The 273800-nt window shown below is 45.5% G+C and overlaps 8 protein-coding genes and 5 non-coding genes across 23 annotated transcripts; 3 read left to right on the top strand and 10 right to left on the bottom strand.

Annotated features, from left to right (window-relative positions):
• Window positions 1-82197: 82197 nt before the first annotated feature.
• Window positions 82198-104247, bottom strand: YTHDF2 (YTH N6-methyladenosine RNA binding protein F2). 3 transcript variants are annotated; one of them, XM_028738644.2, is made up of 7 exons: window positions 103997-104247; window positions 103577-103601; window positions 101891-101970; window positions 100432-100560; window positions 93846-95432; window positions 85891-85923; window positions 82198-83080 (listed from the first exon to the last, which is right to left on the bottom strand). In XM_028738644.2, the coding sequence occupies exons 1-7, from the start codon at window positions 104021-104023 to the stop codon at window positions 83057-83059; spliced, it is 1905 nt and encodes a 634-aa protein (XP_028594477.1). In that variant the 5' UTR covers window positions 104024-104247; the 3' UTR covers window positions 82198-83056. The 3 variants fall into 3 exon arrangements, with proteins under 3 accessions (XP_028594477.1, XP_028594479.1, XP_028594478.1); XM_028738646.2 differs by lacking the exon at window positions 100432-100560; XM_028738645.2 differs by lacking the exon at window positions 85891-85923 and having other exon boundaries at window positions 103997-104244.
• A 6344-nt stretch (window positions 104248-110591) lies between these two features.
• On the bottom strand, window positions 110592-131135 carry GMEB1 (glucocorticoid modulatory element binding protein 1). 6 transcript variants are annotated; one of them, XM_028738639.2, is made up of 10 exons: window positions 131052-131135; window positions 126456-126622; window positions 125858-125940; window positions 125053-125177; window positions 122458-122561; window positions 120889-121043; window positions 118055-118183; window positions 115596-115733; window positions 113606-113728; window positions 110592-111432 (listed from the first exon to the last, which is right to left on the bottom strand). In XM_028738639.2, exons 2-10 carry the CDS (start codon window positions 126581-126583, stop codon window positions 110726-110728), a joined length of 1692 nt encoding a protein of 563 aa, XP_028594472.1. In that variant the 5' UTR covers window positions 126584-126622; window positions 131052-131135; the 3' UTR covers window positions 110592-110725. The 6 variants fall into 6 exon arrangements, with proteins under 6 accessions (XP_028594472.1, XP_077788138.1, XP_028594474.2 ...); XM_077932012.1 differs by having other exon boundaries at window positions 113606-113764; XM_028738641.2 differs by having other exon boundaries at window positions 125858-125943.
• Window positions 131136-137396: 6261 nt separating this feature from the next.
• On the top strand, window positions 137397-181081 carry LOC114601474 (discoidin, CUB and LCCL domain-containing protein 1-like). 2 transcript variants are annotated; one of them, XM_028738635.2, is made up of 15 exons: window positions 137397-137575; window positions 145766-145987; window positions 164973-165110; window positions 167735-167786; window positions 168493-168565; window positions 169966-170099; window positions 170259-170296; window positions 170584-170778; window positions 172277-172398; window positions 172508-172688; window positions 174597-174689; window positions 175272-175362; window positions 176709-176749; window positions 177860-177982; window positions 179865-181081. In XM_028738635.2, the coding sequence occupies exons 1-15, from the start codon at window positions 137503-137505 to the stop codon at window positions 180410-180412; spliced, it is 2124 nt and encodes a 707-aa protein (XP_028594468.2). In that variant the 5' UTR covers window positions 137397-137502; the 3' UTR covers window positions 180413-181081. The 2 variants fall into 2 exon arrangements, with proteins under 2 accessions (XP_028594468.2, XP_028594469.2); XM_028738636.2 differs by having other exon boundaries at window positions 176712-176749.
• Window positions 181082-183393: 2312 nt separating this feature from the next.
• On the bottom strand, window positions 183394-183535 carry LOC114603672 (U11 spliceosomal RNA). The gene has a single exon (XR_003708144.1). It is a non-coding gene; the product is annotated as a U11 spliceosomal RNA (small nuclear RNA).
• A 2124-nt stretch (window positions 183536-185659) lies between these two features.
• On the top strand, window positions 185660-197231 carry TAF12 (TATA-box binding protein associated factor 12). Of its 2 annotated transcripts, XM_028738633.2 has the most exons (7): window positions 185660-185858; window positions 188086-188170; window positions 191954-192205; window positions 192825-192902; window positions 193173-193287; window positions 193726-193814; window positions 194546-197231. In XM_028738633.2, the coding sequence occupies exons 2-7, from the start codon at window positions 188102-188104 to the stop codon at window positions 194579-194581; spliced, it is 639 nt and encodes a 212-aa protein (XP_028594466.2). In that variant the 5' UTR covers window positions 185660-185858; window positions 188086-188101; the 3' UTR covers window positions 194582-197231. The 2 variants fall into 2 exon arrangements, with proteins under 2 accessions (XP_028594466.2, XP_028594467.2); XM_028738634.2 differs by lacking the exon at window positions 188086-188170 and having other exon boundaries at window positions 185676-185858.
• Window positions 197232-198223: 992 nt separating this feature from the next.
• LOC114601472 (ras-related protein Rab-39B-like) lies at window positions 198224-202682 on the bottom strand. The gene is made up of 3 exons (XM_077932008.1): window positions 202178-202682; window positions 198630-200042; window positions 198224-198259 (listed from the first exon to the last, which is right to left on the bottom strand). The coding sequence occupies exons 1-2, from the start codon at window positions 202396-202398 to the stop codon at window positions 199619-199621; spliced, it is 645 nt and encodes a 214-aa protein (XP_077788134.1). The 5' UTR covers window positions 202399-202682; the 3' UTR covers window positions 198224-198259; window positions 198630-199618.
• Window positions 202683-207310: 4628 nt separating this feature from the next.
• Window positions 207311-213122, bottom strand: RAB42 (RAB42, member RAS oncogene family). The gene is made up of 2 exons (XM_028741726.2): window positions 211946-213122; window positions 207311-208704 (listed from the first exon to the last, which is right to left on the bottom strand). The coding sequence occupies exons 1-2, from the start codon at window positions 212209-212211 to the stop codon at window positions 208284-208286; spliced, it is 687 nt and encodes a 228-aa protein (XP_028597559.2). The 5' UTR covers window positions 212212-213122; the 3' UTR covers window positions 207311-208283.
• Window positions 213123-215669: 2547 nt separating this feature from the next.
• LOC114603675 (small nucleolar RNA SNORD99) lies at window positions 215670-215743 on the bottom strand. Its single transcript, XR_003708147.1, has one exon. It is a non-coding gene; the product is annotated as a small nucleolar RNA SNORD99 (small nucleolar RNA).
• A 1016-nt stretch (window positions 215744-216759) lies between these two features.
• On the bottom strand, window positions 216760-216894 carry LOC114603669 (small nucleolar RNA SNORA61). The gene has a single exon (XR_003708141.1). It is a non-coding gene; the product is annotated as a small nucleolar RNA SNORA61 (small nucleolar RNA).
• Window positions 216895-217181: 287 nt separating this feature from the next.
• LOC114603667 (small nucleolar RNA SNORA44) lies at window positions 217182-217314 on the bottom strand. The gene has a single exon (XR_003708139.2). It is a non-coding gene; the product is annotated as a small nucleolar RNA SNORA44 (small nucleolar RNA).
• A 1168-nt stretch (window positions 217315-218482) lies between these two features.
• Window positions 218483-218623, bottom strand: LOC114603663 (small nucleolar RNA SNORA16B/SNORA16A family). The gene has a single exon (XR_003708135.1). It is a non-coding gene; the product is annotated as a small nucleolar RNA SNORA16B/SNORA16A family (small nucleolar RNA).
• Window positions 218624-224827: 6204 nt separating this feature from the next.
• Window positions 224828-234960, bottom strand: TRNAU1AP (tRNA selenocysteine 1 associated protein 1). 2 transcript variants are annotated; one of them, XM_028742841.2, is made up of 9 exons: window positions 234739-234960; window positions 231033-231130; window positions 230126-230225; window positions 229504-229556; window positions 228763-228894; window positions 227670-227789; window positions 227002-227164; window positions 226438-226471; window positions 224828-225372 (listed from the first exon to the last, which is right to left on the bottom strand). In XM_028742841.2, the coding sequence occupies exons 1-9, from the start codon at window positions 234763-234765 to the stop codon at window positions 225221-225223; spliced, it is 879 nt and encodes a 292-aa protein (XP_028598674.2). In that variant the 5' UTR covers window positions 234766-234960; the 3' UTR covers window positions 224828-225220. The 2 variants fall into 2 exon arrangements, with proteins under 2 accessions (XP_028598674.2, XP_028598675.1); XM_028742842.2 differs by having other exon boundaries at window positions 224828-225354; window positions 234739-234953.
• Window positions 234961-250898: 15938 nt separating this feature from the next.
• Window positions 250899-262524, top strand: LOC114603633 (CCN family member 2-like). Its single transcript, XM_028742840.2, has 5 exons — window positions 250899-251796; window positions 256407-256620; window positions 257635-257889; window positions 259520-259731; window positions 261091-262524. The coding sequence occupies exons 1-5, from the start codon at window positions 251665-251667 to the stop codon at window positions 261400-261402; spliced, it is 1125 nt and encodes a 374-aa protein (XP_028598673.2). The 5' UTR covers window positions 250899-251664; the 3' UTR covers window positions 261403-262524.
• The last annotated feature ends 11276 nt before the right edge of the window (window positions 262525-273800 follow it).

Genomic DNA, 273800 nt, shown 5'->3' on the forward strand with positions numbered 1-273800 from the left:
TTCCTTTTGCTTCAGGCAGCAAAAGGTCTTGGGGCCTCCCTTACCTGCTGGGAGACCTCAGGAACATGGAGGCAGAGGGGAGGGCAGACCAAGGATGCCTGTGAGCATCAGAAAAGTTGTTCTAGACCAAAGTCCAGCATTTATTTATAGTATTTTTAGGGCACCTTTTAGGGCCCAGCCCATTCAGGACAGTTCACACAGCATTAAAAAAAAAAAGAATTAGGACTCCTCCAGATGACCAATTTATTCAACCCACACTGGGACCTTAGAGTGAAGGGTGGGTAAATTATAATAATACTGGAAACCTCACATAGGTCAGTCCCTTCTGGTTTCCCAGCCTTCTTCCCTCTTTTATTTACATGTTTTCAAGCCAGAACTATGAGGAATGTTCATCCCACCCCCTAAGGCCTAGAATGTGTGTTCCACAGGGAAGGAACGTGATCCAGGGTGGCAGGAAAGAGCCTTGGGTTTCCTGTCGGCTGCTGCCCTAGGAAGGCGGCCAGACACTGCTGCATTGGAGACTAACTAAGGGCTTCGTCACATCCCTCCTGGAGAACATGGGCAGAGTTATGACATCACCAGCAGCCAATCGAGAAGCTGGCTTCCAGTTCAGTGACCCAAAGCTCCCCGGAGAATCTTTCGCTTCAGCCGTTCCAAGGGTTTCTGGTCCTAGAGTAAAATCTGCAAGAGGCAGTGAAACAGAACCCTTGGTGGCATCAGAATAATAGAATTGTAGAGTTGGACAGGAATATGCTACATTTATGAGTGGACTCTTACACGCAGGCATTCTCTGCTAGTGTTGCTACTTAGGCCATACCTTTAAAGCACTATGATGTTGCTTTGAACAGCTGTTGCTTCCCCCCAAAGAATTCTGGGGGTTGTAGTTTGTTAAGGGTGCTGAGAGTTGTTAGAATGCCCCTAGTCCCCTCTCTGGAGTGCAAGCCTGGGCAGGATGTATGGAGGTCCTGAGCTGTCCAGACGACAAGACCCAGCTCTCGGCCTCACTGATGTGATGGCAAGCAAGACATGGGGCACCAGCTTGGTGCCAGAAGAGACAACTCCCAGGATCAACCCCTCCTCACAAGGAAGTCTTCACAGTCATGTAAGGGAACTGTACTTACCCCTCGCAATGCTCCAACTCCCAGTGCCCATAACAAACTAGAGTTTCCATGATACTTTGAGGGGAAGCCATTTGAACGTGCTTTAGATATATGGGACGGATGTGAGAGAATGGCTCTGTGAACCCACAGGAGTTAAGCAGCCTGAATCTATGCAGGATCGCGGCCATACAGTGGAAGCTGGTCCATTCAGGCAAAAGGGGAGCTGCCCCACCAACCTCACACCTGCCCTCAGCCAGCCTCCACCTGCCTGCCTACCTGCCTTCTCACATCCAGCCCAGGGAGTTGCACTGGCTGCCAGCTTCCTCCTCCTCAGTCTCGGTGCTGTAGAACTTAGCAGGGAGGAAGACAGGGTCAAAAGTAGGTGTAGTTGGCTCTCGCTCCACCTGAGCTAGAGCCACTGTGGGCCCCTCGGCCATCTGCCCTACCAGCCCCAATGAACACCAGCTGCCACCAAAGCCATTGATGCCACAGTGCAGGGCCAAGAGTTTCCTAGCATCGGTGGTGGTCAGGAGATGACACTGGAACTCACGAGCCCATTGACTTCTGCAAGGAATGCCTTTGCAGCTTGGCCAACTCCTTGCTAGATGGGGCAGGTTTCAGGATGCATTCAGGCACATGGGGGCGCATGCCAGATGTGGAGCAATGTGGGTTGATGGGGGATGGTGATGCCAGGAAGCCCGTGAAATAATCCCTGTGCCTTACTGCATTTTTTAATTGAAGAGGTTTTAGAACAGGATTTGCTCCTGGCATCAGATGCACGAGTCTGACCTAAATCTGGAGCAGCAGGAAGCGGGTTAAAGAGACAGCGGCTCTTTTTTCCCCCCTCCTCCCCTTTCCTTTCTGTGCCTTTTTTGCATTAAAAATGAATGGGCATATTATTCATTTCGTTGCCTTACGTAGAAAGTCTTCCTCCCATTATCATTGTCAGTAGCAGTGATTAGAGCCTTGGATTCATCACCCATCATTCTTAGATGTTTGTAGGCAAATAAGTCAAGGGGGGGCAGCAAGAGGTTAAAATGAATGAGTGAGAGAGAGGGAAAACTCTCCTTCTCCTCCATCTTTGTAATGTGGCCTGATAGGAACACACTGGAATTGCAGAGGACAATGCTAAAAATAACCTAACTGATGGCCTGCTCTCTCTTACAGAACGATTGACGAAACACTTTCAAAAGCGATGCTTAAAAATAATGGTTGCTTCTGGCCTCTTTGGGCTTTTGCTTTTTAATATGTATTTAGCACGGAGGTATTTTCATGTCCCAAAGGGAACTTCCAGGTTGTTTCTGTTTTTCAAAAAGGGATTCAATCACATACTGGCAAATTCTGGTTGTGCCGTTATAGCACGTTGGGGAGTCTTGTGCAGGAAACCTGATTCCCCAAAAGATCTGACATTTTGCGATGGGGAAATGCACCGGAAAGTGTGAGATCGCACTTGCCTTGGTACAACATCATCTAACCTCCCTGCAAACGAAACAGGGTGAATGCTCACTAAATAGCCTTCAAAGTGTACAATATCGAGCCATTGCGATTCCTGCATTGGAAAGGGGCGCTCGCCCTCTGAAAGCATAAACGCTAGCAGTTATTCGGATCTCTTTTTACCACTAGTGGAAAGACATGGTGCAAGGGATCCAGGCATTCTGAAGGATGATGAACCTTTAGTGCTAGAAAAAGATCCAAATAGCTGTTGACACCAAAGAAATTACATCTACTGCCTGTACCTCCAATGGTGCAATCCTTAGCATGTTTAATCATAAGTAAGTGGCCCTGAGTTCAGCAGGACTTACTGCCTACAGTGCAAAGGACTGGAGCCTAACTTTTTTTTGCACCCAGTATGGAAGCCTGATTGAATCTGCGTACCATCCCCTCTTCTTTTCCTCCCCCACCCCATTCTTCCTTTTACAAACTGCAGAGCGGGTCCTTTTCGACATGCTCAGAAACGTGTGCAAGTGTGGGCTGCTCTGATCTAACCGAATGGGGGCAGGGAGTGTGGATTAACAGCTAAATAATGCTCAAAAGTTGGCAGAGCCCGGGTTCAAACGTTTACAGTGAATTCTGTTGCCTTGGCATAATGAATCCGCTTTTTAAATAAAACAAAAACTAAAACTGACTTCTTACGGCTAGGAAAGTGATAGGGAAATGCAGTCAAAAGTGTGGGTGTGAATGGGAAGATGCATAAACAACGTGTAAGCAAATCAGGATGAATGCTCACTGTTGTATAACATCCCTGCAAACAAATTGGAATGAATGCTTAATACAGACCAGACATGGCCTAACCGCTCTGAAGCTTTGTACGAATATTCAGTAAGATCCTCTGGAGGAGTGCCTACTGACTGGAGGGGACGTTCCTTCCATGGGCAAAGCCCCATCATTAGGTGGTAGACCATTACAACTTCAGGGATTGCATGAGCCATGTGAGTAGCGAAAGATGTGCTGTCTCTGGCCCTCCAACTCTGAAAGTGCTCTGAAGCACTCAGGGTCTGGCTAAGTGGGCTTCAGTCAAGGGGGAGGGTTCTAATGCACTCCAATTCCTTGCCGCTTCACATCATGCTTTGTGTTTCAGTTTTGCTGCTAAGTGGTTCTTCCGACCAAAGAGAACTTGGCTAAGTTATGGAGAGACTTCTATTCCCTACACATGAAAACAAAATCTGTTTCATTCTCCCGAGAAAGCCGGCTCTAAAATGGCATTGCTTTCTCCCCCCCCCCCCAAAAAGGTGCTTTCTTTCCTCCCTCCCTGCCCCCTTTTAACTGAACAACTACAGAAGAATATATTGAAACCTTGGAGTAAAACATTCATTCCCACTCCTCTGCTTTTGTGGGGACGGCGGCGTGTAATGAATGAAAGAACCAAAGAACGGCAGTCACTGAAATTCCCATCAAGCCTTTCCAATAATAGTCTGATGGAATAAATCATAGCCCTACCTGGGAGGTGAGGGACTTCAGGCTCAAAGGCCACATGTGGCTCTCTCCAGGCCACACCCTGTTTCTCCAAGCCACACCCCTCACTGGAGTTGCTTCACATCTTCTGCACGTGCATAACAGAAGCATGTAAAATTTTGTGTGGAGGCTTCCGGTCCCGCCTGCCTTAATGGAGGCAGCCCCTACAACAGTGGGGGATCGTCGACAAGCAAAAAACAAGGATGACAAGGATGACAGAGGGTAAACCATCCTTACAAATCCCCCCTCCCCAGGGATGGGAGAAATGATCTTTACTCTCAGTTCGTCTCAGCACCTGACTCTCACTCCGGTATGGTTGTGGGAGGCAGGGAGGCGCTGAGTGCAAAAGCACTTCGCCTGGCGAAAACTCTCCTATGCCACCATTAAGAAGCAGAGGTTCTCTGTTTAATCGGATCTTTAATTGGCTTTAAAGTACCAGCACGTGATGGGAAAGGGTTGCGACAACATACTGCCGAATATACCAGCTACTTGGATCAAAGGTTTGAATTGAGATAAGATTTTATTTGGCATGAGAGTCAGTTGGGAAGAGGGAATCCCACAGTTTGTTTATTCTAAGCTTCTTTTATATTTTTATGATTCAGCAACCCTCTCCATAATATAAGATAAAAAGATATTTACAAGTGAGGAAGGGACATTGGAGTAATATTGATAATAACAAGCAAAAATGGAAACTGTGTGTGATCTGAAATGAAGAAAGGAGGGGAAAGGGAAGCTCAAGTACAACTATTTTGGAAAGAGAGTAATTCCCCTCACCTCCATTTAAAAACAACAGACAAGGAAAAAGAGCCTGAGATTTGTGTGTGCTACTGAGGGAATGTAATCTAAGATAAAGTTTAATTGGGCCATAAATCTTTTGCTGGAAGGAAAATACTTTTGGGGCTGTGATAAGAATACTGCAGAGATTCTGGGAGTTGAAAAGGAGTATTAAATCTTCAGCATGTTCCAAAACTGCCCACCTTTTCCTAGTCTGAGGGGGAAATGGCGAAGATCTGCGACATGTTTTACTAGTGAGACAGAATGGTTTCTAGCAGACTGTAGCCTGTTCCAAGACATTGAAGCAAGGGACGGAGAGATAAGACCTCTGAGAAACTTCGAGATTCAGTTCCGCCCCAAGCCACGATGGGGGAAAACAACAGCTGGGAAGTGAAAGAGACAACACCATATATGGACAGAAGGAATCTCCATGGACATAACAGTTTTCACACGCAGGGAAGAATGAAGATAATAGTTTGAGTTCCTCACTTGAAGCTTTATAAATTTATATATTGTAACATCCCGAATGGAAATCATTAATTATGTAGCTGTTGACTAAGGGATTATTATTATGACTGAAATGTAACTGACATTAATTAAGATAAAGGAACGCAGTGATATAAGATCAGAAATGCACCCAAACCATCATGTGGGAAGCCACTTTAACTAAACTGTATTACCATATTTTTCACTCTATAAGACGCACCTTCCCCCTCCTAAAAAGCAAGGGGAAATGTGTGTGCATCTTATGGAGCGAACGCAGGGTGCGCAGCTATCGCTGAAGCCAGAAGAGCAAGCGGGATCAGTGCGCAGCGATCCCTCTTCCTCTTCTGGCTTCAGGGATAGCCATGCAAAACCTCTTGAGCGCAGCCAGAGTGCTCCTGCCGCTTCGCTCAAGAGGCTTTGCATTGCTTTCTTGTTTTCCTCCTCTAAAAACTAGGTGCGTCTTATGGTCAGATGCGTCATAGAGCGAAAAATACAGTAATTGGAAACTGATTGGCATTTTGATAATTGTATAATTTGGAGATTAATTGTTATTGTTATAATTTGGCTATTATTGGGGGTATATTGGAAAACTAATAAAAAAAATTTTTTTTACAAAAAATAATATAAAATTATGCATGGAGTAAGGGAACAGAGCAAAGGTTTTTCTTCCTCTCTCAGGACACTATAGCTCAGGGACATCCAGGGAAGCTAAATGCTGGAGGATTCCAGACAGGCAAAAGAAAATACTTCTTTATTTAATTTATTTATTAAATTTGTATACCGCCCTATACCCGTAGATCTCAAGGCGGTTCACAACATAGAATTACAATATTAAAAAACCCCCACAAAATACATAATAAAAATAAGAACAAAAACAAACCAATAACACACACACACACACACACACACACCCTGCACCTAATTAAACAGGGGAACTCATTGCCACAAGCAGCAGTGGTGGCCACCAAGTGGAACGGCTTCAGAAGAGGACTGGACAAATTCGTAGAGGGTAAAGCTATCAGTGGCCACGAACCAAGATAGCTAGGTTCCACCTCCACTGTCAGAGCCAGTATGTGTCTAAATACCGGTTGCAGAATGGGGGGAACTACTGTTGTGCTCAGGCCCTGTTTCTGGGTTTCTCATAGGCCTCTGGTTGACCACTGTTGAGAACAGGATGTTGGACTAGATAGACCTTTGGCTCACGTCCGCCCCATGTATTTCAGGCACTCTTACCCCACTTTAATAGTCGTGGCTTCTCCCGAAGAATCCTCAGGATTGTAGTTTGTTAAGGGAGCATAGGAACAGAGGCAGTTGCCTTGTATTGAGCCAGGCCACTGGCTCATCAAGCCCCATATTGTCTGCTCTGACTGGCAGCAGCAGGCAGGGGACGTTCCCAGCCCCACCTGAAGATGCCAGGAAATGGGGCCTTCTGTATGTAAAGCAGATGCTCTCCCACTGAGCTATGGCCCTCCCTACATGCTAAGAGGGTCTGAGAAGCTACACTTCCCAGCACCCATAACTAACTACACTTCCCAGGATTCTTTGGCTGGAGCTGATGGGAGTTGTAGTCCAAATCGTTTAGAGGGCATCAGGTTGGCGGAAGCTTTTTGTGTGTGATCAGCACCAAGGCAGTTTCCAAAGGACAGCTCCGTTGCAATCACATCTAGTTAAGGGACAGATGGATTTGGAGAAGGCACAGATAGGGGGGGGAAGGATGGGTATAGAAAGCTTATGAAAGCCAAGCCCGTGAGGCTGGGTTGATGGGAAGTGGCACAGATTGCTTTAAGTAAGAAATACAGAGGGCTGATCATATTAGAGGCTGTTTTCAAGTACTTATGTGCCTGCTATTCAGTTGATAGAGATCAGTTATTAACGTTTTCCCGAGGGTGCAAAAATCTGCATGGCCAGAATTGTGCTGCAAATTGTGGAATCCATCTTTTTAGCACGGACTCAGCAGAATCTGATCATCTCACTTTTCATGATTTATTTAAAAACGCACACACACACACCCAAACACACACACACACCCTGACACAATTAGGGATCATAGTAAAAAGGTAAAAGGTGTACTGGATAGTTTTGGCCAACAGTTCAGAAACCAGTTAGTAGGACTTTGGAGAGAGGGAATTAATATAGGAGCTAAGGATCTAATCTGCCCCTAAGATTGGATCTAGGTAATTTCTACTCAAAGTAGACCCAACTGAAAGGAATGAGCCTAAGTTGTTGTTGTTGTTGTTTAGTCGTGTCCGACTCTTCGTGACCCCATGGACCACAGCACGCCAGGCACTCCTGTCTTCCACTGCCTCCCACAGTTTGGTCAAACTCATGCTGGTAGCTTCCAGAACACTATCCAACCATCTCGTCCTCTGTCGTCCCCTTCTCCTTGTGCCCTCCATCTTTCCCAACATCAGGGTCTTTTCCAGGGAGTCTTCTCTTCTCATGAGGTGGCCAAAGTATTGGAGCCTCAGCTTCAGGATCTGTCCTTCCTGTGAGCACTCAGGGCTGATTTCCTTCAGAATGGATAGGTGTGATCTTCTTGAAGTCCATGGGACTCTCAAGAGTCTCCTCCAGCACCATAATTCAAAAGCATCAATTCTTCGGCAATCAGCCTTCTTGATGGTCCAGCTCTCGCTTCCATACATCGCTACTGGGAAAACCATAGCTTTCACTATACGGACTTTTGTTGGCAAGGTGATGTCTCTGCTTTTTAAGATGCTGTCTAGGTTTGCAATTGCTTTTCTTCCAAGAAGCAGGTGTCTTTTAGTCAGGTCCATTCATTTCAGTTGGCCTATGCTGAGTAGGCCCAGAATTGGCTATATTCCCTAGATTCCCTAAAACAGCAATAAGGAACCCATGGCCCAGATGTTGGACTACAATTCCTATAACCCCTGACCTTCGATAATGCTGGCCAGGGCTGATGGGAGCTGCAGTCCTACCGCTGATTCTTGTAGTGCAATTCATTGTGCAACCATCTTTGGCAATGTGCTTGTGTTTTTCCCTTGCACAACCACGTTCCACTAGTTCAGCAATGAATATCACTAAGTCACTTCAACAAAAGTGGAGACGTTATATGTACCGTACTTTTCTGTGTATTCCATGTATAAGACGCCTCCTATTTTGGGGGACTCAAATTTAAGAAAATGGGGGGAGATGGCTCAGAGTTGTTGAGATTTTTTGGCGGGGGATTACCCAGGGCTGTTGAGCTGTTTAACGCAGTGTCAGCAAATCAATACCAGCCATTGACGCAGCAACCAATAAGAAGCCAAATAGCCACTGACAGCCACAGCAACATCCAATCAAACGTCCACCCTATGCACTATCCATGTATAAGACAAGCCCAACTTTTAAGCATGATTTTTAAAGAAAAAAACAGAGTCTTATACACGGAAAAGTACGGTACTTCTTCTTGTATATTTGTGTATTTTGTAACACAAGAAAAAGGTCCAATGAAAACTTAGCACTGCGTTGGGCACCTCCCTAAGTGTTAAATAGCATTCACCTATCCACAAACATGGATAAATGTTTGCACAAACTTTGCACTGAATGTGCCCCCACTCACACCATACTCCGAGAATGAGGGTGATGCCCTACACTGGTGTGCCCAAAGCAGTTCACAACACGAGAACAGCACTACCAGAACGGAAATTCATTTCAAAGCATCGTTACAATAAACAGTCGAGGACCAATTCATTTCAAAATATAATAGAGTAATCCCAAACAAAAGCCAATTACACTAACATTATGACATTTTAAATTCATTACAAAACAGACAGCATCGAGCATTAGAACACTTATCAATTGAAATTATTTTTCCGCTGTTAAAATAATTAAGCCCAAGTCAGATACAATTAAGATGTTTTGGTGCAATAAAACATTAATATAAACGGCAGTCAGTTCCTCAGAAGTGCACAACTGCTCCAACTATTCCTACTGGTGAGGGAGAGTCCTACTAGCTCTTCCATGTCCCAAGTAAGTCACAGTCTCATATTTTGCCCTCCATTTTTTGCCTTGAGGAAGTGTCTTGCTAACATATTATGGGACCAGGTCACTTAAGGGACCATCTCACTCCATATAGCCCTGGCCAACAACTGTGCCCTTCAGTGCTGTGGATGCCCCAGAGGTATGCTTAGTTTGTACTAGAAACCAGGCTTTTAGTGTTGCAGCTCGAGCCCTCTGGAATCAAACACACCAGGCTCCCCTGTGCTAAGAGTCAAACTACACATGACACATAATACGTCATTAGAAACTATATCTATCATCCCTGTTGCTTTCCTTTAGCTGATTACATGTGCAGAATCACCTGAATTTCCTCAGGAATACAGCATGTGGGTAATGGTAAAGGGACCCCTGACCATTAGGTCCAGTCGTGACCGACTCTGGGGTTGAGCGCTCATCTTGCTCTATAGGCCGAGGGAGCCGGCGTTTGTCTGCAGACAACTTCCGGGTCATGTGGCCAGCATGACTAAGCCACTTCTGGCGAACCAAAGCAGCACACGGAAACGCTGTTTACCTTCCCACCGGAGCGGTACCTATTTATCTACTTGCAGTTTGATGTGCTTTCGAACTGCTAGGTTGGCAGGAGCAGGGACCGAGCAACGGGAGCTCCCCCCACCACAGGGATTTGAACCGCCGACCTTCTGATCGGCAAGTCCTAGGCTGTGTGGTTTAACCCACAGCGCCACCTGTGTGGGTAGGGGAGGTTTAACCCTTTCCAGTTGTGATCCTGAGGGAAATTGCCTGTCGGGCGCAGCTAGGAAACACGGGTGGGAGCTTCAGAGATTACGAAAAGCAGGGCTGCATTTACACTGTATCTTTAAAGCATGTTCTAAGAACATTCTTTCCCCCACAAAGAATTCTAGGCACTGTAGTTTGTTAAGGGTGGCTGGGAATTGTGACTTGGTAAAATACAGTGCCGAGAATTATTTCATGGGGTGTGTGTGCGTGCATTGTGCATGCAGCCTAAAAAATCGGTCCTTTGCCTTCGGGCTCACCCTAGCTAGACACACAGCCTACTATTGCTTGGAGCTGCAGGGTGCTGTTCCTTTTTAGGGTCATGTGTTTTTCCAGCATCCTTCTCTGTGCAATGGGCTGTGCTGCAATGCAGATGGCTTTTGTTCCCCTTATTAGGCATTCAAGTGACTTCCTCTGGAGCCCAGCTAAGGGTTCGCTTCCCTTTCATGCTGGGCCTTGCACACTTCCTGAGAAGAAGACCTCTGGCTGCTGATTACATTCCTCGCTCACTGTTTCCTCTAAGCTGGCCTGCAAAAGGGGCTGCAAATTTTCAAGGTAGCAAGTCACAGACTCTGAGAGAGCTCCCATGTCATCTCGCTGTTTCATACAAGGCCAGAATTTTCCCTCAATGCATCTCGTGACTGAACCAGATGCCTGTGCGGAGCTTGCAAACAGGACCTGAGCACAAGGGCACTTGTGCCCACCTGTGATTCCCAACAACTGGTATTCAGATGCATATACTGCCTCCTACAACGGCACCATGGGTAGTATCCTCGATGGGATTTGTGTAATCCTGTTGTGAATCTTCCAACTTGATGGCCATCACTGCATCTTCTGGGAATGAATTCCATTGTTTGATTATGCTCTGGGTAGAGTAGTGCTTTCTTTTGTGTGTCCTGAATCTTCTAACATTCATTTTTATTGAATGGCCCCAGGTTCTGCTATTATGAGAGAGAGAGAGAGAGAGATGTTCATAGGTGTTTCCCATTTGTAACTGCAGGGAGGGAGAGCAGTATTGTCATCTAGATGCAACCCGATCCAGTACACAAGGAGGGGGAACTGGGCATCTGCTCAAAGAAAGCCACTGAGTGCATATGAACAAAGCAGCAACTCATTGCAATTTTACATTCCAAAATCTCCCTCTTATGTGCTAGCAGTTACTCTGCAGTAGTTTGAAGGGCAGAAGGAAAGCCAGTAGCAGCTCTTATGATGAAGAACCCTTGGATGAGTTCCTAGATAGGTTTCTTTTTTAACCAACTAAAAAATAAAAAGAGCACATTCAATTGAAATCAAAGAAACTGAATTGTAAACTTAGCGTACTTAAGATTAGATTGTAAGGCCCTCAAATCCATGTATGCAATTCAGGAGTACGGACCCTGAGCTTACACTCATAAGACTTTCTCCCTTGAATTTTGTTGCAGAAACAATCATACTTACCATTTATAACGAGACCTTTCAAACTTTCAAAATGCTCTCTGTATTTATTATCTCAGTGAGATGCCTTACCAATGCCCTTAATGGCAGGTCAGTATTATTGCCTCCATTTTGTGCATGGACACATAGCACTGCTTTATGATGCTCATGTTTAATCCATTACTGTCTATGGCAGGAGAGGGCAAAAGTTCAGCTGGGTGGTTTTTGGTAGAGAAGGAGAAAGGAGAAACAGGACATGAACCAATATGTAGTCATCCTTCCAAATTTTGCAGTGTCATCCTCCAGCCAAGTATGTGTACAACAATGCTCATGGGAATTGTGCATATATTTGTGGAAATGACATACAGAAATGCATTTGCAAAAATGCGCCTATTATGCAAATTTACATACAAAAATACAGATGTAAGGATAAATTTGCACTAAAATGCTGGTGAATTTTGATGAGGACTCTACTCTTTCGAAGAAGAAGAAGAAGAAGAAGAAGAAGAAGAAGAAGAAGAAGAAGAAGAAGAAGAAGAAGAAGAGCAGCAAACTCTTGTGTAAATCTATCCATTTTGGCTTCTCTCCATTTCTCATTTTTCCAGCTGAAATCTCAAAATTCCACACCAGTCTGAGTTTTTTCTTTTTTAAAGTCCTCATGAAAATTCATCAACATTCAGTGTGGATTTTCTCCTAATACATTACATACATATGGAATTTTGCCTAATGTATGCATTTTTTCAAAGCCATTTCCCCTAATATAATGCATCTTCATATGTTACTTTTATGCAGAGATGCATTTTTCTGCACATCGTAGCCCATCATATTCCTTTTTGTACCCATAACTTGGTTGGAGAATTGCATTGCAAAATTCAAAGAAGTGCAGATTTCAAAGGATGACTGTATTTTGGTCCTTGTTTTGTTTTAGAGAGAGCAAATTAGATCATAGACCATAGAACTGTAGAGTTGGAAAAGACCCTTAGCGTCATCTGATTCAACCCCCTGCAATGCAGGAATATCCAGCTGTCCCATACAGGGATTGAACCTGCAATCTTGGCATTATCAGCACCACGCTCTAACCAACTGATTTGAACCCTGCCATCCCAGGGCCTAACCCCCTAACCACTATGCCACACTAGCTGTTAACAATACTTAGTAGTAGTAGTTAAAACAACAAGAAGCATCCAGCATTATTAGCATAGATAGACAGATTTGTATAAAGTCAGGAACAGAGAACTGGGAGGATGTCCTCTCTTATATATAACCTGGTTGCTTTGAGACTTTAAAGCAGCAGGAGCCTTTATAAGCGAGCAAAAGAAATATGAATGAGCTGGAGAAGTGTTGAAGATCATTAAAGCAATTTCCAAAGCATGTGTAAAAATATCATTATGCACCCCCTTTCCTTTTATCACCTCCAGAATATCTACCCCCCTTGTGCAGGGAGTTCTCAATAAAGCATTTTATGGAAACCTGGCAAATGTATGCAATGTTATTGCTTTGCCTGGTTTTGTTTCTCTGCTTTCCCAGAGCACAGACTTTATGCTTACCCGGGGAAGGGGGCTGTAAAAAAAACACCAACAGAACTGGATTTGTGTTTTTGTGCATGATATGAACTGACCTATATAATATAAATTTGCTTGAGATCTTTCCTCCCACTCGTTCCCTCTTGTCTCTTTGCTCTAGTAGAGAAATACAACTGCGGTGTTTAGACTCTCAGGCTGTGTACAGTGGTACCTCGGGTTACATACGCTTCAGGTTACATACGCTTCAGGTTACAGACTCCGCTAACCCAGAAATAGTACCTCGGGTTAAGAGCACAATTTCTGTTCTCATCCTGAAGCAGAGGTACTATTCCTGGGTTAGCAGAGTCTGTAACCTGAAGCATATGTAACCTGAAGCATATGTAACCTGAGGTACCACTGTATATAGAAATGAGCAAACCAGTGATATTATAGGGAGCAGGCTAGCAGGCGGGGCCCATTATTTACATCATAGGAGCCTACACAACACAAAACACTGTTGCTGCATGTAGGTTGTATTTTATTTTTTCCCCCTCTTATATTTTGGAAATGTACATCCAGTTTTTTCCCCTTTAAAATTTTTTGGGTGGCCCCAAGAGAGTGGGGCCCTAAGCTATAGCTTATTTAGCTTATACGTAAATCTGGCACTGGGTGTGTATGAATAAGAACTAACATAAGAACTGTTGTCTGAAATGCAAAGTGTGAAGGATCAGACTCTGTGTGTGTGTGTTTCTCTTTCCAAATCTGTATTTCCGTCAGAACCTGGAGACCCTGGTGCAAATAAGGCTCATCCAAATAGGGATGTATTCAACGAGATTCCTGTATTGCAGCGGGTTGGACTAAATGACCCTCAGGGTCCCTTCCAACTCCACAAGTCTATAATTCTATGAAAAATCCAAAGCAGCCTTCCCCAACCTGGTGCCCTCCAGATGTTCCAGCAGTTGCACTTGGAAAGTCACTGCCAGCCAGTGTAGACAATACTGAGCTAGACAGGCCAGCAATCTGACTCAGTTTACAGCAGCTTCCTATGTTCCCAGGGCTGATGGAAGGTTTAGTCTAAAACAATTAGAGGGCACCAGGTTGGAAAAGGTTAAAAGATGTTTGCTTTGGTACAACCATCAACAGGGAAGCTTTTTGCAGAATGTTTATATTCAGTTCCTAAGTGCTGCAGTCAAAGTGCTGTTAAGGCAGTGGTGCAGTTTGGTAATTTTAGGCTCTCTGTATTTAATGGTCTAACCAGAGGGGGTGGGATGAGTCTGGACTTAATGCTCTTACAAGGGGCCTGCTCTTTAGACAGTAATGCATATCATTTCGCTTCAAAGCATGGCAAGCCAGCATTTTGAATCTGTAAGTCCTCTTGCTCAATTCCACTGAATGAGGCTCTGGACTTCTGCTCCAGTGTATTAGAGGAGGGCAGCTATTAGGGCTGAATAAAAAAACAGGTCATGCTAAACTCAGGCCCCGAACCTTGGCCCTAATTAGTGATGGGGGCGGGATTTGATTCAGTTCTCATTTAAAGGAGAACTTAACCAAATTTACACTTTCAAAAGCAAGATGGGAACCAGAACAAAGCCATCCTTCAAAAGCCGCACTTTTCTGAATTTTGCAAGCCAAAGCAATATATGTAAAAATGCATCTATTTGAGTAAAGTGCATATAAATGTGTGTATTAGTAGAAGAAGTGCAAAAAATAATAATTGCAAAAGATGTGGGGAACGAAATTGAATATGAAAAAAACTGAGGAATAGAGGACGGAAATTGAAGATTCATCCACCCTAATATTGATTGAAATGGAAGGTTGGTTGCATTTCAGGGCAGTAAAACGCATAAGCTTGATCTTGCCAGCCTGCCCAGGGACCACCCCTTCACCATGCACAGAGCTTTCAAGTGGGCACACAATCTTTGCCCAGGTCTGACCCAGCCTTTGCAAGTCTGATCTTTTCCCTATTGCAGCAGTGAGATGTTAGCTGTATTAATAATGATGACAATGGTCCTTTAAGACCCATAATCTCTGGTTTCCCAAACAAGCAACAAACCTGACCTGAGCAGCAGGCGCGGTTCACAAACACAAAGCCATGTGGAGCAAGCAGCACATGATGGGGAAGGCTGTGGGATAATGCACTTTCATTTCCATTCATTAGGCATGAGTAAGCATGGTGCATCTCACAGCTGTGCCTCGCCTGACCCCTGTGAGTTATGGATGACCCCATAGGTTGTGAAATCAAGAAGCGTATTTATTACCTAACCTTGCACTGTGGATCCCCGGGTCATCCTCTTGTGTATAATGAAGGGGGGAGACTTGAGTGAAGCAAAAAAGGCCCAGCGCTGCCTTTTAGAACCAGCTTTTACTTCTAAATAGTGGAGTATTCAAAGAGCAGATTCTGCCCAGTGGTGCCATTGGGGCAGAGCTTTTGGGCAGGTGTCCAGAGCCCCCGTCGGCAGAATGAGCAGGAGGGACACACCCACCCCACACAGCAAGGCTGCCTCACCACATTGCAAACAAAGTGAAGCCATACACATTGCCCTCTGTAAGACCATTAACTCCGAAATCTGCAATTAACGGTAGTTTAGTCAACCACAGATTTTGCCTTCCATCTCCCGTTCCTTCTTGCTTTGCTCCTTTCATTCTGGATTCTGGCTCAACTAGAAAGATTTCAAAAGAATTAATTACGAACTTGGATCATGTGCAATTTGCCAGTTTTTGTTTCGATTTCACAGGTAAAACAGTTTTAGGCAGTGCTTGGCCCCCTAAAAAATTGTTTAGAGATACTCTCGTTTTCCTACTCATATTGAAATACTTCCCCTCAATGATTCACAAAATTGGGGGGGGGGTGTACCCCTGTGTACCCCCAGAAAAAAAGGACTGGTTTTAGGGACATGAGCTCAATGAAGCCATTTCCCCTTAAAATGGGTGCATGGATTCCCCTGTATTTCTGAAACCTTGAAATGTTCCATCATGACACGCATGTAAACATCAACTTTCATTGATTCCTTTCTGCCTCTTCTAAGACACACATATTTGGGGCTAAGCTTTGCTGAAGGTAGAAAGCAGGGATCCTAGAAGTGTCTTTTGAACTGCGGAGGGAGCCTCAAGGTGGCCACAATATACAGCATATTCCCAACACACACATTAGTTCATTAATGGGTGAATAACCAAGTTGCAAGGGATCATGTTCAATAATGTTGCAATGTGTTTAGCATCAGCATGCATGCACATGAGCAAAAAAGAGGAGTCAGGATTCATAAACTAGTAACTGATCGAAGTAAAAATGAAGACCATTCAACATGGAGACTTCACGCATGTGAGATCTGCCACTAACTGAAGCCTGGTTGGAAAAGACATATATTTTCAAAATTGAAGAATCCTGAACCCAGGGATTTGTTTTGCGTACCAGAGCCAAACAGAGCTCACAGCCCTTCTACATTAAAAAAAATAAACAATAATCTTGATTTCCTCAGGCTTTCTTCATTCTTGCAATTAGGAGGGGAGTCTGTTGTTACAATGTCTGCATCTGAACGCATGTACATTGCAACACTACAATTGCACCTTGTACATTGTAACGTTTTCCTATGTACTGCAAAAATCACCTAGAGATCTGCTGGTCAATCCAGGTCTACCTACTTTGGCTCATTCTTGATAGAGAACTTTGACTATGTAGTTGACATGGTGCGCCCTGTGGATGCTGTTGCACTACAACTCCCATTCGCCCCTGCCAGCATAGCCAATGGTTAGGGATGATAGGAGTTGTAGTCCAACCACATTTGGAGAGGAACCCCCTGGGTACCCCAAACTACAGGAAGCAGTCTTTTTTTTTTTTTTTTTTTTTTGTCTGATCATGGAGTGGGGCACGTTTGAGCCCTCCTATCCAATCTTAAAGTGGGAGCTCTAAACTCTGAACATCCTAGCAATAATTACCTCCAAATGAACATGTGTAGAACTGGGCTGCGTGTCTGCAAAGGAAATGACCATTTTACAAACAGAAAACACCAAACTCGAATTAATCTGGTGTCTTTCTGTGCTTCCAAACATCCAACTAGATAGCTTGTGTTTGCCTTAACCCTCGTTGCCCTCCTCAGAGTAGACCCATTGAAATTAATGGCCCAATGTCCATTAATTCCAAAGGGTCTACTCTGCACAGTGTCAGCACCGGAGACAACCCATCACATGCTTTTCAGCAGGGTAGCTCTGTCAAGCTTCCTGCAGCGTAAACAACAAAAGAATCTTGTGACACCTGGAGGAATCAGGCATTTATTATGGGCCACACTTTTGGTGCATCTGATGAAGTGGACTGCGGTCCAAAAAAAGCTTCCGGCATAACAAATCTGCTCAGCTTTAAGGTGCCACAAGGCTCTTTGTTGTAAAAACAGCTTTATTATTTGCCCTGGTGTCACCCTAAGAACTGAAGTGAGAGGCTACCCACTTTATAATTCCCCTTTTAAAAGGGGGGAGGGAGACACTCTCAGCTCATCTGCACCCCCTTGCCACATAGACGCCATGCTTATCTTAACCCCCACCTCAGAATAAATGGCATGCTGGATTTGTGTAATTAAAAATGCAAGTGTTCGTAGAAGGTAATTCTGAATTTGATGCCAATATATGCAAATCCCCTGTTCCACCCATCAGATTATGTCACTTTTCTAAATCCAACCCTTGGTGGGGGCGGGGGCGGGCATGCAGAATAACTGATGAGCAATGCAGAACAATATATGTTTCTTAACTCCTCCACACACACAAAAAAACCCCCTTCTGATTACAGAAGGAAACTGGCCCTGGGCAAAAAGCAGTAACAGAAGCAGAAAACCCTTCCCTGTTCCTTGATTGTTAGAAAGAGCTTCCTGCTGGACAAACCAAGTGTCCAGGCAGGTCCTGCCATAACATGTCCAGTAGCCTTGTTGGTGAGGCAGGCACCTAAGTTAACCAGATCTGAAGAACTATAGTGCTCCAGTAGTTTTAATAGTTTTGTAAAAGGGGGGGGGGTGTTGCAGAAGGTGCAGCTTGGTTTAACTGTTCAACATCCATTGAATTCATTGGGACTTAAGCTCCTAAGTACGTGTCCTGGGACTGCAATCTTTCGAATATTGAGTATTTGCCTTTTATTTCATCCGGTTTCGTGCTCAGAATGTCCAGCTGCTTATTTTTCTTCTTTTCCTCGCCCAGTGAGAGAAAGCATGCAGTAAACGGCACAATGTCATGACGCTGCCCAGCCAATTCCATTTGGTTGTGTGTTGCCATCGCTAAGGGCAAGTGAGGGTGCTGGCAGATGAGGGAAAGTGAAAGGAATCAAAACAGATACAGTGGTACCTCTGGTTAAGTACTTAATTCGTTCCAGAGGTCCGTTCTTAACCTAAAACCATTCTTAACCTGAGGTACCACTTTAGCAAATGGGGCCTCCCGCTGCCGCCATGCTGCCACCACACGATTTCTGTTCTCATCCTGAGGTAAAGTTCTTAACCTGAGGTATCACTTCTGGGTTAGCGGAGTCTGTAACCTGAAGTGTCTGTAACCCAAATGTTTGTAACCCAAGGTACCACTGTATCTCCCCCAGAAGCGCTGAAACGTTGTCCCAAGAAAGTGAGGGGAGAAGGAGGCTTCCTGGTCCTCCGTTTGCCCAAAAGGAGAGGGAGAAAAAAAGTCATAAACCCATCTCAGCCTTAGGAAAGTACAATGCAGTGTAGCATTACGGAAAGTCCTTTTCCACCAGCCTGAGCAACCTCGTGGGTTTCTCGCTGTTCTTTGGGCCCTGGCGGAGGGGAGGGTCCTGTGTCCGTGGCAGCATGATTGATGGTTTTGCACTCCAAAGAAATGAATTACAAATATTGATTAGATTCTCATCTGTCTGGGCCTGGCCTGGGTGCGGAGAGGCCAGTCGTGGGGGTGGGGGGGTGAGGCAGAGAGAAAGGAGGCCACAGCCACGAGGAGGAGGGAGGCAGTTAATTCAAAAAATTAATTGCTGTCAAGTGGATTTGGATCCCAATCAATCAAGGTCAGGCCGGTTGTGATTCCCTGCCGATAGATGCTCTGGGTGCTGCAGTGCAGCCCAGCGCCAATGCTAATTGGCTGGAGGCAGAGAGGCCCTGCCTCTGCCTTGCCCGCAAATTCAAAAGAAGCAGGGGGGAAATGGGGAGAGCGGCTGGTGCGGTGCTGGCTCCTCCGGCCTCCTACAAGCAGCCTTCCCACCCAGCTAAAACACACACGCTCCTGGGCCAACTGTGTCCCATGCAAACATCGGCGTTCCGCTTCTTCTCCACACCTCCTCATTCGTCTTCCCACACATATGTTTGAGATTGGGGTGGAGAGGGAAGGAGCAGGAAGAAGTAATAGCCAGGAAGGAAACCAAACCAGGGCATTGATCTGCAGTTTGCTTTTGGGTCTCCCATACTATCTTGACAGATCCTCCAAGTGTCCCTATTTTCCAGGGATAGTCCTGGATTTACAGAAGCCGTCCCGGTTTCTGATTTGATCCTAGAATATCCTATTTTTCCTTAGGGCATCCCTATTTTCATCAGAAAACTGTTGGATGGGGTATGGAGTTATGCAACTCCCTGAGCCAAGAAGATAAATAATGATACAATGTTTAGAAGACATCTGAAGACAGCCCTGTATAGGGAAGGGTTTTTTTAATGTTTAATGTTATATTATGTTTTTATATATGTTGGAAGTCACCCAGAGTGGCTGGGGCAACACAATCAGATGGCAGGGTATTATTATTTAGTATGCACATCCCTATTTTCATCAGAGAAATGGATAAAAAATTGGGGGGGGGGGGGGAGTATGATGTCATGGCCCAGAAGGAAGCCAAGCAAGCAAGGAGGAAGACAAAGGGCTGAAGTCAGAGCTACAATTTCCAGAGTGGTTTAACAGGCATTCCCACTTCCCATGGGAAATCTGGGAATTGTGCGGCTCTGTGATGGGGGAAGAGGGGTCTCCTAACACGTCTCTGCACCTTCAACAAACCACACTTCCTGGGATTCTTTGGGGGAAGAAGCCATGACTGTTTAAAGTGGTGTAATACTGCTTTAAATGTATAGTGCAGATGGGGGCCTAAGAAGACGGAAGCTGCTGATAGGAAGGAAGGAAGGAAGGAAGGAAGGAAGGAAGGAAGGAAGGAAGGAAGGAAGGAAGGAAGGAAGGAGCAGGCTGACGCTGGTAGGACAAAATTGTTGTTGTTGTTGAATATGACATCCCTATTTTCATTGGAGAAATCTTGGAGCGTGTCCATTGGTCCCTGTTTCTTACATAAGTGATTTTGTGAGACTTGTCCCTGCAAAGCAGGTGGGGGGATCACTTTACATCTTCTGTTCTTCCTTTGCCTTCAAGGGGGTTTGCTGCTTCCCAGATTTGTGGCAGCATGTGCCACAGATGAAATAGGCCTGTCCTTCTTCTCATTCCAGATCCCTTCCTCAGGCTCTCTAGAAATCAAAGTTCAAGTTGGTTCTTGAATTGGGGGCACGCGGATCAAATGCTCCCCTGCACATCAAGGGGTCTCTTAGTTTACTGCAGCTTTTACCAGATGTTTTGGACTACAACTCCCATCAGCCCCAGCCAGCTGGTGTCATCTAAAACATCTGGAGAGCACCACCAGCTTGACAAAGGCTGGTTTGCTACATGCAAGTTTTTTTTTTTTTACACAGGGGAGTAGCACTACAAAAAAAGGGTCATCCCCCCAGTTGCGTTCTGAAGTGGTATAGTCCACTATTCTTCTGTAGTCTAACACACATTCTGTGTAAGGTTTGGATTGGCTTTGAGACATCACATGCTGCGCAGCCCTACCATATCACACACCACAGCTGGGGAGGTTCATTTTGAACTGTTCAGTTTGATGTGAGGGCAAAGTTATGCTTTTCTCACCTGCCCTTTCACTGAAAGAGCAGGCATCCTTTTGGTTCTGAATCTGCACATGGTGGGCTGTTGTCTATGGCAGGTGTGAGGAACCGATGTCCCTCCAGATGTTGCCTGACTACAACTCCCATCATCCCTGACTATTAGCCGTGGTGGCTGAGACGGATGGGAGATATCACTCAGCAACATCTGGCATGCCAAAGGTTCCACATCCCTGGGCAAGGTGTTTTTAAACCGAGGCTAGATGGCACCTATCAGTGGCTGTTCTGCATCAACCTTGGGGTTGGTCTAGATTATTTCTGAGATCCGTCCCAGCTCTGTGACTCCATAATTTCCAACCCTCTCTATTCCCCTACCCCAAACAGCGGCTGACCTCGCAGGCAGGGTTCTTAAGAATGAACAAAATGCCTGGAGCATTAAATTGTGCAGTGTAATGAACAAGGACAACAACAGCATTTCACGGGGTGGGGGCCGGGTTTGCTATTTAATCCTCTGCTTAATCTATTGGGGACGGAATAATCTATCAGTTCCATTTCCCTCAGCTTCTCACATTTCCAATCTTAAATTCAGGTCTCCATATTTTGCAGCTGTTTACAATTTTATCTTTTTTATATAAAATATTTTTTATTAATTGCCCCCCAAAAATGCAGTGTTCTCAAACAGGATCTGATTACGAGAGAGAGAGAGAGAGAGAGAGAGAGAGAGAGAGAGAGAGAGAGAGAGAGAGAGATGGTCCATTTACAATTATAGATCACTGAACAACAGGAATAAAATAAAACCAAAATAAGGAAACAGATTTGTGAATGCCTGGAAGGTAGCGACTAGAGAACTATTTATAGCATAGCCGTAATGATTAAACAAGACTGGGTTACAAAACATGGACCCTCTTGTACTAAGGGAAAGTAATTAAAGTATGTGAATGCCCTGAGTCACTGTATCAGCCTTATTCGTTCGTAGGCCAAGGGGGCTCCTCGGCCCTGTTCCTCCTTGCTTACAAATGAAATAAAGTCAGGCTAAGCAGGTATGAAACCATCCGTCAGCATTTCAGTTATTCTTTATCTTAATAAACACATTTGTATATGCAGTTTTGACTAACACACACATTTTTTGCAAGCCGCTTTCCTTAGTTAATAGTGCACTTCTGCACGTTGTTTTCACAAATGCCTTCCTTTTTCTGCGCACTCTCCCCCCCCCCCCCAATATATGCACGAACATTGTTTGGATGGCAAACTGCATTGCAAAATCCCATTAGGGGTCCATTTTGAAGGATGGCTGTGTTTCAGTTTGCATGTTGTTTCAGAAAACGTGGGTTTGATAGCTCTGCTTTTAAATGCCTTCTGAGCTGAATTTCTCCTCCATCCCTAATGCACACACGCAATGTCAAATCATAGAAAACGACCCTTAGTTTATGTTTGTTTTTTTTATTTAAAAAAATACTTTTAGAGTTGTGATTATCCCATCTTCCTTTGCCTTGACATGGCTAAAAAAAAATAAAATAAAATCCATAAGCTAAAACAATCCAGCCATAAGGACAATGCAAAACAACAATCAGAGAAACACCATTGTCGCTGGAACACCAGTGTCCAATGCCGGTTCTCAAAGCGCGCATCATAAAATTAAGTCATAAGCATTGCAGCTGTGACTCTCCCTTGGCCCCCATTTCCCCCTCTTCATTTTGTTTTAGTGGACGATGAGGCCCCCATTTAGGGGAGGGGAGGAGGAACCAGCAGCTACAAAGAGAGGGTCCCAGGTTTGATTGAGCAGCAGCTGGGAAGGGGATGGGCTTGGGAAATGGGGATCACCCAAGACATTCCTCCTGATTGTGTGCATTGCGTGGAGGAGTTCAATTCAGTTTGCATTTAAAGACAAATCTGCCAGATTTGCACTTTCTGGAACAATATGCCAAGCAAACCGCAGCCGTCCTGCAAAATTCACACTTACCTGAATTTTGCAGCGCAGTTCTCCAACCAAACTGTGCTTACCAAAAATATGCCTATGAGGAGAGAGTGCACATAAAAATGAACACATTAGTGGAAAAGAGCGTTCAAACATGCAAGGCAGTAGGAAAATTGCTGGCAAGAATGTATACGTTAATCAAAACGGCGTACACAAAAAAGTGCTTTATTGGGAGAAATCCACAGTAGAATGCCGAAGGAACTTCATGAGCCTTTTTTTAAATGCAAACTGCTGCAGAAAGTCAGGCAACAATTTAAGATTTAAAAAATAAGGAACAGAGAGAACTGTAATTGACAGATCCTTCAGCCCCAATTGCATGTCTACGTCTTTTTTTAAAAAAATAAATGTTTATTATAAGAAACAAGCAATATGATTTGTTTATTATTATTATTTATTACATTTATTCCCCCACCTTTCCTTCAAGGAGCTCAAGGTGGTGAACATAGGTCTCCTGCTCCTCTTTTTCTCCCCACAACAACCCTGTGAGGTAAGTGAGCAGTGATTAGCTCAAGTTCACCCCACGAGTTTCCTGGCCAAGTGGGGATTTGAACCGTGGTCTCCCAAGTCCTAGTCTGACACTCTAACCACTATGCCACATTGGCCCTTCCAAAATAAGGTGTATAGTATAAACACATCAAAACGGTATAGCAATATAGAGCAATGGATGATGACATCAAATCCCAGATGCAGGTGAGGAGAAAGATTTCTCTGTCAGTTTTTGGGTGTCTTTCTCCAGCATTTAGTTCATCTTGGGGACTATCCTTAAAATCAGCATCTCACAACTCTGGACTGTAGTTACAATTTATTTTTTTTAATTTAAATTTTATTAACAGATGAAACACATACATATACATTTACACAATACACGTACACAACACACTACCTTATTTTCATAACATAAAATATACCTACATTACTCTATATAATACCTACCTATACTGTACATGTCAACATACCTACACACCTACCCCAAATGGACACCCACCAAGTGACTTGACTTCCAGCCATTCTTGCTATGCTACTTTGCTTTTCCTACTAGCTTAAACACATTTCACTATTTCTTTAATCTCTTCTTCTGTCTTGACTTTACTCTCCTTTCACGCTAATCATTTTCTGAATTCACTCAATATCTGTCAGAAATTCTACGTTTTCCACATAAATTTTGATGTATTCCTTAAAGATAGCCCACTCCTTATTCACTTTCTGTACCATATCTCCTCTTATCCTCCCTGTTAGTTTGGCAATATGGAAGTATTCCACCATTTTAGATAACCAGTCTGTTTTAGTTGGAATGCTGCTGCGGACTGCAGTTACAAATTTTAACAAACCTTTTATGGGTCTCCAATCTGTGGACATCTGGCTGAGACTTGTCCCGTGCCATCTTTGAAAGTAAGATGCCCAAATGTGAACTCCAAGTTGTTGGAAATGAGTTTGTTGCCTTTGGGTTTCTAAGTGGCGTAAGGTAGCATGTTACTTTCTCCACTATTCCCAGCTCCCAAAACTGGGTGTCCCAATCCTGGGTATTCAGTCCTGAGGCATTTTCCCAGGGCAGTGCGATAATCAAATAGACTGCAACAAACGTAAACTTAACCAAGCCTGCTTCTGTGTGTTTTCGCTACAAAATATGGATAGCAAACACAGATTGGGTCTACTGTGGAGGAAGGGCTGTAGCGCAGTGGTAGAGCATCAGCTTAGCATGCCTAAAGGTCCTGAGTTCAAGTCCCAGGGCTGCAGGTACAGCTGGAAAAGACCCCTGTCAGAAACAGTGGCCAGCTGCCTCGTCCATTTTGACTCTCTTGAGTGGCATGAATCAGTGCGCTGAGTCGGTATTAGGAAGTTTCTTAAGTTCCTAGTCAGAAGTGCATGGAGAGTGTGGTGATCACACAGGGTCCCCAGTCGTTTGACGGTCTATTGATCCCTGTGCCACCACTATGATCACTTCCCCGCTGCCACCAACCCGTTTCTCTCAGGAACACACAGAGTCCAGACAGTTGTTAACATCAAAACAAATAATCAAGTTTATTTTATAAGCATGAACAAGTTTATGGTTTCAGATAATTTTTCTGGTCAGTTTCTTATCCTTAGTTCCTATACCGCCCTATACTTTCCAAATAACTTTTAACTGATTATCCCAACTGTCTATCGGACTCCTCCTAACAGTTTCTCTCACTCTCACACATCAAAACTAGACCAACCCACAGACTTATCCTCCCTCTTCCTTCTCCAACTCCCAACTGACTTCCCAACAACTCCAACTCTAACTCTAACTCCTCCCCTTGGGTTCCCACTGGCCAATCACTTCACACTCATTTAACCCTTTCCTTATGACCCACCTAGGGACACGGGTAGCGCTGTGGGTAAAACCTCAGTGCCTAGGGCTTGCCGATCGCATGGTCGGCGGTTCGAATCCCCGCAGCGGGGTAAGCTCCCATCTTTCGGTCCCAGCTCCTGCCCACCTAGCAGTTCGAAAGCACCCCTAAGTGCAAGTAGATAAATAGGTACCGCTTTATAGCGGGAAGGTAAAGGGTGTTTCTGTGTGCTGCTCTGGTGCTGGCTCGCCAGAGCAGCTTCGTCACGCTGGCCAAGTGACCCGGAAGTGTCTCCTGACAGCGCTGGTCCCCGGCCTATTAAGTGAGATGAGCGCACAACCCTAGAGTCGGACACGACTGGCCCGTACGGGCAGGGGTACCTTTACCTTTACTATGACCCACCTAGGAGGGCAAACACCACAGAAAGGGACTGCATGTCTCATGATAATTGCAGTGACCTGAACAAACATCTCCCTGCAATTCTTAAGCTTTTGACACACACACACACACACACACACACACACACACACACACCAGGCATGCACAAAATCATCACCTATGCGACCACATTTCCAACAGCAGTCCTCGAGGTTTGCATAAAATCTTGTTAGTCATTGGGCTGTTAAATGCCAACGATGCAGTAACATATAGTCATTCTCGTAATGCTTAGACAGGCCAAGGGAATTAGCAGGGATGGGACAGCTTTCCGACTTTTTCCCTTCCATGTTTTAAGCATGGGTTGTATGAACCTGTTTAGTGTTGTGGGAATTTTCCTTGGTTTGTTTTGGAGGAATGGATGCTGTTGTGAGTGATGGGCCAGTAATGGTTAATTGTACATTTATTCAAAATCCAATTAAAACTATTCAGTTAATTAATTCAACAAAACTAACAAGCTTGATCCAGTGATACCAGCTTTTCAAAGGCTGGTAGTCATTCACACCTCCAGTCCGTCCATTCCCCCCCCCCCAACCTTGGCCTCTTAGCACCTCCCACCACCCCTCCGCAGGTGGTACTGCCCACTTTAGGAACCACTGATCTAGACTGTTCCTGCTAGTTGCCTGGTTGCAGTTTAATTAATTAGCTATTAATATTAATTGCCTACATTTTGCTCTACATATGATTACGATGCCTTGCTCACTTTGATTGCTGTTTTAATTTGCAGTGTGGGTTTCCTAGGGTTTGTGAACCACTTTAGAAATCAAAAGGCTGGGGTAAAGTGGTTTAATAAGCCAATAAGCAAACTGCCAACAAAAGCATAAATATAATATAGTGTGGAATAGGTCCAGAGCATAATTTTCAACAATATTTTTTAAAATAGAGTTGACTATCCCAGCTTAGTCTATCTATATGGATGTGAAGACGTATATTTGCACCACATCTGCCTTTGGTAAACAGGTTTTGCAGGCTTCCATCTTATTCCCAAATCCCACAAACCTTGTTTTTGCAGAGACCAACAGGGAGAGACGATGGTGATTGTAAGTTGAACTACACCCAGCAAATCCAAAGACCCTCCTTCCAAAATAGGGCAATGTATTCAAGATAGAACACAATAGCACATATGTTATTACACTTCAGTTGTGTTATCAAATCACAGCCTCTAATAGTGAACTCAGATGCTTACTAAACAATAGGACTAAAGCCAAATCAGTGGCTATTGTGAAATAAAGGAAGTATCAACTATTGAGAATGACAAGAAATCCTTAAATAATAATAATAATAATAATAAATTCAACATTATGCTGCTTTCAACCAGCTGTATTTCTTTACGCTCTTTGTTTTTGGTTTATTTTGTTTATTACGAAAGAAAAAACTGGGTATGACTTCCCACACACACAAAAAAAAAAACCCCCGTGAGGTCTAAGCATGCTCAGAAGCTATGAACTGTCAGCTGAAAAATAAAACTGGAAAACCAGAGGGTGGAGTGGGATCTTGGGGAAGTGTATGGTTGGCAAGAACCCTGAATAATAGGACTCCAGGTCAGGATAATATGGTTGCAGGTCCCACTTGTCCTTAATATTCCAAAGCCTTGGTTTTTTCTTGCCTATCCCTTAAATTTCACTAAAGAGAATTTCTGCTTCGGCAGGTTCCTTCTTTCCCACACACCCCACCCAGGCAAATGCACCCCATGGTTAGCCATTCAAAACCTCTAAACAAAACCCGAAATCCAGCTGCAATCTTGCAACATCCATCTCGGATGAAAGCAGGGGCTGATCTGAAGCCCTAGAGGGATCTCTGGGCCGCATTAATGTGCCCTAGTTATCTGCCCATCAGATGCAGGAAGCAAGATGAGCAAAGAAGCTGAAGGAACTGATTAGACAAGTCGATGCCGAGTAACTGAACATTGGGGCTTTCTGTGCTGCGGTTCTGTATGCTGCTTCAGTTCTGGGGTGGGGGTGGAGAATCCTTTTCAGATCCCTGCTCCTGCTCCATTGCGGGCAATCGTAGGTTTCAGCAGGGACTGCCTCTGCCTTTCTGCGTCCTGTGACTTTTTGCTGTCCATGAAGATGGGAGAGAGGCAACACTGGGGAGATATATCCTTGGTCCTGCCCTGTGAAAATCAACTAAGAAATCAGGGGTTCTCTTTGAGAAGGAGCGTACATTATGAATCTGCAGCAAGGACTCTTTATAAGGCCACTTCTTCCCACTTCTGGGTATACCGTATTTTTCACTCTATAGGACGCACCTTTCCCCCTCCAAAAATGAAGGGGAAATGTGTGTGCGCCCTATGGAGCGAATGCAGGCTTTTGCTGAAGCCTGAAGAGCGAGAGGGGTCGGTGCGCCCCCACCGGGCTCCCAAGGCTTGCGGATAGCAGCCTGTTCTGGGGGCTGGGGTCGGGGGAAGCTCGGGCTTCCCCCGCCCCAGCCCCACGGCTAAAAACAAAGCCGTGTGCAGCCTCTCCCAGCTGGAGAGGTTGTGCGTGGCTAAAGAGGAAGCCAAGATAGCCAGCGGGATGGGTCCCGCTGGCTGTCTTGGCTTCTTTGCTCTTTGGGGGTGGGGGGGATATATTTTTTTCTTTATTCCCCCCCCCCTAAAAACTAGATGCACCCTATGGTCCAGTGCGCCCTATGGAGCGAAAAATACGGTAAATTAAAGCTGAGGCATGTTGGAAACGAAACTGTCCTTTATTTCACAAACAATGAACAAGAGATAATGTTGAACAGTTTCACATGTAAAGGCACAATACATGATCCGTCATAAATACTATGGCAGGTTTTCATGAAAACTTTGCTTAGGAGTCCCTTTAACTACTTCTGTGATATCTATTTCTCCCTGGAATGTGTATCTGCCTTGCCCTGCCTATAAAACAACCCTAGACACTTTCTAGCCACTCTACCCGGGGAATTTACCAAGTGATAAACCCTTAAGTCCCATGAGCTGCTTCCCTAGCCAGTGGTTGAATTGTCAAAATCAACCTTTTCCAGCCTCTTTCCCTCCTGGTTGGGCATTTCCTATCCCAGCCGTGATTGGCTAAGAGTCTCCCGGAGGTTGATCCAGTGTTCTGCCTATCACAGCTCGATCTACATGAAAATGCAGCAGAAGAGTTACAGGGAGGGTATTATTATTATTATTATTATTATTATTATTATTATTATTATTATTATTATTAATGTTTCTATACTGCTCTTCATCCGAGGATCAAAGCTTGCCTATATTGGATGGACATGCGTATAGGGCCCTGAGCATCATCTGTTAACCCCCAAGTGCCAGCAGCAGACCCTCAGATCATTTTATCGCTAAGGGCAAAAGAGAAGCAGGATAGTTTCCTTCTGCTTTGTTATGATGACGGCTGGGAGGGGAACTGATTCTGGACCATGGGATATTCTTGGCAGAGCTAATTCTAGTGATGACCTCATGTATATTTTTTAAAATATTTTTTTTGAATGAGGCAGGAGAGTGAGTGGGGGGTTAATTTTTGTTCTATTCTAATTAATTAATTACCTTTCCACCCCACCTTTCCAAAGACCAAATGGTGGGGTATGTGGTTCTCTTCCCCAACCCGTTTCATCCTCACAACCACCTTGTAAAGTAGGCTAGAGATGAGAGATGTCCACTGGCTCAAAGTCACCAAGGGAGCCTTGTGGCTGAGTGGGGATTGGTTTGTAAAATCCCAATTGGACCACTTAAGAGTTTGCATACACATATATGTAATTATCAGAGCTGCATCCCAATGAAAGATGTTCTATCTACATTTTATCGATATATCATTAATGAATTTTTAGTTGGTTAAATTTGCATGCATTTGCACATTGCTAAAACTATATTTCTGGCAGCTGGTCTGTTGCTATATTTACTGCTGCATTTGTACCTTTTAGATATTGACGTTATTTTAAAAGTGTCTTTCAGCTGATCATAAGCTGCCTTGGGGAATCTTTAGGTTTTAAATGGCAATGTAGAAATCCTTAAAATATATTCGTGTTTAGACAGAACGTGTGTGTCACCCTTTGAATTTTTTTAGAAGAGGTGTTCTATATTATTTGTGGGGGGGCGGGGTTCCATCTTCAGTTTTTAGAAGTACTATTAAAAGTATGCATCTCTCACGCACTTAATCTGCTTCTGGGTGGATTTGAGGCACATAGATGAATTTTTTTATTGATTCATCTAATCACTTATTCAAATACATGTTGCAACCCTAGTATCTCTGTATTTATACTGCGGAATCAGTGTTAATAGTTTCATAGGCTCTCGGTGCATCATAAACCAGGTCTTTCTTCTGGAGTTGTCCCATTGACTATGGGGTGGGGGGGGGGGTTGTGGGGGGGATGGAGAGAGTTGCCTACAGCTTAACTCTCAGAAGGGAGGACACAAATACCTTACCCCTTACATCCCTCCCCCACCCACGCGCCGCCGCCGCAGCATTGCTAGATTCCAGCGTTGACTTGGAAAAAGCACTTTTCACATACAATTTATTCTAACCAAATCACAAGCGGGAAACTAAACTAAAAAGAAAAAGGCATCGATCCTAATCACGCTTATTTGAAAGTTAACTCCATCAAAACTAATTAATCCTCCCCTATAGACCCTCCTGGGTGCTAAGATCACCAGGGCGTGGTCTTCTTGGTAGTTCTGCCACCCACGGAAATTAGAGGGAGGGGTGGCAGTCCCAAAGCTATGGGATTCCCTACCCACATAGGTGCGTCTGGTACCTTCATATTTTATTTTGGTCATATGTGCTGAAGTCGCATCTCTTCACCCCTGGCCTTTTAACCACTGGGAGATACATAATTTTAGGACCCTCCCTACTCGTTGGATTGCAGATTGCTTTAACTGGTTTTAATATAGTATTTGGGGGAAGTTGTTGTTGTTTTTTCTATGTTTGGGGGGTGCATTGTTGTAACCTGCCCTGGCACCTTAGAGCGAAAGGCGGTTAAGAAAGCTTAAAAAACAGGACTGACCACAGAGAAAACGCGTGTCGGGGTGGGATGGCGGCATTCGTGTGAAAGACACCACGGTTCCACGTTCAGAAATCAAACGCCTGGGACAAAACTCCAGAAAGGCACTTTGTTCCATCTGAGCTCACCCCCCCCAAAATAATTTCTGGTCATCCCACCTCTGTCCCCAGGACTGCATTTTCCAACTACAGAACCCTGGCTTGATTCAGAGGAGTCGCGTGCGCGCGCTCGGGTGGGGCGGGCGAGGGTCCTCTGTGCCAAGCAAAGCTTCTCTGGGGCGAGTTTGCAACGCAGAGCCAGAGAACAGGAACCAACTTTTGAGGATTGTATATATTAAACGAGGGTTTTCAGAGTCTGGCAGATTTCTTCTAAATAAAAGTGGGGCTTTACATCGGGTTTTCCCCCTTTAAGCTTGCGCCCAGCACGGCGGGACTTCAGTGGGTCCATTTATTTATCCAAAAAATAACAAGGGCTATTAAATAACAAGGTGTAAGGGAGAGATGGAGAATTTTTAAAACCATATCGAAAAGGGGACGATTCCCCCCCCCCCCCCCGTCTTCTTCTTTTATCTTTCTGGGGACATTTCCGCCTCTGGGGAGTGGGGACTCACTGAGAGAATCAATTCGATTTTTAGTTTATTTTTATTTCTGGAAAGGGCAGGGAGTGGTGATGTCGATGGTTATTGGAAGGAAGAAGAAACCCCAGCCTTTGAGGAGAGAAACAGTTGCTTTCGATGATCCTGCATCTCCGAGTGGACCCGGCCTTGCACCGAAGCGAAAACGATTTAAACGGATTCCGAACATTCCCTCTCCCCAAGGCACAAGCAACCTGATCGCTGATTCCCAAATGACAGGGCCTGTGATGACGCGACAGGGAAGATCATTCCCGCCCTCTCTGCTGAGGCCGTTGCCTCCGCAGGAATAACCTTTGCTCAAAGCCATTCTGCTTGCTTGTTTGGGGGCTCATGGTTCCCTCCCACCACCATCTCAAAGACGAATTTTTAAAACGAGACCCCACCCCAGTAGTGGGGGAAAGCCACTTGGTCTGCAAGCTCCTACCCACTTACCTAGAAGTAAGCCATTTAACTCAGTGGGCCTTACTTCCGAGTAGGCATTGAAGGGGTGGTGCTGTTAGGATCGTCGTACTCTGAATAGACCCATTGGCATCCATGTCTAGGCTACTGATTTTGTTAGATGTGCTCGAAATACGACCCTTAGCTTATACGTGACCGCAAAACAAAAACCCAACTATTGACAATTTGGCGATTAAAAGAGAAAAGTAAGTGGATAAACAAATAGAGAGAAAGAGGCGCTGAATTTCCTAATTTTCATATTTCCTATAGGGTGAATTTTTGCACTCCTGTGTTTGTGTGGATCGAAGAATCTCATACATACAAACACACGTTATTTGAAATTTTAGAATCTACTTTACTGGGGTGGACACAGAAAAAAGAAATTTCCACAAAAAGGGAAGACAGAAACCACTAGAAAATCTGGTGAAAATATTTATTTGTTTATGTTTATTATAAAATATTTGTGTTTACTATAAAATAAAAATGGAAATGATGAAGGGCGGATGGAAACAGACACTGGGATCCCTCCTCTTCATCGTTCAGCAAATGGGTTTATTGTTTGTCTGAATGCAGACCGCTAAAGACAGAGGCAGATATACCTACGGAATCTATTTCGACCCAAAGACCGTGATGATGGCATTTTATTTCACCAAGGCAGCGATGAAAACAGTCGAGCGAAAGCTCGCAGCCAAAGCCCGCCTGCCTCCTCCTTGTAGCGCTTGGCTTTAAGCCGGTTTGATGCGCGGCAACGCTTTACCTTGCGTCGAACGACTGGGGGCCTTAACTGGGTTGTGGGTGAGACCACCAATCGCCCACGGGATTTCCTCCGCCTCCCTTGGCTCAGAATCCCTCCCTCCAACCACCGCCACACGCGACCCCCAACCCCAGTCCTGACCACAATATGCTCCCAAATCTTCCCAAATTCTTCTACCAAAGGGCCGAGGAGGGAGGTGGTAAAAAAAAAGCCATTTAAAATATCTACCAAGATCCCACCGCAGATTCTCTCTCCCTCTCTCTCTTTCTAAGGCCTGGGGAAGGCTCTCCCGGCCGCCCCCTTGCCACTATTAATATATTAGGGGGTCTCACCGCTGCCTGAGTGAGCGCCTTCATTTGGCAAACTTTACGCCTAGGAAAGTGTCTCTTTCCCTCCCCTAAACTTAAGAGAAGGGTGAGGAACACCTGGGCTCGGCGCATCCTTCTCTAAGTCGCAGCGGGCGGCTTGCCCGAAAGGGTTAACGTCTTTCTATAGGGTGAACCGGCGTCTCTATTAATATTTATGCGAGGCTACTGAAGCCACAGCACACACGGGGTCGGGGGTGGGGGAGGTGGGGGCTCAATATTTGATATAGGCAGGCACATATGTGCATCTATGGGTATTCGTGTGCGTGTGTGCTGATGATAGATAGAGATAGATAGATAGATGATAGATAGATGATAGATAGATAGATAGATAGATAGATAGATAGATAGATAGACAGACAGACAGACAGACAGACAGACAGACAACTGGGAGGATCGGAGGAGGGGAGTCCTATGTATCCCCTAGCAAAGCCTTTTTATTTTTCAGTAAGGGGAGGGGGAAAAAATTCTTTTCGAAACCACAATTCGAAATACTCCCGTTAGCTAACATCTGCTATATAGCTACGCTCTCGGTCAATAGAACCGACGGATCTATCACACAATTTTGTACCATTTTTGTGCATTCAGTAAAAAAAAAAAAGAGTTGCTCCTGGTTGTTTACTCTCTTCCACCACCCCCCCGCGGCGGGCGGGGGGGGGCAGTTTATACACATACACCACATATATATATATAATTTTCGATCATGTCAATTTCACTTCCATTTCTGGGCTTTCCATAGATCGATCGATCGATCGATAAAGATATAGCTCTGTGTGTGTGTCTGTGTGTGTGTGTGTGTGTGTGTGTGTAGCACATCAACATAGGGGCAGGTTGTGCTTGTTACACTGCTATTTTTAAAATGTACACAATGTCGCTGCAGGCATGCCTTACCTACATATTTGGATTTATTTTTAGAACAGAACGCTGCAAAGGGTGAATTTATTTTCAGGTTGGTTTCCTCTGATGTTTTCGGTGGGTCAGCCTCCATCCCCACCCCACCCCACTTCCCATCCCGCATTGCCTTATCCTGCTTTCCCCTCTCAAAGCGCACGCACCTCAAGGCCAAACTTCTTCTCCTACCCAACAGTGCGGCGGGGGGGGGGGGGCGGGGAGGAGAACCCTTAACATATTTTTTCTCTTTAATTGCTTTTCTTTTAGCAAAATAATTTAAGTAAATATAGCTGACGTGTTGTCCATGCTTGAACGTACAGAGAGAAAATTGTGGAAGCAAAATTCATTGTTTTCAATGGGAATGTACTGGACAGACAGACAGACACGCACATCAGAAGGCAACTGTGAAAAGGAAACGCCGTTACAATTCACAGTATTTTGCCTCTGCTTTCTATGGTGGGATAGAGTCCTCCCGTGTACATAATAGATACATACATTTTCACATGCATATATCAGCTCCAAATGGCCCACGGTAGTTTATACCACATTAGCAGGGAGGAGATTCCTAAACGGATTTTTCCTCCGAAGTAAGTCTCCCTGTGCTCAGTGGGCCTTACTCCTTAGTAAACGCCTCTAGTCCTTTGCAGGTTGCGTAATCGGTTATGCTGCAGTCCTGTCTACGCTCGTTTTACCAGGACCTAAATCCCGGTGAACCTCAGCGGGGATTTGCAACCGAGCAAAACGCTGCCTCAAGAGAACTGCGCTGGTTAAAGTCTTTGAAAGGCTGCAAACTTACCCGGAAGTCAGTCCCATGGAGCGCAATGGGACTTACTTCTGAGTAGACAAGCACGGGGCTGCGCTGTGAAGGTGCCACTTCAAGATGCAACACCATCGGAAGTGAAAAATACTAGGCGCGTCTACTCAGGAGTAAGAGCCACTGAGTTAATGGAACTGACTCCCAAGTTCAGAGGAGCCCAGGCTTGTTTTTTGTTTCATCGCTACACCTTAAGGTTTGTTTCCTCCTCCACGCGCACTTCTCCCCGATTATGAAATAAACGGGGGGGGGGGGCGATTGCCCTTAATCCCGAAGAGCTCACCAAGGTCAAGAGTCCCAGTCCAAGACAACGACCCCTTAGCCTTCCAACACACACACACACATACACCTCTCCTCCAGACCATTTGCTGGCTTGCTCGCTTTACTCTGATTTCCCCCTTCATCCCCCCCCGCCAACACACACATCCTTAGATGCGCTTGTTTCCTCCCCAGCAACCTAGCCAGCCTTTGCCAAATCAGGGGTTGCGGGGCAGTGGAACTGGGGGGTGAGGTTGATATCGATCGGTCCTTCTCTGATTTTTTTTCCTGCAATAATTACACACCTCCAAGAGGTTAATGTTGGGGGTGGGGAGGACGCGTCCAGGATGCCTCCAGCCCTGTGTCAATAAACCTATCTCCAAAACTGCAAAGCGCTCCTGGTTCTCATCCTGGCTTCCAGTACAGGCCTAATCCGAGAGAGAGAGAGAGAGAGAGAGAGAGAGAGAGAGAGAGAGAGAGAGAGAGAGAGATCCAATAATCACCGGTCAAGGGAAGGAAGGTGATATTATTGGATCCGTTGATAATGCAGACTAATCATTCCTTCGTCCAATTCCCTTGGAATTAAACGGAATTGTAAATACTGTGGCGCTGGGAATTTTTACGTTATTTTATAAGATTCTCTCTCTCCCTCCCCTCTCTTTTTCCTCCCTCCTTCTTTCCTCCACTTGGCCCTCCCTCCATAATCCTGACCCATTTAAACAAGCTTCAAGCTTCTCGGTTTTAACTGGACGTGGATTTTTGGCATCAACCCTGTATGGTCAACGAGCTTTCAAAAAAGAAAGATTTTTCGGATGGCCATATAGTTTTGCCGCTGCGGTCGTCTCACACACTGATAAGGACACACACACAGAGCGGGGGGGGGGGGTGTTTGTTCGTGTTCTGGTTGGTTGATATGTAGGTGCCTATAGACTCTGCAGAAACCTGACAGAGAGATTAAATTGAACCGGCGTCTCTTCTTGGCGTACTTCTGGGGCGTTTATGCTGCCATATTTTGTTTTGTTTTAAAAATAAGAACCGCGCCATGACAGTATGTAGGTCGCTTCAATAATAATGATGATGATGATTAAAAAAACAACCCATGGACTCTCTCCTCCAAGCCTGCTGCTAACAGGCGACCTGCCTTTACTTACCTCGAGATCTTCCTGAGTATTAAATAAAAAGAAATAAAACGCGCCCTTGACTCCCGCTCTCCCCCCGCCCCCACTCCCCGGAATAAAATATAGTGCAAGTTCCCTAGATAACCACTTCCTCCACCTCGGAAACATCATAAGCCCTCAGACAACCCCCGCCCCACCCCAATGCCTCTCCTTAAATCTCTCCCCCCCCCACCCTTGAAATATGGCATCCTCTCCCCCGCACCCCCTCCAAAAAGAAGGTCCCGTCCTCCTGCTCGTTTTGTGCTCGGCCCGCGAATCCCTGGGGCTTCAGTAATCTGAGGCAGCTGAGGCTCTTCTACTAATCCTGCTTTCAGCATCATTTGGGTTGGGGGGGGCGGGAGGAGAGTGAGAAGAAGGGAGGGAAGAGGAGGGCGGGAGGAAGGGAGGGAGAGTGTAAATTGTACATCACAAGGCATTTTCCGCACAGTCCGCGGATGCTGGTCGCTGGATGCACAGAGAGGGAGAGAGAAGGACCAGGAGGATCCCAGGACGTTTGTTGTTTTGTTGATGTCAAGAGATCTCCCTCTGGCCGCCTCCCTCTCACGCCCCGCCGCCGCCCAGCAGAGGAGATGAGGGTTTTTGACTCCGTCGCTCGCTCGGCTTCAGATCCGCAGGGAGGGATGTTGCGCCGTGGTCCAGGGCTCACTGCTGAAGAGCTGCATCCGACTCAGGAAGACCACCGAAAGCCTTTCTTTGGCCCGCGACGGGGCTCCTGGGGTAGCGGGGAAAGATGCTGGTCGCTTTTGCGCAAAGAGAGACGGGAGAGGAGACGAGGAGGAGGGACGGACACACACACACACACACACACACACACACACACACACACACACACACGTATATATATATTCCTTCCACGGAAGCCTGCAAGGCACTCATCCTGCCTTCCACTCCTCCCCACCCCCGCGGGGAGGAAAACCCTCTTTTTAGAAGATCTGCCCTATTTTCCTTGTTGACTGAGCTATAAAATTGCGTCTTCTCTTTTTTTAAAAAAACACACAAAACCCTCTCTCTCTCTTGCCTACCGCCATTTGTTTGTTTGTTTGTTTGTTTGTTTGTTTGTTTGTTTTGTCCCTCCTCCCCCTCCTCTCTGTTCTGTCCCTCTCTCTCTCTCTCTCTCTCTCTCTCTCTCTCTTCCTCCGTTGACCTCTGCTATCAAGACGCAATTCGGTTCCCGAGGAAAGCAGGAGGGATTTTGGCTGGTTGATGCAAAGCTGAGAGGCGGTGGAAGAAGAGGCTCTCTCTCTCTCTCTCTCTCTCTCTCTCTCTCTCTCTCTCTCTCTCTCCCTCTCTCCCACCCTCGCTCTCTCCCAGGCATCCATATGCACACGCGCACACGCACACACATATCCACGCCGCCCTCCCACACACTTGATTTCAAGCTGTAGATTTGAGGGGGGGGGGGAGAGAGAAGAAGAAGAGCAGGGAGCAGCCTCGCCGCCAAGAATTAAGCAAGCAAGTCACAACAACTTCGAAAAGAGCTGGAGAAGAAAATGGGTGGGGGAGAGGAGGGGGGAGAGAGAGGGTGGGGAGGGGGGGAACCCTCTGGAAGCGGGTGCCGCAAAGACCTGGAGAAGAAGCGATGGCAGCAGCAGAGAGAGAGAGGACAATTAAAAAGCAGCGACGGCAGCAGCAAGAACGCAGCAGCTCTGGAGACAAGAGGAGGCATCATCCGCATGCAGCAAAACGGCCCCCTCCCCGCAACAGACACACACACACACACACACACACACACACACACACAACTTGGATCGCAGCGTGATGTTCCCTGTCTATTTCTGCTCCAGAAAAAAGAATAAGAATAAGAAACGGTGCAGTTCAGCCAAGAGGAGAGAAGAAATGAAGGGAAAACGGGGATCCGGGCTAATCCGCCCACCAGCAGCGCATCACCCAGACACAGACGCAGAGAGACGCAGATGCCAGTTTATAATAAGAAGAGCCTGGGCTTGAGCGAGCCTTCTGCAAGATTGGGGGGGGGGGGCGTCCTTCGTGCTCCCTTGCGAACGTGCGGTGGTGCCGTTTCCCTCCGCGCTTGGCTTAAGCCCTTCGTGTTCACAGCGGACCTTGATTTAATTTCAATACAATTAAGGCACGCGGTGAATGCCAAGAGAGAAGCCATTGCCTGCCTGCCTGCCCGCCTGCCTGCCTTCACTTGCTGCCTTCACTGCTGGCCGCGATGCGCTCCGCTCTTGCTGGATGGGACCGGCCGAGAGGCTTTCGCTACCTATTTTCCCGGGGATCGAACTCCAATATATATATATGTATACAATTAAAGAGATCAGATCCTCACTGGCTGGTAAGAAAATGAGAAAATAAAGCACTTTTTCCTTTTTATTTTGCTGCGTGTGTGTGTGTGTGTGTGTGTGTGTGTGTGCGTGCCGCAGAGAGCAGCAATAAATATTGTCTCTGTGAACGATTTCGGAGAGTGCGGGTTTTGCTTCTTGCGCGAAGACTCCGGGCGGGAGGGACCTTCGAGTCTGTAAGGCGTTGCGGTGCTGGCAGCGACCGCTTGCATTGAGGTGGTCGCGCTAAGAGGCTCTCGTGACTCCCCCGTCCTTGCCTCCCCCTCTCAGGCACAGATGACTAAATGTAGGTAAAAGAAAGGAGAGATTATCTGGAGGGGGGTAGAGAACCGGCTGTGCCTGGAGGTGGCTGGTCCCCACTCCTCTTCCTATGGGCGGCAGGTGCGGAGGAGAGGCGAACGCCTAAATACAGTTGAAAGAGGATGTCAATTCCAGGCAGGTTTTTTTTGTATATAGATAGATACGCGGAGCAGCAGCGCCTGCCCGCAGGCTGCGTATTGTCCTGCGCATACAAAAAAAAAAAGTCGAGGGGGTGTTGAGAGGGGGAGAGAGAGAGAGAGCTGGCTTTGTGGATCTCTTGAAAGAGCAAGGAGCAGCTTGAAACGGGGCGTCGGTGGCGCGTGTGTTGAGGGTGGAATAGCAAATGCTGCAGTGAGAAGGCATCTGTCTGTTTCTTCTACCTGATCGGGTTTCTGTAGCCCTCACAGAGTGAGGACCGGGCCAGGTTGGAGGGATGAGGGGATGGATGGATAGATGGATGGAAGGAAGGAAGGAAGGAAGGAAGGAAGGAAGGAAGGAAGGAAGGAAGGAAGGAAGGGTTTTCTCTCCCACACCTCTCTCGTTTGTTTAAATGGACTTAACAAACAAACAATCAAAACCTTGGGGGGGGGGCGGAATCCACGGCTGGAAACACAAAGATTGGCTAAACAGGAAAAGAGAGGGTGAGACATTTCTCTCCCCCCCCCCCTCCATTTTGTCACACGATCTGGAGATGGGTGAAAGGGGCAGTGGAAGACCCGTGTACATGATAGCTTGGATTTAGAAGAAAAGTGGGTCTCTTGTGTGTTTTTAAAGTCTCACCTGCCCCCAAACTTCACACACAACCACGATTTATTTCATGAGAGGCAGCGACCCTAACCCCAGGCTCAAATATGGTCCGATCTCGGTTTTTAGCAAGAGACCAAAAGTGGAGATTCTAGTTTCAGCACCACGGAGAGCTCCTCGCGCGGTCCTTAGCAGGGCTGAGATAACAGGTCTTTGTTGGTTTCTCTCTCTCCTCCCCCCGCCCCCCCCCCCCACACAAGCAAAAGAAAGAATAAGAAAACCGGGCATCATAATCCCGGGTGGTTAAGGTTGCAACCCGACCTCCCATTTACCTGGGACTGAGCCCCTTTTAACTCAATGGGACTTGTGTCTGAGTAAACACGTGACATAGGACCGGGCTTTAAATGATTCCGAAGAGCCTCTCTGCGTAAAATCATTTAAGCGGTTGCTTGGCGTCTGTAGGGCAGATATATACAGATATAGACAGATATAGACACTACAGTTGATTGAGGTCCCTTTCTCTCTGTCTGTCTCTTGCAGCATCAAAGATTGCAGTAAGGAAAAGATAGCGTTTTCTTTCTCAATTCCGTTATTTTATTTTATTTTTTGAGCATTATGATGTTAATGTTTACCAGCGTTGCTTTACCTCTCGGTGCCGGGCGCTTTTGCCCATTACCGTAATGCCCCCGCTGCGCGCATCTCTTGTGCTCATTTCTGCAGGAAGGGGAGGAGCAGCCGTTCCCCCCGCGGTCCGCACCATCTGCCTGTGTGACCTTTAGCTTTCTTAAGGACAGAATCGCGGGGGAAGGCGCGCGGGGAGGGCGGGGTGCAGAGATGAGCGAGCAGCGCCTGATGGACTGGCTTTAAAAAAAAAAAAAAAACAGGAGCAGATTTTGGACAGCAGTTGTAGGATTTCAGCCATGGAGCCTGGGCTTCAGTTCTAACGCGGAACATTTTGCTCTGTTCCTTCTTTCGCTCGCTCTTCCTCGCTCCCTCCTCCCCCGCTTCCCTCCTACCCCCGGCCAGCTGTTCAGGGGATTCCGCCCAGATTATGCAAAAAAGGGTTTTAGCTCCTTGCCTTTCCTTTTGTTGATTTGAGCTGCAGCCCCACACCCTCGTCCAGAAGGACAGGGCCCCGATCCGCAGGGCTGAGATACAAAAGCCATGTGTTGCTGTCATTTACCTGGGAAGCTCAGGGAAACTGACTTCTGCTTAGATCTGCATAGGATTGCGCTGTTGCTTGCTTGGGAGTAAGCGCCGTTGAACTCAATGGGACTGACATCTGAATCGACATGCACAGGATTACAACGTTAATCCAGCGGAAGCTTAAGGAGCAGTCCCAGCTCGTGCTTGATGCAGAGCAAGGGGATTAGTCTGCCCAGAGGATGAAAAAAACCAACAACCTGTGTTTCCCTTCAAGGGGGAAATTATTTAATTTTTTTTAAAAAATCATCATCATAATCAAACCATCTGAACTAACTGGGTCGGCCGTTCGGGTTAAACTACACAATCAGATAAGAAATCAGCCTAGAGTACATTCATCATAGGAGGCATATGCAGCGCCCCCCCCCCCTTTCCACCTCCCCAGCACATGCTAATAGCTGAAGACTCGGCATATCGCCATCTTTACTTCTTCTTTAATGGCTCTTTATTTAATCACTCATTGCTCGGTGCTAGTCCCATACTGGGCAGAGTGGGAAAGGCATTTTCCCACTGAGTGCTTAAAAACAGGGCATCTATGTGGATGGGAAGAAATGAAAATATGTGGTGGGGAGTGAAAACTATTGTTGTTCCTATTTATTGCATTAACATTTCCATCCCGTCTTTCTGTCAAAATAACCAAGGTGACAAATAATATAGTCATAAGCACTCATACTGCAAAGTTATTAAACTTAATAACAATGACAATCGTCATTACCATTACTGCTGCTAGTAGTAGATTTGATAGAAGGGGATGCATCTAGCAAATCTGCATTTGAACTTTGTTGCCGTGTTAATTCGTGAGATGAGGTCTCTTTTTCTCTCAATAAACCAGGGCAATGTGCTGACCCCTTCAATGATCCGTCATAGATGATAGATAGATAGATTAGATTAGATTAGATGATAGATAGATAGATAGATAGATAGATAGATAGATTAGATGATAGATAGATAGATAGATAGATAGATAGATAGATAGATAGATAGATGATAGATAGATAGATGATAGATAGATAGATAGATAGATAGATAGATAGATAGATGATAGATAGATATAGATAGATTAGATAGATAGATAGATAGATAGATGATGATAGATAGATAGATAGATAGATAGATAGATAAATATAGAGATAGATAGATAGATAGATAGATAGATAGATAGATAGATATAGATAGATAGATAGATAGATAGATAGATAGATAGATAGATAGATATAGATAGATAGATATAGAGATAGATAGATGATAGATAGATAGATAGATAGATAGATAGATGATAGATGATAGATAGATAGATAGATAGATAGATAGATAGATAGATGATAGATAGATAGATAGATGATAGATAGATAGATGATAGATAGATAGATAGATAGATGATAGATATAGATAGATATAGATAGATGATAGATATTTTAAAATTAAACTATGGAAGAAGAAAAAGACATCCAGCTCAATCCTATGCATGTTGTCTCAGAAGTAAATCCTATTGTGTTCAGTGGGATTTACTCCCAAATATTGTCCACAGGACTGTTTGAAACCTATGCACCCTTATGTGGGAGGAAACCCCATTTAACACCAGAAGAGTTATTTTTGCATAAACATGCTGTTAGAAGTCCTTCTGTTGAGGAGCCTAATTTGTGTGTTGGTTATCATAAAGCATTAATCTAAACCTGGCACAGATAAAAAGGCTGTGGGTGGGAAGTCTTTCTTCTCGATGAAAACCAGAGTGTTTTCTAACTGCTTATTTCCAAGAATCACCTATTTTTTACTATTTCCCTTGCAGATCTGGATTTCTAGGGATCCCTTTATAAGCATAATCTTTTATCATGTATACGGGTCTCCAACTTGGTGCCTATGGGCACCATGGTGCCCATGAAGGCTTTCACTGGTGCCCCTGTGCGGATGCCACAGAATCTGAGCCTTTTTAAAATTCAAAGTAAGTCTCTAACCCTCCTAGAAAGAAAGTTATGGGACAAAATGTGCAGGTACCTTTTAAGTGTATTTTGTGAAATAAGGGTGAGTGTGGTGTGGTGACCTTGTATCTTTTCCCTGGTACTGAGGAATGCTTCCTTGTGCTATTAGACAGCAATAGCATCTCTGCGTATCTGTATGAAATCCATATTGTGTGATGTCCACAATCAGGACCTGCAGCACATAGCTGACTTTCCATGGTAAGCATTAGGTTGTTGGGGGAGGGAGATGTCTTCCTAATTTTTTAATACCACACCCCTCCACAGCAGCTGTTTTGCAACTGGCACCCCCGGCACCCACTAGAACATCGTCACAGCCGCTTGCAACACAACTGACGCTCCTTCCTTGTTTTGTTGGCTTTTTAAAATATTTAAAAATTGTTTCTGTTTTAGAACTTCCAGGTTAAACAGCTCATTAATAGGACAGTCCATCTTTCTTGGAGTCTGTGTGGATATTTTCTATTTTTTCACAGGATTTCCCCCTCCAAACAACTTTACTCAGAATGAAAAAGGCAGTGGTGAGAAAAGAATCAGGGGACCAGTTATTGCACACGTGTGTGTGTGTGTGTGTGTGTGTGTGTGTGTGTGTGTACGTGTACACACACACACACACTCACACACACATATTCTGCTGTCTTTATAAATTGCTAAAGAACTCCACAGGAATAAATTTCATCCCACTATTGAGGAAATCTGTCTAACAAACCATTCAAGCATGTGTCAAGCCATCTGCATCCTTGGAGATGGAGTGACAACTAATTATAACCCTCCTAAATGGCATCCCCCCCCTTCACTTCACTTCACCCCAATATAGGGCTACGTAACTGGCAATCTTTTGAGAGACATTCTTGTGTTAAGGCCTTTTCCCCTCAGCCATGAAAGAAAAACCTTGGTGTTCGGTGTGGTGCACCAAACCACTGATATTTTCACCGCAAAGTGAAGTCACTAAGATGCAGCCTTGGTTTCCAAGGGCAGCTGAGTGTTTGCTTGGTTTTTATATTCAAAAAATGAGCTTGGGAAAGATGGTGACGTATAATTTTGCTCCCTTGAGTGTCTTTCACAAAGGACAGGGGCTCTAGCTCAGTGACAAAGCACGTGATATTCATCAACACAAGGACACAATTTTTTTGTGTCTAATGAAGAGATATTTGAGGCCAGGATTGAAGAAACCCTTTTGCCAGAGCTCTGGAGAGCTGTAGCCCAAGCTCTGTTGTAGCTGTTGTATAGTCCGTTGAGAAATATTGCATCATGTATGTTTTAATTCTCTGTCATTCATTAACTCCCTGCCCTTTGAAAGCTAGCGTGGCAAGGAGAAGAATTGTAGCCTAGTCTTCTCCCTGATCCATTTGGGCTTTTTTTTCATGAACAGGGAGGTTTGCCTGTTTTTACCTATTCAGCAGTGCGGCACAAACATGCTGCCTGCAGCTCACCTATCGTATGATATTGCCTGAACATGCCATTCGCCTCTCAGTTGCTGAATCAGATCAGATGACTATTTATCCACCTGCTTGCTGTAAGCCAGGACCTTCCACAGACTACCACTACTCCAGCAAGCTGATCCATATAAACTAGACCTCAGTGTCCCTCTGGCAGAGAGCCAGGAAAGTACACATACAAAGAGCAAATAGGCCAAAGCATTCAAATGGCAGGGTGGACCTGTGTCCCCCCCATGGTGTTGTTGGACAACAGCTGCTATCATCCCAGACTATTAGACATTCCAGATGGGAGGTGGAATCCACCAACATCTGGAAGGCAACAGGTTCCCCATCCCTGAATGGGGAACCCGTGGACTTCCAGATGTTGGAAGCCCAAGCCTTCCAGATGTTGGAAGCCCAAACTCCACACAGCAAGGCATCTCCTCTATCTCCTATCATCAGCCAAAGTGACCCATTGCAGGAGTACGGGAACCTGCAGCTGCCCAGATGGTGTTGAGCACCAGCTCCCATGAGCTCCAGCTGGCCAATAGTCAGGAATGATGGCAGCTGAAGTCCAACAAGAGCTGGAGGCCTACAGCTTCCCTCACCCCTGACCTCCGGGAAATTTATTCCCTTCCCTATACCTTGGCTGTGGGCAAAAGCAACACACTTGAATCTTTTCAAGAGGAAAGTTATTGGGGCAAAACTCCATACCACCCAAACTCACGTCTCCAGTGGCATTTCAGCACTGCGCCGTTGATGTAAAGCAAATCAGCCTTCTTCAACCTGGTGCTCTCCCAATTCTTTTGGGTGACGACTCCCATCAGATACAGAGATCATGGCTGGGCTGATGGTAGGCATAGTCTAAAACATCTGGAGGGCACCAGGTTGGAGGCGACTAGAGTAACTTGGCCATCACAACTGTAGGGTGGCCTCCTATGACTGGAGTTATACTTTACACTATATAATTAGAATCATGTTTAATATCATCTTGCTGCTCCACTTCCATCTCCTGGGACATTGGCTTGGCTTTCCTTCCTCAACCATTCAAAGGCATGGTGTTTTGGGACTGTGAAACAGCCGCATTGGACCATCAGGAGAGAGGTACTACCAGCCAGGATGGGTAAATATCCCATTTTCTCCACTTTGCATACCTGGGGTCTCAACCAAAACCCTTCATCTTTTATTGGTATTGACTCATAGAATGACACATGCCTGCAGTCTGAGCTTCTGACAACCACTTGCAGTTTAAGGGCAAACTTTGTGTGCTATAGGAGATCTGTGACCAGGTTCACCGTATTTTTTGAAATAAGTTTAAAGCAATTTCAGGATTCTGATTTTGATCAGAGCAACTATATTGAGAGAGTGGAAAACTGGAGGGAGGGAAGCTTAAGCACCCCAATCTCCCGTGCCCCAAGATGCTTTGTGAAATTGGGATTAAGTCTCAGCATATATACTTTTTCCTACTCCAGTGTTTATAGTAGCTTCAAGGGATGACTTAGATTGAAAGCAATAACATGGGCTACTTCTCTGATCAACCCTGAGACCCAGCATGGCTGCTTTGAAATATAAACAGACAGACAGACATACATTGGGAAATCTGATTACAGATCACCTACGTCATGTATGACCTGTACATTCCAGAGATGATCTTATTATTGTTATATATTTTTCTGATTATATTCTTCTTGAAACTGTACTCGCACGACAGATGAAGGAAATAAAAACACAGTTCGGCCTCAATTTCTTTTTCCACTGGTGTTATTTAATCTGCTTGAAATGCAGCAAGGGTGTGTCTAGAAATAAAATGTTATTGTCTTTCCCTGGCTAAAGCTGATTTTGACCATGTGTCCAAACTGTTCCAGTTCGAGTGACAGTAGGACCACTGACATCAAAGAGTTCTATCTCCTGGTCTCCTCAGCACAACTTCAGAGCAACAAGTTCAGCTGGCGTTAAGAGTCGGCCTGAGGAGGCATCTGCTGAGCATCCACGGATTCAGGTTGTCCTCCCACTCCTTGCTCTGGCCTGGACCACAGCTGATGGTGAGAAGGAGGAGTCACAGATGCCATTGCCTGCTTGCTCATTGGTTCTCTGCCTGGCAGGCAAGCAAGCAGATGGGAGCAATGATGGGGAAGAGGAGCAGGAGCATCAGCTGGGGATCGTGGCAGTGAGGAAGTAGACTCACTGATGGAGGGGGTGGTGGGTCCATAGAGGGTGTCTTCCCCAAGGGACATCCTAAATTTGGAGCCACCACTGGCAATAAGAGGAAAATGTCATTATCATTCTTTACACTCTAAGGATCAGTGGCGTTCACTGTCTTCACTGCATTCATCTTCACAATAGCCGTATGGTGTGAGAGATGGATTCTTCTTATTCCCATTTTACTGAAGTCGAACTGATAGTGAAAGAAAAGGTTCCAACAAGTCATCAATGAAGCCAGGCTTCCTGAGTATATAAAAGTCAACAGTCTCATGCCTGTGCTCTGAAAGAGCTAGAAACTCATTTGAGAGATTTTCATCCTGTTTGGTTCCAGCCTGCCACACAAAGTTTTGCCTCTGAGCCCCGTAATAATGAGACAAAATGCTATCACTGGGGTAAAGAAGGACCACAACTTTATTAACCTATAGACATTGTCTGCAACAGATTTCCTCTAATTAATACTATAACCCTCCAGTATGTGTTCAGCCCATGACAGTGTGTGTCATTTTCTCACCAGTTGCACCTCAACAGGACAAGTCAACCTGGTTCAGTTCCACTGATCAGTATGAATGTAAGAAGTGTCTTTCTGGTTTGGATCAGCCAATCAGCCAATCTAGCTCAGCATCCCATTTCCCACAGTGGCCCATCAGATGCCTCTAGGAAGCCTACAGCCAGGGCATGACAGCAATGGCGCTCTCTCGCTGTTGTTCTCCAGCAACTAGTATCCTGATGCATATACTACATCTGAAGTTAGAGGTTAGAACATTCCCACTATGAATTTGTCTAACCCCCCACTAAAGCCATCCACGCTGGTGGCCACCATCACATTATGTACATGCCCAGCACCTCCTAGCTTCCTCTGTCAAGAGGTCTTGAGGGTGCTCTGTCCCCAGCATCACTTCCCTGAACTCTTAATACCTGAGTTGGTGAGTTGGGCAGCTCCTAAAGGGTTCTAGCCCTTGTCCCCCAAGCCCAATGGTCCTGAGATGTTGGTTTAGAGTGGGTATGGGGAATCTTTGGCTCTCTATATGTCATTGCACTACAGAGCCTAACATTCCTGGGCCTGATGGAAGTTGTACTGCAGCAATATCTGGATGTTAGGATATTTCCGTTCCACCTTAAGAGAGAGCAGGCTTTGAGAGTCACAGAGTCTGCGCATGTCCTAGTCACAGGATGTTTATGCTTGCTGTTTCCTTTCGATTTCAGTCGGTCGGAGTCACTGACTCAGAACGGTCATGTTTTCCCTTTGTTCTGTTCAACGCTAAATAAACTGTAAATATACTCTCCTGCTGTGCATCTTTTGCTGTGTGGAGTCTGCTGAAAGAGTGTGCACCAGCCTAGGAATGTGGATCCAAAGGCTTCGTGTCGCTAAATGATACTGCGTGACTGCGTGACTACGGGAGGCAGATGGATGTCCGGCAGCCGGCTTGGGGCCAGATGGACGTTATCTCCCTGGCAGTATCCCAACAACAAGGTTTCGGGCCCAGATTCACAGCACCTACAGGAGAGTAAAGCTGCAACAGACTGCGTTTGAGAGGTATGTGAAAAGCGAAAGCAGCGAGAGCGGAGGCTTTTCTGTTTTACCTCGGACGGAGCCTTTGAACTCCGGCAAGGCTTAATTGGCCTGGGAGCCAAGCCAGGGAGTTCGTGATTAATGGGCTGCCGAGATAATAAGTCTTTGAAGGCATAAAGACTTGGGCTCACGTAAAGACCTGAGATGGATCTTTTACAATCCTCAGAAGTAGCTCCGTGTCCACCGAAGCTAAATGGCCACAACTATGAAACCTGGGCAAAATGGTGTGAGAGTTTGCTGCGTCAGTTTAGGGTGTGGCATACCGTGAGTGAGGCCCCCCCAGTTCCTCTGACAGAGAGATGGAAAGCCGATGATTCGAAGGCGATTGACGTAATAGTCTTATCCGTATCTCTTGAGGAAATTAAGACGCTGGCTGGCAACACCACTGCACGTGGAATGTGGTATGCTTTGATGAAAGCTCACAACTCAGTTGTCCCAGCCCAGAGTTTGACTGCATCGGAGGTCCAAGCTGTTTCCCAGAATGCGAGTGTATGCAGGGATGCTGAGGGCACCGGTTGCAAGCTGCAGGGGGAGCAGACTGTGATGTCATCCCAGGCAGCATTCCAGCCTCCAGGGGGAGCCAAGGAGTCAGCAGCTGAGAGCTCTGGTTCTCGTGAGAACCAAGGTCAACGCCTTTGCAGAGGCCGGAAAGGCAAAGGTAAACAGGCGTCTGCAGATGGCCCGAAGCAGAAGGGGGGTGAAGAGCCCACGCCAGTGGAAAACAAGGCTTTGTTAGCTGGCACTGCTTCACCAAAGGCTAAAGGCACGTCTGCTGACCAGAAGCAGGGGGGCAAGCTGCAAAAGCCCACGCCAGTGGAAGACAAGGTTATGTCTGCTGGCACAGCTTCACCAAAGGCTAAAGGCACGTCTGCTGGCCAGGAGCAGCAGGGGGGCAAGCTGCAAAAGCCCAAGCAAGTGGAAAACAAGGGTTTGCTTGCTGTAAAGACTGCTCCAACAGCCAAAGGCAGGTTTATTATCGATTCAGGTGCCAGCCGCCATATTTCTAAGGATCGCCACCTGTTTATCTCCTTCAAGCCTCAGGAAGGTGAGATCCACCTGGCTGATGGAAGGACGTTGCAAATTGCAGGAGAAGGGACTGTGAAACTTGCAAGTTTGCACACAACCATCAGCGGGGTACTATATGTTCCTGGAGCTGCAAGCAATTTATTGAGCGTCCCGCAGCTTACTGGACGTGGTTTTCAGATTTCCTTCAAGAGGAGCGTCTGTGTCATCAGTAAAGGCAAAGAGGACTATTTGCATGCAAAGTTTATGGATGGTTTGTTCCATATAACTTATGATGACACTGCTGTTGTATCTAATGCTGATTCTTGTTGTGTTGCACAAACTAACAAAGTTCTTCATGCAGGTTGCATTCATGAAGCGCATCGAAGGTTTGGTCACCTCTCTTGGAAGGCACTGGCCAAGATGCCAGAGGTGGTTGAGGGTTTGAACATCAAACCCTGTAAATATCACATGAAATGTGTATCTTGTGCTGAGAACAAGGTGAAGGTTGCTCCAAAAGGCAAAGAGTCTAGCAGGCAGGCTTCCAAGCCCTACCAGCTAGTGCACGCAGACCTGGTTGGGCCACTTACGCCCTCTTTAGGAGGAGCAAGGTTCTTCATGGTTCTAATTGATTCTTTTTCTAGGTACATTCATGTGTTTTTGCTCGAACAGAAATCGCAAGCGTTTCCGAAGTTTAAGGCATTCTGTGCTTGGTTGGAGAATGCTCACGGTAAACGTATTTCCTGTCTTTTTACCGATCGGGGCGGGGAATTCACTTCTCAGCAGTTTGAAGCTTTCCTGACTGAGAAGGGAATCCAGCATGACATGTCAACCCCCAGATCGCCATGGATGAATGGGCTTGCGGAGAGAGCAAATCAAACATTGCTGCAAGGAATGAAAACCTTGTTGCATGATGCCAATCTCCCTGATAAGTTTTGGGGGGAGGCTTTAGGGAATCTGGTTTACTCCGTTAATCGCAGATTGTCATCACCCATTGGTTGTGCCCCCTATGGGAAGATGTTTGGCAAGAAACCCAACACCAAACACATGAGAATTTTTGGTTCTGACATGTGGGTACGCACCCCACAAACCAACAAGCTTGGGAAGCGTGGGGCACATGGTTTGTTCATGGGGTACGAAAAAGGTGCATACAGGGTATGGATGACTGACTCTAAATCCATAAAGTTCACAAGGAGTGTTGAGTACAATCCTAAGTGGGGGGAAAATGTGGGAATTTTCCAGAGTTACCCAGAGGAGGATGAAGGTAATGTCAAGCAAGCAGCTAAAGCTGAGGAAGCTGCTGAGGATGATGATGATGAGGATGATGATGATGATGATGATCAGAGTTCGGATTCCAGTTCAGTGGGCGGCGCTGCTGCTGATGTCAGTGAGAGTGATGACACAGCAGACTACAAGAGTGCAAAGGCCTCAGTCAGACCATCTGATGCGTCTGACAATGAACTGGAAGAACCACTGTTCACCATTGGTCACTTTTCTCCTAAGAAAGAGGAGATGAGTCCAGAAGACTTGCGTCTGGTTCGCAGGTCTGAAAGGGCGACCAAAGGCAGACCTCCTAAGAGATTTGCTGATGAGTTTGCTAAGACTGCAACTGCTGTTCTTAGTAGCTCAGAGAAGGTATGGGAACCTTCAAGCTTCAAAGAGGTTCAGGAGTTAACCTCTAAAGATGCTGAGCCTTGGCTTAATGCCATGAAGGCTGAAGTTGATTCCTTGAACAGGAACCAAACTTGGGAACTGGTACCGGTAGTCCCAGGTATGAGACTGGTTGGCAGCAAATGGGTCTTCAAGGCCAAGACAGACCAGAATGGCAAGGTTGTCAGACACAAAGCCAGATTGGTTGCCAGAGGTTTTTCACAGGTACCAGGACAGGATTACCACGAGACCTACTCGCCCACCGTCAAATATGAGAGCATTCGGCTGATGCTCAAGATCGCTGCGGAGGAGAAACTGCATGTTTCTCATCATGACATTAATACAGCTTTTTTGTACGGGATTTTGAACGAGGAGCTGTTTATGCTTCCACCTGATGGGATGCAGATACAGAAGGGAATGGTCTGTAAACTGCGGAAATCCTTATATGGTCTCAAGCAGAGTGCTAGGTGTTGGAACACAAAACTCACTGAAACGTTGCTTTCTTTAGGTTTTCACCAGGGCAAAGCTGATCCATGTGTGTTTGTCAAGGAGGAGGGGCAAAACAAACTGTATTGTTTATGTTTTGTTGATGATCTTCTGATGTTTTGGAAGAATCAGGCTTTTTACCAAAGCACCCTAGCTCAGCTGAAGGAGCACTTTGACATGAAGGATCTTGGTGAGGTATCCAACTATCTTTCTCTGCAGGTGGAGAAGGACCAAGCAGGTAATTTTCTGGTACACCAAACACAGAAAATTGCTGATGTATTAACCAGGTTGAATTTGGTTGATGCAAACCCAGCAGACACACCGATGGTGACAGGTTACCAGGTAGATAGTACTGCTGAAGCGTTTTCTGACACAACGCTATACAGATGCATTCTAGGCAAGCTGAATTTCATTGCCAGATGTTCAAGACCTGACATAGCTGTAAGCTGTAATCTGCTTAGCAGACATGCCAACAATCCTACGGTTCAGGATTGGAAAGCTCTGATGCGCATAGCCCGCTATTTGAAAGGGACTATGCACTACAGGCTGAGGTTCACCAGTCAGAAGACTGGAGGTCTTGAAATCTTTGCAGATGCAAGTTTTGGAAGTGACACCACAGATGGTACAAGCACTTCTGGAGTATGCTACATGTACAACCACTGCCTGTTTGACTGGTTGTGCAAGAAGCAAACAACAGTGAGCCTAAGTTCCTGTGAAGCAGAACTCAATGCTCTGTCATTTTCACTCATGGATTGTGAATGGTTGATGCAACTGTTTAAGGACATCGGGGTTTCTGTGAAATGTCCTATACAAGTGTATCAAGACAATAGATCGTGTTTGGCTTTGCTGAACTCTGAGAGTTGCAAGCAAAGAACCAAGTACTTGCAGATTAAGCTACATCGTGCAAGAGAGTGTATTCAGAAAGGACTGATTCGGGTGTCCTACATGGCAGGAAATGAAATTCCTGCTGATCTGTTGTCTAAGGTTGTTAACAAAGAACAACTTAAGGTTTACACACAGAGGTTGCAATTGGGTGAACCACAGGTACTACAGGTTACACGGAAAGGGGGAGGATGTTAGGATATTTCCGTTCCACCTTAAGAGAGAGCAGGCTTTGAGAGTCACAGAGTCTGCGCATGTCCTAGTCACAGGATGTTTATGCTTGCTGTTTCCTTTCGATTTCAGTCGGTCGGAGTCACTGACTCAGAACGGTCATGTTTTCCCTTTGTTCTGTTCAACGCTAAATAAACTGTAAATATACTCTCCTGCTGTGCATCTTTTGCTGTGTGGAGTCTGCTGAAAGAGTGTGCACCAGCCTAGGAATGTGGATCCAAAGGCTTCGTGTCGCTAAATGATACTGCGTGACTGCGTGACTACGGGAGGCAGATGGATGTCCGGCAGCCGGCTTGGGGCCAGATGGACGTTATCTCCCTGGCAGTATCCCAACAAAAGGTTCCCCACACCTGGTTTAAAGAATCTCCTTCAACAGCCAAGGTACTTTAATCTATACCCTCTTTTTACCTTCATTGGCCTTGCCAAAGAAAGAAACCTGGGAGGGGACTCAACTGTCCTGGATAACTACCAATAGGTTGTGTTGCAGATCCTTAAGAAATATATTATAACTCATATCTAAGAAGTGGACCCCCATCTGTCCAATACAATTGTGACATGGAATACTTCAAACCCAGGCAAGGGATGTCTGCACACACCATGTTGCTCTCTGCTGCCTTGCGAACTTTTCTACAGCCTCAAAAAATGCACCTAGGAACACAAGGCCTCCTCAATGCTCTCCTTTGAATCAACTCATCACACAATCCAAACTGTGTGCTAGCATTCCATTATGGGCCAGATGTCCATCCTATGCTAGGAGGCTCAAAACCTTCCATGAAGGTACGAACCTGGTTCATTTTCCTCCAAATGAATCAACAACAGGTGAGGTGGAGGACACCTATGCACATCTGCATACACACATACCTGAAAGTTGGACAGGACCATTCTATGGGACACTTGCTGAAGGGAAGGACTGGAGCTCCATGGTAGAGAATCCACATTGCACCCAGAATGTCCCGGGTACAATCCATGGCATTTTATGGCTGGGAAAGACTCCTTGCCTGAAATCATAGAAAGCCATTGCTGTTCAGTGTAGATAATAATGAGCTAGATAGACCAATAGGAGAAGTTCCTGGGTCGTTGGCCCTTATAGTTTAATACTGCTATAACCAATCCACATTCAGATGCCTAGGTTTTGTGGCTGAAAGATTTTGAGGGTTAAATAATTGTACTAAGCCCTTTACACAGGGCCCCTCTGGGCTGTTTTGGGGGGGGCCAGGGGGCGGAGGCAGGCATATCCAGCAATGTAGCACAGACCCAATAATCATGCATAAGTGGTAGACTGACTACACATCATTCTGCCTTATTAGTTTTTTCTGTGATTCTTCCCCAACATCAGCTTCCTGTTTACCATCTGCAGGGGCACCCTTGCTCTGCAGAGTAACAAAAGTGGGACAATAAAATAAATAAAATAAAATGAATAAATTGGAACATTTGTGGCATGAAACCTCATGAGACTTCAGCAGGAAGTTAACAGGAAAGACACTGATTAGAAACAAATCAATGTGCCCTTCCCAAGACATTGGCAGATGCCAACAGGGTTGAAAGTGGAATTGCATAAAACATACCACCCTCCCCCAGATACTATCATGAGCATAAATAATCAGAATGTACAATAGATAGGATCCCAGGAGGAGCCCTTGGAAGATTTGTAACCCACTTTTCAGTTTGCAAGTGTGAAAATGAGGTACAAGTTTAAACAAATACATTTTTTTAAAAATCAATCAAACAGGCAGAAGAACAGGTCAGAGCTGTGGAAGCAGTTTCATCATCATCATCATCATCATCATCATCATCATCATCATCATCATCAATTTATACCCTGCCCATCTGGCTGGGTTTCCCCAGCCACTCTGGGTGGCTCCCAACCGAATATTAAAAACACAATACAGCATTAAACACTAAAAACTTCCCTACACTGCCTTCAGGTGTCTTTTAAAAGTAAGATAGTTGCTTATTGCCTTGACACCTGATGGGAGAGCATTCCACAGGGCAGGCGCCACTACTGAGAAGGCCCTCTGCCTGGTTTCCTGTAACTTCACTTCTCGCAGTGAGGGAACTGCCAGAAGGCCTTCGGCGCTGGATCTCAGTGTTTGGGCTGAACGATGGGGGTGGAGACGCTCCTTCAGGTATACAGGACTGAGGCCGTTTAGGGCTTTAAAGGTCAGCACCAACACTTTGACTTGTGCTCGGAAACCATAAACAGAACAATTGACCTGTTCAGATAAAGCAATGGCCTGCTTAAGAGGGGCAAGCAGCTGGAATCATTTGCACTCCTGGTTCCATTATGTAGGGGCCACCAATGCGAAGGTGTGCTCAGTGATCATTGGCCTTGGAGACAGCAGGACCATCAGAATATCCTATTAAAGAGCAGGAAGACACATCTGGAAGAAGGCATCTGCTCAAGTATCCCAGGGCTTTAAAGGTAAGATTTCCTGTAATGTAAACAGTAATTGGCCTAAGCAGCTAAACCTTTTTCCTGCTTTGTGGAGAACATCTGCTAAGGCAGACTAAAAACAAAGACAGACCTTCTTGCTTTACCTCTATGACCCTGGAAGACCACAAGTGCAACAGCATTTCCTATTCCCCATTGAAATCAGAAAAATGGGACCCAAAGATAAATTCACACCTTCCTAATGGTAGAGACTAAACGTAGGCAACCTCTTCACCACAAACCTTCCTACATATTTTACATGTTCACACCTGACGTGTGGTGATGGAAGCCATCCCTACTGCCTGTCAGGATGATCAAAAAGAGGAAGTGACTTCATAGTAATTTGGACATTTGAATGGGCTCCCTCTTTCTAATAACACAGGCAAACCACATTCCTTGATTTGTCACGTTCATATCCCACCTTTCCTCCAAGGAGCTGAAGAGGATAGGTATATATGGTTCTCCCCCTCAGCACACTGCAAACAATTTCCCAGATTCTTCAGCCGCCCTAAATAAGCAGTAGAACAGGGGTGGGGAACCTGTGCCTCTCCAGACGTTGTTGAACTTCAACTCCCAGAAGCCCCAGCCAGCATGGCCAATAATCAGGGATGATGGGCGCTGCAGTCCCACAACATCTTGAGGACTATGGGTTCCCAGACCTGAATCAGGAGCTCTTGGCACGTATGAGGCTACAATCCACCCTCTACATGAAGGGTTGGAGGGCCATTTTTTTTTCCAGTCAAGGGACACATTCCAGGGGGTTGTAATATGCAGGGGGAATGGCATGTGGCAGCGGGTGGAAGAGCCTGAGGCCATGTTGGATAGAGTCAGCAACAAAAGTGTTCTGGATTAACTAGTCTGGATTAAAGACTGCCGTGCTGAGGGGCGCCATCTGCTAGGGGTTAAGCCCTTCTGAGTCTCCTGGGAGAGGGCTGTCCCCCGTGTCCAAAAGTGGTGGAGGGGGCTGAGCACGGAGTCGATCCTCCACATGCGGCTGTGGCGGTGTGATGGCTTCTCACACCACTGCGCCCGGGCTGAGGCGGCAGGGCAAGCACCCCGCAGGGTGCCTTCTTGTCACCCTCCTAGACTTGGAACCCAGGGCGCACCACCGCCCGCACCTTGCGACGCCACTGCCTCCAGGCCACCAGCATGAGACTCCAGGCCACCAGCATGACATCAACCATTCCCAATCTCCTACCTGAGTCGGCGCACCTGGAGGTCACGATATCCAGCACTTTCCCATCTGCCATTCCCAGGACCTAAGGATTCTTCCCTAAGCATATAAAACAAACCTTTGGAACAAAGGAGGCCTCCTATCCATTTCAATGGGGCTGGCACAGAAGGACTTCCTGGTGGATCTTGTGCCCACTTTATTAGTGCCACTTGAGATGATGGGGCCAATCCCATTATTCTATACAATTTCCTTCCCCAACATTATGGCTATTGGGTGAAAGCTTTCTCCTAAGCTTCTATAACTGCAAGGACTGAAATAGCTAGTTGGCTCCTTTCAGGATTTCTCCGATCTAATGTTCTTGTTGGTTGGTGCTGTTTACTTATTCGGTGGTGGAAAATATTAAGAAGTCTGTAAACTGTTTGCTTAAATTATTTCTTAATATGTTCCCCCCACCCTGCTCTCTCTCCCTCTCTCGGTGTGTGTCTCAGCACGGAGAGAGCGTGTGTAGGCCCCTATATGTTGTTGCAAAAACTTAATGGAGTGGAAACAATGAATATAAATGGAGGGCATTTGGGGGAAGGGGGAGAGGATGCTGCATTAGCTGAAGCACTGAACAATGAAAATAATTTATTCTTTTTTTTAAAAAAAAAAGGGGGGGAGAAGAGTGTTGTGTTCTTTGTATCTTTCTCTGAAATCCTGCCCTCATGAAAATGCATTTCCAGGACAGAAATTAAAGATCAACTACAACATTTATCATCTTAGCATGAACTGAAAAGCTGGATGGTGGTCATTTTGTCAGTCTCAGCTTCTACATAAAGTCCAATGGAAATTATTATTTCCATTACTATTATTATTGAGCCTGCAAGGCAATTCACAACCCACACAGAACACAATAAAGCTGGGATGAATTTCAAAGCGGAGCTTGATCTACATACACAGCTGAATACAGTGGTACCTCGGGTTACAGACGCTTCAGGTTACAGACGCTTCAGGTTACAGACTCCACCAACCCAGAAATAGTACCTCAGGTTAAGAACTTTGCTTTCAGGATGAGAACAGAAATCATGTGGCAGCGGCGCGGCGGCAGCGGGAGGCTTCATTAGCTAAAGTGGTACCTCAGGTTAAGAACAGTTTCAGGTTAAGAACAGACCTCCAGAACAAATTAAGTTCTTAATCCGAGGTACCACTGTAAGGTCATATACATTCTGTCCTGGACCCCTGGAGTAGCACCTGGTGGAGCAAGCCAGGACCACGGAGAGCTCCTAGTGAGATAGCTTGGAGCCAGACTGAAGCCTTTTATGCCTTGGCATTTGCTTGTCTATTTGTTTGCATTTATATCCCACCTTTTTCTCAAGGTGGCACACATGGTTCCCCCCATTTTATCCTCGCAACAACACCGTGAAGCAGGTTAGGCTGAAAGTGAGTCAGAGCAGTGTTAGAAATTAGCCAGGCGCCAGGTGCTTTTTGCGACTTGCATGGGTCCCGTTGCAACCACATGGAGATCTTTGGGTGCCAGGTTGTTGGCTGACATCTCCATCTGCCTGTCCCCTCCAGCTTCCTCAAGCAGGTAAGCAGAAGAGCTTATTTATTAAGTTTATATCCCACTATTTTCTCCAGAGAATATATGGTTCACCCACCCCTAAGTTAATCCCTACAATGACCCTATGAAGTGGGTGAAGAGGCTACCATGGTTACCCTGGGAACTTTAGGACTGAGTGGGGATTTGAACCCTGATCTCCCAGGTCCTAGTCTGACACTATAACGACTACACCACCCTGGCTTCCTAGCATACTTCTGCTGTAGGGCAGCTATATAAATAAGGTAGGGTAAATATAGGGGAAGCAAAATGTCACTGAATCTGACACTGTAGTCACATTAAATAAATTAAAAATTAAAAATTGTCCAGTAGCTCCTTAGATACCAACTAAGTTTGTTCTGGGTATAAGCTTTTGTGTGCATGCACACTTCTTCAGATATCATGCACATGAAAGCTTATACCCAAAACAAACTTAGTTGGTCTCTAAGGTGCTACTGGACAAATTTTTAATTTTTTAAATTTATTTCGACTGTGTCAGACCAACACAGCTACCTACCTGAATCTGTAGTCACATTGTAGGCAAGTTGAATCTACAGAGGTGGCAAATGTGTAGCCCTCAGCTGTCATCCGCACGGCCAGTGGTCAAGGGTGATGGGAACTGTACCCCAGGAAGGTCTGGAGGCCCAAATCTTCCCCACCCCTGTATTATAGCATTGTTTCATTTTGAATTCCAAATAGTTCTTCAATCTGAAGGCCTTGTATGCCATCCAAGCCTGTCACAATGTTCATTTTGGCCTTTGCGTAATGATTTTCAGTAGCAATCATGTGGTGCCCCATCTGTTAGTGGGGTGGTGGGTGTGATACGGATAGAAGAACACTTTGACGCTGGAGTTGCGCAGCGAGGTTAGTTCAGAATGAGGGTGCAGGCAACAAGCCATGCTGCTCATCCCACCGCTAACAATGTCAGGAGGAGGTGTTGTGACAACCATGCAGCCATCACAGGGCCATCACTGTGTGGGAGAAGCATGGTGTGCATCTCCTTTCACCAGGAGCAAAATGTCATGTCCCTGCAACAAGAGGAGCAATTCATTGCCAAGCCAGGTTCAGGCTTCTTGCATTAATTCACAAAGCTCTAAAGTTTGGGCCAAAAAACTTGCAGGATCACCTGATTTCTTATGCTCCACTTTAGTCACTGACATCTTCTGATGGGACACTTTGAGAAGAGCCACACCTTGCTTGCTTTCATGTGTCTTTTTATTGCTCTGTGCAGTTCAGACAGGCCTTTGGAATGAAAAATATTTTACTAACTAGTTTTTTTTGGTATGTTATTGATTTTTTTTATTGTTATCTTTTATACTGTCTTGTTATATTATCTATGAGCATGTGGTCTGGAAGCATTTAAATAAACAAATAAGGAACACGTGTACAGAAACACGGATTGCCCAGAAAGACACTAAGAGGAGTAGTATTTTTTAATTAACTTTTTTTATTTCATAAAATAAATTTGCTAGATGACATACCATTATTATTGGCTAGGAGAACAGCTTTAAGAAGCAATCTCAAATGAAAACGCACAGTTCAGCACTCCTGTCTCTCCTCCCCCAACACACTTTAGATGAACTTGCCTCCACCCATTTTATTGCAAATCGGCGGCAAGACTGATTCTGACCCACAGGTCCGTCACTGTCATATCTGCCATAAAGTGGTGGTGAAGGAGGAGGAGGAGGTGGCAAAAACATGCTTTGCTGCTGCCACTGCATCCTCAAGTAGCTGTCCAGCAGAGCTTTTCCAAGTGATGAAAGGGCTAGTAACATCTGGCCGGAAGACGGAGATGATTGTACTTTCAGAGGCCTACAGTGACAAATTTGCGAGACACTCCAAGGTTAAAGTCGCTCATAAACACACAAAAAGTGATACCAGCATTCACATGAGGAAGTGTCCAGAGCACCATCTGGCTGCGGGCCATCTTGGATTAGTTTTGACGGTTGCAATCTGAGGATGTGGGCAAGCTGCTTGAAGGATTTCGGCCAGCACCATGTCCTCTCCACCCAAGCCCATCATGGCTGATAAGAGCTAGACAAACAGATGTGGCAGGGTGGGTCCAAGGAGTGGTGACTGCCTTGTTTGGGCGGGCAGGAAAAAGATGTCATTGACCTTCAAGGACCTCCCTGGAACCAGGCACATTGGAAGATGACCAGCCAACATCCCTTTTTGTGGTAAGGCTCTCAGCCTGTTTGAGCTGGTGAGAAACTGCCTTTCGTTTGCATCTCTGAACTAGTCATAGCACATTGGAAGGTGCTAAGGCTAGCAGATTTGATTTTGTCAAAACTTTGGTTTGTTCTCTAAGTGCCTCCTTCCCCCCAACAATCCCACCCCCCTGGCTCCCAGCCACATCCCCTGGCAGGTCTTGAACAGTGTAGAACAGGAGTAGGGGACCTTCTCACAACCTTGAGGGCCGCATGCTGGGGTCACATGACAGTGGTGGGTGGAGCCAGAGGCAAAACTAGGTGGAGCAAGAAATGCATGCTTTCCCTGTGTACATTGAGCTAGTTTTTACAAACACACACACACACACACACACACACACACACACACACACACTCCTCTCAAATCTCCATGCTGGCAAGCAAAGACATTCTCCGGGTTGAAGGATATGTTCCAGCCAGGGGAAAACATTTGGGGAGGGGGAGAAGATGGAGAGGTGTATGTGATATGGGGTGAGTAATGAGGATCAGATAGAGAAGCTTGGGGGAACCTTTGACTTGTGGCTCCCTAGCCCAGCCTAGACCATGCTTTGGATGATAAGGAAACAAACTTCTTTTTTCTCGCAGATTGATGCGCTGACTTGCATCCAGGGGAAGCCCTGGCTGAGCTACTGAAAGTGATGGAGGGATGGGTTTGGGGTTTTTTATTTTTATTTTTTAAAAAAACTGCCTCCTGCTCTTGCCTACGCAGCAGCTGCACCGCCATATTTCCATGTGGCAGGAGCTAGCACAATGCCGATCTCTTGGGCTCGGCACTTGCGGGAAGGCTCCCCAATCCCCGACTCCCTCTGCTTGCAGCCTGGAAATGGACAGACTGTTGAAAAGTCGGCAACAGGAAGGAGAGGGAAGAGAGAAGGTACAGAAGGAGCTGGTGCAATGCAGAGTCAGTGGACTGGTTCTCGTCCTCACGCTTATCACAAAGGGTTCGTCAGAGCCTTACATTGGTTTTAAACAGTTCTTTTTCATATTGCTTTTTAATGTTGACCTTAGGCTCAAGGGCAGGTAAATTGTTGTTGTGATTTATTATTACGTCAGTCAGAAAATATACCGTATTTTTCTGTGTATAAGACGCCCCCATGTATAAGATGACCCCTATCTTTTTGAACCCTAAATTAAGAAATTGGGCCAGAGCCCAAACCCAAACCCAAGCCCAGGCTTCACCATCTGTGTATAACACAACCCCCACTTTTTGACTTAAAAGAATTAGCAAAAAACATAGTCTTATACACGGAAAAATACGATACAGTGGTACCTCGGGTTACAGACGCTTCAGGTTACAGACACTTCAGGTTACAGACTCCACTAACCCAGAAATAGTACCTCGGGTTAAGAACTTTGCTTCAGGATGAGAACAGAAATTGCGCAGCAGCAGCACGGCAGCAGTGGGAGGCCCCATTAGCTAAAGTGGTACCTCAGGTTAAGAACAGTTTCAGGTTAAGAACGGACCTCTGGAACGAATTAAGTTCTTAAACCGAGGTACCACTGTATATCAAAGAAATTTACAGCAATATAAACAAAAACATACAACAAAAACCATTTAAAAGAGTCGAAAACAGACACCAATAAACCTTTGTGGAAGGATGCATTCTTAATGGCCTGCTTATGCCTGGCAAAATAGAAGGCTTCCTGGGGACTTAGGGTGAAGAGCAGATAATTAATACTGACGATAACAATAACAACTGTTATTATTATAGCAGGGGTGAGGAACAACAGGCCAGGGGTACGGTATGCGGCTTCTCTTCCTGGCCCATGGCACTCTCTCAAAGCTCGCTCACTCCACTGGTCACACCCCTTTCTGGGCATTGCTTCACATCCAGAGCGGACTGCAATGGATCCTGGCACTCTGAGAATGCCTCTTGCTTGCCTGAAGCAGGGATAGAGAGAAAGGTGAGTGGCTGTGTGCAGAAACTAACCTCCTGCACAAAGGTAAAAATTATATGCATTGCTTCACCCACTTTCACATCTGGCTCTGGGCATGTGGCCCTCAGAAAGCTTCCCAGAAGGGAATGCGGCCCTTGGACCATAAAAAAAATCCCCACCCTTGAGTTTTAGGTGTCCTTAAAGCTGGTTGTACAAAAAAGTAGGAAAAGGGCTTACGTTGCATTTCTTCCTGTGGTCAGCAGACACTTCTGCACTAAGCGACTGGACTCCTCCACCCACCTCGCCTCTCATTGGTCATTCCATCTCCATAGCAACCACAGCCATGGAACAGGGTGAGGGGAACAACCTCAGGGACATAACTGAAGTCAATTTATCTGCTTTTTCTAAAAAAGTGTAAAGCTAGAACCAGAGTCCAGCTTTGTGATGGTCATTGCAATGAGCCACAAGGGCTATCCAGGGAAAGTTTATTCTCCTTGTAAGATGCAGCAGATTTGAGATTCGGATCCACCGTTATGCTGAGCAGAGTCTCTCCCAAACGGAGCAATATGTGGGGCAAATCCCACATGGCCTCCAACTCCCCCACCTGCCAGGGGCAGACTCTGTTTTCTGGGGGAAATCCATGTCTGTATTTTGCCTTTTGGGGGTGCCTGTGGGAGGAAAAAGAAGAAGGAGGATCCACTGCTCTTCTACTCCTTTGTGATTGCAAGATACATGCATTGAGCAATAGGGTGGGTATCTTTTGCAGCAGAAGGAAAGAATCTTTTGCTCCAGCCCTTCCGTGACACCGATCTCAGTAGGCAGCACTACACCCATTATATTAATAATAATAATAATTACCTGCCCATCTCTACTTCTATTCAGCATGCAATTAGGCCAGCCAGCCAGGGGCCTGGATATGGCCCTCAGACAGAAGGTTCCTTAACCCTGGTTTAAGCAGAGATGCCAAGGATTGAACCAGGAACCTTCTGTAGAATGCCCTAATGGACTCCTCCACCCACCTCACCTCTCATTGGTCATTCCGTCTCCATAGCAACCACAGCCATGGAACAGGGTGAGGGTAACAACCTCAGGGATACGGCCTAGGACCCTCGTACCTACGGGACCGCCTCTCCTGGTATGTCCCACAGAGGAACTTACGGTCTTCAAACAAAAAACATATTGAAGGTCCCAGGCCACAGAGAGGTTAGGCTGGCCTCAACTAGAGCCAGGGCTTTTACGGCTGTGGCTCCGATCTGGTGGAACACTCTGTCACAAGAGACCAGGGCCCTGCGGGACTTGACATCTTTCCGCAGGGCCTGCAAGACAGAGCTGTTCCACCAGGCCTTTGGCCAGGGCACAGCCTGACTCCCTCCCTCGGCAATCTTCGCGGAGCTCTGGCCCAATGGTTGCCAGTGGCTTGAATTAATTAATTTTATAATGAAATGATTTTAGAATGTTTTATCATTTTACTGTTGTTAGCCACTCTGAGCCCGACTTCAGCTGGGGAGGGTGGGATATAAATAACATTATTTATTATTATTATTATTATTATTATTATTACCCCAACCTGGGATAGAAAAAAGGGGCCTAGGAAAAGAGTCGTCGGATGAGGAAGCAAGGAAAGCAAATGGGAATGGGGAGTGGTCCAGAATAATGAGTAGGAGAGGACCAGGACCAGGAGACGAGCCCAAGGATGGAAAGAAAGCTGCAAGGTTTAGCAATCAGAAAGGAGATCCTGCCCATGGACAGGATCTGCAGGGCACTGAAGGAGGTTACACAGAAATTCAGAAGAAGCGTCGCTCCCTTTGCTTACTTTTGCAACAAGCAATGCACCATTTGGCTTCCTCTGCACTTTCCACGCAGCCACACACACACACACCCCACACGCTATTTTTAAAGATCCTCCAAACTATTACGCATCATCAGGGCCTCTCTGCCCAAATGCTGCGCTGCCACTTACGTAATTGAGCCCATTCGCTTCCCTCCCTCCCCTGCCCCCACCCTGGTCCCGGCTTTGCAAACATGGCCAGATTGCATACAAGAGGCATCTGCTCCAGCACAAAGAACATTCTGTGCAACTGACGTACTGCAGAGGGGAAAGTCGCACTCATCGAGACCGTGTTGGCAGCGGCCGCGGAGCAGTTTTGCAGGCTGACGAAGCATGGCTGTGCGCGCTCTCTCTGCCTCTCTCTGGACCACCACGCACATACCCAGGTCCTGCTATATATAAAGGACTTGGTTCAAGGCACTCCTTCTCCCTGTCCACTACACATGCAGATACACAAAGTGGGTCACTGTGTCGATTCAGTGGATCATTGTAATGCATTAACTCTTGTCACCTGTGAGCGCAACCCAAGCTATCTGTGCTGCACTCATTATAGCCGTACAATATTTATGCTATACGGTGACATTTTGCATACAGTTCTACTACAAGCAGAACAGCCAGTGCTCTGTGTCCGAATGTTTTAACTCTCAAAAGCCCATACTCCGAAAAAATGGGCATGCAAATGTGTTTTATGTGTATGTTTGCCATAAGATAGCCTGCTTGTCATAGCCACGGAGAGGGGCATGCATGCAAAAAGCTATTGAGGAATGTCACTTGCCATACAATATACACACAAGCACACACTAAGTAACATTTTGGAGGTTTCACCTTATACACTTCCAAGAATTTCTCAGCCTCAGTAATCTTGTTCTTGTGCTTATTTCAAAAACCAAACAAACACTGACCACCTGCAGGCCCTACAATATAAGCCATATCACAGAGTGCAAATTTTTTTGAATGCCACATCTAGTACGTAGGTAAAACTACAGCCAGCCTATGCACATGTTTTAGAAACCACAAATCTACAATCTTTTCCAAAAAAAGGAAAGGGGAAGCAGCCAGTTGCCAAACATTTCAGTTCTGAGAACTGCAGCTTGTCAGACTTACCAATAATGACTATAGAGATACCAACAGATCTAACAATGTTAGCAAAGAGGAATAACTTATGGGTGTACACAGTGGACACATTAACAGCACATGGGGGAAAGCTCAGTCGGTAGAACATGAAACCCTTAATCTCAGGGTTGTAGGTTTGAGCCCCATATTGGGCAAAGGATTCCTGCATTGCAGAGGGTTGGACTAGATGACCCTCACAGTCCCTTCCAACTCTTTGATTCTATGGTCTCAGCCATCACTTAGCTTCAGTGAATGAAGCCCCTCTGAGCACTGCATCCTCAAAGCTCTATAACTGCCACCTTGGAAATAACGTCATTTCATTTTTATCAGAGTTGTTGTTGTTGTTGTTGTTGTTGTTGTTGTTGTTGTTGTTGTTGTCGTCGTCGTCGTCGTCGTCGTCATCTATACCCCACCCATCTGGCTGGGTTTCCCCAGGCACTCCGGGCAGCTTCCAGCAAAATATTTAAAATACAATAAAACATCAAACATTAAAAACCTCCCTAAACAGGGCTGCCTTCAGATGTCTTCTAAAAGTCAGATAATTGTTTATTTCCTTGGCATCTGATGGGAGGCCATTCCACAGGGTGGGTGCCACTACCGAGAAGGCCCTCTGCCTGGTTCCCTGTAACTTCGCTTGTTTCAGTGAGGGAACTGCCAGAAGGCCCTCAGAGATGGCCCTCAGGGTGAACGGTGGTGGAGATGCTCCTTCAGGTATACAGAGCAGCTGATGAATGCAAAAGCCAGAATGTGTTGCCATGTAAATTTGAAAAAACCTCTGTTTGTTAATCACAGTAACAGGTATACTATGTTACTGATTAACTGGATCCTAAAAGGGATCTAGGCCAAGCTTGCTCGAAGTGCTGTTTGATCCTTTTACGACTACCGCTCTATCTATAAGACAAAATGTAAACATGCTGGTTTTGTTGATAAATTTTCTTACCCACAGGGCAGCATCTTCTTCTCTTCTCGTACACGGAGTACAAACCAGCCCTATAGAAAGACGAATGGGATTCTGCCAAGAGTGTTAGGCTGAAATGGGCTCTGGCTAGAAACAGCCTACTTTCCTGGATGCACAAGGCTGACCAAGAAGGGGGTATATGCATGCACACACAAACAAGGAAGGGGCTTATGCAAGTCCTCAGAAGACATGGACTTCGGGTGTGTAGATTGACAGATGGACCAGCAGCCTGATCCAGACAGCAGCTGCTGCATCAACAAGAAGGATCAAAGGAATGCTTCTGACATGGTCTCCAGTCTGGTCTTCTGGACAATTCCCTCCAAACAGAGAGAAGGGATGAGTTTGCAGTGGAGGAGGAAAGGGATGAGCATGGCCTCTGGGGCAACAGCTTTGGGGAGGGGGGACATTTTGGCCCAGTCTAACCCATTTGGGTTTGACAGTAAGTTTGATATTATTCATTCAAGGCTCAATAGAAACTAAGGGTTTCTCTTTGTGGTAAATTTACCACCCTGGGGATTTGTTGAAGGGCAGGATAGAAATCCCTGAACCAAATAATGAAGCAACCCAACTATGATTTAAGTGCCAAAATAGCTCTGTGAGGAGCAGGAGGTGTATGGAGGAAATCCATCTCCATCAAGGACAGGGCTCAGCAACCGTTTTCAGCCGTGGGCCAGTCCACCGTCCCTCAGACCATGTGGTGGGCCGGACTATATGGGGGGGGGAATGAATGAATTTCTATGCCCCACAAATAACCCAGAGATGCATTTTAAATAAAAGGACACATTCTACTCATGTAAAAGCACGCTGATTGGGCCGCATCCGGCCCACAGGCCTTAGGTTGCCTAACCCTGATCCAGGAAATGGGGCTTTGCTTAGAAACTCCAAACAAAATGCAGGAAATTGTTGCACCTTACAGGTGCACAATATTACCTAATCCCCTTTGTGATTAGGTGACTATCTACCTGAACTGAACTACTGACATTTGCAATAACTTTATTGCCTCCCTATAGCTTAAAATATGTCAGCTACCCTCCCCAGTGATTCTGGCTGATATGTCACTGCAACTGCAAGAGAGGTTTTTCCAAATATAAATCACTGTTTGGAGTCTCTTTGAGAAAGACAGGAAACATGTTTTATACTGAGACAAGCAATTGGTCCATCTAACTCAGTATTGACTGATTGGCAGAGGCTTGTTGCTGAAAATAATCTGGTAACTACCATAATGTTCTGCAAATGAAGGGGAAACAATAGACATTGGTTTGACTTCTTCTGAGTTCTTTATTTTTCCCAGCCATAGTTTACTGGGGACAGTGCTCCATTTAAAGCATGTTTAAAGCATGACTTCCACCAAAAAATACTGGGGGCTTTAGTTTATTAAGGGTGCTGGGAATTATAGTTCTGTGGGGGTAAACCACAGTCCCCAGGATTCTTTAAGGAAACCCTTGTGCTTTAAATGGATGGTGTGTATGCAACACTAAACTATGGTTGGGGAGTGTCCCCACTAAACTATGGTGCAGCCACTGCAGCATATAGGAGAGGAGAGACTTGGGGACTCGGGCACAATAGTAAAGAAACAGCAATTTGAATGTGCTATAAACATGCAACACCTGATGGCACCAGAGAGCAGGAAATTTTAAAATGTGATTTTCCATAGGGATTTTTTCCTCTCTTGCTTAAACAATCTAATTTCTGACTTATTTATAGTGTCCTGCCCCACCCTTATTTAGATCCACCCTGGAACTACTGGTGATGAGGCACTGCATGGTTGTTTTCAAAATACAACCAAGAGTCTTGTGGCATCTTAAAAGACTAGCCGATTATACATTTTGTCGACGAGAGGCCACTTCATGTGATGCGTTGTATTTAGTCTGTGTATAACAAATGCAAGGATGTGCATGCACACACGCGCACACACACACACACGTGCAGAAAAAGTTCTACGTTGTGGGGCAAGAAGGCCATGAAATGCAGGAGTCGCTCAGTCTGAAACATTTCATGCAAAGCTCAAATGTGTGCCACACAGAGACCGTTCACAAAGTCAGCAATGGGCAACACAGCAGCCTCCCTACCTTGGCCAAGGCTGATTTAACCCTGGTTGTGGGAGAGAGAGCTTTGGTCTCAATTGAGTCCTGAATGAATAGGATCAAACCTGCTGATATATTTCAGCGCAGTTCCAGGCCTTGGTTATATTAATCTGACAGAGCGTGGATGATAACAGGGAAGGGAAGGGCTGCTCCCCACTGTAGAGAGGCCAGCAGTTCATAAATAAATGCATCTCATACATAAATGCATCACTCGGAGCAGCCACAGGCTCAGAGAGAGGAACACACAGACCAACCTCCCAAGGGAACAGACTGCAAGAGCGCACCAACTGCACCACTTCCCGCCCCCAACTGGGTTCATGCATAGCATTAGCTGTTTTCATTAACCCTTTCTGTTCTTTCCCCATCCCCCCTTTTAAAAAAAAAGATTTACAAGGCTCACATCTCTCTCTAGAGAATACTTCTTTTGTATCTGCCACCTGGAACTCCCATCTCTACCTGACAGGCAAGCAAGAAGAATGAGCTATTTAAGCAGCAGAGGCAATCAAGGGGTCTTGGGCGCATCAGGAAAAAGTCCTGGGCTTGCTATTGTTATTTTTATACACGTATCAAGGATCAGAAATCTGTGGCCTTCCAGATGTTGTTGCTCAGCTCCCCATCCGCCCCAGCTAACATGCCCAATAGGCAAGGTTTTGGAGGGGAGATGGAGTCAGAGAGAACTTGGAAGACCACAGATTCTTCACCCTTGATGCATGTCTATTCCCTGCCATTTAACCTGTGTAGACAGCCTCCCAAGCTGACTTGCTTACAAGTTTCACGTTGCAGAAAAAAAATAATACAAAGGAGTATTGTTCCACCTTAAAGATGAACAGCTTCATTTATTGTGGCATCAGATAGTCACCTTCAAATATCTGAAGAGCTGTCCCATGGAAGATGGAGTGAGCTTGTTTTCTGCTGCTCCAGAGGGTAGGACCCAAAACAATGGATTCACGTTACAAGAAAGGAGATTCCAGTGAAACATTAGGAACTTTCTTATGGTAAGTGTGTTGAGCAGTGGAACAGACTCCCATGAGAGGTGGTGAACTCTTCATTCATTGGAGAGTTTTACACTGAGGTTGGATGGCTGTCAGGGATTGCTGTGATTCCTGCATTGCAGGGGGTTGGATTAGATGATCCTTGGGATCCCTTCCAACACTGCACTTCTATGTGTGGGATGTGATACATAAGTAGCAGTCAAGTACAACATTCCTTGTTTTCCTAGAGTGGACATGCAGGGGAATGTTTGGTCCAGCCAGTCAAAAACTTCCTGTTTCCTCCAGGCTAGGACATACTTCCTTTGCATGTAACTAGAGGTGGGCATGACCTTTCCTACCCAGGTATAATAATAATAATTTATAATTTATACCCCGCCCATCTGGCTGGGTTTCCCCAGCCACACTGGGCGGCTTCCAACAGAATATTAAAATACAATAACCTACTAAACATTAAAAGCTTCCCTTAATAGGGCAAGGCATGCAGCACACCCCCTCTCTTTGACTTCCTCTTTTTCCATCTTCCTTTCGTCGTGTGAACTGCAGTGTCTGCCAGTCTGCAGTCACTGGGATTAACCCCCATATGGGGTAGATCCACATGTACATACAGTGGTACCTCAGGTTAAGAACTTAATTCATTCTGGAGGTCCATTCTTAACCTGAAACTGTTCTTAACCTGAAGCACCATTTTAGCTAATGGGGCTTCCCGCTGCCGCCACTGCCGCCACAATTTCTGTTCTCATCCTGAAGCAAAGTTCTTAACCCGAGGTACTATTTCTGGGTTAGTGGAGTCTGTAACCTGAAGCATCTGTAACCTGAAGCGTCTGTAACCAGATGTACCACTGTATTTGCAAGTAAGTCTGCCTTCAGGGATCCAACTGTGAACTGACGATGTGAGTAAACTTCTTTTATATACTTTACACAAGATTGTGGCGTGTTTATTCTTTGAAGAGGGATAAAAGGAAACTTTCCAGGAACCAAACAAGCCTGCAACCAGCTACCCGCTGTGCGTTTAAAAGGGGAATGTAAAACTCTGCTAAGTTATAGAACTTGCTAGCGCAGTTAGGAAGGATATTAATAAACAATATATCCTCTCCTGCCTCCCTGAACATTCCCACATGATGCTATGTTAAACTTTCATAGACTCAAGCCCACTTCATCAGATGTATCTTATGCCACACAAAAACAAAAATCAATTTGTTAGGCTTTAAGGTGCCACAAGACTCTTTGGTTTGCTTTTGTTTACAAGTATTCCTTTTGAGGCAGTCATTTGATTTATCAAACGTTCGTCGCTTTCCCCTCACTTGAATGCCTGCCACTTCCTCTCATATTGCATCTTAAGATGGTGACCAGATGCAGACTCCATGGCTTCCGTATCAGCCTACTTGCTCCCTTCTCTTCTCCCCCCTTTGTTTGCCATCTAGGCCTGATGAAGAGTTCTGAAAAACTCAGAGGCTCACATTTTGTGATGTTTGGACTGGCCTGATGAAAGCATACCCCTCCACTGTCCCGATTAAATCAGGACATCCAGGTTTGGACAGCATGTGAAAGTACTGTTCTGGTGCAGATTTTGGAAGTCTTCAAACCCATTTGCACTTCATTAGGAATCTTTAGTCACCAGGCAAAAATGTTCCTCTTTAAGTTGCCATTAGTAATACGCGCAGCTTGCGGACCTAACACCCAGAATAAGAGAACGAGAAGAACATACGTTTAAAGAAGACTGGAAAATGTTTATCGAATATATGGGGGGAAATTGTGTGCACTTGAAAATGTTGGCAGCATTCAGATAAATTCAACAGTGCAAATAATTTTTGATGGATGTAATAATGGAATACTGAATGGTTTACTTTATATAAAATATGCAGGGATCTATGATATGCAAAGTGAACCATGGAAAGAAAAAAAGGGAAGGTTTTGATATTTTGAGGTTGTTTAAATGAATATTCTAAATTGTAAAACAGAAAATTTAATTTAAAAGTATATATCTAGAAAGCAAAATGATCTTTTTTTAACCAGGCCTTTGGCTGATTGACATCCAATGCCCTTTTAAAATATTGGGGGGTGGGTGGGTATTGGGGTTTTTTGTTTTTATTTTGATTATGTATTCTGCCTTTTTATATTGTGATTTTATCTTGTGAACCGCCCTGAGACCTGAGAGTATAGGGCGGTATACAAGTTTAATCTATTATCATTATCATTATTACTATACCTTTAAAGCAGTATTGACCCACTTTAAACAATCATGGCTTCCTGAAAAGCATACTGTAATGGGAACTGCAGGTTCTTAAGGGTGTGGACAGTTGTCAGGAAATGCCTATTTCTCTCACAGAGCTACAATTCTCAAGAGTGGTTCAACAATCCTCTTCCCAGGGGGACTCTGGGAATTGTAGCTCTGTGAGGTAGGGATGCCATATTTCCAAATGTGAAAACCCGGACACAAAAGCTGTTGGTCGATTTGCAAAAATTCTGCCCGAATGCCATTTTCCCAGGCTCTTGCCTGGGAATTTCTGGACGTATGGCAGCCCTACGTAAGGGAAATCGGGATCTCTTGACAACGCTCACCGCTCTTCACAAACTACAGTTCCCAGGAAGCTTTGAGGGAAGCCGTGACTGTTTAAAGCGGGGAGATACTGCTTTCTTCCGGGCCAACAGGGATACATTTTTATATTTCTTTAAAGGTTCTCTGTAAAATAAAATTTTAAAAAATTGTAGTAAGGTAAGGGGTCCCTCTGCTGGTTGGCTTTGGAAGCACAAGTTGTGGTTACAATCAAGATGAGAACTCTGCATAATACATGGCTGAGTACACCCCCCCCCTAGAGTTGAAGCGTGTGGCTTCCCCCAAAGAATTATGGGGACTGTAGTTTGTTAAAGGAACTCGGAATTATACTTCTGTAATGGGTAAAGTACAGTTCCAATGAAGCCATATCCTTTCAATGCAACTATTTGCATAAGGAGCCTTCCTTTGGGCTGTACCCCAAGTTAGAGTAAATATACTGATAAACAGATTGGTAGCTTATCAGCAGACCTTATCTGCTGATAAGCAGATCTGTAGCTACGGGTGCTTCCTCCTCCCACACAGGATTTTTCTGGGGAAATTGTCTTTTTCATTTGTGACATGATAAGACAGCCTCCAGGGACATGGGTGGCACTGTGGATTAAACCACAGAGCCTAGGACTTGCCGATCAGAAGGTCGGCGGTTCGAATCCCTGCAACGGGGTGAGCTCCCATTGCTCGGTCCCTGCTCCTGCCAACCTAGCAGTTCGAAAGCACGTCAAAGTGCAAGTTGATAAATAGGTACCGCTCCAGCGGGAAGGTAAACGGCGTTTCCGTGCACTGCTCTGGTTAGCCAGAAGCGGCTTAGTCATGCTGGCCACATGACCCAGAAGCTGTACGCCGGCTCCCTCGGCCAGTAAAGCGAAATGAGTGCCACAACTCCAGAGTTGGCCACGACTGGACCTAATGGTCAGGGGTCCCTTTACCTTTAAGACAGCCTCCATTTAAGGAACGGCCATTTGCTTTAAGAGCAGGAGCAAATTAAGAGCAGGATCCTCTGAAAAATTTGGCAAATAAGGCAGCGTGAGTGCACAGCAAAAGTCTCATCTAGAAGAAACCCCAAGTGTTTGCTCACTGAAGACTTTCGCTGGCAGAGGAGGGATTTTGCATTATTGCAAGCAGCTCGTATAATTCCTTCGGTGACCGTGGGAAAAGTCAATCTGTGTAGCAACATAACACTTGACGAATTAAATATTAGAACTTTGCATTGTGGACTAGAGTTAGATTCTACCCTCTGGGCTTTGCTTTGCTTTTCAGCTTCAGAATAAAGAAGCATGTTTGCTTGCTTGCAGCAAGAAGTTTAAGTGCAAAATAAAGAGAAAACTTCAAGCATTCTGTAAAAATATCTATCCTAAGTTGGCCTTACTCTTTTAAAGCACTCCCTAAACTTACAAAATGGCTGTGTTTCCTTCTTTTTCTTGAAAATTGTGAGTGCACAGAGAACGTGGAATGCACAGAGAGAGGGGGGGCTTACATTTTCAAAATGGATTGATGCTGGCTTGGGGAGAGCAGATCCATCAAAATGCAGTATTTATGTGGAATATAAATACATCATATATGCATGGTTTCACAAGCCGGCAGCTGGAGTGCGTTGGGAGCATGTGCAGAGCCTGAGATCTGTCTATGCCTGGATAGGAGGCCTCAAGTGAACACCATGGATACTATCTTGAAGAAGTGAGTTGTAAATGTGTGTCACCCTTGTAGTGATTTAGAGACATTTCCTTGCAGGAAACATTGGAATGAGAGTTTAGAGATTATCCCTGGAGAATGGTGCAAGCAGGCTAGAGAGCCTGACTGGCTGAGAGGGCTCCAGCGAAAACCACTTGTTTTAACTTCTGCTTAATAAACCCTTGTAACCTCTTGACTCAAGATACTGAACCCACACTTATAAGCAAAGGCCACAAGCTTTCCAAAGCTGTACAGCTTTCTTCTGCCTTGTAGCAGCTAGTAGTACCCCAGATTAAGAACTGAATTCATTCTGGAGGTCCGTTCTTAACCTGAAACTGTTCTTAACCTGAGGTACCACTTTAGCTAATGGAGCCTCCCACTGCCGCCGTGCCACCACCGCTCGATTTCTGTTCTCATCCTGAAGCAAAGTTCTTAACCTGAGGTACTATTTCTGGGTTAGCAGAGTCTGTAACCTGAAGCGTCTGTAACCCGAGGTACTACTGTACTGTGGACAAGAAATAACTGTGGCCTGGTCCCAATTTAGCAACGGAACCGCCAGCGTCAGAACTCTTGCAGCTGTCATCCAACCTGCAAATGTTTGGGAATGTTGCAGGAAAGAGACCGGGGAACCTCAGGGCCCAGGGCCAAATGTGGCCCTCCAGGCCTCTCTATATGGCCCTTGGGACTTGCTCTAGGCAACACCTCCTCCTCATTTCCCATTCCTGGTTGGAATGTGTCCTTGCAACTGCAATAATGCCTCTTGTTTCTTTGGAGGAAAGACGTGTGCATATAAACCAGAGCTTTCCAGACTTTTCTTGTTGGTGACACACTTTTTACACACGCATCATTTCACGATGCAGTAATTCAGTTTTCCTAGCAAACCAGAGGTTAAACTAACCCCTTTCCAGCGCGGGGAGCATTCATGTGACACACACTTTGGAAAGTTCCAATATAAACCTCTTGTTGTGTATGGGGTCTTAGGGGTTAAACTACCTCTGGGGTAGTTTGTCTGCCTTTGCTCCCCACCCTGCTCCCCACCCTCTCACCTGTGGCTCCGAGAAGCTGTCAGCATGTGACAATGGCCACATCCCGAGAAACAGCTTCGACTGGCTGGCTAAACCAGGTGAGGGGAGCCGGTGGGTCTTAAACCCTCGGTGAGTTTGGGACTTCCCCTGCATGCAGAGACAGACACTGGCGGATTGAGCAGACAAGACCAACAGTGGGTCCAACAGTCGAGAAAGTGGTTATGGCACATGCTGTAGAGGGAAGTGATGATGATGATGATGATGATTTATACCCCGTCCATCTGGCTGGGTCTCCCCAACCACCCTGGGCAGCTTCCAACAAAGTATTAAAATACAGTGGTCTGTTAAACGTTAAAAGCTTCCCTAAACAGGGCTGCCTTCAGATGTCTTCTAAAAGTCTGGTAGTTCTTCTTCTCTTTGACATCTGGTAGGAGGGTGTTCCACAGGGCGGGTGCCACTACTGAGAAGGCCCTCTGCCTGGTTCCCTGTAACTTGGCTTCTCGCACTGAGGGAACCACCAGAAGGCCCTCTGTGCTGGACCTCAGTGTCCAGGCAGAAAGATGGAGGTAGAGAGGGGCAGATGGGGCTCATCAACCTGGAAAGGTAGCCTACCTAGGAGAACTGATCCTAAACCTCTGCTGCCTTGCAGAATATCTTGGGAGGGGGGGGGAGAGAGAAAAGGCTAGGGAATTTACCCTACACAAATCCAGAGTGAACACCCTAAAACAGCTGGATGGCACCTTAGGAGTTCCTTCCAGCAACTCCTGAAGCCAAGCTGGTGCCAAACTTATTGCTCTGCTTTCCTTTGGGTCACATCAGCGAGGCCGAGAAGGAGGTATTGTCCTCTGGGCAGCCCAGGATCTCCACACACACTGCTCAGGCTTGCGCTCCAGGAAGCTCACTTTGGTCATGCTAATGCAGCGCTTTGACTTCACCCCCGGAGGCACACTCCATTGTCTCTCGAGACAGGCAGTTGCCGACAACCACCACCACAATTGTTTTATTCCGTGGCTGGAATACTGGACAAAGGTCCATTGCCCAAGGGTCAGATCCATTGCTCTGCCCACGTTTGCCTCTGACTCTGCCCTCCACTGTAATGCAGCTACCAGATGGTTTGCAGCTCTTGGGCTGAAAAATGTTTCCCATTCCTGATAGAAGTCCATCCAACCATGCATTATTATTTAGGTTCATCAGGGCTTTAAACCAAAGGGAACCAGCCAACAACTTTGCAAAAGTATGGCGGGTGGGAGAAGCTTGAAGGTTAGCCTGTTTGTCAGGAAATTCAGTGCAATGGGCAGGTTGCAGAGCAGGTGGCTGAGCTGGGAGGCAGCAGAACCACCTGACAACACGGTGGCCTTGCCAAGCCACACGGCGCTTCTAGCAAAATGCCTGCAAAGTGCTTCTGCTCCACTAGCGTATACAAGCTGGGGCAAACGAGAGCAGTGGCATGAAGCAGCAATACTGTTGCACCTGCAGAATTTTAAGACAGCCATACCTTTTCCTTTCCAATCAGTGCAGGTCCACAGCTTTCTATTGAAATCCCGTAACTTTTCATGCCACAAATGTTCCACTGGAGCGTCTATTGCCCTACCTTCATTGTTTTTCTTACACAAGAGCACCCCCTGCAGATATCAGTGGAACAATATCGGGGAAGCATTCATAGGCATAGCCAGGATTAATTTTAGCAGGGCAGGCTTTATGTTGGGGGCGGGGCAGAACCAAGATCTGTGATACAATTGGTCAGTTACCTAAGTATTTTTATTTATTTCTTTGATTGGGAGGGGGAGCTGCCCATGGAAGCATCATAGAAGAACTAAAAAAGTATGGATGGATTGTCCAGTCCAAATCCGCTAAAAAGATAAAGGACCCCTGACAGTTAAGTCCAGTCACAGATGACTCTGGGGTTGCGACGCTCATCTCGCTTTACTGGCCGAGGGAGCCAGCGTTTGTCCGCAGACAGTTTTTCCGGGTCATGTGGCCAGCATGATTAAGCCGCTTCTGGTGCAATGGAACATCGAAACCAGAGCAGTGTACAGAAATGCCATTTACCTTCCTGCTGGAGCGCAACCTATTTATCTCCTGGCACTTTTGGGGGCGTGCTTTCGAACTGCTAGGTTGGCAGGAGCAGGGACCGAGCAACAGGAGCTCACCCTGTCGTGGGGATTCGAACAGCTGACCTTCTTATCGGCAAGCCCAAAAGGCTCAGTGGTTAAGACCATAGCGCCACCCACATCCCATCCAAATCAGCTACTAACACACTATTCTTGTATCAGTGAGTTGTTGCAGAATATGCCTTCAAAAAAGCAAGGACCAGTCTGGAGGGGCCCCAAGACAGACTAAAGCAAGTTAGTTCATTGTAGCTGCTGCAAGCACAACTAGTGGAGGAGAACTGAAAAGGCAACCACTCACTTCACCTCTTTGAGCAAGGATGAGGAAACTGCAGCTGTTCGGCTGCTGTTGGGCTACAGCTACATCCTTGACCTTTGAACAAGCTGGCTGGGGCTGATGGGAGTCAGAGAGTCCTGAAAGACCAAAGGTTTCCCATCCTAGAACATGTGAACTTAGTTACTTCCCACCCTAGAGAGACAAGATGTGAGCATCAATCTCACCCTGATTTAAAGCTGTAGAAGCATCCAGAGTTAGCTCTGCACAGGGGAAGATTTTATCAGCATCTGCACCATTCCCAGCCATGATTTTCATAACCAAGCAGCGACTCGAGATGACATTCTCAGTTAATCTGTGGCGGTGGTCAGAGGAATCCCCAGCAGAATGGAGTTTACCGAGATTGTCAGAACACACTCAGAGAATCCTAGTTACAGGTAGGTAGCAGTGTTGGTCTGCCATAGTCAAAACAAAATAAAACAATTAAAATTAAATTTAAAAATTCCTTCCAGTAGCACCTTAGACACTAAATAAGTTAGTTATTGGTTTGAGCTTTCGTGTGCATGCACACTTCTTCAGATACCTGCTTTCTTTACCTGAGGAGAAGGGCAAGATTGTCTTCTCCCTGACTAAAAGCTGTAGAAGGGGGGGGAGTAAGAGCTTGCGCTTCCATGCTGTTGGAGCCCATCACCCAACTAGTATGGCCTGTGCCAGGAATGAGAGGGGCTGTAGTCCACCTAGAAAGTCACAGGCTCTCCATCTCGACCACAGAAAGGTCTGCAGAGATACAGAAAACAGTTGTGGGACTCAACCAAAAAGAGAGAGCATAAAACTTGTTTCAATCAATATGTTGTTTGTTGTTTAGTCGTTTAGTCGTGTCCGACTCTTCGTGACCCCATGGACCAGAGCACGCCAGGCACCTCTGTCCTCCACTACCTTCCGCAGTTTGGTCAAACTCATGCTGGTAACCTCGAAAACACTATCCAACCATCTCGTCCTCTGTCGCCCCCTTCTCCTTGTGCCCTCCATCTTTCCCAGAATCAATATATGCAAGTCCAAACCATGACTTTGCTAAGCAAGGATCTAGATCTGATGATAGGCAAAAGCTGAAAAATGAATCTGGCTCTTTAAAGAAGTTAGTTCACGATGAATACACTGAAGTTGCAAGAACTACCAAATCATTTTGCTTTGCCGTGTTTGCAATATAAAAAAATGGCCATTCAAAAGGTTTTTATATGAATCTTCACTGATGTAGCTCAGTTGGCAGAGCACATGCTCTGCATGCAAACAGTCCAAGGTTCAACCCCCAGTTTCTCCAGGTGGGACTGGGAATGCATCCTGCTGGAAACCCTAAAGTGCCACTGGAATCCTAACCCCGCATAGTGAGTCAGTGTGAACCACACTGGGCTACGTGGACCAATCGTCTGACTTGGCATAAGGCAAGTGTCTATTGCCTGTCACAGAACACGGTAGAATGTTGGGCACTAGCTTTGAGAGCCAGTGTGGCATAGTGGTTAGGATGTTGGACTAGGACCTGGGAGACCAGGGTTCGAATCCTCAGCCATGTGGCTCACTGGGTCACCTTGAGCCAGTCATTCACTCTCAGCCTAACCTGAGGGTTGTTGTTAGGGTACAATTGAAATATGTACGTCACCTTGGAAATATAAATGCAGTAAATATGTAAATATGATCATTTTGGTTGCCCTTTTCTGAATCTTTTCCAGCTCCACATAGAGGAGGGAGAAAGGTTGTTTTCTGCTGCTCCAGAGAAGCGGACACGGAGCAATGGATTCAAACTACAAGAAAGAAGATTCCACCTAAACATTAGGAAGAACTTCCTGACAGTAAGAGCTGTTCGACAGTGGAATTTGCTGCCAAGGAGTGTGGTGGAGTCTCCTTCTTTGGAGGTCTTTAAGCAGAGGCTTGACAACCATATGTCAGGAGTGCTCTGATGGTGTTTCCTGCTTGGCAGGGGGTTGGACTCGATGGCCCTTGTGGTCTCTTCCAACTCTATGATTCTATGATTCCACAATACCTTTTTCAGGTGAGGCAAAAAGAACGGTATGCAGTATTCAAAGTGTGGCCACAACATAGGTTTTTTTTACAATAGTATTAGGTTATTGGTAGTGTTATTTTCAATTCCTTTCCTAATTAAACTTAACATGGAATTTAAGGTTTCCACAGCTACTCTGTCAACATCGTTTTTGAATCATCTACTATAACCCCAAGGTCTTGTTCCTGGTCAATCACCACCAGAGCCTATGTGGTTCAAGTAAAACTAAGATTTTTTTTGAACCTTGATGTTTATCACTTTATGCTTGTTTACAATAAATTGCATTTGCCATTTTACTGCCCGTTCACCCAGCTCCAAAGATATCCTTTTGGAACTTTTCACAATTCCATTTTTGTTTTACCCACCTTGAACAATTGGTACTGGCAGCTAACCTGTCTTACCTCACTGCCCACCCCTAATTCGAGATCATTTAGGAACAAGTGTCCCAATATAAATCCTTGGATAAGGCTCTCCATTTCTACATACCTCCATTGGGAAAACTGTCCATTTATTCCTACCCTCTGCTTCCTGTTTCTTAAACAGTTATTGATCATAAGAGGACTTCTTCCTCTTACACCTTGGCTGCTAAACTTAGTAGTCTTTGAGGTACTTTATCAAATGCTTTTTGAAACTCTAAGTATTGACTGGATCCCTTCTATTTATATGCTTTTGGACACTCTCAAAGAACAAAAAGGTTAGTGAGGCAGCACTGCAGAAGCCATGCTTCAGCAAGACTTCTTCTTTTGTATGCTTGGCAATTCCATCTTTAGCCATGCTTTCCACCACTTCCCCCAGAAAAACATCAAGCTAACTGGCTTGAAATTTCCCATATTTCCCTCTAATACCTTTTTTAAAATTGGTGTTACTCTGGCCTAACCAGTCCTCAGGCACAGACACTGATCCTAAGGACGACTGCTTTAAAAAGTTAACAAAATGACTCCACTCCACAAATATAAGCACACATACACAACTTACATAAAAAGCTGGGGTGGGGGTCATCAGGAATGGGGCTATCTGTGGAAGCCTCAGCATTATTTAGTTCTATGTGAATGCCATTAGAACTGGTTGGTACCCTAGCTGGTGGATGTTAGGGCTCTAGTAAAAAATAAAGCGGATGCACAGCAAATCTGAGGTCTCCCCAGAAAGTGGTTCTTCATGGTTTCAGAGAGAAGCCCTATCTGGAGATGCCAAGTGTTGAACCTGGCGCCCTTTTGCATGCAAAACCTTTGCTCCACTACCAAGTTACAGCTCTTTGCTCTCACACACTAAAAGTATGAACAAGTATGAGCAAGCTACGATTCCAAAGGATGACTGAGCTAGATGGAAATACTTGTCTTTATAATGTACAGTCAGATAATGCTTTTGAACAAACGGCCTAACGGAAAATGCATTTCTCTGTTAAAGGGAACACACTACTTAAGAAAAAGCAACTTTATCTTATGAGGTCACCCTGATCCCCATCCCTGGCTGAGGCCAGCATAGGTGGATGGGGAGGGAAAGTCAGCCTGTTTTGCTTTAAACACACAACCCACTCTACGGCTAAGTGCTCCATTTGATGTTCAAATTGAATTCTGAAAAACCACAAATAGCATCTGCTACCAGCAGCAATACAAAGCAAGTCTAGAAGAGGCTACAAGGAGCAGAAGATTAAAGTCTCTTTTGCCTTAGATCCAAAAAAACTTCCATGTACTTGTGAGCCATGGCCACTGATATATCCCCCAGTCTCACTTCACGGGACCTATTTCACATGTCCTACCTGCCATTTCCGTTCCAGCAACCTTGGCAACTACCCTGCAGTGGAGGTTTCACCCGCAAGTCTGGCTACGAATAATTAAAAAAGATCTCTGCAGCAATTTCATTGCAAAAGAGCCAGCATGCGGCATATGCAGGGCTATCTCTGTGTTAACACGTACGAATTTTATTTGTGGGGGCTTATTCTATAATTTATAAGGTTGCACTCTTTGCTCAGTTATGATTCATAGATTTAAAAACCTTCCGAGTGACCAAAAAGTGTATTTGATAAATGGGTTTGTTTTTTTTTAAAAAAGAGCAGCATTTCTAAAAACTGCAAATAGCAAGGATCGTCTTAAGAAAAAAGGATCCTCCTTCCGCTCCAGCACAGAAGGTAATGAATGGTTCTTCAATGCACTCTCTAAAAACGAAGCGTGATTTTTTTCTATCGCTTTTTTCTTCCTTTATATGCAAACTGAATCTACTAGAACTCCGGTAAAAAAAAAATTTAATCATGCAACAGCTCTAAGTATATTTTGCTGTTGCAGCAACACCAACAAACAACTAGAATTTTTTCTCTGCCTTCCACCCCATCTCTCAATTTACGCACATGCCCATTAAACCTTTGCAATCCAGGAAACTCAAATTGCCCAATGTTAATTTCTGCACTTGTGTACTGCAACAGCAGAATATGCATACCACCCTGTTCATATGCAGGGATCTATCCTGAGTTTTGGAAGCCTTTTTAAAAATAAAAATCAGAGTCCAGTTCTCCATCATAATGGACAAAACAATATTCAAAATCTGCAGTATTGTCATGCACAACTTTTGTTTGTACAGTATATACTGTGCCTGCCTAAAGAGCAGCACGCCACACACATTCAAATCAAGGTCCATGTTTGCAAAGATGTGGGTATTTAGTGCCATACACAACTAAGTGATGTCATGTTCAGAATTTTGCAGACGTTGGGAGGACCACAAAGTATATGCAATAAAATGGAACACATACCGAAAAGGTATCCTTTCTAGAACATTAAGCAACTATACCTGGGGTATTCCAAAGCATCTGGAGGGTAACTGCCATTAGCCCCAGCTATCATGGCCATGTTGGTTGGGCTGATGGGAGTTGTCGTCCAAAATATCTGGAAAGCATCAGTTGGCAAAGGCTTGCCTAAAGCGAATGCCCTTTGCAAAACCACTAACGCAACAAGAAATTCAATGTCTTTTAGCCACAAGTGGCAGAGACATTTTGAGTGTTGTGAATTGCTTTAGCTGTTAAGAGTTTGAGATTCAAAGCTAATATGAATCTCCTCTTTGCATCTTTTATTAGGCCTTAAAAGGACAAACAATAAGAAGTGTTATATAGCTCTATGGTCTGGCAAGGCCATGATATCTACCTGCAGCAAAGTTGCTGCATTTATTCATTTATTAAATTTATATGCTGCCCTTCCTCGCAAAGGAGCCCAGGGTGGCAAGAAGGTCTGAGTTAGCGCTTGGTGGTGAAATAACTTTGTTCCTCCTCTGCTCCTGCAAACACTGCCGGGAAACAAATCAAGATTTGGTTTGTCCAAACCGAGGCTCATGGTATGTTTCACTTCAAAGAAACAATGAGCTTAATTTTGAGACTGACAAATACACAGAGGCAAAGCAAGGGGCAGCGTGTTAAAAATGAATGAGGTAAGTCAGAAGTATAGACCTTTGTTTGCCTCTGTATCCTTGTGAAGCACACCCAAAAACATGCAGTGCAAGATCAAAGGAAAATGGACAGGGCATTTTTTCCGTTCCTTTAATTTTGAAAACTGAACATCTAGGTGGCCACATTCTCTCCCACCACTCGCAGCCCTTCAATTGCAAGGTCTTATGTGGCAAGTGTCCCCTTTTATTCTAGTTCAATTACCCATTGTTAAGACCTGTTTATATAGCACTTTGAGCAGAATAGTCTACAACCTGTGGGTTCATTTCTGTTCAATTGCTATTGACTTGGTCAAATTTCTGCAAATTTTTACATGAACAGTCATGCATATATTGTTGGAAGGGTCTTTTAAACATGTCACCTGAGCCAATCGACTGCATAGAACAGAAGTCTGGGCTAATGAGAAGAGAGGAAATGTTGTTTGTCTAGACAAAAAGCTTACAGAGGTCACATTAGTACTAAGCACAAGCTCTCACATAATTTTACAGCCTCGGTCGTATTTGGCCTGAACTTTCATCATTATTTCTGTCGTATCATCTCAATCCTAATGAAGTCCCTTTGTCCTTCATCCCCTACTGAAACTTACTTAAACAGGTATTACTTAATCCTAGCATTGTTCTACTTGTCAATTTGGTCCAGCTGCAATATGCTGACAATGAACCTCAGCATTTCAGATAACACCTCAAACTTGGGATAGCTCCCCCCCCCACCCCCGGAAAACAAGAGTTTGCTTACGTAGGCAGGAATGCCCCATACCACCAAACAAATCATCCCCCAATATTAAAGAGACCACCACTGTGATGTAAAGCAGGTCTGCAATTACAAACACCTGGCCTGTAAAAGGAGACCTCATAAATGCTACTTGCTTTAGAGTAGGGATCACCTTTGGTGTTAAGATAATAGTCAGGCAGCAACTCCCTGAGAAGTGAATTCTTAAAATGAGAAAGACCAGAACTAGCCAATGAACTAGAGGCTGGAAAGCCTCACTGAAGTTCATCACACCCGCTTTTATTCCTCATATTGAAGCTTCTCATTGCTGTGCACAAGCGCTAAAGCAGTGGCCTATGGACTAAATACTAAGGGGCCAAAAAGTGATGCTCAACAGGATCTCACGTTTATTATTGAGAAGTGATTAATGGTGAAAGAAAGGCAGCGCCCATTCCTCATTGGCTTAACAAGAAAACTGAAGAAACATTCACTACACAGTTTACAATATTTTTCTTCCAAAATTAATGTTCCTGTAAACAAACAAGTTTTTACCACTGTTCTCAGCCTTCAAATCAAATCAAGCCAGACTTAATCTGTAATCCATATAATGCACAAGAACAGAACATTTCTTAGGACTCTTCGTATTTGACTTTGAGAGAAAATGAACCACCCCTCAGACACGACCTTGCCGACAGATTCCATTCAAATCTTCTAGGCATAAAAAATCAAATTCTTCATAAAATTCCTCTTCCAGTCCATGGAAAAAATGTTATTTATTCCACTTTCCATGGTAGATGTCCAAAAGAAAGTCACAACTCGGTGTTCCAAGTGCAAATGTCAAAAAAACCAGAGGGAAGAGAGGTTTAGAAGGCCAGGAAACCAGGGAAGCGGCAGGTTTAAAAATTAGAGAAAAAGGCATATGCCACTTGCGGACTTTAAAATCCGATCAACATAGTAAAAAGACAAAAAAACAAAGCGTATGCTCTGAAATCACAACCAAAGCCAAAAGAAAGGGGACAGTTTTCACCTCTACTCTACCTAGAAGGGTTTTTTTTGTTTTTGTTTTTAAGTCCTATGTCTCTTGTGAAATTCCAATACTTTTTTTAAAACTGTAAGTTTATAAGAGTTTGTATGAAGTCAATGAAACAAGTTCTAATTTTCTCTGGTGTAGTTTTTCGTCCTTTCTGAAAGATATCCATGTTGCAGCATGTCTGCTGCAGTCTCTGTGGAAGGGCTCAGCATTTTACTTGACACGGCCTTGACGTTCCTACAGGAGAGAGAGAGACAGAAAGGCGGCGGTTAGTGGCACAGCAGTTTTGTAAAACTTTTAATAGTATTATTTTCACTGCTGAATAGGTTAATGAGAGTCATTCTGTGGATATTCAGCTGAGCTGAGCTACCTCCTCATATTCCAAATATACCAGACAGCACCTGCTTTGTGTACATTTTAATCCCTAAAACATCTTTTGAAGCAAGCCAGTCTGTATCATGAAAAACATTCACTTGGGTCTGCATCCTCCTAGAGATCCCAGTATTTCTAACAATCAGCAAATTTTTGGACCTTAACTAGATCAGGGTAGGCACGTGGCTCCCTCTAGATGTTGTGGACCACAACTCCAGTCATCCCTGACCATTGATCATGCTGGCTGGTACTGATGGGAGTTCGTCATTCACAACACCTGGAGAGCACAATCTTGGCTACCCCAGAACCAGATAGTGGTAATTTCTGTTTCTTCTTCCTCTTTTACATTGTGAAAAAATTAGTAAACAAGTGGCAATGCAATAGTTGGTATAAAGTGTGCTATCGACACACCAGCTGAAAACTAAGCTACGGAGGCATAAAGCTCTCCAGAGGTGATGGCAACTGAAAACACAACACTCCCACTCAAAAGGTGTCAGGATAGAATTTAACTGCATTCCATTCCATTTATGTGAACAAACTATATGTAATCATACTGCACCTTCCATTTACCTGATCATTTTATAATTTAACCGCTAAAAGCAGAAAGTTAATGTGGTCTGAACCTATATATTGCAGGACACTCAGCATGCATCCCATCTAAAAGATGAAGGCTAGGCTGCTAACTAGCAGCACTTCAGGAAGAGTGAAAAGAAATCCCTTTACTATTCAGGCATGACTGATCCCTTCAGGCTACTGAGAACATCATGTCAGCTGGTTATCACATGTTTGATACCAAGGCAGGGGTGCCAACAGAGCAGACTCTGCTCCCATGTAAATCTAAAGGAATGCAGAGACAAGCTTTAAGTTACATACTAATGCAAAGCTCCTGAATGGAAATTGTACTGATGCTTTAAGTTTGTACTCCATCATAGAAGTTTGCCTGGGCACTTTGCTGAACTATGCTAGACTTTTGATAGGCCAGCCTATTCAATAGGCCATTACCTATCAACAGTTCAAATCCCCATTTTTTTCATTAACTTTCAAGATGGTCTTGGCAAAGTTGTAAGAAAAGAAAAGCTCTGCTGGGTCAAACTATAAGCCTATCTTATCCACCATGTCATTCCCTTTGTGGCCAACCAGATTACCATAGGGAAACCCCAATTGTCTCTTTTACTTCTCTGTCAAACAGGAATGTGAAAGACAGGACTATAATCTATGGGGAAAGGCAATTAATTCCACTTTCCCTTAAGGCTATTGATGAAACACAGGAACAACCCAATGCAGGAAAAAACAATCTAGGACTCCGCCCTCAACACTGTCAGAAGAGGATGACCAAAGAGGTAATGCTACAAGATGTTATCTATCACAGAGTAAGTAGAAGAGCAGACACAGGTTACATGGGAAGACCACCTGACTTGGGATAAAGTTGGAATTTTACTTATTGGCAAGAAAATTATTTCTCCAGAGCAAAAAGCAAATGTAAGGTAAAGCACATCCTTTCTGACCTCAATGGATCACAGCTGCAACTGAGTAAGATATCCTTCCATAATTTATCCAGTGTTGTCTTTTGTTTTGGCAATCATATCAGGTAGACTATTCCAGAATGTTTCCTTTAGAACATCCTGCATGTAGACATTCCTGATCTAATTCCATCCCACAACACCCTGCTGCATCCTTGCTCAACCTGGTGCCTTCCAGAAGTTTTGAACTCCAACTTTTATCAGCTCCAGCCAGCAGGTCAGGGATTATGGGAGTTGTGGTCCAAAATATCTGAAGAACACCAGGACACCAGAAAAAGACTGCTTTAGAGGGTATACAGTGTGGCGAAGATGCAACGCCTGGTTTTCAGACTAAAATAGTGTAATACTCTAGCTAGTTGCAAGTTAACATAATTTAGTTTGAGAGATTTGTGCCATAGTTTAGGAAATGTATGAAGGAGAATCATCAGGAAGCTTGGTTTAAATGATGTTAGCTTTTTTCACATTTAATATACTGGAAAATTTGTGGAAGGAGGTTAAAAACAATAATAACAGTAAGAGCCCAACAACATTCTTCCTTAATCTTGTTTCAGAGACAAGTGAAAATGTTTTATTTTACCAGGTGTTAGGGATTTTACTGAAAGTGTGTTTTTGTTTTAACCGCTTTATTAAAATTGTTCTGCAATTTTTTGCATTACATTTTTAAATTGTTTAATTCGTGGTAACCTAGTTTGGGACTGTGTTAAAACATGGTACAGAAAAGTGGTCCTATATAAATAGGTATCCAGAGTCTTCAAGGGAAACAACACTTTAGGTTGTATCCAAGTAAGTCCCACTCAGAGGAGACCCATTTAAATTAATGAAACTAAGCAAGTAATGTCCATTAACTTCAGTGGGTATACTTTGAGTAGGACAAGCACTGAACACAAGCCACTGGATTATTGCAACCTAGATGTAATCCAGAATTCAAGATCTGTGGCCAAGCTCTGCTTAGCTAGTTTAAGTCCTGGAGGTGATGCCCTCTACCGCTTGATTCCCACAACCATGTGTTTTCTACAAATTGCCCGTAGTTACTATAAACACCACAGCCAATCTGAAACTTCTATAATGCATTACCTATCTAACACAGCATTTCAATTACTATATAAGAATTTAGCTTCTGATATATTTATCACCATACAAATTATATAGATTTACCATAATTTGAATGAAGTCATCGTTGTACAGCACCTAGAAAGCAATTAATGCTATTAGCTTTCATTGCACTGATAATAGCCTTGAAAACAAATGCTTGGGGCAAATCATCTGTCATATTCCCAAACCTGATGCCTTATGCATATGAAAGTTCTCTCTTCTGGAAGAAGAACGTATGTACACTATCAATGCAAACAAAGCAATGGACTAGGGGCCCAACTAAGATGTTGTATGTAAATGTATGTAAAATTCTCGTCAGCCATCTTGTCCCAATAGTTACACTCTTCAGCTTGTTCTATGTAAAAATTCAACTATGCTTAGGTCACTGGAATCATGCTTTCACGTTGCATGTTTCTCCTCTCCTATGTTCCAATTCACTCCCCACTTCTGGCAAACCACGGTGTGTCAGCATATCCCAAACTGAACAAACTGATTTGTGCAACCTCTGTTTTGCCTCCAAACAAGAACTAGAACTATACTATGGTTACACAAAGCAGAGGTGCCCTCCTTCACTTTGAATCAGGAAATCTGAGTGTGCAAGAGGAATAGGGAACACGGGAACATGAGACACAGTCCCATCAGCCAAACCATGGTTTGCACATTGCTTAATAGCCAATGGCTTGTGTCCAAAACACATTTGCTCAAGCATCTAAGCAGAAGTGCTTTTCAAGACAGCCCTCAAGATTTCGTCAACTTCACCAACCCATGACATATGCTAAAGTGTTTGATGGGACAAACCCTCACAAGCAGCTTTGATTTGCCTTCAAAAGAAGTGCTTTCCACTTTTGCAAATACAGCTTTGTAAACAAGGGAATGCATTGTGAGCCAATGATATGGCAGTTATCATAATGTAGAATGGGGATGGGAAAAATCTGATAGCCGCATTCTTTCATAGATCTTTTCAGGGGCTGCATGCATGGCACAAGGAAGGAACTAGAGGCAAAAGGAGGCAGCACAGTGGATGTGACTTTTCTGCTTGTGTAGTAGGCTACATTATTGCCAAGGAAAAGTCAGAGGTTTTTATATGGCCACGTGTTTATCCCACATGCTCACCTCTACATCCACTGTCCAGGCAAGAAAGAGACATTATCAAAGTTCAACAACACATGCCAGCCAAAGACACTCTAGGAAGGCATGAAGCAGCACAAGTTGGGGAGGCGGGGCAGTGCAGGCTGCAGAGGGTAGTAGCCAAAGAGAAAGCATCAAGGGCCAACCAGAGAAGCCTGGAGGGCCACATTCAGTCCCTGGGCATGAGGCTTCCAACCCTGACTGAGTACATTACACCAAACTCCTAACTAAAATGGGAGTGGTGCTTCTTAACAAATCCTAGTAATATACCTTCAAAACGACCTTTCAGAAACAACAGAGTAAGGAAACTTTTTGCAACTTTATTTCAGGAAGCAAAAATGTGACAGATATGAGGTGCTATTTAGAGATACTTTTAAGAATTGGTAGCATTAATACACTTTGAAGTCCTATCAGAAGTTAGAATGAATAGTGTCTCACAAACTATTTCACAAACTGAGTTAAGGGGGGGGGGGGGGTAAGGAGAAAGACCTTTAAGGAACTGAAGGTTGCATCAATGTTGTGCCAATGGAGTTCCACTGGTGCAATAGCATTTTCCTTTTCTCTCCTTCACACATGCACCCCAAAAGCCTGCTCTGGAAGGTCCCCCAAATCTCCAGCACTGATTTTGAAGGTGAACAGGGGACTGGAAGGAACAGGAGAGGAAGAAGAGGTTCCATTGTGCCAACAGAGCACAAAATAGGTAAATGACATTTTCTGCATTTGTATTCTACTCAATGAACATGGATATAGGTTACTCTATTTTATCCTCACAAATAGCCTTCTGTGTTGGATTAGGGTAAGCCAAAATTACCCAGCTCCTATCAGCCCCAGCCAGCATGGGCAAATGTTCAGAGGCACTGGGAAATGGAGTGCAACATCTGGAGCACACCAGACAGTGGAAGGAAAAGCTGGGCTAAGAGAAAGCAACTGCCCCAAGGCCATCCAGTGAGTTTCAAGGCGGGTCTCCCCAGCAGCCTACTCTAACCACTGCCTCATGCTGGCTCTTCTAAGTTATTTTCATCTGTGAAATTCTGCACTGTGGCCATCCTGCTCGTATTTCACTTACTGTGTTTTTCTGTGTATTAGACAAGGTTTTTTGACTCAAAAATCATGTCAAAAAACTGGGGTCATCCAATACACAGATAGTGGCATGGGGGGGGGGGAGAATCGGCGCACCTGCTAGCCAGCCAGTTGGCGGGAGCGCAACTTCCGATGCCACAGTGAGCAGGAAACGATCCAGGTAGTGTTTCCTTAGCTGCGTGTGGGGGGGGGGACAGCACACCTGCCCACTGGCTGGCAGGAACGCAACTTCCCCTGATGCTGCTGTGCATGGGAAACATGGGGGGGAGAAGCTTGCAGCTGCATGGGGGGGGGGAGAAGCTCAACAACTTTGGGCCATCTCCCCTCATTTTCTTTAAATTGAGTTGCTAAAAATAGGGGAGGTCTGATACATGGGGACGTCTCATAGACTGAAAAATACAGTATCTTCACTCATTTTTAAAGAAATGTCTTAAAAACGATTTTCACAGGAACATAGGAAATTGCCTGATACTGAGTCAAACCACTGGTCCATCTATTTCAGCATTGTCTACCCTGACATGCAGTAGCTCTCCAGGATTTCAGACAGAAGACATTTCCAGACCTAACTGAAAATGCTGAACCTGTTGATGCTCTATCACTGAGCCTTTCCCCCATATGAAGGCATTCCTTCTCACTGCCCTTGCTCTCCCAATTACATGATCCAAAGCTGCTTTTTACTTTTAAAAAAAGTTCAAAAATGGTCCATTCATATCTTGCATCATGTCTCAGTTTGGAACTAGTCCTCTGTTAGCAACTTGCCAAAATTTACTTTCAATCCCAAGCCTGTAGAATTAGGTACACACAAAAAACAGAGAATATTCTAAGGGGATCCAGTAAGGAGATTGAGGCACTTGCTAGTGATATTACCCCAAGTGAAATTTAAGTAGTGGCAAAATCAGGAAAAGTAGTGAAGAACTTTCTGAACCCTAATGCTGTAAACCAGCCTTCATCACAGGATTACTGTCCAAACCATCCTGCTGCAAGAAGGAACAGCAAGTCTAGCTTGGCTATGGCTCTGACTCAAGGGCAAAGTTCAAGCCCCTTAAATCTAGTCCCAAATAGAGGCCAGAGCAACTGGCTTGAGGACTAAGAACAGCATTCAAATGACAGAGGTATAGGAGTGTCTTTAAACCACAAGCTCCCCTCTGACTCCACTTTTGTTACAATCAATCATCTCTTCTAAACACACTAGCTTTGGGAGCAGCACAAAAGGAAAAGGGAGCAAATCTGAACACTCTGAATCAGAGCAAAGCAAATTGTAAGTCACTGAACGCTCAACAACCAAGTTCCAAGTGCTCAGGTATAATATTTATAGAATGTGACTATTCAGTGATTTACATATCTGATATTTTTGGAGGAATGGAGCTCCCTTATGTGAAACATGGTCTCCACAGTCCATAGTTCCTCACTTAGCGGTCACCAGACCAGGGAATTTACAGTTTTTCTATACTTGCTTGAATAATAATTTCAGAATTCTTCATGGTTTGACATCCAGCATCAAGTTCTGAGCACTCATTTTTGTGGGGTTGGGGCTTTTTTTTTTTTTACTTATCCTGCTATTTTATTGATTATAACTATCAATAAGCATAGAACAGTGAAGGCTTTCTTCCTTAAGTATGAATGGGAGATAGGCCTCTTGAAAGGAGTATTCTTCAAATAACTCTTTAAGGAAGAAATGCTCACCTAAATAGCTGCTGAGGCTATCAGAGGTGTGCGATTCTCCAAGTGATTATCCCCACTCCTCTGGGCTTCTCACCCTCACAGTGTTTCTCTAACTTGGGTCTCCAGGTGTTGCTGGACTACAACGCCCATCATCCCTGACCACAACTTCTTGATGGGAGTTGTAGTCCAAAAACAGCTGAAGACCTAAGTTTGAGAAACATTGCTCTAAGATATGCAGAGAGAACTCAATACTTGCTGCGAGGCTTAGACTAATCCCTCAAATTAGCAAATCCATGCTTAATGAATCTCAGGCTTTTTGAGAGCTCAGAATCATTTTGGGGTTCTGTGAAGTACTAAAGGGTACTAGATGAGAGGCCAACATAGCACATACCAATTAGTGTACTGACACCACCATCTTTGGACAAATTATGATTATATGCAATGCTGAAATGGGCTATCAAATTGTTCTGAATCAAAAAGAGTTGCTGCAAATTGTCCAAAATTGGACCCAAGAATTGCCACCTAGAATGACTCATTCAATTTAAAGAAACATTCATTTGAATAGATTTCACCAAAGATCACATACTCACATTTTGAAACCCTAGTATTATAACACCTAACTCAATTTGGCTCTTTACTGTTGACTCTGGCTGGTCTGATTTACATTACTCAGGTGCCCCTCTGGACAGCCAAAAACAAAAAATCCCATTGCAGAATGCAAATCTTTAGGCAAATTCTTAAAGCTCTAAACAATATGTACAGTGTGTACTTTGCTTACATAGTCCAGAGCTCTAAACAAGATGAACAAATATTTTCTATCAACAATGGAGTACTGTGGCACATTAAAAACCAATTTCACTGAGATTTACTTCCAAGTAGGTCACTTAAGGCAGAGATGGCCAACTGGCAGCCGATGATCCTGATATTGCATGTGACCACAGTTCAGTAGTACAGAACATCCTTTGCATGCAGCAGGTCCTAGGCTCAATGTCTGGCATCTCCAGTTAAAGGATCATGTTGCAGGTTAGGTTATGGGGAAGACCATCTGCCTGAGACCCTGGAGAGCTGCAGGCGGAGTAGACAAATGTCCTAACTTGCAGCTTCCCAGGTTCCTATGATCCAATTTTATCCATCCTGAGAACATTTTCATAAGGATGTGGTAAAACATTAAGAGCTTCTCTCACCATGACTATTTTTTAATAGATGTTCCACTCATTACAGCTTTCTATTGGTTTTACATATGATGTATCAGATATGCAAGACTGCAAGGAACTCATAAAAATGTTTAGCACTTGCTGCCAGGTGGTGCTTTATTATAGAACCTGATCACTCATAAAGAAGTTGGTTGTGTAGCAAAATATACCTCTGCCACCCCAAACACTGCTTGGAACATCAAGTGGTTCATGAGAATACAAAAAACAGCTGCTCTTGCCTGGGTTTAAGACTGTACAGTCAAAACTTGGTTGTCGAACACAATCTGTTCCGTAAGCCTATTCAGCTTCTGAAACATTCGACAACTGAGGCACGGCTTCTGATTGGCTGCAAGAGCTTCTTGCACTCAAGCAGAAGCAGTGTTGGACGTTCAGCTTCCGAAAAACTTTGAAAACTGGAAGACTTACTTATGGGTTTTCAGCGTTTGGGAGCCAAAACATTCAACAACGGAGGAGTTTGGGAACAGAGGTTTGACTGTATCCCTACATTCTGACTGCTGCTAGGGTGCTACAGTTTCACAGAATACTGTTATAAATCTAAAGCCCCTTGAAAATACAAGTTTTCCCAATACTACCATGTCAAAGTAGCACTGGAGGAGTTACAGTATTAGGTGGATCCCCAACCAATGAAATTAACTGTAGCTTTAAAAAGTTACACATCAGGCAAATTGAAGTGTTGATCTTTCAAAGAGCAGGGATGGAGAATCTCTTACCATCTTCCTGCCAACTGTCAAGACAACAAGCTCTTTGAAAAACGACCTCTGTTACAAATGACAGTGGACCAATAAGCCTTATGCCACTTTACAGGTGCCTGGACAACTTAGATGGGGAAGTTGTTCTCCAGAAGCCAACAGAACAGGCTACAGAGGATGACATGCACCACTTCTGCTTAAAACCATTACTACATTCCATTAAAAGTAAAAGTCAGCTCCCACTTAAAGAATTTCTGCCTATTCATGGCTAGGGTCAGATTCTCATAACATGGAGGTCACATCCAAAACTGATATGCTAAACACTGAACTATTACAAACCAAACCACTTTTAATGTACTTCTCAGACGGTGGCAGTCTTATATAAAACAAATGTACAGACTTTTTTAAAAAAAATCACTTTACTTAGACAATACTAGGGACACAATAATACTGTTTTTACTTGTCCATTTGAGGGCCCACTGATCTAACTCCAAGGAGGAACAAAAGGCAACTCTTGGAGCTTTTAACTTAAAAGCATGCTTTTCCAGCAGCGTATCAGCTTTTAACATTGTCTGCATTGCTGTTAATACATAAGCTGAATTTTGACAAAAGTACTACAATTTTAAAAAGAAGTGCCTGAAACCATCAAGTACCCACTGGACTTGAAAGAATTAATATACTTGTACTACTCTGCCATTCTTCCTTCCTGCACCTTCTTTGAAGTTCTACAAACCATAAACATAAGCACCTCCAAGGTCTATTTTGCCCACTTAGTTTTGCTTCTTTGCTCATTGCGTTTTTACAACATAGGTGCCTCATAAGCCACTGTTGTAAAAATGATGGAGGTCGTATTTCAGTCTTTAAAAAAACAACACCCTTCAAGGTTCGCAAAGTAACCTGAGACCCATAGGTGGTTGTGCACATTAACCTTTCCCATGCAACATTTTTTAAAGAGAGTGTGCCCTATTATTACTCTTTCAATTTATTACCTGCCTTTCAGCATGAGGTCCTAGGGTAGGTTACAACCATTTCTTCATCATCAAGGCCAGAAAACCTGCACTTATGTATACCAAAAGGGGAAGCAAACACTTATGCTGGTTTACAGTGGCATACATTTGGAATTATGCTAGTCCATACATGCATCTGTTGAAGGGGAGTCTATCTTGTGAAGAGTTTAGGCCATAATAAATGTGTTAGTCTTTGAGATGTCACAGGATTTGTTTTAGTGTCAATGCTGTCATCCCATGTGTTTCTGATCCAGCAAAGGAGATAGGGAGGAAAATCTTTTATTTCCCCTTCAGTCCTCCAACCCAGGGTTGCAAGCAGAACAGCAGCACTGGATTTCATCCTTACTCTGTACCAGGAATTGGGCACCTGCAGCCCTCCAAATGTTGTTGGACTACCCATCAGCCCCAGCTGGCTCAGCCAATAGACAAAGATTATGAGAGCTGGAGTCCAACAACATCTGGAGGGCCAGAGATTCCCCATTCCTGATGTATATAAAGTATCTTTCAAAGACCTACATAAGAAAACTAATGCAACTGGCTTCCAATGCCCAACGGAGGTATGGACTTGTGTTCCTCAAAAGACAATCCTCATGTCATATGACATGGCTTTTTTGAAACAGTGAAGTTTCATAAGCAGTTTGATATGAAATAAGGGCCTCCTATTCAGAAGTCAAGTATTCCACCAGATGTCATCAATGCCTTGGACATGCCCAAAGTAGGTGTTTGGATCCTGCCCTATGTTTCTACTTCCCATTTATTAGCATCTTCTCACCAAGAAGCAACACATTCCTCAGCATATCTTTTAGAGATGTTGAGTTAATTTTATTGCTCGAGTCAAAAGACCATAGCTATAGGAATACAAACAAATTGCAAGTACAAAATGGGGAAATCATATTAAACGTTTTGGCCAAAAACAAAAATGCAGTCACAGTTTTCACTGAAGATCAACAATTTGATCTTCGTTAAAGTCACACGTGAATAAGACTGCAAGCACCCTCATATAGCCCTTTCACTGTGTGTCAGTGGAAAGAGGCCTATTTGAAGTTTGCTAACAGTATTTCAATATAATGTATTTGTATGCTACACAAGCTTCTCAATATATGTTTACACAGTAATGACACCCCCTTCAAACTCACTTATAAGGAGGAGGCCATGGTCAACTTTATCTCATATAATCACACCTAATTCCTCCCCTTTGTTTCTACTCTCTACCAAATCCTGGCAGTTTGGCAAGTTACCTTTTTCACATTTTCCTCCTCCTCCTGGCGTTTCTCATAGTGTGAGAAGTCATCAAAGATGGAAGTGGTGTGCTTGTAAGTAGCAATGATTTTCAGCACCTGCTTAGCCTTTTCCAGAGGAACCTCCTGAGTGTCCCTGGAGTTGGTCACTGGTTTATTCTCATTGTTCTCTAGGCGAATGTGCCGCAGTTGGCTGTTGGGAACGTCCTTCACAAAAATCCACCGGACATCAAAGCGTCCCTTCCATTTGTCCTGGGACCACACGCCTGCGCATGTGTTGTAGTCCACAGCAGATTTCATTTCTGCAACTCCGCAGAAATGACCACTGCCATTGACACTGAAAAGTAAGTAAACAGGACCTTTTCCATTCATGGAGCGGTAAGCAGCATCCAGTCTCTTATTACCATGCTCTGTACTGCACCAGATGTTATATTTAATGGAACGGTGGATATCATCCTCAGAGTAACTCTTGATAATGAAAACCCGACCATGTTTCGGGTTCCAGTCAAAATCCTTAGGGTTATAGTTGTTGATGGACCTCAACTTCTCCAAGACTGGGTGTGGCTCCGAAGGGGCAGAACCAGAAGTGGTCTGAGACTGTCCAACTGCACTACCATCCACTCCATTCTGGCCAAAACCATTGCCACGGTTACGAGGTGCAACCCAGCGGGCAGGCTGAGCTGCCTGTTGCTGCACTGGCAGCTGAGTTGGTTGGGGTGGTGGAGGTGGCAGGGGTTGTGGCTGTTGTCCAGCGGAAGGCTGCACAGCTGGAGGGCTGTTACTCATTTGCTGACCCATTGGTTGGGGAGATATTTGGGTTGGTGGTTGACCAATATTCTGAACTAAAGCCTGGGAAGCATTTTTTGTCACTGGCCCTTTGTTATCCCAAGTTCCAATATCCATGTTATGTTTTATGGGAGGTGGTGGAAGACTTGTCCCTGCAATGCCATTCTTGGTCTTCAACTTGGGTTGCTGTTTTGCAGGTTTGCTGGCAATATCAGCCCAGGATGCTGGCTTTGGGGGAGCAATGGTAGCTGGAGGCAAGCTATTAGAAGCTACAATATTGCTGGCAATAGACCCACTGCCAACAGCAGAGCCAACAACTTTTGGGACGTTGCTTGCTACATCAGTGCTGCCTAGCTTCAAAGCTGCCATCCCTTGGTCAATGGTATTCATGCCAGGTGCCTTATTCAGGGTCTCACTAGCAAAAGCAGACTGTCCATCAATCATGGCTCCACCCAATGAGCTTGGTGCATAAGCATAGTTGCTACTATATCCAGAACTTTGAGTTGATTGCCCCTGAGAACTGTTATTGCCCCAAGCTGAGAAGTCAATTCCACTTGGAAAAAAGTTAAAGCCATGCTGTCCAAGAAATGGTGTGCTGCCAAGGGCCCCTGGCTGTCCAAACATGGCATCTGGGAGAAAGTGAGGTTCTCCATTGCTTATCTGTCCATAAGATGTTAAGTAGGGCATTGGTGGATCACCCCCTGTAGACCAAGCAGCTTCACCCAAAGAGTAGGAGAATCCAATGGATGGACTGTAGTAATTCGGCATATAGGAATCAGACATTGCAGTGTACGCGTTGTTCTGGAAGAGAAAAGCAAGAACTGAACAGTTAAATGAATAGCACATTGCAGCATGAAACAGTATATGCTTTCCACAGACCTTTCCCCCACATTGTACTTTCGAGGCAAGCCTATTTACTGAAACCTGTGGCTAACACTGAACACTTTCGTCAAGTTGCTTTGAGACTTTTTATTGTACAGAGCAACTGACAAATGAAATAATAAAATTAAAAATAAGCTACTGTACTGGTTTTAAAGTATCAGTGAAAATTGGATCATTCTGCATTTTACCCTAAACCACAAAGATATTCCAAAATGTGCCCACTTGTCTAGCACATGTGGTGTTTGCACTTCTTACCTATATTGTGGGTTAGCAGGATATACACTAAGATCAACTGGTCATACTACCCATTTAAAGCATTCAATTGCTACTCTTCTCAGACCACTGTACTAAAAGTAATCACAATTAAGGCTAAGTAAATTGATGAGTGCAGCAGGCACCATTGATACAATCAAAGATTGTTGGCATATTGATACCAGTGAAGAACAGAAAGCAATTAACAGGTTTCAAATGATGACTATTACGTGGTTACCAGGCTGATAAAACTTAATACTTCCTTACAAAGGCACTTGGAGGTTTTATTACAATCAAAATTTATATATTTAACAAAATTTATACAAGTAAATACTTCAAACAAAAATGAAAAAGTGAAACTCTTTTTTTCTTTCTAAATAATTTGGTGCAGTTTAAACTTAATTGCATTTGGGCTCAGAAAACATTAGGATCCAAAGTGGCTCAAACATTTGAAAGTATCTGGTTGGTGCTTCACAAAGCACTAGCACATTAATGACTTTATCCCAAGACATTATCAAGATCAGTATATTTTACCACTGATAAAGAGTTCTGACCAGGTTGTATTTTAACTGTGTTCTTTCCACTTGATTGTGGGTTGAAAATTCACTACAATTTCAAATTTAAAAATCCAAATAAAGTTCAGAATAGTTTTTAATTATGTGTATATTATTTGAAGTTGTTAAGTTGTTTCTGGGGTTTATACCCAGAGTCTCTGCCAATAACTAAGAATTAACCTTACATTGCACCCCTTATAAGAAGGGATAATGCATTTTCTATGATCTACAAGTAAGTATAAGATTTAAAGAAATGTAGACAAAACCCACGCTCCAGTTAGTGGGCACATTTAGAGTTCCCCCTGTACAAGCCATAATAAGATGTGCACAGCTGTTGGACAGCACCCATGAATTTTTGTATGTCTCTTGATCTTCCATCAAGAAGCCCAAAGTAGTGAGGCAGACTAGGTTGAGATACTAATTAATTTGCCTAAAGCTTTATCTTGTTCTAGAATGCAAGATCATAGGTGAAAGTTATCTGATCATTCAGCTACAATATAAGTTGTCGACCCCACAGCAGCAGAAACATTCCTGCTTGATAAAGTGTTCTCATTTAAACATCTCTCAGCCCATGTTACTTGTTCAGCAGACCCACATAAGGTGAGAACAGCAACAAGCTATGAAAGGATAAAATCTTTGTCTCTGGACCTACAAGAATGAATAGCTTTGTATTTGACAAGTCTCAGATTTCAAAGCCATTTAAGCCAAGACCCTCTTCATGTATTTTGCTGTGTAGTCTGAGTAGATTATAAGACTGGGTACAGGATACCCAGCTCAAGGGAACCCCTTACAGTGTCACTCTACACCTGGGAGCCAGCCCAACACTCTGCAGGAACTGGTGAGTTGCCCAAAGGGCTTTTGGAGACCAGGGAGAAGCTCTCTGCAGGAAGCATAGGACAGATTCAACTAATGTAAGTAAAAACATTCAGATACCATGGGAAAAGGCCTATGGCTATGCTTCATAAGCCAACAGAGTTTCCAGAGGCTGCAGCAAGGATGCATCCCTTGTCAACAGTAAAGTAGTACCTGTAATTCATCCCCCTATCCACGAAAAACACAGACACCTTACAGAGGATGTGCCATGAATGCTGCAACTTATATTTATCGGCTTCAAATAGAATACAAGCTGTGATGGAGGGCGAGGGGATCATACACTTCTGAATGTGTGAGCAGAAACTTTGCAGGTGGTGGAAAGAACTGCCTGATTTATGCCAAGCAAGAAGACCACACCTGCTACAATTATTAATACCCGACTGCCTCTTTAGCACCATGTGCACAGCGGAAGAACATATGCAGTTCTGAACATACATCTTTGCACATTCAACCTTAAGGTTTCTAGAAATAGTCTTAAGTTATGAGCAGTTCAAAAAGTAAGTGGCACCTCCGCCTTGTGCAGCTGCATTGTATATCACTAAAGTGCAATCTTGCGCTCACAGCACTAACCTTTAGACTGGCATAGATTAGGTTGCAAAGGTACTATAGCACAGGTAGGAAACCTATGACCCTCCAGATTTTGTTCAGCTACAACAGCTTCCCAATCATGCTGGCTGGGGCTGACAGGAGTCCAATAGAATCTGGAGAGCCACAGGTCGCCCATACCTGTACTGTAAGCAAGAAAGTTCTCATTCATTCTCAATAATTCTGTGATGTATGCTCATCAATGGCCAATGCCATAATATCTGTACCATAACTGCTGCTACTAAAAGAATGAAAAGTTGGCAAATTCAACCTCTCTCTCTGCTTCAGCAACCTACACTGCATTTAAGTGTTGACTTAGACCCAAACATAACATTAAAGGCAAATCATGGCTGCCACGAACCCACAACTCCTTAATGCTTAAGGATAATGGCTTGTATCCAATGCTAGTACTACTCAGACTGGACCCATTGAAAATAATAACCATGATGAAGTTCAGTTTGTTAAATTTGGTGGGCCTGCTCTTAGTAAAGTTCAGCTGGACACAACTCAATACATATGGCATGATAATGTTCAGTTTACCCACTACAAAACTTTGTATCACAGGTGTGATGTGTGGCAGGAGTAGCAACTGATTATGTCATATCACTCCACATTGTTAAAGGTTTTTTTAAAATATCATCAAGAAGTGAGGCGGGGAGGGGCGGCAGACAACAAGCATGCCTGCTTCTTTTGAGAGCACTCATGGTGATTCCCATGTCCAGTTTGGGCTTCCCTACCCGCCAGTTTCAAATAGGAAATAACACAGTCACCGTAGAAGCAGGAAAACCAACTGTGGTTTCTTTCAGATAACTGAACTGATCAGAGTGAGAAAAGGAAGAATCTGACATGCTAAGAGAGTGAAAATTTGAAACTAAGGGTTGTATCCAACTAAGTTCAACTCAGAGAAGACCCATTGAAATTTGTGGACATAAGTTAGTTATGCACATTAACTTCAATGGGTCAATTTTGATTAGCACTAACTTTGGGTGCAGCCCTAAGCCCTTCAAAGGATGAACTTGTGACCTGCAAGTCTCTGTCATTAAATTGAAATATCAATTGCCAGCATGGCATCACATTAAATAATCATTGCAAAATGTTACTTCTGTAAGCTCTTTTGAGGCTATGCATTTGAGATGTACTCCAGGAACCAAACAGCTCCCCTAAGGACCAACTGCTTTAACAGTGTAAACATATCTCTCAAGCCTGCCAGAACTCTTCCTTTTAATGCCAGCAAATAAACAGGCATTAATGGCATAACTGAGCATACTGCTGCACACAAAAACCATGAATTTTTAAATCTTAATTGAAGTTAATCAAGAATATGTTCCACCACCACCTAAAGATTAAGGATGTAAACTGATAGCACTGGGCTCACTGTATGCTGGATGTGCTCCACTTCACAAAACACTGACAATGGTCCAGTTCACCCACACCCAAATTTATTGCAGAACCGGGGGCAGGGGGGTAGGCACATAAAACCCCCTCATAGATCTTGATCAGGGGTCAGCAACCTTTTTCAGCCGAATTCCTATGCCCCAGATGCATTTTAAATAAAAGCACACATTCTACTCATGTAGAAACACCAGGCAGGCCCACCAAATAACCCAGAGATGCATTTTAAATAAAAGGACACATACTACTCATGTAAAAACATGCTGACTCCTGCACCGTCCCTGGGCGAGATTGAGAAGGCGATTGAGCCGCATCCGGCCCACGGACCTTAGGTTGCCTACCCCTGATCTTGATAGTGAACTGTCATTGAACTGCCCCAAATGCAAAACTGACCACAATAATCACCCACTACTTAACAAAGTCTCTCTTGTTTACAGAAGACCTACTACTTAAGAAATTGAAGAGCTGAAGAGTACAAAGATGACATTCCATATCTACCAATGCAAACTTTCCAAGGCGAAGACTAAGGATTATAATGTAACAACCAAGGCCCAGTTAATGAAGTGATAAAACCAAGGTTCCCTACATCCAAAGACATAGTTATCTCAAGCCTACCAATATTAGGTTGACATCTACTTCACAAATAAAGCAATGCTTTAATTCGGAGTTTAAAAGTTAGCATCTAGGGGCTTCCTCTCATCTTGATTGACTTTTTGTTGGCATTGTCTACCAGTGGTGAGGGGTGCGATGATGGGAACCCAGGCAATTATCAAGGTAGAGGGGATCAGCATTAAGCAAAATCAAATGAGATTTAAGACTGTCCAGAACTCTGCTCTCCTTGAGAGCACCCTGGATAACTCCAGCCAGTTGTCACAGGCTGCCAAATAGATCCATTTTCCTATCTCTTTAGATGCATCCAGATGACTGTTTTCTGGGACTGCCACTCTAATGTTCAATCATGTACAGTAGGAAAACTGTTTTTGAGCCCCCAAATCTAATTATTTTTCACCATGGCACAAATAAGTAATTGCAACATACTGTGCTCTGGAAGAACAGATCACATGGTTTTGCTATCACTACTACAAGGCCTGTAAGATATTTACACAATTACTCAAAAATTTCCATTCATTCCTGGCAGGGAATTCCGGAAGCACTATGAACCACCCAGCTCCCTGTAAACTTCCAGGCATCACAGGATTCCACCCTCTACTATTTAACATGTATATATAACATAAGGCCACTAAGCAAGATCAAGTGAAGACCTGGCATGAGGTGTCATAAGTACGCTGGTAACACCCAGCTCTTTTCTTTTCATCCGACCAAGGTCCTGTAGTCAGTTTACTTGATATCCAGGGTAAGTGGGGAACGGGATGCAGACAAGCCAACTGGAGCTGAAGCCAATAAAAGTGAGGTAATGATGAGTAGCAGACCTTTGATTGCAGGAAAATAGGAACATCCAGCATGTATGGGGGGTGGTCTGCCCTGGGTTCCTCAGGTTTACATGCATGGAATGTTCTTATATCTATTCATACAGCTGTAGCTTCAGTGGCATGAACACTTTTCACAAAGTTATCAGCAGAAAAGGCAACTGCCCCTTCGTATCAATTCAGAATTGAAAGCCACCTGTTGTGCCTTTGCAACTTTGAATGCTTTTGCAATTTTTCTGAATGCTACTGCAATGTTTTTACCTGCCTACAGCTAGCCTTGACACATCAGTGATTGGGAACACATTAAAACATGATTCAAGAGGCAGTGGTCTTCTGGGAACAATTCAAGATACTCATGTATCCAGGATGCACTGAACAGCTTGAGGCTACTTTAATCCTGTCACAAACTCAAAGACTGACTAGATGTGCCTACGTGATCATGCTAAATGTCCACTAGAATACACTATGGCATGCGGCAATGTATTATTGGACAACGATGGAATTCTCTCCCAGCAGATCCCAGCCACAGTGTGAACCCAAACACCTTCCAGAAGTAGGGAGAATAACGGCTGTCTTTAAGTAGTCAAAATGAAACTGATATTAAGGTTTAGATCTCAACTAAATCAGAAGACTGAATCTAACTAAAGAACAAGCACCCCTCCTTTCACACACAAATAAACTGCTGGTGAAGATTAAAAAGGTAAGTGTTCTAAATGAAATCTCCTAGAACTAAGTCATCCTGTACTCTGATTTATTCTACAATTCTAAGCGCATTTACTTCAAAGCAAGTCCCAGTGAAATCAGTGGCACTTTTATAGTTTAGCTAATTGCAGAATTTCAAGCATAGAATTTAGGAAGTAAGTGTGCTGAGGATCGTGGCCTTGGTCCACGGAAGAGGCTTAAATGATTTATACAGATAAAAACAGAGACAGAAGTTTATATGTAGTCTACACTTCCTTTAGGAAGCTGAAATAAGTTTGGACCGGGACCCATGTTAAGGAGAACTGGGTGAGGGGTTGGGGGGATTATTTATTTAATGCTAGGTTTGCAACATTTATAAGCATTGTTCAGTTAACACTCAGTTGTTACCACGTGCTTCCAGCACAGTGCACTGCATATTTCCATATAAGTTACAAATGAGTATCTATATAGCATTGCCAGTTCAGTGAGCCGTTACTTAACTGTACAATGTCAAGCCCAAAAGGCATCCTGTAAGCTAGATAGCAGAAAAGGAAACAATTACTAATAATGCACCCCACCCATTAAACAAATAGGTACGTTTTCTATCACTCACCGGTCTGGCCTGAGGACTCAAATAAGGTTCAATATCATCATCATTTAATCCATCTTTCTGATGCACCGATCCATTTTGCACTAAAAACAAAAATGTATAACAAGCATTATTCAATACCAATATAGTTTATTCTATCTTGTCTAAAAGCAACACCCTGTGACCTAGAAAGTCTTGCCACCTGATCCCTATTCCTGCACATAGAAAATGAAATATGTCAATTTTCCTTCTGTTTCAATTTTGCCCCCTTCCACTGTAAAGGTTGGGGAACTAAAGGGCAAATTACTCCCTGTATATGCTGCCATTATCAAACACACAACTGAACTCTCTTTACACTGTTTACAGCTACATGAGCCACAAAAAGCATCTTTTAGCTTTACATTTAAACTTAGTGAAGGAGCAACTTCATTAACAGGAACTTTCCCCTTTGGGCAGCCCATCTCATATGGACAAGCATTTCAAAGTGAGGCAGGGAGAAACACAGGTACAGGCTTTGGCAGAATTCTGTTCTGCAACTGGAACCCATGAAATGACCCCCTTAACTTTTTTAACATTACAAACTATTCTCATTTATACGGCCTTTTAAAGCTTCTCCCCTTTACGTTCACCTTAAAAGAGCTGTAGAAACTTAATGAGTCCATTCCTTCTCCTTTAGCCTGAATATTCAGGCAAACCACCAATCTCGTTATTCACTGCCACCAGTTTTGCTTACAGGACCTCCTCCTGAAAAAGCTGTCAAAGGGCGCTTTTCTGTGCTGTTATCTTCATATTGCAATCCAAGGATAGCCAATGGGGCAGTTTCCAGATGTTGCTAGACTACAACTCCCATCATACCTGACCACTGCCCATGCATGCTGGGGATTGATGAGAATTAGGGTCCAACAACATCTGGACGGCACAATTACTACCCCAGCAGTAAGCCATACATTATCTTTTTATTTCAACTTTCTGTGTTTGTGTGTTGTTGTTTTTTGGTTTTGCTTTGAGGGTGGGTGAAGCCTAGAGAAAATGGGAATATGCAATACCCCCTCAGTCCACTAACATAAACTGGCTACTGCCACCTTTTAATGTGCACTGCACCCTCTTAACTATGACTCACTTCTGCAATTAGCTCAAAACGTTAATTTCCAAGCACCCAGCTCCTTGCTCTGCCGAATTAAAGAGCCCATTAAATACGTCACACTTTCCCTCTTAACCAGGGATAACTCATCACTCTCATCTCAATCAACTAATTTGGGATTCCCTTACACCACACACACACATATATAACTAGAACGAAGTTTTAAACCATAAGGCAATGATGACTTCCTCCAGTTTTTTCCCCCCAAGGGGGCATCATTGCTTACGGGAAAACACGCTGCATTCCTCCCTGCCACGTTCTGTTTCATTTTATTTCTCTAAAGTCACACGGATACGTATGTGTGTTGCCCATGCGGCAACCCACGCTACGGTTTCCTGGAGAGACGGCGGCACGGCAGGAACTCACCTGCACGCCTTTCAGGAAACAAGAGGTCCGATCGAAAAATGGGACGGGAGGCGTCCCTCCCTTATCCTCCATGAACGGAAAACGCGCCTCCTTTCCACCACCCACACTCCCCCCCACCCAAAAAAAAAGGAAGCCACCACCTCCCCGGCCACCCCTCATGGATCTCTCCCGGTCCCGCCTCGGCGGCTGGTCCCTCAACTCACCTTTGGTGCCTTGGCCCTTAGGTCTCTGCGGCGGCGGCGGCGGCGGCGCAGCGGCGAGGAGAAAAAGAGAGAGAAAGGGAAACATAAGGCGATGAGGCAAAAAGAGGAGGAACCCGAACCCCGAGTCCGACGGAGACGCGAAGGAAGGGAAGAGCCGGAGAGCAAAACCTAGGCCTCTCCGCCTGCCTCGGGGAGGCTTCGGCGGGAGGAAGGCCGGGCCCTGCTTGACGGCGGGGGTTCGTTTGAAACGGGAGCGACGCGAGGAGAGGAGGGAGGGCGCGCGGGGCCTCCTCGCTGCCCGTTTATGCTCCCCCCACCACAGCCGCCCGGTAGGCCCGAAGCCGGGGCCTTTCCCAGCGCTGCACCTCCAGCTCCCCGCCGCCGCCGCCGCCAGCCAGTTTCACCCCCCACCCCGGTTACCTGCTCCAAGAGGCTGCTGGCCGACATGGCTCCGTGCGGCGGCGTCTGGCGTCGGCCTCGTTGCGAGGTGAGCTGCGCCGGTGAGGCGAGGGGGGGCCCGGGGGGAAGCGAAGGGGCGGGGGCGGTAGTGGTGGCGGAGACCGCGGCGGCTTTGTCCGGGGAGCGAGGAGGAGGAGGAGGAGACACACCGCGCGGCTCGCTCTCGGCTTCCTGGCGGACTCTGACTGGCTCGCCCCGCCCGCGGCTCCGCCCGCTTCTCGCCTCGACGCTCTAGCCCCCGTCCCTCTACCACAACAACCCCCACTCTCTATGGTCCGCCCCCGCGCGCTCACGCATGCGCGCACTCGGCGAGAGTTAGGTGTCACGCGGTAAAGGGAGCGCGCGGTGAGAGACCGCGCTGGGGGGTGGGAGAGGGGAAGATGCGGGGGCAGAGAAAAGCATGATGGGTAAATGTGTTGAACCGCTCTGGGAAAGGGGTGGGGCGATGGAGGAGGAGGAGGGAGAGTTGTCACTAGCGCCCCCTTCCGGAAAGGCGCTGTAAGTTTTATAATATGTATAAAAATGCAGCCAAGGAAGACGGGGGAGGCTGTTAATTTATTGAAAGGGGGCCTATGCCTTTAACAACCTTGGCTGCTTTTTTATTATATTTTTAATGAAACACACACACGCACAGCCATGGGCATAGCCGGGGGGGGGGCAGTAAAAAAAATAGAAATACTTAACCAGTGGCGTAGCGTGGGGGGTGCAGGGGGGGCCGGCCGCACCGGGCGCAACATCTGGGGTTAGGGCAAATCCACGGGTTAGGGGGCGCAAATCCACGGGTTAGGGGGCGCAAATTACTTGCCTTACTGACAACCCACGCTACGCCACTGTACTTAACTAACTGACCAATCGGGTCAGTTCTGCCCCCCCCCCCCCGAACAAAAATCCTGGCTTTGCCCATGTATATCGCTTAAGGCCCTAGCACAGGGGTCTGCAACCTTTAAGACAAAAAGAGCCACTTGGACCCGTTTCCAAAGAAAACAACAACTGGGAGCCGCAAAACCATTGCGACATTTAAAACAAATATATCTCCGGAGCCGCGATCTGACAGCGGGCGGGAAGGTGACGTCGGGACGGTGCGTGACTAACGCACGCACCGCCCCCATGCGACGTCACAGCCAGTACAGCGCCCGCCACAGTGTGGAGTGTCGGGGCGCACAATGCGCCTCCTCCCCTCGCTAGTATCCGCCCCGGAGCCGCGGCAAAGGTGTAAAAGAGCCACATGCGGCTCCGGAGCCGCGGGTTGCAGACCCATGCCCTAGCAGATGCAAGTGGCATCGTGCACAGCAGTTTGCAACTGGAGCCTAGGCTTTTCTCCGGAATCATGGAATTGTAAAGTTGGAAAGGATGCCCCAAGGCTCATCTAGTCCATTCCCTACTCAGGAGAATAGTGAAGACTGCAGCAGAAATAATAAATGAAAAAAAGCCTGGCAAATAAAAACACACGCACACAACTTTAAGTCATGGGGGTGTTAGCAGGTTGATCTTCCTGGTGATAAGGCTCCTGCTTCCATCTAGGATTCCAATGTTTCCTTTTACACTGCGTTACCTGCTGCCTTATGGAATGGCCTTCTGATGGATATACTGGCCGTGTCACGCTAAATCTTAAATGGCAGGAAATAGCTGTATGCAGGGAATTGGGATGCCGCTCCAAATTCCCTCACGGGAAATTACAATGCAAACTCCTGTGATTTTACAGGTGTTAATGGGTGTTGCAAACAGATTTTTCTTTTCCTGAAGCAAGCAACATGGATATGAACACTAAGCTTCTGTTAGTTTTCCAGAAGTTACTTTTTACAATTTGTGAAATACCACATCAACCTTGGAAATTATCAGGTAAGGAAACTTTGGGGAAACAGAATAAAGTGCAGTCTGAATGCAGCCCTAAACGGATGTCATAAGAATTTTAAGGTCTTATATATACAAAATAGATGTTCATAAATGTACCAAGTAAACACATACAAATATGTAAACCACATGTCTGATTTAGGAACTGAGTAGTTATCATAACTGCAGGAGGCAGTGGAAGACAGAAGTGCCTGGCGTGCTCTGGTCCATGGGGTCACGAAGAGTCGGACACGACTAAACAACAACAAGTTAATCATAACAAGAGTGGCCAGGATGCCCAGGTAATCTAATCAGGTAACCTGGCAGACAGGAAGAAACAACACACCCAGATTTCCGCCCCTTCTCTGATGTATTAAGGGGGTGGTCTTGGGCTACACCCCTTCTGTGATGTATGTATGATGTTTCTGGGGGGTGCTCTTGTACTCAAGGGCGGGCAATTTAAAATGTCTATATAAGGGTTTGCGTGCATGGCTTGGGGTCCCTCCCCCCTCCTGCGGGGGGGGGAGCACCCTGTTGCAACAGCTTTAATAAAGATCAGGCTTACTAGCTGCTTTGTTTCTCAATATTCTCTGGTTGGTATATGTAAGAGAACCTACAAAAGGACTATATGGGCTCTTGAGTACCCCATAAGGGAAAAGGAGCAGTTTTTTTCTCATAACACAGACAAACCACTCCATACAAACAAAAGAAGTCCAGTGAGGAATAATTCATGTTTTATAGGCCCTGTTTTAAAACAGCTGCATTGGTTGCCAGTTCATTTCCGGCCCAATTCAAGGTGCTCCCATTAGTGTTTAAGGCCCAGAACCAGTGGCTCCCAAACACCCCCCGCCATGGATCACTTGGAAATTGCTAAGGGTCTTGGCAGACCACTTAATGATTTTTCTGCATGTTGTAGCAGTTGTAATGAGCCAGGCTAGATGATGTGTGGTTTTTAATTGTACTTTTATTGCGTTTTTATTTCTTATATTGTATGTATCTTACTGAGTTTACAGTTTGAATTCCACCGAATTCATATTGCAGCCACAATAAAATACAATACAGTATGAGAAATAAAAGAAGCAATAATCATGCAATTAAAAATCAATATGAATATTTAATGGAGACGTGCCACAGACCACCTGAATGAGCCCCGAGGACCACTACTGCTCCATGGACCACAGACTGGGAGCCCCTGTACTCAAGGACTTAGGCCCCAAATATCTGAAAGACTGTCCCCATCCCTGCAGACCTTCTCAGGTGTTAAAACTGGCACAAGTTCCACCATCCTCAGAGGTTCAGGAAGATGCTGGGAAGTGGACATTTTCTGTAGCAACTCCTAGGTTGTGAAATTCCCTCCCCACAGAGGTGTGCCTGGTACCTTCATTATATAGTTCCCCATTGTATGCTGAAGACACACCTCTTTTTACCCTGGTCTTCATACCCAAGATATTGTTTTCATGGCCCACCCTATTCCTGTGACTGTAATTTGTCCTAAACTGCTTTTCCTACTCAGTTTTAAACTGTGGCATCCCTCCCTGAGACCTTGTGGTGAAGGTCAGGATAAGAAATCAAATTATTAATTATAGTCACCCTCACCATCATGCTCTGCAGCCACAGAATATTGACTGTTAGTGTACATTACCCCAGGAAGGAAATAAATAAACGATGGTAATAAATGCATTTAAAGATTTGGAGGTTCTCAAACCAGAATAGCTAGAGATAATAATCTGACTGTGGTTGTCTACAATCTAATGGTGGCAACTTTGGGGGCCCCAGCATTGCCCTTCACAGCAGTCTCCTCCCAACCTCCCAATCCTTGCTCAGCAATAAACACAAGCTTGCCTTGTACAAAATGCCATCACTCAACACAGCCTCCCACACCAGATCGTTGTGAGGATGAATGAGATAAAAACTGTGTTTTCTCTTTCTCAGAAGAGTTCTGAGAAATTGCAAGGAAACGGATGTAACAGTTGATCAAGACCCTATCGCTCTTCATTTGGCAGGCATGAAACCCATAGGTACATTTCTAAGGAAACGTCACACATGATGCAGAGGCAATCCTGAGCGTGCTTGCAAGTGCATGCTCCACAGGGAGGTGCAAGTATGCACAGTGCCCTGGCAAGCAAGCACACTCATACAATAATACGTTTGCATTTCAACATTTTTTAAGGTGCATACTTTAAACCTCTTGTTTGAAGTGACCCCTATGACAGGGTTGGCAAGACCTGAGACATGCAGAATCTACTTTGTTATCAGAACTCTAAAATTAACAACTGGAGCCAGGACACACACACACAAAGACACACACCATGAATTAAAGAATTCAGAACCCAGAACTCTCTTCTGAATCCCCGAACTGAAGTGAGATCACAGTACTCTTGACACACACAAAATCCACTCTGAATTCATTTCAGCAGTACATTTTAGGGGAGTAATGCTCTTGTTGTCATTGTTAATTGGGGTTCAGAAATCCAGTAGATCCAACTGTGCCCTCGTACACCCTTGGAGACGCCCACATGCCCAGTGGAACTGTGAATCAGCAATTCCATGCACCAATGGAAAAAAAGTCAGGCACCTCCAGAAAAGGGGTTATAAGTCGCATGTGTCTATTTAGCACAGGATAGCCATTCACACTTGAGTGCAAAAGCAAATATCCATAGATTACTGAGATTAGCAGTGGATAGCTGACCCAAGTTGCGCTTGTGCAGCAGGAACCACAGAAAGTTGCCATGGTGCATGTCTAAGAGGTGGAGCTGCAAATCAGCATGAATATCGTCCCTGCCTGCCGTGAGCTTATGCAGTGGCCTTAGGCAAGCCAATCTTTAACATAGAGAGGTAATAGTTGCCCTCACTGCAGAGGTGAAGGGAAGGACATGGCATTGCCAGTCCAATTTCATAAACAGTGTGGTGTCTCCAGTGGCGTAGCGTGGGGGGTGCAGGGGGGGCCGGCCGCACCGGGTGCAACATCTGGGGTTAGGGCAAATCCACAGGTTAGGGGGCGCAAATCCACGGGTTAGGGGGCGCAAATCCACGGGTTAGGGGGCGCAAATTACTTGCCTTGCCCCGGGTGCTGACAACCCACGCTACGCCACTGGGTGTCTCCAATGTTAAGTCCCGCTCAGAATAGAGCTACTGAAATCAACAGGCACAACGGGTCTACTCTGATCCGAGCTTAGTTGGATACAACCAAGGCTTTTTTTCCATCCAGCACCTCTCAGGTAGGAGCCACTGACATTCCAGGAGAATGAGGGAGGTGTTCATGGTGTGTTCCGGCACCTCTTTTTCTAGAAAAACAGCACTGGATACAACCCAGTCTACACATCCATTAACTGAGTATCAGTATGGTGTCATGGTTAGAATAGGATAGCCCCACACTCCGTGGAAGGCACTGAGTGATCTTGGGCAAGTTACACCCTTAGCCTAATCTACTCCATGGGGTTGCTCTATGATAAATGGGTGAGAGAGGAAGAACCTGATATAACAATAATAATTCAGTTAGCCTTTGGTTTCTGTTTTAATTTTTAATGCAAAAAATGAACAAACAAAAAAACAAATGGCACTCCACCCATGCCCCAAAGTATTGTATTCTTACTGCTGGCTTTAGAAAGTTCTGTCAAACAGATTCCCCCAAAGTCTTCTCATTTTTCCAATTTTTAAGAAATGAACCAAGTGGGAAGGGGAAAAAATCCCTTTTCACTCCTTCCCCTTTCCTTAAGGAAACAAGAGAGAGGGGGGGAGGGAGGGAGAGGGAGAGGGAGAGGGAGAGAGAGAGAGAGAGAGAGAGAGAGAGAGAGAGAGAGACCAGGCAGTCACATTGCTGAAGTGATGTGCCAGGCTAGAATTCTGTTGACCTATTTCTCAAAGTGTTAGGAACACCAAACATGCGCACACACACACACACACACACACACAAACAAACACACACACTATATATATATATTTATCTAGTAAGCTTGGTATGGTTCCCAGCATGCAGAGTAAGCAGCAGGTATACTTGGCCTGCTGAGCCCACAGCAACAGCACAACCCACATTTGATACATCCAGGACGACAATCCAATACTCAAAAGGGCAGGTGGTGCTTGGGTGCTATGTCTGATTTGTGTGTATGTGTGCGTGTGCGTGCAAGGTTTAAGCAATTCTTGAAAGTCTCGTAACTGCACCTATTGAAAATAAAAACCACCGGGGAAGGTTTGAAAAGGGAGAGCTGAGAATCCAGTTCCAGGAGCCACAAAAGGGCAAAAACAGTTCAAGGGTGTGAGCTGCTGCAGAAAGATGAAGACAATTAAACAAAAAACAAAAAACATCAGCATCTGAGTGAAGGGGACTGTGGTCTCTCAAATCGGGATGAGGTGGGGGGGGTTGCAATTTCTTTTTCTCCCCCTCTCTGCAAAAATCAAAAGTCTAGCACAGTTGATAAGGTAACACAGAATGTAATTTCTTACAGTGGTTGAGAGCTGAGGAATAAGTAAGGATCCCATTTCCCCACAACCACTCTCATCCATTAGTCAGATACATTTCGGGTACCCGGCTTCATTAATTTCTAAGACAAAACGATTGAAGTGTAAACAAGGTGTAGACAAAGTGTCTTTTTCAAAACTGGGTCTGTGCGATCTCGGTAACAGCAGGGGCTTGTTTCCCTTCTGTGGGAGTGCTTAGGATTAGGCAGGATAATAAGTTTCCTTTCCCTTCCCCCTTCAGTAAAAATGGACGCTGCTCTCTCCCATGTGAAAATCTTTGTTTTCCTTTAATATCCTATGGGAACTTACCTGAAAGGCTGTAAAAAAGAAAAAGAAAAAAGGGAGGCAAAACCAATAAACAATCGATGAACCCCAAAGCAACATTACAATCTGGCTTCTTGGCTAGTCCTCCAAGACCACAATCTCTACGTTGTGAACCTGATGCTGGTGCTCATCGACCTCAGCCACCACCTTCTCCTCAGTCCTCAGTTCTGTTCCCAGAATCACAGCTTTAGCCCCGGATTCCTCCGACTCAGCTTCCGGATCAGGGGCTGGGTCTATTTCTATGATGGTCTGTCCCTCGTCTGAAGTGCCCTCGACAGCCTGGAGGGTAGAAGTCAGGCCAGACTCCATGGCCACCAGTTCCACAGGATTCACCACGGTGGCCACATTGGCAAGGGTGCTGCTGTCCTGCATGGCCGCTGAACTCAGCAGGGCCAAGCTGGAAGACGGGTGAAGGGTCACCGTGTCGGAGGAGCTGGTCTTGGAGGAAGAGACCATGGTGGCGTAGCGGAACAACTGTGAGCCTGACGGCAAAGTATGGACAGTCACCGGGCTGGAGCCCTGGCTGATGGTTGCCATTGGAATGTTGCTCACAGAGAACTGTTGCCCCATGGGTGCAATGGTGATGGGCGAAATCACTGTGAACTGAGGCTGCTGGATGGGGGCGGAAGGGCTCAGGACTGTGGCCGAGGCTGGACGCTGCAGCCGGGGTCTCTTAGGTGGCTTGGGAGTGCTGACAGGCATGAGGACCACGTTCTGAACAGTCTGGGACTTGAGCTTCTGATCCCTGGCAAACTTCTTCTGCTCCTCCAGCTGGCGGTCCAGGTCTGCAAGGAAAAATTAAGTTACACAGTCAAGCGGGAGAAACCTTTGAGAAGCTGCCAAGAATACAGGGGCTCCTCAAAGCGCCAAAAAGAGGGGGGGAGTGAGAAAAACAGATTATTTTCGCAAGAGTAGCAAAGCAGCTTCTTGGCAGGGAAAGAGTTTTCAGCCACTTCTGCTGCTCCCCATCAAAAGGATGGAAAGGTGGGCGGAACAGATTGTCTCTGCAGACAAATCCAATTCTTTCAGGGAACAAAAATGGGAAGGGGGTGGGAGGGGGGAAATGACAGCCAAGAATCTCCCTCCCTAAATCCTAACCTCCCAAGAACAACGCTATGGAGGGCAGGCAACAAGCTATTAGAATGAAAGATGCATCATGTGTTAAATATTCAAGCCTACAGCATGTATTTAAATCATCAAAAGTGTCCTCAAACATTAGAAAACTGTGGGAAGAGGCTATCATACTTGTGTACAGAAATCCAGAGCATTGGTATGCAATTCATACCTTCTGGCAAGAAATGGAAATCCATACACAGCTAATACTAACCCTACCAATAATCTTAAATTTAAAAAGTCACTGTACACAACAGTTATCAAAGGAAGTGGAACACACATATGCACACATGCCAAAACATAATCATTGGTATTAGGTAAAGAAGCGGTGCTTTAACTTATAGAAAAACTAGGTATGAATGCAATTAAAATGCACATTTTAAGAATGCCGGTACTCTTTTGTTTGTAATTTTACTGTATTTGTGTGTCGCTTTTCTACAAAAAAGAAGAAGGAAAGAAACCATGCCCAAATTAGCTCATGACAAAAAAACCCAAAAAAAACAGAAATGCATTTCAAAATCAAACCATACAGGAACAATTTTTTAATAACATGATACAGAAACAAAACAATCAAAGATAACAACATACAACCCCCACTAACATTTTAGCATTGTAAATATAACAAAAGTATATTAACAACATCCAAAAGCCAAAATAATAAGTGAGCTTGGTCTGAGAAAAGCCCCTCCCATGATGTTGCTCACAATCTCTCTCCTAGAGCAGCTTGTAAACTTCTGAAGGCAAGGGGTAGGATAGCCGGAAACACCCTACCCATATTAGCCTCTCTGTGTGTGGGTGTTACTGTGTCAGGACTTTAGGAACCAAGGAAAGGGAGTCACAGTAACAACAAAAGTCCTCTAACTTCTATTTAAATAGCAAGGGAAGTCACCATTTCAAAGGGAGCTTTCTTCCAAATGCAAAGAGCAGGTAAGATAGATAGATGATAGATAGATGATAGATAGATAGATAGATAGATAGATAGATAGATAGATAGATAGATAGATAGTAACCATAAAAGGGAAAATGTTTAAAAACTCCCCACAATCCAGACCCTGCCCAGCATCTCCCGTGACTGCTATTTGTATTTTTTAAAAAATGATTGTTGGAAATATAGTAAGAAAGGCAGAGACTCAGAAAGGCAATAGATGTTGACTATTTTGAGCCAATTCATTGCCAGGACCTCCTACTGTAGGAAGCCTAAATCCTGGGTCCTTCTGGACCTACGGAACTGCCCTATACAAAGTCGGATCATTGGTTCATCTGACTCAGTATTGTCCATTGTGACTTTCCCAACACCTGCTACCTGAGCATTTACCGAAGCTGCCAAAGATTGAACTTGGGATTTATTTATTTTTGCATGCAGAGCATGTGTTCTACCGTGAAGATATGGATCTTCCTGAAAAAGGCTACAGCCTTGCTCCATAACTTACTGTAGCGGGGGCTACTTCTACCACTACAACGACTACTGGGGCATTGCTTCAAGAAGAAAGGAGAGGGCTATCTTGCAAATGCAAGTTGCTGTTATTTTTTAAAAATGACAAGGCTAAAAATAGCACTCCTGGGCCAAAATTGTATAGCAGGGAAGCACACTGTCCTCACAGAATATTTGAAAAGGGAAAAAAACCAAGTTTACAAAATGATACAGGCACTGGAGAACATTGGCGGCAGCAACGGAATACGGGAATCCGAATACTAAGAAATTGCAGTATCTCTTTAGCAGAAGGGCAGTCTTGAGAAAAGTTGACTAGGCTGTGAGGCAAAATGAACAACAAAAACACATTTATTGCACAGTGAGATGATAGATTTAGAAGATCCCAAGAAATGTGCTCCCAGTCATTAACATACCTGCCAGAGTATAAAGAACCTGTTCTTCTCCCTGCTCCGTTTGACTCTTCCTGTTGTCCAGCACTCTCTTGACAGTGTCCATCAGGCCAAAAGTGTGAGCAACGTTATTTAGGACAGCAGCATCTACAGAAAAACTTCCATGGGTTATTGTCTGGTTTTCTAAACGGAATCCAACATCCAGAAAGAAAGAGAGAGAGCACCTCATCACAAACAGCTTGAACCTCTTCGCCAGTACTGCATTACCTAATGCTTCTGTAGCTAACACAAGTGATCTTGAATGAAGTACAGAGGTAGTTTACATCATCTTCATTTCGAATATTAATAAATTAATACAGTACAATGGGTCAAGATTTACATCAGAAGGAAATCAAAATCAAAAGCCATGAAAAGTTCCTCTTGACAGTTCCTCTCTCGAGAACCACACATGGAAAACTGTTGTTTTGGGATGTCACAGCATCTCTGCTGGCATTTAACATTGGCAGTGAGATCCTTGGATGTTTGATTAAAAGCAGAAACTAGGCCTTTGAGGATTAGGCCAGAAGTCTCCTTAAGAGCGTCAGAAGAGTCCTGCTGAATCAACTAAAGGCCTATCTACTCTAGCAATTTGTTTTCCACAGTGGCCAGCCAGATGACTATGGGAAGCCCACAAAAGGGATATGAGGGCAATAGTATATTTTTTCTTCCCTCCTTATCTCTTTTTCCTTTTGTGTTATGTATACCCATGGGCAGGGACTGGTTGAATTGACTTTATTGGTATTATGTAAACTCCTGTGGAAGTTTCACTGGGGAAAGAAATTGTTTTAATTAAAATAATAATAAACAAAGCAAAACCCAGGCATCTCAAAGCAAATCCCCATGTTACATTTTTATGCATGCTGGTTCGCATGCTGTGTGTTAGCGACAAAGAAATCAGTTACATTTAGTATGCGCGCTCTCTTTCTGTGTGTGTCTAACCTAGCTCTTTGCAAGGATAAAACAGAAGCAGGAGAAACATGTATGCCACCCTGAGCTCCCTTATGGAGGAGTAGGATGAAACACAATAATCCATCAAGCTAACTGATTACTGTATTGTACTGGAGACTTTCCCCTTATGGCTAATGTAGCCCTGAAAAGGCAACCACAGCAACTAGAAGGACAGAGGACTTTTACATCACTGACCCCCAAACCTCCAATGGCCTTCACCAGGAGGTCTGAAAGCCAAGAGCTGCTTATGCCCACCTTCCCGATTCAGACTACAAGACTCTTATGAACTGCATTGAGTATTCTGGTAGCTTTAGAGGGGAAATGATTTAGGAAACAGAATGTTTCGCTTGTTGCCCTGTTTTACTATGGAAACCACTTGAGAGAACTTTTTTTGTTGAAAAGAAGAATATAAATATTCTAAAGTAATTATTTTCTCCACCCCAAGTAGTCAATACCTGGTCATGGCACGTCCCAGATAAGCTCGCTTGGCATTGATGTTGATGTGTTTTTGGCATAAGGTGAAGACTATATTTACTTTTATTTGCTTGGCCATTCCAACATGTTTTATGGCTGGTAACAACACAGTACTAGGCATGTCTGCCAAGAACTAAGATCCATTCAGTTCCCCACTAGGGGGGGTTTATGGGACCGCAACATTAGTATTGTTTTACAGCCATTCTGGATTTTAGTGAGTTTTGCTGTGGCTTCTGCAATTTTCAAGGGTTGTATGGAATGATAATCATTCAGAATAGACCCACTGAAATGAATGGGTGTGACTAACTTAAATGAATGTACTGTGAGTGGAACTCAGCTGAATAAAACTCATTTGGGGGGTACTTTTATTTATGTTAAAAAATTCTTAAGTTTCAAACCATACCCTGGGAGTCCTGTTACTGAAGGAAGGATTATAAACTGACTTATTAAATACAGTGCACAGCTACACGTCACAAAGATAAAAAAAGCATGAAAGTCTATCCCACTGGTAGTCATTTCATATTGACATGGAGACTGCTGACCTCCTACCCACCGGTAACCTGGAAGGGTGACTGGCCAAGCCTCTGCTGAACACCTCTCAGCACCTCTTCTATCTCCTTCTGAATGTTGCAGACAACTTCTTCCATCAACCCCACATCAGCGATTCCTTTCCAGAACATCAGTGTGTCCTCTGGCACAAGGGAAGAGAAAGATTTGGAAGGAAGGGTCAATTGGCAATTGCACTGCAAAGCTATACAGTGGTACCTCAGGTTACATACGCTTCAGGTTACAGACTCCGCTAACCCAGAAATAGTGCTTCAGGTTAAGAACTTTGCTTCAGGATGAGAACAGAAATTGTGTTCCAGCAGCGCAGTGGCAGCAGGAGGCCCCATTAGCTAAAGTGGTGCTTCAGGTTAAGAACAGTTTCAGGTTAAGAACGGACCTCCGGAACGAATTAAGTACTTAACCTGAGGTACCACTGTACTGGCAATCATGCCAAGACCAGCAAAACATTGTATAGCAGGAGGCATCTCTGGAAACTGGCTTCTAAGGCTGCAAAGCTGCACACATTTCCATGGAAGCACGTGCTGCTAAATTTAATGGGGCTTAGTCATGAATAGGCTTGCATAGAACTGTGCTGTAAAACTAGCCATCAGGGCACTCACCTTGCAAAAAAGAATAATCAAATTCAACTCTGAATATAGAGAGCAGTACTAGGGAATTCCGTATTGCTATAAAAGCTACATTTCATGACTTCTATAAGTTTGTTTTACATCCCATCACACCCTGCCCCCAAATCATTGCAAAGCCTTTAAAGAACAGCAATTGTAGCAGCTAAAGGAGCACCATTAATATCTGAGCACTTGGAAGTGGGCATTTTATATCTGCATTCCTCCCACGTGTCTTCACCAGCCTCCCAAAATCTGTTCATCTTGCTGTGTGTCCGTTTTCTTTCATTCTCACACATCTTGGACACACTGCCAGGTTGAAAAGCAGCATATATTTCAAGTAAAGCAATATATGCAAATCTGGGTTCTTTTTGTTGCTTGAACAGTATGTTCTAAATAAGACAACTGAAGCCATCCTTGTGGTGGAGGCGTTGGATATTTTTAAAAATACCAAATCACAGGGCATTACACATGGACTGTGCTGGACTTGGAAGGATTACACCAGCCTGTTGTTTTGGACCTCCAGCTTGGATTAAAGAAATTCATGGAGGATAAGACTGTCAATGGCGCCTCTAGTTGCAGAGCCAGTATGCCACTGAATACTAGCTGTTAGGAGGAGCAGCCAGTGAGGACTGAAAAAACAATTGATGATTTGCACAATTAAACAGTCACCGAGATTGAAAGCAGAGCTTTCCAAATTTTAGCACCAATTAGCATATGGTGCCTCAGTTTCCAAAAGGGGAGCGGGGGGGGGCAGATTTTTCAAACTCAGTACTTCAGGGAGTTCACACATTTAGGTACAAGCCATCAAGCAAGGAGGCACTGCTGAGCAATGTGCATGCCTGTATGAACCAGCCAATAATTGAAATACAGTGGTACCTCGGGTTAAGTACTTAATTCGTTCCGGAGGTCCGTTCTTAACCTGAAACTGTTCTTAACCTGAAGCACCACTTTAGCTAATGGGGCCTCCTTCTGCTGCCGCGCCGCCGGAGCATGATTTCTGTTCTCATCCTGAAGCAAAGTTCTTAACCTGAAGTAATATTTCTGAGTTAGATGAGTCTGTAACCTGAAGCGTATGTAACCTGAAGCGTATGTAACCCGAGGTACCACTGTAGTGTCCAAATAGCCGCCTCTACCTGACAGCTGATGCGTTGCCATCTACAACAGGGTTGGGGAATCTTTGGCCTTCCAGATGTTCCTGGACTACAATTCCCATCATGCTTGGCCACTGGCTACAATGGCTGGGGCTGGAATCCAGGACCATCTGGAGGGCCGTGGGTTCTCCATCCCTGATCTACGGCCATGAAAAGGATCTTCAGGTCAGCTCTCTGCTAACCCCACTTCTTCACTTCCAAAAAAAACCCCTCTCCATGTTTACTATAAAACGATCTCACACGGCTCACCATCCTATCCATCAGACCCCACCTGTGAAAAACTCACTTAACAACTCAATATTCAAATCAGAATTTTGGAAATTCAAATGTTGAATATTTGGGGGGGGGCCCAATGGGTTTTGAAGTGAAGTGTGGAGTTTTACACGCAAATTCAATTTTTAAAACATGGGTGAAATGTCCTGCCCCCTTGCAAAGAAATATAAAAAATCTCTAATATCAACTTCGTGTTTTAGTGTTCGGTTGTAATAAAGAGGTTTTGAATTTGTCAATTTACATTTTTATAAAATTTGTTGTTAGTCACCTTGATTTCTCTGGAGAAAAGGTGAGATATGTTTTAAATAAATAAAATTACAAACATAGCTCTTTGCAGCATTTTGCTGCCTGAAGATGGGGAGGGGGAGCCAGGTAGGTGGGCTGCTAAGCCATTCAGGCAAACAGCAGAGACATACCTGAAATCTCCTCTGGGTCCTTCTTGATTCCCTCCTCAGTTGCCATGGTGACTGCTGCTGTCAGAGCACGGTTCCATTCAATCCCTTCCTCCACACTCTCCTCAGACACTGTAATTTGAGTGATGCTTCCTGCAGAAGGGAGGATACAATTGAAGATGCTTCACTGCCCAGGCTGTCAATGTAGCTTCCCCCTACACACTCACACACACACACACACACACACACACACGACCACCCTGATTCGTAATACATGGATTGAACTAAGCAAAGTAAAAAACCAAAGGCCAGTTTAAAGATCAATAACGACAGCAGTTGACAAAAGCACAATACCCATGTTGTATATTCCAAGCATCAGCCATGCAGATACTGAGCGGATGTAATTGTCTTTTAAACTATGTCCACTCTGGGTAAACAATTGGGAGGGAATCTCCATGTGGAAGCCATAATGGGCGGGTTAAGGAGGAAAAAACAAACTTATCCAGAAGCAACAGTGTAATGAGGGAAGCCAGATCATATTCCCATGCTCAGTGAGCACACCTCCCCGCCTGCGGGCTCTTCAGATGTTCTTACGCATGGGCATAATTTTTTCACGTGACCTACATGCGTAGAGTCTGTCATGTACAGGCCTGAGTTGCACGAGCCAATATTTCACATACAGTCCGGGAGGTGACCTATGCATTTGTGATTTTACATGTGTTTCCCCTATCCAACTGGAAGAAGGCACCATCTTTCTCTGGCCTTGAGATGAGACGAAGATGACAGAAGGCAAGGCTCACTTATTGGCCCAGGCCATGGTCAACCAGATTCGTGGAAGAAAGGGACCGTGATGTACTCTAATGTCTCAAAATGCAATAGGATCAAGATCTCAGTTGCACCGCCATCAACGAGCAAGGCACTGAATTAACAAAAACTGTAAAGGAAAAAGTAAATCTATGGGAACAGAAGGAATTTCAACAAATAGTAGATTCTCAGGTACAGCTGGAGTGGGATGCTATGGGTTTGTTTTGGTTTTGTTCTTGCTTTTATTACGTATTTTGTTTTTATCTTGTATTTTTACGTTGTGAACTGTCCACAGATGAAGGATGGTACACAAATTCAGTAAATACATAAATAACTTTTATGTGCTCATCAAGCAATGGAGGATAACGCTAAGAAAAATTGTCAAATATTTGTGTGTTTTGTGTGTGTGTGATGCCTACAGGCTTATATTAAGTGGCTTGGGCACAGTTTTATGGTAATGTTTGAATTTGAGAGACATGGGTTTAAAGGTTGGCAGTTGGGGCTTTATGATTAACATACTGTTTCTTATCCATTCCAAGCCTTTGAGAGGAGATGAGCTACAAGTCAAAATGAAATAAATACATTTCAAAAGGAACCAAGGTATTTGACTCCACATAGGCAAAACAAGCTAAATGTTTGAAATGTAATCACAGGACAGCTGATTATTCTTATTCTTATTTTATTTTACACATTTGGTGGAAGTGAAAGACAATTCACATTTTTGGTACACACTCTGGGGCATGAGTAATGTGCCATTTTGCAACTGCACAACACAATGGCATGATTTAGTATCGGGCAAATGGTTCTGCATGCTGAGAATCTAATCTTTCTTTCTTTCTTTCTTGCAAGATTCTAGTCCATATCGATGCACTTGTAAGTGTGTGGGCAACATTCGGTGACATTTCAGAAGCCAGCAGGTAATCCAAACAGGATGTCCAGTGGTCAGGGGTAGGGCTTCACTGCTCTGCTTGGCATTTTGCTCCTTTTTACAACTAGGAGAAGCAAAGTAAATTAAGCAAATATATGGAATTACAAGCAAATTTGCATGATTTATTTTTAAAAATTAGCTTGTACTGGCACAGCATTTGGGCTATGTTGGTGAAAACATTTTTTAAAAATTTTGATGCAAAATGAATAAACCCAGGTAGTGTGCATAAAATGTACCAGCTGCGGACTGAATCAGGATCAGATAGATTTAATGCATTTTTTAAAAGCTTCAGTTCCACCCACAGATAAAGACTTTGAAGCTAATCTTCTAACTGCAGCAAAAAGAAAAAAGAAAAAAAAGAGGAAATGGAAAAGTTTCTCTCACTAACATGACTAAAAGTTGACTAAAAGGTTGGCGAAATATCATAATCTTGATCGTATGAAATAAGGAATGCAAATTAAATGGGGAAAAAACCCTTTCTTAGAATCTGTATTACAAAGGAACTCATGCCATGTACTGTATGTGGCACTCTAAAAAACAACAACCCTTTTTCCTTCCTTTCTTTTTGAAGCTACAATTGTTGCCACCTGTAGCATGAACAGTGGTAAGGCTCCAGAGAGTATTAATTTGCCAGAAGAAAGCCTGAATGGCTTAGCTGTAAAATACACCATTCTGCACATTTTTAAGAACCAAAAATAAGGGGGAGGATTCAGCACACTGAGAAGAAGGGTCTCAGTTGTCTATACACTTAAAAATTCTTTCCTGGAACCATAGAAATTCCCATTCATTTGCCAAGTGTTTCTCAAAGAAAGAGAAAAACAGTTCAGAATTCATTAAATTCATCCAGCAGTGGGTAGAGGAGGTGGGGGTAGGTCCTCAACAGATAAATAATTATAATTTCTCCAAGGATAGGAAATTCAGAAGGTTTACTACTTTTGCCTTATTCCCACTTTACTGTTCTGTCACTGGGTTCCCTTCCAGGCAAAGTAAATCTCATGGGGAAAGGGAATAGGAAGAAAACTGTTTTAACGTTAGCTCATTAAGAGAAGACAGGATGAAAGGGAAATGGTAGACAGCAGTGCCACGTGGCACGAATGAATTCTACTCCTGTTCACCTGTTCCCTACCGTCAGCGGAGGTGGGAGTCTGTACCAGGCTTTGCTGCCCTGGCACCGGTGCCCTGGCACTGCTGATCAGGAGGTCAAACTTGGTGCTGCGACAGGTGTTTGTGCAAACCTTGTCATGCTGGTAGAAGTCAATTTGCCCAGAATCCATCATCTTTCTGCAAAGAAAATGGAAAAAAGAAGAGATCGTGGGAAATGAACCTTCTGTTTGGATTCTTGCCTGAAGTCCTCAAGCCAAAAAGATGAAGAATTTTGGCATGATGCATTTTTTGAGGCACTCAGGGCCGTGTGGCAGTGGGCACTTTTGCAATCACACAGAACAATGCCAGAACCTGGTATTGCTCAGCATGCTTCTTTCTTGTCAATTTTACCCGGTGTAATTTTCGCCAATGTGGTGCATTGGTTAGAGTGTCGGACTAGGACCTGGGAGACCAGGGTTCAAATCCTCACACTGTCATGGGTGACCCTGGGCTAGTCACTGTCTCAGCATAATCTATTTCACAGGGTTGTTGTACAGATAAAAGGAGGCGGAGAAGCAAGTACAGTATCTTGCGGTCCTTGAAGGAAAGGTGGTATATACATGCAATTAATTAATTAGCAAAGAAAGGTTAGAAAAGTTTATGGGCAACATCGGGCAAAATCTCAGAAGCCAATCGGGAAGCTGAGCAGGCCTTTCTGTGCCCATCATAGCTCTTTGCCCTCTTTTGTAACTGCAAGAAAGAGACTAAACAAATCACAAATTTGCAAGATTTGTGTATTTATTTCTCAATTAGATATTTATCCCACCTTCCAAGGTATATAACTGTGAATTATAAAAGTTGAAGAATTCAGATTTTGTGGGGACAGCCCCATAGCAAAAACTCTAATAAACAGGTAAAGGTAAAGCTCTGATATGGTTATCTGCTCCACATGCACATTTAGTCCAGGAAGGACTGTTTCTGGGACTCAGCTGCTTTCTGACTCATCACCAAAGCAAGCCAACCCAGAATTACCACTGGCATTGGTGAGCAAGAATGGCAACTCCATGAACACCCCCCTTTTGTGGCAGGGGACACTGCCGTCAAGTCAGCTGTCGGTAGGAAGGACTTGGCAGCAACAGTACCCTTGATATCCTGATCCAGACATTGTTATCAACCCCAGATTTAGTCTAGTGTGCGGGAGCTGCCATGGAGCGATTGCTCTTTGCTCCATTACTGAGGCCAAGGTATTTGGAATCTCAGTAGACATCAAGTCCAGGGTATCATGGTCAGAGGAAATGCTCATTTGACATTGATAGGGACTGCATGTCCAGGTTGTGAAAAGAAGTGCTATTTATTGGCCACTCCCTCCGTTTTTATTGTTCATATTTCTGCCCTAGGACACTCTTCTGACGTTCTTTGGAGGAACATGCAATTGCCAAAAGGATTCAATCCTATCTTAAACATTTGTTATCTCAAAGTGCACCATGCCAAACCCACAGCGCCACTTTTAACCAACAAATGAAAGATGGGAACTTAAATGGGGGCAGGAGGAATACTGCACAGAAAATTATGCTTTTGGTGGAAGGCTGCTACAGTGGCAGAAGGCCATTACCTCAGCATGATTCCTCCCAGGCGAATGGCTCTCTTCCAGTCCTTCAGGGTAGATTTGCCAGCCAGATGAACAAAATGCTTTGGGCTGATAAGCTGATCATTGAACTAACAAAGGGAAAGAAGAGGGTAAATGGGAGGCACTCTGTCTCATAAGCCATCTCCAAGTAAGCACATCAGCCGCCATCAATCACAGGTGGACATTTATCAAATCACACCAGGAACTAGTGAACTTAGTTTTCGCATCTAGAGAGAGAAAGGGCCAACAGGGCTTCCTTTATCCCAGTATCCTATCTCAGGCCAGTGGCCCATCTAGTCCAGCATCCTACTCTCACGGTGGCCAATCTGATGCCTGTGGGAAACCCACAAGCAGGACCTGAGCACACTAGCACTCTCCCCAACAACTGGTATTCGGAAGCATACTGCCTCTGATTGTGGAGGCAGAGCATAGCCATCATGGCGAGTAGCCATTCATAGCCTGGTCCTCCATGAATTTGTACAATCATTTTTCAAAGCCATCCAAGCTGGTGGCCATCACTACCTCCTGCGAGTTCCACAGTTTAACTTGCATTGCATGAAAAAAAGTACTTTATTCTTCTCTCTCGGTACCCTCTCTTACACTAATGTAATATTAAATGATGCAAGGCCATCTTTCTGCTCTTCTCTCTGCAATGATCAGATACAAGGGAGAACAGGAGGGATACTGTATCTTTAATACCGCTTTCTTCATCCTACATGACAAACAGCATCTGCCAAAATCTCAACTCCAACACTGCTATTACAGGTTCACCAGGCTTAATCAGGATCAGAGGAAAATGCTTTGAATGCCAATTGCCGGGAAACAAGAGTAGGAGAGTGGGGAGGGATCGTGCCCTCGCATTTCGCTTGTGGCCCTCCCAGAAGCATCTGGCTGTCCATTGCAGAAAACAGGATGCTGAGCTAGACAGGGCTTAGGTCTGGTCCCGTGGGGCTCTTGTGCTCTGTCATTCTTTGCACCTGATCACCTCTGTTTTTATTTGCCTTCAAAAACAAAGCAAAACATCCCAGGCAACAAGAAATGAAGACAGTGGCAATGACACTACTATGAATTAGGCCAGGGCACAACTCACTTGTGAGCCCCAACACTTGCCTCAAAATACGGCATCTCCTCCTTCAAGACTGAGGTCAAGATACCCTGCATTCCTATTCTGCCTCAATTGTGTTGTTATAGAGAAGTTGTGAGGCCTCCCCTGCCAAGTCATTTCCATAGGCACCTCCTGCCATTGCTTCAGGATCCAATTTTGCTTCAGGATCCAATTATGCTCCTGCCCTGATAAGCTGCAGGGCTGGCTTACAGGAAACGGGGAAAAAGAATCAGAAAATTGAAGCAATTTCAAGTCTCACTGGAATCACAACTGGGTCCATCGCTGGATTAATTGGACGGAGTGTTCTGGTTCCCACTGGTCAGCCCTGTGGCGTACGAGAGAATCAGCAGACATGGCAGGCATGCTAAGTGGGCCAGCTCAGCTATTCACACACCTTAATCTACTTCCCACCATTGGCTAGTTGGTGTGATGTGCTTTCTCTAATGTTGGTTTAGAAACTGGGAGCCTTTTACCATCACCTCCATCCAGACTTACATGCCAGACTTTTCACATTTGTCTTTCAAGACTTTATCACAAAATGTATGGATAGTGGTGACCAATTGACCACCTTCCATATTCGCTTTCCCCATCACTGCTACAAGATGGCCCCTGCCAGTTCCCTATAAGCTGGGGCATAATATTACTGGCTGAAGCCAACTGCCAAGTATAAACGGGTTGGAGGCAAAAGAAAGGCTAATTAATAAGATGGTTCAAACTTCCCAAACCCTTTACATGTGCCCCAAGTGGGAGTTCCATAAGAAGAATCCTGCTGAGTCAGATTAGAAGTCCACCTAGTCCAGCATCCTTTTTCTATAGTGGCCTCCAGAAAGCCTACAAGCAAGATTCTGCCTCCTGAACTGATAGTGCTAACACTAGGAAATGTGCACACACACACACAGGTCCCACTATCCAAACACAGTACGTTAGGTGGGTGTCCACATAACCAGTTGGCGATTTTCATTTATTCCAATGGGGAAATTTCTAATGTGTTCCCGACCACAGAATTTTGACCCCTAATCTATTGGGGGGGGGGGACTGTAAAAACCTGCCAAAACATTACAAAAGGCAAACAAGGAAGGAAACAAAATGCTTTCTTATTTATCCAATCTCTCCCCCTCCCCTCCCTCATGGTTTCTGTTGAAACAGCTGTCGCAGACCAGCAAAACACACACAAAATTAAAGCTTGCTTAAGGCTGCTTATTTGCTTACAGTACTACTCATAGGTCCTGCTATTGGGATATCTGAATCTGCAGTGTGTATAGTGTGGTTTGGGTACTAATTCCTTATATTCAGATAATTCTGTATAATGAGCATTTGGAAAGTGGGACCTGCATGTACTTCAAATAATCCTCCTATGGAAATTCCAGTGAAACTAGAAAATAATAAATAAATGAGAACAGTTATGTCAAAAAACAAGCAACAGAGAACGGGGTGGGGGTGGGGAGCTGGCAAGGACAGCTTTAGTGTGCTGTTACCTTGACACATTTGACATTGATTCCTGGGCAAACAAATTTCTTCCAGAGCAGAATGGCTTTGCTCTCTCCACAGGTGATGGGGTAGGCAATCTCAATTTCTTCATTTGTTTCGATGGTGCTGGGGTCTGTTGGTAGAAGCAAGGGGAAATAAGAGACCATTCCTCTGGAAAGCACATGCCATTTATATAAATATATGCTGCTGCCTTGTATCAAGTCAGACTACTGCTTCATCAGTGAGCAGCAACGACACTCCAAGATCTCAAGCAGACATTTCCCCCCGGCTTGCTTGCCAGATATCCTTTTACCTGGAGATGTACAGATTGAACCCGAGACCTTCTGCACACAAAGTACGTGCTCTACCACTGAGCTACAGCCCCTTCCTTAAAGGGAGAGGCAAGTGTTTGGCTCACCTAACCAAATGCACCAAGCTATGGTCACACAAACCGGAGTGTGCTGCACTCAAAGAAAACATTGAGCTATGGTTTGATGCTAACTAGAAGTAAAGGCTACTCTTCTCACCTTACATGCAAAGGGGAAAGGGATGGCATGATCATGGATAACCATGACTTATCATTACATCTGAATGGAGTCTCTGCCTACATTAACCATCATGGCTTCTATAAGACCTTGCTTGAACTGGTTTTGGACAACATAGCACTCTTATTACTACTCTTGGGGCCCTACCTTCATATCCACCCAACCATGGGAGTAGGAGAACCTTGGTACACAAAAGCCGCAAATTATGCTCCATGACAACTCTGTTGAAATGGTGTCAATGCATCATATCACCACAGAGGAAACTTACCAATGCCTTCTTCAAGCTTGTGTATGGTGTGCGTTTCCACGGCCACTACAGCCGTACTGGTCTCAGAGCTCTCTTGATAAACCCTGCTGTGAAAGTACCCACTGGTAAGCGCATTATGTAAAGCACAGAAATGATTTTAGAGCTTTGCATAGCTTGAAACCAGAGAATCTGAAGGAAAACTTGCCTCCATAATCAGCCTGCTCAAATGCTGAGATCACCACCCGAGGCCTTTCTCGGAGAGTCAAGTAAAATGGAATTAGTTTATGAACTAACTTGCTCTTCCCAACCTCAGCCCCTAAATCATAGACTGGGGGGGGGGGGGGAGACGGGGACCTGCAAATACATGTCCTCTATCCAGCTGTGAAATGAAAGCTCAAAATTGCATCCTTACAACATACTGGTATTGCCCTCGCATTTTCAGAACTATTTTGGAGGCATGAGATCTAGAAAATTTAGTTGAAATTCTCTCTTGCACACAACTGCCTTCCTTTCTGTCTACCCTGTGGACTTACATCTCAACATTTCTAAATGCTTCGCCCAAGACTGAATTTTACACAGAATCACAGAAACACGCCTAGCTGATGACTTGCCAACTTACCCTTGTGGCACTGGCTGCAGTTGTAATATCACCTGAGTTTTGGTATCTTCTGGATTTCCCCCTTCATTTCCTTCAGTTGGCACAACGACAACATCCCCTACAGGGATGCTTACTTCAGCATTTGCCATTTGCCCACATGAAGTCCAAGAGAATGGAAGACAAGTGTGCTGTAGCAAGAAATAAGAAGGTGACTTTGGGTTTTTTTGCAAGGACAAACAAGTTATCATCTCTGGCCAAATAATGAAAGAGATTTTTTTCTAGCACAACCATAACATGTCACAAGTGACCACATGCACTACCACTTCTAGCAACAGCTCATAAAAATCACATTTGAGTTGCTCAGTTAATCTTTAGGTCACTGAAGTTCTGGGAAGAGAAAAGTGCCAAGGCCTTACTGGCTGCACTGGCTTGCACAAAGTGTTTTTCTTTTATATATATTTTCTAATACAAGTACATCTAAAAACTGCACAGAGCATTCATCACCTTATTCAGAGACATGCCCCTTTCTCTCAAACTGGTGCAATATGGTCAGATGCAAAAGACAGGGCGCCTGCACTTTTGCCAGCTGTGTAGAATGAATTTCAGCAGGTATATCTTGCAAGACAACTATAAAAGATGCAGGAGTCCTATCCTCTTCTGGAAGGACCAAATTTTTATCTTGCTGCAGAACTTGCAAATTTATTCAACCAGTTCATTGGTTAAGGACTGCAATCCTACATACAATTTTTTGGAGTAAAGTCCTTTAAACTCAACATGACTCACTTCTGAGTACACACGCATAGGATTTCTCTATCAGATTTATTTAATTAAGCAACAGTCCTAGCAAGCTGTGAGCCATACCACGTGCCGTAAAGGCAGAAAGTAACACTCCTACGATTCCTCCCACAGAGGTCTTCAAAATTATATTATGGGGCAACTAGAGCATAGGGAACACAGACACTCCATTGAGCGGTTCAAGATTCAAGAGATTATATGCCTGTGCTTTCTCTCTGTCCCCTCTGAATCACATGAAAGGGTTCAGCTGAAGCGAACATCAGTGTCCAAAACTGAAGCCCCAAAATGTTTGATTTTTGTGCACATATGTGATTTTTATTTGGTTTTAAGTTGCATTACTTGTGTTGTGCTGTAACCTGCCCTGGAACCTTAAATTGAAAAATGAGCAATAAATATTAAAACAATAATGTTAATAATGCTGCAGCATTGGTCTTCAACTAGTGGGTCAGGACCACTACCAGGTCACAGGCTGCACAGCAACTCTGCTATGGTACAGCTAAATAGTCAAAATAAAGAAATGCTTGCTCCCTAAAATGCATGTTTGGCTGAAAGGTAGGTAGGTACCAGGTTTGAAATGTTAGAAGGCTACTGCTATAGTGATCATGAGTCAGGCTAGGGAAGACAGGAGATGCAGGCTGTCTGGGCAGGAGCCCACCACCACCATGCCATGTTTCTAAAAACTATGCTCCATTAACTTCATTTTCAATAAATAGCATACCCTCCATCCATTTAAAAGCCAACATGGCTCCCCCCCCCCCAATGGTTCATATTACAAAAATGCAGTTGTCTGACAATATTAACATTACAATGCAAAATGTACTTCAGCGCCTATCATGTGTGAAATGGCAGGCTTTGTTCAACATGTTGCCTTAGTTTTCATGCACTTTAGAGGAAGAAATCAGTGGGACTTATTTCTGAGTGGACACTTATACGATTGCCCCACACAGTTCTAAAGACCCTGAAGAAGACAACACTAGGAGCATTATTTTAAGAAGGCATCAACAAAACGCAAACACAGCATTTTTTACAGAGACCGGTAACAAAAAATAGGGACTGTCCCTGATAACTATAAAGAGTTGTGTAGCTTGGTTTATTATCACAGGCAGAGTACATACCATATACACTGATAGCACATTCAAAGCACATTTCCCCCATCAAATAATTATGGCCACTGTAGTTTACTCCTCAAAGGAACAAATTCCCTGCAACCCTTAACAAACTACAGTGCCCAAAATTCTTTGAGGCAGAAAATGGGTTTTGAATGTGCTTTAAAAGTACAGTGCATATATATTCTTAAAAAGCTGTCCATCTAGCTCAACAGTGTTTGCTCTGACTGGCAGTGATTATTCAGGGTCCCAGCTAGAGGGTCCTTCCCCACCCCACCTCACCAGCTACCAGCTATTTTCAACCAAGTGACAGGGCCCCAAACCCGGGACCTTCTACTTTCAAAGTTCTAGCACTGAGCTATGGTTCCTCCCTATTAAGAAATTTTACTATGTGGCTCTTATTGAAAAAAGAGTATCTGTTCCATTATTCATTTGGCTTGGTAAGACACAGAAAGCAAAATTTCTTTTTTTGCTTTTTTGTGTTATGATCATAGGAATAGCCATCAGGGGTCTGACAAACTGTCCATTTGTTTGGTTATCTTATTTCTACGGCAGATACCTCTGGGAAGTCCACAAACAGGATATGAGCCAGCAGGCATCTACTGTTGGGCTTCCCTATTTTAACTTGGAGACATAGTACCATTGAGCCGAAAGTTGCATATAGCCATCATGCCTCATAGCTGTTGATAAACCCATCCTCAATGAATTTTAAAGTGATCTGAGCTAGTGATGGTCATCCCATCTTGTAGTAATGAAGTCCACAAATTAGGCCCTTTTGTCTGTTAGATACAGGGATGAAGGAGTAGATCTGGAAGTTAATTGTTGACAACCAAGTTCAGTAAACAAATTATTAAAGGTACTATGCATATTTACTGAAAAGAAAAGCCCACTGATTTGAAGTGATCACAATACTTGCAGCCTTCCTAGACTCAGAAGTCCTACTGAATAGTGTTTACATCCAGGTAAGTATACAACAGACCACAGCTACAGTTTCGGGTTGATTAGAATTAATAATGATAAGTAGGGTCATAGGCATTGACTATATTATGTTTGACAATTCAGAATGCCTAGCTGCTTATTATTATGGGTAAAGGGTGTGCTTTCAATGTTGAGATAGTCCATGACATCATATTTCTGCCTTTATCCTTCCCATCTCCTTCAAGCAGTTAACAGGTAATGTTTGCTCTTTCACAATCCTCTCTTCTTCAGGTGAAAAAAACCCTGCTTTCTTCCACCACCAATTTTCCATAATCATATAGCCCAGAAATTGAAGCCATAATGAAATGATGAGACAAACACTCTGGGTACCGGGAAACAGGCTTTTAAAGGATTGGGATTTCAGCTGGCATATATTTTTGAGATAAACTGCACATTCACCAGAACTGCAGTCTACATCGGGGTCATCGGAGGCATAATTTTGTACCCATTGGCATCACTACGTCATTGACATAAAAAATAATAATTGCACATTTTATGGTTTTAATTGATATCTAATCCAGGAATCACAACTACCCTTTAATCATTATTTATCTTTTACAAATGAAAGCCATTTCTTGCCTACACACCCACCCCACAGATCTCATTACATCAAAACTATTTAAGGAATAGGACCTAAAGCAAGGGGATACTTGTCCAACGATGCTGTTTGAACCCATAATTTCCTCTTGAACACAAACTACCCAAGCACCATGTTTTGAAGTTAAGTTAGGGGCCGCCACCACATTCTGTGGGAGCAAGTTTCATATATTGTTTATGCATTTGCAGAGGTATTTCCATTATGTACTTGGAAGGACAGTTGTTTTATGCTGCTCCTTGCTATAACTGAAATAAATAAATAAATAATAAACCCAGTGCTAGAAGGCTTTTCCAGAACTTTATTCTATTAACTTTGAGGGGCTTTATAATGTTTTTACTTAAATGCTTAATTCCATCCATGTCTGGCATTCCTCACCTTTTTAGAGGGTTTCAGTTTCTTGAGGGACACATTATTTCTTTATTAAGAGCCTCAGGACATGAAGCTTCTCTCTCAAAATAAACAAACAAACAAACGTGCAGCTATATCAATAATATCTTGACTCTGCTAAAAGGCACTGCTGTCCAGTTCAGGAAAGCAATTTTTAAAATTTTATTTTTTAAGAAAAATGTGGCAATTTCAGCAGCTGAAGTAATCCTTTTCCCACCATTGGTCACTTCGCCTCTGACCAGAGCATCTCAGCTCAGTATTATCGTCGTCGTCGTCATTATTATTATTACTATTTTAAAAACCCCTGCCCCAAAAGTGCCTGAGGGAAACCCTAGAGCGCGGCTTCCGCTCCGCGCCCATTTTCCCTGCCCTCGAAGCCCCCTCACAGGCCCTCAAGATGGGGAAAGAAAGTGGGCGGGGATCCCCGGAGGAGAGGTGTGGCTTCTCCGCGGCCACGCCCACTACCACCACCTCCCTCTCGCTCCAGGCCAGCGGACGACGCGCCAGCAGCCTCCTCCTCCTTCCCCCCTCCCTCCCTCTCTCCCTCCTTCCCCCCTCCCCTCCTCCCGCAGTGGCGCGGCGACGTCCGCTCTCCCGGCGGCGGCACGTACGGCGGCGGTGGCCGTGCGCAACTCTAGGCGCAGCCCCCCTCCCTCGTCCCTACGCACTCTGCGTCCCGTCCTGGTCCCTCCCGGCTCCCGTAGCGCGGCGGTGGCGGCAGCAACGTCGCCCTCTGCTCCCTCCCCCCCTTACCGTCTCCGAGCGGCCGAGTCCGGGGCTGTTAGGCAGGGGGGGGGGAGGGTGAGTAGAAGGAAGGAGCGAGCATGCGCAGGAGTCTCCACGACTCGGCCGCCAGCACTTCCGGCTGCCTCCTGCCTTAAAGGGGCCGCGAGCAATTAGTGCTTTTGCTCCCCACGGCCGTAATGTGGGGGAGCTCGGATTTAACTTTGTTGGGGAGGTGGGCGGAGGCGGGTGGGGCTCGGCTTGCAACCCTTGGGGAAATCGGTCGGTGCGAGGCAGCGGGTGGTCGGGAGCAGGTAGTCGCTGCAACAGCCACAACGGGGCCGCCAGAATAGTATCGTTGCTTTTGCAATTATTCATTATTCTTCGTCCAAAGCAGCGGGTAAAAAGTAACACGCAAAACTCCTTACACTTCACTGCATGCATGTATTTCTTACCTCGCTAAGGCCGCAGTCAGATGCAGGGAGTATCTTGGGAGTAAGGGCCCCTTGAACCCAACGGGCTCTTACTCCCTGATAAACATGCATAGGGCGTAGCTGCCCCCCCCCTCCCATCCACAAAAATTATTGAAAGTACAGTACTAAATTAACTGAGGTTCTGCCCCTCCCCAGCAGAAGCCTGCCCCCCTGTGATGTTCCCTTTTTTTGCAACTCACTTCTACTCAAGAGTAGAAATTAATGAACTGAAATTAATGAATAATAATAATAATAATAAATTTTATTTATATCCCGCCCTCCCCAGCCGAAGCCGGGCTCAGGGCGGCTAACAACAGTCAAATAGTCAAACAGTCAAATTCTAAAAACATTCTAAAAACATTTCATTATAAAATTAATTAAAATCAAATTGTTGGCAACCGATTAGGCAAAATTCTGTGCAGGTTGCCAGAGGAGGGAGTCAGGCTGCGCCCTGACCAAAGGCCTGGTGGAACAACTCTGTCTTGCAGGCCCTGCGGAAAGATGTCAGGTCCCGCAGGGCCCTAGTCTCTTGTGACAGAGCATTCCACCAGATTGGAGCCGCAGCCGAGAAGGCCCTGGCTCTAGTTGAGGCCAGCCTAACCTCTCTGAGGCCTGGGACCTTGAGGATGTTGTTATTTGCAGACCGTAGGTTTCTCTGTGGGGCATACCAGGAGAGGCAGTCCCGTAGGTACGAGGGTCCTAGGCCGTATAGGGCTTTAAAGGTTAAAACCAGCACCTTAAACCTGATCCTGTACTCCACCGGGAACCAGTGCAGCTGGTATAGTACCGGATGAATGTGATCTCGCAGCGAAGACCCCATAAGGAGTCTCGCCGCGGCATTCTGCACCCGCTGGAGTTTCTGGGTCAGTTTCAAGGGCAGCCCCACGTAGAGCGAGTTACAATAATCCAGTCTGGAGGTGACCGTCGCATGGATCACAGTGGCTAGATCAGGGCGAGAGAGATAAGGGGCCAACTGCTTAGCTTGGCGGAGATGAAAAAATGCCGCCTTTGTTATAGCTGTAATCTGCGCCTCCATAGAGAGGGAGGTATCGAAGATTACACCCAAACTCTTAACGGACGGTGCTGGCACTAATTGCACCCCCGCAAGAGATGGGAGTTGCCCCCTCGATCCCATATCGTCCCGCCCCAGCCAGAGGACCTCTGTCTTCGAAGGATTTAACTTCAACCGGCTCCCACGTAACCATCCAGCCACAGCTTCCAGACATCTGGTCAGTGTGTCTGGGGCCGAGTCAGGATGGCCATCCATCAACAGATAGAGTTGGGTGTCATCAGCATACTGATGGCAACCCAGCCCAAAACTCCGGACAAGCTGGGCTTGTCATGCCCATCCTTTCAAATGGGCTGTGATCTCCCCAAAAAAGCTCAACAACTTCAGGAATCTGAAGAAGTGTGCATGCACACGAAAGCTCATACTAATAACAAACTTAGGGTAAAGGGACCCCTGACCATTAGGTCCAGTCGTGGCCAACTCTGGGGTTGCAGCGCTCATCTCGCTTTATTGGCCGAGGGAGCCGGTGTACAGCTTCCGGGTCATGACTAAGCCGCTTCTGGCAAACCAGAGCAGCGCACAGAAACGCTGTTTACCTTTCCACTGGAGCGGTACCTATTTATCTACAGTGGTGCCCCGCAAGACGAATGCCTCGCAAGATGAAAGGGTTTTCCGTTTTTGAGTTGCTTCGCAAGACGATTTTCCCTATGGGCTTGCTTCGCAAGACGAAAACGTCTTGCGAGTCTTGCGATTTTTTTTCACTTCGCCCCCCCTTTTTCTAAGCCGCTAATAGCCTTTTAGCCGCTAAGCCTTTAATAGCCGCTAAACCGCTAATAGCGCTAAGCCGCTAATAGGGTTGCTTCGCAAGATGAAAAAACCGCTAGACGAAGAGACTCGCGTAACGGATTAATTTCGTCTTGCGAGGCACCACTGTACTTGCACTTTGACGTGCTTTCGAACTGCTAGGTTGGCCGGAAATAACAAACTTAGTTGGTCTCTAAGGTGCTACTGGAAGGATTTTTTAATTTTGTTTTGACTACGGCAGACCAAGACCTACCTGTAACTAGAACTTTAGGAAGTAGACCTTGCAGAGCGTTTAGGGTTGCAGCCGCTTTTCAACAATGGGAAGGATGATTATTTTCATTTTCATTTTTTTATTATACTTGTATACTGCCCTTCATCTGAAGATCACAGGGTGATTCACAGCATAAAAATGCAAAATGAGAACACAAAATACATAAATAAGAACAAGAACAAACCAATAAACCCCTCTTCCAGGAAGACATTTAAAAAGGCATAGAATGCTACCCAACATTAGTCAAGAGTTGGCCCATTGAAATGGATGGGCATGACTAATTTGGGTTCATTAATTTCAGTGGGGTCTGCTCTTGAGTAGAAGTGAGTTGCAAAAAAGCAACTGGATAATAGAACTCCAAGCAAATCAATAGATGCAAAAGAGCGAGTGAAGTCAAGGTAACTAAATAAATACTTGTATTTCTGTAACATAGGTTACAGAAGTATAAGTCTAGGAATATATGAGGGGCTTTTGGGGGGGTCTAGATGATACCTATGGGTCCCTTTGAAACCTGTGATCCTGTATATGTTGGGTAGGATTTATAAGAGGAAACCAGCCAAACCAGTTCTTTTGCTCAGGACAGCAATACCTCAAGGACCACCTTTTCCCAAACAAACCCTGTGATAATCATCTGAGGCCCTTCATGTCCTTCCTCCATGAGACATCCAGAAGGTGGCAACATGAGAATGGACCTTTTCTGCAGTGGTTCCCCATTTGTGGAGTGCTCTCCGCAGCGCCTTCATTACATATCTTTAGGTGCCAGGCGAAAACGTTTCTCGATAATCAGGTCTTTGGCTAATTAACATTCTATGGCCTTTTAAAAATATTTCTAGGATGGGGTTGTTTTTGTTTTATGTATTTTATGTTCTTGTTTTGCATTTTTCTGTTGTGAGCTGACCTATGATCTTCAGGCTGTATACAAATATAGTAAATAAACAAATAAGCACATGAACCACTGGAGTCTCTGGCTCAGAGACTGGGATTGTGCACAACAATCCAATAATAACGGAACAATTGTATGAGACTTCTTGACTCTGAGGTGCAGACATGGATGTGATACTATATACAGCGTCGGCATTTCGGTGTTGTGAAGGCACAGAAGATTGATAATTATTGTATCTTCCATAGGCCATAGATGTATTCTTTATAAAGTCTGTAAATCTTTTCATTTAATTACATACAACCCAGTATATCTCAAAGCACCATTCAGTTAAATACTATAGTTTCAGCCAATGCAGTGTTCCAAAGCAACTTCTTCCGCTTTGAGATCTTTAGGGCCAGTTCTAATATTTAGACCAGGGGTGGGGAAACTGGCCCTCCTGATGTTGGACTCCTCGTTCCCATCAGCCCCAGCCAGTATGGCTAATGGGAAGGGATGGTGGGAGTCATAGTCCAACAACATCTGGAGAGACCACAGATTTATCATGTCTGCCTTAGACACAAACTCAAAACTTCTGTTTCACCAAGCCTTAGGTTTCTTTTAGCATCTACTGTTTGCTATGCTGGGCTGTTTAAGCAGGTTTTTTTATTTTTGTTTTATCCTGCCTTTGATAATTTGTTTTATGATTACTGCTATTATTCATGTTTTTTAAAAGTGCGGCAAGAATAAGAATAATAAATCACATAGCCTCTTTTCTTTCGAATCAAAGGGAATGGCGCCTTTAAGATGTTGGTCAGGATGGCAAAGACACCAGAACGATCCTGTATCAATCTTGCTTTTTACCCATAACCAAATGTAATGGAGAGATTAATGGATTAATCAACATGCAATTTGACAGCTTTTGTTTTGCTTTGTGAGACCCACCTCTTTTGCTGAATCTATACTGTTCTGTTCTGGCTGGAAGGGCTTAACCTGTTTTGTAGAGTTGTTAGTGGTGGCACCGCCTATTGTTGGTCTCCACACCTTCCACCCTACCATTCCCATGAGTACTAGCCACTACTGGCTAATGGTGAGAGGTCAATTTGGCCCTCCCTCTCAGACACTGAAAGTGCATGTGAGGGATCACACTGTGTAGCCCCAACACATCAGCTATACCTCCCCTGGTTGTATGTTTGGGGATCATATGAAGGGGAATCTACACGGGGGGGGGGGGGCGGCGGGATCCTGGGCCACTCACGATCCCACCTCACATAAAGGACGTCTACTCCTCAATATGCAATTAAATGCTGCTCAAGTAAATGTTCAATATGCAAGCTAGCCTTTGCCCTGCAACCCATTATTTCTTTGCAAGGTGGCCCACAAATCGTTGCTACTCAGCACAGGCAAAGCAAGTTATTTCGTTCTAAGGGACTTTTAGCAGGACAAATGTCATGACCACTTGATGGCGCCAAATGCCACCTGGCGTGTTGGGTGTCGGGACGGACATCTGTTTACTGAAAAAGAGTGAATGCCAAGTTTTGAAAGTAGGGACTGCCAAGTATTAGACATTAAATAAAAGCAATTTCAGGAAGCAGCTCCCAGTTTTACAGTGAGAGACGGAGAAGTCCAGATATTTTATTTTCCATTCTGTTTGCAACCCTTTCTGTTGCTTTGGTTCAAGGAGAGGCAGAAGGATGCTAAAATCAGACAATGGCTGTACATACGCTAACCCAGTTATAGCATTGAAATGCAGTTTTTCTTAATCCAAAATAGTTTGTGCTTGTCCTCAGCATGCTAGCTCCAAGATAGCTCAATTGGTGGAGCACGTGATTCTTAGTCTCAGGGTCATGAGTTCAAGCCTCACATTGCGCAAAAAGATTCCTGCATTGCAGGGGATTGGACTGGATCAATCTGCAAGGAGCTTTTATTTTCAGAGTGAAACCAGTTTCTCAAGAAGCCCTATTCAGGGGCGGAAAAATATTCACCAGCTGATATGCACCTGTCCTGCCCCCCCTTCATTATTTTTTTCTATCCCAGCACGACATCTGCAGGTTTCTGCCCTGGCTACCCCTGTTTTAAGGAACCGGCCATCCCCATATACTCAAAAGCGGGACTCAAAAGTTACCTAAGTATACTAGTGGCACCAGTGGTAGCACCACAGGCAATAGTACTGGTAGGTAAAGGGACCCTTGACCATTAGGTCCAGTAGTGGCCGACTCTGGGGTTGCGGCGCTCATCTCGCTTTACTGGCCAAGGGAGCCGGCGTGCAGCTTCCGGGTCATGTGGCCAGCATGACTAAGCCGCTTCTGGCGAACCAGAGCAACGCACGGAAACGCCGTTTACCTTCCCACCGGAGCGGTACCTATTTATCTACTTGCACTTTGACGTGCTTTTGAACTGCTAGGTTTGCAGGAGCAGGGACTGAGCAACGGGAGCTCACTGGTTGACAACTCCTAGGCTCTGGTTTAACCCACAGCACCACCCGCGTCCCTATAGTACTGGTACCTGGCAGGTAAACAAAGTATAGGTAAAAAATAGCACCGGTACCTGGCAGTACTGGTAACACTGGCAGTAATACTGGTGCTACCACTCGCAGTGTGGAAGCAAATTTGAATCCTTCTGCCACTGAGTTCATGGTGAGAAGATAGATTCTGAATACCTATAGAAGTGGAGGTGCTGAGACTTTTGGACGCAGACGCAACAGATGTGCAAACCGCCCAGCCTCCCTCTCTTTGCACTCCCCCCCCCCCCCCCCACGGTGCTATGTGTGTCAGTGAGAGGAGGGGCGGTAATCCCCCTCCCCAGCCACCCACACGCGATTTCCTTGCCTGCTGGTGGACACAGCCCGCCAGAGAGAGCTTGCCGGGGGGTGGGCTGGGGGAGTCCCTGCCCGGTGATTGGCTCTTCCTCGGGGCCAGTAGCCCTGGCCGGGCTCGGCGCCGGCAGCCAATCGAAAGGCGGGGACTGTGGGGCTCGGGAATGCCGCGGCGCTGGTGGAGGCGCCGGGTGTGGAACGGGCGGCGGGCTGAGCTCGCGCGCATCGTGGGCGCCGCTCCGTTTCGACGATGCGCCCGGCGCTGCGCGCGCTCGGGCTCCTCCAGCTGCTCCAGCACCTGGATCTCGCCAGCGGCCAGACGGGTAAGTGGCCGAGGCGGCAGGGGGACTGGGAGCCGGGCTGGGGAACTCCTGCCGGTGGGACGCCGTCCGAGCAGGACTTGGCAGAAGGGGCAAGGAGTTGGGAGAGGCGGCGGTGGGAAGCCAAGCCAACATTGTAAATGCTAAGTGAAGCGACGCCTGTTGCCGACACAAGAAAGGGCGATCCATAAGACCGATAAGCGCACAGTTTTGAAATCGGGGGGCACTTCCAGGCTGCTTGGCTGCTTTCGGGCGGGCTGCAATCTTACATGGCAAATTCCGGTTGCACAATTGCATCCTGATGGGAAAACCTTGCGCAACAATCCCGCTTCTCGAAAACATCCGATTTTGTTTTATTTTTATGCCTGAGCGGGGATAAGGAAAGCGGCTGCTGGGAAGCCTGGGACGCACTTGCGGTGATGCAACGTCGTCTAACCTCCCTGTAGTTGATGGGTGCTCATTTCGCAGAATCATAGAACTGTGTAGAGTTGGAAGGGATCCCGAGGGTCCTCTAGTCCAACCCCCTGCAATGCAGAAATGTCGACTGAAGCATCCATGAAAACCTCCAAGGAAGGAGGGATTTCAATGCACAACCAACGTCCTCCAATCTCCCTGCAATGGCATCAGGGCGAATGCTCACTAAACAGGCTGTCTGGAAGCAACCTGAGATGGAGATCCCTTGGCCAGGATGACAGCTCTCATCATCCCTGATCACTGGCTACTCTGTCTGGGGCTGAACATCAAGGGCCACAGTTTGTCCCTATCCTCCTCCTCCCCACTGCCGAGTTCTCCAAGGGCAATGCTGAAACTAAGGTGGAAGAAGTTGAGAGCCAGTGCCTCCGCCCCGCTAGGACTGGGTGCAAGGGAAGAGGTAGGGGCAGAGTGAGGCTGGTGGAGCACTGCCCCCCCCCTTTGTCCAAATGAGTCTCCGTGGGCTAATTGTTAGAATAAACTTCCTCATGGTAGGGCTTAGCGCTTTGCAAAGTGGTGGACACTCCTTCACTGGAGGGGCTTTTTAAGCAGAATCTGGATGGCTGTTTTTCAAGGGTGCACTTGTTGTATCCTGCGTTGCAGTTCTTGCCCAGAGCAAGGAACTGAACCAGACGAACTCAGAAACCTCTCCCAACTCTAGCGGTACTTGTCAGCTGAGTTTCACCCAGAGCAGACCCACTGAAATGAACGAACAGGACTAAGTTAGGTCCATTCGTTTCAACAGATCCCCTCTGAGTAACACTGAGTTGTGTACTGCCCTATGTTTGTTTGGCAGACATGGTTTGGTGTCAGTACGTTTCACCCATGGGTGGGTGAGCCAGAAATGGTAGACCAATCATTTTTGCAGGTGGGAGTCCTAATGACAATGTCACAAGTGTGTAAGCCACTCTCTAGGTTCCGTTGGTCAAAGTGTGCATTTAAAGAGACTCTTTTCTATTCTTCCATAGATAAAGGAATAAGAATGGGATGGGATTTAGCATGGCATCTTCACCCCTCGTGTCCCTTTTTAATGATTGCCAGAGCGCCTTCCTGGAAGTTGCATTGGCAAGCTTTGCCAGGGAAACACGGGGCAAAGCAACTTCGCCCCACATGTCCCTTTCACAAAGATAGGTTGGCTGGCGATGGGTGGGTGTGGGATGGCGGACAGAGTTGGATTGGGGGGGCATCATGCACATGTAGCATCCCCCCCCCCCCCAATGCTGGGTGCAACTCGGCGCTGCTGGAGCCTGCCCATCCTATTAGGGAAATGTGCAACACAGGTCTGGAGCCATGACTGTGGGGCGATAATTTCCCAGGCCGGCCTTTGCCAACCTGGGGACCTCCAGATGCTTTGGACTACAACTCCCATCAGCCCTAGCCAGCACTCACTCCCATCAGCTGATGGCGGTTGTAGTCCAAAACATCTGCGGGGACTCGCCTTGGCGAACTTGCTGGCCTAGGTTCTCATTCCAGATGGCAGCACTAAGAGGATCTGTGGCGCTTAGGGTTAAACAGCTGGGCAAATCTTAGAGGCTTCTGCCTGCAGTCCCTGTTTTCTTATTCCTGTTCCCTTCAGAGCTTGTAAGCTCATTTGCAGAGCTGCACAGCTCAGTGAATGATACTCAGCTGCAATCCCACACAACGAACTAGGGGTGAGGAACCTATGGCCCTCAAATCCTGCTGGACTATGGCTGCATGCACACTATTCATTTACAGCACATTCCCTCTCCCAAGAAGCCTGGGAGCTGTAGTTTAGCCTTCAGGTAAAGCTAAAGGGACCCCTGACCATTGGGTCCAGTCGTGGCCAACTCTGGGGTTGCAGTGCTCATCTCGCTTTATTGGCCGAGGGAGCCGGCGTACTGCTTCCAGGTCATGTGGCTAGCATGACTAAGCCACTTCTGGCGAACCAGAGCTGCACACGGAAACACCATTTACCTTCCCGCCAGAGCCGTACCTATTTACCTACTTGCACTTTGACATACTTTCAAACTGCTAGGTTGGCAGGAGCAGGGACCAAGCAATGAGAGCTCACCCCGTCGTGGAGATTCGAACCGCCGACCTTCTCATTTGCAAGTCCTAGGCTCTGTGGTTTAACCTACAGCGCCACCCGCGTCACTATAGTTTAGCCTTCAGAGAGCTACAATTCCCAACAGCCTTAATAAAGCTGCATTTCCCAGGATCCTTTTTTTCAGGGTGGTGGGGTGAAGTGTGCTTCATGTGTATCATGTTGTATAGACAACCTATGTCTTCCATCATCCCTGATAACTGTTTGTAGATGATGGAAATTGCAACAAGTTACGCGGAGCCATAGATTCTCCTGCCCCTGCTATGCACACTTACCTGGCAAGCAGCGCAGATACCTATACCTGGAAAATGTTGACCCCTGAGTCTTGGGCAACAGAATGGGATAGATGGGGAAGCCCGGCCCCTTTTCTAGCTGGTCTTTTGGACCCATTCCAGGCCACCCACCCTGTTCACACTCGTCGTGAGTGTTTTCATCTGGCAGGAGCATGTCTTAGAACTCTGATAATGTCTCTTGGTTGCCTGGATGGAGGAGAGGGAGAGAGAAGGAGGTGAGCATGTGTCGTAGAAACCAGCTTACCATACAAAGATAAAATTCACATCCATTGCTGTCATAGATTGGTTGGATGCAGAGGAACAATGTTTATTTATTTATTTATTTATTTAGGTGTATACACCACTATTTGACCGTAGAAGAAACCTCAAAGTGGTTTACAAAGAGGTGTGTGCTGGTGGGCGAATAAAATCATAGGTGGAAGAAAAAACAGTTCAAAACAACGAGTTGAGTAATTCTGAAAGACTTTAAAGCAGCAATAAACTTTGAACGAAGCAATCTCCGCAAGAATGGTTTGCAGTTCCTGTTGAAAGTTTTCAGGCTGAATTTCAGCTGTCTGGAAATCTTCTGTTCAATAAAGTCTGACATATTTGTGCTTCACAAGTTGAAGCTTTGCAGTCTACAGTCAGAAGTAAGCACCACTGAGTTTAAGGGAAGCAGAGGAAACGGCATAGGACTACAGCCAGTCATGTTGATCCTAATAAATTAGGTATTGTGCTATGTGCTGCTGCTGCACCTCTCTCTCTCTCTCTCTCTCTCTCTCTCTCTCTCTCTTTCTCTCTCTCTCTCTCTCTCTCTCTCTCTCTCTCTCTCTCTCTCCCTTAAATTTTTGTACCTTTCCACAAAGAAGTCAGTCCCTCAGTATTCTAGAGTTGATGCCCATGCAAATAGGACTGCTTTAAATTGATGCTTGTGCTCATCCAATGGCTTTACAAAGAACTTACAACTTTAATAGATGAGGAGGAGGATTTCAGCATCACCAGCAACCATAAGAAGACAATAGATACTCCTGATAGGTATAGATGTCTAGTCCCCCCCCCCCACACACACACCATTAAGCCAGTAGAGAGATGATCTTCAAGTGGTGCTTCACATCACTTCTGGGAACCACAGCAAACAAATTGCAAAATAACCCTTCTATATACTCATCTCAAAAAAACCAAACAAGCACAGCGGCCTTGATGAAATTTTATTCCTCTGTGTCTCTCTCTCTGTGTAAAATATTAGTTCTGAGGTTTTAGGTCTTAATCCAAAAGTAAGGACCCCCCCCCCCCCCGGTAGCATCTGTTGTATTTTGTCTTCTCCACATCCTGTTGAAAAATATACTGCCTGGAATTTGCTGACCAACATGGTAATGTCTTCCTGCTGAATGAGCTCCAGAAAAATGCAATGACTTGTGCACTGGGAACCTTCAGTATCTGAGTTGTGTCTAATTTCTTTATAAGTGGTTTTTGTTTGGTTTTTTGCTTACGTTTTTTGCCAGTGAAATTTCCTGGGAATTGTGACTCCCTCTTCTAACTTGGAATTTCCCAGGGCTTCCCTCCAACATAGTTATGAAAAGTGGTTTGGGGTTTTTTTGGGGGGAAGGGGAGATGTTGTTAATGCCAGGTCAGGGATGTAGCAGCCATCCATCCATAACAGCAGATCCAGAAAACGAAAGGATGGGCTGTATTGCTACTGCTGTTATCATCTAGCAAGCTTGTACCCAGCATTGCTCGGAAATTCTACGACACTAAAAAAAACCACTCCAGTTTTGAAATCAGTGGTTAAAATCAGAGCAGTTTTGAAAGGTTCAGTCCTTCATCTTGATTCACAGTGGTGTGCAAATGTATCCAAACATAGAGAGAAACCTGCTCCTTGATATCAGAAAACATCATTTGTCTTAAGAAGTGTCCAAATGCATAGTTTCTGAAAAATTGGCTTGTTTTGCCTTTGGAGCAACGATTTTAAGCAGTAAAGTTTGGGGGATGATAAGTTAAATTATTCATGGGCGCAAACTCTTTATCTGACAGAATGTCTGGTTTTAATAATTGTTTTAATTTTGGAATGTATTTTATTCTGTTTTATTTAGTTTATCTTTTGTAATGGCTTTGTTGCACAGCAGCAAACAACTTTCCAAAATACGGTATATTTCATTTATGAATGGCTTCCCATGAGGCACTCCAAAGCGATTTGCACTACAGTAAAAACGTATATAGAAAAACCTGCATGTGTGAAAACAGTTTAAACATTTGCTTATATATAAAAACCAATTAAAACCAATTGTAAACAGTTTAACCACAACAACATATATATAACATAAATTCAGATCCACACAGATACCAACTTTCTCTGACTTTGGGCCACTGCAAAAAAAAAACATCAGGGGCAAAGGCCGAGTAAAAGGTGCCAAGGCAGGAAAGGAGAGGCTCAGAGCCACAAGCAGGCACCTATGTTTTTAGACATGCATACTCCACTGCCACCACAAATCTCTGCCCCCATAACCTGATGATTGTTCAAGCATGGGAGAAACTCTTCATCCCACTGCAGGGCTTCCTTTCTGCAGAATTGCTTACAGCTTTCTATAAGATTTTGAACAAAAGAGAAAGGTGGGAGGAATCCACTGTTCACACCTGGCTGATGCTCATTGGTACTGGTAAGGAGGAAACAGTATGTGGAGCCAGAGCCTCAAGCATCCATGGCAGATGTCCATCCCACCTCTGCTTAAAAGCCTCCAAGGAAACATAGTCCGCAACCTCCCAGGTTGTCTGGAAGCTGCTCTCAGCAGCCTCAGACAGCATAGCCAGTGGTCAGGGATGATTATAGTCCAACACCTGGGGACTGCTGAAGAACATTGGGAGATGGTAGCAGGACTGTGGGTTGGGCTGGCATGGACCTACTGGGTGAAAACCTGCTGGCTCCCTCCCCAAGCTCAGACCCCTCATCTCTCCATGCCCCCCCAAACAGTTCTCCGTGCATAACCAAATCAGCCACCTCTTGTTTCTACAGTGGTACCTCGGGTTACATACGCTTCAGGTTACATACGCTTCAGGTTACAGACTCCGCTAACCCAGAAATAGTGCTTCAGGTTAAGAACTTTGCTTCAGGATGATAACAGAAATCGTGCTCCAGCTGCGCGGCGGCAACAGGAGGCCCCATTAGCTAAAGTGGTGCTTCAGGTTAAGAACAGTTTCAGGTTAAGAACGGACCTCCGGAACGAATTAAGTACTTAACCTGAGGTACCACTGTATATTGCTTTGTATTTTAAAAACAATTTCTTGCGTTGTGCTCATTGTCAAGCACTTGTTATCCAGTCTAGTTTTCCTGCTGGTGTTCTTTCACTGTTTTTCTCCCGCATCCCTGCTGAACGCAGGCAGAGTAAATACTTTATTGGACCTTTCATCTTCATGCATTTGCCAGAGAGAGCGCGTCCACCCGCTATGTTGTACAGCTAAGAAGGAAGCCGATAACCAGCAAAGCCAGAAACTTGTGGAATTGTAGGAAATCTTTGTCCAAGCAGATTACCCTCTCCCTCTCCCAGGCCCTTGATTAAACTCTAACCCAACTCATAATCTCATTCATCTGCATCTTCAATCAGGATAGTGGGCCATAGTCTAAAACCAATTCCCATAAATACCTTACTCCCCGACCAAAGACAATTATGTTGATACACACACACACACACACACACACACACACACACACACACACTGCCTTTTGCTAAAAAAAAAAGTAGATGGACCGATGATCAGATAGTAGACAGAACTGAGAGCACACTGAATGCTCTTACCTGTGTAATCCAAGATTTTATATCTCTAAACTTGATAAAGCACCACAGCTCTGCATTAAAACAGTGTCAGTATTGCATGCTAAAAGATTGTCTGTAAGAAAGTTGCAACTGATGGAATGACAAAGGTGTACTTTAACAGGTCATGCCCTGTGTTTTAATCATTGAATCATCTGATGCAGCCTTCCCCAGCCTGGTGCACTCCAGATATTATTCAACTCCACCTCCCATCAGCCCCAGCCAGGGTGGCCAATTGTCAGGGATGATGGGAGTTGTAGTCCATGGACATAGGAAGGCTACCTTCTACTGAGTCAGAGCACTAATCTATCTAGCTCAGCTTTGTCTGTATTAACTGACAGTTGCTCTCCAGGTTTTCAGGCCATGGGGAATTTTCCACCTCTATCTGGAGATTCTGGGGGGTTGAACATGCAGAACAGACACCCTGTCACTGAGCTCCAACCCTTCCCCTTTTGAATGGCCACAGGTCAGTGGCAGAACATCTGGAGGGCCTTAGCTTCCCCACCCCCCAAATTAGAGAACCCCTCTCAAAAAGGTAGGAGAGAAACACAATATGCCATTTCCCCTTAACCATCCTGTTTGGGAGAAGGATTATGTGGCTTTCAAAGCTGCAACCAGGTACACACTTCATTTGGGAATAAGCCCTGATGTACGAATACACAGGATCTTATCTAGATCTCTGATCAAGTTGATCAAGACCTGGACCAACCATGTGATGGTGGGGGAGTAGAGTGGGCTTTGATATATTCCTAGCCAGTCGCAGTGGTGTAGCGTGGGGGGTGCAGGGGGGCCGGCCGCACCGGGCGCAACATCTGGGGGTTAGGGTTAGGGGGCGCAAATCCATGGGTTAGGGGGTGCAAATCCACGGGTTAGGGGGCGCAAATTACTTGCCTTGCCCCAGGTGCTGACAACCCACGCTACGCCACTGACCAGTCGCATTTTTAAATAAAATGATGGGGTTTATGTTCTAAGAGGCGAAAAGGAATTGGAGGAGAAAATTAAGCAAACTGAGGGCTTATCCAGTTTGTGTTGCTGCTTTACCTTGGGAAAAATTGCAGTTTAGCGCTGAATGGTCACTGCAGTAGATAGTTATGGGAGAGCAGAAAGATGAAGGTAGTTGATCCCAGCTAAGCCAATAGAGGGGGCCTTACTGAGTGGTAGAACATCCCCTTTGCTTGTAGAAGGTCCCAGGTTCAAGACTGGAAAAATGAGATTGGAGGTGGTAGGAGCATCGTGTGCTATTGGTCCATTTAGCTCAGTACTGTCTACACTGACTGGCAGCAGCTCTCCAAAATTTTAGGCAGCATTCTCTCCCAGGCCTAATGAGAGATTCTGGGGTTCAAACCTAGGGATTTCTACATGCAGAACAGATGCTATCCGCCACCAAGCTATGGCCCTTTCTCTTAATTTCCCCCATCATGACTAGTAGTCTACTAGTCATGCAGCCTGCAAAGGATCAGGTAACAAGTGATGGAGAAGCTGCTGGTTAGAGTGGGCAATTCTTGAGTAGCCGGCCAGATCATTTGACGTGATGCAAAGCAGCTTCCTGATGTAAGATCAGTCTTATCTCCTCGCCTTCCAGGGGATGGTTGCGGTCACTCGACGCTGACGCCTTACAGCGGGACTCTGACTTCCAAGAACTACCCTGGCACTTATCCCAACTTCACGTCTTGCGAGTGGAAGATCCACGGAGCTGCAGGGAGCTCCCTAAGCCTGATCTTTGGAGACATGGACATTGAAGCCTCAGAGCAATGCAAATCCGGCTTCCTATTGCTTTCTTCCCCATCGGATGGAGCTCGCTTCGGTAAGGACAACCGTTTGACTTCTCGGTCGTAAGGATCTCAGGAGTCATGGACAGCTTGGGGTCATGGGAGTGGAGCACACTCTGCAGTGGGGTCAGGAAGGAGAAATGCACATGTCCTTTTCAAATGGAGGTAAGAGGGAAAGACAGTGGCTCCGTGGGAGAGCATCCACTCTGCCTGCAAAGGAGCTCCAGGTTCAGTGCCTGGCAACTCCAGGTAGGACTAGGAATGTCCCTTCCGTGAAACCCTAGAACAGGGGTCAGCAAACTTTTCCAGCAGGGGCAGGTCCACTGTCCCTCAGACCTTGTGGGGGGCCGGGCTATTTTTTTTGGGGGGGGGAGGGAATGAATGAATTCCTATGCCCCACAAATAACCCAGAGATGCATTTTAAATAAAAGGGCACATTCTACTCATGTAAAAACACGCTGATTCCCGGACCGTCCATGAGCCAGATTTAGAAGGCGATTGGGCTGGATCCAGCTCCCGGGCCTTAGTTTGCCTACCCATGCCCTAGAAAGCCACTACCAATCAGTGCAGACCAATGGTCTTCAACCAGTCCAGACCTGAGACTCCAACATTCACGTATCCCCTTTCAATTTATGCTTAATAGCACTAGCAAGGCACATTATTAGTCTCAAAATAGCAATTCACAGGGCTATGTACAGTGTGCTGCCTTAGCATTGCCACTGAATGAAAAGCAGCAAGGAACTTCCCCTCTGACCTAACCCTGTGTCCAGTGCCGGATTTACATATAAGCTAAACAAGCTATAGCTTAGGGCCCCACTCTCTTGGGGGCCCCCCAAAAAATTAAAGGGGAAAAAACTGGATGTACATTTCCAAAATAGAAGATAAAAAACAAATAAAATAAAACCTACATTCAGCAACAGTGTTTTGTGTTGTGTAGGCTCCTATGATGTAAGTAATGGGCCCCGCCTGCTAGCCTGCTCCCTAAAATATCACTGGTTTGCTCATTTCTATATATAGGGTGCCTACATTCTGCATGTGCAAATGGCTTTAGATACCTATGAGGTCCATAAATTACCATATAGCATATATTCAACACAAAAAACAGCAACTATTTGTTGTTAACAAAGGACAGCTGGATATATAAAGGGCTCCATTACCTTCAGTAACTTAGGGCCTCATCAAACCTAAATCTGGCCCTGCCTGTGTCTGGTTGCAGGGAGAGGGGTGAGTGTGATGTGGCATGCCTGGTCCATCTAAGTCTCACCTGCTACAGCCAAGCTCCTGCCATCACTTTCTGGGCCCCTGGCTATTGCTATGATGGCAACTGCTGGGCATCCAATCTACCCACCACAGTGGACCCTTATTCAGTCTTGTCCCCAGCATACTTCTATTCTGGGAGAAATCTAAAAGCCACAGAAACGGACTAAAACATGAGCAGAGAGTGTCCCTGCTCCATAGATGCATATAGACTGGCATGGCTATAGGGGAGAATACGGCTAGCCAGAAATAAGGCTCTTGCCTTTCTCCTGCCATTTTGTTACGACAATTTAAAATTCAATCTTAAATACAGGTAAAGTGCATTATTGTCCCCGGAATAGAGTGGCTCTCCCCCACTCCCTTATCTGCTTGGAAAAGCGAGAGGAGCTCAGTGAAACGAACCGGTCTTTTCCATCTCTGATTTCTATGGCCATTCAGACAGAAGAAGGGGAAACGTTGAATGATCTCCTGGCTGACCCTCTCATGTGTCGCTCTGGCAGAGCACAAAGGGGCCTTCTCTTTGCAATATACACTTGGAGCTCCTGGGCCCTTGTCCCTTTTTGCTTCCTTGGCTGACAGTTCTTTTCCTGCTGCATCCTATAATTAACTTTGCTTCCTCTTGGCATGGGGACTCGCCCACCCTTTCCTTCACTCCTTGCCTCTCCGACTCCCATCACCTCCGATTCCTGGCAGAGGCTGATTTCACTTGATTCTTTGGGAGAGACGGTTCCTGGAAGACATTTCCAAAGGTCATCCTTCCTGGCTAGCTTTGTTTGCCTCCTCCTTTCTTTCAGTTTCCCTCTCTACAGGCTGCTTCAAGGCCCATCCAATCTCCCTTTAAATCCTAGGAAATCCTGAAAACATTACAAGCACTGCTCCGGGGGGGGGGGGGGGGGCAAGGCAAACTTAATGAACTGGCGCGCACACACACACACACACACACACACACACACACACACACACCCCTGCTCCTTGCATAGGTTCCCTCCATGTGGCCCATTTCCCATGCAGATACAGTGGTACCTTCGGTTACAGACGCTTCAGGTTACAGACTCCGCTAACCCAGAAATAGTGCTTCAGGTTAAGAACTTTGCTTCAGGATAAGAACAGAAATCGTGCTCTGGCGGCGCAGCGGCATTGGGAGGCCCCATTAGCTAAAGTGGTGCTTCAGGTTAAGAACGGTTTCAGGTTAAGAACGGACGTCCGGAACAAATTAAGTACTTAACCCGAGGTACCACTGTATATAAAAAGGCAGATTTGTATTTGCCACCACCCCCCATACTTTTTCCCCCTTCATTTTATTTATTTGTTAACATTCTTATATTACATCAGTAAACATTGTCATATTACTTTACAGGACTTACTATAATATAATTCCCAACATGTATACAAAAATTATATACAAATTTTATATACCTAGAAAGAAAATGAAACAAAAAAAAGAAAGAACAAAGAGAAAAAACAAAAACAAGTCCCCCCCAATCATATACATACCAACACACTAGACTTCCTGTCTTTCCCGTTGTATATTCCTTTTTTTTACAAATGAATGTATTCTTATTATTGTATATTTCTTTACATATTATCTAATACATTCCTATATCAATATGTGTCTTATTTCTCAGCTCATTCTCACTACAATGTCAATCAAATGCTAGCATAGATAGCGAACCTTTACTGTATTTTTGAACATACGTGTCAGGGGCTCAGGAGCAGAGGCACAGGAGAGGGAGGAAATAGAGACCGAGGGGGAGGAATCTGAAGGAAATGTTAGCGATGACAGCCGTCCGAGGTCTCTGAGTCTCTCCAGCGACTCGGAGGATTCACAGAAAGGGGCTCCCATGGTCAGAGCAAGGGGGGTGCCTAGGGGGACACCCCAGGAAGAAGGGGCAAGAGGGGACTCAGAGAGCAGCAGTTGGAAATCAGGACCAGCTTCTCCACCAGAGCGCAGTAGGGGGGAGGAGTCCCAGGCATCGGGATCAGGCGGCGCACCGCCAGCGGGAGGACATGAGTCAGGATTGGCCACACCTCCATCGGAGAGCGAGGAAACGGTCAAAAGGAAGGTCGGAGACTGGGCGCGCGCGCCAAGTTCAAATGTACAAGAGGGAGGCGCAGTGGGCAGCCCGGATAGGGAGCCAGGTCCTAAAGCCCGCCGAAAGGAGGGAGGAGACTCAGGGGGGTCAGCGTCAGCGTCAGAAGAGTCCAGGACGGAAGGGACCCCGGGGGGTAGAAGGACCCAGAGGAGAAAGGAGAGACGGAAGAGGTGGAGTAAGGTTAGAGTCTTAAACTGGTGTACAGGGGGCGGAGACTCAGATGGAGCTTCGCCGGTCTAGCCTCTAAGACGTAGAGCTGGGGCGCTCCGGTTTGGAAATGGAAACTGTACTTCAATAAAGACTTTTGTACATTACTGCCGGCTAGCGTTGGTCCTCTGTGAGCTGGGACCTGGAGCCAGCTCTGACAATACGTTTTATATCTATCCCATTTTTCCATAAATTTTTGTTTTGAATTGTCTCTCAGGGTATTTGTTAACTGCGCCATTTCAACAAATTCTTGTAGCTTGTAATGCCAGTCCGTTATTGTCGGGGCTTCTTGTTCCTTCTACCCCTTTGCCAACCAAGTCCGAGCTGTGGCCGTTGCATATAAGAATACCTCCCTAAAAAGCATTGTTGGCAGGGACATCCCGAAGGCCTTTAGGGCCCCCCATCCTATCACTTGATCCTGTTCTGGTCTAGGACATTACACTGAATGAACACACAGACATGCCTTTTCAGGCTATAGCTGTGCACATGTGTGAAGAAGCTTTAAAGTGGGCATGGAGGTGCCTCCATACAGACGTTTAATGTGGACTTAGTGCTGCTCGTCCCTGCACTTTTTTATAGTTTAAAAACTGTGGGATGTGATACATAAGTAGCAGTCAAGTACAACATTCCTTGTTTTCCTAGAGTGGACATGCAGGGGAATGTTTGGTCCAGCCAGTCAAAAACTTCCTGTTTCCTCCTGGCTGGGACATAGTTGCTTTGCATGTGACTAGAGGTGGGCATGACCTTACCTGCCCAGGTAACAAAAGGACAAGGCACGCAGCACAGACCCTCTCTTTGACTTCCTCCGTCGTTGGAGCAGCAGCTTTTAGCTAGAATTGCTCTGTTGGCTCTCAGCCAACAGAGGACACTGGGACTATCTCCATATGGGATAGATCCACATGTATATAATTTGTAACTAAGTCTGCCTTCAGGGATCCAACTGTGAAATGATGATGTGAGTAAACTTCTTTTATATACTTTACACAAGATTGTGGCGTGTTTATTCATTTAAGAGGGATATAAGGAAACTTACCAGGAATCTAATATTGAGAGGCTTAAACAAGCCTGCAGCCAGCTATCTGCTGTGCTTTTAAAAGGGGAATATAAAACTCTGCTAAGTTATAGAACTTGCTAGCGCAAGTTTGGAAGGATATTAATAAACAATATATCCTCTCCTGCCTCCCTGAACATTCCCACAAAAAACCCGAAATGGAGGAGAGACCATCACCTTCCACTGTCAAACAGCTCTTAATGTCAGAAAGTTATTCCTAATATTTAGTCAGACTCTTCTTTCTTGTAACTTGAATCCATTGGTTTGGGTTCTGTCCTCCAGAGCAGGAGAAACCAAGCTTGCTCTGTCTTCCATGTGACAGCCCTTTCAGTTATTGAAGATAGCTACCCTATCATCTCTCAAGTATTCTCTTCTCCAACTCCCTAAACTGTTCTTCATAAGGCTTGATCTCCAAACCTTTTATCATCTTGGCTGCCCTCCTCTGCACACCTTCCAGCTTGTCAACATCCTTCCTAAAATGTGATGCCCAGAACTGGGCACACAACTCCAAGGGGAGCCCGACCAAGGAAGAATAAAATGGTGTCTGCATGAAGATACCATCTCATACTTCCCCACCCTACCCCATTTAATCCGGATTTACTGTTTCTGTGCTGTTTCTTTACTTATTGGATTTTCCACAGGAACATTAAATCCAGATTAAACAGAAAATAATATGGGGCGTCATTTTGATGAGGTTGATGTTGTGTGGATGCTGTGAAAAGCTTGCTTGGATTAATAAATAAATGTTCACTGTATTCCTTTCAATGGCTGCAGAAAACATTTTTGTTTAGGCAAAGCCTATCCAGACAAGTGGAAGTTCCATGTGTTTCATTCCTTGTTAGTTAGCGCTGATTTCAGTTATCTTTTTAAATATTTTTAAAACCTGCTTCTAACAAACCTGTTTTTAATCAAGAATGTCAACGTCTTATTTTATATTGTTATAAGGTGTTTTTTCATTATTTAATCAATTAAGTTTTTTTCATTATTTAATCAATAAAACTAATTGGCAGAAGGTTTTTCTTCTTTATACAATCAAGTGGTATATAAAAAGTAAAGGTAAAGGTACCCCTGCCAGACTCTAGGGTTGTGCGCTCATCTCACTCTATAGGCCGGGAGCCAGCGCTGTCCGCAGACACTTCCGGGTCACGTGGCCAGCGTGACAAGCTGCATCTGGCGAGCCAGCGCAGCACACGGAACGCTGTTTACCTTCCCGCTGGTAAGCGGTCCCTATTTATCTACTTGCACCCGGGGGTGCTTTCGAACTGCTAGGTTGGCAGGTGCTGGGACCGAGCAATGGGAGCACACCCCGCCGCGGGGATTCAAACCGCCGACCATGCGATCGGCAAGTCCTAGGCGCTGAGGTTTTACCCACAGCGCCACCCGCGTCCCTCAAGTGGTATATACATTTTGTTAAATAAACAAAAAATGAGCAGCACTGACCCTACAATAAATTGTTGCGTGCCCATGGAATTTGGATTCCTGCAAGGAATTTATTTTCTTTTTAAAATTTTCATTTATATAAATTACAACAATTATTCAACCATAGTCTTAACATGTTCGATTTTGACTCCCTTCCCCCTCTTTCTGTGGTTCCTTACATTTATTTTCGTCCTTTTCTGTACTCCAAATTGCTTTAGCTTATTCTTTTAATCATCTATTCTCATATCTCATATATATTTTTAAATCTGCAGGTTTTTTTCCAGAATCTTGCCAATGTCTTGATCTGTTTACAGTTTGTTTGTAAATACTCAATAAACCACTTCCATTCCTTTCTAAAAAGTTTGTTGTTTTGATTTCTTATTTTTCCGATAAGTTTCGCCATTTCTGCATACTCCATTAGTTTCTGTATCCATTTTTCTTTTGTCGGGACCTCTTTATCCTTCCACTTTTGGTTGAATAAGATTCTTGCAGCTGTAGTTGCATATATATATAAATTTCTATGCTGTTTAGATAGGTCTAATCTTATTAGGGGGTTTTTACGGGTGTTATCTTAAACATCTTTTTCAATTCATTTTATATCATTTCCCAGTAAACTTTAACCTTATTATACAAGACCACCACATGTGAAAAGGTGCCTTCTTTCTCTTTACATTTCCAACACTTATTTGACTTTGATTTATGCATTTTTGTCAATCTACTAGGTGTTAGGTACCATCTATATAGCATTTCCATATAATTTTCTCTTAAACCATAGCATGCTGTAAATTTTACATCCGTATTCTGTAATCGTTCCCATGCTTCCATTTATAATATTATGACCAATATCTATTGCCCAGTGTAGCATTGAAGATTCCACTTGTTCATTCTTTTTCTCCCATTCCAATAACACCTTATACATTTTAGATATCACTTTAACATTACAATTTAACAGGTCTCTTTCTAATTGTGATAGTTGTTCCCCCAAACCCCCACGTCATATCCTTTTAAAACATTTCATTCAAATGATAATAATATAACCATGATGTTAACATTCCTGGTAAATCCTTAAACTCTTTTAGTTTAAAGTCTCCACCCTCCTCTCTTAGCAAATTTCTATAAGTTGCCCAGCTTTCTGTCATATTTTTCTTTTTCACTGCTATGGCTTCCAAAGGTAAAAGCCAAAGTGGTGTTTTAATTTCCAATTAATTTTTATATTTGTCCCATATTCTATACAAATTTTTCCTAATTATATGGTTTGCAAAACTTTTATGTACTTTCACCTTTTCATACCACATATAAGCGTGCCAACCAAAAATATTATCATGACCTTCCAAATCTAAAATATGCTGATTCTTCAATAGCAACCATTCCTTTAACCAGCACAGACAAGATGCTTCATAATATAATCTCATATCCAGCAGGGAGAAACCTCTTCTCTCTTTTGTGTGTATCAGTATTTTATATTTCATTCTCGGTTTTGCCATTTGTTGAAGCAGTCTGTCTAGCCGATCACTGGTATTGATTGAAACAAAAATAACATTCTTGGTAATACAGTGGTACCTCGCAAGACGAATGCCTCACAAGACAAAAAACGTGCAAGACGAAAGGGTTTTTTGTTTTTTGAGCTGCTTCGCAAGACGATTTTCCCTATGGGCTTGCTTCGCAAGACGGAAACGTCTTGCAAGTTTGTTTCCTTTTTCTTAACACCGTTAATACAGTTGCGACTTGACTTCGAGGAGCAACTCATAGCATGCGGTGTGGTAGCCTTTTTTGAGGTTTTTGAAGACTTTGGTGATTTTTGAAGCTTTTCCAAAACTTTTCCGACACCGTGCTTCACAAGCAGAAAAAAATCGCAAGACGACAAAACTCGCGGAACGAATTAATTTCGTCTTGCGAGGCACCACTGTACATTCATCTTTATGGTCAACACTCTGCCCAGCAACGAAAGTTTAATTCTACCCCATATTTGCAAATTTCTTTTAATATCCTTCCAGGTTCTCAGATAGTTATCTTTATACAGATTTATATTCTTTGCTGTTAATCATACACCTTCTTTTCAATCTTTAGACCTGATATGTTTTGTAATTCATTTTTACTCTCATCATTCATGTTTTTTACCAAGAGCTTGGTTTTATTTTTAATAATTTTAAGACCTGGTATTTCTCAAAGAAAATTTATCTCTTCTAATGCTTTCAGAATTGACTCTATTGGTTCTTCTACAGATATCACCACGTCATCTGCAAAAGCTTTTAATTTGTATTGTCTCTGACCCACTCTTATTCCTTTAATTTCTTGATTACATCTTAATCTTTGCACCAAAACTTCTAAAACTCATGTGAACAATAAAAGTGACAGTGGACAACCTTGTCTAGTTTAGTTAACTTACAATTCTCAGTTAATACGTTATTTACTATTAATTTTGCTGATTGTTTTGTAATACTGCGCAATATATTGCCTTAACTTCTTGTATAAAAGTGTCTCCACGGTTCATATATTCCAAAATTTTAAACATAAAGTCCCAGGAGACATTATCAAATGCTTTCTCTGCTTCTAAAAACATCAAGGCTGCTTGTTTTTCATTTCTCACTTCTAAATATTCTATTACATCAATTATATTTCTGATATTATCTTTCATTTGTCTTCCTGGCAAGAATCCGGCCTGATCTTGATGTATTACCTCTTTTAATACAGCTTTCAACCTGTTGGCTAATATATCTGCAAAAAGTTTATAATCATTATTCAACAAAGATATAGGTCAATAGTTTTTAACCAGCTCTGGATCTCTATCTTGATTAGGGATCAAAGTTATATAAGCACACTTCCAGGATTCTGGCAGCTTCCCTGTATTTGAGGTCATATTCATAATGTCCTTTAAATGTTTTACTGTATTAGGTAATCTTGTAACTTGTTATAATATGCCTTTCCTAATTTTGCCTGTAAAAGTACTTGCTGCAATTCCATCATTGTCACTGGTCCATTCAAAGATGTCATTTTATCTTTTGATATCCTATTCCACTATCTTATACATATTTACTAATTTTTTTCTCAGTTACCCTATTTGGCTCGATATAGTTCTTTATAAAAACTCACAAACTGGTCTCTTATTTCTTTAGGTTTTTCCACTACTCTTCTTTCTATACATATTTTATTAATACAGTTTTTTTCTTGTTTTTTCTTTATTTGCCAAGCTAGTAGTTTCCCTGACTTGTTAGCCTGTTCAAATTGTTTCTGTTTTAAATACTTAATTTTCCATTCTATTTCCTGATTTATTATCATTGCATATTGCGTTTGCTATATCTTAATGTCCTGTTCCACTATCTCTTTTCGTGGGGAATTTATCAATTCTTTTTCTTTCTTTTTTATTCCTTGTAAAATTCCTTGTTTGTCTGCTCTTTTATCTTTCTTTGGTACACACTTTGCTATATAAAAAAGCCCCACATTACCCGCATCCCAAACCACCTTTAAATCTGTCATTTGGTTTAAATTAATTTCAAAATTATCCTTTGATATATATTTTTGCCCCTTTTTCTAATATTTCTTGATCATTTAATTTCTGCAAGGAGTTTCTTACAGATCCTGCTCACACTCCATATTCTCGAACAGCTCCACCTCTAGGGATGGGTGAATCTTTCCATTTCAGTTTTTCTCTATTTCTCATTTCTTCAATCCTAAATTAGGTTTTCAAAACTTCAGTTTATGATTTTTTTTTCTTTAAAAGGTTCTCATGAAAATTCACCAGTGTCTTCGTGCATATTTCTCCTTGCATGTTCATGTTTCCTTGCAATTTTGCCTAAAATGCCATTTTTTTGCATGCTATTTCCATGAACAGATGAATTTTTACACACATGCATTGGCTGGAGAATTGCAATGCAAGATTCACAGAACTGCGCAAATTTCAAAGGATGGCTGTGTTATGATTCACACCTCATTTGGGGAAATGGGAATTGGGTTGGCTTTTCTTTAAATGCAAAGAATTCTCCGTCCCTACCAACCTTGCAATGATTATTCACTCATCAGCTACAGTGTTCTCATTTTCTAGCAGGGGAAAAAAACCAAAATGATTTTGACCTGATCTTGCTCCTACATTTCCTGGAATGAAAAGGGGTTGGAATTCCTCTTTGCCTGCTTCCAAACACAACAATGGTTGAGTTTCCTCTTCTCTGAACAGAATTTCATGTTCCAAAAGAAGGTGCTTTCTGCCTGACTGCATGAATACCACTGAAGGAGTCCTGTTGACTGAAAGACCCCAATGAACAGATGCACAGAAAAACTGCTGAAACGCCAGCTTCTGTCTGATAGTGTGAAGTATGTCAACTGAAGGGGAGGAACCACCAGGTATGCAGGAAGTGGTAGGAGATAAGAGGCCTCAGCATTCAAGACATTCATGAGCAGAGTTGTGCAAAACTGCAACAGGAAAACAAGGAGGATGCAGAAATGTAGCTCTACATCCCTGATACAGACTGGTGGTCTGGATTGTTAGAAAACAGCTCCCTACATGGTTTTGCTTCCCTGCAACGTGAGTTGGGGTGAAGGTAATAGAGACGATCAACACGACTGTACGGAATAATCTCAAATTTGCAGAGGAAAAGATCTTTTTGAATGATATACCCAATACATGGAATCTAACAAAGGGACAATAGGAATGGATTCCTCACCCTTACTACGGCAAAAACACAGGTATTGATGAACTGGAAAAATAAAAATGCAGCTGGATTGAACTGGATTGAAGATATCTACAAACTCGCTACACATGAACAAGTTGGGTTCAAACGTAGACTTGCTGCCGACAAATTAAATGATATTTGGAATTCGTTTTTATAAATATTGTATTAGGTTAAGGTCTGGTTAACTACAATAGCTTTTTGGTGTCTTATCTTGCTCCGTGCACTTGGAATTATGTACTTTTTATCTTTCAATAAAGAACACACACACACACACACACACACACACACACACACACACACACACACACAGAGTTTGGGTTTATAGTGAAAGCGCCTTTTTTGAGTTAACTGGAGCATGGTGCCTTTGCTGGGATTCTCCCCCCCCCCCCCCGTCAGTCGGCCAGTTCCTGCTCCTGGCAGCAGCACCCAGAGCAGATCCTCACTTCAAAGCAGAGGCTTCTCTGATCCAATTCAGCCTTCAGCAGAACTGGCTCCTGGCTGACTTTCGGGAAGTTCTCTGGAATGGAAGTTCTGGGGCAGCATGACCTTGGAACAATGCGGTGTGCGTGCAGCGAGGAAGGGAGAGGGGTCTCTGGCTGTGTCTCTTGGTCGTCACTTTGTTCCAGTGTGCTGTGGGAAATGATGCAACTGGCAGGCTCCTCGGTGGTTGAGGCAAGTGGCGTGGAATGAAGGATTTCATGCCGCAGCCCTGTGGCAAAGAGGACTACAAAGGCCTGGAAGCAGATTCCTTTGGCCATATTTGCAGCCCACGCTTCTCATCTGAATGCTTTCAAAGCTGGCCAGCCACTAGTGTTTGGGGGTTTTTGCCAGAATCATTCTTTCTTAAAATAAAAAATAGTCCCATTATTATTTTATATACAACAGGGCAGCATAACTGAAGTTATCTGATGATCCTTTTTCTGTGGAGGCCAGAGTGATCACCAGCAGGTGGACAGTGGTGACTGGTGGCAGTTGGGGCAGTAGCTGGAGCCAGAGCCAAAGATAGGCGGAACCAACCAATTCTAGGTTTGCTCCCTGCTGAGTTCTAGAAGGGCAACGCTGAATGAAACGAAGCCGGCAATCACTGCCTCTGAAATGGTTATGTGTCTGGAGGTGGTTGGAGGATGGATGGCGACTAACAGATTGAGGTTGAATCCTGACAAGACAGAAGTACTGTTTTTGGGGGACAGGAGGCGGGCAGGTGTGGAGGATTCCCTGGTCCTGAATGGGGTAACTGTGCCCCTGAAGGACCAGGTGCGCAGCCTGGGAGTCATTTTGGACTCACAGCTGTCCATGGAGGCACAGGTCAATTCTGTGTCCAGGGCAGCTGTTTACCAGCTCCATCTGGTACGCAGGCTGAGACCCTATCTGCCTGCGGACTGTCTCGCCAGAGTGGTGCATGCTCTGGTTATCTCCCGCTTGGACTACTGCAATGCGCTCTATGTGGGGCTACCTTTGAAGGTGACCCGGAAACTACAACTAATCCAGAACGCGGCAGCTAGACTGGTGACTGGGAGCGGCCGCCGAGACCACATAACACTGGTCTTGAAAGACCTACATTGGCTCCCAGTACGTTTCCGAGCACAATTCAAAGTGTTGGTGCTGACCTTTAAAGTCCTAAATGGCCTCGGTCCTGTATATCTGAAGGAGCGTCTCCACCCCCATCTTTCTACCCAGACAGTGAGGACCAGTGCCGAGGGCCTTCTGGCGGTTCCCTCACTGCGAGAAGCCAAGTTACAGGGAACCAGGCAGAGGGCCTTCTCGGTAGTGGTGCCCTCCCTGTGTGGCGCCCTCCCACCAGATGTCAAAGAGAACAACAACTACCAGACTTGTAGAATACATCTGAAGGCAGCCCTGTTTAGGGAAGCTTTTAATGTTTGATGTATTACTTTATTTTAATCTTTTTTTGGAAGCCGCCCAGAGTGACGGGGGAAGCCCAGCCAGATAGGCGGGGTATAAATAATATATTATTATTATTATTATGTTGGAAGGTAGGCAGGTGAGTCAGTGCACTAATGGACTAACCTCCATTGTCGGCAGGTAAGGCATGGCCCAGTGATGGGTGGACTAAACAGAGGGTTGAGAACCCCTCCCTCCCTCTTCCAATTACCCCTTCCCCACTTGGTAGTTTCCTTCCTTCCCACACAGATCAACTGAGGCCAAGGCCTCATGGAGGCTGCAAATTGTCCACCCCCAGTTTTTATTGCACCATCTGTGTCCCACAGATGGGACGCGGGTGGCGCTGTGGGTAAAAGCCTCAGCACCTAGGGCTTGCCGATCGAAAGGTCGGCGGTTCAAATCCTCGCGGCGGGGTGCGCTCCTGTTGCTCGGTCCCAGTGCCTGCCAACCTAGCAGTTCGAAAGCACCCCCGGGTGCAAGTAGATAAATAGGGACCGCTTTCTAGCGGGAAGGTAAACGGCATTTCCGTGTGCTGCGCTGGCTCGCCAGATGCAGCTTTGTCACGCTGGCCACGTGACCCGGAAGTGTCTCCGGACAGCGCTGGCCCCTGGCCTCTTAAGTGAGATGGGCGCACAACCCCAGAGTCTGTCAAGACTGGCCCGTACGGGCAGGGGTACCTTTACCTTTACTGTGTCCCACAGTGCTTGTGAGTTGTTGGCATCCCTCTATCTTGGGAGACAATGGAAGACTGTGCCTTGGCGTAAAGTCAAACTGTTGGAGAGTTACAGTGCCTGGTGTGACTGCAGACATATGAGGGAGACATGTTTTGTTGCATCTGGGGAAGATGAAGGCTGTTGCAGGTGTATCACTGTGTTTCTTCTTCCTGGGCTTCTCCCAGTGGTCATTCCTCCTCTGGTCACTGTTCTCGTCTGCAAGGGATTCCCACAGGGCAGGGGTGATGTACACATATTTCTCCATGCCCTAAGAATCCGCAATTTGAAAGAGCAGCAGTGAAGCAAACAAAGGGAAGGAGAGCCAGACTAAGGGGGGAAAGGAAGAGTGTTGATAAATGGCCTGTTGTGGTTGTCCCACACATCTCATCTGTTTTGGCTCTGAATCTGTTCCCTTTCCCCACCATTTCGTCTTCCTAGATGGATCAGTTTGGAGTTAGGAGCTGGGGCGAGGCGTGTTTAATGGCTGATGAGGATGGAGACACACATGACTATTTGTTTTAAAAGGGTGTGTGGGTGTCTAGCTGCAGGCAGGATGCAAAACACTTTTTTTCTTCTTCTGGCACACAGTGACTCCAGTGATGGCTCTATAATTCATGATTGCCCTTTTGTCCCAGTCAGAGCTCTTTGCAGAATGGTGTTTGGGTAAGATGAGGATGTGGGAATCACTCACTCTGACTCAGCCATAGTTTTACGGCTGCTTAATCAGAGTGAAGCATCTACAGGAGACTTTGCCGCACAGAGGTTCAGGGTCTCGCCTCAAGGAACTCCCCTCCCCGCCTGCCCTGCATGCCCTTACTAGCAAGAATTAGGTTGGTTTTCAGCTGATCTGTTTATTATAACTCTCCTTGCTTTGTTTGCAGAAAATGTGCAGGCAGATTAGACAGTATAAGCGAATCATTGAGCATTAAGAATGGACAGATCTGTCTCTTTTGGTGCTCTAGGCTTCTCATTTTTCCAATCTGAAATTCACTTCTCTGTATTTCTGCAGCACTTTGAAATTTTTTAAAGAAAGAAAAAATCCTCATGAAAATTTGTCAGCATTTTCATGCAAAGTCTCCTAATAAATGATTTTTAGATTTAGATATAACTGACCTTTATTTGCAAGCAATTTCTTATAATAAAGTGCTGATTTTTAATGCTATTTCCACTGTCTCCCCCAAACAGACACATTTTTATACATATTGTTTGATTGAAGAATTGCATTGCAAAATTCAGAGATGTGCAGATTTCAAAATATAGCTGTGCTTTGGTGCAGGGATTGGTTCAAGAAATGTGAGTTAGATATTTTCTCATTAAAATGGAAACAAAATGAATTTTCTCTTCCATCCCCATTGAGCATTCATTCTGAATTGTTTGCTGGAAAGTTAGATGATTTTGCATCAAGCAATTTATATCCCATACTTCCCAATGATTTTGAGACGTGACAGTGTTGTGTGATTTGGAGTGGGTGCTTTTTCTTATCTGGTCACCTTTACTGAGTTCCTGGCATAGCGCTTTGAGACCACAGATTCCCATCCGCCCTCCCACTCGCTGGCCTGCAATGGCACATACCAGAGCTGTCAGTAATGCTTGTGTAACATCTGGTGGGCCAGCAAAATGTGTCATATGCTCGCAAGCCAGCTATAAAGCAGGACTGAACAAAGAGTAGGAGAGAGACACAGCAAGAAATGCATCCCACCCCCATCCCCCGTTCTATTCATCTACACCTCCTTTCCATATTCAAGTCTGTACTGGAAGGAAGCTCATCCATGCAGACATTAATGGTCCATCTAAGATGATTCACAGATGACATGCAAGGCCATTCCAGCATGTGAATGCGAAGGCTTTCCCTAGAAGGCTCCTCTTTGCCTCATCTGCTCTCTTTCATTCTAGACTCTCAGGGATGGACTGGGCTTTGGAAGGTCATTTCCTCAGATTCAGGGGAAGGCATCCTGTTAGGGTCCTGGATCTGGTCCCATAGGCCCTGGTGGTCCAGGAGCTTCTTCTGGAGGGTCCTCTCATACATCCCAGTGGTCTCCTGATCTCTAGCAGTCATCTCGGAGCCCTGAATGTGGTCCAGTTCCTTAACTGGTGCCTCTGCAGCCTCCAGTTCTTGTGTCTATGTTGCTGCTGGATTGAGGGCATATGAAAAGATATACAGGTAACTCCCATTTTAGGCATGGCCTACATTGGTGCAATCGTGTACACGTGTACAGCGCCGAACCTGAAAAGGACCTGGAAACGTCATCACTGAAACGTCACTAAAAGGGCGGACTGGAGGGCAGGGCGGGTGTTGGCAGGTTTCTTCAATGGGTTTCCGATTTCACACAAGCACGCAAGGACCTGGAACGCAACCCACTCGCAAATGGGGTGTTTCCTGTACAGTGGTACCTCGGGTTAAGAACTTAATTCATTCTGGAGGTCCGTTCTTAACCTGAAACTGTTCTTAATCTGAGGTACCACTTTAGCTAATGGGGCCTCCCGCTGCTGCCGCGCCGCCGCCACGTGATTTCTGTTCTCATCCTGAAGCAAAGTTCTTAACCCGAGGTACTATTTCTGGGTTAGTGGAGTCTGTAACCTGAGGTACCACTGTATATATTTTCAGATGCCATGAATCCAGCAGCAATCTATATCACACACACACACACACACACACACACATATATACAAACAGACACACAACTCAAATTCCCAATATAGGAAGAAGTAGAGCTTTAACTCTTTGCCCCCAGCTATGAACCCAATATAGATCTCTGCCCCCACCCAGCCAGTCGATTGACCTAAGGGGAATAAGTTCACATTGCGGTGAATGGAATCCGCGCCCCCCCCCCAATTCAAATAACCAGGATGGAAGAATCTGAATCGAGGCACAAAGAGTTAAAGTTTTCAACAACACACACCAAGCTACAGTCCTAATCTGGATCAGGCCCTCCGCACTGGCAGATTGAGTCACCCTCTCCCCCGCCCCTCATTTAAGTTGCAGAGCTGGCTTGTCGTCTAGGTTGCCCATTCAATTCCATGGAAGATTAGAATGTGTGAACATGGGCCTGAGGCTTTCCTTGTTAAAGTGGAGCCATAAAACGAATAAGAGCAGAATGCATTGCAACAGGTCTTGGTGTTCCTGGCCTGCCTGCTGAAATGACAGCTGGGGCTTGCGGGAGGGGGAAGCTGTGTCGTGCAAATCTGCCCGTTATAAAACAGGGACTTATTGATCAGACCCTTCCTACAAAGTGCTGGGCAAAGGCTGGTAGTTTGTTAATCCGGGGTCTTAATGGGGAGAGGGAGATTGCAAATTAATTTGGATTACATGGCTGAGAGCACGAGGGGATTTGTTTTCTAAGTTGTTTGGAGCCGAAAGAGAAAAGGGGGGAATTTGGTGGCCATAGCTGGTAGCTAAATCTCTCTTCATTTGTTGGGCATCAGACATTTGGGTCGCATGTATGGCTGGGGGGGAAATGGGGATTCGTTTGCATTTAAAGGTGAGCTTCCCAGATTCACACTTCCTGAAGCAACACATGAACCGAAACACAGGCATCCTTCTAAATTCGAAGGATGTTGCAAGGCCAAGTAAGGCGCACAGTAATGCATGCACTGGAGTAAAGTGTGCATTAAAATGCATACGTCAGTGAAAATAACATGCAAAGGTGTGTTGTGTTAGAGGAATGTGCTTACAAAATGCACATATTAGGCAAAACGGCCTACGAAAATATCTGGAGAAATTGGCTGGTGAATTTTCATGACAACCTAAAAATAATAATAAAATTGCAAACTGATGTGGAAATGTGGAAAACTGAGAAACAGAGAAGAACTGAAATTGCCAGATTTACCTGTCCCCAGCCGCAGGAGACCGAAAGAGAGGGTTTTGTCCTCTGTGGATGCAGAAATTGTGGCCCTCCAGATGTTGCTGGACTCCAACTGCCGTCAGCCTGGGTCCCTTCCAGATTGGTAGAGGGTTGGTTTTGCTTTTGCATATTCTGTAACATGTCGACAATTCCGTTATAGTGCATTTAGTGGTGGATTTATACTGGACCATCCATCATTCCGCTTTATTAGTTGATCTGTGAGGCTTACCCAAGTGAAGCTTGGATTATTGCCATCTGGAGCAGCACTTTTGCACTTGGCATAACAAAGAAGAGAAGAAGAAACTGGAACATTGGCAATACTGTAGAAAAAGTTGCTATGCTTGCTGAGGCTGATAGGAATTGCTGTTCAGAAACATCTGGAGGGCCAAAGGTTGCCTTCACCTGGTTTAATCAATAAAGCAATACCTCTTTTTGCAAAGTGGTATTTCCCCCCCAAAAAAGTTGTCTTTCTTGTTGTTTCTTATGATGTGCAATTGCTTGATATGGTTTCCTCCCCCTTCATTATAGCCAATGTCCATTCTTGATATTACAGTGGTACCTTGGTTCTCATACTTACCGGTAATCCGTTCTGGAAGTCCGTTCCAAAACAAAAGCGTTCTAAAACCAAGGCACGCTTTCCCATAGAAAGTAATGCAAAACAGATTAATCCACTCCAGACTTTTAAAAACAACCCCTAAAACAACAATTTAACATGACTTTTACTATATAACGAGACCATTGATCCATAAAATGAAAGCAATAATCAATGTACTGTACTATAAAATAAATAAGACAGTATTGTAGATGATAAAAATAAAAAGTAATATTTTTTTCTTACATGCACTTATGATAGTCATTGTTTGGATGGGGGGCTTTTATCCATTTCTGCAGTCACACAATCAGTCAGTAGCTGAACTGGGTTCCACACAGTCACAAAAACAAATTAACCGAAAAAGCCTCAAAAACAAAAACGCAAAATAAATAGCAAAAACAAAAGCGCCAAACTTAATCCATTCTGGAAGTCTGTTTGACTTCCGAAATGTTCGAAAACCAAGGCGCAGCTTCTGATTGGTGCAGGCGCCCCGGGAACAATAACCAACAGCCACATCAGTCATTTGGCTCCTGAAAAACGTTTAATAACCGGAACACTTAACTTACGGGTTTTTGTTGTTTGGGAACCAAGGTACCACTGTACTGTTCTTCAAAATAGTCCAGTGTTTCACTCTGGTGATAATAAGTGTTGCTGCCTTTGTAAGAAGTCTAGGCTTTGCAGGTCCACCACAAGGAACTTTTGACCATTCATTTAGTTGCAGTGTGCATGGAGATAGCCTGGTCTGAACATTGAATTGACACAGCTGATGGTCTGAACATTGAATTGTGGTACATGAGGATCTGGTCAATAGTATTGACTGAAAAACTGGCATGCCAGATATGAACAGCCAATGAGAATTCAAACCCCTTTAATATCTTCAACACTTGGTAATCATTCCTTGACTTCATACAACATGAGGACAGTGTTCAGAATCTGCCTTTGACTCATGGCAATCTGTGGAGAGACCTGCTAAGCGAACTTCAGGAATAAGACAATGACACTGTGGGTTTGTTTGTTTTTTAATGTTGTTTCATAGTATTTATCATAAATATGGAAAATCAATAAAAATATTTTTATAAAAAGTATGGGAATCATCTTTTTGATTGTTTCTCTGCATTCAAAAACTGAAGGTAGAAAATTTAGACACCAAGGAGCAATCTGAGCTCTCTGCTGATCCATTGCTGAAGATGATTGCTTAAGGCTGGGCTGAATAACCAGTGTGTTTCTTGATGTAATGATTCATGAGTGTCACTTGTTTTTGTTCTCTCTCTTTCTCTCTCCAGGCCCATATTGTAGCAATTCAAATCCTCCACACACAGTCCTGGTGATGGACTCTACCCCAGTGACCATCTTGTTCAACACAACAGCACATCGCTCGGGACGTGGCTTCCTCCTTTCTTATGCCAGTGGCAACCAATCAGGTAAGAGAGATACGCACCTTGCATTTGGTGCAACATTTGAGGTAACTGGGGAAAGTTTTGCCTCTTCAGCCTTCTGCCCGTTCCACTTCCATCACTGCATCTCAGTGAGCTCACCCATATGTCACTCTTGCCCTTTGATGAATGCCTTTCTAATTAAAAATAAAATAAAAATAATTATGATATTTTTATTTTTTTAAGTATTTGTGGCTGTTCATACAGTGAAACTATTCCTTGTAGGGAAAGTGCTCCAGACCCCTGATTACTTTAATTACCTTTTTTTCCTTCTTTGCAAGTTGAAAGACCTGCTGATGGGACGTAGGAAGCTATGAAGTTGCCTTACACCAAGTCAGAACATGGGTGCATCTTGCTCAGTCAGTACTGTCTACGCTAACTAGCAATGGCTCTCTAGGGTTTCAAGCAAGGGAAACCCTGGAGTCCTTCCTGGAGATACCTGGGATTCAACCTGGGGTCTTCTGCATGCAAAGCGGATGCTCTACCACTGAGCTGCGGCCCTTTCCCAAAGGATGAGAAACACAGGATATCATCTGAGAGCAAGTCACACCATGTAGCTCAGTATTATCTACACACTAACTGGCAATAGCTCTCCAGAGCTCCAAGCTTGGACATTCCCAGTCCTATGTGAAGATGCCAGGCAGGGGTTGAACCTGCAAAGCCACGGCCTTTCCCCAAAGGGTAAATGAGCCATTGCATGCATGAGAATCATGCCTTGTGTTTTGACACTGGCAGGCAGAATGCCAATGGGAAACATCTGCAGCTGGCCTTTGCCTTTGAAGGCCCCACACAAGCAGCCAGTCATTGGGGCTTACACACCACAAACATTTGTGAGTCACCATCCACCACCACCCCATCATCCCTTTGAGATTTTTTGAGAGGGATCGTAAGAGGATATGAGTTTCTCAGGGTTGATGAGAAACTTTGGACATTAGACTGCTTGGTATTCTTTCTCTTACGAGAATTAGGGAAAACAACTCCTGTTGTGTCCATCTTGGAACAGACTGCATTTTTGACATTTGTTTCTGACCTGCTATGAGCATAGCACTGTCAATCAGATACTCTTGCCCAAGCCGTTCTCTTCTCTCAGGAACAGCTTCCTAGAACATGGTTCATAGGTGTGCAGCTCCCCATCTACTTCCATAGAGCTTGTGCTGCTGAATCTCCTAAGGCAGGGCTAGCCAATCCATGGCACTCTCCAGAAGACAGAGTCATAGAGTCATAGAACTGTCGAGTTGGAAGGGACCCCAAGGGTCACCCAGTCCAACCCCTGCAATGCAGGAATCTCAGCCAAAGCATCCATGACAGATGGCCATCCAGCCTATGCTTAAAAACCTCCAAGGAAGAAGAGTCCACAACCTCCCAAGGGAGACCTTACCACTATTGAACAGCTCTTACTGTCCGAAAGTCCTTCCTGGTGTTTAGTTGGAATCTCCTTTCTTGTAACACGAAGCCATTGGTTTGAGTCCTACCCTCTAGAGTAGGGGAAAACAAGTTTGCTCCATCTTCTATGTGACAGCCCTTTAGATATTTGAAGATGGCTATTGTATCTCCTCTCAGTCTCCTCTTCTCCAGGCTAAACATATCCAATTCATGTTAAGCTAGTGGTCCGCTAAGAGCCCCTAGAGCTACTACTACGCCCTGAGCCCGGCTTCGGCTGGGGAGGGCGGGATATAAATAAAATTTATTATTATTATTATTATTACTTGCATGTACTACTTGCAAGCCAGGTTCCCCTATCTTATATTTGTTCATCTGGTTCTTCCTGCCTAAGTGCAGAACCTTACATTTGTCCCTACTGGAATTCATTTTGTTAGTTTTGAACTAGTAGAACTGATTCTGTCTCTATTGCCTGAAACTTTGTGCTGCACGGCAGATTTGCCTCTGTTTTCCTCACATACAGAGGAAAAAGTGAGTTATGCAGAGCTGAATTGATTTCTGTAAGCCCAGACTACATTTGGATCCCAGACACTGGTGCAGTTAGGTAATTTTAGGTTAGTCTTACCCAGCCCAGTGAGATGGGCGCACAACCCTAGAGTCTGTCAAGACTGGCCCGTACGGGCAGGGGTACCGTTACCTTTTACTTACCCAGCCTAGTGCAATCCAGATGTTGGTGGACTACAGTTCTCATCATCCCTGACCATAGGCCATGCTGAGTAAAGCTGATGGGAACTGGAGTCCAAAACATTTGGTGGGCACCAGGTTGAGGAAGCCTGTTTTAGATCCTTTAGACTTAATGGTCTTACTCTCCCACCCCACCCCATTCTGGACCACACACACTTTAGCTGGAAGTGTGAATTTCATCATTTATTTTAAAATGTGGTCAGCCTACCCTTCTGCCTATTCTGCTGGTCCTAGACTTCTGCCCAAATGTCCTACTCTGATGGTGCCATTGGATTGTATCCCTACTCAGAATAGGCCCATTGGAGTTAATGGACATGACTGACTTGGGTTCATTAATTTCAATGGGTCTACTCTGAGTAGGACTTATTTGAAGACATCCCACTGTATCCAGATCAAGGGGTCAGAGCGTCAGAGTCACTGTGACTTGTAATCAACCAGGCCCTAAGTTCTGAACTCTTACCCAATGGAGCTCTCCCCTTCTCTTTTAGATTTGATCTCCTGTTTGCAGAAGGGAATCCATTATGAGAAGGAACAAATCAGGTGAGTGTTCCCTTACATGAGACTCCAAGCATAGATGGGATTCTTCTTACAGCCCTTAAGGGGCCCCCAATACCTGAAAGACCGCCTCCTTCCCCACAGATTCTCTTGGGTGCTAAGATCACCCAGGGGTGTTCCTCTACCCTCAGAAGCTCCAGGGCTGGTGGCTCAGGAGAGAGCCTTCTCTGTAGCAGCTCCCAAGTTGTGGAGCTCCCTTCCCACAGAGGTCCCTCTGGCACCTTCATTATTCAGCTTTCAGAAAATGCTGAAGGTACAGCTCTTTACCCTGACCTCTGACGCTTGAGATTTAGGACCCACCAATTCTTGTGATTTTAAGATTTTAATTTTTTTCATACAGTGTAACATTGTGTTTTAATATGAATGCTGTGTTTTAATTGTTGTAACCCGACTTGGGACCGTAGGGTAAAAAATTACAACTCAAGGCCAGCATAAACCTGCCCTCTAAGCAGGTTTGTGGGGCTGCTGCTCTCTGTGCTGCTACCCTAATGTAGGGATTTGAATCTGTGTTCAACTAGAACTGAGTCTTTCTTAGTGCCCTTGAGCCCTTGAGTAGTTATAGCATGGTAGAAATGGAACCCTAACGCTTGCATATGCCACCTGAGGATATATGAAAACTGGCTCGCTTTACAGAGCTGCTCCCACATAGAGAGAAGGACCCAACACTATGTTGTCTTTTATTTTCTTGCAGAGTTTACTGCCCTGCAGGCTGCAAAGGAGTAACGGGAGACATCTGGGGCAACACGAACCAAGGCTACCGGGATGTGAGTCCTGCAGCATCAGTCGTGCTTTCAGAAAGGCATAGGTGTTTTGGACCACAACACCCATCATCCCTGACCCTTGGCCAGGATAACTGAGGTTGATGGGAGCTGTAGTCCATATCATCTGTAGGGGCATGAAATAATCCACAAAAGCTTATGCCATAACAAATTTGTTGTTGTTGTCTTTTAATTAGCCAGAAGACTCATCAGAGGTTATTTTCGGTTGCAACAGGCAAACATAGCTACCCTGCTTTGAAATTGTTACAGTGGAAAGTCCCTGACTGAATATGTTTTCCTGCGGGGCTGCAGACAACACTGCGCTGTTTTTGAAAGGCTCAAGTAGCCCTCAGAAAGAGTGAGGCTTGCAATGTCCACCTTTAAGCTCACAGTTGGCCACTGATGGTGGCCAGAGCAATACCCCCAAGGTCTCTGCTGACCAGCCCCACAGTGAGCTGACCGTGGTCCTGACCTTCTGCAGCCGAACCTCAACTCTTGCTGAGCCCCCTAACCTAGGGGTCAGCAAACGTTTTCAGCCGTGGGCCGGTCCACTGTCCCTCAGACCTTGTAGGGGGGCTGGACTATATTTGGGGGGGGTGAACGAATTCATATGCCCCACAAATAACCCAGAGATGTATTTTGAATAAAAGCACACATTCTACTCATGTAAAAACACGCTGATTCCTGGACCATCTGCGGGCTGGATTTAGAAGGTGATTGGGCCGGATTCGGCCCCCGGGCCTTAGTTTGCCTACCCATGCCCTAACCAATAAACCCCGCTAGTCCCCAGCCTCAAACAGGATATTGTGTGATAAAGACAGGAGTCGCATTGTTTGAAATGTTCCAAATTGTGATATCAGTGAAGGATTTAAATAGTGATTTAAAAAGAAATGTGACATTCTTTACAGATGGTTCTTCCCATGGACAAAACACACATCTATTTCCCAATTTCCTTTTTTTTGGCCTCTATTTGTTTCTCTTTATTAAGATATTTAGAAACTGCTTTTCTTCAAAGATACCAAGGCAGTGAACAATAAATATAACTTCAATGCTGATACAACCATTGTTTCTGTAAAGTTATCCCTGCAACACATCTGGTGTATGGGAATATCAGCAGATAAGCTCAGAATGTAATTTTAGTATTATGTAGAGTGGTTTTAAGATTGCTTATTTACATTTTTTAAAATTGTTTGTTTTTTGTATTTGTAAGGAATATTTTCAATTCTACTTTGTAAACCACTTAGAGGTGTGTGTGTGTGTGTGTGTGTGTGTGTGTGTGTTTTAAAAAAATGCATAAAATAATGTTCTCCATTCCCGTGGTGTCTTCCCGCTGGATTTCTGCTGCCTGAGGTTTTGTCACCACCATCTCCTTCCTTTCACTGTCTCATAATGTATATTCCCTGCAGACATCTGTTCTTTGCAAAGCTGCTGTCCATGCCGGCGTAATCTTAGATGAGCAAGGGGGACATGTCACTGTGTCTCGAGAGAAGGGTATCACTCTCTACGAGTCAACCTTTGCCAATGGACTTTACTCAAAAAGGTGAGGGGACAAATCAGAGCGGATGTTCATTAAATATCCAACATTGTCTAATCTCCCTGCAAACAAATAAGGGTGAATGCTCAATAAAGAGGTCGTCTGGAAGCAACCTGAGTCTCAAGATCCTTAATCTTATCCATCTTTCTGTTTCCTTTTGAATAGGGGATCTTTATCTGAAAAACGCCTCATCTTTCACAAAGGTATGTCACTCGTACTAATTTGTTGGTGTATTTGTTTAGAGGGATTTCTGTTCCCGCTACGATGCTGATGAATCTTCAGCCTTAAAAACAACAACCACAAATTGCTGCAAAAATGTGGAGAATCCAATTTAAGATTGCAAAACGAAGACACTTAAAGAGAAACGAAACTGAGAGATACGTCCAGCTCTGCCTCTGTAGTTAATTGGTCCCGTTGCTGAACTTCTGTTACTGGAAACATGTTTTTTCCTAGCGTTCAGCCAAAAGCCACCCTTTCCTTCCTTCCGCAGCCTGCTCCAGTTTCCTGGAAGTATCTGGCTTCAACGCTTCATCCTACTGGCACGAACAGAACGTCATGGGGGAGAACAAGGCCTGGATAGCAGAGCACGCCTCTTTCGGTGCCGACGGCACTTCCTGGGCAGCACTTCAGAGCTCTGCAGATGAGTGGTTGGAAATAGACTTGGGTGGAAAGAGGAACATCACAGGTCAGTAAGTATCTGCATCTTCTTGTTTGTTTGTTTGTTTCCACAGGCGGAGTGGAGGGAGAGACATAATGACTCTTGTCCAATATGCTCTGACTGGGAGAAGCTTTCCAGAGGCCCAAGCAGATATCCTTCCCATCACTTCAGTGGGGACTGGTCCATTAGGGGGAAAGGGGTGTTGCCCTCCCAACTTCAGTCTACCTTCTTACTTATTGCATCCAGTCCAGGAGGGTGCCCCTGGCTGTCAGCAGTGGGGAGCCATGACTGTTTAAAGTGGTACGATCCTGCTTTAAATGCACAGTGCAGATGAGGCCTTCCTCTTGCCTTCCTCTGCTTCCTTTCCCCCATTCCTTCCTCCACTGCCCCTCGTTACCTCAGGGATATGGCCCAGGCCACCATTGCACAGAACAAATTTCATATTATGTCCTTTCAGAGTCATTCTTTATTGTTTGGCAAGGCCTGAGGACAAGCTGGGCCCTTTCTGCTGTGGCAAACCCAGAACGTTAGCCTGTTAATTGGCGTGTGGAAGAAGAGAGGCATTGTGATGCCGAGTGGCTGGGGGCTGAGTGGAATGCAGGAAGGGAACGCATGAATGGAAAGGGGGCTTATCTGATTGCCTCTCCGGCTGGTGTTTGGCAGAGCAAGGGGATAGGGTTAAACATACAAGCTGATTGGTCTCAAAAAGCTTCAAGAATCAGGTCCCAGTGGTCCACAGAGGAGGGACTGTGGCTGTTGTTGTTCTATATTACAAGTCTCTCACAATATCAGAACTTGGGGCCATCCAATAAAGCTAAATGAGAGAGGATTCAGGAAAGGCATAGTTTAAACCAGGGGTCTGCAACCTTTAAGACAAAAAGAGCCACTTGGACCCGTTTCCGAAGGAAAAAAACCTGGGAGCCACAAAACCATTGCGACATTTAAAACAAATATAACACTGCATATATTGTTTCTTACCTTAATGTCCGATCTGACAGCGGGCGGGAAGGTGACGTCGGGACGGTGCGTGACTAACGCATGCACTGCCCCCATGCGACGTCACAGCCAGTACAGAGCCCGCCACAGTGGGGAGTGTCGGGGCGCACAATGCGCCTCCTCCCCTCGCTAGTATCCGCCCCGGAGCCGTGGCAAAGGTGTAAAAGAGCCACATGCGGCTCCAGAGCCGCGGGTTGCAGACCCCTGGTTTAAACTATGGAGCAAACATAGACCCCATCTGTACCACACTTTTAAAGCAGGATCATACCACTTTAAACAGGTATGGCTTCCCCTGTAGAATCCTGGGAAGTGTGTTTATTTTATTTCATCCTAAGATCTCAGGGCGATTCACAAGAAGTGTAGTTTTTTTTAAGGGAGCTGGGAGATGTTAGGAGGTTTCTTTTCCCCTCGCACAGCTGCAGTTCTCAGTGTTTTTAACAACCGCTCCTTCTTCCTTGAAAAGAGCCTATTTCACACATTAGCACCGTTGCTGTATGTGAGGTACCAGTTTAACCCATCTCTGTTCCAGGAATCATAACTAAGGGATCGTCTCACAAGCACGACTACTACGTCAAGTCCTACCAAGTCCTCTCCAGCAGGGATGGAAAGAACTGGAAGGCCTACAAATCCAACGGTGGTCATGAGGAGAAGGTGCGGAGGGATTAGCATCAGTGAATGGTTTAGGCCAGGATGGAAAACGGGTAGCAAAAGCTCGCTTTGGAAAGGTCCCCGCAGTTGACCCTCCATTTCACCCTCTCAGGTCTTCGAAGGAAATAAAAACAGCCACGAAGAAGTCTCCAACGCCTTCATCCCCCCGATCCTGGCCCGCTACCTGCGCATCGTGCCCCACAGCTGGAACCAGAGGGTGGCTTTGAAAGTGGCGCTTCTGGGGTGCCAAGTGGCTCGCCTGAAGTCCCAGCACCCCTATAGCGACGGCGGAAGTAAGGAGGGGTGGGGCCGGCTGTATGTTTGGTTCTTGGAAAGACGATTTATTTATTTGTGGCTTTTAATGGGGTTTGTAACATTTTATACACTGTATAAGGCCGTCACAAGTCAAGGCCAACCAGGCAGCCCCCGGTGGTGGTGGTGGCACCGCCAAGGCCTGGAGGTGAGGCCAGAGCTACTGGCAAGAAGAGGCAGAGCCAAGGACAGCCAGAGCCTGATAGTTCAGGTTTTTGTCCCTGGTGAGGCCTAGAAAGGCAATGCAGAGACTGAGAAGGTGGAATGTGACAAGTCTGTGCCACCCTCTGAACTTGTTCTAGGATATGGTTACCAGATTTTTTTCCATGAAGCCTGGCTTCTGGGTCATGTGGCCAGCATGATTAAGCCGCTTCTGGCGAACCAGAGCAGCACACGGAAACGCCGTTTACCTTCCCGCTGGAGCGGTACCTCTTTATCTACTTGCACTTGACGTGTTTTCAAACTGCTAGGTTGGCAGGAGCAGGGACTGAGCAACGGGAGCTTACCCCATCGCGGGGATTCGAACCGCTGACCTTCTGATTGGCAAGTCCTAGGCTCTGTGGTTTAACCCACAGTGCCACCCACGTCCCAAGATTAAAATACATTAAAATATTGAAACATTAAAATGCAGCCTCATCACAGGAGGAGAAAGGAAAAAGAAAGAGGGGGAGGGAATCAAATTGGCTCCAAGCCAAAGGCCAGGCAGAACAACTCTGTCTTACAGGCCCTGCGAAAAGAAATCAGATCTTGCAGGGCCCTGGTCTCATGAGGCAGAGCGTTCCACCAGGCCGGAGCCAGAGTTGAAAAGGCCCTGTGTGCTGGTCCCGGGGGGGAGGTTACCGTTGACGTAGTCGAAGTCCGGTCCTGGGTCACTGGCCTGAAAAGAGTTCGCAAGGAGCGGGGCGAGGTCCGAAGCAGGAAGCCGAGCGGGGACAGGAACACTGGAGGGTCAGGTCTGGGTCCGGACAGGAGCAGGTACTCCACGACGACGTTGCTCCCGCAACCTGGGACCGGGCTGACTGGCCTTTATCTTCTCTGAGGCCAAGGGCGGTCCCGGCCCCCAGGAGACCCGCCTCTCCTGGCCTTAAGGCGAGCACTCCTCCTGGGAGAAACCAGTTCCCTTCGCCTCTCTGCCCTGAGCCTCTGCAGTTCAGGAGAGGCTGAAGGGTTACTGGGCCCAGGGGGAGACTCACCTGTAGGCACTGAGTCCTCAACTACCTCTGGAGCCAGAATGGATTCACCTGGTGCCTGCTCCTGAGGATCCGGCACAGGTGCAGGCGCCTCAGAATCAAGGCCCTGCCCCAGTTCAGCCGGCCCTGGAGGCGGGGACTCCTGTGCAGGCTGGGATTCCTCCGGTTCATCCTCTGACTCGGATTCCCAGGCCATCACACCCTGGCTCTGGTTGAAGCCAATCTAACTTCCTTAAGGCCTGGGACCACTAGGGTGTTGCTATTTATGGATCTTAAGGTCCTCCGTGAGGCATACTGGGAGAGGCGGTCCCATAGGTACGAGGGTCCTAGGAAATCTGGGGACAGTCTGGGGTCAGAATTTGTCCAGGGACAGGTTTGCAAATCTGAGGACTGTCTGGTAACCCTATTTTAAAAGGTAGACAGCAGGGGCAGGCTGAGGTTTGCCCATATTGTCAAGCATCCGTTGAGCAGCTGCTGGGAAAAATTCTTCTCTGCCCAAGACCCTGGAGAGCTTGACAATACTAGGCCAGATGGAGAAATGCCCTGACTTGAGAAAAGCCACCTGCCCCCTCTATAAACCATGTTGCAGCCGGAGGTTGACAGTGGGCTGTGTTTGGACCCTTTAGGAGTAAGAGTTAGGAGGGAACACCTGAAGTGTGGTGTGTTAAGTACGTCCCCTGAAGCTCTACCCCTTTGCAGTTCGCAGTGGCCCCAAGGAGTCCCCTCTCCTGACCAGCAGCCCAGCCGTTTTCACCCGAATCCCAGGAATAGTGATCAATTCGGAAAAAACAGGTAAGTGCTCACTGGCGGCAAGGAGTGGCTTGGGCTTAGCTGTTGGAGCAGAGGCAGAAAGGATGGGTTATATCTGAAGGGCTGTTCCATGGAGGTGTAGCAAGTTTGTTTTCTGCTGCTCCAGAGGTTAGGACCCAAACCAGTGAATTCAAATTGCAGGAAAGGAGATTCCGACTAAACATTCGAAAGAATTATTCTGAAGGTAAGAGCTGTTCAACAGTGAAACAGTCTCCCTCAGAAGGTGGTGGACTCTTTCATTGGAAGTTTTTAAGCAGAAGTTGGATGGCCATCTGTCAGGGATGCTTTAGCTGAGATTCCTGCATTGCAGGGGATGGGACTAGATTACCCTTGGGTCCCTTCTGATTCTATGCTTCAAAGGGCTCCCCCCCCCCCCCCCCGTGCTGAATCTCTCAACGCTCAGCATATTTGGGTGACCCCACATTCCGGTATTATGATAGAGGGAGAAAGCCTTCTCTGTGTCTCCACTTTCTTCACACCTTGCCTGATTTTGTAGACTTCCATCACATTGCCAATTTCTCCCCTTTTTTCTGCACTGAACTATTTCCCTTCCTTTCTCTGCAGGGCCCCCATTGCTGGTGATGCTGCTGATTGGAGGCTTTGTGCTCATCTCCTCAGCCCTCTTGCTGCTGGTTTTCCTCTGTCGTAAGAAGAGGTGAGTAGCGCCCCCCCCCCCCACTTCTCACCAATCAGCCCTGTAATTTGTGGGGGCTACTTTCAAACCCATCCTGGAAGGCTGGGAGATGTCACAGTCACAAGGTCCATGAGCTTTAGCTTTCCGGCAATCTCCCCTTGACAATGGGCTGCATACACACCATACTTTCAAGACACTTGGCTTTAATAAACATACACAAGGAAGCTTGGGAACTGTAATCACCTGGATTACTACAATGTGCTCTATGTGGGGCTACCTTTGAAGGTGACCCGGAAACTACAACTAATCCAGAATGCGGCAGCTAGACTGGTGACTGGGAGCGGCTGCCGAGACCACATAACACCGGTCTTGAAAGATCTACATTGGCTCCCAATACATTTCCGAGCACAATTCAAAGTGTTGGTGCTGACCTTTAAAGCCCTAAATGGCCTCGGTCCAGTATACCTGAAGGAGTTTCTCCACCCCCATCCTTCTGCCCGGACACTGAGGTCCAGCACCAAGGGCCTTCTGGCGGTTCCCTCACTGCGAGAAGCCAAGTTACAGGGAACCAGGCAGAGGGCCTTCTCAATAGTGGCACCCGCCCTGTGGAACGCCCTCCCACAGAGAGAAAACAACTACCAGACTTTTAGAAGACATCTGAAGGCAACCCTGTTTAGGGAAGCTTTTAATGTTTAACAGACCACTGTATTTTAATATTTTGTTGGAAGCCGCCCAGAGTGGCTGGGGAAGCCCAGCCAGATGGGCGGGGTATAAATAAAAAAATTATTAATATTATTATTATCATCAACATCATCATTAATTAAGGGTGCTGTGGATTGTGGCTCTGTGAGAGATAAACTACGGTTCTCAGAATTCCTTGGGGAAAAGCTGTTTGCTTCAACAGTACAATACGCATACAGCCACAAACACAAGTTGAACACATGCATACAAGAAATCTCCCATCCAGTCACCGCAAAGAGTCTGCAAATAGATTGTGCCTTCTGAGATCATGTTGCACTAGGGATAGGCGGCTGTCGCCCTCTCACTTCACACAAATCGACTCCCTCCAGAAACCTCCTGCTGCACTACAATTCCCATCATCCCCAAGTACTGGCCATGCTGATGGGAGAGATCTCTAGGTTTGAGAGGTCTGCAGCAGCCTTGAGAGGGCCATTAAGCTCAGTCTGAATCCTGGGAAGACAGAGGCTTTGTGAATGTGTGGTTCTTGGCTCCAGTTGCCTGCCCTGAATTGCTCCGAAGGAGCAGGTACATGAATTGGGAGTGTTCCTGGAAATCCAGAACCTTGGAGTCGGGGTGGAAAATCTGGCTGAACCTGCTTGATAAGTTTTCTCCCTCTCTCTCCCCAGCAGAAAGACACCAGCAGATCAGGATTGCAACCTCATAAAAGGTAAAGTGCCTAACAGCATACAGAACTAGCACAGGTAGTCACGTTTGGGAACTGGTGAGCAGATTGCCCTGCTTTTCCAGTACAAATGTCTATGGGGCAGGGAGACAGATTATTTTGTGTTTCTGCACACCTGTTTTGAAATAGCTCTCCCCCCCAAAAAAAATTTTTTTTAGAGCTGACCCACAAATCATTCCAATATCTTAGTCATGGCACCTTGCGTCTAGAATGCCCTCCCCACAGAAACCTGCCCAACACTCACTAATTTGTATTTTTGCTCCAGGTAATACAAGGCATTCCAGCTCTTTGAATTGCTGGTTTTCATAGCTATTATGCTCCCGCCTGGTCTGCTGGATGGATGAGGACATTTCCCATCTTTTAAATTGTTCTGTTGTTGGGTTTTGGAGGAGAATGAGAGGTTTTACTTTTTCACTGTGTATTTTCACTCAAGGAGTGAAATGCTAAAGGCTGGCTTGTACGTGCATTTCCTCAACCAGAGTTAGCCGAAATGGTGCCCTGCAGTTGTTGCTGGACTACAACTCCCATCATCCCTGACCATAGGACATGTGGGTCGGCGCCAGTGGGAGTTGGAGTCCAGCAACATCTGCAGAGCATGCATGCTGCCTACCCCCATTCAGACAAATAACAGCCTCCCATCAGCTTATGTTCGCTAACTTCCAAAACTGAATGTCATTTCCTTTTGCGGCCTGCTCATTATTATAAAAAATTGCTTCAATTGTATCTGGAAAGGAACATTCCTTTATTTCTTATCACAGAGCTGGGAGGGACCTTAGAGATCTTCTAGTCCAGGCATGGCCAAACTTGGCCCTCCAGCTCTTTTGGGACTATAATTCCCATCATTCCTGACCACTGGTCCTGTTAGCTAGGGATGATGGGAGTTGTAGTCCCAAAACATCTGGAGGGCCAAGTTTGGCCATGCCTGCTCTAGTCCAAGCCCCAATTCAGGATCTGTGTGTTTCTGATGGTGCTGAGCTGTCTGCCCATTTACCGTAGTTTTATCCAAAATCAAAAATGGACTGTTTGATTGCGGCATGCAAAGTGGCTTCAAGCTGTTCATTTGTTACTCCTGCTGACCTCAGGATTCCCTTTTAGGTTTCCCGACATCAGAAGCCAGCCAGGTGTGTCCCAGAGGGAGCCTGCAGTTGTCCACCTCGGAAATCGCCTCGTTTCCTAGGTCTGGAACACCAGTAGATCTCAGCAGGGCTCAGTCTCCAGGTAGGTGGCGTCTGTTCTGGGTTTGAGAAAGGTCCACTGTTGCCCATAGCAAGGGCTGGGGAACCTTTTTATGCCCAAGGGCCACATTCCCTTCCAGGGGCCACGTGCAAGCACTATTCAATCTGTATATCTGTGAATCATTATGAAATGCTGTAAGCTTCCACAGACCCAGGTAAGTACTACCCACCCAGGAATCACTTCCTGGAAGGAGAAGTAGGGAGAGCATAACAATATTTACAAGTAAACCATCCCGAATACAACTTACACCTGTTTTTCTTCCCCTGCCCTTCATTCCCCCCAAAACACTGGGGATGCAGGGAGGGAAAAGAATGCCTTTTCTGAATGGCCGTCTTGTTCCTTTGTGGTGGAGAAAACACAGGGTTAATTCTAAGGAACCGGGTTCGGGTGCCCATAAATTAGTTTCGAGCCAATGCAGCTCATTGTGCAGAAACAACTCCGGCAAATTTGGACAGCTCTTATTACCAGCTCGTGCTCAGCATATTCGCTCCATTCACCCCACACAGATGGGACCAAACACTCAGCCCATTGACTCCCGATTTCCATCCATGATGCTTAGCACGCCTAAGGGGGGGGGGAGAAGAGAACTGGGCATGAGGCCATCAGCAAACATCTGCATTCTGGAGCAGCTGGTGGCAGTGCCATTCGTGCAAAGGGGTCAGGCCCACAGGAAGGAAGGAAGCAGGGAGGCGGGAGGAATTCGGGGGAATCTCCACTTTGCGCCCTGCCATGGCCCAACCCTTTGTCCCTGCTATACAAAGCCACTTGGAACAAGGCCTGTTGCCGCACATTTCTCAGGGGTGAGTGCAGGATGTCAGCAGTGCTTGCAGGAGTAAGACCAAGGAAATATGTCCTGGCAGAATCCATGTTTGGGGGGGGGGGGATGATACAGATGCAAACTAGGATGAAGATCTCCATTTAGGCAGCTTGTCGACACAGGAAGGTCTTCAGTAGGTGGGAAAAGACAACAGAGGTGGGACCTGTCTAATATTCAAAGGGAGGGGAGAGCATTCCAATGGGCTGGTGACGCAACACTAAAGGCCCAATTCCTACATTGGGTGCAAGGGACATCCTGATAAGATGGTAGCTTCACGAGGCCCTCAGCTGCAGAGCACAGTGATCGACTGGGACTATAAGGGGTGAGACAGTCCTTCAGGTTCTGAGCCGCATAGGGCTTTGTTCACCAATACAAGAATGCAGACAAGAGACATCCTGAGATGGTATTACGTCAAACACAAATAAGGTTTCTAATGTGGAAGTATTGTGGAATACTCTACCAATGGAGGTTCAGCAGGCATTTTCCAATTCAACTTTTAAATATGCCTGTTGAAAAACCATTTTATTTCGTCAGGGTGATACAGGCAATTCAAAATACATCTTTCCACAACAGTGACATAATTTTTTTAAATAAAAAAATAAACTTCTTTAATGTGGTTTATATCGCATGGCTTTTATATGCAATTGTGGTGATCCATTCTGATATATAAAATAAATGAGTGGCATACAGTTATTTATAAATGAATGAATGAATACTGTGGTACCTTGATTCTCAAACTTAACCTGTTCCGGAAGTCCATTTGACTCCCAAAAATGTTCGAAAACCAAGGCGTGGCTTCCGATTGGCTGCAGGAGCTTCCTGCACTCAAGCGGAAGCCACGTCGGACGTTTGACTTCCAAGAAACGTTCGCAAACCGGAACACTTACTTCTGTGTTTGCGGCATTTTGTTTGGGAGCCAAGCTATTCAAGAACCAAGCTATCACTGTATGGATGTATGTACATACATACATAGGCTGATTTTTGGTGATGTGTCTCAGAGGGCTGACTCCATAATTTCACCAGGATTTCTGTTTTCCCCCTTTACAGAATACGCCGAGCCAGATGTGGTCCAGGTCAGCCCCAGTACCCAGTCCATCCCGTCCACATTCAAGCCAGCTCTGGACGAAGGCTACACGCTCCCCCTGGTGGTGAATCACTACGATGTGCCGGGAAAACACCACGAGTACGCAGAGCCCTTGCCTCCCGAGCCAGAGTATGCCACCCCCTTCTTAGATCAGTCTCCTCCTGCGGAGCCGGAAGGAGGCGCGTTCAGGAAGAACGTCTGCGTCATCAAAGTCATCTCCTCTCCCCAAAGCCAGGCAGGACCCCTGGTCTCGCCCGTCTGCCCAGATGCCCTGGCGCAATACGACTCGCCTGCTCAACGGCTGGCAGAGAAGCCAGAGGGCAAAGGGGGCGAGGCTGGCTTGCGGGAGGGACCTGCCCAAACCGGCACCATCTACACGGAGCCTCATGGTGACCGGACTCCGAGCCCGAGAGACGAATGCCCTCCGGCGCAGCCAGCTACCTCTCCGCAGAGCCGCTGCTTCCAGCTCACGGACTCCCCGCTCACACACGTCTATCACGAGCCCTTGTGAGCAGCGCAGAAAGGATCTTCTGGTGCCCAGGCTGCTAGGAAAGAGGTGGATTTTTGCAGAGCATCTCCAGGTCAAGGGCGTAGGAAAGCCTTAATCAGGCTCTCTGTCCACCTAGCCCAATATTGTCTACACTGACCGGCAGCAGCTCTGAAGCAGAGATCTTTCCTAATGCTTGACACCTGATCCTTTTTTTAAAAATTGACTGACATTCTGGGACCTTCTACGTGCAAAGGGCTTGCTTCACTCCTGAACTGTGGTCCTTCTTGTAGGAAAAACATAGCACTCTTCCTCCCACCAGCAAAGGAAAATTAATTTGGTTTTTTCCATGCTCAACTCCTATGGAGCCTGGGCAAGCTTTCAGTTCCAGGGGGCTTGACTGGGGTTCCCTCTTACTTTAATTTAGCAAATGCTTCTGGCTTATCTTCATTAGGACTTGAAGGAACCAGACATGTATTTGGGCAGAGGGTTGGGAAATTGCATTCATATGGTAACATTTATTCTCACTGCTCTGCAGTTGCAATTACTTTTTTGTGAATAACAGATATATAATATATATACATGTTGTGACATGAGGTTCCTAGGAGGAAGAACAGAGCCACCGTAGCTCCCTGATCCTCCATCACATTCCCTTATTAAAAACTTGAAGGCATTTTGTAAACCAAATCAAAATCCTTTGCTCTCTTCGTCTTCCCAACAGCAGTCGCCACAAATCCGCCAGATGTTTTGTTTTACTTGCTTTAACTATTCATTTGCTGCTCACTGATATATCCTTCCCCACTTCATGGAGGGTCAAAAACATTAATACATCAAGAAAATGTTTGCTAGCTATCAGTGGCAACTAATTCCATGAGCTGGGAGGCAGTTGTCATGAAATGGTAGGACACCGAGGAAGGGGAGGGGAATCTGGGCAAACGGGTGTAGCCACGACTGGAACACCCCAGGGCAAGCTGAAGATGGGGAAGGGGTGGTTGGGGGCTTAGGAGGTACTTGCGGGACATCAGAGGACAGCGAGGGGGCAGCTGACAGGTCACGGGAGTCAGGGGAGGGGGACACATTGCCAGAAATCAGAGGTGCCCCCTCCCATCTCCACAGACACAGCAGGCTCTGAGGCTTTGGGAACAGTGGGAATAGTGCGCTCCAGGAGACTGAGACAGGGAACAGAACAGGCCAAATTTACTAGTTGATCAGATGAAGATTACAGGATTTGTTAGTTCTGGGAGGTCTGTGGTCACTCGGTTGGATTAGGCTCAGAGCAGGTGAGGATCTCATCTGCCTCATCAAGTGGTGCAAACCCAGATGTGTCCATCAAGATGGTAAGGAGAAAGGGAAGCAAGGCAGAGACTCTGATCAGCTTTCGATGTGGATGGACCACAGCTTGGCTGCTTCACAAACGCCACTGGACTGTGACTTAGGGGCTTTTTCTGACTCTGGGTCTGCTGCAGAGCTGCGGAACTTGGCCTTACTGTTTGCTTGTGGTACTGGACTGTTGTTGTTTTTTTACCTTTACGACTGACTAGAACTTGCCGATCAGAAGTTTGGCAGTTTGAATCCCTGCGACGGGGTGAGCTCCCGTTGCTCGGTCCCTGCTCCTGCCAACATAGCAGTTCGAAAGCACATCAAAGTGCAAGTAGATAAATAGGTACCGCTCCGGCGGGAAGGTAAAGGGCGTTTCAGTGCGCTGCTCTGGTTCGCCAGAAGCGGCTTAGTCATGCTGGCCACATGACCCAGAAGCTGTACGCTGGCTCCCTAGGCCAATAAAGCGAGATGAGTGCCACAACCCCAGAGTCAGTCACGACTGGACCTAATGGTCAGGGGTCCCTTTACCCTTACTCTCTAACATGGCCCTTGTGACTGTGTACACCAGCAAGACTTACATCAAGGTATGCCAGGGTTCAAGACAGCAGGACATTCAGGATAGTTGTTGCTGGAAACTCTGGTGGGGGAGAATGTTCTTGTGCTTGGGTCCTGCGAACAGGGTTCCCACAAGCATTTGGTCAGCTACTGTCAGCACAGGAAACTTGACCACTGGCCTGATCCAGCCAGCTCTTCTGATGTTCATACATCAAAATACTCATTGACATGAGCTGTGATATCATGGTACCCATGGGCCAAAACAGGCATATAACGCTGACAAAAAAATGATGGTGAAACAAGGATTCTCTTCGTTAAGAACCAAAGGGCCTAGGCTTTTGGCAAGGGGGCCACAAAACAAGTCCACAGTATAGAGAGCAGCCACAAAAAAGATACTCTCACTACTGGGCCTGTAACTCTCGTGACTCACCACACAAGGCAACAGCAGACAAACCTCTTAGTTTGAGATGCAAACTGGAGAGCATGCCTTTCAGGGACTGGGAAGCTCTGCCCTCCACTATCACTGTTGGTCAAGGGCCAAGACATGAGCCAGTGTGGTGGAATAGCAAGTGTTTGACAAGGGACGCAGGTGGCGCTGTGGTCTAAACTACTGAGCTTCTTGGGCTTGCCGATGGAAAGGTCGGCGGTTCGAATCCCTGCGATGGGGTGATCTCCCGTTGCTCTGTCCCAGCTCCTGCCAACCTAGCAGTTCAAAAGCATAACAGTGCAAGTAGACAAATAGGTACTGCTGCAGTGGGAAGGTAAATGACATTTCCATGCGCTCTGGCTTCTGTCATGGTGTTCTGTTGTGCCAGAAGCGGTTTAGTCATGCTGGCCACCTGACCCAGAAAGCTGCCTGCGGACAAACACCAGCTCCCTTCCCTTGGCCTGAAAGCAACATATTGAGTGACATAATTTATTATGGGAGGGGACTGTTACGAACTGGACCCACCCTCCACTTAACCAGGCTCCTGTATCTTTAATAGAGTTGCCAAAATTTACTGGCTGCTTCTCTACCTAAAACAAGCAGTTCATTATCAGCAAACAGCACACTGTATGCCTGTTGGAAAAACCCTAAGCTCATTGTAACCTCCAATTTTCACTCTTCTTTCATTTCAACTGCATTAAGTTGGGGAGCCAGAACAAGCGATTACCAGCTGCCCCGAGCACAAAAATTATGCTTCCGAAATCTCTTGATAGCGATTCCGCACAGAAAGAGGCAAAGCCACAGCCGCCCCTCCCCATGTGCCACTCACAGCAGAAGCCCTTTTTAACAAGACTTTAGGCTCACACCATGCCCAGCTGCCCGAGACGCCTCTTGAAGTCACAGCGAATAATATTGCACCGCTGTAATATTTGGGAAGGGCATAATGCCACAGCGGCTTCAGGTTCCCTTTGATCCCCACCCGCCTCTTCTCTCGATATCCAGCGGTATTTCTGTAGAAAGTTATCGATACCCACGTTTCAATACATATGCAAATAATGGCAGTGCATTCTGGGTACCTTTCCGAACCCGGGAGTGAAAAATCTTACCCCTACCGGTGCAAAGGGAAATCGCAGCACTTTTGCAATGCGGGTGCTCGCATGTTTGCTCGGGGGAGTAGCTGCAAACTATGTGGCAATGGGGCTTACTCCCAAGTAAGTGCGTCTGCTAGGATCGCGACGTTAATTCTTGCAAAGCTGCAAAGAGAGATCTACAAGCCAGCGGAGGTTTGCCTGAGTTGGGATGCATACTGCGGGTGCACAGACGGTTGTCGGTCGGCTGGGCGAGAGGCTGCTATTACCATGGATGCCACTGCTGTTGTTGTTTAGTCGTTTAGTCGTGTCCGACTCTTCGTGACCCCATGGACCAGAGCACGCCAGGCACCTCTGTCCTCCACTACTTCCCGCAGTTTGGTCAAACTCATGCTGGTAACCTCAAAAACACTATCCAACCATCTCGTCCTCTGTCGTCCCCTTCTCCTTGTGCCCTCCATCTTTCCCAGCATCAGTGTCTTCTCCAGGGAGTCTTCTCTTCTCATGAGGTGGCCAAAGTATTGGAGCCTCAGCTTCACGATCTGTCCTTCCAGTGAGCACTCAGGGCTGATTTCCTTAAGAATGGATGCGTTTGATCTTCTTGCAGTCCATGGGACTCTCAAGAGTCTTCTCAAGCACCATAATTCAAAAGCATCAATTCTTCGGCGATCAGCCTTCTTTATGGTCCAGCTCTCACTTCCATACATCACTACTGGGAAAACCGTGGCTTTAACTATACGGACCTACATATGCCACTGCTAAGGCAGGCTAAAATCCGGACCCTCGCAAGAACCATAGCAAACCCCTGAGCTCCACTGCAATTACTTTCCAGACTCATTGTACTCTATTACCTACATTGAAAGACCTACATTGGCTCCCAGTACGTTTCCAAGAACAATTCAAAGTGCTGGTGTTGACCTTTAAAGCCCTAAACAGCCTCGGTCCACTATACCTGAAGGAGCGTCTCCACCCCCATCGTTCTACCCGGACACAGGTCCAGCGCCAGGGCCTTCTGGCGGTTCCCTCATTGCAAGTAGTGAGGTTACAGGGAACCAGGCAGAGGGCCTTCTCGGTAGTGGCACCCACTCTGTGGAAAGGCTTCCTGTCAAAGAGAAGAACTACCAGACTTTTAGAAGACATCTGAAGGCAGCCCTGTTTAGGGAAGCTTTTAATGTTTGATGCATTACTGTATTCTAATATTCTGTTGGAAGCAGCCCAGAGTGGCTGGGGAAGCCCAGCCAGATGGGTGGGGTATAAATAATATATTATTATTATTATTATTACACCTTTGCCATCCTCTTTTCAAAGCACACAGGGTTGCTTATACAGTTATTTCTTCTGTGCTTTAAAAATAAAAAATCTACACGACAACCCTGTGAAGTAGGCTAGGCAGAATTGGGATTCGAACTTGCGTTTCCCCATCACACTTGCTCAAGACGATCCTTTTGCAAGAATGACACTCACACTTCACCTTAGCCACGGCCAACCTGACACTGGTGCAAAAGCCCGCGCGCTTCTGCTTCCATCCAATCACAAGAAAGAAAGCGCAGCACCGCCACGCGCTCTCGGATCGGGAACCAAGAAGGTGCCGCGGCCGCCTATTAAAACACCTACATATAAACGCGTTTCTTTTTCCCACCCTTCCCCTCCGTAAGGTTCCCAGCCGAAGTGCGCCTGCGCACTACGGTGCTGAACCAGAGAGATGATTTGACAGCGGGCGCGCGGGCGCGCACAGACCTTAATTCACCACAAACAAGAAAGAGCGGGGGCGAGGGAGTCTCGGGTCGTGAGGAGCTTCGGCGCATGTGCAGACGAGGCCAAGCGGCCCAACCTTAAAAAGGGACGACGGAGGCGCTTGCCAATTGGCTGACGCTGTGTGGGCCAAGCGTCTTTCCTGGAGAGGCTCGTGGGGTCGTGACCCCGGAAGTGCTGTGTCGCGGCGTCCCAGTGAGGGAGGAAAGGCGGCAATCGGTCGGAATCGTCGAGCGGCTCGCAGGGGGGAGATGGCCGGGTAGGCGGCCGAAGCGCCGGTGAGCGGAGCGGGAGCCCCGGTTCGAGCCGCAGCGGCTCCCCGCTGAAAGTAAGGCAGAGCTCTGGACTCCGAGGGGCCTCCGGGGGAGGGGCTGCCTCCGGGGCGCGCGAAGCGGCCAAAATGCGTTATCCGCGTCCCGATTCCTCCCTTTTCCTTTCCCCTGACGACAGGCCTCCCGACGCTTGACAGGGTCTACTTTAATTCATCGTGCGTTTTAAAACACTTTCCTCGTCGTGTATGTATGTGTGTGTTTGTGTGTACACCCACACACACACACATACATACATACATACATACGCGCTTATTTAGTCCGTCTGATTTTACTCAGGACATTTTAAGGTGGCCTGCAAAACGTGAGCGCTCGCCACATTCATATTTACAGTATATATACACGCGCTGAGGGCGAGATTATGCACGGTAATATAATAAGATGCAGCAACAAATCGATGTCCTCAAAGCAATGGTGGCTGGTACCAAATGACACTAGCCAAGAAGAGAAAGAACAAGTGGCATCAGATTTCATGCTTCTTTCTTTTTAATAAGCCTCCGGAGAAACAGAAATGTCTTCCCGAGTGATGGGAAGTTGAGGCAGGCAATTGGCAGTGGCGGGAGCCCTGCTTAAAGTGAGGCACGGCTGCAGTTTAGGAGACCTCCGGATTGGAGGCGGGGAAGAGGCTTTGGGGGTGTCAGTGTGGTGCAGCCCAGTTACTTTCTGTCCCTGTTTTCGTTCGTGTGGCATCGGAAACAAGATGCTGCTTCTTCCCACCCACCCCAAAACCAGGGTAAGAGAGTTTAACCATGAAGAATGAAACCTAACATAGACTAAAATAAATCAGTAGGGATTTATTCTGCCAAAAGCTTAAATTATGCAAGTTCCACAACATAGAGACTGTTGGAGTGTGTGCTCCCAGGTGGCTGATTACAATTGAATTTTAAAGCACAAACATAAGATTGGAAAACAATGCTGTAGAAAGGAGTGGGCAGACTTTAGGCTTGTGGAATCTAATTTGTTTTACACTGGTACCCTAAGATCCAGCAGCCAGATCAAAGTGCAAAAGATATAGCCTTATAAAATTTTTTTAGTACCAAAACAGACATGAGCTTATGGTCGCTCCACACAAAAATCTTCTCTGGATCCTCTCCCCCTCCATTATTCATTTCAGAAGTATGATTTACAGGAGGAATTATTTTTGTTGTCATTGTTAAGTAACTGTGTGTCAGAGAAATCCTTGCTGATCTACATCAAATGACTCTTGAGAACTACCAGTAGATTGTAATCTACAGTATTTTCTGCCCACCACTGCCATAGAATCTGCAGTGTCCTTAAAAAAGCAACATATTTCTTACTTCTCCCCCTCCCTCCACCATGGCTGTGCTCTTGTCTTGCAGTTTTCCGGAGAACACACCTGCTCTTATTCTTTATCAGGACTGGGGAACCTATTGCCCTTGAAATGCTGCTGGCCTTTCTGATGGTAGTTGGAGTCTAATAAGATCTAGAAGGCCACAGGTTGCCCAGCTCTCTTCCGTTATTCTTCCTTTACTGTATTGTAATAGCAGTAGTAATGCTTATAGCATTTTGAATAATTTCATTCGTTTGTTTCATTTAACAGCATAATTTTCTTCTCTCCCCCCTTCTTTTTTTTTCCTATGAGGTTCTCAAACATTTTACAATGCAAATTTAATTTCTTAAGCACTGCATCCATACTTTCCCTCTCTCAGTATCCTAATCCTCACTTTGGGACATAAAGTTCATCTTTCCCCAGCATCTTATTAGCCTGTGTTCCCTTACATTTTGTAATCACTTAAAGAAAACAAATGCCATCGTTCATCTACAAGATTTCACTATTTTTTTCTGAGGTTTTGTAAAGAAGGCCAGCATATCAGATTTGAAATTGGGGAAGGTAAAGCTGAGAGAATAGTGGTTTACCACCTAAAAAGTCTGTAACTCATGTGATTTTTCCATTTCATAGCCAACAATCCTACTATGCTTAATTATAAACAAGTGTATTGGTCACTGAGCTTTTGCACCAGTACTGTGATACATCCAGCCATTGCAGATTAATGCACCTGTACCATGTAAGGCCTGGGTGGAGAGGATGTTCTATTGAGGAAAGTCTATGCAATGACAACCTCCTATTTATATATATATGTTGCCTACACAGATCCATTTTAACCAGCAGAAAGAGAGAGAGATGTGAAATCTGGGGGAATTGTATAAGCATTTGCATCAGGGGAAGAATGGCTGTATAGGTTAACCCTTACTGTTTACTTGCAGGAGCTTTTTGGGGGAAATGGCCTCTCCATTCAATGGTCCCACAGCAGTTTCTGATGTAATTAAAGATCTAGACACTCAGATAGCTGTAAGTAAGTTGGCTTGAACTCACCAGGACATGGCATGCTGGCATCATGGTGAGAAGCTGCAGGTGGGCTTGTGGCTTTTCAGTTTTGCTTGTGTGCCAGAACTGAAATGTGCAAGAGTGTATTGTCCTTTTCCCCTCAGATTTGAAAATGCTTTGTAGGAAATGATCCTGTCTTGTGTGCTTGGTTAGTGAACATGGTCTCCCAGAAGATGACAAAAATTAGTAGAACTGAGTGCTGGAATCTCTCTCCAGCATCATTGCTGTATCGCTCCCTGATAAAGAAGTAATCAATCTCCCTGTTGGCTTGCACTTTATTCCTACCAGTGTTACTCCTCTCGATAGAGATGCACGGGAATGTGGGGCATTTTACAGGTAGCCCCTACCCAGAGGAATGTTATGCATCTTTAGTTGGTTTTGTGATGATCACTAGTTGGAACCTACAGGCTGTCTTCAAGAAAAGCCTCACACAGAGTACATTACAATACAAGCGGGAGGTCCCTAGAGCATGGGCAACAGAGGCCAGGCTATCCTGGTCCAGGAATAGCTGCAGCTGGCAAACCAGCCTGAGCTGGGCATAAGCACTCTTGGCCACAAAAGCCACTCTTTAGTCCAGTGACAAGTTGGAATCCAGGAGGACTCCCAGACCACTAAACCGGATCCTACAATGGGAATGCAACTTCTTCCAGAACAGGTTAGATAGCTAATTCCCAGACACAGGAACCACCCAACCACAGCCCTTCTTTCTTACCAGGATTCAGCATTGATATTTATTGACCTCAGTCCATTCGACCACTGCTTCCAGACAGCTGCCCAACATCTTCACAGTCTATCCTGATTCCAGTGGAGTGCAGAGATAGAGCTACATGCCATCAGCTGATGGCACCATACTCCAAATCCCTAGATGACCGCGCCCAGTGGTTTCAAATAGATGTTAAAGAGCATAGGAGATAGACTAGACCCTTGTGGGACCACATAGTTCAAAAGGTGCCAAACAACGATATCCTACTACTGTTTTTTTGGTAGCTCCCCTGTAGGTAGGAACTAAACTAGTGTGACATAGTACCTCCAACCCCCCCCCCCCAATCATTCCAAAAGAACACCATTCTCATCGGTGCCAGAAGCTGCTGAAAGGTCAAGGAGAACCAACAGGGTCACGTTTCCCCTGTCTCTCTCCTGATAGAGGTAATCAATCAGTGCAACCAAGTCCATTTCAGTGCCAAAACCAGGCTGGAATGGATCTTGGGCTGGAAAAGGTTCCCCACTGCTGCAGAAGGAGATTCAAGAAGTGAAGCAATGGTGTGCCAGGTATCAAAAAACAGCACAATGGATTTGTCGAGAAGAGGCAGCAGAATGAAAAGAACAGGAAGGAATGTAGAAAGACTGGCTAAAATAGGAGAGAGCAAGAGCTGGGAGTCTTGAAAGTAAGGATAGAAAGCAAAGGTTGCATCCATTGCTGTGATGATAGGAGAACTGCCTTCAGTTTAAAAGTTGAATTCTCCCATACTTTGAAGGGACTTTATATGCATCTGCCAGCTGCTTGAAGAGGAAACAACTGCTAAGTATATCTGCCATGTGTGCAGAAATGTGTGGAGCCGTGCTTGCTGGGGCTGATGGGAGTTGTAATTCAGCAACTTCAACAACAGTGCCATTTTCTATGACAGAGTAACAATATCTAGCATAAACAAAAGTGGAATGAGTGGTCATGGCTTCATGGGCCTGTCAACATACAAACAAAGCCCTGGCTGTTGCAGTTACTAATCTATAAAGGTGTGAATCTGCCTAGTGGTTAACTTTACAGGCTATGAGCCTGTAAGTTCATCTGGCACTGAGCCTTGCCTTTCCCAGGCATATATCCTTTTCCTCCATCTGGGCAGGCTATTTTTATCGGCAAACCATTTGTAGCACAAGGTTAAGGATTTGTTCTGGGTGAAGCTAAAAAAAAACCCCAACAACTTATGTTTACATTGCCTTTCAACCTTTATTGTTTTGAATACATGGTTATAAGGTAGAATGAAGCATTTCAATTGCAGCCTTCTTAATAATTATTGTGTGGATTAATACTAACAGAGAACTTGCTCTTTAAAATAAGAATGAAGCGTGGTTTCCGCTTCCTTCATATTGACTTCCTTGCATCTTGGGTAGTCCATGTTCAGCATGGTTTGTGTTTTGATGTGACGTTGGCGTCATTGTTGGATTACAATTTTAAGCAAAATGCATAAGAATTAAAATAACTGCATGTGGTAAAATTGCATACTAATCACCTGTATATTAAGGTTCAAGAAAATGCCATTTCTGATTCTTGAGAAGCTGGTAATGTTTACCTCTTTGAAATATTTTCTGCAGCTGTGTTGATTGGTAACAAGCTGCTGCTGAGTGTTCTGAACCGAACACACAAGCCAATAGCATTGTAGACTGGATGTTGAAAGATTCTGAAAAGAGACTCCTTGAAATTCAATGTTGCATCTTGAATGTTTTGGAATGATCAGAAAACACATTTTGGTTGGAATTCAGGCTAGGTTAGCTAAAGTTAGTTCCAAGTGGAATCAATGGGATAAAGTAGTCGTGGCTTAAATAAGTACAGTACTTCTAATTTATCCTGGACGAAGCCCTTTGTCTTTTTTTTTTGAGAGAACCAAAGAGAAGAAACATTCCCAGAGAAATGCTGCCACTGAACTGTAGCCCTGAGGTATCTTTGCCGCTGGTGGGTTTAAGAAAATGGATATTGGAGGTTAATAGGTGGAACTGTGGATTGATAAACATGGTCCATTTCCATAATGTAGTCCGTAACAGAAGTATAAACATAACACATTAACACATCCCAATCTGTATTATTTGAGGGAAATGTCAAGCTCTAGGAAGCTAAAGATCAGGTTTGTGAGAGCGATCTGTCTGCGACACCTGTCACCCCATTGATTGCCAGATTTGATTTGGCTGGCTAGGCGGGTGTCCCCTTCCTCCCTCACCGCTCCATGTGCATCCCTCTCGAAGCTGCATGCTCGGTGGAAGAGGACGACCATCCCAGACAGAAGGAGTGTACCGTTCTTCAGTCAAGAGTGTACGATAGCTGCGCTCCCCTGCTACAACCTCCAAACAAGCATCCTTTAGTTAGATTACGGGCTTTCATCTATTGCTGGCTATAAGAGGAGCAGTTTTCCCTTTAGCACTTTTGTCTTAGAACTATCAAAAAGATGGGTGTGGAGGATTCTTATGCATAATCAAAAGTTGTCCAAGAACTACAAATGCATATCTCCGGATACCAGTGGTCAGCAAGTGCCTCATAGTTGTTCTAGGATGAGGGAGGGAAGTTCTTAATACCATGGCTGTCAGATCCAAGTGTCTGGGGAAGTGCTTCTGACACCCAGAAACACAGTTTGTGCTCAGATTTCCATATTGTGATCTGATACTTGGTTTGCATTAAAGCTCTCACAGAACGCAGGCCTTGAAAGCTTCCCATGAGGTGGCATAATGGTGACCAGTGCTTTTTTTTCTTTAAAAATGCTTAGGGGTACTCTCATTTTCCTACTCAGATTGAAATACTTCTCCTCAATTAGGCCAAACTTCGATTCACAAAATGTCTAGGGGTATGTGTACCCCCAGAAAAAAAGCACTGATGGTGACATAGTTAAGGTGCTTTTCCAGCGGCTGCAGAAAACTTGTTCTTCCAAAGGCTTTGCATATCTGAGATCCAGTCTGCTGGGAATTGTTCTAAAATAGGTAATTTGTTAAATCTCCTCCATCTTCTCTTCCTCCTCATTTTAACCCTGGAATTTGTATCTTCTTCAGCTGATTGGTTTGGGCCCACACAATCCCAAGAAGAAGCAAGATCTGGACAAACTCTATGATCTGAAGGCTAAAGCTCAGCAGATTATGAACCAGTTTGGCCCATCTACCTTGATCAATTTATCTAACTTCTCCTCAATCAAGCCAGAGCCAGCCAGCACCCCTCCACATAGCTCCATGGCAAACAATACCACTGTGGCGAAGATGCCAGGGACCCCTAGCAGTGGCGGGCGCCTCAGTCCTGAAAGCAACCAGGTAATGGCACTTGCGATACTGGGAAAGTGAGTGGGGTAAGGTGAGGTTGAAAAATAACATTGGTTGGCTTCATCTGAGCATGCCCAAGAGTTGCCAAAATCTCCCTGTTACGTCTTGCGACTTGAAATGAATAAAATCTTGAGTCTTAGGTTCAGAACCATGTGCTCTATGTGGGGCTAAACTTGAGGTTGGTCCAGAAGCTGCAGCTAGTGTAAAATGTGGCAACTCGACTGTTCACTAAAGCAGGACATCGACAATATGTTACCCTGCTGTTGAAATAATTGCACAGGCTGCCACTTAGCTGCCAGGCTAAATTCAAGGTGCTGGTTCCGGTGTATATAGACCTATTCAGCTTGGGGCCAGGATACCTGAAGATAACCTCACTCCTTATATGCCCAGTCCATGTCTGTGCTCTGCAGGTGAGGCCCTCCTGCTGATACCATCTTACCAGAAGGTCCATTGCACACAATGTAGGAATTGGGCCTTGAATGTTGTAGCACCTGCCTTTTGGAATTCCCTCCCCGTTAATATTAGATGGGCATCATCTCCTTTGTCTTTTTGGTGCCCATTGACCTGGTTGAACTGTACTAATGTTGGTGATCTCTTTCCCCTGCCCCAGATCTTAACTAAGAAGAAACTACAGGATCTTGTCAGAGAGGTGGATCCAAATGAACAACTGGATGAAGATGTGGAGGAGGTAGGCTTTCGGGGGGGGGGGGGGAATGAACTGAATGAATCCCTAGTCCTGAATAATCTCAGACCCCTTGGTACTTGCCTGAGCTCATCCATAGTTGAACAGTGCCACTGGTTCAGTTAGGAAACAAAGTGGTTTTCCTTGATGTAAAGTCACTGGGGATGGTGATTACTTGTTGGAAGAATGTGAAGCTTCATAAGTTAAATATCGTTTCACACATTGTTAAATCTCATGCCGAAACCCATCACTAACGTGCTTCACTGTTTTTGACAGATGCTGCTGCAGATTGCGGACGACTTCATTGAAAGCGTTGTGACAGCTGCCTGCCAGCTTGCACGACATCGCAAGTCCAACACTTTGGAAGTGAAAGATGTCCAGTTGCATCTTGGTGAGTGCCAGTGCATGAGTTGGTTGTTTCATGAAGGCTACTATAGGTGGCTCTATGTGCCTACTCTCCCTGTGTAGTGAGCCTTTCATGTATAACAGTTCACCAGGCCAGTCAGGCCACTGCAGTCTTCCTCCATGTGTTAGGGTGTGCGGAAAATAGCCTGTAGTGAACCCCTGCACACAAGGGACTTGCTGTCACATGCAATTCAGAAGTGTCCCCTTGAAATTTGTCCTAACGCAAAGAAACTCCTAAAATAAAGAGAAACAGAACTCCTGCCAAAACAGGATTATTTTTTCATTTCTCACTTTGTTCTAGTTCTTAGAAACCAGACAGTGATTTCTGCTTACATGATTGAATTGATAAATATTTCTCCTTAACTCTTGTTTTCTCTACCTCTTTTTCTCATCCCCTCCACCCATGCCCTGTTCTTTAATGTAGAGCGGCAGTGGAATATGTGGATCCCAGGTTTTGGTTCTGAAGAAATCAGGCCATATAAAAAAGCCTGCACTACAGAAGCTCACAAACAGGTAAGGAGGGTGTTCCATCCAGAATCTGCAGGTAAATGGCATCAGATAAACCAAACATGTCAGCAAGGGGAGAGAAAACACCAGGTGTTTATACTGTACTTTCTAATGTCCACATTCCCTTTCTGCCTGTGTGTGTATGAGAGAGAGAGTGTTCAGTATAAATACTTATTTACATCACTCCTCCCGTGCCATGCCTTTGGGTCAAATGCATTTCCATCTCTTAACTTAAAAACACAACACACAAACTAGCAGGGGGGCTGATCTGAGTCAGGACTGCAGCATGTCAGGTACAGGTTCACCTTTTCCCTGCACAGTTCCTGGCTGTGATGGATCCCCTCCCTACCAAAGCTGTTGTTTGTCCTCAAAGGAAACAAAATACGTGCACCCCAAATTTTTCATCCTGTAGGAGTAACAAAAGCTAGAGTATGCAGAGCAATGTTTATTAGGAAAGGGGGGGGGGGTGAATCAAACCTCCCTGCACTGTGGTCACAATTCAGATTGAGGACCCTCCAACAGCTGCTATTTTTTAATTTAAAAAAGCTGATACGGAAATGCAGCCATACCTCATTTTGACTCTTAAGTGGACTAGTTATGTGATGGAGGTATTTGGATACTATGGTGGCCAGGTGAGTGGAAATATTTTTCTGGGCCCAAAAGAATCTACCTTCCACTGAAGGTCCATTTCCCTGATTTTCACTGTTCTTTTTCTCTCTCTCTCTCTCTCTTTTCAGAGGATGGCGCTGATCCGCAAAACAACAAAAAAATAATGCTTGGGAATGGCAGGGAGATTAAAATGGCTCTTCTGGGCGGGAAATCCGCCTCAAGCTTGTGGAGTACCCATGACGTCATCCGTGGGATTCTTTTTTAAGGCTTTGCAGAGAAGCGTACCTTTTAACTGTGCAGCAATATCTGACTTTGAGGGGAGACCTGCCAAAAGTCGATAGGCCCTGCCTCTTCCCCCCCACCCCTACTCTACAACATATTTCCCTAAAAGAACACAATTTATCTTGAAACACACAGACTTTATTTTCTGCCTTCAGAGTGATTTATGGTGTAAGTGGTTGTCCAACGGACAGAATATTTTGGTATTTTGGGGAACAGTATTAGAAACAGCTATAGATGGTTTTTTTTCCCCCCTCTTACTCTTTGTAATGTTGCTGTTTATAGATATTTGGATTTGTTTTATGAGCAAAGACATTATGACTCTAAAACTAGATCGCAGTACTGGCACGGGTTGCGAAAAAGCAAAGGGCATCAGGTCAAGAGCCAGAGAAAGGGCTGTTCATTATAGGTTGTTTGAAGCAAACATCTCTTTTTCCTCTTTTAAATTCCAATATGGTCCATATTGCAAGTCCCTTTAACTCTTAAGGATGCAATGGGCATCCACTGCATAGCAAAATATCTGTGAAGTTCTGTGCGGATGGTGGTTCTGTTGGAAAGCGTTGGTGCAGTTCCCAACACAGAGAGATTACTATTATTATTATTATTATTATTATTATTTTTAAACTGGCAGCATCTGTCTTGTGAAGAGAACAGTCCTCAGTATCCACAGCCCAGATATCAATCTGTGCTCATACAACAATTAGCTTGCCTCCTATCTCTTCTGTTACTGGGAGAAAAATATAATTGAGAATACTTGCCAGAATACTTTGCTTTCAGTGAGTGTTCCAATACCAAAAGCACAACTCAGGCTGAAAATCAAAATTGGTGCAAAACTGTTGCCTCAGACTTTCATGGATTATGAATGGTGTGGGGTTTTTTTTGCTGCTTCTGAAGCTCCTCGCTTGCTGAAAAACTGCCCTCCTTCCTCACTTCCTCTTTGATAGGTTGAGCTGTAGCAACAGAAGTGTTGCACTGCCTGTGTTCTGAATGAAGAAGCGACCGCTGACCACACAATCTACACTTTTTGTGTTCTCTGTGTGCGTAACAGGTTTTCATTAAGCCATCCAGCAGTGGCTTATAGAAGCTTTCCCTTTTTATGCAAGTTCTCCACTCATTTAGACTATGGTAATAAACAAGTACGCTAATGTTCCCTGTTTTTCAAGATTTTTCATGCACTTTGCCCCAGGTAGCATACAATTTAGTGCTTTCCATTAAAAGAAAAAAAGATGGCATCAGTTCATAAAACCACAATGCTTGCCTTTGTAGCATGAGCCATTAGGAATATTCCAGCGTGTCATTTGTTCTTTTAAACTCTTGTTCTAAAAGAGTAAATCTCCATTTGTGAAAACAATCCATCCTTTTGTTTCACCATGGGATTAGCAGCCAAATGGAATCCAACTGAGGCATATGTCTAAATAATCCAAAATGAATTCTGAAATTGCACCATGGAGGCAGAGGGGGGTGGGGAGGGGGAAGAACCTTTGCTGCAGTTATTTTATGTATTGCATCACTTGAAAGCATCTTCGCCATTAAACAACCAATGACAAGGGCATGTTTATTTATTGTCATCCCCATCCATGATCAGGGACGACGGAACTTGGAAGTCAAAAGACATTGCGGTATTGCCTCAGTAAACCTTTCCTCTTCAAGAAATCAGTACATCCCGCCCCTCCCCATTGGCCACCCAAACTTCTAAGGACTTGCCCCATAGCTGCTACTGTTTCCCTTATCCCAATTTCTTCACATGCTGCTATTTTTCTGCATGGATGAACTGTTTTTTCTATAGTTTTTGATGAAGCTAGTACATGGGCTTTTCACCGTAAACTGCAGAGTCATTGTTTCCCATTGCATATGCATGCTTTAGATATTACACCTTGGGTTGTATTCAAAGTAGCCCAGTTGAAATTAATGGACCTCGTCATGCCCTTTAATTTCAGTGGGTGTACTCAAGTAGAAGTTAACTGAATGCAACCCCTTATAACTGCCATGTGCAATGGTGTATAGAGAAATTAACGTGTTGCTGTAAGCTTGCATTGGCAAAGTATTGTGAACTAGCCCAAATCCACTTATAGAAGGTCAACAGAACTCAAACCAACTGTATCACCCTGTCCCAAAAAGTAAATTTGAGGCCCTGCTTCACGTAATACCTTAAATTGGGTAGTATATCAGAAATAGGCTACATGTAATTCAAGTGTGTGGTCCTGATTTTCTCCTGTAACATGCTTTTTCACAACCCAACAGTAAAGGAGGCCTCCTGCTTCAAGCATATGTCTGCCAAGTGTGTTACTGCAAACCACCCAGAAGAATGCAGTTTGGACATGCCATCAGTGAATAGGTGGGTTTCCCAGCATCAGCTATGCAGAAAGGTAGATTCCCCCCCCCCCACATGAAATAAATGCACCTACAAACTCAACTCAAGTCCTCACTGTGGCTTCTGCTGATGCTCTTTTAAGTAAAGATGGTGAGATGATAAATGCAGCTCTCTGGATGAGATGGTGTGTACCGAATACAATAAAGGCATTGGCAAAATGAAAATGATGCTTCAGAGCCTATTCTTAACCTTTGCTATTATAATTGAAATGTACAGTATATGGTTTATCTCTTGGAAAACTCTTGAAAACAGTGGAAATGTTTGAATTGGGGGGTTGCAAACAACTAGGTTCAATTCAGAGTAGACCCACTGAAAGTAATGGATTAAGTTTGCCTTGTCCTTTAATTTCAGTGGGTTTACTTTTGAGTAGCCGCATGTGTAGAATAGATTCCTTTAGCTCCATCTTGCATTAGCTATAGACTAACATTGGATGCAAGCCTAAGAATTTGAACCACCAGCCGTTAAATTGGATTACTGAGTGTACAGTTTTCGTAAGAGGTGACATCTTAGCAGGGCCTCTGCATATTCTATAGCGGCAACATAAAGTGCAGAATTTAGCATCCTGGCAGTTTATACAGCCTTTAGCATTGTAAACATGTAATAAAGACTGAATCTAAACAATTGCTCAGATGTAGGTCCAACGTTGCCTGCTCCCAAGTGTGCATCAACCTTAGTTTTGGAACAATTGGCTCTTTACAACTGAGTGTTCTCCAACATGTTGTCTCCACCACCACCTTTTGTATGCATTGTTGATCTGACATTGCTACCATGGTTCCAAAATGGTGCTTTTTGTTGTCCCCTGTTAAGTCATCTACAAATGCAACATATTTGCTTGATAATGGGAGATGTCCTAGAGCCTAGAAATCCACAAAACAGGCAAGGGAACATTTGCACTGACAAGAAGGCAGGTGCTATCAAAGAATTATATGTTTGGGAATGGCTTTTATTCAGATGCTTGCCATTATTGTCTGCTTGGGAGGGATGACTGAATTTTGCTGCGCAGCAGGGGATCTGTAGGAGATTACCTTTTACCGACGGGGTGGGATTTTACCTATGGGAGACAATACCCTCCAACCACCTGCTAGCACTTCCAAACTTCACTTCTATCAACACTTTACCCACCCTGCCACCTAAAACTGATAGTTCTGCAAGTATAAAGATGGCTGTATTTTCCTTTATTTCTGTTCTCTACCTTACAAGGAGGGACGTGGGTGGCGCTGTGGGTAAAAGCCTCAGCGCCTAGGGCTTGCCGATCGAAAGGTCGGCGGTTCGAATCCCCGCGGCGGGGCGCGCTCCCGTTGTTCGGTCCCAGCGCCTGCCAACCTAGCAGTTCGAAAGCACTCCCGGGTGCAAGTAGATAAATAGGGACCGCTTACTAGCGGGAAGGTAAACGGCGTTTCCGTGTGTGGCTCTGGCTCGCCAGAGCAGCGTTGTCACGCTGGCCACGTGACCCAGAAGTGTCTCCGGACAGCGCTGGCCCCCGGCCTCTTGAGTGAGATGGGCGCACAACCCCAGAGTCTGTCAAGACTGGCCCGTATGGGCAGGGGTACCTTTACCTTTACCTTACAAGGAACCCATGTGTTTCAATTAGTGATTGGGACAGATATGAATAACTGGTCGCTTTTGTATTATCAAAGGGGTAGCATTCACTGGCCTCTTCCACAATATGCCTTCTTGCAACCTGTCTCTTTGCACGAAGCATGATTGAACCTACCGGTAATTCGCCAAAGCACCTCTTCCCATTCCATCCAAAACTCTTGTGTGTGGCAGGTTGTGCCATCTTCATTTTTCATACCACTGAACAATAGTTCTGATTAATCTGGAGGTTTGCTCATTACCCAAGTCTGTGCGACTATAAAAGCCCCATTTTCCCCTATCCCCTTCAGGCCTCTCCTTGAGGCAACAGGAGTAGAGAAAATTAATTTGAAATAGTGTTTACTTGTATCCGCAGGTCTTCTGTAGACTATTAGGCACCAATGTTTTTTCCTCCTAAAAACAGGTGATGAAAGTGTATCAAGAGTTCTCAAACTGATCAGCCAAAGAGGATAGGTTAATGAAGGTGTTCACAAATCAGGGGGTGAGCTAACATGATGATTACGGTTTAGGCATGCTTTTCAGGGAGAGCAGGTCCATAATACCTCCACACATTTCAAGCCAGCCTCTTCCGCAGCAGAGGTAAAAACAGGAGATGGCAAGAGTTGGGGGTATGTGGGGGGGGGGAGCAAGAGATGGGTGGAGCAAGGTTGAAACCAGGTAGACCAGGTGCAAAAAAATATTTCCAGAGATGTGTGGTGCGTGTAGAAATGAAAGGTATATGTTGCAGTAATTGTCAGTATGCCAAAGGGAGCCTCAGATCAATGTTCTCTGCCTTCATTCTGTAACCCATATGTTAGGTTAGCAATAACAAAAGGGAATGCACCTTTCCTTATACACCAGCCTATAAAAGCCTTTTATAGCCTTCATTGCTTTCTAGATGAATGGCTCATGGGCATCATGCATGGGTTATTGTACAAAAGGGCCCACACACTTTCCCAGAGGCAGTTGCCATTTCCTAGCAGGAACATTTCTTGCCCCCTTCCTGTGCCTGGGCCTCAGGCTGTGCCAAGGGTGGCAGTTTGCTTTTCACCCCGTCCCACTGTTCACTGGGTCTCATTTTCCCGCTTTTCAGAGCCTCGTATATTCCCAGCGTCAAGATCTGGAAAGCCTCCCCCACGTTCCTGTTGCTCTTCGCAGACGTCTCAATGTACTTGGCCTCCAGCAAAGTGGCCAGTTTTTCCGCCTCCTTTTGTCCAACCTTCCTCTCAGCCTCCAAATCGCTCTTGTGCCCAACCAGCACAAAGACAATGTGTTGAGGCTTCACCGTGTCCATCACTTCCTGGTGCCACTTACGGATGCTTTCGAAGGATGCTCTGTTGGCCAGGTCAAACACCAGCACACCTCCAGCAGAGTTGCGGTAATAGGAACGCGTCACGGACCTAGGTCAGGAAACACAAAGAAGGAAACTCATTCTCACTTGGGTCACCTTCATACAATCAACCACCTTAGAGCATTATATACTGGTTTATATACTGGGGGTGCGAGTGGCGCTGTGGTCTAAACCACTGAGCCTCTTGCTGATCAGAAGGTTGGTGGTTCGAATCCCTGTGACGGGGTGAGCTCCCGTTGCTCTGTCACAGCACCTGCCAACCTCGCAGTTCGAAAGCATGCCAGTGCAAGTAGATAAATAGCTACTGCTGTGGCAGGAAGGTAAATGGCATTTCTGTGTGCTCTGGTTTCTATCACGATGCCCCATTACACTAGAAGCGGTTTAGTCATGCTGGCCACATGACCTGGAAGGCTGTCTGTGGACAAATGCTGGCTCTCTTGGCCTGAAAGTGAGATGAGTGCTGCACCCCCATAGTCGCCTTTGACTGGACTTAACCATACAGGGGTCCTTTACCATTTTACCTTATACTGGCTTAATGTTTTTAATCTTTATTGGCATAGTATGTTGCTTTGGACAGAAGAGGGCTATGAATGGAAGAGAACACAAGGCCTAAGATGAAAGATGGATTGAATAAGGTTTGGAACACATTGTGTATTGTTAAACTCACCTAAGAAGGGCATGGCAGCTTGGCCAATTCCATAAATTAAGTTGGAATTCATTTGCTGAATATTGGAATTTATAGCAAACAATATTACCGCATAAGTTATTGATGGAGTTACATAGTTTGGTTACTGATGTCCAAGGCTTGTATCAGAAGCAACTTGTTGCTGCATTTGATAGGCTTTGACCAGATTTCCCTCAGGGTCCCTACCAACTCTGCAATTCTATAGCACAACAATTTAGGCTTGTGCTAATGGAATAAATGCACTGGATACCATCCTGAGTCATTTTATGTCAGATGTGTAAATTACGTAAACAATTCCAGCATTAGTTAATTATTATTTTAGTGTCAAAATTAGTTAACAAAATCGCATTAAAACGTTATTGAAAGCAGCATTAAAATATATGCCAGATGGAAATGAGTCTTCATGAGTCTAACAAAATCTTTCACAAACAGCCGTTTTATGAGACAGAAGAAGGAAATACAAATAGAGACGCCTTTCAGGAAAGGGAGGAACCCCTCCTATTTAATCAGTTTTGAGTCTACAGAATGAGGAGTTACTCATATAAACAGCTGGCGTATGTCTGCAGCACACCTTGGATGCTTCCAGACTTTTTTTTGGGGGGGGGGGTGATTCAGTCGCAAACGAACAAATTCAGAATGCACAATTATAGCTGGTTGGGAGGTATTGCACAACAAAACCTGCTTAATCCCCCAAATCAGACTTTTTGCCATAAGGAAAGTAACAAGATAATGGGGAACCTATAACCCACCAGATGTTGTTGGACTCCAAGTGATGGGAATTTTAGTTCAGCAACATGTGGAGGGCCCCAAGTGTGTGAAAACCAGCCTCATATAACCAACATGCTTAAGTTTAATTAATGCATGAAGGGGTTCTGCAGGCTTAGCTGGGGTTACTCCCCCTCACCTTGGAAGGTAGTTTAAGCCTAGTGTTGTACCACAGTCTACCTGAGAAGCTCAGCATGTAAAGAGGTCTGAGCTGGTTGCTCAGAGCTCATGGCTCTGACAAGCCTTTATTGAGTTCATAGACCAATAATCTAGGAACTTTCGCTACTGTGACTAAGCCAAGTTCCACTGCCTGTGCAACTTTTCTGAATGCTGTATGGAAAACCACATGAATCTGACCTTTGGAGTTTGTAAGTAAACCATTTTTAATTCACCGAATGAGTGGTATTTTTCTACGCTAGGGAAGAGGGGAACTTTGGAATAAATTTGCAACGGCATATTTTAAAAGCCTATATTTCCACACTTTACTTTGCTGCATATTTTGTGATTTGATCTCTCTCACAAAGGAGTACTTGTTTCAAATTTTGATCTTGCCATCCAAGAATTCTCTTTTTTACATACCTATTCTTTTCTTTACCACCAAGTTCTTTCCCCCACTGCTGGACAAGTTCCCCATCCTCTCATGTGAAAGCCCTTCAACAACTTGAAGGTGGCTGTCATATCACCTCTTCATTTCTCTCTCCTTACTACAGATAAAACTTCCATTCTAAACTCACCTGAACCGCTCTTGCCCAGCTGTATCCCAAAACTGTAGTTTGATGCGCAGGTCAGGCTCAATCTCCAGGAAGTGAACATAAAAATCCACACCCACAGTTTGATTCATGGACTCAAGGAAGACCCCTTCGGCGTAGCGCTTCAGGAGACAGGATTTTCCCACAGTGGAGTCCCCCAACATGATAATCCGGAACTGGTAGTGCCAGAGCGAATCTACTGCCATCCGGAGGCTGGGGGTGAGGGGAGAAGGAAGCTGGAGAGGCAAGTGGGAACACTCGTACAGTGGCACAAACTAGGCACTCCACTCCCAGTGTCAAGATTTATCCAGCCACACGGCCAAGTGGAAAACGCTGTTCTTGAGCTCCAACAGAAGTGGAAAACTGGTTGAGGCTTGTTGTAGGTGAAAGCAGATTGGTCGCATCTACAGCCTGGGGCTGACTGCTGTTTCATTTCATGTTCAGGCAGGCAGCTGCTAAGCCAGCCTGGATGTTCATAACTCGCCCTTTTTCTGCCCCACCCTGCGAATGTGCAACGTTTATGGGAGGGGAAGCCAGGCAGAGAGGAAGCACATTTCACATATATTCTACGGGCAACAGCACCCTTTCTTCTTTCTGGTAGCAAAAAGATAATATTTCTGGGCCAGCAGTCAGAGCATCGGGAGAATACATTAAACCCTTTCAGAGCTCTAATGAGAAAACACATCACTCTCATTAGAGCGTATCAGATGTCATCTATGTATGTGTGAGTGTGAGTGTACATGCCCTTTCTCTAGGAAAAGTGCCAAACCTTAGAATTTAGAAAACAAAAACAAAATGGGGGCCTACATGGGTGCATATTTACTTGGAAGTAAGTATTCTTGCATGGGATTGCAGCCTCACTGCTCTTCAGTCACTATTGCTTTCTTTTGTCTGTGCTTAATCTTACAACAATCAGTTTCATTGGTTGTCCACAAGTGTTAAGAGAGAGGGAGAAAAACTTTTCTCTAGTCCCTTTCTCCATGCCATGTGTAATTTTATACACTTCTATCCTATCTCAGGGACGCGGGTGGCGCTGTGGGTAAAACCTCAGTGCCTAGGACTTGCTGATCGTAAGGTTGGCGGTTCGAATCCCCGCGGCGGGGTGAGCTCCCATCATTCGGTCCCAGCCCCTGCCCACCTAGCAGTTCGAAAGCAAGTAGATAAATAGGTACCGCTTTATAGCGGGAAGGTAAACGGCGTTTCCGTGTGCGGCACTGGTGCTGGCTCGCCAGAGCAGCTTCGTCACGCTGGCCATGTGACCCGGAAGTGTCTTCGGACGGCGACGGCTCCCGGCCTCTTGAGCGAGATGAGCGCGCAACCCTAGAGTCGGTCACGACTGGCCCGTACGGGCAGGGGTACCTTTACCTTTATCCTATCTCAACCTACCTTTTATCTACATTTTAAAAGCCCCAAATGTTGCAACCTTTCCCCACACGATCGCTGGATCATGTTGGCTGCCCTTTTCTGACCCTTTCCCAACCACAATATTCTTTTTGAGGAGAGGCAGCTAGAACTGTACTCAGTGCTCCAAAGTGCAGTTGCACCATAGATCTGTATAACGGCAGTGGCGTAGCGTGGGTTGCCAGTGCCCGGGGCCACATGGAAGGGTGAGTGGATGGGAGGGAAATGGATGGAGCACACATGCACATCCAACTTCCTAATGCCGTCTGCATTACCAGGAGATCATAGCCACACAGATAAGGAAAGATGAGTTGTTCCGTTTTCTGGAGAGGTCACTTTCCGGTTCACGTGGGGAAGCCATTTTCAACAGAGCCCAGAGACAGAAGAGTGCAGCCGTACTGAGGCAGCAACAGATGTTGAAATTTTGCTCCCCTAACCATTTTACGCCCCTGGGGCCCCCTCCCCACCACGCTATGCCACTGTATAATGGTGTTAAGATATTGGCAGCTTTGTTTCCAGCTCCTTTCCCTAGAATTCAAATTGTAATACTGTGCAGGGAAAAAATGCAATATAAGGCGGGGGGGGGGGGGATAGAAGCAGTAAAAATGCAGCTAAAAATCAATATGAATATTTAAAGCCGCCTCCTGCCTTCAATCACAAATCCACAGACGTATTGCAGACCACCTAAATGGTCATCAGGACCTCTGTGCTAGGTACATCAGGTCATGGCCAATATCCTCATGCAGGACCAACAGCAGCCATCTGGTCTGCAGGAAGCACATCCCAGGTAAGGGCAGGAAGACCATCTCTGCACATAGAGAGTGGGCTTTAACTAGCCACCATCTACAGGAGATTTCTTACCCTCCCTCTTTCCCATCAGCTCTGGCCCTTAGAGGTACTGCATATTCCAAGGTTTCTTTCTGTGAGGCCAGTTCTCCAGCAAAGTAGGAAAAGACAGCTCTGGTTTCCAGGGGAGATGTGTCAAGGGAGACATTCCTGGCATGGGTGTTTCTTCTTTTGGGCTGTCATCAGGCTGACTCTCCTGTAGAAGTTCTACAACAGGAAAGGTTCAGCCTAGTATGGTGACCATTTTGGTGCAGCACAAATTCTGTCGCTGAGGTGCAAAATAGCAAGTGGAGTGAAGTGGGGGGGGGGTATATTTTATCCAAACTGCCCTGGTTGTGTGGAAGCTTTCTCCCTGCCCTCATTGCTGGATTAAGTCAGTGCAGATCAGGGATTTGGAAACAGAAGTAACCACCCAGGAATTAATTTAAAGCACAGGTGACATGAATCTCCTTCCTCCTTGTCATCCCGCCCTGAAGCCTCAAGCATTAAGATAAAGGAGCGGGGCTATCAAACATTTTGCGCTGGCCAGTATGTAAACGCTGCAGACTAGGCAGAAACTGTGGGGAGTCTGACTCATATGTCCAAAAGTGTTAGAATGAAGTCAAGGGTATTGTAAGGAGATTCCCCGCAAAACCTTGTCAGTCAGGAGGTTAACTATACAGTATCAGACACCATCCCCATCAAAAACAAAAAGGGCTGAGAGCTGTCTGAGCAGGAATTAAAGGAGTTCCACAACTTATTCTGTGGAAAACTTTAGTTATTATGTCTATTATTACATTTACCTTTTCCCCAAAGAGCTCAAGATGGTATAAAGGTAAAGGGACCCCTGACCATTAGGTCCAGTCGTGACCGACTCTGGGGTTGTGGCGCTCATCTCGCTTTATTGGCCAAGGGAGCCAGCGTACAGCTTCCAGGTCATGTGGCCAGCATGACTAAGCCACTTCTGGCGAACCAGAGCAGTGCACGGAAATGCCGTTTTACCTTCCCGCTGGAGCGGTACCTATTTATCTACTTGCACTTTGACGTGCTTTTGAACTGCTAGGTTGGCAGGAGCAGGGACCGAGCAACGGGAGCTCACCCCGTCGCGGGGATTCAAACCGCTGACCTTCTGATCGGCAAGTCCTAGGCTCTGTGGTTTAACCCACAGCGCCACCCGCGTCCCTAAAATGGTATGCTCTCCATTTTATCCTCACAACAACCCTGTGAGGTAGGTTAGGCTGAGAGACAGTGACAGGCCCAAATACACTCAGTGGGCTTCATGGCTCAGCAGGGATTTGAACTCTAGTCTCCCAGCTCCTAGGTCAGCACTCTAACCCCTACTCCACACTGCCTCTCTCTTTAGACACCTTTTCCCTCAGAAACAAGCAGGGGCAGTGAACTGTTGGGGCAGAGACCACAGTCGAATATGTTCCAAATCTCTCTCTCTTTTGAAGCTACTGGAAGAGAAGGAGCAGAATGTTTCTGTTTCAGGAGTCACCTCTTTGTCTCATGTCTCCTGTCTCCAAAGCCCCGAGGGGGGCAGAGCAGAGTTTTTCAAATGGCAACAGTAGAAGAACCTGTTTGATAAATAAATAAGAATTGCCTCATGAATTCACGAGGATTCAGAAAGGGTTTTCCCATCAAGGATGACTTTGCTATATTTATATTCAGAGGTGTTTTACAAGGGCAACAGCAAGAAGCCGCTAAGAAGCTTGCCGTTTAAATAAATAAGAATTGCCTCATGACAAATTTGACCCAATTCCATGCCCTTGCTGCTCTTCTTATCTTTGAACTGGAACTTCCTCCTGCAGCTTCTAAAGAACTAAGTGCACAACCGATCATTGCTGCAAGATGGACAGACAGAACCCTCTCTGGGTAGAAGCTGAGGGAACAGATGCTTCAAATTTGGCACTCCTGCTGATGGGGAAATCAACTTAAGAGCAAGAAGGAAAAACTCCGCAATGACTCGTACAAGCTTTGAACAGATCTTACTTTGTATGCAATGTCTCAGGAGTGGCTGGGGAAACCCAGTCAGATGGGTGGGGTATAAGTATATTATTGTTATTGTTATCATCATCATCATCATCATCATCCTCTGCCACCTGCTGTTCACAGAAATCTAAACACTCGTTGTCCTGAGTGGGGTGAGGACACAAGTTAGGGGGTGAATATGCTTGTTTGAATTGCCTCATGAATCTATGAGGTGTGGAAGGATTCCCCCAGCAGATGGCACTATAGCTGCCTTGGTTCCTGGTGATGTGATTCATAAAATAAATAAATAAAACTAAAATATGAGTTTATCCTATATGTCTCATGAGGTTGGCGGTTCGAATCCCTGTGACGAGGTGAGCTCCAGTTGTTTGGTCCCAGCTCCTGCCAACCTAGCAGTTCGAAAGCACATCAAAGTGCAAGTAGATAAATAGGTACCACTCCACTGGGAAAGTTTCCGTGCGCTGCTCAGGTTCGCCAGAAGCGGCTTAGTCATGCTGGCCACATGACCCGGAAGCTGTACGCCGGCTCCCTCAGTCAATAAAGTGAGATGAGCGCCACAACCCCAGAGTCAGCCACGACTGGACCTAACGGTCAGGGGTCCATTACCTTTACCTTTTAAGTCTCATGAGACTTCAACCATTAATATGTCACTCTTTTTACCATGGTTTTCAGATCTTTTGCCTAAATAATCCCTTGAATATGCACCTCAGTAGGGTGCGTATGTCTCATTATGAGCCTAAGCCTAACAGGAACATTAATTTCAATAAATTTCTACTTTGAGCAGGGCCAGTATCGGATACAACCCTATGAGTTGTATTACAGTATTTTAAGAATTAAATGATAGCTTTAGTTTACATTAAACTTAGTATAGAAAAATGGCATATAGAGAAACTAAACATAAACCAGTAGTATGACTTTATTTTTTTGTTTTGAAATCAGCACCCTTGTTTCACATTAAAATGGGCCTCTAGCATTCCCAGCACCCCCAAGTCATCTACTCAAGATGAAAACCTTTCTTTCTTTCTTTCTTTCTTTCTTTCTTTCTTTCTTTCTTTCTTTCTTTCTTTTTCGTGTTCTCAAATATAGTGGAATGTTGACTCTATCTAAATGACTGAACTCTGAATATCCTTGCACCCATTATCATTTTCCCACCCCAACTATTAACAGATATTCCCCTTACAATTTCCCAGCTCTTTACACAGCAAATTATGCGCAACTTTTCTGCAGAACAACTGAAGAATATGCTCTCATAATCTGAACATTTCAAAGCAATTCAGATGCATTTTAGAAGACCACTTGCATTGAAAGGTCAGTGTAGCAAGCTTTTCAGCTGCAAACAACTGTTTTCCAGATTCTCTCCTATCTGCTCTGGTGCTATCCAAACCATATTTGACTCCCACGTCTGTTTGGGTATCTCTGGTTTCCATACAGCAGAGGTGAGCGGCCAGTGGCCACAGGGCCAAATGCAGCCTCATTTCCAGTAGGTGGCAAGAGGGGAAAATGAAGGCGGGGAGGGGGTTCATCACTTGGGCTCTGGCCTTAGAATCACAGAATTGTAGAGTTGGAAAGGGACCCTGAGGATCATCTAGTCTAACCCCCTGCAATGCAGGAATATGCAGCTGTCCCATACAGGGATTGAACTTGCAACCTTAGCATTATCAGCTCACTGATGACTCCAGCCCTGCCCATCATCAGTATGCGTCCCGCAACAGTCTTGAATGCTGATGAGTGAATGTCACTTTGAGGGTCCAGTCATTGAGGTCCTCTGCAGCTTTCATCTCAGAACCTTGGCTATGCAAGAGTTCCACTCATTTCTCCTCTTTAGAGCCCGCCCACTGCCCCCTTCCAACCACATCTCACTCCTTGACTTTGGTTAGCAATTGCATTTTTCTTGCGGGGCCTTCTTCCTTCTCTGAAGACCGCTAGTTCTCTTCTTATGGATCACCTTCACACCATCCCACCCTTCCTGCAGGTCAATCTCCTTGTTTCTCAGAGCGTCATAGATAGCATTGGTGATGGTCGCAAAAGCCAAATCTATATTGAGGTTGTCCTTGGCAGACGTCTCAATAAATTGTGTGCCCAAAGAAATGGCCAGTCCCTCTGCTTCTTCGACTGTGACTCTGTTCATTGACTGAAGGTCACTTTTGTGGCCAACCAAGAGGAAGACGACCTTCTCCATAACACTGGTCACTTCATGGTACCAATCAAAGATGCTCTCAAAGGACCTCCGGTTGGTCATATCGAAGACCAAGAGTACACCCACTGCGTTCCGGTAGAAGGATCTGGTGATGCACCTAAGAACAGAAGCAGCAAATTAAAATAATTAATTTAACCTTCTTCCAATCTATCATGGAGACTTTCTATAAGTCACTTGTCTAGTTACCAAATGCCAACTCTTCATAACCATGTCCAGGACTTTGTTCTGGAGCAATGATAGTGACAAAGTATCTTCTGAGATGTAAGCACAGAACTCCCATTTGCATTTACAGATATTGCTAAACTACATTAGCAAAACATATCCACAAAGTCTTCAGAAATTTATTGATGCTGAGCAACGTCAATTTTATAGTACAATGTAGTCTTAGTGCGGGAGGAAGAATTCTGCCTTGAGCAACTTGGAGAAAAGGCCTGATATAAATGTATTGAGTAAAATAAATAACATATGCTCACATAATTTTCCTATGATATCTAAACCACCTTTGGGACATTGCTAAATTCTTAGCCACAGCATTTTCCTTGCGGCAAAGAGTACCATGGTTCAGCTTTCCTAAAGCTAAACACAGACATGTGATATGAAACAACTCAACCTCTCTATTTTAGGCAGAATTTGATTAAAGAGGCTTGAAGTGGAGAAGGTTTTTTCTTTTATATTTTTTCCTTCCTACTGCCACATGTTTCTCAAAATATTTTTACCCATCTCTTATAATTTCATTTCCCTTTCTCCTTCCACACTCAGCTCAAAAAGGAAAAAAAACCCTGCCACTTTCTTCCATCCCTTCTCTCTGGTCCTTTTACATTCACTTCTTCATACTGTAACAATTTCCTCTCTTATTCCTTCCTTTCTTTTCCCCAATTTGTTTATTGATAAATATTGACATTTTATTTCAAATTTCCTTAAACATCTCCTTTCCTTCCTTACCTTCCTGCCATGCCTTTATCTCCCAGCCCAGCTCATGGCTAGGGGCAGGGTAACCAAGTGAGGAGACTCCTATACGATTTACAACCACAATCACGTAAACAAGCAGAGATTCTACATACAAATCTTATCTCTGAAGAGGAGCTGATAGGAGAGTGCCATTGTTTGCAGCAAAATTAGCAAGAAAAAGGGAGTTGGTAAGGTTGTGTCAATAACTGAGTGGATCAGTAAGCAAGGTCAGACATTCCAAAGGGATATGATGGCCTCTGGGATTACTTGAGATCAATGCCCTCAGGCTTCTATTCACTGAATGGGATCAATTTCTCAACTCTGCAAAAGAACATTAACAACAGACAACCTTGAAGTATCCCCCACCCCACCCAAAAGCACAACACTCAGCTATGCACTACCCTCCCTTCAGCTGTTTTTTTCACCGATTCTGTGAAAAACACAGGCAACTTTTGTGCAGAGTGCCAACAGAAATCTAACCAAGATTGCTAGAGGGAGTACAGAAAGCAAAGTTCATTATTCAGCCCAGAAATGATTCGTCAATACTCATGATTCTCAAAGATATGCACAAACATCTAGTTTCTGACCAAACCCAGAGACAGCTTAAAGCGAGCTGGTGAGATCAGTGTGGCGTAGTGGTTAGTGCAGAGCTTTCCAAACTGTGTGTCGTGACATGTTAGTGTGTCGGCTGCAGTGTGTTGGTGTGTTGTGCAAACACTCCCTGCGCTCCTCCCAGGGCTGGAAAGGGGTACCTTTGGTTTGCTAGTAAAAACTGTGTCGCAAAATGATGCATGTCTAAAAAGTGTGTCACCAACATGAAACATTTGGAAGGCTCTGGGTTAGTGTGTTTGTCTAGGACCCGGGAGAGCAGGGTTCAAATCCCCACTTGAGCAGGAAGCTCACTGCATGACCAGGGGGCGGTCATTGCCTCTCATCCTAACCTACCTGTAGGGATTGCTGTAGGCATTAACTGAGGAGGGGGTGAACCACATACACCACTGTGAGCTCCTTGGAGAACTTGTCTCAGATTGCTCTCTAAAACCCTGTGTCACCTGAATCGATGGTCACGGGATGACAACTCACTAACCATCAGCAAAGCACTGTACACATTCTAAGTAATTATATCAAGATTCCTTTGTGCAGCTTTGAGGAGCTGTGCCTTTGCTGCTGGAACTTTTTTCAGTACCACATGAGCTCAATTATCCACTACTTTCTTGCTTAGGAACACCAGGCTTACTTGGGGGTGGGGAAAAGTTTGGTTCTCCAGATGTTGCTGGCCAGCAACTCCCATCAACCCTTGCTACTGCCTGGGGCTGATGAGAATTGGAGCCCAACATCTAGCAGTTCACAGGTTTCCCTCCCCTGGTATTGATGAATAAATGAAGCCTGAGCTGAACGTTCTGCCCAGGCCCCCTGCCTTCTCCCCCTGGGATGCAGGTCCCCAGTTAATCCCTTCCTTGTTCCTGTAGTGTAGGGTGTTTCCTGATGCCAACCAGTTCCTAAGATCTACAGACAGATTGGAACTAATATGTTCCCTAGCTCGTTCCGGGGTTGTCATTCTTTTTCTCCAGGCCTAATGCGCCTTACAGAGTTAGTGTGAAGATAGGGCTGCGATATTTTGAAGAGCAAAAAAAAAAAAAAAGAGGACACATTTGCCAACTTCTACCTTTAACTATGGATCGCTATGACGACTCTCATTTTACATACGGTACCTATGAAAAAGCGAGTGTGTCCTGGAACAAAAGAGGACATATGGCAACTCTATAGGAGGAAAGGTGGGACAGGAATGTGCTAAATGCTTATTCCCCCTCCCTATTCCATTTCTATTTAATTTCTTAAAATCTCAACTTAATTGCCAAGGATAACACTAATTTTTTTTTAATAAAAAAATTAGAAATCCAGTAGGGGGAATAATAAGTGGGGATGAAATATGTGGTGCAGCTAGGACATTTTAGACTCTGGACATAGTGGCCTTGAAAGCTCCTCCTACCCATCCTTTACAGACAGGGTGATACACTTAGGTTACTTCAAAATGCAGTAAGCCAACCCGGTGCTATCCCCTGACCCACCACGCTCATGGGACCCTGAATACCTGCCTCCAAGTCCTTCCTTCATGGCACCACTGGCTGGTATTCCAGCAAAATCGCCAACCTGGCTGAAATTAAATGCAGGGAGCAAGGAATGATATGGACACGAAAGGTCTATACACCAGAATGGATTGTTGCTAACTGAGCAGTAATGCGGCACAGGCTAATGTGATTGGCTTCCAGACCTTATTTCCAGAGCAGTAGGGAAAGGGATTTAGAAAAGGGAAAGGTTTTGGACCGGTAAGAAGCATGTGCATCTTCCCCCACTCATCCTTTGGTTCTACAAGGACTTCCCCGCCTCACCTGAACCTCTCTTGGCCAGCCGTGTCCCAAAGTTGTAGCTTCACCTTGATGCCTGGAGGCAGCTCCATCATCTTGCTGTAGAACTCCACGCCCACCGTGGGGCACGGGGATGGAACGAAGCACCCCTCCGTGTAGCATCTGAGCAGAGACGTTTTGCCCACCATGGAGTCGCCCAGCAGAAGGATGCGGAATTGGTAGTGCCAGTTGCCGTTTAGGTTACGGGCCGGAGGTGATTGCGCTAATTCCATCTCAGGAGCCGCTTCCATGGTGGAAGAAGGCTCAGAGGAGCAGTGGAACAGAAGCCTTCATCCAGGGCAGTGCTCAGGAGAGAGAGACTGGGACCTCCAAGGAACTTGTCCCAACAATCCTGACTGCAGCAGAACTCCAGTTTGATTAGGAGGACTCCAACCTGATAGGATTAGCCATCTCCCACCCACTGCCCTCAGAACAAAGAGAAGCCAACATCTGTCTGGTTTGAGAACAAGACCCTCTTTCCACACCTCCTTCTGCCCCACCCACAACATTCCCTTAGATACCATTGCCTCTCTCCCACAAAAACAAGCAAGCTTCTGTATCAAATCTCTGTCAAATGCAAGGAGCAAAATGTACGTATGTGTATATATGTTGGGGGTAGGCGATGGAATAGCCTATCAAAGCAATTTCCCTGCTTCTCAAGAGAAAAAGGAACTCCAGTCATAAGAATATCAGCCCTCTGCAATATAAACTGCTGAATCAGATCCCTGTTTTAAGAATGGCGGAACAAAACTGCATTTATCTGTGAAGGCCGTTTCTAGCTCTGCAATTGTTTTTTTTTAGTATGTATTTTGTGCACTTTTATTATTGCATTTGTTGCATTACAATTTTAAATTGTTGTTAGCCACCCTGAGTGGTGGTGCACGGGCATTAACAAGGCAGCACAAAGATATATTATAAAGGTTTGGGAATGAATTATGGTTGGGTAGATCTTAGTTATCCCCCTCCCCACGGCCACCAGTCCTTATTGAATCACCTTCTCTGCACTGGGAATTGAATTTTCCTTTCTCACTATTATGCAATGCTTATGGCAAGTTCTTTAAGCAGGAGCCAGATATTAACTGTTTCCAAGCTCATGTTATCATTTTGAGAGTCAGACTATACATTTCAGATCAACAGCAACAGTAATTCATTTATAAAGGTAAAGGTACCCCTGCCCGTACGGGCCAGTCTTGACAGACTCTAGGGTTGTGCGCTCATCTCACTCAAGAGGCCGGGGGCCAGCGCTGTCTGGAGACACTTCCGGGTCACGTGGCCAGCGTGACATCGCTGCTCTGGCGAGCCGTTTACCTTCCCGCTTCTAAGCGGTCCCTATTTATCTACTTGCACCCGGGGGTGCTTTCGAACTGCTAGGTTGGCAGGCGCTGGGACCGAGCAACGGGAGCGCACCCCGCCGCGGGGATTTGAACCGCCAACCTTTCGATCGGCAAGCCCTAGGCGCTGAGGCTTTTACCCACAGCGCCACCCGCGTCCGAATTCACTTATACAGAGCTGCAATTTATAAAACCAACTAGCCTTCTGCATTTCCACTACAGAAGGGTATGACTACAGGGGCCTCTGGTTGATTTCATCTGCTGAGAGCAATTTCCACTTACATATATCCCCCCTGCCTTTCTATCCAGATTTGTCAGTAAGCTTAACCAAACATTAATGCATAATAAAACTATTGTGATTGTTGGGGTTGCAATTGTGTTCAGGAAACAGTAATGTTGCAAGTGGAAGAATCTTACCAGCAGAATTTTCCAGCGAGAGGAAGCCCTGCCTCTCAAAATCTATTTCAATAGTGGCCTCTGTGAGAAAAGGATGTTGGTTTAGGTGGGCTATTGGCTTGATACAGCAAGCCTCCTTATATTTGCTTGTTTTTATCCTAGCCTTCCTGACAGGTATGGAGAACCATCAGGTCTCCAAAGGTTGTAGAACTCTTTAACTCCCATCAGGCCCGAGAAGCATGGCAAGGAATGATGGGAGCTATAGTTCAGCAGCATCTGGAGGACCAAAGGTGAATGAAATGTGGGATTCCTCCACCCCCACCATAGCTGCCTTTCACTTTTTAGTTCCCTAGCTTCTGTATTTCTCCATGGAAAAGGCAAAACCCAACCCAAACAGATCCCTGTAGCGTATCTACACCCCCAATCATAGTCTTGCAACGCTTTTCTCCAGGACCTTCATGCCACTGATAGGTGACCCAACAGTCAAGATATTTGTCACACAATTCCCACCCCATGTTGACTTTAAACTTTTGAGTATTTATGATACGGTGCATCAACCCTATCAGAGTGGACAAATTTACCATTTTAGTGCCTCACAGTCCTTGCATTTCTTTGGGGGGTTTTTTTTTTATAAAAAGGGCAGATTTCCAGAAAAGTCAGTTATGCGTGCCAAGAAACTCGTAGCTATCAACATATTTGTTAACTCCAAGGCATGTGCAGACTCAGCAACGGAGATTAGAAAACTCCTCGTTCCCCAATTCCGCATGTTGAGACGCTTCAGGGTCAGAAGGCGTAGAGAAAAACGCTCTCGTTTTACTCTGCCCGTTAACTGGGGTTTTTAAAAGTCTTATTTGAGAAGTAGGGTATCATCTGTTCCAAAGCGCAGCTTTGTGTGCAATTGCTGGATAGGATTGAGCTACCTTTGGAAGAACGTAGGGCATCTCCACTGTAAGGATGCTGTTCGTCCCACAGGTGATATACTCTTAAGGGTGCTTAGTGTTGTCAGGGGGCCTCTATTCCCCACACAGAGCTGCAGTTCCCAGAGTGATTTCAAAGTCAATCCTCCTTTCCCAGGGATCTCCAAGGATTGCAAGCTCTGCAAGGGGAGAGTTTAACAAAGTACAGCTCCTGGGATTCTTAGGGGGAGCCATGACCGTATCAAAGTGTATACTGCAGATGAGGACCTTGTTAAAACCAAAGTACAAGGCCCATTACACAAATCTCACACACCATGAGAAAGTTACATCTAGCCTCCCCCTTGAGCTTTAACAGTCAAGAAACTTTTGCTTGTGTTTTTGATTAACCATAGCTTCCCATGTCACACAAACCCAGCCAGAAGTATGGTAAACCTTAACTATGGTTACTGGGAATAAACCAGCTTAAACTTTGCAAAGGAGGTGGCAAAAAACAACAACAAACACTTCTTATTGTATGAAACACAATTCCTTTAATTCCACAATTACAGAAAAACAAGCACTTCAATTACGGAGAATCTCAAGAAACTTCTCTGCTTACGACACTACTTCTTCAGCGCTCTTCGAAGACCTAAAAGAAGGGAAAGTTTGTTAATTTGTGGAGTCTTTTTTTTTTTAAGTTTGCTATTATTTACACCTCTATAAAGATGAGAATCCACATCACAGAACACTTAGGAAGTTCTAAGTGGAAACAAGCACATCATCAGTTCTACAGTACAAACTAGGCAATAATAATTAAAATATTATTGTTTGCAAATCCAGGCTGCATATGGGTTCACGGTGGCTACTGGATAGCTAGGAGGATGGCATCCCATCTCTGCTACTGTTGCCGTATTACAAGGAAAGCCTCTGTTAATTTCACTCCACAATAAAAAGCCAACCAATAACTAAACTTAACAGGTACGAAGGAATTGGGAGCGCCACTCCCAGTATGGCATTTGCAACAGCTAGGAAGTAAACAGACCAAAGGACTTTGCCCTTTGGAAAAGAACCCCGCCAATGTTATCTGCTTGGTCTCAGCCCCATATCCGCAGGATTCATCCAGCCGTCACCATTAGAAAAATGAGTCATCACAGACCAGGCAGAGGTGCTGCTGCTGCACTCCACACTTGTGACCAACCACTTGCTTCCCAAGCTGTTACAAGGTGGCTGTCGACCACACATTGCCTAAAACCATGGGTAGGCAACCTAAGGTCCGGGGGCCAGATCCGGCCCAATCGCCTTCTAAATCTGGCCTGTGAATCGGCTGTTTTTTTATATCTTACATTGCTGGAGGCGCCTTTGCATCTGCCTGTTCCACATGGGAATGCTCTTCAGGAGGAGAATGGAAGTTCAGCACACTGCATCTCCAGTCCTATAATAAAAATGGCACTAGTAGTAGTAACAACAACATTCCCATCACCCCATGCCATATATCTGGAAAACTTGCAGTGCAATCCCGAATCACGGTGTGTGATCAGAACCAAGTCCCATTAGGTTCAAGGGGGCTTACTCTTAAGTGGGACTACACTTCCCATCAGCCCCAGCCAGCACAGCCAATGATGATGGGAATTGTAGTCCAACCTGGAGTCCTAGGACGACATACATTTGCATTAAATGATTTATGAAAGGCATGCACTGCTCACTTGTCTAAACCAGGGATGTCCAACGGGTAGATTGTTGCGATGGCCCAGGTAGATCACAGGATGACAGAAAGCGATCACAATAAAGCAGCTGCTCTACTCCCCCCCCCCAACTCTGTGCTCCACCCAAAAAAAGTTCAATGACTCTGCCCCCCCCCCAAAAAAAGCTCAACAACTCTGGGCAGTTGCCACCTTGGGTATATCACTGCCAGTTTTTTTTATACTAGGAGTAGATCACAGTCTCTTGGGAGTTGGACATGCCTGGTCTAAACAAAGCTCTCAAGCTCAAAACGTGAAGCAGATGTCCAGGCCGGTCACTAGCCCTCAGACTAGCCTACTGCACAGGAGTGCTCTGAAGATAAAGTGCACCACCCACTGAAGTAGGACAATAGGAAATAAATTAAAGACAACTGGCAGCTGCTGGGTCTCCTTCTGTGGGACCAGCACAGTTGAAAGATTCTGAGGACTCCAAAACAAATTGTTTTAAGCCAGCCCAGTTCAGTGCAGGATTTGTCCCAGCAAAGATACTAGGGCCAACTTAAATTTTAATTTCCCTCCTTTTTGACCATAAGATCGGTATTCAGATCTGATGGGAAAGGGATAGGGAGGCTACAGGCAGCTGCAATAATTCACCTCAGGCCTTCTTTACATTTTATAAATATAGAAAAATCAACAAACAACCAGAAGCAAAAAGTATACAATACCTTGAAGGATTGGCTGCTAACCTGGCTGAGTCACACCACAAGAAGGACATCCCTTTTAGGAACTGAATGGTTCCAGATGATCTCTGCTGAATAATGAGACACCCAATATTTGAATAAAGAACATATAAAAGGTTAAAGTAGTTATTTTATTTAAAAAAAACACAAGATGCATGTTCACGCCACCCAGAAAACAGTTGTGTAGGAGAGTCGAGTGACATCTGCAGCTAACAAAGCCTGAGAAGCCAAAGTCTCTTCCATATTCTTCTTGCATGTTGTTGGAGATCCTGTGGCTATTTGCTAAGCCATAGCTCTTGGTTTAACATGCAGCCCACTTACTCAGCAGAAGAACAAAGTTGAATGGATAAGGATACTACAGAATCACAACACAATCTTCAAACCCCTGGCAAGACAGACTGGACCAGCAAGTGCTTTTTTATTTATTTATTACCTGGGCGCTTCAAAGTTCACAGGCTTCCATGAGAAGACACTTCCAAGGCCGTTCCATCTTCTCATTCCTTTAAAAGGGATATGGAGAGCAGAGATGAGATGGGAGAAGCATTCCCAATGCTTTTGCTTATATAAACATACTCTTCTTTATACAGCCACCTTGCCAAACCAGTGCCCCCCAGTTATGGCTATGGTGTCTGGGGCTGACAAATGTTGTAAACCAGAACATCTAAAAGCCACAATGGCTGTCTTACTGTAAGCTTGTACTTTGCAGAGCACCATGCACATTGACAGTGCTATGGAAATCATCAGTACAGTGGCACCTCAGGTTAAGTACTTAATTCGTTCCGGAGGTCCGTACTTAACCTGAAACTGTTCTTAACCTGAAGCACCACTTTAGCTGCCGCCGCACTGCTGGAGCACAATTTCTGTTCTCACCCTGAAGCAAAGTTCTTAACCTGAAGTACTATTTCTGATTTAGTGGAGTCTGTAACCTGAAGCGTATGTAACCTGAGGTACCACTGTATTACAGTAATAATTCTGGGAGGGTCAATGCCATTCTTAATTTTCATTTTTAAAAGGCTGAAAGAAATTAGTGTCCCACTGCAGCAGAAAATATTTGCATAGTTCTTCATTGAGTTAGATATACACTTGTGTGCTTTAGCTTTGTTCACGCACCAATCTTTTTAGTTTGAAATTAAGGCATGGGCAATTTAAGTAAAAAACACCCATTATGTTCTTTCTAGGTCTGCAACTGTTATCTCAATTCTCAGTTTGCAGAGATCAGTGGCACAGCCTATGCTGGTCAACACAGACAATACTAAGCCAGGCGGACCAGGGGCCTGACTCCATATAAAGCAGCTTCTTATGTTCCTAGTCCATCTGGAGGGCACCAGCTTGGGGAAGGCTGCTCTAATCACATCATCACCGTGGCTCTTCGGTGCAGAATGATTGTCACATGTCACATTATCTAAAAAGCAATCCCTCTTCTTGGATTCATAGCTAACAAATTTCACAGTGCACCCCCCCCCCTTGAGCACCATGACAAATATGTATTTTCCTGAAAGTGTTGCTGGGCAGTTACAAGGGAAGAAACTGAACAGCGACCGTCAAGGAAAAAATGTTACTTTTGGCACCTTTTTGACTACATCAGCCACATGAGGCAGACACAGCTTCGATAGGGCCATGAGGGGGGGTTGAAAGGAAAGTGTTGGCTCCTCATCCATCTGGTTCCAGAGGAAAAGTTTGGTGAAATTGCACCAAACTCCTCCCCTGCTCCAGCCATCAACCAAGCCAACTCAAGAAGCCCCACAAGCAAGATATAATACAGTAAGCCTGCAACTTACATGCCATTTAGCTCAAGCCAGTGGTGGCCAAACTTGGCCCTCCAACTGTTTTGGGACTACAATTCCCATCATCTCTGACCACTGGTCCTGTTAGCTAGGGATGATGGGAATTGCAGTCCCAAAACAGCTGGAGGGCCAAGTTTGGCCACCACTAGCTTAAGTGCTTGGCAAAAAAAAAAAAAAAGGGGGGGGGGGCGAAAAGATTTTGGCAATCTTACGCACCATGGAACCCAATGTGTTTGAACTCTCCAATAAGTTGTGGGCTTCCTGTATTGACAGAACAGCGAACGGTGGGGGCCAACTTAGCCTACTGGAAATGAAGGCATGCTCCTGTTTAGACTTGCCATCAGAACAGTCAGCCTGCTGGCCAGGTCATCTGCAAAGACAAAAGGGGAAATTGCTACTGTTATCTTGTCAACAGCATTGTTTTATACACTGCACTTTTTATCGATGCAAGTTTTCCAAGGGACATCCCTGAATGAAGCAGTGCTCCCAACCTGGTGCCGTCCAGTTGTTTTGGGACTGGAACTCCCAACAGCTCCCTACAACGTGGGTCAAGATCAGGTAAGATAGCAGCTGTAATTTAACATCTGGAAGGCAGCAGGGTGGAAAAGCTGGGATAAGGCAAAGCCAGCCAAGCATGCACTTCTCCAGTTCCCCCAGACAGTAGCCTGTGGCATGGCTCAGTGTTGTGATGATACCTGTTTTATTTTCAGCGCAGCAAGACAGTAAGGCCAGTCCAATCTGCAAACCATTTCTGGTCTTTTCTGCAGTGCCCTGCATTCATGTCTGAAACAGAAAACAAGCAGCATGACGTCACAAGGAGAAACTGCAGGAATACCACCTTGGGCACCCAATACTCCAGCCCAAAGTCAGCCAGTGAGCTTTAGGGCCAAATAGGGATTTGAACCCTGGTCAGCCAGGCCATAGTCCAACAATGGTTCTTCAACATCAACTTCATTGGACTGGCCATGTTGTTTGGGTGCCTGATTACCGCCGGCCAAAACATCTACTCTATTGCCAACTTAGGAATGGAAAGCGAAATGCTGGTGGACAACGAAAGAGGTTTAAAGACACTCTCATGGCAAATCTAAAAACAGGCTACTATCAAGTAAAAGAGCATCAACAGCTTGGGTTTTCCCCTGTCACTATGCCTCGGCAGCAAGGTGGTCTGCAGCAATGAGCTGGCAATATTGTTCATTTCCATGCAATGGCAAAACTGCAACTTAAACAGGAGTTTCTGAGAACCAGTTAAGAAGCTGGCAGCACTGCACACAGTAGGCAGCAAAGAAGTGTCTGTGTGGGACTAGCAATTCTTGGGGGAGAAAACAGGAATACTGAAAAGTTCAAACCCCCCCACTTGCCCATCAACGCTGGGCAGCATGGCTGTGTGGCTACAGAATAGTTACCCTGACACACAATTTAAGCAGTGCAAATTGGGAGACAGTGAAAAATAGACTCTCACTCCCCGCCCACAAGACTACTGCATTTATGGATCAGCTTCCCAACTCAAAACGACAGGAGCCAAAATAAAAATACAGTAAAAGCAAAATGGGGGGGGGGGGGGAGAGGGCAAAATGCTTGGATGGGCTTGGATGGAAGCACAGCACATCTTAAGCTGCTCTATCAGAATTTCCAGATACAAATCTTTAGACCCAGGATCTGCAGCCTTAAGGAACAAAGGCCTCATCTGCTCTATGCATTCAAAGCAGGATCATGACCTTAAACATGGCTTCCCTTGAAGAATCCTGAGAATTGTAGCTCATTGAAGGTGCAGAGTGATTAAGAGTTCTAGCTCAGCACTGCTTATTACACAGATAAGACAGCTGCTCTGCAGGGTTTCAGAATGAAGTCTTTATACAGACACACACGAGATGCCAAGGATTGCATCTGTGATCTTACATGCATCTGCTCTATGCATGTAGAATGCATGCTGCCCCATGCAGATACTGCCATTTGCTTAGTTCAATCTTCAGCATCTCCTGCCAAAAGGAGCAGGTGCATAATAGGGAAGGCCTCCGATCATCTCAAGAGCAGACTACACTAGGCTCCAAACAACGTACGTGGCGTTGGAACCTCCAGTTCCACCGTGTGTATTGCAACGAACATTCAAAATAAATACAGCTACAAGCTTGTGGACTAGAGTAAAAGAATCATAAAACTGTAGATTTGGTAGGGTCCACGAGGGTCATCTACAACCCCTTCCCCCGCAATGCAGAAATCTCACCCCGTAAGTGCCAGATTTTAGGCTCCACCTGCACTATACATTTAAAGAAGCAATAGATCACGTTAAACTGCCCCGGCTTCCCCCAAAGAATCCTGGAACTGTAGTTTGTTGAGGGCGCTTGAGAGTTGTTAAAAGACCCTATTCCCCTTGTAGAGATACAACTCCCCACCTCCCAGGCAATTCTGGATTGCTTGTTAAACCAATCCGGGAGGGGGAGGGGGGCTTAAAGTAGTATATTATTTCTATTTATTTATTGCATTTGTTTCCTACCTTCTTCTCAAAGGAGCTCAAGGTGACGTACATATTTCACCCAGTATGATACTAGTTTAAATAGTTGATGAGCTTATAATGCATCTCTGGACCGTTTTAAGCTTGGATGGGGTGTGCCCCTAACAACGGCGCCCTTTCGGGCTTCCGATCCTAAGGCTACAACAAAGCAGACAAGAGACACACGCGACTCCCTTTCCCGCATGATCTCCAACCCACGCCAGGCACCAGGCGCAGGAATTCTTACGCGGGTGGCGGCCGCAGGGAGCCGCCAATATTGCAGCTACTCAAAAACCACGCCTGGCAATCGTGTCCCTGGGCTGGCTTTCAAAATCCACTCCGAAATAGGCAGCACAAAACCTCCAGTAGCGCTATCAAGAGTCCAAATAGGAATCACCCCCAAAACGGAGGAGGATGGCGACCGATTGCATAGCACACCCCCCTTTTTAGGTAAAAGAAAACTACTAACCTCCGTCCATCGAACCACATGCTAACGGAAGGGGGTGGGAGAAAGAAAGAACACCCCTCCGGCACGGCCTTTTATAGATCCGGCCCACCAAGGCTGTCTCCGATTGGCTCCTTTGAAAAGCGGCGTCGCAAAGGCACTTGGGAGATGTAGTTTTATTGAGCAGCTGCCTTTTTAAAGGCCGTTCTTCTTTCGTCTTCCGCCTCTGTGGATACAAAAAAATTAATAGTCAGGCACAACAAACGCACCAGGCCAATGTTCTCTTGCCGCGTGGTAGCAGACATCAGCACGAACAAAAGCCCTGCCTTGAGCACTTTGGTGCATTCAATTTTTCTTGCATATTTTTTCCATTTCCCCCACGAGATTTGCTGGACGAAGAGGAACAGAGAGAGCTGCTTTATACAGCCAGTCAAACCATTCACGCATCTAGGTCAGTGGTTTCTCTAGACTAGGGGTCGCTAAGACCGCTTTTGTTGGGACTACAACTCCCATCAGCTCTGACCATTAGCTACGGCTGGCAGGGGCAGATGGGAGTTGGGGTCCAACAACATCTGGAAGGCACCAGGATCCCCGTCCCTGCTCTGTGCCACCTCGCAGCAGCTCTCCAAGGTTTCAGGCAAGGAGTATCTCTCAAGCCTACCTGGAAATGTTAGAGACTTAAGCTGGGACCTTCTGCAGCCAAAACTGGTGCTTTAAGGGCCATAGCAAAATGGCAGAGCAGTGTATTGAGGCAGAAACCCAAGGCCCTGCACAGAACAATTGCATCGGGTTTGGCTTACCAGCATTCTTTGTGGCTGTTTTTAGAAGAGGATACTGGGATATCTGTTATGCATGCAGAAGATCCCAGGTTTAATCACCAGCATCTCCACACAGGGCTGGCAGTGACTCCACCTGATACAAAGAGCTGCTGCCTGTCAGTGTAAACAGTGCTGAGCTAGGTGGACCATTTGTCTGTCTCCGTATAAGGCAGCTTCCTTTGTTTAACACTTTATGGCCTAATTCAAACATGGCCTGCTAGAACATGAAGGCTGTTCCGTCAAACCCAGTACTCTCTTAGCACAGGTGTGGGAAACCTTTGGCCCTCCAGACCTTGCTGAACTGCAACTCCCATCATCCCTATCCATTGGCCATGTTTGCTGGTGTTGGTGGGAGTCGTAGTTCAGCAACATCAGGCAGGCCAAAGGTTCCCCACGTCTGCTCTTACAGAACCTGCAGGGATTCAGCCTTTCCCACTTTCAGGTGCTACCTGATCCATTTTAAGTGGAGTTGCCAAAGTCTGAACTTGGAAACTTGCTCCAAGCAAAGCACGTGCTCCAACAATGGGCCACAGCCCTTCTCCAACCCTTGAGTGGTACCTGTTAGCGGTAGTGAGATTTACTCCACTTTTAAAGCACGAAATGTCACTCAATGGAAGTCATCTTAGGGCACAATCCTAAGCATGTTTATGCAGAAGAAGCAAGTACCACTTGGTTGTCCCCACCTAAGTTCAGAGCAGACCCTCTTGAAGTTAATGGACCAAAGTTAGTCATGCCCATGCATTTCAGTGGGTCTACTCAGAGTAGGACTTACAATTGTGCCTAATGGGCCTTATTTCCAGTAAGGAGCGTGCAAGTTTAGGGTTGCCATCTTACACCAATTAATCACAGGAACTTTTGTTGATTAATGAATCAGCACAAATTTGCTGTCAATAGAGCAAACAATTCAGGGGTGGGGGAATTGTGTGTAGATGTCTGTCCCAGAAGGGCTCTTTTCAGAAGAGGCATTCTCTCAAACTCACATGACCCTTGAGCCACTTACTAATTTTCAGCCTAACCTAAAACCTAAGTGCTGGAGAGCTGTTCCTAGTCAGCAGACTCTATCCGCAAAGAGTTGTTAGGAGACCCTGCCACAGAGCTACAATTTCCAAAGTAGTTTAACAGCCAATCCCTCTTCCCAGTGAACTCTGTCAATTGTAGTTCTGTGGAGCAAAAAGGGGTCTCCTAACAACTCTCTGCACCCTTAACAAACTACAGTTCCAAGGACCTTTTTTAGGGTGGGGACAGCGCTTGTTTAAAGTGGTTTAAATGTAGAAGAAGAAGAAGAGTTTGGATTTGATATCCTGCTTTATCACTATCCGAAGGAGTCTCAAAGCGGCTAACATTCTCCTTTCCCTTCCTCCCCAACAACAAACACTCTGTGAGGTGAGTGGGGCTGAGAGACTTCAAAGAAGTGTGACTAGCCCAAGGTCACCCAGCAGCTGCATGTGGAGGAGGGGAGATGCGAACCCGGTTCACCAGATTACGAGTCTACCGCTCTTAAGCACTACACCACATTGGCTCTCATGTATGTGCAGATGGGGCCTAAGGCTATGGCCCTCACCACAACTTGGGTCACTGAATTCCATAAATTAAAGCAGGGGTGTTGAACTTATGGCCTTCTGGAAGTTATTGGACTCCCATCAACACCAGCAAATAATCCAACAACATCTGGAGGGCCACAGGGTCCCATATCACTGAAGCATGGAACTTTTTTGTCTGTTCTGTTACCTACTACCAATCAATACATATATTTGTATTTGCCCTTGGCATTACTAATATCTTATCACAGGAAACAGAGGAAACTGCAGGCGACTGGCCCACCTAGCTCAATACTGTCTACACTGGGGATGGGGAACCTGTGGCCCTCCAGATGTTGCAGGACTGGAGTTCCTGGTCCAACAATTTCTGGAGAGCACCAGGATAGCAAAGACTGCTCTAATCTGTACTGTAATAACGTGCAAGAACTGGCCAACAATGACTGTACATTCAAGTCTCACTCATCAGTACAGACACTTCCAAATGCAGCCTGAAGCTGGAACTTCTCACAAAAGATGGTGTTGTAGGTTAAAACAGGTTGAAACCGACTCTGAAAATAACCAGGTTTGCTAAAATCCGCCAACACCCTGAATTAAAAAAAGAATTTGTCCTCAGATAGCAAAGTTTCACTGCAGTCACTTCTAGGGGTAATCTCTCAGGACAGAAGAATGACCATCTCAGGACATACCCATAATAACATCTGGTGACTCCTAGTCCTGTTTGCACCACAGAGGAGAACACCAGAACCTGCCTCTTGTGTAAAAGATACTTTTTATTGTACATGGAAGTAAAATTTTTCCCACCATACCATCTTGTTTTTAAAAGTTTATAAATTACAACTCCTTGACAAGGATTAACAAGTCTGTCTCAAGACGCGCCTCCCCCCCCCCAAAAAAAAAGAAAGAAAGAAAGAAAAGGAAGAAAACCTAAGTGTCTGAGTTCTATTTTCATCATGAATAGATTTGACCACAAATGCTCCTCTGCCGGCTCAGCACATACAGAAAATGCTGCAAGCCCTCCTCTGTACTCTTCTGAGTCAGCGATCTGGAGGGAAAGAGGGGGCAACCCAGCTGCAGGCTTCGTGTGCTTGGCTAGAGTCCAGGGCATGCTGGCATGTTGCTTGGAGACGCCGTGTTTAGCAAGGCAACTACATGGCTTGAATCTCTGAAGAGACACTGTCCAAAGGCTGCCAATGACATTCTATCAAGGCATCGTAGAGTTCTTCGCTCTGTTCCATGAACTGTTTGTTCGCTTCTCCCACATCCATCTGGGGCATTGGATCTGAAAAAGGAAGGAAGTCTAAATAATAATAATAATAATAATAATAATAATAATAATAATAATAATAATAATTTATTTGTACCCTGCCCATCTGGCTGGGTTTCCCGAGCCACTCCAGGCAGCTCCCAACAGAACATTAAAAACACAATAAAACATCAAACATTAAAAACTTTCCCTAAACAGGGCTGCCTTCAGATGGCTTCTAAAAGTCACATGAGTGAGTCTCAGGTGAAAGCAAGGTGAATTGCTTAAATTAAGATCTGGAAACCAAGTTGGTTCAGAAGATCATAACCCAAAATATGAATGAATGAGCATTTTTGCTGTATGCACAGCTCCTTTGCTCATCCCTCCACATGAGCTATGATTAAGTCAGGAAGTCTCTAATTAACCAGTTTCCAATTTTGTCTGTGATTACCAGCTCTGGAACAAATCAAGATACTAAACTAACTTCAAACTGTGGTTTTATAATCCTGTTTTGCTTTGTAGCCAGTAACAATAATTTCCTTGATCGGATGACACGGAAGGCCTTGTTCCATTGGCCTGTCAGAATTCGAAAAACTGTCTTTCCCAAACTTTCCCAAACTTCTCAAAACCAGCAAGTCACTTTTAACACTCTATTTTGCACAGCAGAACTTTTAGGTAAACTGTAGGTAAAGTGGTACATAATCACACCAAAATAGAAACAAAAGATCTTTCTCCTGACATAGCCTGCAGAAAATTTTGCACAGGGAGCTATGCTGTACTGAGAGTACAAAACCCTACTGTGATGGGTTGAGAGAGGGAAGTGAGACAAAACAAAATGTCAGGGGTGGGGAACCTTTATTCTGTCAAGGGCTGCAATTTATCAGGTGTAATTTCTCAAGGAGGTACATACAGGTGATGGACAGGGCCACCCCCTTTTCTCTTTCTGCCACACCTTTCCCCCCACTTCCTGCCATCCACATGAAATTAGGCCAAGGGCAACAGGTTGCCTCTCCTGTTTGCATTCCTGAAGCCGTTCTGCTGCTCCAGAACATCTCTTGACTGGAGTGTTTTAGAATCAGATGCTGATTTCTAACAGAGAATTGCAATAGGCAAACTTACCTTCTAATGCATCTTCACCAACCTCTTCATAGTTCTGCAACAGGGAGAATGACAAATGGTTAGGGAACCAGAATATTTTTTTTTTAAGCACATCTAACATCACAGACCATATTTCCCTGGGAGACTTGCTTAGCTCACTTGGTTTATACACGTCTTCACCTGCTGAAACAGTTTATTTTACTGTTTTTGAATTCTTTTTTCAATTTGCTCTGATGCTTTTTGGTCTGGCTTGAAAACTCCCTCCTGGGATGTGCCAGGAAGAAATCAGAGCCATCTGCTTCTTCATTTAAACTGTGGCTTGTTATGTCCAAACACAGGCCAAACTGTGATTTAGTTTGGCCTGCTTTGGGCATTAATAAACCACAGTTGCTTCAAACAAGGAATTGTGTTATTTATTTTGCACATACCTTCCGTAATAATAATTCCATAATTCTATGCATGTCACTTGGAAATATGCCCCACTGTGTTGCAATAGGGCTCACTCCCTAGTGGGTATGCAACTGCAGCCTCAAGGATCTCGTTGACGTAAAAATGAGCAAGCTTGCAAATTTGCTCAGCCCTTACCTGCATGGTGCTTTGTGTGTAGCCGTACTGTGGATAGCTGTAGCTGTAACTGCCTGTGTTCTGATCATATCCCCAATGCGCATAGTAGTTCTGATACTGTTGGTAGTACTGGTTATAGTTATAGTTGTACATCTGGTTGTACTCGACTGTCTTCAGACGGTTACTTTGGGAAGAAGGGGAAGGGAATCACAAAAATGTCAGGGTATGTAAAAAGAAGTTTAATCTACAAGAATATCTATTGAAACAGATTTGATTCCAACACCAGAACACTTTTAACTAACCAACCAACCAACCAACCAACCCAATATTCTCTAGGGCTATAAAAACTGCACTTGACCTAGCGGCCATTTGTAATGGTTCAGCCCATTGTCTCTTCTGTACTGCTAACTCTTACAGGCTTTCTCATTCTTAGCCAGCCTCCTCAGCAGCCCATTTTCCTCTTCATCTCTTGCCAACAGCACCCATCCTCTCCTTAGGCCCTGTCTGTCCCTCATTCTCACCCTCACCCTGCCAGTTCTCTCCTATCCTCTGTTCCCTCTTTACTCTGCATTAATTAGGCCTATATCTCCTTTACTCAAACTTATCTTTTTCCCAGCCCACCCCCTAATCTGTTCCATTACATCAGCCTCTCCACTTGTCTATCCATATAGTTAAGGCAGCATACTTACGCTTTTGGTATGGCAACACTCAAGCGTATCGGTTTAGAACCAAGGCCAACAGCCCCCTGGCACTCTATCAGTGCTCTTTTCTGTTCCAATTCATCTGAGAATTTCACAAAACCATAGCCTCTGGCAAAAGACAAAGGTTCGGTCAGAATCAAGGAGCTGGGCCACCCTTTAAAATACCTTTAAAAAGGAAGGATTTGCAGAGAATTCACCTGCCTGGCTCAGTCCTAAAGAACTGGAGGTGGGGGGAAGAAATGGACAGCTATCACAAGCAGCTCAGTAGCCTGGGAATTCCCTCAACATGAAGTGGGATCCCAGGGTGTGCAAAGGAAGGGAGAAAGCTTCTTTAAAACAGCAATCTTGAAAGATTCATGGACATGGCAGTTCAGTGATTGAAACCTGCTGGGTTCAGACGGCAAGAAATTCACTGAGTGGGTACAACTTTCAGGTCAGCCTGCAGATGCTAGGGCTGCATCCACACCAGATGTGGAGAACCCTTGACTCTCCAGATGTTGCTGAACTACAGCTGCCATCATCCTGGGCCATTTGTCATGTTTGCTGGAGCCTTGGGGAGTTGTAGGTCAGCAACATCTGGAGGGCCAAAGGTTCACCGCACCCAATCTACATGTTACTGCTGTTAAATGCTATTGTATTTGCATAAGCTGGGACTGCCCTACACTTAAGTTGCTGATCCAGAAAAAATATCAGTGTGACTTCATCTAACCTTAAATGCTTCTGACTGAAACAGCTTGTGCATAAGAAGTGATACAAACACATTATTTTAACTGTCTCTCAGGCCACTCTAATAAACATGGCATAATCAGAACAGTTTGTAGTGATATACTAAAAACACACACAAAACAGAAGCCTTAACACCATCATTTATGAACCAAGTAACATAAATCATGAGTATTTTTTATATTTACACAAGTTTATTTCCCTTCCCTTCCCCTTTGTTAGTATGTGAGCACTTAATGCAAAATAATCAGAATCCCATTCCTCTTTACTAATTTATGGGCAGTAAAAACCTCTTTGCATTAGATACTTTCCCCATCCCACCTCCATTCAGTACCAAATGCAGAAAGAAGAAGCTTACTTGGAAACTCCCGTCTGGTCCACGACAACTTTGCCGCCCCTACATGACGGGTACACTTTTACAAAGAACTCATATATCATCCCATCATCTACATCAGGGGATAGATCTCCTACAAATAGTGAATATTCTGGGCTAAAGAGGAAAATAAAAGCAGCTTGAGAATAGTAATAATACAACAACATTAATGATGAATTGGTCATTAGGAAAAATGAAGTCATGGGACACTCTTTTTATTTTTCTGTAAAACTAATGATGGGCGCAAGCTGGCAAATTCATTTGATGTGACTGACTTAACTACTTGCCTTCACTTTCAAATTTTCTTGTCTTAAGTAACAAGTCATTTTATGTATTTTTAACCTTCTGTTGGAAGCCGCTCAGAGTGGCTGGGGAAACCCAGCCAGATGGGCAGGGTAGAAATAATAAAATTATTATTGTTGTTGTTGTTATTGTTATTAAACAAGTCCAGTGGCAAAAAAGATTATAATTCTTAGAGATACATATAAGTAAAGCGGTTTTTACTTATTTTAAGGTTTGCATGAAACATTTAATGATTATTTAATGCATTTTTAGCAGGTATACTTTCCAAGCAAATCTTATTTGTTAAGGAATTCTTTGCAAGATAGAATTGAGCCTAATAGAAACTCTAGAAACTCTTTACAACAGGAAACTATCTTCCTTCAACAATGACAGTGCAGATGCTTTGGCAAACATTTGATAAGTTTTCATAGTATTTTGACTTACCTGTTGTCAGGCTGCTTTCCGTATGTGGCATAGTTTAATTTAAATCGCTTTGTCTGAAACAGTTAAAAAAGAGAGAGAAAGAAATTGAGTACATGTATGCCCTCCACATTTCAGTTTACAGCTCATTAGGAAAAGGCACACACACACTGCTGTGGAAATATTCAACACAGCTTCAACATACAGGTTATTAGGCAACTGAGCATCATCATATGGAAATTTTGGCAGCCTTTCCTACAGCAGACTGAGAATCCCCGAACAACATGAAATGTTACATAGAGCAAGAAGCACAATACAAATAAAACACATTCATCCAAACCTCACTCTGAGATTATATGAGCTCTTAATCTTGGATACCAAATTTAAGGGCTAAGCTTCTAGGAATATATTCATCATCTCCCTTCATGCAGCATTTTAACATCCATTGGTCTACCATGTAAATGCTTTCAAAGTGGGAGGATCAAAGCGTTCCTTACTCCATTATAATATCTGCAGTAAGACATAAAGTGGCAGAGAGAGATTTCTGGCTGCTCTCATTACAAGGAACACTCTTTTTTCCAAGGGTGTCCAGTTAAATTGACCATCCATTAATGTGCCTAGCAGGGAATTACAGTGATTTACTTACTGGTGTGGCACCAGGAAGAGGTTTCCCGTTGATTTTATGTAAACATTTTTCTGCAGTGGCCAAGTCAGCAAATTCTACAAAGCAATAGCCTGCTGGAATCCTGGAAGAAAAGAAACAAGAAAGGAAACATTTAATAAGACATTAGTTTTGAACTGACTAGTGAAAAATGCTATGCTTCATTTCTATGAACCTTTCAATTGATGACCAATAGCATAGTGTTTTCATACTACCATGCTATTTGTGTAGTAACCTCTCCAGAACAAGTTAGGAAGGCACTTGTGCTAGACTCATTTAAGCACCAGATTAAAACTATTTTATTTACCAAAATTCTTAAAGTCATAACCTGGGATGTGCTATTTTAGTATCTTCTGCCATTTCATTTTTTACTATGAATCTGTATGATCCTAACTTTGCAATTAATGACCAGTCAAATTTTATATCTGTTTCAATAGGTTTTTGTGGTTATTGTTCTGATTTAAGGTTTTTTTAATCAATGTTATTGATTACTCATGACCCATCTCTTTCTCATGCATGAACACACAGCACACATATGGGTGGGAAACGTGTTGGCATACATAGACTGCTGGACTACAACTGTTCTGATCCATGCTGCCTGGGACTGATCTGAGCTAGAATCCAACAACATCTGGACGGCTACAGGTTCCCCACCTCTGCCCTGAACAGTAGTTCATCCCCAAAATAAGGCATTCTTGGCTTCACAAATTATGTGGCAGCATTTAGCCATAGAGAAATAGGAGGTGGGCAGCTCAAAACATATGTTCAAACAATCTGTATCCCGATCTTAACTCCAGGAACACAGGTTTTGTCTGTATATGTATTGTGAAACACCCCACCCCACCCTCAACATGCATACCAGGTGAGTAGTACACAAAATACAGATAAATACCCTGTCAATCTATTCCGAATGATTTTTACACTCAGAACTAGCTCTCCCATAGTAGCAAAGGCTCTCGAAATGAAATTCTCGTCCATGTACGGCTCCAGCTACAGAGGGAAAAGAAAAAAAGAGAAAGTAAGGTAATGCAGCCATACAGAAAGATCTGTACAAAATTAAGAAGCATTAAAGGCCTTCTGGCCTTTAGGCAACAGAGCCTAAAGAGGTGTGCATGTGTACACCCGTTATCAGAATGACGTGTGCTAAAGTGTGAAGGAAGTAACTCTATGCAGGGAGGCACAAGATGGCTAGGAACAGGGAGGTTAGTAAACAGCTTTGCGCTCTCGGAGCACAGCAAACTTGATTACAAGCTAAGCAAATAAAGTAAAGCGGTACACTGATGGAAGGCACAAGGTATCTGTAAGGTTCCTGGTCAAATTGGTCCATATAGTACAACAGGGATGTGGAATGCATGTCCTTTCATACAATGTTGGACTCCAACTCCCATCAGCCCCAGCCAGCATGGCTGGTGGTCAGGGATGATGCGAGTTTTTGTCCGTCAACATCAGGAGTGCCGCAGTGTCACTGCAGATGAAAAACAGTATGAACATATTAGGGCTTTTACTGGCATACTTGCCAATTCATAAGATTTGCAAGGTATTTGGGAGAGGAAGGAATATCACTAAACCTACAAGGACCCTACACTCCCCATTCCAAGAACCACTTACTCGTAAAGACAAATGAAGAGCCCTGCTGGATCAGACCAAGAGTACAACTCAGTCCAAAAAGGCAACAATCCCCATTTAAAGCCACTGAAGCCTAGGCCATCACATCTTCTGGCATTGAGTTACACTGCCATCCTATGCATGTTTACTCAAGTAAGTCCCACTGAGTTCAGTGGGAATCACTCCAAAGTTAAGTGTGCAGAGGTTTCCAACCACAATGGTCATGTAAACTCCAGATAACCAAGGTGCATGTAGATCTAAATTACTCTCAGCTCAACACTCCTTCCATGTAAAATCCCCCCTTTAGGTAGTCCCAAAATCTAATCATCATCATCATAATTATTACCCCATGTCTTCCACAAAACTCAAGGCCCTTTCTAATTCTCACAACAATCCTGCAAGGCAGTTAGTGGCTCAAGATTCCTTAAAAGTTTTGTGGATGACTTGAATCTGGGTCTTCTAGCCTAGTTTGCCACCCTTACCCAGTCATTTTTATCAATTTTAACTGAAAAAATAAAGTATGTTCTGCTGGATCAGACAAATGACCCATCTGTTACAGCATCTTGTTCTCATAGTGGCCAACCAAATGCCATAGATATCCCCAAAACAGTACCTGAGTGAAACAGAACTTTCATGACTTGTGATTCCAAGCAACTGGAATACATATGGCTGAACTTCTGCAAGTGCAAGGCCTGGCAATTGATTTTTGCCACACACACACGCACACACACACACACACACACACACACACACACATGACATTGCATGCAATTCTTTGTAGCCTATGGGTGTTAGGCTAGTAGTTTACACAATCTTGTACAATTCACTGTACCACAGGGGTGTCAAACATGGCATAGTGTTGCCCTTGGAACTCACAAAACCCTACATAGCCCCTTCAGTCATGAGGTGATTAGGATGGTTATTTTTCCCTCCCTTGAAAAGCTGAAAGAGGAAGTCAAAAAAAGTGATGCTCTTTCTCCCATTCAATTCAATGTACTTTTCAAGATTAATTCCACCGAATCCTGACTTTAACCCACATCATTTTGAAAAGTGACACTCTTTTTTGTCTTGGGGGGTAGGGCGCCGCCGCAGGGATGGGCAGAGGAAAAATGGAGTTGATCCACAGGAGCCCAAGAAAAATGAGCAGAGGAAGTGACAGCTATTCAAAAATCGGCATGTGCCTTGAAAGGTAATCCTCTGGTGTATGGATGTGACCTGGCCGGACTTTTTGCTGACCATTATTTCCTTTCTGTTCAACAGGGAGCGCAAACCCCACCAGCTACCCTTGTTCTCCTAGCCAACAGCAGAGCACCTTACTGAACTGCAAACGCAGAGCAAGACTGCAGATCACCTTAAAGTACCACCAGGGCTGGATTTAGGTTTGATGAGGTCCTAAGCTACTGAAGGTAATGGGGCCCTTTATATGTCCAGCTGTCCTTTGTCAATGTATGCTATATGGTGGGACACGGGTGGCGCTGTGGGTTAAACCACAGAGCCTAGGACTTGCTGATCAGAAGGTCGAATCCCCGCAAAGGGGTGAGCTCCCATTGCTCAGTCCCTGCTCCTACCAACCTAGCAGTTCGAAAGTACATCAAAGTGCAAGTAGATAAATAGGTACCGCTCCGGCGGGAAGATAAACGGTGTTTCCGTGCACTGCTCTGGTTCGCCAGAAGCGGCTTAGTCATGCTGGCCACATGACCCGGAAGCTGTACGCCGGCTCCCTCAGCCAATAAAGTGAGATGAACGCTGCAACCCGAGTCAGTCACAACTGGACCAAATGGTCAGGGGTCCCTTTACCCTTTGCTCTATGGTAATTTATGGACCTAGGGACTCGGGTGGCGCTGTGGGTTAAAGCCTCAGTGCCTAGGACTTGCCGATCGAAAGGTCGGCGGTTCGAATCCCCGCGGCGGGGTGTGCTCCCGTTGTTCGGTCCCAGCGCCTGCCAACCTAGCAGTTCGAAAACACCCTCGGGTGCAAGTAGATAAATAGGGACCGCTTACCAGCGGGAAGGTAAATGGCGTTCCGTGTGCTGCGCTGGCTCGCCAGAGCAGCGATGTCACGCTGGCCACGTGACCCGGAAGTGTCTGCGGACAGCGCTGGCTCCCGGCCTATAGAGTGAGATGAGCGCACAACCCTAGAGTCTGTCAAAACTGGCCCGTATGGGCAGGGGTACCTTTACCTTTACCTAATTTATGGACCTAATAGGTATCTAAAGCCATTTGCATGTGCTGCCATGCAACCAGTCCATGCAGAATGTAGGCACCCTATATATAGAAATGAGCAAACGAGTGATATTTTAGGGAGCAGGCGGGGCCCATAACTTACATCGTAGGAGCCTACACAACACAAAACACTGTTGCTGTATGTAGGTTTTATTTTATTTGTTTTTTATCTTATATTTTGGAAATGTACATCCAGTTTCTTTTCCTTTAAATTTTTTTTGGGGGCCCCCCTAAGCTATAGCTTGTTTAGGCTATACTGTATGTAAATCCGTCACTGGCAGCACCAGTGTCCTTGTGGCACCTTATAAAGCTTGAGGTGCCGACGATGCTGAGAAAACAACGATTCCCCCGCCCCGCAGCAGAAAGGGTTGCACCCTCCCAAGTGGACCCGGTGAAATTCGCGGGCAGGAGGAGTTAACTCAGGCTTTCACGGGTCTACTCTGAGCAGAGCTACCACCAAGGAGCCCCGAAACTATTTATTACGGCCTAATCTTCGGCGAGGCTACTACGCAGCCTCCTCTATAGGCGCCTGCAGATTCAGGGGAAACGTCCGCTGGGGGGGAAAGGCCTCGGAGCAAAGAAGGCTCTGCCCGCGAAGAGCATCCAATGGAAGGCAAGGCTGAGGAAACTGCAGCGGAGGGTGCGGGAAAGGGAGGGAAGCGCGCCCTGCGGCACAGACAGCGGTGGGCGTCGCCCGCCCGCCCGTCCCCTCCCTCCGCCGCCCACCAAACTTCGCCCCGCCGCCGCCGCCGCGGCCCTTGGCTCACTCACGTCTCCCATCCACAGGCTGGCGGCCATGCTGCCCCCGCCGTCCCTGGGCGCCTGGGCCGGGGCGACGGGGAGGCCCGCCCCCGCTCAGCCGCCCCGCCGCCGCCGCTTCTTCCTCCTTCTCCTCCTCTTCCTCGCGGTGGTCCCCTCACGCCGCGGCCTGGCTCCCCCTCCCCCGCTCGCTTCCTCCAGCGCCACGGGCTGCTAGAGCGGCCCGAGCGAGGCGGAAGAAGGGGTGCGGGTAGGCCTCGGCGTCGCCCACAGCGGCCTCTGCCCGTGGGGAGGAGCTATGGCAAGGCAGTGTCAGGGTTGCGGGTCAGGGAGGAGGGTCATTGGTACATGCGTTGGTTCGCGCCGGGGCTCTGCTAGGCTCGCCCTGCTGCGTCAGGAGAAATTCCTGGCCTGTCCTGGTTTTCGGGTGCAAAAATGGCGTGGGGGGAATTTTGCCGAATTGGGAAACCCGGATGTGTGGCAACGGGATGGGAAAAGCAGCGGAAACCGCCCCGAAAAGCTTAAAATCACTGTTTTGGGGTTTAGGTTTCCTCAACAATTTGGGTTCGTCTCCCACAAAACCTTAACAATTCTGGTGAGTTTAGCTCAGCAATTCTGGGGTCTTCCTAAAAAAAGAGAGCACCATATTTCAAAAAGTAAAATTCCTGACACCCACTTTTGCGGGTGTTGGGAATTTTACTTTTTGAAATATGGCAACCCTAGTCAGCGCCTAACAGAAGCAGAAGACATCAAGAAGAGGTGGCAAGAATACACAGAGGAATTATACCAGAAAGATATGGATGTCTCGTACACCCCAGGTAGTGTGGTTGCTGACCTTGAGCCAGACATCCGGGAGAGTGAAGTCAAATAGGCCTTAGAAAGCACTGCAAATAACAAGGCCAGTGGAAGTGATGGTATCCCCGCTGAACTACTTAAAAATTTAAAAGATGATGCTGTTAAGGTGCTATACTCAATATGCCAGCAAGTTTGGAAAACTCAGCAGTGGCCAGAGGATTGGAGAAGATCAGTCTACATCCCAATCCCAAAGAATGGCAGTGCCAAAGAATGCTCCAACTACCGCACAATTGCACTCATTTCACACGCTAGCAAGGTTATGCTTAAAATTCTACAAGGAAGGCTCAAGCAGTATATGGACCGAGAACTCCCAGAAGTGCAAGCTGGATTTAGAAGAGGCAGAGGAACCAGAGACCAAATTGCAAACATGCGCTGGATTATGGAGAAAGCTAGAGAGTTCCAGAAAGACATCTACTTTTGCTTCATTGACTATGCAAAAGCCTTTGACTGTGTTGACCACAGCAAACTATGGCAAGTTCTTAAAGAAATGGGAGTGCCTGATCACCTCATCTGTCTCCTGAGAAATCTCTATGTGGGACAAGAAGCTACAGTTAGAACTGGATATGGAACAACTGATTGGTTCAAAATTGGGAAAGGAGTACGGCAAGACTGTATATTGTCTCCCTGCTTATTTAACTTAAATGCAGAATTCATCATGCGAAAGGCTGGGCTGGATTAATCCCAAGCCGGAATTAAGATCGCCGGAAGAAATATCAACAACCTCAGATATGCAGATGACACAACCTTGATGGCAGAAAGTGTGGAGGAATTAAAGAACCTTTTAATGAGGGTGAAAGAGGAGAGCGCAAAATATGGTCTGAAGCTCAACATCAAAAAAACGAAGATCATGGCCACTGGGCCCATCACCTCCTGGCAAATAGAAGGGGAAGAAATGGAGGCAGTGAGAGATTTTACTTTCTTGGGCTCCATGATCACTGCAGATGGTGACAGCAGTCACGAAATTAAAAGACACCTGCTCCTTGGGAGAAAGGCGATGGCAAACCTAGACAGCATCTTAAAAAGCAGAGACATCACCTTGCCAACAAAGGTCTGTATAGTTAAAGCCATGGTTTTCCCAGTAGTGATGTATGGAAGTGAGAGCTGGACCATAAAGAAGGCTGATTGCCGAAGAATTGATGCTTTTGAATTATGGTGCTGGAGGAGACTCTTGAGAGTCCCATGGACTGCAAGAAGATCAAACGCATCCATTCTTAAGGAAATTAGCCCTGAGTGCTCACTGGAAGGACAGATCGTGAAGCTGAGGCTCCAATACTTTGGCCACCTCATGAGAAGAGAAGACTCCCTGGAAAAGACCCTGATGTTGGGAAAGATGGAGGGCACAAGGAGAAGGGGACGACAGAGGATGAGATGGTTGGACAGTGTTCTTGAAGCTACAAACATGAGTCTGACCAAACTGCGGGAGACAGTGAAAGACAGAAGTGCCTGGCGTGCTCTGGTTCAGGGGGGTCACGAAGAGTCGGACACGACTAAACGACTAAACAACAACAACAACAGTCAGCGCCAGATTGTTTGAGGACTCCGAATCTGGGGTATGTGGCAATGGGATGATGGTTGTCATCGTCTTCTTTGGCAATCACTCATAGCTGAGTAAGATTGTCTTCCTTGAACACAGTCTTAACAGTCCATAAATGACTGTGGAGGCCAATTCTGGATTCATACGTCCTTCCACAGTGGGGACATAGGTTTCTGGGTGGGAGTTGATCATGGTTAGGGTTTGCCAAACGTGCCTTCCTCTTAGCACATTTCTTCCTTTCGTCCTGAGTTTGAGTGTCTTCAAAGCCCATGACACCATTGCTAAAGGCTGTTCTGCAACTGGAACGCTTGCAGGCCAGTGTTTCCCAATTGTCAGTTTTTATACTACTTTTTTTAGGATTTGCCTTGAGAGAGGCTTTAAACCTCTTTTGTTGACCACCAGCATTACGCTTTCCATTTTTAAGTTCAGAATAGAGTAGTTGCTTTGGAAGACGATAATCAGGCATCCAAACAACATGACCAGTCCAACGAAGTTGATGTTGAAGAATCATTGTAAGTGCCGGACTTACTGACGTGTTACGGTGCAGGTATGATGCCTGTGGACCTACAGGTGTTGTTGGACTTCAGCTTCCAGCAGCCCCAACTGGCATGGGCAGCAGTGAGGATTTATGGGAGCTGGAATCCAGAATGTTTGGAGGGTCACTGGCTCTCCATTTCTTCTTTAAAGGGTGAAAAGCAATGGCCTGATCACCAAGATAAAAAGGTAAAGGTACCCCTGCCCGTACGGGCCAGTCTTGACAGACTCTAGGGTTGTGCGCCCATCTCACTCAAGAGGCTGGGGGCCAGCGCCGTCCGAAGACACTTCCGGGTCACGTGGCCAGCGTGACAAAGCTGCATCTGGCGAGCCAGCGCAGCACACGGAACGCCGTTTACCTTCCCACCAGTAAGCGGTCCCTATTTATCTACTTGCACCCAGGGGTGCTTTCGAACTGCTAGGTTGGCAGGCGCTGGGACCGAGCAACAGGAGCGCACCCCGCAGCGGGGATTCGAACCGCCGACCTTTCAATCGGCAAGCCCTAGGCGCTGAGGCTTTTACCCACAGCGCCACCCGCGTCCCTGATCACCAAGATACATGTGATTAAAAGAAGATGGTGATTTAAGCTTTGTTGCACAACATACAATTAAAAGCATATGGAATCCTGGGAACTGTTGTTTGCCCCTCACGTAGCTATGGTTCCCAACACCCTTAAACTACAGTTCCCAGGATTTATTTATTTTTTAGGTAGGGGCAGGAAGTCATGTGCTTTAAATCTATGGTATGTATGCAGCCAAAGACTGTATTGCAATTAAAAGCGATAGCAAAATGATAATCATTTATTGATTTGTCGCTCCACCACCTTGTGTTAACTCTGGGCGTAATATTGTAAATGGATTGATGGTACAGTGGTACCTTGGTTCTCAAACTTAATTCCTTCCAGGAGTCTGTTCGACTCCCGAAACCTTTCGAAAACCAAGGAACAGCTTCTGATTGGCTCCAGGAGCTTCCTGCAGTTAAGTGGAAGCCATGTTGGACATTCGGCTTCTGAAAAATGTTCGCAAACCGGAACACGTTTTTCTGGGTTTGTGGCGTTCGGGAGCCAAAACGTACAAGTACCAAGGTGTTCGAGAACCAAGGTACCACTGTATATTGGAAATGAGATGTTGGCACCAGTTTTTTCTGTTTGTTTGTTTCCGTCTTAATTTGTTGCATTTCCTCCAGAAAGTGTTATATCCAGATTAAATGAGAGGAAATATAGACTGGCATTTTTTATGTCAATGATGCGTGGATGCTAATCATTAGATCAGGAATTAATTGGCTACATCTATATCTATTTATATAATTGCAAGGCTTTACAACGGTGGAGTCAGAAGCTTGGAACAGCTACTGACACCCAAGAAAGAAAAAGGGATGCAGTGAGAATCTGTTTCCCATTATAGTGTGTGATGAAATGCCTTAAATGTTTATCAACTCTCTCCCCCGCACCACCCACTTTAAGACAAGGACCATATAATTTGATGGGCCACATAATCTTAAAAATTCCCTCCTCCCTAACAGTGCTTATAAATGATCAGAGACCTGGCACGTTTTTTGTTCCTTTCACTCGTTACACAAGCAGCTCCGCTTTTAGGGTCACTTGGAAGAGCAGTGGTGAAACTTCATCATCTGCCTGTTTTATTACTCATCCTCCATTTGAAACAGCAGTGTCTTCTGATGGTCCTTTCCAGTGGAGGCTGCGGGGAGGAGGGCTGACTTCAGTCTTGTGGTATCTACTCTTGTTTGTTTTGTTTTAAACTAGAACTGAGGGGTCCATCAGCTGGACCAGCCAAACACAAGTTACTGATAGGAGTGGGAATCATTTGCAAAATGTGTTTTATTATTACACGTGTGTCCCATCTTTCCTCGTAATGTGCTCTCAAGGCAGCATATGATATTGTGGACTTGGAAAACATTTGGGGAAAAGCAGCCAGGGCTTTTTAGTTTAGAGAACAGATGGTTAAGAGGTGACATGATAGAAATTTGTGAAATTGTGCATGGCATGGAGAAAGAAACTATATTATGCCGAAGAGAGAGAAAATACCATTAAATAATACAAGAGAACATTTCAGGGGTCACGACAAGAAGAATTTCCCAGCTGGCATGACATCTCGTCTGTTTATGTTTTTTACAAGCATCCCGTGGAAGAGAATCAATCGCAGCCTTTTTAAAACTTTGATTGAAAACAGGTGGTGGGGCTTTTGCCAAGGTGTTGGGTATTTTTGTGCTGTTTACATTGTGGCTCTTGTGGCAATTATCTGCCAGGCTATATTCTAAGTTGATCTCTTTGCTAATTCTGCAGAGGTTATATATCCGGAAGGCAGCAGGTATTTTAATTCGCTTCGTGGCTAACTTTAAATGTGGTTTTCAATTATTTTCTTGCTCTTGAGTTCCATCTCCAACTGAAAAAATAATAATCCTGGGCTAGATCCAGACTATGTTAGAAATGAATGTGGCTTAGCTCCATCACAAGCCTTTCATGTTGATTTCAGTGGGCTTCAAGTGCAACCAAAATAGACTGCAATCCTAGTCATATTTACCTGGGGGTAAGCCCCATTGAAGGGACGCGGGTGGCGCTCTGGGTTAAACCACAGAGCCTAGGGCTTGCCGATCAGAAGGTTGGCGGTTCGAATCCAGCAGTTCGAAAGCACAAAGAGCAAGTAGATAAATAGGTACAGCTCCAGCGGGAAGGTAAACGGTGTTTCCATGCGCTGCTCTGGTTCGCCAGAAGCGGCTTAGTCATGCTGGCTGCATGACCCGGAAGCTGTATGCCAGCTCTCTCGGCCAATAAAGCGAGATGAGCGCTGCAACTCCAGAGTCATCTGCAACTGGACCTAATGGTCAGGGGTCCCTTTTAAGCACCATTGAAGCATTGGGGCTTCCTTCTGAGTAAATGGGCTTGTGCTGTTAAGATAGGTCCAGTGCATTACGCTTTAAAATGCATTCTTCATGCAACCTTCAGGCCAGTAGCAAGTGGTCCACCCTCCTTGTAAGTCACTTTCTGGACCTATTTTAGATCAATAAGCAGTTTTGAAATATGTGAAATAAATAATTTGGACGCCATGCCATTATCTAAATATGTTCACAGTATATCTTCAATAGGATTCCATCAGTGTCTACAAGATTCAGCATCCAACATGGCTCCGGCTATTTAAGCAGCTCCAGTTTCAACAGTCATCAGTGATGACAACAACAACAACAGCAACAACAACACAACCAAATCTCATTCATTATTTGTTTTCTCCAGCCAATGCCATTGCTCCACTAACCAAGGAATGTTGTTTGCTTTGAACAACATCCCTCCCTGGGATGGAGGAAATGTGTGTTGACAGGACAGGAAATTCCTGTGAACCACAAGAAACTAGATCTCGGCTGGGCTGCCTGCAGTCACTGCAAAGGTTTCCATCTGGGCAATTTAATATTTATTAAAGGAAGGAGTGAACTGAATGATCATTTCTCCCCCTCGGTTTTAACTGCACCGTTCAGACCTATAAAGAAAGGGTTCTAAAAGCAACCTTGTGTTTCTGGATACAGAACACTTTCTTTTCCAAACAAGCTGCAAAACCAATAGGAATTCTGCCTTGTAGTTGAAGTTTCTCAGAGCTAGATGTGTGCTGGGGCTTCCTATGAACTTTCTCAAACTTGGAAAGAGCAGCCTCCATTAGGAATGAGTAGGACAGCTAATTTGAGGTCCAGCGAAACCTGTCTTAGGTCAAGAGGATCCCAAAATGAGTCCACCTTCACACCATACATTTAAAGCACCCTTACACCACTTTTACAGTAGTGGCTTCTCCCAAAGAATCTTGGGGATGTTAGTTTGCTAAGAGTGCTGCTAACTGTACCTCTTAGAGGGGTCTCCTAACAGCTCTCAGCACCCTTAACCAACTACAGTTCCCAAGATTCTTGGCAGGAATTAAAGACCTTAAAAGTGGAATAAGAGTGTTTTAAATGTCTGGTGTGGATGTGACCTAGGTCTTAGCTCAAGCTATAAACATTGCATACTCACTTTGTCATCAGGTAAAGAGCCAGTAGCTAAGTAGATGGTCCTCCTGTTTCTGAGATGTTAGCTGAGTGCTTATGGATTGCCTTGTTGAAAATTTGGACAGAATCTCAGCAGTGCCTAAAACAAATCTCTTGCAGATGAAAACAATAGTAAAGTGCATGGGAAGAAAATAATGGGAAATTGGAGACATTCTTTCCAGTTGATCATCAAGAAAAATGCTTTTCATCTTCTTCTTTATAACTGTTTTCATTTTCTGAAACACAAAAAGCCATACAGTGGTACCTCGGGTTAAGTACTTAATTCGTTCCGGAAGTCTGTTCTTAACCTGAAACTGTTCTTAACCTGAAGCACCACTTTAGCTAATGGGGCCTCCTGCTGCCGCCGCGCTGCCGGAGCCCGATTTCTGTTCTTATCCTGAAGCAAAGTTCTTAACCTGAAGCACTATTTCTGGGTTAGCGGAGTCTGTAACCTGAAGCGTATGTAACCCGAGGTACCACTGTACTAACAATATTTTATCTGTGGCCTGAGAGAGATCTGTGTAGCAACCCCCTCCCTGCTGACCAAACGTGACCCAGGACTGGACTACCATTTTGTGCTGACATCTCAGCCCTTTGATACTTCTTTAACTTAATCATGTCATTCTTGACATGTCTTGGAGCAGAGGTAGGCAACCTAAGGCCCGGGGGCCGGATGCAGCCCAATCGCCTTCTCAATCCAGCCCGCGGACAGTCTCAGTGTGTTTTTACATGAGTAGAATGTGTGCTTTTATTTAAAATGCATCTCTGGGTTATTTGTGGGGCATAGGAATTTGTTCATCCCCCCCCCCAAAAAAATGGTCCGTCCCACCACATGGTCTGAGGGACAGTGGACCGGCCCACGGCTGAAAAAGGTTGCTGAGCCCTGCCTTGGAGCATTCCCTGTACTTGTGATGTGTCACTGAGGTGGAAATAGGTGGGGAGGGCAGAAGAACCAAAAGAAGGGAAGAGTGGCAGAGGGACTACAGAAATCACAAGGGAAAATTTGTCATTGGGAAATGCTGGCTCCGTCTTGCTGTGGCAGTCTGAAGCATTGTATGCTTCAAGGATAAATATCTTCCAGTCTTTTTAGTAGCTACTTTCCAGCTTTAAGATTCCTTTCCTCCCACATTCTCCCAGCCCTGAGTACAGTAATGTCTTCTAAAAGTCGGGTTGCTTAGGAAATCTTCACAGGCCTGCAGCTGCAAAAGAAGATGCAGGGCCCATTAACTATGAAACCCAAAATTATTATGGAGTTCGTTGTTAATTGGTTGCATTCAGAAGTTCCCTGGTTTGATCCCCAGTGTTTCTGTTAGGCAGAGAAAGACCTGTCTGAATTCCTAGAGAGCTGCTGTCAGTCAGTGCAGACAGTACTGAGCTAGATAGCTCCTTTGGTCTGACTCAGTATAAGGCAGCTTCCTATAGCCTTATGTTCTAACAAATGTTCTTTGTTTTGGGCAAGGGCCATACAGCTCAGTGGTAAAGCGTTGCATGCAGAAGGCCTGATATTCAGTCTCCAGATAGGGCTGAGAGAGACTCCTTGTCTGAAACCCTGGACAGCTGTTGCCACTCAGAGTCAGTGTAGACAATACTGAGGTAGATGGACCAGTACAAGGCAGCTTCCTCTATCCCTAGCCTTAAGCACGCACAGCTGAAGAAAAAAATTGAAATAGGTGGGGAGGGCAGAAGAACCAAAAGAAGGGAAGAGTGGCGGAGGGACTCCAGAAATCACAAGTGCCCCTCCTGAGGTTCTTCGGTGGATTTCACGAACCAAGTCTGCCTTCAGAGTCTGGGTCAGGTGGGTTGGAAAGACATACTACCATCTCCGTCTCCTTGCTTGTGTTGGCAATTTTGCCTGGGATTCCCAGTGAGGCCCAACATCTGCTTTGGGGACAGGTGACTGGGTTATTTTTAGCTGCTGTTTATTTGGACTAAGCATGCTGCTAGACAGAAATATCCCTGCAGCCTTTCTAAAGGCAACAGCCATGTCACAAAGGAAGGGACTTTCATCCCACACACAAGGCGCTCCTCAGAGATCTTCACTTGGGATTCAGGGACTCCTCTGTCTGTTTGCTTGGGACTCAGTGGGGAGTATACTATTACATGTACAGCAAAACGTTGTTGTCATTACCGCTGTTACTTATTGCATTTGTCAGTTGCTTTTGTTCTGGCTCATGCCCAAAATACAAGAGATCAGTATTTGGGCAAGTAATTGTGCAGGCTTGGCAGCAGACATACTGTTCAGGAGTCACAATTCAGGCGTTCAGGAACAGGGCGAGAAGTTCAGAACTGGATGGAAATAACAAATATGTCCCAACAGGTATCCCTGCCCCTCCCACCAAGCTTTTGAAGATGAGGCGTGGCACGCTCACTTGTGAGACTCTCTCACCTTGCTGGAATGCCAAAACTGTAAGCATAATCTTTGTTGTGACGGGTTGGTCTGCTCCCATCAATGAGGGCGATGCAACAAGGGTTCACCCTTCTGTTCTGGCTGCTGTTCAAACTTCTGTACCGGTTTATGCCATTTCTGTACCAGGGAGAGCTCCTGGAGCCAGATTAAGAGGCCTGGTGGGTCAGATTCCCCACCCCTGTATTAGCATATTGCTACTTCTAAATTGTGCTTCCAGATTCGAGACACCAGCACTGCTACAAGCAGAGATAGCTCTATTGTCTGTGTGACTTGGGGCCCATTCACACGCACAGCGAAACCGCATAGGACAGGCTTCTTGGGACCATAGCATGTGATTTTGCCAACCACGTAGCTCAGACCCTGGAGGAACATACAGTCAGTGAGCAAACTGCAACCATGTTGTGCTCCTTCCAGCACTGTGGTGCTTGAGTCACGCTGACTGATCCCAAATGGCCATTTTCTGCTGAGGCAAAATGGTAAACAGGACTTGTTCAAGCATGTTCCTGGTGAACAAAGTGAGAGAAGCTGGAACACTTAATGAGCGCAAAGGGTCATGTTTTTCTTGTGCTGGATTCAAAGAAAACGTTCCCTTTGCATTAGGAGAACCCGTGGTCTTCTAGAGATAATGTGCTTCTGAGTGAGGGGTGAAGGGGGCTTCTTTGTTTTCCTGTCATTTTCCATCATTAATCATTTTTATTTCTGGGAAACGAGTCCCTTCGCTTCTTCTATTCATAGCTTTGAACATGATTTTAATCACAGCAGTTCTCCTGTGACTCTAGAATCACTTTGTAGGAATTTGTGGCGTGGCTCCAGATTTTAGCAGATACCCGACCAAGGGCTGAGTCTGACATGTTGCTAGGATGGCTGAGGTTTAAGCAGGTCCCTGAGAACTGCCCCTTTTTTTCCATTCTGTATCAGGTATAAGAGGAGACTGTGTTTAGCTCTCTGCTGTGCAAAGCTTCCTCGGCTGACGTCTGCGTATTTATTATCTGTTTATTGAACCCATTTGTCGCTTTTCTTACAAAAGCAGCTCAGAGCGACTTGCCACAATGAATAAACACATACATTTAAACCAGCATAAGACAAAACTAAAGAAAACAAAACCCTACCTCGTAAGGCTGTTGAGAAGATACAGTGGGAGAGACCCTATACGCTACCTTGTGTTATTCAGGGGGAAGGTGGGTTAGAAATTCAGTAAATGAGAAATAAACTCCCTTGAGTTGAATCCAGACTAAATTGGTTGTACTTGGTTCCTATTGAACTAATCAAACAGTGAGACATAAGCCATGCCTAACTTATCCTGTCAATTCCAATGAGACTAATTGCAACAAACTCAGTCTGAATCCTACTCACTTATTCCTGCCCCAGGTTCAGCAATTGTAGTCGTGAAATGTTCTGTTCTGGGTGAGAAGGAACATTTTGGGGATGGTGGGGAAAATTTTTAGATATATTTCATCACTTTTTTCAAGTTTGGACAAATATTTTTTATTTTAAGTGCACAAATGGCTAGAAGCAGAATACCTACACATGTTTTAAAAAATTAACACATCTACAGATCTACAGAACATTCTGTTCAGGTGATGGCCTTCAGTTATTTCAGCTATCTGGGTGTGGCTGGGTTACCACCCAGTTTCTGACAGGGATTCTGCACTTTTCAACACCTGCACGCAGCAAAAAAATTAGCAGGTGTCATTTTCCTAAGCCTAGCACTGGAATGGGGAACTTGTAGCCCTACAAATGTTGGGCTAATTTCTCCTCATCCCTGACTGCCTCTGTCTTCTCTCCAAGCTGGCTCCACCCTGGCAGAGTCTGCAGCTGCCCCTGTTTCAGCTGCCTCTCCTGCCCCAGCCAGCCCTGCATCCAACAAAACAGGCACCCTGTGAGCTGAAGCAAAATATTTAAGGATCCAGAACCCAGAGGCAAAGTTCTTCCCTTGTTAGAACCAAGAGAACCATGAAAGCCAAGCAAAATGCCTCCTAAGCTTTAGCAAACCTGAAAATAAAGGGGTTGCAGAACCAGCAGTTATAGAATATAGAAAACAGATTGATGATTTGAAGACGTTCAAGAGAGCCAGTCTGGTGCAGTGGTTAGGTTGCCTGACTAAGGACCTGGGAGACAAGGGTTCAAGTCCCCCCTCACTGGGTGACCTTGGGACCAACACTGCCTCTCAGTCTCACTGGATTGTTGTGAGGATTAAATGAGGAGGGGGAAGAACCATGCCCGCCACTTTGAGCTTGGAGAAAAAGCTGGGATATAAAAACAATAAATAAATTAAGAAATAACAGTAGAACAGGAACTAACCAAAGGCAGAAGTAGTGGAAAATCTAGAGGAGAAGCTTCTCTCTGTGGCTGAAATGGACAGCAATGCTACCTCAGCCTGTGGCAGCAGCAAACCAGGCAGGTCTGGTATTTTACCACCTAGTGGCAGCATGGAGCAAAAGCAGGGACCTGAAGTGGCATTGCAGAGAGGGTGCAGGTTGGATCCAGACTTAGTCGTCTTGCTTCATGTAGGTGTGCTGATATTAATGGGTGTTAAGTGGTCGTGACCAACTTGTCCCACTGATTTCAGCAGGGCTGTTCAAAGCATGATTAAGTCCAGAGCAAACCCATTTGTTTGATAGACTAATAATAATAATAATAATAATAATAATAATAATAATATATTATTTATACCCCCACCCATCTGGCTGGGTTTCCCCAGTCACTCTGGGCGGCTTCCAGCAGAATATTAAAATACAATGATTCATCAAATATTAAAAGCTTCCCTAAACAGGGCTGCCTTCAGATGTCTTCCAAAAGTCTGATAGTTGTTTATTTCTTTGACATCTTGTGGGCGGGCGTTCCACAGGGCAGGCGCCGCTACTGAGAAAGCCCTCTGCCTGGTTCCCTGTAACTTCGCTTCTCACAGCGAGGGAACCGCCAGAAGACCCTTGGAGCTAGATCTCAGTGTCCGGGTGAACGATGGGGGTGGAGACGCTCCTTCAGGTATACTGGGTCGAGGCCGTTTAGGGCTTTAAAGGTCAGCACCAACACATTGAATTGTGTCCGGAAACATACTGGGAGCCAATGTAGGTCTTTCAGGACCGGGTGTTATGTGGTCTTGGCGGCCACGCCCAGTCACCAGTCTAGCTGCTGCATTCTGGATTAGTTGTAGTTTCTGGGTCACCTTCCAAGGTAGCCCCAAGTAGAGCGCATTGCAGTAGTCCAAGTGGGAGATAACCAGAGCATGCACCACTATGGCAAGACAGTCCATGGGCAGGTAGGGTCTCTGCCTACGTACCAGATGGAGCTGGTAGACAGCTGCCCTGGACACAGAGCTGACTTGCACCTCCATGGACAGCTGTGAGTCCAAAATGACTCCCAGGCTGTGCACCTGGTCCTTCAGGGGCACAGTTACCCCATTCAGGACCAGGGAGTCCCCCACACCTGCCTGCCTGTGTGCAGGAGATTGCAGCTGCAGCATCTTATGCAATGGGACAGGGTTATTGTTTTGTCTGTTGTTCTGTATTTTTGTGCTTTTATACTGTAAACCGCTCTGTGATCCTAAGAGGAAGGGAGATCTATAAATGTGAAGAAGAAGAAGAAGAAGAAGAAGAAGAAGAAGAAGAAGAAGAAGAAGAAGAATACATGATGCACCATAACTGAAGCACCACTACCCTGGATGCTGCATAGACCAGTGTTTCCCAACCGGTGTTCCGCGTCACACTAGTGTGCCGTGAGACGTTGCCTAGTGTGCCGTGGGAGGGAGGCGGGCGAGTCGGGCGGCGAGAGGCGGGGCGGCGGCGGCGAGCACACGCGGGGCGGCGAGCGAGCTCCCTCCCACATCCCATTGCCGCGAATGCAGGCTTTCGCTGAAGCCTGGAGAGCGAGAGGGGTCGGTGCGCACCGACCCCTCTTGCTCTCCAGGCTTAAGGAAGCTATCCCCCCAGCCGCGCAAGCTCCCAGAGCGATGCCAAAGCTGCGAGCACCTTCGCCATCGCTCTCCGACCCGTTCGGGGGGCTGGGGACGGGAGAAGCTCCGGCTTCCCCCGCCCCCAGCCTGCGCAAGGTCCCAGAGCGATGCCAAAGCTGCGAGCACCTTCGCCATCGCTCTCCGACCTGCTCTGCGGGCTGGGGACGGGAGAAGCTCCGGCTTCCCCCGCCCCCAGCCCGCGCAAGGTCCCAGAGCGATGCGGAAGGTGCGCGCACCTTCGCCATCGCTCTCCGACCTGCTCTGCGGGCTGGGGACGGGAGAAGCTCCGGCTTCCCCCGCCCCCAGCCCGCGCAAGGTCCCAGAGCGATGCGGAAGGTGCGCGCACCTTCGCCATCGCTCTCCGACCTGCTCTGGGGGCTGGGGACGGGAGAAGCTCTGGCTTCCCCCGCCCCCAGCCCGCGCAAGGTCCCAGAGCGATGGCGAAGGTGCGCACACCTTCGCCATCGCTCTCTGACCTGCTCTGGCGGCTGGGGGCGGGGGAAGCTCGGGCTTCCACCACCCCCAGCTCCTGCAAGCTCCGGGAGCAATGGCAAAGGTGCGCTCACCTTCGCCATCGCTCTCGGACCCTTTCTGGGGGCTGGGGGCGGGGGAAGCTCTGGCTTCCCCCACCTCCAGCCCCGCAAGCTCTGGGAGTGATGGCGAAGGTGCGCTCACCTTTGCCATCGCTCTCAGACCCTTTCTGGGGGCTGGGGGCGGGGGAAGCTCGGGCTTCCCCCACCCCCAGTCCCGCAAGCTCCGGGAGCCACTCTGGCTCCCATTCTGGGGGCTGGGGTCGGGGGAAGCTCGGGCTTCTCCCGCCCCAGCCCCGCGTCTGGGGGGAAAAAATAATTTTTCCCCCTTTATTTCCCCCCCAAAATCTAGGTGCGTCCTATGGGCCGGTGCGTCCTATAGGGCGAAAAATACGGTAGTCAATATAGGCACAGAGTTAATTTTTTAAACATTTTCTAATGGTGGTGTGCCTCGAGATTTTTTTTCATGAAACAAGTGTGCCTTTGCCCAAAAAAGGTTGGGAAACACTGGCATAGACTCCTGACACAAACCTGCTTGCTATTCTCAGCAGGTAACAGAAAGCCAACATTTTCAGCTTCAGGTCCATCAGCAAGGAGGGTCTCATGTCCATAAGACAACACTGCAAGGTTATTGTGAAGCAGTCAGAGCCTGACGGCAAGTATTCTGTGTGCACTACGCTGCAAGACTCAGTGAGAACCAGTAAGGTGTAGTTGTTAGAGTGCTGGATTAGAACTGGGTAGATCTGTGTTTAAAATCCCCATTTGACCGTGATGCTTGCAGTCACCAACTCTCAGCCTCCCTACGTCACAGAGAGGTTGTGCAGGTGAAAGTGGGGGAATACCATGTATGCCACTGAGAATTTTGGAGGAAAGACTCATTGGAAGAAGAAGAGTTTGCATTTGATATCCCGCTTTATCACTACCCGAAGGAGTCTCAAAGCGGCTAACATTCTCCTTTCCCTTCCTCCCCCACAACAAACACTCTGTGAGGTGAGTGGGGCTGAGAGACTTCAGAGAAGTGTGACTGGCCGAAGGTCACCCAGCAGCTGCATTTGGAGGAGCGGGGAAGCGAACCCAGTTCACCAGATTATGAGTCTACCGCTCTTAACCACTACACCACACGGGCTCTGGAGAGATGCTGTCCATTAGCTGCCATATATGAAGTTAGACCATTGGTCCACCTGCCTCCTCTGTGTTGTCCATGCTTTCTATACTCCTGTGTTTTAAAGCCATCTCCGCTAGTGCCTATCCCATCTCATGGCAGCATTACATAACTTTTGAGCTATTCCCAAAAATGAAGAAGAAAGCAAATTGGGGGGAAATGGGTAGCAAGACGCAAGGGATGCAGTTGTGGGGGAAGCACATATATTTTTTTAAGTGAATTAAACATGGAGCATTCCTTGCTCCAGGGAGACTCTAAGCAGGTTTGACATCTTTATCTCTTCTTCTTCTCAGGCAAAAAGAAAAAGAAAAAAAGTGTGTGTTGGGGGGAGTAGTACAGAAGCATAAATAGCCCCAAACTTGGGTGTTGCCTCTCTTTGATCATTCTGAGTCATTCGAGCATAATTTCTGCATCTCTTGGCTTGTTGTAGGGATGGGAGGAGGGTTTAGAGTCAGTGATCACACCAAGTTGAGCAGCAGTGAGGAATCTGTGGCCTTCCAAATCTTGGACTCCAACTCCCATAATCCCTGGCTGTTAGCCATGCTGGCTGAGGCTGATGGGAACTAGAGTCTGACCGCAGGTGAAAGGCTACTGGCTCTGCCCCTTTGAAGTGGGGCTTCCCCACCCCTTTATTGCCCTGAGGGATATCTGAGGCTTTGATGGAACTGCAAACACACATTTGTGGGATATAAGTGAAATCACAGAATTGTAGGGTTGGAAGGGACACCAAGGGTCATCCAGTCTAACCCTCTGCGAAGCATAAATAATTTTTGCCTCTGCAGCACATATGCATGCTCAAAGAAAAGTGAGATTATCTGAAGAGCTCCAGCCTGAGAATATAACAAACTAGCTTATTCTAAGGAAGACCCTTTCAAGTAGGGCATTGGAAAATTGGAGCATGTCCAGAAGAGAGCAAACGATTAGGAACATGGAGACATATGGAGCTGACATGCCAGTCCCTTGGGTCCATCTAGCTCTATACTGCCCGCGGTTTCCCAAACTTGGGTCTCTAGCTGTTTTTGGACTACAACTCCCATCATCACTAGCTAGCAGGACCAGTGGCCAGGGATGTTAGGAATTGTAGTTAGCTGGAGACCCAAGTTTGGGAAACCCTGGTCTGCACTAACTGGCAGCGGCTCTCCAGGGTTTTAGACGGGGAGGGGGAATTCCCAACCCTACCTGGAAATGCCGGGGATTGAACCTGGGACCTTCTGCATGCAAAGCAGATGTCCTGCCACTGAGTTAAAAGAAGTGAGGGCAAGTCCAGTTCTAAGCATCCATTTCTCAAGGTTAACCCTGCGATTGGGAAGATCTGCCTGGATTAGGCTTCAGAAAACGAGTATCCCCACTTTTCAAAGGATCTTTCTAACCCCACGCAACTATTTTACAGCTCGGGAAGCTTTTCATCTGTGATTAATTTGGCTCTGCGGCACTGACTCAGAACAGGTATCACACCCTGCAGACGTGTTGGCATTGATCTCTCGGTAGTTTTCAAACCCCTGGCTTGTGCCTTGAAGCACAGTTGTGGTACCGTATTGCTTTCAAGACAACAGCTGAACTTTCCATCATCATTCCCCCTCCTCCCTCCTTGAAGGGGGAAGTGAAATTAGCCCAGCGTGCTTTGAGTTTATTTAACAAGTTCAGCTCCTGTGGCCAATAGAGACTAACAGCAGAGGGGGAGAGAAAATCGTTGCAGCCTACATGCTTTGGAGATTAAATAAGGCCTTTTAAAGGACTTGGACAGAGATGCTGGGTCTCTCTCCCCACCCCATGTGGAATGTTACTTGCCTATCCCAGACTTCACCACCAGGGCCACAGGAATTTTGAAGAAGAAGGGGAAGTTTTTTGGAATTCAGTGCATTTTCTGTTGCACCCACTTTGGGCTGTTTTCCAGGCCAGTCGCTGCTATCCAGTCACACCCCTTTTTGAAAAGACTATTTAAGGATGAGCTTGAGCACAGCACCCTCCCAAAGGCAGAGAGGCAGGGATGCACAAAGAGAGGGGCTCAGGATGTCTGACCACGCCGGGGCAAGAACAACCTTCACCCTCATTCTCTTTGTCCTGGGGCCTGGCTGGGTATGTATGCACAATTTTACAGGAGGTGTGTGCAATGAATGAATGAATGAGATTTGCGCCTGCCTTTGATGCATGCCAGATGAGTTAGTTGACTTCAGCAGAGCTTAATATGTTCAGGGTGGGACCAAGTCCTCAGAGGTACAGCTCTAGTTGGCTAGCAGCAGCTCTGCAGGTTTTGGGGGGCCACCTCTTGTATGCATATGTTTACACACTAGTAAGGGACGCGGGTGGCGCTGTGGTCTAAACCACTGAGCCTCTTGGACTTGCCGATCAGAAGGTTGGCGGTTCGAATCCCTGCGATGGGGTGAACTCCCGTTGCTTGGTCCCAGCTCCTGCCAACCTAGCAGTTTGAAAGCACGCCAAAAAGTGCAAGTAGATAAATAGGTACTGCTGTGATGGGAAGGTAAATGGTGTTTCCATGCACTGCTCTGCTTTTGGTGTTCTGTTGCGCCAGAAGCGGCTTAGTCATGCTGGCCACATGACCCGAAAAAACTGTCTGCAGACAACGCTGGCTCCCTCGGCCTGTAAAGCAAGATGAGTGCCACAACCCTAGAGTCATCTGCAACTGGACTTAACTGTCCGGGGTCCTTTACCTTTACCATTTTACACACTGGTGACTTTAGGAAACCTGGAGGGTACATGCATACCATAGACGTCTAGTGTTAAACACAAGGGGCCACAGAACTGTCGAGTTGGAAGGGACCACGAGTTTCATCTAGTCCAACCCCCTGCAATGCATGAGTCCTTTTGCTCAGCATGGGGCTTGAACCCACGACCCTAGGATTAAGAGTCTCGGGCTTGACCAATTGAGCTATAATGATGCATAGGATATGTTAGAATGGTTTGAGTTTCTTTAGTGGAAGCAAAGGGCACTTTGTATATATTTAGAAAATTATGCTGCAGAAATAGAGAGTTGTTGTCAGCTGAGTTCTGCCCAGGGCAGACCTACTGAAAATAACTAGTTGTGTTCCTGGATTTTGATGGGTTTACTATGAGTAGGCTTAAGATTGCATACAGCATGAGGCTTGACTCCTTTATACACATTTTTGCATATGAATGCGGGCTTTTTAAAACCAACAACAGGCTTTGGGCAGAACTGAACCGAACTGTTGAATGCAGGGAACAAGGTCTGCTCACAAAAAAAGACTCCCCCCCCCCGCACCCTCTAAATTTTCTCTGGAAGGTTGCGGGAGAACCAAGAACAGGTTTGGGGATGTGCAGAAGGGAGGGGAAGTCTCACTGCATGAGTGGACCTTGTTCCCTGCACGGCGAATGCCCAACTTTAGTGCATTGTTAAATTCCACCCTACGGGTTATACCAGGGGATATTGTTTTGTTTGGTTTCTGTCCTCGTTTATATTATGTATTTCGTCTTTTCATCTTGTGTTTTTATGCTGTGAACCGCCGTGAGATCTACGGATGAAGGGAGGCATGCAAATTTAATAAATAAAACAAATAAAAATAATAGTCCTACTCGGAACAGAGGCATTGAGACTAACGTAATTAAGTTAATAATGAGCATGAGTTTTGATGGGAGTACACTCAGTAGGGTTAGTATTGGACACCATCCAATGGATGAGTGGCTCAGATGTAAGTGGGCACTTGATACAAGCGGGGGCTGAAGGCAATCGAAGCTCTGGCCTGGAACCATTAAATTCTGCATATGAATCCTTTAAAACTAGATTCCCCCTCCATCCCTAGCCCTGGAGCATGTCTGGCGCCATTGTTCGCACTAACAAAGTTATCCAATTCCAAGGGGCAAATGCTGTTGAGAAAGCACCAGCGAGAATTAGAAGTTCAGGCTGGTTATTTGGGCTGGGATTCTCATCTGCTTGTCATGTGCTTCTTGCAGCATTCAAGATTCCTCAAAGTGGGCAAATGACCACCCTAATGAGGCGAGTACATCCCACAGCTGAGTAACAGAGCACCCGCTTTGCATGCAGAAGGTCCCAGGTTCAATCCCCGATATCTCCAGGTAGAACTCTGAGAGACAATATCCTAGCTAAATATCCACTATCCCAGCCTAAATTCCCAGAGAGCTGCTGCCAGTCTGTGTAAACAGTACTGAGCTAGATGGACCAAGGATCTGGCTCGATATAAGACAGCTTCCTATGTTTGTAAGCATGGCCATGGGTGTGTGGAACTGGTAAATGGTGCAACCTCCTGGCTTTATTCCATAGCTCCCTGAACCGGATGAAAATAGAGGGCAGTGATGGATTTTAATAGATCCTGATAGACTTACAAGAGGATGGACTGCTTGCAGTATAAATCTGACATTATGGAGTACGACTTTAGGGGTCGACAGCTTGGGAAACTTCCTGTTTGGGTACAATGTTTACTTCGGCTTGTGCTGTAACTGTTTTTTGGTTTTTTTTAATGGTTTTACAATGAGTTGAAATGGGCTCCATTTGCAAATAATGTGTGCTGGGGTGGAGTAGCTTTGGCTCTCCTGTTGGGCTCCCAACTCCCATCAGCCCCAGCGAACATGGCTGAAGGTGAGGGGTGATAGGAGTTGTAGTTCGGCAACCACAGGTACCCCACACCTGATGTCCAGTGTCCTCCAGGTTATTACTTTTTTAAAAAAATAAAAATCTTTCATTCTTCTCCACCTCAAATTTTAAACAGGTTTCTTTATCAGTAGAGTAAAGTAAGCCTCATAACGGGTAGCTAATTGGGTTCCACACACACACACACACACACACACACACACACACACACACACACACAGATGTTGTTGGACTACAAGTCCCATCATTCCTGACCATTTATCATGCTGACTGGGGCTGATGGGAATCAACACCTGGAGGGCCAAGGGCTCCCTGCACCAGGACAAGATCTTTCCCCTTCCAGGTGTTGCTGAAAGACAGCTCCAATTGGCTCCAGCCCGCATGGCTAAGCATGATGGGATTTGTAGTTCGGCAACTTCTGGAAGGCCAAAGGCTCTCCTTCCACACCTTGATAGAAGTGGGGGCAGAATATCATAATGCTCCTTAATATTTATGTTACCTGAAAGGTGGGAGGAAATGTGTTCATTTCAGTTCTGTGTACTTGCTTCCAGCTGGGAATGGGGACTTCATCCCAGAGTCCCCAAGGGCACTGGGCCTCATAAGAGCTACTCAGCTAATCCCCCCCCCCCAAACCCGGAATGTGATAAAGCAATTCAAAGGCGTTGCTGCCGCCCATGTTAGCTCCTTCCCCGAGGTGAGATCTGTGTGGTTCACTGATCCAGTTCAAGGCTTCCTTGCAGCCAGAACAGCTGCAGACGTGAGAAGTGAATCTGCAAGGTTTTGATGCTGGGGAAGGTGATCTGAAGCAGAAAGAACATTAGCATGAGTAATTTGCCAGGTACCCGGGCTCAAGCCTGACGTGCCGGCATTGAAGAAACATCCATCGTGTTTCGACTTGCAGGCTGAGCAGATGGGACCAGGGCATCCCTGAACAGATCTGTAGAGTCCCAAACGGCTGCTCTTCTCATCGAGAACGACTGTTCCTTCTTTCTTTAGCTACGCCTTCGGAGAGTATTGGCAGAGGCAGCTTTGCAAAAAGCATGGCCTCCGAGGGGCAGAGTGCCTTCCTTTGTCTGAGGCCGCTGTGCCAGCTGCAGCTGCTTCTAGGCAGAGATGGCCTGGCCACAGGGACCCGCCAACCTTTCAGATTGACTACTGCGGGGCTTCTGCTGAAGACAGACTGAAAAGTGCAGCTCATCGAAACACAGCTGCTTGGCCAGCAGCCTGGAAACAGAAATTGGGGATATATTGTGCCAGGGCTTTAAGAGATTAGCGGGCTTTCTGCTTATTTCCAGGCGTGTGGATGCTTACCTTTAAGAGGGGCAGAGAATAAAAGGCATGGGACTTTTTAATCATTACCATTATTTGTACTTACGTCCCAGCTTTTTCTCCAAGCTCCAAGCTTTTCTCCTCATTTAATCCCACCACAGCCTTGTGAGGTAGGTTAGGCTGAGAGGCAGTGACTGGCCCAAGCTCACCCAGTGAGCTTCATGGCCTAGAGGGGATTTGAACTCTGGTCTCCCAGGTCCTAATCCGACACTCTAACCTCTACACCACACTGGCTCTCATAGGGCCCTCCAGGCCTCTTTCCATAGCATTCAGGACTCTACAGGCTACATCCCTCATTGACTGTGCTCTGCACCTTCCGCAAGTGCTTTTGTAGAATATATTCCACAGCTTTTAATTGTAGCACTGTTTAATTGTTCTTGATTATTGTTTTCCCTATGTTTTCAGCTGTTCTTATTTTTATCTGTAAACTGCTTTGAGTCCTGTCAGGGCAAAAGATGGGGGTGTAAATAAATATATAGTAATTATTGTTATTATTTTGTCTGGCTGGAATCCATCCTCGCTTCTTGCTTGTCTGATGAGAGAATGGAGATACATGTGGGTGTTGAGACGGGCTTTTGTATGGCTAGACTGTTTGCTGCTGTGGTAACCTTGGGACTGGATTATTGCAATCCGCTCCCTGTGATGGTGGTGTTGATGATGGATGATGATGATTCCAATTTATTGGTCCCTTTCTCTCACCAAAGGCAACTCAGAGCAACTTGCAGCCAAGGCTCCAAGCTCTCGCCCATGCTCATGGACTTTCCCCTCCTTCTAGGCAGCATCTGAGGCATGCACGTACCCTTGCCAGTGCCCTGTGCAGGCACTCCGGTGTCCTGCTGGCACCAGCCTTTTGCTGGATGGCTGCGGATGCTGCAAAGTGTGTGCCAGGCAGCTCGGCGAGCTGTGCTCCCTCCAGAAGCCTTGCGATCACCACAAAGGGCTCTATTGCGACTTCTCCAAGATCCACAGAGACAGCGGCATCTGCTTAGGTGAGCTGCTTCCACAGATTCTCTGCCGTGAAAGAGGCTTGTTTGCTGCCCCCTGAATGGCAGGACTAGGTCACGCGGGTGTAAGGATGGCTGTGCACGCACCAGAGTGCTAACAGATAAAGTGGGTGGCACAGATCCAGTTTTTCTGCATGCTCTTCCAATTGTGCGATAGCACAGTGTTTTCTGTTAGGGGTCTAGGTCAGAGCATCCCACACCCTGAGATTTCAGGGCTCAAACCTGGCCCCCTGGTGATGTCACGGTAGGCAGACCCTGGTGATGTCATAGGGTGATTTTTCCTCTGTGCTCCCTCCTGCCACTGAACCCTGGAGACGGAGGTTAATTGGGAGAGGGGAAGAGGGAAGACACCACCACCCCCTAGCATCTATGTAATAATTTGTGGCTGGCTCCTGCTGGAATGAAGCTTGCAAGCACAGCCTACTTTATTGTTTTCTAAAAACCTTTTCAAAAGGCACTCTTGCCCACCTGGAGGTTACAGCCCTTGCTGTGCTGCCTGGAGGGGGCCTGACAAACCTTGAGCATTCAGGTCGGCCCTGAAGGTCCGACAGCCCTGTTTCCCATCCACACAGAAGCAGTTTTGGATGGGGGATGCATTCAGACTGTGTTGTCTTCCTCTCCCATCAGTTAGTATTTCCTCCCCTCGCCAAATTGGGTTGGGGAGCAAGCCTTGAAGTCAAAACCCAAAGGACAATTATATGGGGAAACTCCAGAGCTCAGGTAGACCTTTTTGCTCAGGCAAGATTTAGTCAGGGCAGGAAGCCTTCTCTTAGCCCTGCCTGCCTTGAAGGATCCAATGGGTGGGCAGAATCAGTCCCCAGGGCAAAGTGGAGTAGGCGCCACCCATAGTTCATTGGCTGGCCACGAGGGGCACCTGCCCACAGACTCCCCAGCAGCAGCTCTTGATGACAGCTGTTCACATGCCTTTGTACCACAACATAGATGCATGTGTTGACAGGATCCCTTCGTCCACACGCTTCTGTTCTGTTTTCCCACCAGCTCATGAAGGGGCAACCTGTGACCTGCTGGGCAAGATCTACCTTAATGGAGAGAGCTTCCAGCCCAGTTGCAAACTGCGGTGCATCTGCATGGACGGCGCCATTGGCTGCATCCCCCTCTGCACGGACGGCATGCGCCTCCCTTCCCCCGACTGCCCCTTCCCCCGGCGGGTGAAGGTGCAGAACAAGTGCTGCGAAGAGTGGGTCTGCGAAGGGGGCAGCAGCCCAAAGAGCCACTACGGAAAGGGCATGGCAGGTGAGGGGACTCGTTGGGAAAGTGGGGGGGGGGGTGGCCAAGGAGGCAGGTAGGACTGTTGGAGCAGAAAGACTAAAAGATGCTGGCTGTGGTCACCCCACCTCAAAAAGGAGGAAAAGGTTCAGAAAAGGGCAACCACGATGATCAAGGGGATGGAGCAACTCTTCTATGAGCAGCGTTTGGGACTTTTTAGTTCAAGTTGAGTAAAAGGTAAGAGCTATAGAATCGTAGAGTTGGAAGGGATCTCAAGGGTCATCTAGTCCAACCCCCTGCACTGCAGGAATCTCAGCCAAAGCATCCATGACAGGTGGCCACCCAACCTCTGCTTTAAAACCTCCAAGGAAGGAGAGTCCACAGCCTCCCAAGGGAGGCCGTCTCACTGTTGAACAGCTTTTACTGTCAGAAAGTTCTTCCTGATGTTTAGTGGGAATCTCCTTTCTCGTAACTCGAAGCCATTGGTTCGAGTCCTACCCTCCAGAGCAGGAAAAAACCAAGCTTGCTCCCTCTTCCATGTGGCAGCCCTTGAGTGGATTGAGAGAAGTTTTTCTCCCTCTCAAAGCACTAGAACTAGTGGACATCCAATGGAAGCTGAACGTTGGACGTTGGAATGGAGGTAGTGAGAGCCACTAGGTTAGATGGTCTTAAAAGAGTATTAGACAAATTCATAAAGGACGGGGCTATCAATGGCTACAAACCCTGATGGCTATCTTCTACCTTCACTGTCAGAGGCCGTACTCTTCTGAGTACCGGTTGCTCAAAAGGAGAGTGCTCTTGCGCTTGGCTCCAGAGTGGTGTGACAGTAATTCCTTTTCACAGGGAACTCTGGGAACTGTAGTTCTGGCAGAGGAATGGGGTCTCCTAAGAACTCTCAGCCCCCTTAATGAACTACAGTGGTACTTCTGGATGCAAACAGGAACCGTTCTGAAGCCACGTTTGCATCCTGAGCAGAATGCAACCCGCGTCTGTGCGTGCACGGGTTGCGATTCGCTGCTTCTGCACATGCGCGTAACATCATTTTGAGCGTCTGCGCATGCGCGAGTGGCGAAACCCGGAAGTAACCCATTCCGTTACTTCCAGGTCGCCGTGGAGTGCAACCTGAAAATGCTCAACCTGAAGCGACTTTAACCCAAGGTATGACTGTAGACAGGAGTGCCTGGCGTGCTCTGGTCCATGGGGTCACGAAGAGTCGGACACGACTAAACGACTAAACAACAACAATGACTGTACAGTTCCCATAATTCTTGGGGGGAAGCCATGACTATTTAAAGTGGTACCATAGTGCTTTGAATGTGGGGTGTGAATGTGTCCTCAGTTGGACATAGCCCAAGATAAATGGAAAATTGAGAGAATTCTGAATTGCTTTGTTCTATACAGTGAAGGTGGGACAGATAGAGAGGAAACACTATATATGCCAAAGGGCCTTAAGCCTGTGGTGTATAGCACAAGCTATCTCTTTCAGGTATTTCCTGGCCTTCTAGGAGGCCAGCTGTTGAGAGCACTCAAGCAGTCTCCCTAACAGAAGGCTACTAAGGCAGTTTTTCCTGGCTCCCTTTGCCCTCTCCTGTCCAGAGGTCCAGCAAAGGATGCAGCTTTGATCTTTGCTCACCAAAGTCCTTTTCTCCAATCTCAGTTTACAGGAACAACCCAGTTCGCAAGCCCAAGACGAACCACCTCCAGGAGAACTGCTTGGTGCAGACCACAGAGTGGAGCGCCTGCTCCAAAACCTGTGGGATGGGCATCTCCACCCGGGTCACCAACAACAACCCCCAGTGCCGGCTGGAGAAGGAGAGCAGGCTCTGCCTCATCCGGTACTGCAACATCCCCTTAGAGAAGAGCATCAAGGTAACTAACTGGCTGCTAACTGGAGCATGCTAACTGGAGCATGCCAGGCATGGTGAGCTGCTTCCAGCCTGCGTTCCCAATCTGGTCCACTGCGCCTCTTGACTCGCGCTACTTGGCTCTCTTTGAACCTCGCCTCCTTCCCTCTAGGCTCCCTACCCACTCACTTGTCTTGTTACCCTGAGCTGGCAATGCAGGAAAAGATCTCCCTGCATGAACCACTCTCAATGGGTTTCCTCTCTCCGTTCATAGGAAAGGGGTCCTCTTTCTCACTACACAGCAAGGAAACCAAGCTGAGAAAGAAATGTGTGTGAGAGAGAGAAAGAGTGGGCAAAATACAAAGAATATGGCCCATGTAAATACGGGGAGGGAGGGAGGAGGAGAGACAGCTAGACAGAGACAAAATCTTTCTTTAAAATTGTTGGTTTCAGTGAGCTCATTCAGGAAGCTGTTCTCAAGAAGCTGGGGTGGAGAAAGCTTCTTTTTCATTTATTACATTTGCACCCATCCTTTTTCCCAAAGAGAGCAAGGTAGTGTAGATAGTCCCCCCCCCACGCTCTGTTCATGTTAACCCCACAACAACCTTGTGAGGTAGGTTAGGCTAAGATGTAATGACCATTCTGAGGTCATTCAGTGATCTTCATAGCCTTGAACATAGGGGATTTGAACATAGGTTCCCCTGGCCCAACATTCTTAGTGCGCATGCACACACACATACCCTGTACCTCCAGAGGACGGCCAAGGATTTTCCTTGGGCAGGAAATTCGGTTTCTATCCTGTTCTAACCACTATACTACACTGTCTCCTGCCCTGGAGTACAGTCGTACCTTGGAAGTCGAACGGAATCCATTCTGGAAGTCTGTTTGACTTTCAAAACGTTTGAAAACCAAATCGCGGCTCCTGATTGGCTGTAGGAAACTCCTGCAGCCAATCAGAAGCTGCAGAAACCCTGTCAGACACTTGGGTTCCAAAGGAATGTTCACAAACCGGAACAATCACTTCCGGGTTTGCGGCGTTCGGGAGCCGAAATGTCCGAGTTCCAGGGCGTTTGGGATCCAAGGTACAACTGTATTTGCTTCCCTGTGCAGGGATTTGTTGATTGTTTGGATGAGCATCGTGAGCATCTGGAGTGGCGAAATCTAGACAAAGCTTTAGCAGGGCCATACCTCGGTCTCGGAGACCTTCCTCCGCATGTGCAAGACCCTAAACGCAATCCAAGCCATCTGCAGCCTAGGGTTGGGAAGAATCCCTGCCCCAAACTCTGGAGAGCCACTGCCAGTCTGGTTTTTATAGTCCTAGGTCCAGAACTGAGCCAGGATACTTATTGTTGTGGTCTCTTCCCCACCCTCCTCCTCTCTCCAGAAGGGAAAGAAGTGTGTGCGGAACCCCAAGCCCCGCCGGGCGATCCGCTTTGAGTTCACGGGCTGCACCAGCACCCGCTCCTACCGGCCTAAGTTCTGCGGCAGCTGCACGGACGGGCGCTGCTGCACTCCGCACATCACCAGCACTGCGAAGGTGGAGTTCCAGTGCCCGGAGGGAGACTCCTTTGTGCGCAAGATGATGGTCATCCGCTCCTGCTCCTGCCACCACGACTGCCCTGCAGACAACGACATCTTCCTGGCCACCTACCACCGGCGCATGATTGGGGACCACATCAAGCTCGAGAGGCAGTAGAGCCCTTCCCCATGCCACCTCCATGATGCAGGCTGGCAGAGATGGCCCTGGCTGTTACCTGGGATGCTGCTTCTGCTGCTGGGAGAATCAGGGGATGGAGGAGGGTGACCTCAGTAGACTGGAAGGCATGTGAGTCCAGGCACTACACAGTCCTCTATGGCAGGAGGCTCCAGCTTTCTCAGACCCAGGATTCGCCTTACAACCAAGTGTGCATTCCAGTTCTTGTTCCTTTTTTATTATTATTACCATGTATTTGTATGGCGACAGTACAGCTATTGTGAAACTCGCCTTAGATCGGGCCGCAACATGGTAAAGGGACCCACCAGTTGGAAAACAGTGCTCCGAGGTGCAACAGCACAAGCCTGGCACTTTGTGGGGTGAAGCTCGCACACTTGGTTTTGCACTAACCAGATCCTCTGTTCCAAAGTTAGCTTCCTTATCTAAGGAGTTCTGATCCAGCTCCACAAACAAACAACTGCCAATAACTCGCTGGCTTTAGGCAGTTTTCATCATACCGTACACAGCCCCTCGGTTCCCACGATCCCTTTCTCCTTCTCGCTGCTGTTTGGCCAGCACAGCAAAACATCCCCCCTTGTTCTCCAGATGCAAACTTTCCAAGAACTGGAACTCAAGTTGGATAGGTGGCTGTCGCTGTGTGACATAAGCACAGACCCAACTGCTCACCTCTGGCTTCAGAGTTAAACCTTTTTTAGATTAGCTGATCTGAACGCAAAACCAGCTGAGAAATATTAGCTCGATACGACACAGGTTGCTCTCACCAAAGGTACAAAGCCAGCACTACGAATCACAAGCAGAAACGAGTCAAAGGGAAGGCTATGGAAGTCTTTTAACAACAAAAGTCATTTGATAGGCATCTGTTGTATAACTTGGCTGGCGAGAGATCATTGAGTTGTGCATTCTGTCTTTTGGCAGAGGATTCGCCAAAAGACTGGTGTTAATCATTTTGGACGATTTACAAGACAGAGCCTCCTCCTTTTCTCCCCATAAACCTGCCCCCTGCTCCAAGCATCCGGATTCCCCCTGTAAAGATGCTCCTTCCCTCCCAATTTCAACTGTAAATACCATGAGAATTATTTTTAAATCCTATTGTTACGATTAGCACTTTTTGTTGTTGTGGGTCTAATTTTTTTCCACTTCTGCTGTTCAATTCTTTCCTTAGTGTTTTCCTCTCTTCTCTCTTTTTTTAAAACTTCTTGCTTATCTGACTTGGAGGAGTCATATTAAGGCAAATGGGAATGAGTGCAGTTCGCTTCCCAGGAAGGGCTGGGAGAGACCCTTGCCTGAAACCCTGGAGAGCTGTTGCCAGTCAGTGTAGACTATACCGAACTACACAGACCCAATGGTCCAACTCTGTAAGGCGGCTCCCTGTGTTCCTAGATGCTGCAGCTAAAGATGATAACAATAAACCTTCTTTTTTTTAAAAAAAAAAAAGTCGCCAGTCAAATAGCTAGCAACGCATGCATATTTCAGAGTCCCATGCAAACAGCATTGGAGAACTGAGACGGGTGTCCCTGCTTCCAGAAAGAAACTGGGTATATTTAGCCTGAAGAAGAGAAGACTGGGTGGAGGCTAGGGTGGAACATGTGGTAATAATATTTAATAATAATCATAATTTATTATTTATACCCTGCCCATCTGGCTTGGTTTCCCCAGCCACTCTGGGCGGCTCCCAACAGATTATTATTATTATTAAAAATAAAGTGATAAAACATCAAACATTAAAAACTTCCCTAAACAGGGCTGCCTTCAGATGTCTTCTAAAAGTCAGATAGTTGTTTATTTCCTTGACATCTGATAGGAGGGCGTTCCACAGGGCGGGCGCCACTACCGAGAAGGTCCTCTGCCTGGTTCCCTGTAGCCTCACTTCTCGTGGTGAGGGAACCACCAGAAGGCCCTCGGCGCTGGACTTGTGTCTGGGCTGAATGGTGGAGGTGAAGATGCTCCTTCAGGGGTACTGGGCCGAGGCCGTTTAGGGCTTTAAAGGTCAGCACCAACACTTTGAGTTGTGCTCGGAAACACACTCGGTAGCATTCCTCAAACACCTGAAAGGCTGTCGCACAAGTCTTGTCTATGACAAGCAGGACTGGACTGTATGGCATCAATTCAGGGGAGGGTGGATTTCAGCTGGGCTTTTGGAGAAGGTTTGTGATGTTAAGAGATGCTGCTTTGGAACATAGTGGAATTGGTTGCCTTGGAGGAGCAGTAGACTGGAGGTCTTCAAACAGAGGATGTCTAGCCACCCACCAGGGATGCTTGGTCTTTGGCTTTCTGGCATCAAGCGGGGCTTTAGATGACCTATAGGACCCCCTCCAAAACTTCCTTTGTTGTGGGTGACCTCTGGCAGTAATAGGCAGCTGGCTAGAAGAGACCCTGTTTAAATTTCCCAGAATGCCCTGCTACATCAGGGATATTGTGGGAAATTAACAGCCCTGTTGCTTGGCAGTGATTGGAGAGCTACCTATATACCATATTTTTCCATGTATAAGACTAGGTTTAACATTGGGGCTCATCTTATACATGGGTAGTGCTGAAGGGTGTTTTCTTAATTTGGGTCCCCCAAAATAGGGGGCATCTTATACATGGGGGCATCTTATAGACGGAAAAATATGCTGTAGGGGGTGGGTGGGTGTATAGGGGTGTGGGCTGTCAGTGGCAGCCCACTCTGGGGTGTTGAGGAGGCCCGGCAATTGCCTGAGGGTGCTGCATGCTGGCACCAGGCTTGGCTGCTATTGCACATTTTTGAAAACCTTTTTTTAAAGGACATTCTCCCTCCCAAACATGCCCCAGAGCAAAAATGGAGACGGTGATCTCCCAGGGACGGATACTGGAAACCAAGGATCATATCTATAAAATAGGAGACTGTTGGAATATGTGGCCTGGCTGTCACTTCTGTTCCATCCCAGTGATAACGAAGGCAGCAGACATTGGGCGGTCAGCTCCCTTCCAAAAGCCAAAGTCCTTGATGCTGAGCTACAAATAGCCACAGAACAGATGTGCAAAGCAACAGCCAGTTAGTGTGGCCTGAATGTAAGAGGGGCTTTGCGGAGGCTTAACAGCTTATGGAAGCTGCTCCTCGCCACATCATTCTACTGGGGGCTGATCTCCCTCCCTGCCCTTCACAGGGTAGTATATTCAGGGCTCCCATTCAGTCTTCTGGGTGAATTTCGGATGACAAGGGGCCACTGGCTTGCAGGGTAGAAGAATGGATGGATCCAGACCACGTACAGTAGCTTATCAAGGAATAATAATTCCTGGCAACAGGAAACACAGGAGCTTGCAGTTTAAGCTAAAGTCTGCTAGAGGTCTCAGTTGATCTTTACAGGGAAAAGGTGCCTTCAGATTCCAGACAGCATTTTGCAAGGGGTAGGGTGAGATTCAACTTTTAGGCTTGTGCCTAAAGCACTCTGCTGCCCTAGCCTAGCAAATCTAAGGTGTTCGCCAATGCTAGCCCTACTCAGAGAAGACCCATTGAAGGTAATTGCCAGGTCTAGCTTAGGTTTGTTAATTTCAATGTGTCTACTCTGAGTAGGGGTTAATTAGCGGTAGCTCCTACTTTAGCAACAACAACCCCAAAATGGGCTACTTACAGTTTGGAAAGTGATGGGAAGAAATGAAAAGTCTGGGGTGAATGAACGACTAACAGGAAAATATGTAAACACCCTGCAAGCAAATCAGGATGAACAATGAATGCCGATTGTTGTATAAGCACCCTGTAAATAAACAATAGTCCAACTACAGCATCAGCTTTGTGCAAGCAAATGAGGATGAATGAGGGAAGACTGGGTCATTGGGCAGAACCCTAAGCCGCACCAGCTGTGCTGCTATTAATGGAGGGAAGGGAGAGATGAATTTTGTCTTCATTTCCCTCTTTCTTTCCACCTTCATTAGAGGCATTGGCCACTAGATGGCAGTGTGCACCTCACAAAAAGGCTCGTCAGGAAGAGGAGTTCAGCATTATCTGCAGGGCCCAGAAATAGTCTGGGAGCACCCTAAGTCTGCGGAGGAAGAAAACTAAGATGAGTCTGGAATAGGGGTCTGGGTCTGTGATGGCAGTGCTAGAAGAAATTCAGGGTTCCAACCACAGGCTGTTTTGACAGTTGCTGTTTCGCACATTTACAAATGAGTCTTGAGTTCCTAAAAGACCAAACCTAATATACAACCAGTTAAAATTAAATGTCGTTAGTACAATAGGCAGTGGGTTGGTTTTTTTTTTAAATCAGACAAACATATATTACTGTCCTAGAGCAACGTAAAACCAGTAAAAGCCAAACACTTTTTAAAAAAATCATTTAAAAATCAATTTAATGCACAGCCTGAGAAAAATAGTAGACAAAAATAAATCACACGATATATTTCAGCTGCTAAGCTTCCGAAACATTGATTGCAATCCGCCTTAAAATATGTACTGCTTGTTCTTTCTTATATGGGGTGAGCCTAAAGCTGCTTGCTTGACAATATGCCTTGCTGAATGCATTCATAGGTAATTCTCCTTTTCCTTTTAGTACAAAGATTTGTTTGCTGAATGTGTAAAGGGGGGGGCATTTATATTGTGGGGATCTATGGCTTTAAACGATAGTTTTACTCATTCCCAGGGAAGCGTACAATGGGATCACTGCCGTATGAGATCTTCTTTAGCAGATCCATTGTAGAATTCCCCTCTAAGCATCACCTTAACTTTGCCCTTTAAGAAGCCTTTGCAAAACATAGCCTGCCGCTTACAACTACAGGACCTGCTAGAGCGCCATCTATTAAGTAGCATTATTGGAGACACCTATCTGGACCTTCCCCTCTGCCCTGTCGCGAAGCAGCTGTTCCCTGTCCTCCATCATCTCTGGCAGGTGCATCCATTTGCCTTGCTTGGGGGAGTAGCTAATTAGCCCAGGAAGGATTTGACTGCTCAACGGTGGTGGCCCAGCTTGGATAGACAGCCCAGCTCATCACCCAGGACGTGCTCACGGTCCCTGCAAGCTGTGGCCAGGACATAAACAGCCGTATCGCCTGATCCCAGGCCGCCGCTGTCCCGTGTGTGTGTCTGGCTGATGGGTCCCATCCTGGGCGTGCCGGCTTGGCCCCAGCTGCTTCTAGAGGGATAAGGGAGCCAGGGGGAGATTCTTGGTACTTGCCATCAGGCAAGTATTCATCCTCAGAATGTTCCCTTGCCTAGCAAGTAAAGCTCCTTATCAGCCAGGCCCAGCTGCCGCGAATGGAAGAAGAGGATCCTGCAGTTCTGGGGCAACCTGGCTGCCACTTTTTGCAGCTGAAAAGAGGTTCCTCTGCTTTGCCAGGAGATGTTCAAAGGATGGAGCTCTTGGCCACGCTTCGGCGTCTGCTGGGCTGGGAAACACAGGGAGCGTCCCCAGGTCATAGGAAAGGGCCTTTTCACCATTGCATAGGAAGGATACAATGGGACTACAGCATAGAACAAAAACGACTAAGGCAGTGTACACATAATACCCGTAAAGCAGATTCTAAGAACATTCTTTCCCTTGAATAATTATGGGCTCTGTAGTTTGTGAAGGGTTGCTGGTAGGAATTGTAAGTCTGCAATGGGTAAACTACAGGGCCCCAGAATACTTGGAGGGTGAGAATGTGCTTTAAAGGTAGAGTTTGCACATATTGCTGTACGAAAGGAAAGAAATTGAAATGACTTCTAAGTCAATATTGACCATAGGGTTGACGGGGCTATGTGGGGTGGGGGTGGGGGTTAAATAAAAATGGGTGGGCACAAAATACCCTGGGGTGGAAAATACATTATGAAGTATAGCACCCAAAAATGGATTAGGAACTCAGAATTAAAGGGCAGAGGGCATAGCTGTCAACGTTTCCCTTTTTTAAAGGGAAATTCCCTTATTCCAAATAGGATTCCTCGCAGGAAAAGGTAAAAGTTGACAGCTATGGCAGAGGCATGTACAGAGTGCACCTTCCTTGCCAAGGAGGAACATCTGGGCAAATGCACACCATGCATCTGAAGCGCATGGCTTCCTCCAAGGAATCCTGGGAACTGTAGTTTGGTAAGGGTGCTGGGAATTGCAGCTCTGTGAAGGAAACTATGGTTCCCATGATTTTTTTAAATATATTTTTAAGGAAAGTAATGTACTTTAAATGTACATAGAATATGTAGTAAATGTCTGGTGTGGATCTGCCCTCTGCATTTAATAGATGATTCCACAATACAACAGTATTTTCGGACCATGCTGCTTTGTTGCTAAAAAAGAAAAAAGTCTGCAGGTATTGTGTTTTTTCTTTTTCTTTTTTAACCTTTTATGATTCCTGGTAATGTTTATTGATGATTAATAAATATTGATTATAAACTGATATTTCTTAATTTTATTGCATTTACATTCCTAAGAATTTCAGTCCATGACAACTTCCTAAGCTTATCAAAGGATCATTGAACCCAGAGGTTTGGGAAACCACGTTCTAAATAACCCTTTAGGCAGACCTGAACCAATGCATGCCAGTGATTCAAAATCAGGCACTGCTGCTGTAGAAGATGGAAAGCTTGCAATTGCCAAAGAACAGAAATCCAGTTCAAGGCTGCTATCCTAAACACCATTAGGTAGGAAATAGGCCTCACTGAAGACAGAAGGGCTGAGTGAACCCGCCTAGGATACCCTACACAATAATTTAAAAAGTGAATTTAAACAAACTATATCCTCTGCATGCCCAATATTAAACAGAATGTGTCTTCAACTCATCTGTATTTTGCTGAGCATGCCTCCTCTTTAAATTATGTCAGAGCAATCCTATACTGTATAGGTCTTCTCAGAAACAACACCCATTGGGCTCATTGGAGCTTACTCCCAGGTAAGTGGGCATAGGATTGCTGTTTGTATTACATAGACCCAATGCTTTTTCTTCTGGGGGTACGCAGGGGTACACATACCCCTAAACATTTTGTGAATCTAAGTTTGGTCTCATTGAGGAGCAGTATTTCAATTTGAGTAGGAAAATGAGAGTACCCCTAAACATTTTTTTTAGGAAAAAAAGCACTGCATAGACCCGCAACACCAAAAGCAACAGCTGTGCATCGTCCATCGGAGCCATGAGCGACCACTAATGGCGACAGCCCACAAAACCTTCGTGAGTGAGCAGGGATATAAAGGATCAGGCAGTCGCTGGAGTATCCTGGACCCAAGTTGTTAAGGGCATTGCAAATTAATACTTGAACCTGGCCCAGAAGTTTTTGGGCAGCCAGCGCAAGCTTTTGAGCACCCAAGTTATGCGCTGGCTCCGTATCTCGGCTCAGTAGTTAACTGGCAGCCATTGCAATGTTCTTTGGTCCCCGGCCACATAGTCTCTCGCAGTTGCATTCTGCACCAGCTGCAGCTTCTGAACCGTCCTCGAGAGCAGCCCCACACAAAAGCGCACTGCAACAGCCCCGACCGACAAAATCCCATGCTATATTTTTTCTAGAGTTACTGGGGAGGGAAACCTAGGAAGAATGATAATCCTAGCAAATCGCACTGACAAAATCTTAGCAAGGTTATCTTCAAAAGGCATAAATAGAAATCAGAATGTACCGTGGCCAGGCCAGCTATTGAGAAATCAGAAAATGTCTGCAGTAAATAGGGACAGTTGCAGTGCGCAGAGTTCCTATAGCAAACCTGCACATGCTCTTTTCAATCTCTCCCAAGCATTCTAATGTCCCGGTCTTTGGCTACTTTCTCTTTACTGCTCTATTTTAAGATCTACATGCTAACAGCTAAGGACAGCATTCCAGGTGAGGGCAACCCGCTGCTTTATTTAAACAGGGTAGCCTTATTTAGAATCCTAATCTTTGTCAGCTAATAAATAAGAGACCTTCCAAGAGGTACGTGTGTTGAACTCGGTTTGCGTCTTAGCCAAATGCCACTAATTCCTAGCATGGACGATTCTGTGCTTCCAGCTCCCCATAAAGACTTCCGTAGCTCAGACTGCCCCTAACGCTAACCACTCCCAAGGAACTCCCCATGTGTATGTATGACGCACACTCACACATGAACAAAAGCAACGTTTCTTTGAAAGATCTGAAATCCCATTTAGGAGGCTGTCATTATGGGAAATCCCACACTGGATGCCAGTCTTTGCCAACTGAAAAGAATCTAGGAAGCACCCAAAGGCCTATCTGAGCCAGCATCCTGTTCTCACAGTGGTCAACCAGATGGGACGCCCACAAGTAGAGCCTAAACACAACAGCCCTCTCCCCACCTACAATTCCCAGCCACTGGTATTCAGAGGCATATGAAACACTGCATACTCTGAGTAGCATCAGGGCCGGTGCTCCAGGGTTGACAAGGGTCACCCACAGCATACATTTAAAAGCACATGGCTCCCTGCTAAGAATCCTGGGAACTGTAGTTTGTTAAGGTTGTGGGGGATTGAAACTGTTAAGTTGAGGGTGAACATATCAGACTACACAGCGATTCTTCAAACAGCTCTTGCTTATTCACAGGCCAGAACAGAACTGAGCTGAAGGGTTCAGCCAGCCTGCTTATATAGAGCTCCACTACAACGCAACAGTAGCAACTTTCTGTAACTATCCAATCACTGAACGTCATTTTCAATCCCTTATTTGCATATGTGGACCTGAGTGAAAACTATCTACAGTATCCCCCTGCTGGACCAGGGTGAGAACTTCAGTACATAACAGAAACTGTCAGGGTTAAACTAGTTGAGCCAGTGTGGTGTAGTGGTTAAGAGCAGTAGACTCGTAATCTGGTGAACCGGGTTCGCATCCACATGCAGCTGCTGGGTGACCTGGGGCTAGTCACACTTCTCTGAAGTCTCTTAGCTCCGCTCACCTCACAGAGTGTTTGTTGTGGGGGAGGAAGGGAAAGGAGATTGTTAGCCGCTTTGAGACTCCTTCGGGTAGTGATAAAGCGGGATATCAAATCCAAACTCTTCTTCAACTTCTTCCTGCCAGGTTCTCTCTCTCTCTGTATGTAAGTGTGTGTGTGTGTGTGTGTGTGTGTGTGTGTGGAGTGCAGGAGCTGTGTGCTTTAAATGTTCAATGTGGGTGGAGAGCCTTAGCAAAAAGTGCCCTAGACTTGGTGCGTTTACCTGGCAGAGACAGCAGGCAAAAAGGAGCTACGATTCTTGGAGTGCTTTAACGGTCAGCCCCTCTTTGCAGGGAATTCTGGGAACTGTATCTCTGTAAGGGGACTTGGGGGTCTCTTCACAACACTTAGCACCCTTAAACTATACTTCCCAGGAGCCGGTAAGGGGAGGGGAAGCCACGACTGTCTAAAGTGGCACGATACTGCTTTAAATATGCAGTGCAGATGAGGCCTTGGTTCTCCTTTGAATGAGGACTGATTCGAATTTCTATCTCCTCTTCCCTGCTTCCTTCGCTCTGCCCCTGAGCTTTGGTGCTTTGAGCAGAGCTTTCAGAGGACGGGGGGAGCAACCCTCTGAACTTGCCTGGTACAATATAACCCTGCAGTTCATTGGCCACCAGGAACTTTCTGCTGCTTCAGCTCAGACTGGTTAGTGTCCTGTTGTGCTGACCTGTTGATCAGCAGCTTGGGGGCCACGTGGCATTAGCGTGCAATCTCTCTCTCTCTCTCTCTCTCTCTCTCTCTCTCTCTGCTGCTGCTCTTCTGTTTGTTTGAGCTGAGTTTGTTTTTTTGAGTAAGCCTCCTTCTTTGCCCCGTCAGCAGAGCCCCTCGCTGGAGCGCAATGACTCAGCCAGTTGGAAAATGCATGGGCCGAGCTGATAAGTCTGGGGGCTGCCCCAGCAAGCACAACAGTGCCTGGCTTTGCTTTCGCAAGCTCAGTGCTGTGTACGAGTCCAATGTTCCCAGCGCTGCTTAAAGAGAATAAACCCCGGAAAGTGGAGGTGATACTGGCACCCAAGTGTCCTGGATAAACGGAGGGGATCCATAGAACATCTGCTCTGCATGTAGAAGGTGCCAGGTTTGATCTCTGGTATCTCCTGGCAGGGCTGAGAAAGGTTTTGGGGAGCTTCTGCCAGCCGATGCAGACAATGGCAAACTAGGGTGGACCATGGTCTGCGACAGCTTCCTACGTTCCTGTTTAAATCGACTTTTCTTTCAGAGTCATGAGGGCTGGAACTTTATAGGTAGAGAAGGCCCATGCAGCTGAGAGGCAGAGCTCATGCTTTGAATGCAGAAGGCTGCAGGTTCAATCTCTGGCACCGCCAGTTGAAATGACCAGGTAGCCACTGGTAGGAAACCTGAAGCATGGTTTGACTATGGAGAGGTGGCATACAAATGCTGGTGAGAAAAGCTCAGCGGCAAAGTACTTGCTTTGGACCCAGAAGGTCCTTGGCTTATTCCACATGATTTCCATCAAAAGGAATCAAATAGCAGGTGAAGGGAGGGAGATTAGAGGAGGCGCTGCCAGTGGCGTAGCGTGGGCTGTCAGCACCCGGGGCAAGGCAAGTAATTTGCGCCCCCTAACCCGTGGATTTGCGCCCCCTAACCTGTGGATTTGCCCTAACCCCAGATGTTGCGCCCGGTGCGGCTGGCCCCCCCTGCACCCCCCACGCTACGCCACTGGGCGCTGCCAGTCAGAGCAGACAAAACTGTGCTGCATGGATAGGAGTTTCCTAAGTTCTTACTACATAGGTTCTTGCTGTAACGGAGCTGGGAAACTCCCTGCCTCCTGGCAGCCACCTGAAAGAAGAATGGGTTTCATCATACACTTTACCATGCTTGGTTGGGATCTCCAAGAAGCCATCTTGATCCTGCAGAACAAGTACAACACCGTGTGAAGCAATGCCTTCCTTTGGTCCAATTAATCCCCAAGCAGCTGGATGTGAGTTTTGGGATTGCCCAAGATTTCTCTTTGGCCACTGGTGTTCTATGCAAAAGTCTTCAGAAGTTTTAAAGTGCATTAAAAAAAACCCCGCATTAGTTTTTTTATATATCACTTCTATCTATATCTATCTATCTATCATCTATCATCTATCTATCTATCTATCTATCTATCTATCTATCTATCATCTATCTATCTATCTATCTATCTATCATCTATCTATCTATCTATCTATCTATCTATCTATCATCTATCATCTATCTATCTATCTATCTATCTATCTATCTATCTATCTATCTATCATCTATCTATCTATCTATCTATCATCTATCTATCATCTATATCTATCTATCTCTATCATCTATCTATCTATCATCTATCTATCTATCTATCTATCTATCTATCTATCTATCTATCTATCTACCATCAACTATGGATCATAGTCAACCTACTCAGAGTAAACTCATTACATTAAGGAACCTGTTGTGGTAGTTCCATCCATTAATTTCAGTGGGCCTGCTTAGAGTAGGACAAACAATGGATCTCACACTATATATTTTGGAAAGTTGATTGTCTGATATGCACTGGAGATCTCTGAAGATCTCATAACCAAATTCTACATGATGGTTCCTGAAATCAAGAGGCAGGGTTTTGCTTGTCTCTGCTTGGATACATCTGGATGCCATTTTGAATCAAGATGGTGACCTGAACCTTTAAAAACCGCACTGATTTTAAGCACTGGCTTCAAAACCACACTGATTTTTGTTTGTTTGTTTGTTTGTTTCTTAGCAATCCCAAGCAATCCCAGATATAAGGCAGGTCGTATGAACTTACCTGTGTTCACACACGCACGCACATACACAAATACACACAATTTAACATTCAATAATAAAAAGCATGGGACGCGGGTGGCGCTGTGGGTAAAAGCCTCAGCGCCTAGGGCTTGCCGATCGAAAGGTCGGCGGTTCGAATCCCCGCGGCGGGGCTTGCTCCCGCTGCTCGGTCCCAGCGCCTGCCAACCTAGCAGTTCGAAAGCACCCCCGGGTGCAAGTAGATAAATAGGGACCGCTTACTAGCGGGAAGGTAAACGGCGTTCCGTGTGCTGCGCTGGCTCGCCAGATGCAGCTTGTCACGCTGGCCACGTGACCCGGAAGTGTCTGCGGACAGCGCTGGCCCCCGGCCTATAGAGTGAGATGAGCGCACAACCCTAGAGTCTGGCAAGACTGGCCCGTACGGACAGGGGTACCTTTACCTTTACCTAATAAAAAGCACAGGAAGAAAAATCAAAGTAATGTCAAATAAAAAAGCAGTGGTGGCAGAAACTCCCTATACCTATATATTTTTTTAACAAGACTTATAGACCGCCTAATCAAAAAACGTCTAAGCAGTTTACATAGAAGCTCATACTACTACTCATCAGGAGGCAGGGAAAGAGAAGGAAACTGCCAGATGTCATCCACCAGGGAGGGAAACCCCCTACCTGGGAACGGTATTGATCTACATGGCATAGGAAAGGCTAGCTTCCCTTGTGGACTGAGCAAAATCTGGCTGGTTCAGAGGTTGAAGGGCAATATCAAAGAACACCATGGATGTGGACGGGACATGGGTGTAGTCAA

Source organism: Podarcis muralis, chromosome 7, assembly GCF_964188315.1.
Source record: "Podarcis muralis chromosome 7, rPodMur119.hap1.1, whole genome shotgun sequence".
Lineage (NCBI taxonomy): Eukaryota > Metazoa > Chordata > Lepidosauria > Squamata > Lacertidae > Podarcis > Podarcis muralis.

Excerpts from the sequence above, each read along its gene's own strand:
- YTHDF2 (XM_028738644.2), bottom strand. The coding sequence starts at position 104,023 with ATGTCGGCCAGCAGCCTCTTGGAGCAG. Across the intron at positions 100,561-101,890 it reads TGAGTCCTCAGGCCAGACCG|CTCCAGTTGGCTTGTCTGCA; the intron begins GTGAGTGATAGA and ends TATTGGCTTCAG. Across the intron at positions 95,433-100,431 it reads CTTATGACACCTCATGCCAG|AACAACGCGTACACTGCAAT; the intron begins GTCTTCACTTGA and ends TTTCTCTTCCAG.
- GMEB1 (XM_077932009.1), bottom strand. The coding sequence starts at position 126,583 with ATGGCAAATGCTGAAGTAAGCATCCCTGTAGGGGATGTTGTCGTTGTG. Across the intron at positions 115,734-118,054 it reads GGACCCAGAGGAGATTTCAG|AGGACACACTGATGTTCTGG; the intron begins GTATGTCTCTGC and ends CCCTTGTGCCAG. Across the intron at positions 111,433-113,605 it reads GGTTCTTTATACTCTGGCAG|ACCTGGACCGCCAGCTGGAG; the intron begins GTATGTTAATGA and ends TTTTCCTTGCAG.
- LOC114601474 (XM_028738635.2), top strand. The coding sequence starts at position 137,503 with ATGCGCCCGGCGCTGCGCGCGCTCGGGCTCCTCCAGCTGCTCCAGCAC. Across the intron at positions 167,787-168,492 it reads TATGAGAAGGAACAAATCAG|AGTTTACTGCCCTGCAGGCT; the intron begins GTGAGTGTTCCC and ends ATTTTCTTGCAG. Across the intron at positions 170,779-172,276 it reads TGGAAAGAGGAACATCACAG|GAATCATAACTAAGGGATCG; the intron begins GTCAGTAAGTAT and ends TCTCTGTTCCAG.
- TAF12 (XM_028738633.2), top strand. The coding sequence starts at position 188,102 with ATGGCCTCTCCATTCAATGGTCCCACAGCAGTTTCTGATGTAATTAAA. Across the intron at positions 188,171-191,953 it reads ATCTAGACACTCAGATAGCT|CTGATTGGTTTGGGCCCACA; the intron begins GTAAGTAAGTTG and ends TATCTTCTTCAG. Across the intron at positions 192,903-193,172 it reads TGGATGAAGATGTGGAGGAG|ATGCTGCTGCAGATTGCGGA; the intron begins GTAGGCTTTCGG and ends TGTTTTTGACAG.
- LOC114601472 (XM_077932008.1), bottom strand. The coding sequence starts at position 202,398 with ATGGCAGTAGATTCGCTCTGGCACTACCAGTTCCGGATTATCATGTTG. Across the intron at positions 200,043-202,177 it reads GCTGGGCAAGAGCGGTTCAG|GTCCGTGACGCGTTCCTATT; the intron begins GTGAGTTTAGAA and ends TTCCTGACCTAG.
- RAB42 (XM_028741726.2), bottom strand. The coding sequence starts at position 212,211 with ATGGAAGCGGCTCCTGAGATGGAATTAGCGCAATCACCTCCGGCCCGT. Across the intron at positions 208,705-211,945 it reads GCTGGCCAAGAGAGGTTCAG|GTGCATCACCAGATCCTTCT; the intron begins GTGAGGCGGGGA and ends TTCTGTTCTTAG.
- TRNAU1AP (XM_028742841.2), bottom strand. The coding sequence starts at position 234,765 with ATGGCCGCCAGCCTGTGGATGGGAGAC. Across the intron at positions 229,557-230,125 it reads CTCTTCCTGGTGCCACACCA|ACAAAGCGATTTAAATTAAA; the intron begins GTAAGTAAATCA and ends TAACTGTTTCAG. Across the intron at positions 228,895-229,503 it reads GGAAAGCAGCCTGACAACAG|CCCAGAATATTCACTATTTG; the intron begins GTAAGTCAAAAT and ends TTTCCTCTTTAG.
- LOC114603633 (XM_028742840.2), top strand. The coding sequence starts at position 251,665 with ATGAGCTTGAGCACAGCACCCTCCCAAAGGCAGAGAGGCAGGGATGCA. Across the intron at positions 251,797-256,406 it reads TTGTCCTGGGGCCTGGCTGG|GCAGCATCTGAGGCATGCAC; the intron begins GTATGTATGCAC and ends CCCTCCTTCTAG. Across the intron at positions 256,621-257,634 it reads AGACAGCGGCATCTGCTTAG|CTCATGAAGGGGCAACCTGT; the intron begins GTGAGCTGCTTC and ends TTTTCCCACCAG.